We start from the raw sequence: 288358 nt of genomic DNA on the forward strand, positions 1-288358 counted from the left end.
GCACTGGGTAGCGAGTTAAAGTCAGACAGTGGACAGCTAATCCCTTCAGAAAGCATTTAAACTGATGCAGATCGGATGTTCTAATAAAATCTGCTTTTCTGTGCTTCTCTACTCTCACCACTGCAGACAAAAAATACACTTTTTATCAGCTGTTCCGGCCCTTTCTGTCACATTAAGTGATCTTTTTTTTCTCAGTACTTTAAGGGACTAACTGTCTAAGTTTAGGCTCACAAACCTTATATTTATTATCTAGGACTCTTGTAGAGTAGCTTTGCATGATTTGCAGATCAAAACAAGAACTGTCCGAGACCGTGAACCTCCAAGGCTGAAAATTCACTGTGCACAGGAGTGTGTTTATGAATTCCTGGATCTTGTTGTGTGGATTTGCATTAATGTGTGGCATTACTGAAGAACATCAAGATAATGACTTAAATGTTCGTTTTTGTGCTGGCAAAAAATGTCCAAATACTGTAGCTCCAGGATGCCGATGCAAAACTAAAACACTTCCAAGTTCCAAGGCCCCCTTTTCTAAAACTTTCCATGCACATTCTGATATATCTTTTTTGGTAGGCCAGGGAATAAAATGGGACATACGTAACTTATTTTAGAGCCTGTTCTCCAAAACTGCTCTCTTGCTGCAACCCAAAGGCAGCCACGAGAGTAGCAACAGTGACTAAAAAGCTGCAAAGCTGCAGGATGACAGCCTAAAAGATACAAACATCACTATAAAGCTGACTCAAGCTGCAGACTCAACTGATAAATGTCTGGAGGTTCAACAATATTATATCTTCATTAGAGTGTGACTGCCACATATCGATCACAACAAGGAATGCCACAACCATCACGTCCTGATCGACCATCTCTTATCCAGACTAAACGTAGCATTTCCCCATTTAGCAAATATGAACATATCATTCATTGTGTAATTGCCATCTCCCATTTCATAGCAGTTTAAAGTATCCATTACAACATTCATGCAGAATACATTATGTCCAGCTGTGTTGGCCTAAGACTGAATTTGCTTTAATCCCATATTGATTTTAACTGTAAATCCACATAAATCCTAATAAATGAAAAAGCTAAAGAAGCTTTTAATGCATCTGAAAGACTAGAAAAAAGCACTTGGGTCTAAAAGGTGACAAACAATCCAGGCCATCATTATATAAAGTTAAGGACTTTATATAATACTGATAACGATTATTAAAAACAGGTTAAGTAGCGTTCATCACCTGATGTGTATTTTGCTTTGTAATCTGACACGTGCATCATTGACCCTGGGTTTTATGTCTGTACTTAATATTTGGTTCTGACATGTGTTTCATTGTTCTTAGTTATTCTTTATTCCTGTTGATTCCCGTGTTTATGGCGTTAAACAGTAAATGGACTCATTCTCCAATGGATGCATCAGAGAGTAACTTGGGGCATGCAGGCTGGAGCAGAGCCAGAGTTCAAACTACCAACCTTCTGATTAATAGCTGACCTGTGCCACCTCATGAGCTACAGCCACCCCTCGTTCCCTTTAAATTTTGTATTCTTTGTATGTAGTACAAAAAAAGCTTTAGGGGGACACCTCAGGCCCTCCAAGGTTTGGAGGCCTATCTCCACCCACCACCACTTCCCCTGCCGGTGGCGGACTCCCTCAGGTGTCGGTGTGTTGGTGGTTCTTTGTGTCTGGGGGTGGGCGTCCGGGTGCACACCGGCTCACTCCTTGGCGGCCGCTTGTCGGGGCCTGGGGCCTGGGGCTCGCTCGGGCCCCTTTGGAGGTGGGGTGCCCCCGGCCTCTCGGCCTAGGGCTCGGTCACTCAGGCGCAGCTGGGGGCCGGCGGAGCTCACGGGCGCGTCACTGCAACTCCCCCTGACTTCTGCTCCGCGGCTGCTGGGCGAGCCCTCATCTGGGACTCTCCTCAGCTCTTACTGGGACAGTGGCGCGGCTGCCCCTCTGTTGGTCTTCCATGGTCTCTTGTGTTCTGGGGGCCTCTGGATGTCTGGAGTTTTGATCTCCTCCATACCCGCTTCACACCCTGGAGGACGGGGCTGTGGCCCCCCCACACTCCCTAGCAGATCATTACATGGAGAAACCTTTGGAATGCAAGCATGCTGATCCACACAGGTATGCACACATGGGTATTCACAGACGCGGACTAAAGCTTTCTTGGCTGCTGCCTCAAAGCACACTGTGCGCTGTCTATCTTGCGTGCTGCACAATATCGTTTATTATTTAGTAAATATTGATATCTATGACTAGCTAGTTTATTGTGATGGTGCTTTGTTTTCTCTATTATTATGTTGCTCTTTGTTGTTTGCTGTCTCCTCTGTTTGTTTTTGTTTGTTTGTTTGTTTGTTTGTTTTTCTCCATACAGGTGACCCAGGAGTTTTTTTTTTTTTTTCTCTCTTCCCCCCCCTTCTCACCGTCTCTTCTCCCCTTTGGTTTTCTTTCTTTCTCTCCCCCTCTCTCTCTCATTCATTCCCCCTGTCCTATTTATTAAAAAAAAAAAAAAAAAAAAAAAAAATGACAAAGGATGAACTGAAGCTCTGCCATCACGTAATGTCGCATACTGCTGTTTCTGATGTCATTTAAAAAAAAAAAAAAAAAAAAAAAAAAAAAAAAGCTTTAGTTATGATTGTATTCTAAGTTTAGTTTTAGTTATTGCTGCTTTATGAAATCTAGTTACTTGACTTGAGTTGCAGTTTATACTGAATTCCTCGTGTTTCAGTTCATTCTACTATGTTTACTATGTTTTGTCAAGTCTACTTGGTTGTTTTTTCCTGTTCAGTTACTTCCTATTTTATTTTGGTGAGTCCTCAATCTCTTGTGCTTTGCTATAAGTTTTAGTGTTTTTTGTCAGTGGCATTGGTTAGTTTCCACTGTTCCTTGTTACCCCTATGTTTCCATTTTCCCTGATTACGTCCTGTGTATATAAAGCTGGTAAACTTGTGTTGACTGTTAACTTTAGCTCATGTCTGTTTTGAGTTCTGCTGGTTGTTTCTTGGGTTCTGCTTTCTGCTGAATTTAATATAAACATGCTGATGACAATAGCGGCTCCTAACGCTTGCATTACCACTGGGCTACTTTGGATTTCACCTTCCACATCTTGTCTAGTTAGTCCTTCAGTCCCTGGTACTTCTCAGTCTACTTTCCTTGTGATGCTAATGTCAGCTGGGATTCCTCATCTATCTTCTCCTCCATGTCAATCACCTCTCCCATAAGACCTTTGCCCTGTTGTTGGATGTCAGAAGTTTTGCTGATGGGTTAAATCTTGGTCAGTAAAGGTCCACAGGCTTAAACTGCCTTTTTACAGCAAGGATATCCCATAATATAATCCAGAAGAACTTAATCATATCGATGTATGTTGCTGATGGTTATTTATTTATTTTAACTTTGCCTTGAGAACAAACTATTGCTGGATTAAAAATGTTACTCTATCACCAAGTCAACTATTCTGGAAACACGTGCATAGAGAAAGTTGCATCTGTAGCTTGTAATCGACTGCGAATCAACTTTCAGTAAATAAGTGAGAGAACAGTTTTCACTACGCTGACTGGAGTTCAAAGTCGTGAAAACAGTTGTCTGTCCTATCTGCTGCCCATTATAATGGATTAATCTTGGATTAATCTAGCACTGTTGTCGCACAGCAAGAAGGTCCCGAGTTCAATTCCACCATCAGGCCGGGGTCTTTCTGTGTGGAGTTTGCATGTTCTCCCCGTGTTTGCGTGGGTTCTCCCCCAGTACTCCAGCTTCCTCCCACCATCCAAAGACATGCAGTTAGTGGGGATAGGTTAATTGATTAATCCAAATTGCCCATAGGTGTGAATGCGGGAGTGAATGTGAGCGCGAATGGTTGTCTGTCTCTGTGTGTTGGCCCTGCGACAGACTGGCGACCTGTCCAGGGTGTACCCCGCCTCTCACCCTATGACAGCTGGGATAGGCTCGAGAGCCCCCCGCGACCCTGAAAAGGATAAGCGGAAGCGGATGGATGGCCTTATTTTTGCAGTTTTACCACTAAATTGTTAAAATCTGAATAAAAATGATTTCTTAAACATTGCACCTCCCTACAGACAGCTTGCTGACGTCGTGGTTTTATTGAGCACTTTCATGGTGAGAGTGAAGGCCAAGGAAAGGGTAATCTCTCCCTCCCTCTAGTCCTGCTTCAGCATTGACACAGCAGCCTTGAATTGAGCAGAGTAGGTGAAGAGAAAGACAGTAAAAGCTCTTACTGTCACTGTTATCACAAAGTTTAAACCCATCACCCTCCCTGTTAGTGATGCAGACTTCACAGACGTGTAGATGTGTGCAAACAGGACTTCAGAGACATGTAGAACTGAAGGTTTCCTTTGAAACAGTGTTCATCCTCTCATGTACACTTTCACTGTCTGCCGACTCTCATACAAGCTCACTGTGTGTCAGGATCAGGTGTCTCTCCTCCTCGGACAAAACCTGCGCGCACTCATGTTACTGTATGGCTTCTTGGACACAATGCACAGCAGAGGCTGTTACCCACAATCCTTTGTCTGCAGAGATCAGCAAAGCCAGCCTGAATTTAGAGTTGCACAATTAGCTGCCCCAAGAGTCAGCACTAAGTAGGCCACAGCATGTCTGCTTATTGTGAGCGTCCAGTCTTTGTCATTACCAGACACACTGAGCAGTGGCGCCTTCTAGTGTCACTATTTAGAAATGCATTTTATTTTTATTTCTCCAGGTTTCTGTTTAGCAGGGCTGCTTCTTTACTGCATGATTATTTTGGTTATTTAACAGCATTGCTCACTGACTGTAGATAATAAATGCCTTTACTGAACTTTTTACAGTCTTAAACTGTGGATTTCATTTAATTTTTATCATAATATAAATAAATTAATGCAAAAGAAAAAAAGAGAAAAGAAACAGAACCATATTGGGGATATCATCTCTCTTTGACATCCTGAAGATTTAAGAATAGAAAAGACTTCTATGAGTTCAGAACAGTTTTTGGCTTACAGAGATTGCTTACACTTTCATGGGCCTCATTATTTTTCCTTGGTTAGTGTTAAAATCTTGACCAAAAGTACACCTTCACGGTTTTTCTTTACCCAAAAATGATCAGCACTCGCCTGCACACGCTCAAATCAAATTGGTTGAAGATTAATATTTCTGCAGTGGATCTAAAATTTTCTAGGAGACAATTAACCACATCATTTAGAGATGTAATTAATCGTCCTTGTGCATACGCTGACCTCACCACACTAAAACACACCACTGCTCATTAAAATGAGGTCTAACTGTGTCGGTATCGCTTTGATTTATTTCCTCTTGCTGTTTTTAATATTATTGTCTATTTTAAACTCTTTTTATTGGCCTTGCAATTTTCTTTTTTAATTTAATGTCTAAGAAATCAGTTTTTAATTGCTTGCAGTGCAGCACTCTTGCTAATGTCTATTGTGATTTAGGTCAAGACGACCTGCTGAAGTTCAAACTGAGCATCAGAAACTGACAGAAAGTAGTTTGAAGTGACCTTGAACATGGTACCGTTGTTGGGATCTGCTGGGATTTTCTCACATAATCATCTGTCTACGCACGGTGCGTAAAAGTCACCAACATAACCAAAGCTTTGCTGACTTGGTAACAAAGGCACCAGCACAGAACGTGAGAACCAGGAGCTTCATGGGATAGGTTTCCATAGCCAACCAGCTCCTGTAGGTGTAATGTATAGTTGGCCCGGTAAACATGAAGGGGTGTATAATGTTTAATTTGTGGAAGATGGAGACAATAGTCAACATTATCTGCTAATTCATTGGTTTGAACAGTAGATGGCGGTGCTGCATAAAACAACAACCTGAGATTCACCCTGGCAGCTCATGTGCTCAGTAGCTTCTAAATCCTTTATAACACTTGAATAAGCTGAAGAGCAAGAGGGCCAGTACAGACCAGTGGGTTTAGCTGGTATATGATAAGCACCAGTTACCTTAAAAGCTGTAGCCCATCAGATTTTATGACTGCTACATCAAAGCAAATGTGACTGAAACTATTTACAGTACATGCTGGTGCTGGTGGTGGCCAACACACTGTGTTGCTGCTGCTGTGGGATAAACTGAACCAGTGGTTCAACTCACCGTACTACAAGGCACTGAAGTGAAATTAAATCTCTGAAGTATAAACTGGTATTTCAAGGTATTAGTGCATCATTCATTTGGTTTACTGTGAGTTTATTTTATTGGGACAGTGTACAAGTACACCAAATCCTTCTGTGATGAAAACCAGATGTTGCTTTGCACCCGATTATAATCATACATATGTTTCCACCTGGAGTCCCTAAGTGGCATAACATGTTAGATAATGCAGAAAAGCAGTCATGCCAGGAAACTACAAAAGGAAAGCAGAGTGAGACACAACATCCCTTGAAGTGACGAAGAGAGCAGCCATCGATGTCATCGGTGGAAAACCCATATTAGGTTTGACAGGTCAATCATTCAGATGTATATTAAAAGGAGGCAGGTAAAGGAAGGAAAAGCAGTCGTTTATAGACAAGGGGAAGCGGAGAAGACTTTCACAGAGAGCATAAAGAGGGAACATGCAGAAAATGGCTTTTTTTAGCAGGTGTTTACTTTGTGTGAAAGTAAACACAGCAGTGTGTTAGAAAAAATGATGTCCTATTAGGTAAGATTAGCTCAGGAATCTTGTGACACCATCATCTTTCCTCCTATGTGCTTGAAGCAACTTCAAGAAGCTGTGGCTCTTGAGAAGAGCTATAATGTTGGGGAGTGACAAACTAAAGTAATAGACCAGTAACAGAATTGCAGAATCCCCCCCCCCCCAAAAAAAAACAAGAAACAAAACAGGACGTTGTGTAAAATGTAAATAAAAATAGAAATCATTGATTTGCAAATCTCGTGAACCGGGTTTATTCACAGTATACACATCAAATGCTGTTTAAACTGACATTAATAAGAAATATAAGCTCATTTTAAACAACACATCTCAAAAACTCTGAGACAAAGGGGGGGAAAGCTAGAAAAGTAAGTGGTATTTAAAAGAAACAGCTGAAGGAACATTTTGAAACCAGTTAGGTTAACTGACAACAGGTCAGGTCAGGTTTTCAGAAGAGGTTCCTCAGTCTTCAAAAAAATGTATCTACGAATTGTGCAACAGTTTCAGAAAAGTGCACCTCAGCATAAAAATGTCTAGACTTTGAATATCTCATCATCTACAGTAGATAATATCACAGTATTCTGAGATTCTGGAGCAATTTCTGTACACAAGGGACAAGAGTGAAAATCAGTGATGGATATCCGTGCATGCCATCCTTGAAAACAGGCAGGATCCTGTCGTGGAAATCACTGCATGGCTTCAGGAACACGTCCAGAAATCCTTGTCTTTGAACACAGTTCACTGTGCCATCCACAATCCAGGTTAAAGGTCTGTGACGCCTTAAGTGAATGTGCATGTACTGCAGGAACAAGTGCAATCTATTCAAAAACTATTTTTGGGATTTTTCACTCAACTGGACAGATAAAAATCAGCTTTAGTCACGAAAAATCCCCCCAAGCCTGCTACGTTTATTGTCAGTGCGATGAGTCAGCTCACTGTATGTTATCAGTCAAGTTTCCATTTTTAGAAAGTCCATGAAAGCTTGAAAGCCCTAAACAAATACTAAAAACACCTAAAGTTTTGTTTTTCCAGGGGGGGAATTCATTTACTTCTACAGATCTGATCAGTAAAAGCAGAGATTGTAGCTGATCGTGTACACAGCACCGTAGCGTGCAAACAAATGATGGCACCCTGTTCATTCATCTGAAAAGACCTTATTGCAATTGCTCTGTTTTTCAAATTTCTGACATCTGAGCTGAATCCAAAGCAACCACGCTGTGACTTTTTGGGAGGAGTCTCTCCTGACAATCTGTTTTGACATTGTTTTGACAAACCAGCTCTTGGCTGAGTGGCAGCTCTGAGCTATCAAGTTCCCTCTTTTTGCCTTTAATTGTACGGTATCACTAAAGGAGTCTGCTCCAAAGGGATTTTTATTGTCTCTTATAAAAATTGGTGTAGTGGCATTTTAGTGTCAGCACTCAGGTGAAATAGGAGACTGTGAAGCAGAGGCGGAGGCAGACATTTGATACACCCGGGGCTTAGCCCTAAAGGGTAGTATGCATGTGGGATTGGGGGGGGGTTAGAAATGACTGAAAGATTAATAGGCTCTGTTTTGAGTTTTGTTCAAAAAAGAATGACTTCATATAGGGAAAAAATATATCACATGTGAAGGACACCTTAAACTAGGTTTTTAATTAAGTAGCAAGGCAGAACAAAGTCGGGGCTGTATCAAGACACGAGGACTAAACCACAATTCAGCCAGACCCAGAACTGATCTGGAATTAAAACAGGACTACAACAGTTCAAAATTAGGACTACTGAGGACTTAAGACAGAACAAGAATCAGAACTAGATGATAGTAGCACTAAAAATCATCATAGACCTGCACTACACTTATTTTTTAATTCTACCAAAGTACACTATTTAGATTGAGAAAAGTTTATATAAGAAACACTAGGTACGAGATACATGAGGACCTATGATACGGTGATACTTTTGGTAAACAACCATTTGACTAACATGTGTGTCTCACCTGCTCTTGTTCCCTCTCTGTTCTGTCCTCATTCTCCATCTCCCTCTCTGCTCCTCTCTCTCCCTCTTTGTGCTGACAATCAAGCCAAACACCAACATCATCAAATCTACAGTTGAAACCAGATATTTATGTACTCTTCAGATCAAAACACAAACACTTTTTTAATTGTAACATCAAATCAGACTAAATGTTTATTCTTTTTAGATTGATAAATATAAAAACATATTTGTTAACTTTAAGAGTAAAGAGAGAAATTGTCTGTGTTTCTTAATTGCAAATGGCACCAAATTGTATTTAAACTTGAGCCACACTTATGGAGCTCCACATTTCTTTTCCTGGTGTTTTGGTTGACATCTCTTGATGTTCCCATGTCACAGAAACAGGCTCTGTGTTTTGCCTTATATGCATCCACAGCTGTGCCACCACTTTACTCACATGGACTCTACTAACCTATCAGAAGCTTCTTCAGCTCAGAATGGAATCGTCTGGAGTTTTCTTATTAATTAACAATAAACTTAGTGTATATGTGCTCCTAAATTTGATGAAAGTGATAAAAAATAGACAGCTCTGTCTCTCTTTATTCTGACATTTGACTAATTCAAAAGATATTTCAATATTTACTTATCCAAAACAAAACAAGTTTACTCTAAATTGATGTTGTACAGTAAAAAAATGTTCTTGTGTTTTCCATAAAGTGTATGTAAATATCTGGTTTAAACTGTGAATATACTGCTGTGTATTGAAATTCCTCTTGTTTTGCATAGAAATATATTGAACAACATACAAAGCATAATATATAAAATAACACCTACCATCTAACATCTTCTTTGAAAGAAGCCCCTTATGTCCATTCTTGTATATTGTAACGCACTCAATTATTCTTTTACTGTTATGCTGTTTTGTGGATCACAAGGTTTAAAACTACTTATAAACACACACACACACACACAGTAACTCCACCAGAGTGCCAATTTCAGGTCCCTTCTGCCGGTCCAGGCCCGGGTAGAGGAGCAGGGTTGGAATTGTGACATTAAAAAACAATAATTGCTAAAATAAATTTAATTTGTAGTTCTAAATAAATTCTAACTGCATTTAGAACGTTTTTTTACTCACTCTGTGTCTCTTCCATGATGTTATTTCTCTCTCCAGCAATGTAGGTTACAATTACATTAGCATGACCAATTATTGCAATTAGGCGATGACGTCATTTGGCGACTTCTACCGACTTTTAGGACAGCCAATAGCGATTTGCCTTACTGAGGAGTTGGCAACACGGATTCAGCTAGCAAACGTATAGAACTGCAGCCAATTCCAGGTCATCATCTTTTAAAGCATCAACACCTGCTGTGCTGTGATATACACTACAATGTTGCTCAGATACACACTTTTAAAATTTGCTGTCCTTGTGAAACTACTACAAAATGTAGACAAAAACATAATAAACAGTATTAGTTAAAGGACTGAAAGAAATACGATATAACTGAAGTCTACAGTGTATCTGTGTTAGTTTCCTCAGTTTAAAAGTCTGTTTAAATGAGCCTTTACCAGTCGGAGGGTTGGTGGTTCGGTTCCAGCCTGTGTGTATCCTTGGGTAAGATACTGAACCCCAAGTTGCTCTCCAATTCATCTATCAGAGTGTTAATATTAGATACAAAGCGCTTAGGTAGAAAAAACATAGAAAAGAGCTTGTATGAATGGGCAAATGAGGCATGTTATATAAAGTGCTTTGAGTGCTCGACTAGAAAAGTACCATATAAGAACCAGTCCATTTACAGCTCTGCATCTATCCTTAACTCATGCCAAGAGAAAAAACCCAAACCATATGAACAGATTTTTATGTTCCCATTCTTTGACTTTGATGACATTTCTTCTCATTATTATGGCCTACAAAGTCACCTTAAAAAGCTAATAAATACACTGTGGGTTAATTTCATGGCCTAAAAGAATATCATTGTTCACAATTCAGCTCAGCAGTCCTGTGGTCAATAAACATTGATCAGGTATACTTATACTTTTTCTATAGCTTTTTTATGTGTGACACATTGTCAGTGAGTTTGGACATCCAAATAAAATACTTTATCCTGAACTGTGGCAATTAATCTTTTTAGTCTTTGTTGTATATTTAATTTTATGTATTATTTAGTTTATCCAGTAAAATTAAAATCATGCTGTCACAAACAGACAAACAAGGAAAAACATAATTTGTGTAAATAATTTTTTTCCTTTGGTCTTTTGTTATGCTTGATCTCTTTTTGTTTTCAGCTCCCATGTTCTGTTTTGATCTATATCTTTAATTTTAGCTCTTTTTGCCAACAAAGACTTGTTTTTGTCTCGACTGTCTCTGCATTTTGCAATTAGGTCCACTCCACTACTATCACATCACATCTCTTAGTGTATTTGGTGACAGATTTTCTAGATCTTCCAAAATATCTGCATGTGGTTTATTCCCCACATTTCCCAGACATCAGGAAACATGGTGGCCCTCTGAATCTACCTTTCAGCTCTGTTCTATTTTTGTTCTTAATCTCATGAGTCATGAAGCACTGATCATCAGACATAATCCGGAAACAGTCACACGGTGCAAAATTCGTAAGGGATTTTGAAATGGTGGGATGCCCAAGGAGTCAGGACTGAAGCAGGTGTGAGACAGATGTATCTAAGATTGTGGGAATTTTTCATTCATTCCAGAAAAAGATTCGCCATTTGGGAAAGTACTACAAAATTAAAAGCTTATCAGACAAGTCATAAACATAAATCAATATATGTCTAGAAGTATTAGTAAAATAAGTTACAATGTAAGTGTAAAGAACTGGTAACAAAGATTTAAACTTTGTGTAAGTCATTTGGCACAAAGCAATACAGAGAACAGTGCAGCTAGCTTAAATAAAAACACAGGTAGCTAAAAGCTAGCCAAACATTTGTCATAAAACTCCATCAGTCAGTACTTCTGAAGATCTTAACATAAGCTTAAAGCGCGTGCACTACAGCAGTAGAAAACAACATCAAGTACCACTCCTGTCAGGAAACAAGAAGAAACTGAGGCTACAATTCACACAGGCTCATAAAATTGAACAACAGAAGACCATAAAAACCTTTTCTGATCTGACAAGTCTCGATTTTGATTTCTGCTGCGACATTTAGATGGTAGGGCCAGAATTTGGATATTTGGATAAGATATGTGCATTACGGCGGTGCAGAGAGCAAACCTTCAGCATTTTTATGCTATTGTGTGAACATGAACTCAAATCTCAGAGGAATGCTTTCCTACTGAATCTGTGCCAAAAAGAGTTATGTCTCTCCTGAAGGTAAAATGTGTCCAACCTGGTACTAGTACAAGGTTTAACTAACAAAGTGGCTGGTGTATATGGTCTGTTGCAACTTAAATGTATTGTCGTATATCGCTGTATTAAATCTTAGCTAAAACATTTTAGTGAGCAGGCTAATATTAGCAAAGGTAGCTAGCAAACATTTTCTATATTCACCACCCTAGTTATTAGAGAAGTCGTGTACAGGTATATAAAATAAAATGTTTAAGTATGAATAAATAATATTATTAGTTTAATAAGTTAAAGATTGAAAAAAAAAACCTGAAAACAGAAGTTAAAATTGTTTATTTTTATTTTAATAACCCATTTTCTGTTGTCAAACTTTTATCTTCATTTCAAAGATGCAAGAATTACTTTGAGAAGATTTCTGTGGAAACTTAACAGGCTAATGCTATTGATTATTTTTATGATTGTTTTCGATGTAGAAAAGTAAAAGTGGATCATCTGGGTAAAGCATGGTGAACCATGTTGTTAAAGAAAGCTTGTAGTTTCTTTCCTTCTCTCTCCGTTGTGCTTCAGTACAACCAGGGATTATTTTGTGATTAACTTGATTCATCTCGTGTTTTTCATCCAGTTATGCTTCCATCCACGAATTTCCCAGAAAAAGTATGAGGTAAAGACCGGCAGTGTTTTTTTTTAGTTTCATGAGTCATAAAAGTCACATCATGAGATATTATTAACTGTGACACAAAGAAAAAATTAAAAGGAGATTATGAAAAGACGGGATGCCCGACTTATTTGCACGGCTGGGAAATGAGACAGGTATTAGACAGTGTGTCATATCAGGTGGGTGTGAGACTGGAAGATTTCCCCAGAACACATTTGAGATATACTGTATGGGAAATAATTGTTCACCAGACAGAATATTTAACAACATTTACGTCATTCTTTGTGGCCACCACAACTCAGCACTTTCAGTCTTATTTCAGTCAGATGTAAAAGTGCAAAAGAAATAAAAAAAAATCATCAGGTTGGCTGTAAAAATAGGACTTTAATGGAAACCCAAACAGAGTGGATTCCCGTCTTTTATAAATTTTATATAAAAAACATTAGTTTGAACTAAAATATATATGTTATTTGCTTTGTGTGTGTTCATGCTGGTATACAGATGTTGCCACTGTGAGACGGGGCCAATTTTCACCCTGTTTTAAATAGAAAAATTTCCAAGTGTCAAATAGCAAGAGGTGTCTTTGTTACTGTCTCCTCTGTTCCCGAGGATACTGATTTTTTTCTTCATCCTATCTCAGGTTTCTCATGTCAGTAGAGCCCTGTCGGCCTCCTGGCTAAACTCCCCTCCATTTAAACGTTTCTAGTCGACTGTCTCCATCACCCCGGCCTCTTCGCTCAGCTCCTGATCCTCTAATTTAATGTCGAGCTACTGTCATTTTGGACGCTGACGCTAGCCTGAATGCATGAGCAGAGGGCCCCACGACACGGAGTAGGATTCCAGCTTTCAGGGCCGAGGGGAGGATTTCCTTTTCAACATGTCTGGCTGGTAAATATGTCACCGGGCTGGAAACCGATCCTGTGAAAAACAGGTGGGATGTTTTCAAACCCGCTACAGAAGTGCATGTGATCTGTCTTTCTTCCCTCACACACACACACACACACACACACACACACACACACACACACACACACACACACACACACACACACACACACACACACACACACACATATTGAATGTAAAGAGAGTTAGTTCCCTGCCAGCAAAGGTATTATCTGTCAAGAGTAAGCAGCGCTGGAGCAGTTTATCTGAGATCGGCTGCTAAATCTTCTCTCATAAGATTTCTCAAAGATTTACTGTGTGTGGTGTGTCCGTACCTCAAAAGGAGTTACATTTCACTGAACACCCCTGAGGTGGAAACGAAAATGAAACGACAGTGACCTTTCCAATGACAAATCCATCGTGACACAAAGGTGTGTTGTGTGAAGCCAGTATTGACTTACAGCCAGCCCGCTGTCATCACACGCCTCAAAGAAGAAAAAAACCTGTGATTAATTCTTATAATGACGTAGCAGAAATGCTCCGGTATACTCCGAGTTTTTTATAACTCTGACAATAATTTATTGTTTGATTCCAACGGCTGCGACCAGGGACCAATACTTGATCAGTTTGTTGTTATTAAAAGCTTCAACAAATTACAAATCCTCCAAATTCACTGCAACTTTGGATCCATGTACTGAGGTTACCAGATACAGTTTAGCTTTTCAGCGTGCATTACAGAGGTTTAGGTAATATAAGAGAGGTAATATAAACAGAAACATATGTAACTGATAACAGACACATGCATTTCCTTAATCTGATGCCACTATGTTGAGAGTTTTAGGTGTTTTTTGAGGTATGGCTCTGTCCACATGTGCACAGGTGTTTTGGAAAGCACAGGTTTTTCTGTGTTCTGTGCTGTGAGGATTAGTTTGAAAAGATTTACAAAGGCTTAGAAAATCAAAATGTTTATCAGGGAAGGAAAAGGAGATCAGATGATTATGATAAAGCATGGTGATCTGTGACTTTGATAAAAACCTGTAGTTTCTTTCTCTGTCTTTGCTTAATTATTGTGACATTTTTCACACATTAAGTTTAAAAAAATGGAAATGAAAAAATGCCGCTGTTACCGGTGTCACAGTTGCATCGCTTCTTTGCCCTTTCATCTATTCCAACCACTAACTTAATTATTTTCTTTATCATTTAGCAGTAAACACATTTTGTTTGTTTTTACATTTAAAAGAAAAGTATTATACGAAATAATGTAGGTACAACCAAGTAACAGCCTAAAAACACAACAACAAAAACCAAGTCCCAAAATCTGCAGTTCCTCTAGTGGCCACTTGAGGTCAAGACTGCTATGTTGAAATTTCCAGCTTTAGAGCATTCAAAAGCATGAGCACAACCTGCTACAAAAACAGTCCTCACCCCCCATTAGATAACTTTCCCCTCTATACTAACTCAACGGAAGTTTGAGGTGAGTGAAATCCTAGTATTTAATCAGTGTGCTCCTTGGTATTGTGTCTGTGCAGTTTATGGCTGTATCTTGCTAACTAAACTTTCCAGTGAAGACTAGGGATGTCAAACTGATTCTACACTGTAGGCCACATACAGCCCACTTTGATCTTAAGCAGTGAAAATCTGTTTTCTGTCAGTGTAAAGAAATCGAATTACACTTTTACTCCCTGTTACATCTTAATATTTTATTCACTTCAGTTTTATTTATATAGCATCAACTCACAACAAGTCACCTCAAGGAGCTTTATATTAAAATATATAATATAGCATAATATAAGAAAGATGTTCAATTTTAATAAGTGTTGCTGTAGTAAATGAAAGAAGCCGCTCATTGGGCTTAAGGAAATAAATGTGTTAAATTACAGCGAAACGTTCTGGTAGCTCATCGCCCAGACTGTCCTATTATAAAGCAAAGTTTTTATTAATTCACAGACAATATCCTCTTTTTGACCCACTGTAAAAAAAAAAAAAACACAAATAAAACAGCGGGGGGAAAAGCAACTTTTCTATCAGTTCATTGTTTATCTATTACTTTACCAGTAGGAAAAGTTGTAAAACTTTTACAGTTAAAACTCCAAAATGTATTGGATTCACTGCTGTGCTGATTATGGCCCCAGGCCTTATGCTCGACTCCTATGACTGATAACATCACATCACACTATTTTATGATCAGTTTTGCCCCCCCCCCCCCCCCCCCCCCCCCCCAAAAAAAAAAAAAAACAGCTTCCAGCCAGGGGTGCCTCTGGAATTTTTTCATAGTGGAAGTAGCTTAAGATTCACTTTCCCAGAATGGAGTAACTTACCGGTAATGTCAGCAAATTTGGAGGGCAGTGCCCCCTTGCCCCCCCCCCCCCCCCCCCCCCCCCCCTTGGTGGCGCCCCTGCCTTCAGCTTTCATTGTGAGTTGTAGTTCAAAATCAGTGTTTGATGCCTTGGTGTCCACACCCATATTTTAAACTGTCCCTGAGTACAACATATGTGCAGCCAATAAATATCATCATCAAGGAAATCATTTACTAGTTAAGACACTTAACTTTTAACCAAAAAGAAAAGCACACAGGGGTTTCTGCTCAAAAAAGTATTAGGGATCAACAAAGTCATTAGGCTTCATCCTCTGGGGATCATTAATGCTTGCGGCCAGCCATCAAACTGATGCCGAGATGTTTTGTCTTGGCCCAAAGTGGTAGACTGACAGACATCGGAGACATCGCTGAGGCTCTCTAAACAGCCCAAAGACAACACTGGAAGTGCCTGAGATGTCACAGAACAGGTCGTGAGAGATGTGAATCCATCCTGGCATCACACAAGAATGTCTGCACATAATTAGGTCTCTTGGTAACATGTCTCTGACAGCAAGTGGTAATTAAATCAATGATACACTCATGCTACACTATAAAAAGTCCCTGACAGCCCTTGGGTTTGTTTGTTTTTTTCCACACTCAACATTTGGTTTATCCCACATAGAAGGATGTAAGATATCCACAACACATTCAGCCTCGTTGTCTAATAGATCTTTGGTGGCATATTTTAATCATGCACAAAATAATAGAAACATGTCAGTAAAGTCAGTTCTACTAAGGACACACTGGGAAGCTGGAAGCACATCAAGGCCCAGACATAGACCTGCGTTCACTTGCTTGTATTGTGAGTCAGTTGTGTTTGTTTCTTTCTTCATTTTTAATGGTTATTTCTCTGCTGCCCTTTTGGCCCAGTCAGTCTTGGAAAAACAAAAGATTTTTAATCTGACGTGTCGATAAGAATTACATGATTGCATCTATAAAACAATAATAGAAAACAGACAGTAAAATTAAGCTTTCTGTGTCATTTCAGTGATCTGTATTAAATAAATAAGGTAAGCCTTGGCTTGGATTTCATCTTCAAAATAAGTACTTGATTCTGCAGGTAGTACTGATTTGTATATTGGTCATTTTATAACTGGCTTAATGCAAAACACCATACTGTAAAAACCTCCACTAAATTCAGTCGTAAATCTTCCAGAAGTACAAAGATATTTTACTCCAATTTATGCATCTTCCTGTGTGTATATATTGGGTGTGTCAGTATTGGCCACACCCCTCAGCACGTCATGATCTGAGTGACACTCTCAGAGCCAACACGTTAATTCCTCTCAGAAAAAAACTAACTAACAAAAACTACTTTTATTGCTCAGGTCTTGACGTGAAAACAATCGCTGTTGGTTCACAGCAGTCTCCCACCTCCACCCACCAGCATCACTGCTATAAAGCGCCCATCCTACGGTGTACGTGAACGCGCAAGCGCGAGTCCACGCGCGGTAACAGCACCGCGGCTCGTAGAGGAAAAAAAGGGAGAGAGAGCGAGAAGAGAGCACAGAGGAGCTGCTGTGGGAGGAGGGCAGACGTGACGGGAGCACCCAAAACAGAAGCTGCCGGGAGTACGACACGGACAGAGGGACCGGATCTTATCTGCGGCACATTTTGGAGATTTGAGCAGCCGGATACGCGCTCTGTTAACGACGGCGGCTTTTTCCCTGCGGTAAAAAAAAAAAATCAGCACGGGTGTTTTTGGTGAGGAGGTCTGCTCTTCCTCTTCAAAAAGGACAGTCTGTGGCGGAGGGCTGTGCTCAGACTGAAGGCACGGTGGAGGAGGTAAGCCTTCCTTTTCATCTTTCTTTCAGCTCTGTGTTGTTCAGCTCCCGCTGTCAGTAAGAGCAGACACCGGGGTGAGGAATGCCAAACCTCCGTCCTGCGGAGCTGCTGTTTGCCCCGATCAGTCAGCTCATCGGCTGCAGCCTCCTGTCCACCCCCCACCCCGCCACCCCAGTTCAGATGTTTCACCAGGACACCTTAACCCACACCGTCATTCAAAAATACCCTCCACCTTATGATGCCTACACACACCCTACACCTTTCTCACGTCACTCTCTTCCACCGTTGCCACCGCCTCGGATGAATGTCACCCTGTTTTCTTACATAATGCAGTAAATGTGCGGGTACGGTTACAGATGTTGGCTGGTGGATGCGAGACTCCACATCTGGCGGGGTGCAGCAGATAAACGTGACGCACTGGTGTAAACGGACAAGGCGCTGACCCGGGCGGGCTCTGTGTCGCAGAGGACGGGCTGCTGGAGCTGCAGCTGCGGGGCTTTGTTTTTGTGTCATCTACCTCCCTGCTAACGCGCTCTGTGAGCTCCATGACGCTCGGTGGTGAAATTTTTTTTCGTCAAGCGCGAGCCTCTCAGCTTGCTGACATCACGCTGCTGCTGCTGATGGGGCATGGCTGCTTTTTTTTTCTTTTACAGCAGGGCAGGATGATGTTCAGCTGCTGTGGACGAGGCTCAGTATAGATCCTGTATTATGTCCTGTTGATCAGCGTGCACTTAGAGCAGTGTTCTGCTTTACCTTCAGTCTAAACATACTTTGATTCCGGCCTGATCGTAGATTCCGAATGGTTTGATTTCGAAACGTAGGTAATTCAACTTTTTAATGCAATTTAGTGACTAAAGAATGCACTAATTTGACACACATCCATCAGATCAACAAGTCTGACACAACTCTTGTCGACAAAAGTAGAGCTGTCAACACCAAAGAGGGATTTTAAGCTGTAAGCCTGTTACAGATTGGAATGAGAGAGCAGGTAGAGGAAATATTGGTGTGATGTAATACCAAAAAGTACAAGCCATTTTGTGATGTTAAGTCGGGCTGAGGATGAAAATAAAATAATGCTTGAGTGAGAGTCTGAGTCAAAATGAGGTGATTTCAAACCAGCTGACAGGTTAAAACATGCCTGCTTGGCCTCAGTCAGACCACCGGTGCCATCAAGGTCTCCATCCACTAGCTCCAAAAGCCCCAGTACTACTTCTACCCTCCTCCTCCGCTCCCTGTGGCAATCTGCATGAAATGCCACAGTGATGGCACTTTCACGAAAACAGATAACAGCACTTTTGGGTGGACGTCTTTGACAGGCAAGGAGAGACAAACACTTCTCACCACCTCCGGGTGCTCTTGAGCTCAACTGTCTGGTTTCACTCTCCCCGTTGCCGGTTCGGGATAAGGAACATGCTGCTTTTTTGCAGTGTCAACTTTGCTGACGTTAACATTTCATGCAAGTCATTATGTAAGTGGCGAGGCCCTTGAGAGCAGAACTGAAAACATTGCTTTGACAGCTCCAGCTGGCTGGCGAATGGGCTCGTGAGTGCGCCGAAGGAGCTCCAAAGCGGCCCAGAGATGTTTCGTTTTTAAATCTGTGGCAGATGAAGACATTTGTGAAAGCGGAAGAGCAGCCATTGAGGCTATTTTTCCTCACAAGTTAATATAAACACTACAACACATTCAGAGCACTCAAGGCACTAAAAGAGCAATACCAGTCATTTCAATAATTAACAGTGGAAGTCTTTAATCTATTTTCTACAGCTGTTTTGAGGCTCTGGACCAATGTGTCTAGATTTGGGTTTTTCTTGACTTTTTAATGCAAAATGGATAAATCATAGTCTTGTGGTTCATTGCTCTCACATCTGCAGTTTGTTTGGTTGATGTGAAACAGGAAAGCAAATGGAAAGGTGTGAAGGAAGGGTTAGAAAAGAGAGGCTTATACGGTAGTATGAATAGGGAATATTTACCAAGCCAAGTGTCTGAATTTTTAAAGAAGAAACGGGTCAAATCTGTGCAGCTGCAGCGTAAAATTGGTTATTGTTATTGTCATAAATAAGCACGTTAAAAGACTGTTGATCAGACAGTTTGACTGATAGCTTAAGCACAACGAGTTAATTCAGTTCAAATGGATTTAAGTCCGTGAACAACTACATTTATGAAGAGAAATAGCTTCTGTGTGAACAATCTGGACCCTCTTTGTCCTTGCATGAGGTGCTGACTCATTCTTGAACCTGCTGCAGCAATACTCAAGGCTTCATGTAAAACAATATCAGGATGAGGTTAAGGCCACATATAGCATGTCAGCAGCTATGTGCATCTCTAAGCTGGTGTATTTATAGAGCCATTCACAATGGTGTGAATGGTGTGTGTGCATGCGTGTGTGTGAGGCATCTATCTTTGGATTCACGCTGACAAAAAGATTTTGAAAAGATACTGCAGTTAACTAGTCAGATTTCAGTTGTCACTAGTTTTATTTTATTTACCATGGCCATGGCTCGTTTATGCACCTTTTTTTTTTTTGTTATGCTTTGCCCTCACATTTTCTAACCCTGATCAGTCAAATGTAAATGAAAATATGAAGGCCTTAAATTGATAACTATTCCATATTTATTTATGTGTTCGTTGTATTTAGACCCCTCTATTGTCTGCTTCAACTATAGTATGAGATTTCTCACAGTTTTATTTTAGGTGTCACCCACATGGACTGTGGTGGTTGTGGTGTGAGAGGAAACAAACCTTCACAGACATTGTTCAAAAAACAGTCACTGCGATGCATTGTGGAGCACCGAGGCATGTCTGTGCACAGTTTGACGTTTTGCATTTACTATTAGATTCTGATGAACATAAAAAGTAATGTGTTTTTTTTCATCTGTTAGATATAAATTCATAATATAAAAGATATAGCGCTATCCCAGAAAGAACCAAAGCTGTCTGTTCAAAGCAAGAAATACATGTTGTGGTTTTGTCCGAGGCCTCAACTGTTGTCCAGAAAATGTTAAAAAAGTTAGCCTGATTAGATCGAAAGTGTGTCAGTCTTCATAGACTCCCATGTTGAACTCTGAGGCATTTGCGTGCACCTGTAAACTCAAGTTATGAAAAATCATATCTATATTTTATCATCGGAGAACAAAAAAATTAAAACACATAGAGAAAATAGACAACTTGACCACCAACTGAATAAAATCTTATCCTCTTCCTCCTCACCTCAAGCCTCATCTCCTGACCTGAAGTCGGGACTCCAACACATGCAAACATGCAGAAACATGCTTGTTTATTCCCCATCATTTTTGCAGTTGCGTATTGTCAGCAGATTGCACATCTGTATCTGAACCTGAAGCATTATCTCATTTGGGGTTCTCAGTTATGCGCAGCCATCTACAACAAACCTAAGGCAGCAAGGGAAATCCTTGCCAACACTGCACAAATGTAGTAGAGACCAACATATTTGTTGGTCTTCTTAAAAGGAGTTTATAAAGCTTCATTTCTTATCTATTTTCTAGAATAAAAGCTTTAGTTGTTGTGTTAACCCCCTCTTAAACTCCTACACTCGATCCATGTTTAGAAGAGACCTCCTCTTGGTGGTGCATCCACTGTTGCCACAATGTGTTGGTGGAACACCACTAGAATAGACCCGGTGCTTTTACGAAATCTGTTTCACTGCCTGATGAAGGAGTGTATGCTGGAAGACGCTGACGTTTTCATTTTAGATTCGACATACTCATGCCACGAGATTAAAGACATTTTAAAATGTTATATAAAGAAGACTGTCTTGGCTTTCTTTAATGCCTTCGCTAATCTGTCTTATTCCCAAAATGATTTGAAGGAAGATACAATGTAGCACTGGCAGAGTATTGATTGTGTAAATCCTGTTATCAGTGGTGGTTTAGCTTGTAGTCTCGTGCATCTGATGTTGCTGTGTCCTTCAATTTGCTCCTAACAAACTCATTTTTACATACACCAGCACACGGGTGCATTAAAATAAACAGTCGCACATTTTCTCCAGCCGGCTGGATCACTCAGTCAAACACGATTGCTGTCACACTTCTGCTGTTAGTTGAGGCCGCCTTGTGACCTGCTGACCTCTGTCACACATGTGCACCGTGAAGACAGAAGCTGGCTTGTTAAGAGCGTGGATGCTGTCAGATACAGAGTCTTTAAGTGCTTCATTTCATTGATTGAAGTCCTTCTCACAAACTCCTGAATCCAACAAATAATCCCCACACAGACACGTTTATCCCTTTATTACATCCGTCATCTGCAGGTGGGGTTAATTCACGAGCGCATTTTACTTGTTAGGTGTTATTTAGAGAAAAACATTCAAAGGAGCTGCGTCCAAACCAAAGAGACAGCCGGTGAGAATTCCTACCTCTCTTTTGTGCAGCTGTCTGATGAGATTAAAATACCTTTCACTTTTGTTTTCTCCAGAAGCTTCTTGAAAGGATTTACTGCAGTATAAAAAGTGTCAGTGGTGCAGATTGTTAGCATGATAGCAGAAGTCCTTTTGATTCCAACATGGCTTGTTTCTTGGTGGGGGCTCCGCTGTTTGTTATTCCTACAGCTGCTCAAAGCCCGGCTCTCCGTGGATTTCTGCATCCATTATCGCTTCTCACATCTCCTTTGTATTATTCATTAACCTCATGCTATGGCTGTCACTGCTTTAGGCACCATTTAACGAGTATTCGCCTTGTGGAAATAAACACGTCTTGGTTTTATTGGTGGGCTTATTTTGACATAGAGAATAGGCACACTTGATTGTGGTTCTTACAGTAGGTAGCAGCCGGTGAGGGCATGGATCAGTCCCCTGGCACTGCCCGGGGGCAAAGAGCAGCCAGCGGCACCTCTCCCCTCCATCCTGCCTAGCTGGTTACAGATGGAGAGGCAGCAAGAGAGACTTTGACAGGGAACGAGGATCATTAAGCGAGCGAGTTTAGGCGTTGATACATGTTGAAGGATTCCTTTTAAATCAGCCAGCAGTGAGACTCCCTCTGCAGATTAAGACCCTGTCTCTTACCCTTATATGTCTCTACTAGTTTCTGAAGGCAGTATATTTATGGTATATAACGAGGAATTTTCGGTGGAACTCTGACTTTAAAAGCTGTGTGTGGTCAGCGTGTTGTCAACTACTGCATGAGAGGGTAGACCTGGGGACAGCTAAGGCTGATTAATAGGATGCTAAATAAGGCTTGTGTAGAAACAGGTTTAAAACAAAACCTGCGTATCAGAGAAACCAAGCAGCTCAGTGTTTTTATCTACTGTCACCCATCGATCACCAACAGTGGACTGCCCATAATAATTTACAATTTTAAGCTTTACCCAACAGTCACAGTGAGTGAAATTGGCTAAACAGACCAAAACCATTTTTATACCAGGCTGTAAAAGTGTTTATTTCACCTCTAAAGTTTGGCATTTTAGCCTGGGAGTCAATGGGATTTATTCAGTTTTGGAAACAGCTTCAAGTAGCCATTGGAGGAACTTCAGGTTTTTGGCAGTTCTGCAAAAACTAACCACAGAGAATGTGACTTGGCCCAAGAACCTGGAAACAGTGTCACTTACCACAAGAACTCAAGTTGATCCTCGCCAGCTACACGTTACGTTTAGCTAAACTGCTTTGTCCCTGGCTCCAGTAAAGACCTGTCCTAATAATGCAGCTGGCAGCCTCCAATGAATTATATCATGAGTTTTAGTTTACTCCCTGTGGACTGAACCACTACAAAGAACAATTTGGGACAGGAGATAAGATACTGCTGTCTGAGTTTGTGCTAAAGTCCTATATTAAAGACTGCTGCATATTCAAGTATATATGCATACATGTATCATTTTCTCTCTCTTAATTCTCCTAAAATCATTTACCAAGTGCAACAGTTTCAGCTGGCTGTTATTTCTGTGAATAGAACGATCAAAACACTGAATTTGTATGCCAGAAAACCAAAACGCTAACGAGCATTAAAATGTAAAAGTAAAGGACGTCTTTTACGTCACATACAGTTAAGAAAATAATTGTGGTATCTTTAAAGTAGCATTTTCTACTGTACTTTATGGCTTTTGCTTAGCAGGGCGAAATACGCAAGTAGTCAAATGAGTCTGGTTCACAGATTATCTTAACCACTTTATTTGGAAATTATGCCTGTAGTGAGTACACTCAAATGCTGTAATTATCTCTAAAACTGTTTGCATACTTTGTAAAGGCGCGTTGAGCCATTTAAAGATGAAATGGAAACATGTTCTCTGAAAAGATCCATCACAATTGACAGTTTGGGTACATAAAACCTATAAACAAATCCTATAGGACTGTGTTAATATTGGTGCCATTTACCCTCTTTCATGATTATCAACTGGGAGCGAGCAGAGTTATCACAACTGATATAAAACCCAAATTGTATGAAAGTGGAATTTCCCTGTGAACATTTCCAGTTTGTCTCCCTTTCCTTGTCCACTTCTGTGTGGCTTAGTGCTCACATGATCCACATGACCCCAGACCATACATTTAAGTGAACAGTGGTCTGTCAGTCATTAGTTCCATTCATTTCTTAAGATTGCAAGTTCACTGTGTTAGAGCTCAAATGGCTTTTGAGTAGATTAGTAGGGCGACTAAAGGCCATTTCCTTGGAGTCATCCATAAAATATCACATTGATCTTTTTTTTTTTTGGTTGTTTTATTGAGTTTATGTGTTAAGCAGCTGAGGGGAGCCAGAATCCAAACCTCAGCTCTTGGAAACAATGGACGCACCTTAGAGGAAGTTATCCAGAAATGCTGAAAAATCTCAAATTCCTTCAGTTATTATTATTATTATTATTATTATTATTATTATTATGCTCATATGAAGTTATAAGCAGCAACTGAAAATGGTTGAACATGCACTTAAAGCCCTTGAGTGAGTTCAGGTGGCCAGTATTAGGCCCTGCCGTGTGTTTTAGCTCTGCTCATGATGCTGATGCTTGCACTGTTTGTCTCACTGTGTTAACACCAGATTGATGGAGTCGCTGCCCAGATTGACAGATCTAGCTCAGCCAGCCACTCTCCCCTAAAGTCTGCCAGACTCTGCCTGTGAAAATGCCTGTGAGGTTAAATCAGTAGTAATTAAAACTCTTGCCCCCCTCTGCAATTAGCACCGTGTCATTTTGGGGTTCCGAGGCAGTCGATAATGTCACATCTCACTTGTGTGTCAGTGGTTCGCTTTTTAAATGTTTTTGACATGGTGCCTACAGACTGAAGGGGGGCTGCGTTATTCCACGCTTGTGTCACTTCCCTAAATGCTGAACTACCATCTATAATAAGTGCTTGTTTCATATTCGTTCTGTCAGTTAGTTTGCAGGCTGCAGAGTCTGGCTTCAGTCACTGCGGCCTCGGCTGCGGGTCGGGAGTCGTAGCCAAATGACGCCCTGCTGAAGGGAGCTGGCAGCCGATATACATGCGAGAGGAATTTGAATACATGCACAGTACGACAAGCAGGCAGGACAACCATGTGACCTGCTGTCTGCCACTGCTTTGTTGCAGTATGCTGTTGGCAGTGTGTGAGAGAGAGAAAGAGACAGTAGTGGCCAGAGCCAGAACAAAGCAGTCTGTGACCAGAGTTGGGTGTGGCGCTTTCAGTTTGATGAAGTCGGGATCCTTGCTGCTGGATTGCCGCTCTCTCAACACTCAACGCTTCTTCTGGTCACCAAACATTGCATAAATTTCCTACCGATTCCAAAAAACTGCAGCTACATGTAGACTGAATGACTGTGAAAAAACTAAGATAAGAAATCACACTTATTTATCTCAAGACATCTCAGGCTGTCCCTCATCTGTTTTATACATGAGCTATTCATTAAATGAGGAAAAAATAAAGAACGCTTAATGCTGTCATATTTTTCAGGGAGTGGAGCAACGGGTGTATTTCTCTTGGAATTATGGTTTTTGCTTCTTAAAATCTTGATTATGCCCCAGGTAAACATTTTAAGAAGATGGTTTACAGAGCATGCTTGTCACAGCACTATAATGTCAAAATCAAAACCTGCACCCAGGGAAATACTCAGTACTCAATGCTATTTTCAATACCACAGAGTTAAAAAAGCCAAAATTAAGAGAAATCATTTTTAAAAAAGAAAATTACAGCAGTACTGGTTTATGTAAATTTAGCCACAGCCTTGTGACTAGGGCAGCACGATTTTGCATAAAATGAGAATCACGATTTTTTGGCTTAGAATTGAGATCACGATTCTCTCCCGATTTTCTTTTCCAGTATAAATATTTATTGCACTTATTAACTGCACATCAACTTCGTAACAGTTTAGACTGAACATAAAAACAATAAATAAACATAAAAACAACAAATGTCTCACACTTTGTTGTTGCCGCAAAATGTTGTACTGCTTGAAATTCCGTCTCCACCGTTGCTCGACACTGCGTGTATAGAGCAGGTAGCGCAACAATAGAAAAATAGTTGCGGGACGGCACTGTGTAGCGTTTGTCTAGGGTGTTGATCATTTTCCTAAATCCCTCGTTTTGCACAGTGTTGATGGGAGCCATATCTTTGGTCAGGTGATAAGTGATAGCCTCCGTAATTTCTTTGTGCCTGCGGGAGTTCGACGTGTATAGGGAAGCGCTGTATAAGGTTCCCGTTATTGATGTTTGGTTGGTTGACCGGGACGGATTTTCTTCCTCCTGTCACTTTCTCGTCATCCCTGACGTGCTCTCCGTTGTTTTTTCCCTGCTAATTTTAGCATCACACTGCACAGCTTCTGTATCACGTGGTATAAGGCTCCGCCCTTGTCATTTGTTGAGCAGGAAGAGTGAGCGCTTGTTTTCATGCAGATTACGTCCCGGATCAAAATGCGGTACAATCGTCATCGTCTTTTTTTTTTTTTTTTTTTTTTTTAAAATCGTTGTCATTTGGAAATGAGATCGCACATAAGTATGAATCGAGATCGCGATTTTCTAACGATAAATCGTGCAGCCCTACTTGTGACTGTATTTTTGTTGCTGATCAAATACCTGTTAAGGCAGGCTGGCACTGTGTCTGTGTAGTTGTTGGTAGACCTTCCTTAGCTTCAGTCTGGGAGATTTAGAGAAACATAGTACTCTTTAGACACAAATAATTGTGTTATTGTTTTAATTAATATTTTCTATTAACATAACAATTGTTGTCTAAACCCACAAATAATGTTATTATTCTATAATTAGCCATAGCTGCTGGCTGCTACCTTAATGACAAGTTAACATTAATATATTAATATACATACACATAATATATATTCATATTTATGATGCCTGCTTAATACTTCTATGTTGTTAAAACAATGGAAAGATTTAGTGACATCTTGAAATTCTTCATAAAGACCAGGGTATCAGTGTCAAGTTAACTGTTGACTACTGTTGATGTGTTCAGCTGCTAGTGAAGGGAGGGGCCATGTGACTTTCAGATGACTGCTCAGATGGAGGCGGTTATCACAGAGTTGTTTGTATCGATACCTGCAAATTAGTATCTAATCTGATAGTAAATTTCAAGATCAGTTAGTATCTGAGTGTCATTTTTTCTGAGAACACTAAGAAAAACCCCTACAATAAAAACAAGTAGATTTGTGTTTTGAGCAGTTCAAAAGGTACTGTAAGTACTGGTCCTGATCACATTCCTACTAGAGAAAAATGTTCTTTTAAAAATGCAAGTTATTGTGCAATGCTTTCACAGAATTGGCCCATTTAAAATTAAATCAGGCTCTGTGAGGCCCATGAACTGAAATGAGTTTAACACCCCTGACATGATTTTTAGTCTTAGTCAGAAATTCAGGTTTTCTGTGTTTCTGAAAGGAAAAACAGTCAAAGGTGTCTTGCTGAGATCAGTGTAAAAAAATGTAAACTATTCCTGTCCTAACAGTCTTTCTTTTTGCCCTCATTTTCTTCTTGGTCACATTTTCTTCCATGCCTCTTTTCTTGCGTCTCACTTTCCTTTGTGTGGCTATAAAAGCGTAGTCATTCTGCCAAGGTTGTCTGAAAGTTGCTCTGTCCTGCAGCCTGTCCTACTTTGGTGCACGACTCTAAACTGGGACGGCACAATACGAATATAGCAGGTAGGATCCGGTGGTTCGGTGGCCTTAGTCACGGGATCTATAGATGCAGTTTGTACGGCGTCTCTGTCTCAGTGTTCAGTCATCGTCCTGTACTGGAGTTTGCTGTAAATAGCCCAAAGTTACCAAATCATGTGTTGCATGTGCAGGAAGTGACATTGTCTCACAGGTCCCATGTACATGTGATTTAGCTTTTTTATTTTACACACAAACAGCATTAGAAGAATTTGGTCAAAGCTTTTCTAGAAATGTACCCACCATGTCTGCGGAGGTGCATGTCCGGTCATGGTGTAAAGTTTTAAAAGTGTTGGTGGTTATGACGCACCTGCGGTGGAGATTTACCACAGAAGCATAAATCCTACTTGATGTCCAAAAACTAGTCAGTGCATCTTCTTCTGCTACATAATCTACCACAACAACACCTATTCTGTTAGTCCTCTCTCAGGTTTACAGTTATGATAACTATTTAGTACTTCAATGTTGTTGAAACTAGAGCTTTACTGACCTCTGGAAATCCTTTGTAAAAGGACTTTGGGAGAATTTGGGGGCTTTGGTCAAACAGAATGGGTTATTTTGAAGACTTTGAACAATTTTGAAGAGAATGTTGTCCATTTTTGTGACATTTACGAGACTAAAATGATCATCTTAATGGTAACTGAACAGATAATTGTTAACACTTAAAAGGTTAACGGTTAAATGTGTATGCTGAGCAGGTAATATTTATGATAGAGATTTAATACTTCAATGTTGCTGACATGAGAGCTTTACTGACCTCTTGAAATTCTTAAACATGTAAAAATCAGTGTCATGTTAGTTGCGCTACTATTGATGTGTGTTCAGCTGCTATTGAGGGGAGGGGCTATCTGAAGTTCCGTTTAAGCTGGAGGAGGTGAACACAGAAGTGTTGGTATCAATGCTGTTGCAAAAAAGTATCTAATTTGATAGTAATTTGTACTAACAGTATCCAAGTATCATTTTTTCTGATAGATGTACTTGTCAATGTTGTTGAAACTAGAGCTGAACGGTTATTTTGAAGACTTTGATGAAGATTTTGATGAGAATTTTGTACCTTTTTGTAACATTTGGAAAAAATCAACTGATTCTTTGATGACCACCTATAACTGATAAAGGCATACCAATGAAGCAGCTTAGTCCTCTCTATTAGGCTCTTCATTAGCTCGTGTCTGTCTTGTTTGGGCTTCTAAACACTGGCCGCAACAACAAAAGCCTGCAGCCGCTGTGTTTTCATGGCCGCCCGTGTTTCCCCTTTCCTTTGTCTTATTTTCATCTTTTTTTATTTATATGTTAATAAAGCAATTAGTTAGTGTTTGGATGTGCAGGCGGTCAAAGCTCGGTCCTTCTTCTTCTTCTACTTTCTCCTCCTCCTCTCTCTGCTGCACGTTGTTCATTCATTCAGGCTTGTGGTCCTTGTGACAGCGTAACCTCTTCAACCTTCCCCGTCAGGCAGCAGTTGCTAGGAGCCAGACTCGCTCGCTCGTTTTCAAATAAGCAGCTAGTTGGTAACAATAACCCGACACTGCTGATGAGCTTCACAGAGGTGCATCAGGTAAGATGGATTTTCACCTAAATGTCTGTTATTGTGATGAAAATTTTTTTCACTGTCTTCAGGTGCTGCTTTTAGATCCGCCTCCACATTGTCCTAAAGAAATCTCCAGTTGTGTCTGGGTTGTTTTTTTTTCTCTTTCTCCATTAGTAAATGATGGCATCAGCAGATAGAAAGATATAAGACAGCAGCTTTAAATGTGGGTTATTTTTGTCTCTTTTTTTCTGGACAATTAAAAATTGAAAATGGTTTTTATTCGCTCCACAGTGAATCCTTTTTGTTTTGAAAAACTGCCAAAATATTCACAGGTTTCAGCTTCTAAAATGTCAGTGCTTGCTAGTTGTCTTTGTCTTTAAGATACTGATTATGTCGAGTTGATAGATGAATCCTTAACAAATATAATGGTGTGCTGCTCTCCTAATGAGCAGTGGACACTTTCATGTATTGTAACATTGTAAAGCATGATGAACACTGTAAATGATGGAAACCAGTGTAACGTAGCAAGGATGAGTGATAAACAGCTTGCAGAGACGATGAAGAAGGAGCGACAGTTAATATTTTTTGTGAAACGTACAGTATGAATTCATCAGGGAGTCTGCCGTGTCTGCAGCTGTGGCGCTAATGAAAAGCTCTCAGTTTCCTCTCAGGCAGCAGATGCTCTTTGGTGCGAAGAGGAGAGCCGAGCAGCAGCAGAGCTACAATCTCATCTGGAACAATGATGAAAGCCGTTGGTATAAAACCATCCATGGAGGGAGTGCTCTCATTGGGCGGCAAAAAACGAAGGGAGACTAGTGATTGGCTCGAGGGTTCGGAGTAGCTGCGTTGTGGTTGGCTGTTGTCACGGCGCTTAAAAGTCCACCAGAGAAAGAGAGTGTGTACAAATCAAGCTCAGGACAGATGCATGACTGTGTGTGTGTGTCTAGTTTAGATCAAGGTGGAAACAGTGGGGTTTAATTTAGTTTGAGGAGGGTGTGAAAGCTGGCCCGCTGTGGCTACATGGGGGTGAATAAAGGGTCTTTGAGTCATAACACGCTCAGCAAACACACACACACCCACACACACACTCACACTAATAACATATGTCCACAATCACGTGTCAGATGTCATCTTCCTGCATAGCTGCATTTTGAAAAATGACCATGTGAATCTGCATCTGCTGCAACACCATGTATCTTAACTATACAATATATTTTTAATCTGTTGGATTGCATTTATCATTGATTATGTAGATGTAAAAAACAAACAAACAAATACAAAAGATGTTTAGTCAGTTTTACACAAACTTGATGAGATCTACTGGCTAACACCGGTTAGCACATAATCACATGACAAAAGTCATGTGATTTGCATGTGCCACGCACTCAAGCTTAAACAAACGTTTGACCTTGTTGCGTAAAATTGTGCTTAAGCATGTCTGTGTCAGTTGTGTATTTACTAAAGCAAAAAGTGTGCAAATAGGCGACGCACTTGGCACACTTTAAAGGGATGGGTTGTGTTCAGCTGGGTTTAGTTCAACAGAAAGTAAATAGTTCCTACTTGAAACTGCTCAGAGGTTTGTGGATTTTATTTTGAGAACCTGTTTCATAGTTTCTAGAAAAAGATGGTTGCTGAGTTTGTGTTTTTTTTTTTTTTCCTTCATTTTTCCAAAAGAGGAGTGCAGTTTAGTTTCATTATATTAAAGAGACGACAGATTTCTGTACACTGATGTCTCCAGAGCTGAACAGCTGATTACAGAAAGTGGCTGGATGGCTAAAAACAGACCAGAGGAAGTTACCATGTAATATTTTATCTGTAAATTAAATGTTTTAGATTAGTTTTTACGATAAATCTTTAATATTTGTTTACTTATATCAAGTCATATTGTTATTGCACATTGCAGGCCTACTTGAGATACGCTTTTTATCAAAATAAGCATATATATAAAATACCCCATGACGTATTGTTTCAGCGCTATAAAAGCAGGATTATAAAATGAACATTTTTGTTTGTGTGTCTGAACTGAATAAAAATGAGCACAGATACAGGTTAGATGTGGTTCATGCTCGTACAATCATCCTCATTAGTACATGCTATATTGGCAACCTCCATTCAGGCTTTTTGAGTTTGTTTGTCTCCCCCACCACAAACCCCGGAAATTTCAAAAGCCAAACATCAAGTGCCAGGTTACTCTGTGCTGTCTGTTAGGTTTTTTTTGTTTTTTTTATTCAAATAAAAAAAAAGCTCTTCAGCATCATCGCTAAAGCCACTTGCTACTTCCTGTTTGTAGATTAGGTCTTCCACCTTTGTTACTCTCAGAAAAACACAGGATATCCAAGCAAACCCCAGCCCTAGTGAGCCTTGCTGATTGCATTATTTTTCTGTTTATTTGATTTATTTGTTTGTTTTTGGTGAATAGTCTTTGCAGAGTCTGCTTTCCACATCTCTGACATAATTTGTATAAATAAAAGACACGAAAATCTGATGGATCCTTGCTTTAAATTCATCTGTAGGCTGGGCTCTGAAGGATTAGAGACCTTGGATGTGTTCATTACTGAAGGAAATTTTAATCTCCGACCTCTTCAGTCCTTCTCCAGCTGACTGACAGTTGATTAGGTGACCGAGGCAGAGGAGGGAGGCAGAGCAGCTGCTGCCACAGAGAAAACAATCAGCGAGTCACACACTGGCCTCTAAGTGGATTTGGTGGCTGGATGGAGAAACGGAGGAAAAAGGGAGGGGGAGGGGAGACGGCGTCTGCGCTATATGTCTAGATTGCCTTGTGGACTCTCTCTGTGTGTGTGTGTGTGTGTGTGATTAGATGTGCCTTTTGTTTTCATGATGTGTGAGTGTTAATCCTGTGCAGTGATTTTGTGTTGCCAGCAATGTGTTGAACATGCGTGTTTGTTCAAGATGAAATTTTCATGTGGGGAAACTGGGTCATTCCACCAACAAATCAATTGGATGCAATGAAATTATTGAGGTTTAACAGGAAGGTTACATTTAATAGCAAATGCATGTGTATTTAATGCAGACAAGCATTGAAATCTGGTGTTAATATAACTGATAGAAAATCATAGTAATTTAAGAAAATGTGGTTTATTATCATTGTTTTTAGAAAGCTTTTGAAGTGTAAACCATCTTTGATCAGTAAAGCTTCTACAGACAGTTGCAGAGATGTGTTGTATTTGTGTGTCTGGGCTATTACTTATGAAACTGACCTTGTGGGTAAAGCTAAAAGCCATATGTGTGCATGTTTAAGGGTTCAGGCTGTATTTGTATCTGCATCTGATATAACACTGTCTGTTATCTAAGAGATAACTGAGAGCGAGGGCAATTCTGTCAAATCACTGGGCAGTTTATGTTCCTACCCTTATTTATGGCCACCATGCCTGATTAGAGACAGAAGGAACATGATTGTTTATATATGTAGGAGAAATCAGCTTCTACAGGGAGTGCAGAATTATTAGGCAAGTTGTATTTTTGAGGAATAATTTTATTATTGAACAACAATCATGTTCTCAATGAACCCAAAAAACTCATTAATATCAAAGCTGAATGTTTTTGGAAGTAGTTTTTAGTTAGTTTTTAGTTTTAGCTATTTTAGGGGGATATCTGTGTGTGCAGGTGACTATTACTGTGCATAATTATTAGGCAACTTAACAAAAAACAAATATATACCCATTTCAATTACTTATTTTTACCAGTGACACCAGTATAACATCTCCACATTCACAAATATACATTTCTGACATTCAAAAACAAAACAAAAACAAACCAGCGACCAATATAGCCACCTTTCTTTGCAAGGACACTCAAAAGCCTGCCATCCATGGATTCTGTCAGTGTTTTGATCTGTTCACCATCAACATTGCGTGCAGCAGCAACCACAGCCTCCCAGACACTGTTCAGAGAGGTGTACTGTTTTCCCTCCTTGTAAATCTCACATTTGATGATGGACCGCAGGTTCTCAATGGGGTTCAGATCAGGTGAACAAGGAGGCCATGTCATTAGTTTTTCTTCTTTTATACCCTTTCTTGCCAGCCACGCTGTGGAGTACTTGGACGCGTGTGATGGAGCATTGTCCTGCATGAAAATCATGTTTTTCTTGAAGGATGCAGACTTCTTCCTGTACCACTGCTTGAAGAAGGTGTCTTCCAGAAACTGGCAGTAGGACTGGGAGTTGAGCTTGACTCCATCCTCAACCCGAAAAGGCCCCACAAGCTCATCTTTGATGATACCAGCCCAAACCAGTACTCCACCTCCACCTTGCTGGCGTCTGAGTCGGACCGGAGCTCTCTGCCCTTTACCAATCCAGCCACGGGCCCATCCATCTGGCCCATCAAGACTCACTCTCATTTCATCAGTCCATAAAACCTTAGAAAAATCAGTCTTGAGATATTTCTTGGCCAGTCTTGACGTTTCAGCTTGTGTGTCTTGTTCAGTGGTGGTCGTCTTTCAGCCTTTCTTACCTTGGCCATGTCTCTGAGTATTGCACACCTTGTGCTTTTGGGCACTCCAGTGATGTTGCAGCTCTGAAATATGGCCAAACTGGTGGCAAGTGGCATCTTGGCAGCTGCACGCTTGACTTTTCTCAGTTCATGGGCAGTTATTTTGCGCCTTGGTTTTTCCACACGCTTCTTGCGACCCTGTTGACTATTTTGAATGAAACGCTTGATTGTTTGATGATCACGCTTCAGAAGCTTTGCAATTTTGAGACTGCTGCATCCCTCTGCAAGATATCTCACTATTTTTGACTTTTCTGAGCCTGTCAAGTCCTTCTTTTGACCCATTTTGCCAAAGGAAAGGACGTTGCCTAATAATTATGCACACCTGATATAGGGTGTTGATGTCATTAGACCACACCCCTTCTCATTACAGAGTTGCACATCACCTAATATGCTTAATTGGTAGTAGGCTTTCGAGCCTATACAGCTTGGAGTAAGACAACATGCATGAAGAGGATGATGTGGACAAAATACTCATTTGCCTAATAATTCTGCACTCCCTGTATTGAAGATTGTCTGAGTTCAGCTTTAGACAGGTGAGAGGTTCAGTCATTCCCAAGGGACTAAACTTGGGAATGACTGAAGTAGGGAAGTAGAGCTAATTTGAGACAATCTAATCTGAAGTGGTTCAAGCATCTGTGATGTTCCTGGTCCCCTCCTAGGTCAGGTGTCTCTTTGGTAGTATAGGAATGACTCTGTATTCCTAAAGCTGGAGGTGGTTGCTGGGGGTGAAATGCTCCACATTTCCTTATTCCAGCTTCTCAAAGTTTGTTTTTTGTCATGAATGATGGGGATATCCCACACTGAAAAAAGCCTAGCCTAGATGTATCATTCCTTTCTTCATGAGGTTTGTCTGGAACTCAGAGTCCCACTGGAACTTAGCCCTGTTGTTTTCGACCCCCTTTGGTGGTCTCCCATAAGGAGTTGGGGACTTCTAGTCCATATGCACCACATATGTTCCTGTCTGGTTTCCCAACCACTTAGTTATGCTTCTCAGTGTATGTGTCTCACCTTGCATCTTACATTGTGCTGCTATGTTGTGGATGGTCTCTGGAGCACCATTGCACAGTCTGTAACTTGGGTCCTGTTGGTTTTGATAGAGTTCTGCCTCTTTGGATCTGCTGCTTAGGGTCTAATCTTGTGCAGCGACATCAGATTCTCTGTGCTGTCCTTTAAGCTGTCCTTTATTAGGATTTCTTCATCTCGGGTCCTTCCTCTGTCGATTGTATATCCCACACAGGTGGTTGGTCATCCATGAGAGTTCCTCCTCCTGTTCCTCATCACTGTCTATCTCCAGTTGCTTCATCCTGATGTTATTTGTGAATGCTCCAAGTCCCTGTATTTCTTGCTCTCCCTCTTTCAGTTGCTCATAGAGCCTCAGAGTGCTGGACTTCACGTGGAGACCTCTGTGCATTGTCAGTTTTCATATGTTGTCATCAGTGGTATCCATCTACTCCTGTGACCAGCTTATTATTCCAGTTGGGTATCTGGGTTCCTTTTGGCCTGTGGGATACCCAGGTACTTGTAGCTGCACTGTATCTCTGCTATTATATATTTCCAGTTGCTCCAACGCTGGTGGATGCTGGTGAGATGGATCAGTGAGTCGATGTCTGGCTGATGGTCACTCCACTTCTGAATCTATATCCATATCTACTGTTAGTGCTGGGCTGGTTTAGGTGATTGAGGCAGTGCTCAGGTTGGCCTGCCTGGCCTTAGAGTCCTAGTACTGTTCTGATAACCACCTTTGACCCTATGGGGATATTTGTAATGTGTTTCTGAGCTGTGTTCATGTATAGACTTATGCCTATTCAGGTTGGCTGAAATGCCTGAGAGGAGCTTCCACGTTGTGGAGAGGCAGGTAATTGGCCAGTAGTTCAATGGCATCTTACCCATGTAGAGATCCTTTATGATCAGGATTGTTCTGCCCTGTGTTATTTCTGCCTGGATGAGTACCTGCTGTTAGGAGCCCCTTGTTTTGAGTCCTGTTTGGCTTTGTCAGCTATTAGGCTTAGATTATATCAGGTCCTGGTGCTGCACATCCTTCTTATAATAACTTCCATCTATGGGCTAACCCCAGCATAGTGGAGCCTACCCAATACCCGCCTGTAGGATATGTTGTAGTGGCAGCCATAATAGATCTTTATGATGCACTTATACAGCATAATCAGTTCAGGGTATGGTAAGAAATTGTTGTTATTTGTACCCTGATAGGAACACAGCTGCTTTAGGTGCAGGAGGATACTGAGGGTAAACTAAAATCTCAACATGGCTGTGTCTGTTGATGATTTGCATTTGTTTTCTGCAGCACATCTTGACGTAGTCTGTGGCTTTATTTACCTCGAGTGTGTCTGTGTCTGCTGAATGTGGTGAGAGTTTGTGGTTACACTTTAAGGGAAGTGTAGAGAGCTTTGTCTGTGTCTGTTTTTGTCTCGCTGCTCTTGGCTGGTACAGAAAATGAATATACTCAGGTCACACTTGCAGACTGCTAAAGGCAGATGTTACTAGTTATTCCTCTTTTTTTTTCTTGCTTTACGCTGTCTCTCAATTTGGGGGGAGAGGAAAAATAAGAGTCACGATGCAGTGAAACGTAAACTTAAAAAAGAAAATGTTATTATACCTTTAAATTGCACACTTCATCCCCCCTCCTGAGTGAGGAAACAGACTATCTGTTTCACCATCGCATCCATACGTGATTTATTGATGAGGATGTAATAGGCTTCTTTGTTCCCAGAGAGGATTCACACACGTCTTTTGTATTATTTATATTAAAGCGTGAAAATTCACAGAATGTGGCCACATGTTTAGATTTTTCAATGATGTGTTTCAGTCATGCCAATGATATTTTTGTAAGTGTTAAATTGTCTGTGGTCCCACCCTGTTTTCTAAAACGTGCCCTGAGGCCTTGTGGGAGATTATTTTGGCCTGATGGCTGCATTCTTGGGACTAAATTGAGTGTACATAATCCCACGTCACTGATATCGCCACAAATGCACACATGCACACACTCTTAACAGCACTCATGTCTGCCCTCAGGGGCTCTGCGTAGGAAGCAGACTGGTGGCTGATACTGCAGACGGACCCTCGGCCGTCCCTGCAAACCTCTGCTCTTTAAAATGTCATAATGAATGTGATCTGTCTAAATGCTAATAATCTAAAATAGCTGGCGGCCATGAAGCCTTATTACAGTATTAAAAAATGTGTTTGAACATCTCTGACATCATCCTGCAGGATTTGGCAGACGCTGTAGAGTAATTTGATGCTGTTTTTCGTTTTTTTTTCTGTTCTCTCCTCTTTGGCCTTAACTGCCTCTTTTCTTTTTTTCCCCTTTGTAGCTGACATAAAACACATATGTGGGCTAGAGGCAATGTGAGCATTTTCAAAACATCCTCTGAGGAGTTTTGGAGGACAGTCCGGAGTTGCAGGAGCGAACAGAAAGCTGCGAGTTTGTCACATAGTTTCTGCTTCTGGGCTCTAATCCTCTGAGGATCAAGTTCCTCCGTTTGATGGTCATATCTAATCTGTACAGGATTGGTCTCGGGAGGGCACACAGGGTGACTGAGACACAGCTGCTGCTATGGTAACCTCGTGGCCCAAGGATAGTCACTGGGCATTTGGTTTCAGGAAAAACTGAAGGAGATGTAATTGAAGCATTTCTGTATCTCAGTCAATGAGGACATGATTTTTGGGTTTGGTTGTTGTGATGTGGCAAGACAGTGACATAAGAATGAGTCCTAGAAGCTGGAAATAAGTTATCATTACTGTACTTCTGGTTCTCTCAACTCTTTAGTCATTTTTTCAGTGGGTTTGTGGTTGGATGTATAAAAGAAGGCAGACAGTTCACCCAACATTTGTTTTACGACATGAAATATGTCAATAAAATCTCACTTGTGCCCAAACGAGAAGATAGGCACATGCATTGTCATCATGGCGAGCATATAGGCTTAGTGGTGTTGACCCTGCAGTCATGTGACCTTGCTGTTGTTAGTTTATATCCGAACATTAGAGTTTAACCTCCGGTGATATCATTGAAAAATCATGAAAGTGGTGTTCATCAAGATTATCTTATTGAACAAAATCTGTGTTTTCTATAATAATAACAATCCATAGGTTTTAGATTTTGTTGGAAAAATCTGGTTGTCTTGAAACCAAAGAAGCATAAAAATGAGCCTCAAAGCCCTTTTGACATCAGAGGATCTGTTTATAGTTTTGGATATTGCATTTAAAAGATATTAATCGCATTTGTAGTCTTATTGAGAATTTTGTGTGCACCTGTTCTTCAGTATCAATCTGTCTTTGAAGGACAGTTTAAGACTGTACTTCTCTGCTTGAGGATCTTTAGGATTTGATAACTACAGCATGTGCTGATCTCGTTGAGCTAAGACCTTGATTTATGACCCTATTTAGAGTTATCTTCGCCAAAGACCCTTTTGTGGTCCCACGTTAGCCTCCAGGGTCAAAACATACCGCTGACTCTCTTTTGACACGTCATCCATTTTTCAATGATAGGACGCAGCGGAGCGTTGAGTGCCAGAGGTCTTCGCTTAATAATACAATCGCTCGGTCCACAAAGAGGAGCTCCACATTCAGTTGGTGCTGTCACACCATTACTGTTATACAGTTAATTCTAACACTATTGGCTTCAGTGTGAGTGAAAAGGAGAAGGAAGACAGGTGAGAATATCAGAAATATTTCATTATTTTCTAAAACCCCAAGAACTCTCCCTCTTCAGCATGTTGTTGCATGTCTTAAAAAGTCAAATGTCACTCATCCTGTCAATCCTTAATGTAGTAATTGTCGCTATAAAGGATAAACTGTACAGCCATACCTTTGTAAAAATTGTAATTCATTCTCCCTATTGTGCCAAAAGAGTGAAAAAAAATCAAATCAAATCATCATCAGAATTGTTTTAAACTGTGTTGAAGGCCTGTACAGTACTGATGGGGCAGAACTAAGCAATGGCCACTGTCACGGGTCGCAACAATAGGACCCAAAAGCTTTGAGACAGGCAGGATAACTAAAAGCAAGCCCTTTATTATGGCTGGTACAAAATCCACAGAATACAAAAGTCCACAGGAAAAGGAAAGCAGGTTCCAAACAAAGTAGACAGGAACACACTGGGAGGAAAAACGGACAAAAGGCGGGGTTTAAAATCTCACACGTGAGGTAATCAAGGTAAGTGGACACAGGAGGGTCATGGGACACAGCTGAAACGAATTAAAACAAGAAGCAAGAAAGTACTACAAAACTGAATACTAACCTAAGAGGAAGATTTGAAAAGACACAAAAGGATGTCGTGGAAGTTTTGAATAAACTAAAACATCAAGACTCAAATGTAACTGTAAACACCAACCACTGCATGGAATATCCGTCCATGCATTTCCGACAGACCTCCCTCACCCTGGCCACCTTTTCCAGCTCCTTTCCAAGCCAGCTGAGTGATATAATCTCTCCAGTGAGTAGAGATTATATATGTGAATCTTAAATGACGAAGCTCCTCACTAGAGCTGGGCGATAGAACGATAACGATATGTATCGCGATATAACTTTTACTCGATAGAGAAATTAAGCTATCGCGATAGACTTCGCCGCTCTTGTCCTCAAAAAAAAAAAAAAAAAAAAAAAGGTCAGCCAATCCAAATTAAGTAGCGCAGAGCCGAACCAATCACAGCCGCAGCGTCACGTCGCGTGACTTGTTACGTACAGCACAAGTGCCAAGCCACACGTGTGTTTGTTTGGGAAGCAGCCAGCGGGTAATGGAGCCAGCGCGTAATGGAGGAAATGAGTGTGCCGACTAGAAAAATCAACCGAGCGTGACCGAAGAGAAAACAGATGATGGTTGCAATGCCGGAGAGATTGTCGAACGGAAGAGCCATAGAAGTTCCGTAGTGTGAAGGTATTTCGGCTATTTCAAGTCTGACATAAAACAGAGTAGCGTGCACTGTAAATTGTGCCGAAAGCAAGTCTGGAAATACAATAAACTGGTGCATGCGTCACACTGTGCGCCACGTTATTGTTTCGGTGAAATGAATTTCTACAATACTGTTACTGTTAATTCTACTCTGCAGTGTTTAAATGCTTACATATACACACAGTTACTGTCCCTCCACACATACGACTCGGTTCTGCTTCTATGCCCCAGCTTTGTTTACTTTTTCCCACCGAGGCTTCTAGACTTCTGATTGGCCAACATTTCTGCACGGTTAGGAATCTAGCGCCACCTGCTGCTTTGGCATGTTCATAGCAGCGTTTTCCTTCATTTCTGCCTTTATGTGTGGACGGGATTATTTTTTAAAACGAAAACGGAAAATCTCCGTTTTCAAAAATACCCGTGTACGTGTGGACGTAGCCTCAGTCTCTGACTGGAAGCGCTAATTCGTCATTCGGCTTTTGTCAGACTAAAGTAACTGTTAAAACTGTTTGAAAAGCTCAGCTATACAACAAGGAGAGATTGAGAATTTCCTTTTAGTTCTCAGTTTATTTGATATTGACAAAAGTTAGTCAGTTTTGTCTGTTCTTCTGTAAAACAAACTAAGATTTATTTTTAGAATTAATATTTTGTTTCTAAGTGGAATTGACAATTTAGTCTGTTTCGTTTGTTCTATTTTGAAACTTAAACGCTTTAGCGGCTGCCTTTTGTGTAGTTTGCAATTATTTGCCTTTATCTATCTGAAAAAGTCTCATGTTCCTTAAGTACATCTACCCTGTTGAACTTATTATGGGAAATAAATATTTAGATAAAAACAAGCTGCTGATTATTTCACATTTTACTTGTGAGCAACGGCACATTTAAATCTTACAAAAATAGTTATTTGGCTTATATCGTGATAGATATCGTTATCGCCTGAAATGAAAAAAACATATCGTGATATGAAAAAATCTCATATCGCCCAGCTCTACTCCTCACTATCTCTAAGGGAGAGCCCAGACACCCAAAAAGCTGAACAAACTAAGCAGTACTATTTTGTTGTTTGTCACATGTATCTTTTTTTTAATAGAAGTGACCCCAAGTGCTTTAGAGACAGGTCACATTTACCTGCCAGATCCAGAAAAACCCAGCTGAATGGTTCAAAGGGGTGTTTTTGTTTTGTTGTGTTCGTTAATTATTGTGGAAAGTAAAAATGACAGTGATTTAGTTGTCATGAAAATTAGTTCAGAATTGGCAAATTAATAATGAGTCATCTCATAAATCATGACACACTGCTCTCCAATACATAAGGTTAAAAAGAATCGGTATTGGTATGGGCAATACTGGCCCTGTATTTACTTGGTATCGCCAAAACTTGTGGTATCACATGCTGAGATCAGGGCTCCGCTGTAAGATTCCTCTCACTGTTGTGACAGATGAGAATCTAAAAATCGTTTTACTGACTTTTAGAGATTTGGAACCTTTTTATTTTTCGTTTTGTTTTTCACGTTCACATTATTTGTCTTTCCCCCATCATCTCTGCAGAGTAGCTTGAGTCAACTGAGTTCTTTTAGATTCAGAGCCCTGTGTTGTAATGAAGGGTTAAACCAGCCGTGGAGCCTATGTTAGAGCCCCATTATTATCTGTCATTACCCCACAGAAATCTGTCTCTTCTACTTGCTTTTGTCCACTCTCATGTCTGTGTGACCTGCTCCAAGCACCGCGGCATCAGAGATAGCGGTGCTGGTTTTCAAGGAGGCTTGATAAATTAGGCCATCCTGTAGCTCGAGACTTGAGCTTCCAGGGATTTACTATCCAGTGCTCATGCAGGCGAGAAACAGTGAAGTTTAAGAGGAGGATGTGCTAATCTTCTGTACATTTGAACAGATTGTCACAGGAAAATGATTCATGTGGAGGGAGGAGGCAGAAAACTCTGTGGCTGAAAAATCCCTGAAGCGGAAGTGAAAGTGACCACAATGCAGTGTTTTCCCCTCAGCCTCTTATCGTGTCATGTTTCACCCGAACGAAAAGGGGACCTTGAACCATCTTCCGCTTTCTCTAATTGGATAGTCATTTCCTTTTGGATTTCAGGGTGAGAGGGAGGGGCGCGCTGACGTGGTTGAATGAAAACTGAGAGCCGAAGAGAAACCTCTACTACCGAGAACGAGCAAAAAACAGAGGCCCAGCTGATGTGAGCGACCGAACGCGTACAGCAGCAAAGACCTCACACTGTTATTGTGTTGAGCCCTGGTTGAATTTGCTGAAACGCAAGGTCTGGGACACACAATAGAGGTGGGACTGGAGCAAACAATGCAGGCTTTTCCTCAGAAAACAAATCAAAACGTCAAACAGACAGTTCTCGGAAACTGCAGCACCACTTAGCTGCGCACAGCGCTCGGTTTCCCCTTAATGAAACACCGTATTTTCTTGCAGCTCTGCTTAAAAAGCGGCCATTCAAAACACATTGTCACCTTTGTTTTCAGAGCTCCTGCAGGATGTCAGAGGTCGCTGCTGTGTTTGAGGGCCACCTCATCATTCGGGTGAAGCGTTTACAAGGTCATAAACAGAGTTTGTTCAAATTCAGACATCTGGTCGAGGCGCATTCTTCTTATTTTTGTCCTGTAAACTGGGATTTTTGGACGACCTCCTCTTCCCTTCCCTTTACAAACATGAACTCTGCCTCAGGTTGGATTAAGGCCCAGACAGCAATAATGCTAAACATGGGGCTTAGAAATCTCCCATCTCCCTGAGAATGTGTTGCACTTTGTCCACTTTTATCCACTGTTCTTAACCTGTGGATCTTTAAAATATATCCAACTTCTTTCATAAAATGTTCTTTACATTTTATCTGAAGTCCGAGGTTTTAAGTGGATTGACCTTGTACAGCTGATGCATCAGCCATCGCTCTTCCGCTGTCCCGTCCTTGCTGACTGTAGAGAACATGACCGTTCCTCTTCCCGTCAGAGGAATGACACTCTTCGAAACCCGATTGCCATAGTCAGTCTCCTGACTCATAGTGGCAGACGCCAAGTCCCCTGAAGCCTCCTGTCTTCTTCATCTGTTGCGTCCTATCAAGGTCATCTTTGTGCCTCTACGTGCTTCAGTATGTGTACTCCGTGTCCTTCTTCTTCTTTTTTTTTTTAAAGAAACAAAAGAGGAGTTGATAATCGTTTATAGGGCTGGGCCATATCATACCGTTCACGGTAATACTGGTATAATGTTGGGCAATGATAAAAAAATCAAATATTGCGATAGAATGTGGGTAAAACACGCATGAGCAGTGCCTTTGTTTTCATACGCACATGGCGGAAAAAGCATGGCGATGACGGAGAATGAGAAGGGTGAAAGTGGATTGTTGAATGAAACGGATGAACCAGAATTGGTTTGTAAAAATGCTGCAACTTCAGTGGTGTGGAACTGGTTTAGCTTTCGTCCGTCAGATACACAACAAAGCACTATTTATGGTAGAGCATGCTAGTGGGCCGTCGTTATTACCGTGTTGTTTGGAAAATACGGCACACTTAAAATCAATCCTTTGATTTTTCTGAAAATTGACAGTGTCCCTTATAATCCCGTGTGCCTTATGTATGAATTCTGGTTGTGTTTACTGACTTCGAAACGATTTTGTGTGGTACACGGCGCTCGAAAATCTGTCAAATGTTTCAGTACGACTTTGCTAAGCTACGAAGCCGCACCGCTTGATGGATTGTCGGAGCATTACTGCTATCGTAGGCAGGAGCCTCGCAGAGTGATACGTACTGTGCTTCAACATAATATTACCGTATTGTGTGCGTATAACCTCTTTTTAAGTTTTGTGGATATTATACATGGTTATGCTGAGGATATGTCGGCCAGTTTCCACTGGAAATGCCTTTTGGTTAAACTGTCAGCAAGGAATTTACATTTGCACTGTTACATTTTTATATAACTTTAATGCACTTAAAAAAACAGCTGCTTGTTTAAGTGAAAATACATTGATGGGTTTTTTTTTTTTTGCACTAATAAAGTTGTGGAGTTGTAAAGTATTTTGTCTAGTGTCAATTATATCGTCAGTTACATCGTTATCGCAAATTTTCAAATGTATATCGTGATAAATATTTTTGGTCATATTGCCCTGCTCTAATCCTTAATCAGTCCAGTTCTGAGTGGTGTCTGAGTACTTGTAGGGAAATTGCTTGGTGGGGCTGTTTTGTTGCAATGCTTCCAGATGGGCAGATAGGTTGACTCACTGCAGCTTTATGCAACTCTATGAAATTGTAATTGTTCATATCAACATTTTTAACTATCATCACTTTTAGTTTGAATAGTAAAAAATAGAAATGCTCTGTTCTGGAGTATTCCAGTTTTGTAAGTGCCAAGCTGTGAAACTTGTATTTAATGTATCTAAGTGTTTCTACGTTTTTAATCATTTTCAATCATCAATCATTTAATCTTTCTTTTTAGTTTTTCCATCTATTTTCTTCTGCTTATGCAGTTTTGGGCTAACATAAAAAGATAAAAAGACAAAACCACTCAAGCTCACAGCCATGGAGAATTTAACCCAACCCTATTGACTGCATGTCTTTGGACTGGAATACCTGGAGAGAACCCACAAAGACATGGACAGAATGTAAAAACTCCACAAAGAAAGGCCCTGGCCTAGTGCTGGATTCAAACCCAGGACCTTCTTGCTGTGACCATGAGTTTTTGGTATCATAGACATAGAGCCAATTCTCCTCTGTACTTCAAGGAGCTCATTGAGGTGGTCCAGCCATTGGGAACATGGTTAGGATGTCTCCTGGGCACCACCCTGTGGAGATTATCCACATACTACAAACTGGGAGGAGACCCCAGGGGAGGCCCAGAACTCAGTGGAGAGAATATTTATCTAATCTTGCCTGGGAATGCCTCGGAATCCCCCAGGAGGAGCTGGAAACTGTTGCCATGGAGAAGGACGTATGGAATAGCCTGCTGCCACCGCAGCACGACTGTAAAGGGTGGCTGATAATGGATGGATGAATGCATGGGTTCTTAAAGGTATTTGTCTCTCACAGTAAATGTAATCTGGCAGCGAAACCGCCAATCAGGAAGCGAGGCCGTAACCGAACGCTTTGATCTATCAAAAGGAGACTTGGTGCATGGACTCGGGATTATTTCAAAGACGACTTAAAACATTGTGACATTTGTCCCACTGGTGGTGTTGTAATAATTAATAAGAAAAAGAAAGATTTTTCCCTAATTGTGCTTCCAGGCTTGCTTTTAAGACGACTACATTAACATTAACATGGTGACTGCACCCTGCCTGAACTGCTCCGGCCCTTTTCGTCACCGCTCGCAGCAACATTTCAGCGCTGGTTTATTTCCTTCTTGGATAATTAAAAGCTGAAGAATGCCAGCCTTATCCTTTTTTAAGGTTAAACCCCCGATCAAAGAGAACGCAGGCCTCAGAGAGACAGTTAGGGAAAACTAACATGTGTTCTAACAGGCGACATGTCATTTCAGATCGCAGAAGCTTGAGAGCCGCTGTCAGAGGCAACGTCCAAAATGTGGGCGCAAACATGCAATTCAACATCCCCTCTGCTGATTGTCAAATGGTTTGAAAGACATGCTACTGGTAATGTTTGTGGCACCCTTGTTTTGCTGAGCTTTGCCTTTTTTTTCCTCCCTGGCTGTGTGGTGATCGGTGTCGTGTTTCAGCCCACTTTTATTGGAGTGCTGCGGACCCCTTCATCTCACAGCTACCACATCCATGGCGACTGCATATACACATGCATGCACTCACACTTGAGAATGCACAAAAAATACACGCATTAGCTGCTGACCTATTTTTGTCTGTCTGCCTTGAAGGTGTGGCGGGCTGTTGCCCTGAAGGCAAAGTGACAGAGCTGCACAGGAAGCAGGTGATTGTTTAGGCTGAACAATCACTTTACCTGTCGGGCTGCGCTGTGAGTTCATTCATCTATGAGCTTCATTCATCTGTTCAGCAGATCGGAACACAAAAGCTTATGAGAGCTTTTGTATCCAAAAGTGTAGTTCCTTGTTCTCTGGCAAACAAACGCACACATCCTGCTGCCTGTGGCATCTTTGGTTCTTTCTGGTCCAGCGCTATAAGATCCATTATTAGGGCCAGGCTTGCTTTGCTTTGATCTCCCCAAAACGCACGGCCTCACCATTTATTACTGTGCAGAAATTATGCATGAGGAACGGTCTGTCCACGAGCATTACTCAGCCCGAGTCCCCCCCCCTTTCTTTTTTTCTTTTTTTTTTGTATGACTGGAAAGTAGCAGAAGGAGGACGGAAAAAAAGGCGGTTTTAAATTAAGAGTTAAAAGAGGCCAGCATCCTTTGAGGCCATTTAATTGACTGACATTTTACATCCCAGACCTTTTATGGACACTCCTAAACAGGCCAGCTCGAAGTGAGTAATGCAGGATGATGTTAGGCCTGCCGTACACTCTGAATATCTCTGGTCTTAATGCTTGCATTTAATTTAATGGAAACTTCTCATACTGATGTCCTAGCCTAACCCGTTTCGTTCGTTTGACATTTAGGGCTCTGCAGCACAGATAAAACAAAACAACCTGAGTTCATCTGAGCATTGACTTTTTTAAAAAGAAAAAATGCGGACAACTAATGCACAAAACAGAGGGAGAGGATGGAGGATGGTATTGATTGTTGTCCTGCGGACACAAATCCCAGTACAGAACAGCAAACAGAGGTGGAAACTGGAGGATCAATGAGGTATGATGGAGCCATTAGTGACACGGTGACCCTGTAAGGGGAGACGGCGTTCTTGTAGCATTGTTTGAAAAGTGGGAATATTGATGATTGGTAATTGCGCCGTGGGCTGCAGCTGATGGTACCTCTGTGGTCAGTCTGTTGACATCTCAGACGCCCGTTTCCTCGGTTGTGTTGAGCGAGCCCGTCTGCTGGTCCGGCTCACCTTATTAAGTTCTTCTCTTTCATTTTCCACAGCTCTGCGGCGTCCAGCAGTTACTCAGCATTAGCTCCTCTGAGTGGTGCTTGGCTGACCGCACCCTGAGAGCCAAAACTGTGGGCAGATTGTCTCGCGATCTGATGAACAAGTCCAGGGCACAAGCAGCTTTAATGCAAATAGACTTGGAAGGGGGTGTTTTCTCTGGCCTCACTCAGGCTGTGGGAGAGAAATACACACCAATCGTACCCCCGTCTTCTCCTCAAAAGTGCTTTTATTCAGCACAGCAAGCTGATATTACAGTTTTTCTCAAATGTTAAAACACAAAAGCCAATCCTGTAACCCAAATGACCAGTAGTCTAAACACATTTACTAAATGTAGCCACCATATTCCAGTACCATAAACACATGTCACATGAAGACACAATTCACAAAACACAACCCTCTGTACTCATAAATCTAAACACATTTTTCCTTGCTAAAACACATGTTGCAAAACAACTCTGCTCATATTCTCAAATGAAAGCCCATGTGATGCAAAATGCTTGCCACAGTCACCAATCTTTGAACACAGGGAACACACCTGGCGTCATTTACTACACACAATGACTCAAAATTGAAGACACTTGTTGCTAATGCTGTACCCACATGTAAAAGCAAGTTCAGAGTGCACAGTATGCTGAAGATTCCAAACAAACACAATGGATGAAGGCAGAGTCAGGGGAAGAGGAATCTGATGCAGAGGAGGGAGAAGAGCTGGCCCTGGAAGAAGAGGAGCAGGCCAATGAGGAAGAGGAGTTCAAATGAGAGGAGGAAGAGGAGCGACCAACGAGGAAGAGGAGAAGGCCAACATGGGAGAGGAGAAGGTCCAGGAGGGAGAGCAAGACAACCTCGCACCATCATTACGGACGAGATGCGAGCAACAGCTCAGCGACATGATGCCGCACAGTGATTGTGGTGTGTGTGGTGTGAATAACGTAAATAAAAAAACTTCACACCCTGTTCATGTTTTCAAGATTACTGTTGTGTGCAATAGATTCTGTTTTTGCATTGAGTTGTGTTACAGTAGTGTACGTACATGCAGGATTTTCTATAGATTTATACTACTCATATGAAACTCACAAATCTAAATGCCTAATCCTCTGCAGAGATCTACGACGATCCGTTACTGTATAGTTTCTAAAATATGCATTGGCAGTTATGGAACAAAGAACCTTCTCACAAATTGAGCATTGTGTTTTCAATTGTTTTGCTGTAGTGTGTAATGCTGTGTATAGTGTTTACAGTTTTGACAGCTTCGAGCTGCTCTCTTGGTGTGGGAGTTTGAGTTTTGCAGTGGGAAGGTGTGGTTGTGTTTATGTAGCTTTAGAGAAGGGTGTTGTGTTTGGACATTGGGGGACCTGGTGGTAACGTTTGTGAAATGTGTTTTAGCATTTGAGAAAAACTGTAAAGCTTGGACCTTGGACTAATTGGTTCAAATCTGTGTTATAACTTTTTTCCCACCCTGTTTATTTGACTTTTTATTTTTCTACATTTTTACAGATGTCTTACATTTGCTAATTTACTCACTTAATCACTTGAAATTTGGACTTAAATGAGCTAAAATGTTTTTGTACAGACATTTATTTTTATTTATTCATTTATTTTGGGTATTCCCTGATTTATTTTGTTTTTGTCTTTTGTATACTGTAAAATTCAATATACATGACTTTTTTGAATAGGTCTACACTCAGTTTGGAATAATGAGACTGGATTACTGGAGGAAGGAAAATGAGGGAAGCTGTAAAGGAACAAGAAAGACAGGGAAGAAGATGGAAATAGGCAAAAAGAGATGAGGAGGCCAAGGAAAAATGGCAGGAAGGATGAAAGGAGGTGGAAGCAGGAAAGGAAGAAAAGAAGGATGAAAACATGGAAAAAGCATGGAGTCAAAACATAAAGCAAGGAAGAAGGGAGTAGGCAAAGGGAAGTGAAAGAGGAAGGAAAGGAAGAGAAGGGGTGAAAGGAGGGGAGGAATAAGAGGGAAGGATGGAATGATGCGAAAAGAGGGAAGGGAGGGAGAAGATGGGAAGGGAAAAAAAGAGAAGATGTGGAGGGCAGGTGAAGAGTTAAGTTAAGGTAGGATGAAAAGAGAGAGAGATGGGAAGGAGAGAGAGGGGAGGAAGGAAGGAAGGAGTGAAAACAAAAAAATTTGTAAAAAGGATGGAGGCAAAAAGGAGGAGAAAGGAGTAGGCAGAGGGAAAAGGTAGGAAAAGGTGAGATTAGAGGGAATGAAGGAAAGAAGGGTGTGAATGTAGCAGCTATGAAATCACATGAGTTGTGTAACAGTTGTGCCCTCCGTTTTGACCGATGACTGTATCGTCATTGGTTTTGACAGGTTTTGTTTTTTTTAAGGTGCTAACCAGTAACGTCCTGTGAACACATTTATCCACCCGTGTTGATGTTTGAGGTCCCACATTAAATGACATAACGCACACAGACCCAAACCACTCCGACATCTGTCTGTCTCAGGCCAGTTCCTGTCAGTCATCTTTAGGGTAAACCTGAGGCAGTCGGCCTCCAGCACACTCCCCGATGGTGGAGGTCGACATTTTGTCTCTGCTCGCTGATCAATAGCGACTCGCTTGCTCATCACTTATGGAGTCATAGGCGTCTCCTGGGGGTTGGTTAGCTAGGAAGAAAGAGCGAAAGATGATACTGGCTCTTTGGCGAGCTTATCTAGCGGGTTGCAGAACACATTAAAATAAAAGATTTCCTCACATAGACTCACATTTATAATTTTGCTGGTTTACAGCTCACTCTGCTGCCTTTTGAAATAAAAAAAACAAAACAGTACTACTATTGCTGCTCTCACTGCTCTGTGTGCCAACATACACACCAGACATGCACAAAAACATCACATTGGGAAAATCATGACGCTCAGATGCTAATTGATTTCAATTACCATGTTACCATGGCAACAGAGAATCACAGTTAATGTTTGATTGCAGTAAGAAGCGGGGTCTTCAATCAATAGAGCTCCCCATTGCGGCTCCATTAAAGTGTGTGTGTGTGTGTGTGTGTGTGTGTGTGTGTGTGTGTGTGTGTGTGTGTGTGTGTGTGTGTGTGTCATGTTTTACTAATGTTGTGGGGACCTGCATTTGTGCTCACACTATGGGGACATGTGTTCCTTATGGGGACAGAACACAAAAAATGAAAATAACTGAAAGTGAAGACGTGTTACAAAGTGAGGGTGTGGTTTGGGAAAAGAGCAGCAGCAAGAGTGCTGTGATGGGCTTTTCACGACGTTTCAAAGAGGGTGATGTTTCTGTGCTAGTAGGTATTGCTTACATTGTAGACAATGAATGTAAGTTAATGGAAGGTCCACTGAAGGCATGGATACATAACTGTGTGTGTTGTGTGCCAGGAGAAGGGCGGATGGCCTGAGATGATGTCATCCCCCAGTGGGAAATCTAAGAGTGGAGAGAGAATGGTGCTCTTAAACATACATCACACAGTATTGAAGGATCTGGTGCTGTGTAGTGTGTGCTGTGTAAAAATATATATCTATTTGACAAATGTGCATTTTGTGAAGTCACAAAATGCACATTTGTCAAATAGAAAAGCTAATTCTGCATTTTGAAAACATGCCACTGCTGACTGTGGCACCTTTATGTACAATATCTGCAGTATTTCCAATAACTTTAGATCTATCTCGGACTTTGCTGTCATAGTATTTTGGCACCACTCCCTTTTGCCAGTTTGAAGGGTTTGCAGTCTTTCACCAGCATTTCACTGGGGTTCAGGTCCAGACTTCAACTCGGTCTGCACTGAAGTTTAATTGAATCCTTTTTGAGGTGTTCAGAAGTGGCCAGATCGCCCTGGATAAATAAAGGACCTATTTGTGCTTGGGATCATTCTCCTATTACATTGCACTTGAGCTTTAACCCATAGAGTGTTGACCAGATCTTCTGCTTAACATGAGAAAGTCCTGTTTCTAGCTCAGTGCAGTGTAGAAGTGGCGTCTTGCACCCCCCCCCCCAAACACACACACATACAGTCCACAAGCCTCAGAGTGCTTCGCTAACTGACTCGGCACTGTGTGCATCGGTTTCTGGCAGATGTTTGTGTCTGTGTGGGCTCAGTTCCTGTGAGCTCTGCTGGCCCACTGGAATTCAGGAATTCACACACACACACACACACACACACACACACACACACACACACACACACACACACACACACACACACACACACACACACACACACATAGGGCGATTATTATTAAGCTTTTTTGCTTTTTTTATTTCAACCTTTAACTTTCTACGGAAAGTTGCCTGAACACATTTTTTGTTCTGCAGTAACTCTCTGCGTCACATTTGTGCTTAAAGTAAACACTAAACGGGAGGAACACGACACTCAGTGTGAGATGCCTTGTTAAAAAGTACGACACAGATCTGTGTCTAAAGGTGAAAGTTTTTCTATTTGTTCAGTTCTGCAACAGTTTAAAGTTGGGCAAAAAAACCCTGGCGCCTTTCACAGAACGTTTGACGAGTCTTGCACAAATTTCAGCACATTGTAGACTTGATTAAGAAGTCAATTTCAACTGGATTTGGAACAATCTTTACTCAAATTTATCCGATCCTAACATGCATGTCTCCACACAGAAAGGCCCCGGACTGGATTATTACTAGGAGCCCACAGCGCTAACCACCAGTACAAAAGTGATTTCTTTTAAGTATAAGATTTTCATGCATGTGGTGTTTATCAGTTATTTTTTTCCACCTGCATATATACTGACACTCTTTAGCACCTCTGCAGATGCAGATTTGATGAGTTTCTGTCCAAATAAGCAGCTGTTGATACACACAGAGTGAAAAAGATGATTATCTTCCTCTATCTTCCTCAGATGTTGCAGGAATTCAAAATAGCAGCTTTGCGGTAGCAGATATAAAATCCTGACCTTTAAAATGTCAGGATTTCAGGAACTGAGAACAAGAACTGTTTGAATCTCTGGCTTCAAACAGCAGGGTTTGAAAATGATTCGTGAGCCCTAGATTATTATTTTTTTGAAAACTTGTGTAGGTTGAACTTTCGATATATTCTTTTATATTTTGTTGAGGACAATAATAAGGTGTGGTCCTCATCTGAGGTGATGCTTTGGGAGTGTGTGTGTGTGTGTGTGGGCTAAGCTTGCTATGATACTGTAGATCAAGAGTGAGCCTGCTGAGAGTAACACTGTGCCTGCAATCCTTAAATGATCTTCAGTGACGAGTGATCCTGGCTTGGAGAGTCTGTGTGTCTGTAAGGAGGCAGAAAAGACTTGATGTGCAGTCACAGTTCAAAGTATAATTAAACCCTGTAGTTCCCATTCTTCCACTTGAGTTTTATTAGCACAGCACTCAGTTTTGGGACGGGTAAGAGTGCACCTTTTGTGTTGAAAGATTGTACGTTAAGTGTGTTTATGTGCGTTAACAGTGCAGGGGGACTACTGAGGTCTGATGTTTATTGCTGGTGTATTGGTGAGAACCGACTGTGGGAGAGGAGTGGGTGTTACTGTTTAGACCTGCAAGACTAGTTGAGCTTCTCATCTCCATTTAATATCTTGGATGTGTGCCTGCCGTTCCTGGCAGGTTTCTCAAACTTTTCTGTGATCCTGAAGACTATCCGACTCCTGTAGTGCCTTCCTTGCAGCAGCACAGTAATTTATTTGCTACACTGCTGATGTAAAACAGTTCTTATTCCAGTTCCCACACATTTGGAATTTAGTTGCAGTGTTGGGAGGAGGCTGGGTGCACACAGGCGCATGGGAGTGCAGATGTGAACGAGCAAATGTAGCTGCAGGTTCATAAACTTATATAAAAATTGGTTTATATTTGGCTGTATACAAGATGGAAGCTGTATCTGCAGGTGTGAAAATATGAAGCTAGTGCAGATGTGTTTTAAAACTGCAATCTCTCTAGTGTCCAGCAGGGGGACGATCCTTTGGCTGCAAAAAGACATTAGATGTATGTAAATCTATGAGACAAGAACTCTACTTATTACTTGAATTATGAACTTGGCAAACATTTTACTCATGATGTCGTGGTCTCAGTCATTCATTTCAACTCTTCCTTTTTTTTTTTTTTTGCCTGTCCCGTTTGGCTCTTTTGCCATCAGAATTATTGTCTAAAGGCAAAGAAAGATGCCCAACGGATTTACTTTACCAAATTGACCATCCCAGCCTTGCCGTAATGGTCCATTTGATTCACCTTTTATTGTTTATTTTATTTTCACTTGCTGAATACGGGACAGACTTGACTGGGGGAAAGAAGGGGAGAAAGAAAGAGGGAAAGAGAAACAGCTGAGAAGAGGGACGGGGGAGAAGGGCAAAAAACAAAAACCAACAGAACGGGCAGAAAAAAAGAAAAGAAAAAAAATGCATATATCAATCACCTCGATCACCTGCTGAGAAAGAAAAAAGAAAACAAGCAGAAGAAAACAAGAGTAATAGAATAAACAACATCACAATGATATATGGGAATATGACAGTAAATACTAAATATTAAACATTATTGTGCAGCACATAAGATCAACAGAACACAGTGTGCTTTGAGGTAGGAGCCAAAAAGGGTGTAGTTTGTGGGTGTGATCACCCGTGTGTACACCTGTGAGCATGGACGCGCTTGTTTTTTTTTAAAAGGTTCCTTTATGTAATGATCTGCTAGAGGGTGTGGGGGGGCCACAGCCCCGTCCTCCAGGGCATGAAGCAGGTATGGAGGAGATCAAAACTCCAGACATCCAGAGGCCCCCAGAACACAAGAGACCAAGGAAGACCAACAGAGGGGCAGCCGCGCCACTGTCCCAGAAAGAGCTGAGGAGAGTCCCAGATGAGGGCTCACTCAGCAGCCGCAGAGCAGAAGCCAGGGGGAGTTGCAGTGACGCGCCCGTGAGCTCCGCCGGCAGCCAGCCGTGCCTGAGTGACCGAGCCCCAGGCCGAGAGGCCGGGGGCACCCCACCTCCGAAGTGGCCCGAGCGAGCCCCAGGCTCCAGGTCCTGATAAGCGGCCGCCAAGGAGTGAGCCGGTGTGTATTTAGTTGCAGGGTTGGGAGGAGGCTGGGTGCGCACAGGCGCATGGGAGTGCAGATGTGAACGAGCAAATGTAGCTGCAGGTTCATAAACTTATATAAAAATTGGTTTATATTTGGCTGTATACAAGATGGAAGCTGTATCTGCAGGTGTGAAAATATGAAGCTAGTGCAGATGTGTTTTAAAACTGCAATCTCTCTAGTGTCCAGCAGGGGGACGATCCTTTGGCTGCAAAAAGACATTAGATGTATGTAAATCTATGAGACAAGAACTCTACTTATTACTTGAATTATGAACTTGGCAAACATTTTACTCATGATGTCGTGGTCTCAGTCATTCATTTCAACTCTTCCTAAACACAATGTGATGTTTATTTTGTTAAGTAGCGTCCCATTTAGACAAGCTAACTGATTATAACACATGTAGCACAGTCATGAACTTTTCCAGACATCACCCGACATTTGTATGTAAGAACGCAAAGGAACATTGAACATTAGCTGGTCTTTGGCCTGATGTTTGACTGTGCTGATATGTGAATAGTAGAGCTGGGAAACACCACAATATTTCTCTCAGGTTTGGCTAATATTGCGATTTTGAACATTTTGTTTTCTTTTGTTACTCTGGCTGTTACGGTAACATCTATTGCACCCTTTTTTTTTTTTTCAACTGCAAATTATGTCCTCAAAGTTAAACTTTAACAGTATCTACTTTATCCAAAAGGAACATATTTTTGCTGAGCCCTGAGAGGAGTTTTTTGTCTCCAAACGTAGTGGATAATTCATAAATGTGCTGGCTCCAAGTGTGCTATTGTTGTGTGCTACACAGAAATTACTTGATGTGTAAAAAATGTAACAGTGTGAGTCAAGGGTGCATCTGCATTGTAAGAAGATCTTGGTGTGCAGCGTTCTCTTTTCAGTGAGATCCGTCTCTAATTTGTCACATCTGTTTCCAAAATTCAAGATGGCTACTTTTCTACAGTACACAGTCTGTTTTAGCAACCAGCCAACACATGTCATATTACAGTAAAGTAGCAATCTAAAGTGTCCACTTAGCATCTAATAAGTGTTATTCTACCCTCTATCAGGTCAAATAACATCATATAAACTGTGGTGCACCATAATTGCTCTCAAACAAGGATGCACAGCATGTGTTATGATGGGTAACAATTTGAAAAAGAGATGAAGCTTCCAGCAGTTTTGTCTGAAATGTTGTTTTTATTTTGCCATCAGACAGACAAACAAATATGTCGACTTATATTTTGCATTTATCAAATGGATTGCACGGGGTATAATTTAGCACACAACATTTGACTTAAGAAGATTTCTAATAATCTGCCTGAAGTCAATAAAGCCTGAGGCAAACGTTAATGTTGACCATATTTCAACTCAAAAACAAATAAATGGGTTTAATATGATTCTAATGCAACAGCTAATGGATATTTGCAGCCGCACTGCACACTTGTCAACATCATTGAAGAGATGGCGCTATGGTTTTATGGGAAGTCATGGTGGATAATAACTCGGCAAACAATGTTTGAGAGTACCCGAAGTCTTTTTTTTTTTAAGGGACGCAAACAACAAACCTAGAGTGTTATTCAAGCGCATGAAGTCAAGTTATTTATTTATTTAACAAATGCAATTCCATTAATATTTACAGCTAAATATCTTTAGAATTATATTTGCTTGTACACAACAACCCAGCACCATTAGCTTTCTCTTTCCTTTAGAGCTGAAACAAGTAGTCAGTTAGTTCATCTCTATAAACAGAAGCCTGCACAATCAATAAGATAGGGATTCATTTTTGCTTTGTGAAAGTGCAAATACTGAACAGTCACAAGAAGACCTGAAGAGGAATTGCAGCTATAGTCTGAGCTTTGAGACTATAGCTCAAATATATCTTTCAGCACTGTATGGAAACGGGGCGTGGAAATCATAGGGATTAAATGCAAGTAGAAAACTGGTTTAGATGTCCGGTGGCTTCACAGGAAGCCGGAAAATCCTGGCTGTTACCTCAGAGGCTGATTCTTCAGATAAGCCGATGGATTCCTATCCGATCACTTAGTTAATCTGTAGGTATTTTATCAACAGTTATTTTAATAGCTGATTTTTAAATTGATTCAAAAACTAATTTTGAATTTTGGATTGGTAGGCAGATTAATCAGTTTAGGAGCTTACAGGAAATCCTCCTTTTTTTCACTACTTTCTGTCAGTCTCCTTCTCTTTAATTATCTATTTAGGAGCCCTGTTTTAAAACATCTGCAGTTTTACTCCACATGCGTATCCGTGACCCTGGGCTGAACCTATCCGGCAAGTCAGATGACTTCCACGCTCTCATTAAAACATCTTCTACTCTTTCAGTCTCTCTACTTTTAAACTACAAGCTCATTTCTCCACCATGTCAGCTTACGTCCTTATCTCAACACGCTGTCAGCACTTCAGATTCAACCATGTCAAAACAAGACGTAACAGATGTTCAGCCCCGTCCTGTGCTTCGCCTTCCTTCCACCACTTTTGCTTTCTATCATCTCATCTCCTCCCTTCTCTTCCATACCCGACTTGTATCAATTTCCAGCTTCATCCATCATCCTCCTTAATTCTGTCAGCAATAGTTAGAGTAGATGTTGAACATACAGTTAAGGTCATGTCCAGCTATATTATTAAAGGCTTTTGTTTTCTAAAAGTCATCCAGTTCCTCCCCGAATGATCTCACCGCGTGCAGCTGTTCGAGGAAATGTCAGAAACGATTTTTCCATCTCCCCCCAAAAAATGTTGGCAGCGAGGTCGCAGCTCTACCATGTGTGATTTGTGACCATGACTAGTTACTTTGACCTTTGCACCATCCACCAGTCTCTACCTCCTTCTGGCCAGGAGCGTCCAGTGTAACCTGCATGAACTCTCTGCAAGGCTAAATGCTGAAATGCAGGCGAACAGGTTCATTTTCTGCTCTGGAGACTTGCAGTCCGCTGACTCGGGCAAAGGTTTAAAGGGAAGCCAGTGGTATTAGCTTTCGAGGCAGCAAAGCAACACATATATATATTTGTGGGGCGGGGACGTCATTACCCGAAGTAGGGATTTGGATTGCCCTTTAAACTCCTAATCCACAATATCCTTTTATTTTGGTGACATCTGCAGTGTTTTTCAAACGGTATTTCCCAGCAACCACACGTCGGGAGCTGAGTTGTAGTTTTGCTCTATTTAGGCGGCGACGTTTTCTTCTGCTGATTCCAGACAAACTGATTTTCCTTCAGGAAGCCACCTGCCAGACATCAAAGGAGATCTGCACACTTTGTTGCTCTGGGTTCACTGAAGATTTGATTTGATTTCAGTGTATTTAATTCCCTCTTCACTCTCTGCTATAGCGTTGTTTGATGTGTAAGAATGTATCGTGCAGTTTGCCAATATGGAGAAATGTGGAAAGATTCTTCAGTCTCCCCCAGGCTCCTGCGTCTCCTTGTCATCCATTCTCATTGGGAAATATGCATGCTTTTTGCCCTCAGTGGCTCATTTTTGGCCTGTGACAGGAAGACATGCCGACAGCAGTCATAAGTTGCTGCTTTCCAGTTTAATGACTCTCTGAGTTGGACTGGCAGCTGAGCTCAGCAAGCTGCAGAGAGCTGATGAAGACGAAGCAACTGGAGAACTGAATGAAGGCCACAGCAGCTGGGCTCAGCAGCAGCTTTACAGCGATGTGCAAGACTGTGCTTCATCTCATTGTGAATCAAACCTCTTCGTTATGCTGATAGAGTAGGCACACACTAGTCTGCTCAGTAGTTATCCAGTAAATTAAGATGTCAGACTTCTTTTTTTAATGCTGTGAGCGGTGGAGATTAGAGAGAAAAGTGTGAAAGACACATCTGAAGGTTCCTTGGAGTATATGGCTGCCTGCTTCACCAGGCGAGCTAAACTGGCACATCTGCATATGTTTTTAAATGGCACTTTATATGAAATTAAATCAGTCTGGACTTGGCATCAGTAAGGATGTGCAGCAGTGACGATTCTATAGTCTTTTGGGCCTCAGGCAAAAATTCACCATTGAGCCCTTATAAGATGCTTCTAAAAATTAAATGCTAATAACATTCAATTAAAAAGCTCTCATGTTATAGAAGTAGAATTCCTCAAAATCCATTCCCTATTCAGTGTTCACTACTTCCTTTTCCACGTGTCATTACGTCACATTTATGTGTGGCTGCATGTGTCCCGCAGTGTCTGTCCAGAGGGGGGAACTAAGGTGGGATGAACAAGATGTAGCTTCTATTGTGTCTCCACATAAATGGAGGCATGCATCCACTTACTCAAAGGAAAAATAAATGTTACCATTTATGAGGTTATCCTTTGCAGAAACCTTAATAACCAACTAGTTTGTGATGAATAAATAACACATCAGACTAAAACAATCAGCTGCCCCTCCAAGTGAGAGTCTCAATCCACGGCTGTAAACTCAAACTCCAGCTCTTGTTTTATTACAGCGCAGTGACACGTGTGCCAGTTCTCCACCTGCTCCAGGTTCATTTAGCTGACAGTGTATGTCCAACCACAGAGGAGGGAATCACTGGAGAGACATTGGAATTAAATTGACCTGAACGGTGAACTTGCTGGTAAGGAAACGTGTCATGTGAAGAGCCGGGGCTACCTTCTGAACTGAGACGGAGCCTTTAAAGTGACAGCAAAGGGGTTGGTGTCGCTCTCTTGGAGGACATAAAAATGCCAAAATGAGGTTCTAAATCTGGGTGGCCCATCCAAGTAAACTGTGTGTGTGTGGGCAGGAGGGGCTATAGTGAGGAACAGTGTAATTGCATCAACATCCATAAATCAAGCCTTGGATTGCATTTTTGCCATTATTACTCACATCGTTGTGACCACAGTGTCAGGGAACTTTAGTGTTTGTTTGTATATTTGTGTATATTTGTGTGCTGGTTTCCCAAAAGGAAACCAGCACAGCGTACACGCACCGTGATGAATACTGACTCTATTTGCATTTCTGCATAATAGACTTGAAACTTTGACCTTCTACCTATTTGAGCAGCTCATTAGTGTCCCAGCGAGTGATTGCGTCAGTTATCTTAAGTCCCAGGCTCTCTGTCATCTCTGCCTGTCTCTCAGCTCTGCCTCCTCTGCCTTTGCCCTGTCTTTCATCCCTCACAGCTCACTTCTTTGTGTCTTACAGACACTCGGCTGTCTGTTTCCTCCCTGTTTGTCTGTGGGCTGCTGCAGACTCCTGTAGGTGTTCAAGATTACTCCAGACAAGCAAGAGGGAGAGGAAGGCCTGTCTGGAGCGCTCAAAGGGCGAGTGGCTGGCTCATCCTCTCCTCTCCTGTCTTTATCTTTCTGTGTTTGTCGGCCACATACTGTACACATAGCTCAAAGGACAACTAAAGGAAGCTGTGTTGCTAACAGCCGCCCTGACAGACGTTTGACTTTGGCTGTCTGGTGCGTATTTGTTGTATCGTAGAAAAAATAGAGAAGGCATGAGAGAGATGTAGCAGATTAGAAAATTCAACCAAAAAAGAGAAAGTAAAGAATGAAGGAAACATTGAGGTGAACTGGCTCCAGAAAAGAAAAGAATAGTTAGTTAAATTAACCTTGAAGTATTTCAGTGGCTCCATCAAACGGATGCAGTCTGAACACTGTCGAGATTTCTGGCACAACTTCACCTACTTCTCAAGCGATAAAGTCCAAACTAACAACACATGTAGTGTACAGAACAACTTCAGAGTTTGACAGTAAAGCTGTTCCATATATTATAAGTAATGCTGGAGCTTTGATTGCCCAAGGAAAAAGCAGTTACACATTTAAGTAGAGAGGTAAATATAAACCGTTACCATCAGTTAAAAATCAGGTAAAAAAATGCTGTATATAAAGAGTTATATTAATCTAGTGCAGCACAGAAGTGCTATAGTCTGTTTCTGATCGTGTCCCAGACACAATATACAGTATTGTTGTTTGTGCAATTGAATTTAAAAGCGGTTTGTCTCCCAAAATCATTAATCGATGGAAGAGCACTTTAAATTTTCAAGTGTGACATTTGAAGTTTGTGTGTGTGAAAGATTGAGAGGGAGAATGGAGTCCTGTGTCCACTATCAACAGGGAAGTGGTGAATTGCACCATTGTGCTCTCATTACAGCCACTTTTGTGTGGAAGGTGGCAGCTGTTAATCTTGGCACACAGCTACAGTACTTGGATTATCACACACACACACACACACACACACACACACACACACACACACACACACACACACACACACACACACACACACACACACACACACAGAGTGTATGTGGCTCTGATAAGCTGTGGCCAGTAGCCTTTAAATTCATGCAGCAGCTACTGTTCCTCATTGTTTTGAATAACTATCAGCCCACTATCAGTTCTCGACTCTCCCTTAGCATCGGGCTCTTGCTCTTCTTTTGTGGCGGCTCTCATAGTGGTTCCCTTTACGATACGAAACAGAAAGCCCATTGAGTCGGACTACTGTGTCGCCCTGACTCTGATGACCCCGTTGTGACTCAATGTACTTGGAAGTGTTTGACGCTGTGAGGGCATGAACTGATGTCTGAAACCAAAAATGTCTTAACCGCCTCCATCTTTCTCTCTCTCCCTCCTCTAGTTGGGATGTCCTGAGTCAGTCCCTTGGTCCCTGAGAGCAGCTTGCTGATGGGACCTGCTGCGCCGCCATGAGCCTACAAGATGGCGGCTGCAGCTACACCGGCAGCGCCAATATGGCCACCATTAGTGGCAGCATGCGGCGGCGCCTGGAGGACCAGGAGTTCACCCTGCGCGTCTATCCGGGCTCCCTGGCTGAGGGCACCATCTACTGCCCCGTCACCGCCCGCAAGAACACCACTGCTGCTGAAGCCATCGAGTGCCTCATCGAACGGTTACACCTGGACCGTACCAAATGCTACGTGTTGGCCGAGGTGAAGGAGTTCGGTGGGGAAGAGTGGATCCTCAATCCCAGCGACTGCCCGGTTCAGCGGATGATGCTGTGGCCAAGAACCGCCCTGGAAAACCGTAGTGGCTTGTGCAGTGGCGAGGATTACCGCTTCCTCCTGCGGGAGAAAAACCTGGATGGATCTATTCATTACGGGGGCAGCCTGCAAATGTGGCTGCGGGTGACTGAGGAACGAAGGCGCATGGTCGAACGGGGTTTCCTCCCCCAGCCTGCAGGGAGCGACCCACCTTGTGACCTGTGTGCTCTCCCGGAGCTAACGGAGCGCGCCCTTTTGGAGAGCCTCCGTGCACGCTTCCGCCAGGAGAAGATCTACACTTATGTTGGGAGTATTCTTATCGTGATTAACCCCTTCCAGTTCCTGCCAATCTATAATCCCAAATATGTCAAAATGTACGACAACCACACGCTGGGGAAGCTGGAGCCCCACATTTATGCTGTGGCAGATGTGGCGTATCATGCCATGTTGCAGCGGCGGAAGAACCAGTGCATAGTGATTTCTGGTGAAAGTGGATCTGGGAAGACCCAAAGCACCAACTTCCTCATCCATCACCTGACAGCTCTCAGCCAGAAGGGCTTTGCCAGTGGGGTGGAGCAGATCATCCTGGGAGCGGGGCCTGTGTTAGAGGTAAGGAACTAAATTAGAAACTAAACTGCGGTTAGCATTTTGCCTTGTGACCAATGGAGGACACATGGGTGTATTTTTAAAATGAACAGTGGCGTTTTTGTGATACCTGACTGTCTGATTTCATTTAAAAGGCACAAAACTTAGTCTAGCAGTCATCTTCCACTGCACAAACTTTACTAAAAAAAGGTAAACAGCATAAAAGATGGATGTAGCTAGCATGATGTCATACATAACTTAGCTAAGTCCTGTTTTGAAGCTTTGAGTTAACCAGTGAAACCACACTAGCTGAGGACTTGTCAATCAAAAGTCATTAGCCAATGAGCATACTATGGATAATCCTCATTTCTCAAATTGGAACATGCAAAATTTGCAAAATTTTGAATATAGTATTTTGGGTCATACTGATTCTATTCAGTATGTCTCTAAAATAAGTGACTGATTCCACTCATCAGGTGGACTTTCAGCTGCCTCTGCAGCGAGTCCCTGCTTTTCCGACTTTACTGTTGGAATGCACTAACTGAGTGAAGTCACTCTAAGTTCCGATATTGGACTTCTGAAATAACTGGAATGCCCCATAAGTCTAAGATGAGTATCTGACGACATGTAAAGTCTGATTTGAAGAGGATTGCTACTCTTTTTGATGACATTTGGTACCACAGCCCTTTGCAGCTTGGCAAATGTTGTGCTCGCTAATAACGTCTGTCTCATTACATGGTTGACTCTGATTGGTTGGTTTGTAGAGTTGTCTGAATCGTGTCGCAGGGTGTGTTTTGTGACCAAGGCTGCAAATCACCCACTGATCCATAGATCTAGACATTCTCTCTGTCTAGATCCCATTTGGGTTTAAGCTTTACTGCATTTACTACGTTTTTTGTCACTATTGTCAACTTCGTGTAAAGCTGTGCAGTTCATTTGGGCATCGAGACTAGAAAGGTTTGATAGTTAGAGCAAGACTCAGACCCAAAATGCTTCAGAAAACATCATAAATGTTCAAGCTGACTTGTTTTCAAGATGAATATGGTTCATATGTTGTTCATTAAGACGCCCTGTGTGTAGAAAGGAAGTGACCAAAATAAAAAGGCCAACGAAATCTGTAGAGAAGTCAGTGGGAATTTTTTTTCCCCCTCTGGTGATGGAATGTCAGCTCATGAGACCAGGCATGAAATGGATTATAGAAATGTCCCTCTGAAGCTGGAATCCCTTAACAGGCAGGAAACCTATATTTAGCAACAGCTTTACCACATATGACTCCTTATACTTAATATTTATTGTGTGACCTAGATATGTTGTTTTTCTGCAGTGTCCAATCTCTGCATTGACAGGAGAACGGGGGGAAAAATAATGGAATGCTGCCTAATCTGCTGTGGATTATAAATCAATAATGGATTATGGATTATGGAATTTCATTGGGAATTCCATGTTTGGTCTGTTCAAGGGCAGCATGTTCTCTTCAGCCTAAACATGACTCTGTGTGGGATATGTGCCCACCCGTAGTTTGTTGTTTGCTGGCAGCCATTTTGTTCCTCAGCTCACAGCTTCCTGTCAGGATGTATGGGGATGTCATGTCAATATGCAGCTGTGCATGTTGACACCACATGCATCCCACGTGCAAGTCTGTACAGTAAAATAAATCTGCTGTACACTCAGTCAGAAATACGGTTTGTCAGCTGGAAATCATGAATCACCTTTAAAGACCCCCACGCTGCCTCTGGGGAAAGAAACCTGTTACTGCAGCTGGTTTGGGGAAAATAAAGGTTTCTGGTATGTGTGAGACGCTCATTCTTGTTCCAAATTTCAGAAAAAAATCTTTGGAGAAACACAGTTTTCATGTACCTTACATGGCTGAGAGGTTTTTGTGCACCAACAGAATGAAGGTTATGTTACACGTGTCAGAAATGCTTTTTTCTTTTTTAGCCACATAGCTGTGGTTCAACACACAACTGCTTTGATCTGCAGGCTGACTGAATACCTGTCAGAGCTCAGTTGCCGGGGGCGACATCACCACAAAAACTGACATGCTCTTTTTGTTTAATAATAACACAGATAGAGGAACATTACAGTACTCTCTGAGGAAGTAGATACTATTTGGCTGCATATGTGCTTTATTATGGAGGCTGTGACTGTGTCCCATGTAATTACTTCCCTATCAATCACCTGTCTGACTGTGGTGTGTCAAAAAAGGTGCGCACTAGGAATGTTTAAAGATTAAAGATTTTACACTAATACACTTTTTTGGCTTAAATACTTCTAAATACTGTCGGTGCTTCTGTCTGAACAGCAAGCATGAGTTTTACTGTTGCTACATTATGTTGCTCATAACTCATCTGAGTAAAAAATTAGGTTGAAACAGGTATGAATAGATGCTAAATATTCATTTTAAATTGTCCTCAGTCCAATCATTGCAACATTTTAAAGATCACATGATATAAAGTAAAATGCTAGCTACCAGAGCTGTCAGCATTTTAGTGTGAACCTACACCTTTACAGTAAAATACTGTAACAACTTTTAACATTCATCCAAGTCAGAGGGTCTGAAACCTATCCTAGTTGTGATAGGCTGAGGCGCCGGTTACACCCTGGACACGTCGCCAGTCTTAAACATATTTAAATAAAGGACGTTGGTAAAACGGTAAAAATATGGTAAAACCCCGGCATCTTTGATCACCAGTAATCAGTCATTTATTTCTGGTATCTTTTTCTTGTCGATGGATTTCAAACGGTAGAAAACAAAAACTCATCAACAGAGGGGCCAGCATCTAAAAACTGTTAAATACCAGCAGCTGTAGTTTGTTGTGTTACCAACAAGATGGCATAAAGATCGTTTTTCTGTCACTTTCAGAACACACAAATTCATGTGGCTATCTAATTTCTTTAATCTGACAGACTCTTGTAAACTGGCGAAATGTCAGATTAAACCAGCCGGATTATGATTAGTGAGCATTTTAGAGATGCTAGTAGGTGGATTTTGTCAGCTAATTTGATGAGCTGCCACTCGTCATCCTCAATATGAGCTCACAGCATTTACATTGGTAGAAGGCCAAAAGACACATAACAGTAACAGGAAAAATAAGAAGAAAAATGTTGAATTTCTCGAGGGGTCACTAGCTAAACAATGAAAGAGAAGCATGCAGTGTCATTACATGTAAAAAAAGAAACTATGCACTTCATGTAGTGTAAAAGATGAATCGGTAGCAGTTATGTGTCACATGGCATTAAACCAGCGTGCAAAGAATAGCTTTTAATGTGTTTAAAATGAGAAAGCAGGAAAACATCGAGTGTTTTCTCCTTTCAATGGGAAGATCGGCGCCTCCCCAATATAAGGAGAAGCAGATTTCTGGGGTAAAAAGTTTACCAGCAGGCAGGGCACAAGAGTGCTTTGGTTCCATTCTTTGGTTTCCACAAGTTGTAATGGCAATTACAGAACCATTTGCTTCGGTCAGATGCTGCTGCTGCTGCACTGAGGCTTTGTGGTGGTTTGAATGTGCCCCTGAGGCAGAGTCAGGCTGAAAATATGAGGTCAGAGAAGCTTATTAGATTGATTTCAAATGCATGCCGGTCCAGATGAACTATTAAAATTCTAGCCACTCTGTTTGGTTCTCAGTAGTTTTATCTCCCTTTTGTTGAACGTCTTCCCTCTTCATGCCTGTAAATTGGATACTGTCTAATACAGTGCATAACTTTTCTAATAAATTACTGCCAGAGCTCAGTCAAAGCTGCCTGTTGTATAGACTGAAAAAATGCTTTGGGACCAATCTGTGACTTTAGCCCAAATAAATCAAATTAATGTGTATTTACCACCCAGCTTCCACATCTACGCATCACATGTTCTGACAGATACATTTACTGACCAGTTAAGTGTTATCCCCACATGCTGGCTGCTGAAGTGCTGACCTCACAATCAGAGCTTGACTAATGGGGGATTTTTAAAGGCTGATGTAATGATGATAACAGGAAGGACAAAAAAGTGATAACCATTAAGGCAATTTTGTGATATCATTATGGAGGAAACAGAGCTGCATTCAAACAGTTTTCAGCTTTTACAGAATTTTTTTATTTTTTGTCTAATGTGTTCGTAATATCAGCTCACAATTTACAGATAGAGCTGGGCGATAGAACGATAACGATATGTATCGCGATATAACTTTTACTGATAGAGAAATTAAGCTATCGCGATAGACCTCGCCGCTCTTGTCCTCTTAAAAAAAAAAAAAAGGTCAGCCAATCCAAATTAGGTAGCGCAGAGCCGAACCAATCACAGCCGCAGCGTCACGTCGCGTGACTTGTTACGTACAGCACAAGTGCCAAGCCGCACGTGTGTTTGTTTTGGAAGCAGCCAGCGCGTAATGGAGGAAATGAGTGTGCCGACTAGAAAAATCAACCGAGCGTGACCGAAGAGAAAACAGATGATGGTTCCAATGCCGGAGAGATTGTCGAACAGAAGAGCCAAAGAAGTTCCGTAGTGTGAAGGTATTTCGGCTATTTCAAGTCTGACAAAAAACAGAGTAGCGTGCACTGTAAATTGTGCCGAAAGCAAGTCTGGAAATACAATAAACTGGTGCATGCGTCACCAGTTTATTGTGACTAGTGAAATGAATTTCTACAATACTGTTACTGTTAATTCTACTCTCTGCAGTGTTTAAATGCTTACATATACACACAGTTACTGTCCCTCCACACAGACGACTCGGTTCTGCTTCTATGCCCCAGCTTTGTTTACTTTTTCCCACCGAGGCTTCTAGACTTCTGATTGGCCAACATTTCTGCACGGTTAGGAATCTAGCGCCACCTGCTGCTTTGGCATGTTCATAGCAGCGTTTTCCTTCATTTCTGCCTTTATGTGTGGACGGGATTATTTTTTAAAACGAAAACGGAAAATCTCCGTTTTCAAAAATACCCGTGTACGTGTGGACGTAGCCTCAGTCTCTGACTGGAAGCGCTAATTCGTCATTCGGCTTTTGTCAGACTAAAGTAACTGTTAAAACTGTTTGAAAAGCTCAGCTATACAACAAGGAGAGATTGAGAATTTCCTTTTAGTTCTCAGTTTATTTGATATTGACAAAAGTTAGTCAGTTTTGTCTGTTCTTCTGTAAAACAAACTAAGATTTATTTTTAGAATTAATATTTTGTTTCTAAGTGGAATTGACAATTTAGTCTGTTTCGTTTGTTCTATTTTGAAACTTAAACGCTTTAGCGGCTGCCTTTTGTGTAGTTTGCAATATTTGCCTTTATTTATCTGAAAAAGTCTCATGTTCCTTAAGTACATCTACCCTGTTGAACTTATTATGGGAAATAAATATTTAAATAAAAACAAGCTGCTGATTATTTCACATTTTACTTGTGAGCAACGGCACATTTAAATCTTACAAATATAGTTATTTGGCTTATATCGTGATAGATATCGTTATCGCCTGAAATGAAAAAAACATATCGTGATATGAAAAAATCTCATATCGCCCAGCTCTATTTACAGATAAAACAAACTGATGTGTAAATCTGTTACTGTTTGTTAAATGTTTTCTTCCTGGATTAAAAGCAAAGCCCATGCAGATGTTTCTTAAAATTTATTCTTTCCAGCATTTGCCAGCAGGGGGCGACTGCTCTGGTTTCAAAAAGAAGTCCGATTGCGAAAAAAAATCTGTGTGAAAGCTGATTTCAGCTCCTTTGATCTGTGACTTCAGTAAACACTGTACTAATAAACTTATGGTTTCAGTTAATGGTTTAAAGTTTTATTTAATACAACATCTTACTCATGTTGCGGTCCCCTTTAGAGTGAAAAATTAAAATAAGGGGGCGCTAGTGAGCCGACATTGGAGTAAGACGTGTTGGACTGGGCTCCCACTTGGCTAGTTTATATTTTAACAATTCCAAGCACCTTTGAAAAGCTTATTTAAACCAACTGTCACTCCCCATTACACCTGTGACCGAAGAAGGAAAAAAATCAAAACAAAACAAAAAAGCATAAACAGTTAGGGAGTGAGATTTAATTACCAGTAATATAAATAATATCTTAACTAAGATTAACGAGTCAAAATCTGGCCTGCGTGTTATTATATAGTTCATCCATTTCTTCCAACGTGATACACACAGGTCCCTCTTTTATTTCACATCCACTGTCATTTTCTCCATCCTGTAAATATCCACTGTGACCTCCATCCACATGTTCATAGTTGGGCTCTCACATGAAAGCCATTTTTTTATGAGGGCTTTTTTGCCTGCCACCAATAAAATATTAAACAAATATTTATCGTTCTTTGTCCATCATTCTGGGATGAGTCCAAAAAATAAAGTTTTTCTTTCTAAAGGCAAATATCTTCCAAATATCCCTTGTATTGCTACATGTGTTCCCTTCCAATAAGCTTTAATAGCATCACAGTCCCAGAAAATATGATAACGATTTGCATTCGTGTTTCCACAATTTCTCCAGCAAACGGGAGGGTTACTGTCATAGTGAGATTTTTGGTAAGGTGCAATAAAATATCTTATCAGGCTTTTCCAATAACAATATGGATAATATGTCCATATTATCCATATTGTTGTCCACTCTTCCTCCGTTATATCTATTGCTCCCTCCATTTCCCATTTAGTTTTAATATATAGGGTCGAGTGTGATTTCATGTTTATTAACCCTTTATACAGGCCTGAGATGATGCCTCTATCTTTAGTTGCGCTGTATGCCCTTTTAAATAAGTGTAACAGCAGTTTGCTTAATTCAGACTTAGATTTTACCTTTTTGCTGACAAAATGCCGCATCTGTAGGTATCTTTAAAAATCCTGTGTTTCTAATGAATATTTTTCTTTAACCTTTTCAAAACGAAGAAGTCTACATTCCTCCATTAGCATGCGCAAAGTCACCAATCCTTTATGCTCTTTTATTATTATTTCCCAAACTAAAAGTCAGCTTGATCCATTTAAATAGTGTTTATTAAATCTTGCGGGCTACTGTCTGCTATAATAGCTTGTAAGGGAATGGAGGTCAGACCCTCCTCAATGCCTTTCCACTGAGCATCATATGAAGGATTACACCAGCATATCATAGGCCTTAATTGTGCTGCCCAATAATAATCCTTGAGAGAAGGAAGGCCCCATCCCCCTTTTCCTTTATCCAGTTGTAAGGTTTTAAATCTAATTCGGAGTCTTTTACCTTGCTATGTATCTTGACAACATTTTATCCCATTCATTAAATTGTTTCTGGCTTATTTCCATTGGCAATGTTTGAAATAAATATAATAATTTGGCAGTATATTCATTTTAATCGAATCTATTCTCAAATATAAACTTAGAAACTGCGAGATCCTTAGGTGTTATAACTCCCAAATATTTTTACTCTGTTTGCCATGCTAAATGATACTTATTTTTAATTTCTTCTGATGGATTATAATTGTATTTAAGCAGTTGTATTTTACTCATCATAACTCGATAATCGACCAAAGTATTCAAATGATTGCATTAATTTAGGTAGAGAGTTTGCTGGTTGACACCAAAATATTAAAATTAGTGCTGTCAGCGTTAATCTTGGTAAAATGATGTTAACGCCATAACCGCATTAACCGCTTGTATGTTTGATTTGTTGTTTGTAACGGTACTTTTATTAAATCTCTTTCAATAAAAGACCTTGATTAAAAAAAATCCAAATGAAGTAGGGTATGTCACACGGTGGGACTACCTTGGGTTGGTAATCTTTACTATCCAAAGAGCTGTTTTTGAGGAAATGTACAACTTTTTTCTTTTTTGGAGTTGAAGTACACAGTTAGAGGAACTTAAGCCTAGACATTTAAGTGTATACATCCATGCTTACCACCAACACTAAGGTTCAGCAAAATTAAGAGGTAGAGCAGACAGAAGCTGTGATACTTTTTCAGCTTTGTTTTTTTTCTCCTAAATTTGGTGTCTAGGTTAAATTTTTCATTTCAGTTTCCAAATTGTTGAATGTAGAATCAGTGGAAACATGCAAAAGAGCCATATGAAGCTAGAAGATCCTACCTCAACTGATTTTTGGACAGCACAAAAAACGTGACTTTGCTGACCAGAGGCTCACATCACTGTGGCTTCATCTGACTTTTATAAGCAGTCTATAAAAGTGTAATGGTATTTGAATATAAACAACACTATTACCTTGACTTTGTGTGTCAAGACTGAATGCAACGCTTTTTGTTGTATTCCTGTAACACTGTTTAATAAGTCATGCTGACTGTTGGACTATGATGTGATTCTCCCAGACGTTGGGGATTTTCAAATGTATTAAGATGAAAATAACAAAAAATGCATCAAATCAGTTTTTTGGTATTCTTCTGATAAATTCCTTGAAGGCCTTTGATGACATTCGATTCTTTTGTTTGTTTTACATCTAAATTGCCCTGGCAAGGCTAACAAAACACAGTTCTTTGGTACCGTATTTTCCGGACTACAAAGCGCACCCAAATATTAGCCGCACAAGCTAAAATCAGGGGAAAATCCTGTTTTGTACATACATTAGCCACACCTGACTAAAAGCCACAGGTGTTTCAATGTTGACTTATCATATGTAAGAGAATATGCACAAAGGGAATTGTCAGGAAAAAGATGGCTTCTTGGAGACATCCCTTTTTATTAATATTTTGAAAAACAAGTTATGGGTACATATTTGCATAACTTTTTAGGGTATATGTACAAGTAGCGGTAATTACAAGTACGAAACATGTACTGTGCTTCATAAATGAGTAACAAATGTAGTACATAACAGTAACCTACAGCACACCAGAAAAATAGATTCGGCCTACCTTTTAGGCTCAGGTGCAGTGACACGGCTTTAACAAGAAGAAAAGTCAGTCATTCACCATCTTTCTCTTCTTCCTGCCCACTAAAACCACCAAAGTCCTCTCCTCCAGTGTCGGATACCAACAGGCTCAGGATGGCTTTGTCATCCACTCTCCGCTTCTTTCCTTCGTTGTCACTTTCAAAACCAAACAAATCCTCGTTGTCAGTGTCAGAGTCGAACACCCTCTGAAGGGCCGTGGCGGTGTCCTCCTCTTCATCATGCAGCAGTTCGAAATCCGTTGGTGATCATGGATTTTTTAACACTTTTCCACGCTGTCAGAATCCACTGGTGGAGTTGGGCATAACTTGCTTTTCGCAAGTTTATCGCCGCTCGTCATCCACGCCTCCCACTGAACGCGTAGCGCTACTTTGAAGTTTGTTTTTCGCGCTACTTCGACCGGCACTACGTTGCCTGGCGGACGGACATGTGACCAACATGCCATTCTTGAACCCCAATACTGTGTGTCTGATCACATGCCCTTCCGCCAGGCAACGTAGTGCCGTACAACAGCGGAACAAACAAAACAAATCGTCTTACGATATGACAAAAATCACGGACAATCCATAGAAAAGCCGCACCTGACTAAAAGCCGCATTGTTCAAAGCTTGTGCAAAAAGTAGCGGCTTATAGCCCGACAATTACGGTATTTCTATCTGCCAGTTTGTATACTGTATTGTTGTCACCCACGCTAACTAGATGCATCTACTAAAAATCTCAGGCAAGCATGAATCTTTTTCCTCAGATCAAAGTCAGAGGTCAAGTGTTTTTTGAAGATCTGGTGAACGTGATACTTTAGTAAAGCCTGACACAATAGATGTATCTACTAAAAGTCTCAGATGAGTTTGAATTTTGGTAACATTGGCCCACAAATATGACCCACCAGGCAGGTGCTCTAGAAATTCTGCTTCTATGGTATTTGCGCTAACTAAGGATTCTGCTGCCAGGAGGCTGAGGGCTAGCACAGGTGGCTGCCAGTATCTTCTAAATTGCTTTCATAGTGTGGTGGTTTACACATTTGTCTAACAAGGAGAAGATCCCTGGTTTAATTCATGGAGGTGACACAAATCTGTCAGCAAGGGTTTAAAAATCCGCCAAATCAAACATGCAGAGCTACCTGCTGTGGCGACTGGAAGTTGGTTAGTTTACATCATAATGATTCATTAGATTTTTCTTATAGATTGCCTGAGACGGAGCAATAACGAAAGCAGATGTCCAGATTTTTACATTAATGTCAGGAAGAGGTCTGGAAGAAGAAAGAAAACACTGCAGGATGAGATATCTCTCGCTGGCAGAAGATGCTGCGGTTGGGCCTTGATTTGGCAACATTTGTATAAAAGCCCGTAGCCTTAGATAAATCATTCTTTTTTGGATTGGTGTAAGAGGCTTACTGCCAACTGGATGAATGGAGGGGGGGGGGGGGGGGCAACCTGCAGATGAGTGAAAAATTACTTTTTAAACCTTGTTCCTTATAAATATTTTAAATCAATTATATTAAATCTCAGGCCTTCCCGTGTACGTTTGATTGACAAAATTAAAAGGAGATTTAAATGGAAACACCAGGTGGGCCGTGAAGGATCCAGGCTGGGATTATTTCCTTCAGTTTTCAAGCTGTAACAGTGAAAGCTTCTTCCTGTGCTCAGGGAAATGAGACAAAGTGGGCTTTTAGTCAGCGTGAAGGTAAAACAATAAAATAGCCACACTTGGTGCAGCTTGAGCTTGTGGCTTGCTCTTGGTACATGGAGGCTACTGTGAAATTCCTAGGTTAACAACAGTGGAGACAAAAGCTATACGCGTGTTAGTCATTTGTTGAGTCAGTGTGGAGGACTGTACTTTTGCACACCTCGGCAGATGTGTTCATGCACACAAGACATTCCTGCAAAACAAGGGCACAGGAAAAATAGTAAGAGAAAAGCACCAAAATACTTGGCTCCAAACATACGAAAAGATTACAGCGGCCTGCTGGGGTAGCTTTGGAGTTTATTTGAACCTCCTAATGGGCTGTCGTGTAACTGGCCTTTTGCGTAGTCAAATATCACAGTATTTGCAGTCCTTACAGGCAGATAACGCCCAAATCTGTCCTCATTTCTTTTGGTTTGAAGTTCATATTCACTGCCGATGACACTGTCTGTCCAAAGACTTTCTATTGTTTCGAGTACTCTGTTTATACTATTGTGTTTACTCGTATTAAATCCGTGGATTAGTATGCCGTCTGCACTTCGTCTGAAAGTTGTCTGCGCCCCTGCACTGACATGCTCGGCTACTTCTGGCTGCGTGAACGCTTTTTTTCCTCATTAAGCTAAGTAACTGCTGTTGTCGGGACTCAGTGCGACGCTGTGATGATTCCTGTTAGAACCTAAGTGAAGATTTGTATTTTTTGGCTGGAGATCTTTGGAAGTTTGGGCTGATCTAATAGCCAACCCTGTTGCACATATTTGTGCATTTTTCTGCATCACAGTGACCTGATTGTTCACCTTTGCTCAAGGTAAAGCACGCTGCAGTGAGTGAAGAGGCTGTGCCTGACTTTACCCCCTTCTCAAGGACACTGTGTGTGTGTGCGTGTGCGTGTGTGTGTGTGGTTTTAAAGGCTTAAAGACTCACACAGCTTTATTTCTAGTGACTGATGACCACTCAGCTCTTCATCGGCTGCTGCATCAGCCGCTGCAGGGGTTCAGTCTTGTGACCTTTTTCTTTTTTTTTTTGGCTACAGTGCAGCCTCTGTAGCCTCTGTGTGATGCGTCACAGAAATACAGTAGTGCAGACACATGACTAACAATGACTGTCTTCCTTGCATCACGCCAGCGGTCAAATCCAAGTATTCATGATATGCTGTCATCGTCCACTGGAAACTTTTCTCGTCGCGTAAAAGCCTTTAATAATGCGCCGCAGATGTCCAATAACTGCCGTCGTGTGTAATTTGAGCGGCGTTCAGAGGCAGGCGACGGCAGAGATATGAGCGTACAGCAGGAGAGCGCTGACGGGAAGACAGCTGGCAGGCTGATGGGAAGGACTTGGCTTCCAGTGTCCGTCTGTGTCTAGCAGTCCAGTTGTAGTTGTGCAGTCAGGTAATATCAGATGAGATGTTCTTTTTTTTGGTCCCCTGCAGCCTATTAAGTTTCGGAGAGCTGATACACAGGAGGTGAAATTTGACTATTATTTGACTGTTTGATTGTGAGATCAGATCAAACCCAGAGGCTTGCTGAAAATAAAGAGGCCACTGACATTATGTTGGATTATCAGTCATTTAGAGGCAGGAAGGGAAACTGAGTGATGATGAAAAAAATCCTTCACTTTCACGTAAGCTGGACAGACTTTTGTGCAGAGCCATACATTTAAGCAAAAAGTAAATAAATAACTAAAAAGATTCAGTTTCCCAAAAGCTTTGTGTATGTGGAGCAGCCGTTCTGTGTGCCACATTTGGAAAACATGCACATTCGGTAAATAATATCGAGTCGTCATCTGACTGAAGGACGGGATTTCTGAAAGGCTGCCGGCTGTGTCCTCCACAACTAAGCGGTAGAGAAAGTGAGTCATTAAAATCTTAGTGTTTGAGTTACTGTCATGTGAAGAGCGGAGGCAATCCATGAAAGTGAAGCAGTCTCTCGCATGACGAGCAGACGTCTGCATCTTAAATCCGTCCTGAAGGCCAGGTGAGGCTTTGAGACTGACCCCAGCTGTGTGCTGCTCTGTCTGGGGAGGCAGGCAGACAGAGCTCCCCCGCCTCGGCCGCGGGGACCACATTACAGCTTGCCTTTGTTCTGGTGGTGTGGCCGGCAGACCTGCCTGCCTGCTGCAGGAGTAGCAGAACAAACTCCCCCTTCACCAGATGGTTCCCATCCAGATGCCCCCCCCCCCCCCGCTCTTAACCAGGCCCTCAGGGAAAGGCTCTGTCTCCTGTGGCTGATGGATGGCTCCAGGTAGTACCTCAGCACTCTGATACAAAACAAAACGTGGGTTCAAAGGAGCGTGCGTCATTAAGTATGAGTGTGAAATGGCTTGAGGACCTGTCCGGTGCTCCTATCCAGCACCACCAAAACTGGGATTGGAGACAGCTACCTGGGTTAAAACGGCACGTACTCCCCGGGCATATGGACACATTTACAGTACGGCAATGGTGCCACAGCTGCTGGGGGTGAACCCACTGAACCTCACAAACCAGGTGAGAACTGCAAGGCCTGTTATAAGGCTGGCAGCTTGATAGAGGATGCATGGATTATAGCACCATCGCTCAAGATGCGTGCGTATTGCAGGAGGTGCTGTTTTTATTCTGCTTGAATGAGGGCACCGCTGCTCTGTGTGTGTGTACTATTCTGCATGGCGTGTGCAGCGCTAACCTCTGTGCACCGGAGAGGTGCCTGTCAGAACATGTTCTATTCTCCCAGGAGCTGGGGAATAGGAGATGTTCACTCATGACTGACTGTGTCCTTGGTCTTTAAATCACAATGAGACATCGGAAAGCTCTGTACTGCCAGAGCTGCTCTAGTGCAGAGGACAGGCTGGTTTTACTGCACAGTGCTCTCCTCTGTGCTGCTGTCCCACCCTCACTCACTGGTCACATTACCTCTCCTTCATCTTTAGCGCATGCTAGAGTTTTAACTAAATGAGCTATTTCCTCTTGATTAAATGGTGAAGAAGTACAAAGCAAAGCTCCGTCCACTCTCACATGTCTGGAGTCTTCTCTGTGTGACATCTGGAGTGTTTCTTTTGCCAGTGGCTACTTCTGTGAAATTCTCTCATTACATGTGCTTTAACAACAACGGCTACCTTTTACATCTCAGGATCGCACTCTGGCTAGCCTTAGCAGGTGTGCGTTGGCTAATCGTGTAGCCCACCTTGGCTCCCAAGCGTTCCTGTTAGCGCTTCCATCCGCTTATAATCGGTATCCTCTGGGCAGCGAGCACTCTTCGATGTGCTCCCAAACATCTGCTCACTGGATTATCCTCATCTCCCTCTCATGCACTCTTTCTCTGGAGCATTCCTGCTTTCCTTTCTCAGGAAGCTCAGTACAGCATTTATCCCCTCAGACAGCTGTACACAGTGTACTCAAATGCTCTGTAGACATATAGTTGACCTGGACAAGGTTCAGCGTAATATCATCAGCCAAGTTTTTTTTCCTTTTCTCGCTGCTCCTTTCTGCATCCTGAGAATTTTTTTTCTTTGTCATCTTTTATTAGCTTAAAGGATCCTGTTTTTATTCTGCTCATTTTTATCTTTGAACCCTGCTAGAATAGCTTTGCATGATTCGCAGTTCAAAATAAGCCTTATTTACTTCATACTCGGCCTTAACAACAAGTTGTTTTAGCTCGTTTTCCTCTCCCTTAAAGCTAACTTGCTTCTGATTATCTGCCCCTCATTAACAGGTGATTTTAAACAGGTGAGCGGAGCTTCTGCAGTGACCATATAAGGATTCTTGTGCACATGCATGCGTCAAAGAATAATAAGTACCTATCATTTCATGCCGTGGAATCTGTATTTTTGTCTTTTGGACAGTAACACTGAATGGATGTGCCCATTTAAAAACAATAGCTGACACAAATATTTCACACAATGCTGTATGGCCAGGCGGTGATTTCCTCTTCTTCCTCCCTGCCAGCAGTGTCTTTTTTCTCTTGATGACTCTCCGCGACTCCGCCCAATAGATTTAGCGAGAGGCTCACGACAGGAAATTGATAGTTAAAACGGGCCTGATTCAATCTGATTCTGCTTATGTGGTGTCACAGCAATCAGGCCCAGATGAGATTACTGACATTAGTGCAGCTTTAGTTGGACACAAGGCCATCTGGGCTTTATGGAGGCTATTGAGCAAACTAGATCTGCATTTGTAATCTTGTCTGTTTGAAACCGTTAACTAGACTTTCATCAATCAGACAGAAACTGAGCCCCCCGAAAAAAAAGTTGTTTGTTTTAATTTGTCATACAGATATCTGTTTATCTCTTCAGTTTTTTCATCCGCGGATTCTCAGTGTCATTTCAAGACTGCTTCCACAATTGTTAAAATTAACATCTTCCCCATTCACCCTCTAACGTGCACGAGTCGGCTTGGTTTTCATTACCTTTTGTCCCAGCATCATGCGGTTGTGAAGCAGCCTTTGAAAAGTTATTTTAAGCCTGTAAAGACAACAAACTCTGCCTTTGTTTGCGAGTTTCTGGAGGAGGCTTGCCTCAGAATAATTGGTAGCCTTGGTGCATAACAGCAGCATATGGTGTTACACAGAGAACCAAACATAAGAAAGGAGAGATGTCAGAGAATAATGTGTGGGGTGGGTTCAGTTGGTGTGCATGGTATGTTTCTGCACAACAGTTGTTATTTTTATCTAAAGGTGGATATTCAACTAATAGCTGCAATAAACATTGAGGTAAAGTGCTTGTTTAAATGCAGAAGAGTGTACACATGATAGAGACTATACATGCCTCATCAGAGTTGAGACAGTGCTATTTTTTTCTTTAGGGTTCACACAAAAAACATGTCATTTTGTAATCTGAATCAGATTTTGGGTATTATCGGGTTTCTAGTGCAAAAAAAAAAGTGCACGTGCATGTGAAAGAAAACGGCTATGGCTACATCCATTTTAAGTGGAGTTTTCAACTGTAACGCCACCGCAGAAGATCAGCGCAGCCACACTGACCCCAACCTCGCAATCCAAGATGTCGCCTATCAAACCTACCTAATCCTACCTATCATACCTAATCAGGTCAGGCCAGATGATCACAAAGGAACAAAAACAGGAAGTTCAACTGCAACAGGACACATTAGAAAAGCTAACTATTAAAAAAAGAAGAAGAAGGAAGTAACCAAAGGGCAATTAACATGCACTGAAACATAACTAAAAGCCAATGGGAACCACAGGAAACATGACATGTACAAGTAGCTGGGATACCCTCAAGGAAATTAGCATCTAATTTTTTTTTGTTGCTATTCTCCTTTGGATGAAATTTTTTTTTAAAAAAGTCTGGCTTTACACTAAACTCCTGGAAAGCTTTTCTTCATAAAGATATTTTTTTAATTATTATTTTTATATATATACCCAAAAAGATACCGTAACTTAGGTATTGCCTAACTACATGCTGCAGATACTGGCTTCTTGTGGCTGCTCCATTTGTTTTTTGGGGGGTTTTGTGGTGAGACCCCATGCAGCTAAAATCTGGCTCATTTTTGCTCACGTCACTGCTGCAGTAATCACAACTTTAAATCTCCCCACAAACCCTCCTGCTTGCTTTTTCTTCTTTATAATTCTGTCATTCCTTATTGAGAAACATATCTGTGTCACAGACTGACTCGGTGAGTCTGAAAGCACTTTTTAGCAGGTGTTTGATTTCCTTTTTTCTTATAGCACGTATCACTGAATTTAAATAACTAAAGGAATGTGCGTGTTTATTTAAGGACTACTTCACTATTATTATTGAATTCTTTACCTTTCAAAGGACCTTAAACAAATAGATACTACATACAAAGAAGCAGAAACATCCTGTTGCACCCAGTTGTCCTAATGCTTTACATCAGCAACTTCAGTTTCTACTACCCAAAGTATCCCACAGAGTTTCTGCTAGCTAAAACTAACTGATAAACACATGTTCTCTAGCCTCACAGAGAATAACAGTTTGCCTCCATGATGTTTTAGCTACTTGATTTCTGTGTTTTTTAGGATTTTTGCTTTTACATTTTAGAAATGTGTTTCTATATCTTTCCCTGAGCTTCTTGTATATTTGTTTAGTCCTTTTTCTAAAACCAGGCTGAGAGTCCATTTACATGTCAGCAGCTCTGTAGTTTTGCTCTGTGCTAAATGCTAACATGACAGTGCTAAAGTGTTATTTTTATGTATTATTTTCAGCATATTTAACCACTTTTTAGAGTGCTAGCTTGCTAACATTTGATAAGTACTGCTGAATCTAATCATCATCATCTGCTGGTTCAGTCGTCATGAAACTTAATGAAATTAGCTAGGATACCAAGTTTTGTAACGTCCATACGGGGTTCACTACAAATAAAAAAAATATTTCTGTGTATTTGTTTGAAGAAACTGCATCATTAAATGCATCATTTGTACCGTAATGTTTGTACATTTATATGCACATTACATATAACAGTCACCTGATGGTTCCATCGTGGTAGAGTTTGCAAAACCTGCCCTTAGGATGTCTTTCTGCTAGCGTTTGTAATGTTGCATGTCAAAAAAGCCCGTTTTGAATGCAGATATACACAAATAATAAAAGCTTCATCTGAACAGTGTCAGAACTCATTTATAGAAAAAAGGTTCAGTCATTTAGGAGGTGTTTAAAGTAGAGCTGCTGTTCTTCCACATTGAAAGGAGGCAGATGATGTGATCCAGGCAGCAATCAGGATTCCTCTTGGCCTGGACTTTGGATATTATTGTTGTTGTTTTGGGCAATCCAGTTTCTGTATGACTGCAGTGAGAGCTTGGTTTGCATTGCCGGCAGTAAGTCAGCCCCATTCCTGTGGAAGTTGGACTCCACCAGGGCTGCTTTTTTCCCCACTAATTCTGTTTATTAGACTGAATTTCAGGCACAGCAAATTGCATAAACATAACCCTAACCCTTGTCTCAGCTTTTTGCGAATGATGTGGTCCTGCTGACTTCATCAGGCCGTGACGTCCAGCTCGCACTGGTGTGACCTGGTTAAGATGAGGATTAGCACCTCCAAGTCTGAGGCCATGGCTCTCAGCCAGAAAATGGTGGCGTGTTCGTATCTAGTCTGGGTGCAGGGAGGAGCTGCTGGAGTTTTAAGTATTGTGTTGAAAAGAGTTGACCGTGAAAGCGACACTGGCATCAGTCTGCTTTCATTTTAACTCTCAGTTTGATGGATTTTAGTTCAGCTGCTGTGCAAGCTGGGTAATAGTGGTGTTATCAGATCGGCATGAAGTCATCACTAATGGTCTGTGGAGAACACACACTGCCTTGTTTTTGTCTGTGTTTGTAAGTGTGGGTGATTGTGAAAGTTTCAGACAGTAGCAGTCCTAATCACTGTCTTTGTACGCTGTCACAAAACAGGGATTTACACAACAAGCACATGAACATGACGCTCACCTGTCAGGTTTCAACAGGTTTTGATGTTGAAATCCACTGAAACAAACCAGACACCCCAATACTTCAAGTGAAGTACAGTCATGCTTGGTCTAGCCATTCAAAGCCCAGTAGGCCGCTGTGGATAAATGAATGAATGAAGGGATGAATGGTACAGCTGTACCATTGAGAGTCCTTCTGCTGAGTGTGTGTGGACTGGGTGGGTGCGTGAAAAGACCGGGAGTGGCCGGTGGAGGTTTGAACTTGTTTTCAGACTGAGGCTGACAGGTGATGCTTTGGTTTGGTTTGTCGGTGCATGGTGCACATGCCTGCTTGCGTTTGTATTGTATTGTTTCAGTGCAGTATTTACTGCTTGGTATGAATGAGGCAGCACTGATGACATTTGGCAAACTACAGTATATTTGTGTCTACAAGCCTTCCCTTTACACTTGTGCTGCACAACATAACATAGAGTTTAATCTAATGATTTTCTTTAACTTTATAAAATCCAAAGAAGACGCAGCATTGTGAAAACAATCATAACATTCAGTTTCAGTTATAATAATGATATAAATCAAAGCTTATGATATTAAATCTAAACCTAATACGCCCTATTTCAAGCTTTTTCCAGTTGTAATTCTTTGATGTATTTGCTCAGTGGTGCCTGTCTGTTCTGCTCTGATCTATATCCTTTTCACGGCTGGTGCAATGACCTGATTTTCCCCACGGGCATCATTAAAGTTTCATTTATTTTTAATATTTAATTTAATCTAATAGACCATAGTTGACTGATGCTGCTGCCATAACCTGTGATGAAATAGCAAGGTGCCCAGTGCTAAATACACCTAAAAACTGCCGTTTTATTCAAGGAATCTGTCATGATCCTGGGTCCTTTTGACCCAGCGTTTTGTGTTTTCTCTTCGCGATTTTGGTTCTGTTCTTCCTCTGGTTAGTGTTTACTCTGTTCTGCCCGTGTGTTCCTGTATCTAGTCCGCGTTTCTTAGTTTGTGTCCTTTCATGTGTAAGTTCCTGTTTTATTGTGAAGGTCTGTGTCTTATGTGAGTGTTTTCAGTTTGCCTCCCTAGTCTCGTCATGTTAATTACTCCCAGCTGTGTCCCCACCTGTATGTAATCCCCCTGTGTTCTCTGAGTGTATTTAAGTTGTGTCTTCTGTCATAGTAGTTGCTGGTTCGTCTGTGTTGTTTCCCCTCGGTCTCCCTGTATGTATTTCCCCGGACCTCCCTGCACCGTCATTCTTGGTTTGTGTTGTTAGTTTACCCAGTTTAGGTTTCAGTTTCATGTTCCTAGCGCCTTTGTTGTTTGCATTTTTGTTGTTAATAAACACTCACCTGCACCAGAGCTGCCGCCTTTTGGTCCTATATATATTCCACACGGCTTGCCCCCGCAAACCGTGACAGAACGAACCAGCCACCATGGACCCAGCGGCAGTAAATCCGTCCGAGGAGCTCCAGGACGACATCACATACAATGTGGAGATCCTTCTCAGCCTATGGCTGGAACATCCCCCGGAAGAGCTTCGCCGCGCAGCAGAAGACCGGCTGCAACGGCTCTTTTCCGGCCTGCCATGGCTATTGGACTCGCTTCCTCCGACCATGCAGGCTTTTCTCCGGCTCACACCGCACCTTCTCTCAGCCACTCCTGCCTCGCTGCCCGACTCGCCGGATGTGATCTTGCCCGGCCCGTCGGAGCCGTCTGCGGGGAGGAGACGCCGATCGCGCCGATCGCGCCGCAAGCGCGCCACCCCACAGCTGGACGTTCGGACTTCTAATTCGCCGGCTGTGGTGAGTGAGGACTGTTTTCCATTTGCGGACTGTATGACTGTTCATTCAGGGGCGGTGTTCTGTGCGGCAGATGACTTTGTGAACAGCATATCACCTCCCCCGCAGCCACTCTCAGCCCAGTTAGCTCCCGCGCAGCCACTCTCAGCCCAGTTAGCTCCCGCGCAGCCACTCTCAGCCCAGTTAGCTCCCCCGCAGCCAGTGCCACCCTCAGCTCAGTCTCCAGTGCCACCCTCAGCTCAGTCTCCAGTGCCACCCTCAGCTCAGTCTCCAGTGCCGCCTGTAGCGCAGGCCCCAGTAGCTCCAGTGCCGCCTGTAGCGCAGGCCCCAGTAGCTCCAGTGCCGCCTGTAGCGCAGGCCCCAGTAGCTCCAGTGCCGCCTGTAGCGCAGGCCCCAGTAGCTCCAGTGCCCCCGCTACCCGTAACTCTGGCTCCAGTAATAGTGGTCTCACATACTCACTCCATGCAGGGAGAAAGTATAATTTTACCTCAAGGTGCTTTTTGTAGTTCAGCCGCCTTTGGCACAGTTTGCCGCTCCAGGGCTTCCCCAGAGGCTAGGTCCCAGTCCTCAGCTGATTCTGGACCCCTGGAGTTTAAGCAGCCACCCGAGGGACCGCTCCGGCCTTCGTCTCTTGTCTCCGTTGGAGGGTCCGACGGACCGCTCCGGCCTTTGTTTCCTGTTTCCGCTGGAGGGTCCGAGGAGCCCGTCCAGCAGCCTTCCTCCTCAGCTGGTGTTTCCGGAGAACCACACCAGCCTCATGCCTCGTCGGCTGGAGGGTCCGAGGGGCCCGTTCAGCCTCCTGTCTCCGCTGGAGGGTCCGAGGGGCCCGTTCAGCAACCTTCCTCGTCAGCTGGGGGTTCAGGAGAACCGCACCAGCACCATGCCACATCAGCTGGAGGGCCCGAGGAGCCCATCCAGCCACCATCTGCTACGCCAGCTCCAGCCTGTGCTTCGTCAGCTGCAGCTCCAGCCTGTGCTTCGTCAGCTGCAGCCTCAGAGCCTTCGTCTGCTGCAGCCTCAGAGCCTTCGTCTGCTGCAGCCTCAGAGCCTTCGTCTGCTGCAGCCTCAGAGCCTTCGTCTGCTGCAGCCTCAGAGCCTTCGTCTGCTGCAGCCTCAGAGCCTTCGTCTGCTGCAGCCTCATCGCCTTCGTCTGCTGCAGCCTCATCGCCTTCGTCTGCTGCAGCCTCATCGCCTTCGTCTGCTGCAGCCTCATCGCCTTCGTCTGCTGCAGCCTCATCGCCTTCGTCTGCAGCCTCATCGCCAGCTGCAGCCTCATCGCCAGCTGCAGCCTCATCGCCAGCTGCAGCCTCGTCTGGTCCGGCTTCATCCGAGTCTTCGTCTTCGTCCGAGTCTTCGTCTTCGTCCGAGTCTTCGTCTTCGTCCGAGTCTTCGTCTTCGTCCTCGTCTGGTCCGGCCTCTGCCTGTGCTTCTGTTACGCCTGGTCCTGCCTCTGCTTCAGCGTCGCCTGGTCCTGTGCCCTCCAAGCCTCGGCCGGTGCGCCTGACACTTGGGCGCCGCCGCTGCCTTCCGCGCGGCCGGCCCCCGGACCGCCATCGCCTGAGTGGCCGCCGCTGCCTTCCGCGCGGCCGGCCCCCGGACCGCCATCGCCTGAGTGGCCGCCGTTGCCGTCCACACGGCCGGCCTCCCGAACTGTATCCACGTCGTCGCCGTTGCCGTCCGCGCGGTCGGCCCCCCGAACTGTTTTGGACTCCTGTGCTGTCGGCCCCCTGGCCGGCCCCCCGAACTGTTTTGGACTCCTGTGCTGTCGGCCCCCTGAACTCTTCTGTTTTGGACTCTGTTTTTTTCCTGTGTTTTGGTGTGCTTCGTTTCTTTTGGTTTTGGGCTCGTTTTTTGTTTTTGTCTTTTGGCCTTCTGGTGCTCCGGTTTTGTTTTGCTTCGAGCCCTCCTTCCTGGGCCCCCTCCGCCCGCCCTGGTCGGGTTGTTTTCTGTTTTTTCTGGCTGTTTTGTTTCTTGTTGGGCTGTCTGGAGCCAGCCTTTGAGGGGGGGGGGTACTGTCATGATCCTGGGTCCTTTTGACCCAGCGTTTTGTGTTTTCTCTTCGCGATTTTGGTTCTGTTCTTCCTCTGGTTAGTGTTTACTCTGTTCTGCCCGTGTGTTCCTGTATCTAGTCCGCGTTTCTTAGTTTGTGTCCTTTCATGTGTAAGTTCCTGTTTTATTGTGAAGGTCTGTGTCTTATGTGAGTGTTTTCAGTTTGCCTCCCTAGTCTCGTCATGTTAATTACTCCCAGCTGTGTCCCCACCTGTATGTAATCCCCCTGTGTTCTCTGAGTGTATTTAAGTTGTGTCTTCTGTCATAGTAGTTGCTGGTTCGTCTGTGTTGTTTCCCCTCGGTCTCCCTGTATGTATTTCCCCGGACCTCCCTGCACCGTCATTCTTGGTTTGTGTTGTTAGTTTACCCAGTTTAGGTTTCAGTTTCATGTTCCTAGCGCCTTTGTTGTTTGCATTTTTGTTGTTAATAAACACTCACCTGCACCAGAGCTGCCGCCTTTTGGTCCTATATATATTCCACACGGCTTGCCCCCGCAAACCGTGACAGAATCAGAGCTGCTTTATTTTCTGACAATTTGCTCAGTCTGCAGTGTTCAGTTTGGTTTCTGCTAATTATATTTTATTCATAAATCTGTGTCAACTTTATTTTAAGATTCTCTTTATTCAAATAAAATAGAATAGAATAGGATAGCCTCTATTGTCTTTGTACATATACAATGAGCTTGAGATTCACCAGTAAATTATTTAGGGTTTTTTTTAACCACATCCTAAACAACCACATTTTATTTAGAAAGTATGAGATGTTCCCCTTCAAATGTCTCATACATGGATTTATTAACCAGTTATCTGTGATCTTCGTCCTTCAGATCTTATTATTATTGTTGTTCAGATGCAGCTTTTACATTTGGGTTGCTGTTTTTTTGTTTTGTTTTGTTTTTTTACAGCAATAATTTCCAAGCAGGGACCACAAGCAGAATTAGATTAGACATTTATTGAAAGAGAAAGGTATATGGAATAAGTGTAGATGTAGGACTGAGAGTGGGATTTAGGGTAAGCCTCAGTGAGGACTGCTGGCGAGCCAGGCAGATCCCCAGGTATTAATGAGAGGTCTGAGAACTGAGAATGGGGGAGGCAGGGTGGGGTATGAAAATGAAAACAAACATCCTGTAGTGCAGGAAGGCATATATACTGGAGGCATAGGATTTGAAGGGGAATGCATAAGGTGTGGCCCAACCCCTGAAATTCAGATAAATGATCTCCAGTTCCAACTATCACCTCTATAAACGCAGATGTTTTGGCAGTTTGCTGATCTGAAACCTTCACTCGTGTAATCTTCCCAGGAGTGGATGTCCCAGCAAATTCTCCCAGGTCAAACCATGCAATGTTGAAAAAGCTGAAAAAATTAGCTGTCATGTCTGGCTCCACAGGTCTCAGGTATATCAAATATTATCATCTTGGCATATCATTTTTCTGCTTCTGGCAAAAAAAACAAGTAAAGCGCATACCAACAGTCAAGCACGGTGGTGGAGGGATGATGATTTGGGTTTGTTTTGCACCAACAGGGCATAAATCAGCCATGTCAGCTTCTCTGTACACACCAAAGAGTCAGATGTGAGACTATTTGTCTAATAGCTGAAGTCTGCCAAAACAGAGTCGCACGACAGGACACTGAGACAGCAGCACATCTATAACAGGATATATAAGAAAGAAAAGAATCAAGATTCTGCAATGGCCCAATCAAAGTCCCAGTCGAGGAAATGCTGTGGTGGGACCTTAAGAGAGCTGGACATTTTGGACTTTTTGTTTGATGTTGCCTGTGTAAAAGTGCGTTCAAACAACGTACACGGCATTTTTATGTTGTCCGAACTGCACGAGTTGTGCAATCCTCAGTGTTTGACTTTTCCTATACGATGTTTCCATGTGGCAGAATGGACGGGGCAGAGTCACGTGACAACACAAACTGTAGTGTGTTTTAAGGGGGACAGTATGTATTGTGGAAAAACGTCTGCATGCTTGTGCTCTTACTCTCAGTATGATTAGCAGGAAACAGATTGGCTGAATGAATAGAAATAACTGCAGCATCTCCCTGGTTCATGTCATGTGACTCATATTATAGCTACTGAAATATGTAATATGTCTGCCTGTGAGTAACACGTTCCAGCAGTTACGATGACAGGTTAAAAATGCATGTAGCGTACAGTTATGGTGCCCTGGCTCTGGTGTATCACTGCATCCACTTGGTGTGACTTCTCCTTGATGCAACAGCCCTGCAGAGAGTGGATGAAAGCACTCTGCTGCAGCACCCTGCCTCTCTGCCTTCATCTTCTCTCTATCCCACCCACTCTACTACAGCACCACCGAAGGCACACAGTGGAACGACGGAGATAAAAAAGGAAAGGGGGAGGACAATAGAGAAAGAGGAGAGTCAAGGAAGGGAGGAGGAGGAGGAGGGAGATGAGAGGATCTCGCGCTTAAATAATGTAGAGCGAGAGGATCGTTTTCAAGTTAGCATGGCTCCCAAGTGCCCCAGTTTTGAGGTTTACTGAAATCGGGATGAGGCTGGTAATGCCGACAGATTTGACTCTTCCTAAAGACCGTCTCCATGGTCCTCAGAGGCAAAGGCGTGCAGTGGAAGAGATTCCTCCGGGTGGCAAAGTGGGTGGCAAAACTCTTATCCCCTCAGCAGCAGTTTGTTTGTTCACCTTGTAAACAAACGACGTGAAGAAATGTGTGACTGCCTTGTTCAAGCTCGCTTTCTCTCACAAATAATGTCCCCACACTAGTCAAACACTGTTGTGGCTCTTCTGTGCCACCCACCTCATCACATTCATGTTTACTTACTATGTTCAATGAAACAAAGCTGCGACACTGCTATCACTGCACCGTCATGACACGTTTGATAGCGAGCATGGCGAGAGGGGCTGAGCATCTGTGGGTTTACCCACTGTCTTTATGTATGCTTGTGTCACTGTATAGCTCACTGTACGCATGTATTTTGGTTTTGGGTTTACATGCGGTGAGCGTTCCAGGGCTCCTGTTCACACTGGCACTAAATTTTTGCGGGATCGGTGTAAAAATAGCTCAGGTTTCTTCTGCTGCCGAGTGAAACACCGTCTGAAGCACTTGGGCTCAGAGAGAGCTTAGCTAGAGAGGGGAGGAGAAAGACGAACAAGGCAATGAAGCTTTCAGATGGGGGAGATGGAAGTAGAAGAAAAGCCTGAAAGGAAGGGAGAAAAAGAAAGACGTAGGGCTAATATTAGACTGTCATGTTAAGCTAGAAGAGGTATCAGTTTCTTAATTTCAGGAAGACAAAGAGGAAATAGTGCAGCCTCGCAGGAAGGCAAGATTGTCTTAATTTAGGTGGCTTCATCTCCCTCCAAAAATTTCCTTCCCCCCGACAGGCACAGATAAGACAGGAAATGCTGCACTCCTTTATTGAATTAGTTTGCCAAATCCACAGTTCATGTAGGGCACTAATTTAGCTTCCCGACTCTTTCTTTACCCCCGGCGCTCCGGTAACACAATACTCTATCCATGAGTGCACAAAGACCGAGTTACTATCGCTCAGTTATGAACAGTGAGGTAACTCTCAGTTACAGCCGACGTTATTTATTTGTGTTTTTGGAGAGTGTGGAAAGTGGACCTGTTCGCCAGAATACTGTACTTATAAATCTTTTTGTGTTTATGTCATAAATAAGGAGCTGTGTTTTTGAAGAGTGAGTTCATGTCCAGAAAGGTTTCACTTGAATATTTCAAGCTGCGCAGCTTCAAGTCTGATGTTTGGAAAGAAAATGTTTTTCCAGAGCGGCCGTGTAAGAACAGATGCACAGATCTGTCTTTTTGTCTGCTGACACCTTTTCCACTGTCTCAGCTGATACTGATTACTACTTGAGCACCGCTGCGTTCTTTATTAGGAATTACAAACTGTATGAAAGCTACAGAAATACCAGAAAAGTTTACTCTTTACTTTCAAGCGCTGAAAGTGATTTAAAACGTATTTGCGCAAATCATCGTCCTAAGGAGGAGATAACAAAGCTGTTTATTCTTAGTTGGCTGTTTACCATGAAGCTCACAGCGTAGCAGAAATGTACAATCCTGCAAGCATGTTCATGCTTATGTTACCTGGTGAAAATCAAGGTTTAGCTGCTGGGTCGATGTCAGCAAACGCTCTGCGTGAATATCACTCTGGATCTGTAGGTGTATGAAAGAGGTTAGCACGTTGCTTCAGGTGCTTGTAGAGCTGTTAGGAAGTGTTCACAGCGGTGGATTGTTGTTGTTTCCAGATTAAGAATTGTCGTCTCTTTATAGTCAAGTTCCTGATTTTTCCCTGCAATAAATCTCAGTATAATGATCATAGCATATGTTTGTATGTTCCCTCATCTTTACAAGTATAGTAGTTTACAATATGTATTTTGTGTATAAATATATTTAAACTATTTTTAGTGGGGCAGCACGGTGGTTAGCACTGTTGCCACACAGCAAGAATTCCACCATCAGTCCGGAGTTTGCATCTTCTCTCCGTGTTTGCGTGGGTTCTCCTCCAGTACTCCGGCTTCCTCCCACAGTCGAAGGACATGCAGTTAGTGGGGATAGGTTAATTGATTAATCTAAATTGCCCATAGGTATGAATGTGGGAGTGAATGTGAGAGAGAATGGTTGTCTGTCTCTGTGTGTTAGCCCTGCGACAGACTGGCGACCTGTTCAGGGTGTACCCCGCCTCTTGCCCTATGACGGCTGGGATAGGCTCCAGCGCCCCCCGCGACCCTGAAAAGGATAAGTGGAAGCGGATGGATGGATATTTTTAGTGTAGTGGCACTTTTGGATCATTGGAAAGTTTTTTCATGCATAGCTGTAAATAAGCGTTCATCAGACAGTGATGCTAACAGTGCTTGTAACTGATAACTTTGAATATGTAACCATGAATATGTAGCTTGCAAAGAAAGAAGAATACATTTGGTTTTATTATTCATTTGTCTGATGTTTATGAACAGCCGTTTTTGCCATCTTACTATATATAGTATTATAATGAACATAAAATAATTAACATGATATGTTAACCTTAACATGCTTTCTTACATGAATGAAGCGAGCAAGAACCTCTGGCTTGGCAAAAACTGCCTGCAGGGCGGGTTTTTGCTAGTTAGAAATGATGTGTATATGGTCACTCCTCGAAAGCAGATCACTCTGCCAACTTTTTTCTTCCTCCTGCTTGAATTAAAGCTATGCACCTGTTGCGCAACTGTACTCACATTTTCATCTGGCAGGTTATAAAAGAAGTCGTGTAGCTCAAGTAACAGCATAACGGTTTGATTTATAACTTTAATGTGATTACTGAATTTACCACAGTGTTTTTAGACAAATGTCATGTGATCAGAGTAAGGCTGTGTGTCCTTTGTCCTTTCTGTCTTTATTGTCAAAGAATACAGGGCGAAAATAGTAGCGTCAGAGATTAAAAATACTTGTCCGTCCTTTTTTTAAAATATCATCATAATGTCTGATTTTGTCACATTTTTCCAAAAAGTTGCAGAGACGGAGGCTTCCACTTTCATAAGTGTGTGAATTACTATTAGACCATTAGAGGTTTAACCTTTTAAGTGTGATTTTAGCCACTGAGCCAAACGCATGCTGAAATGCTGCTTCATAACTTAATAATAGGCAATAAATTGGTTGTTTATTTTCTTCAAAAATTGTTTATAAAGTTATCTGTGCGGTCGGTAGTAACTGTTATAGTAACCCATTTTCTTAGCAATATTACTGTAAACTCTTCACAGAAGAAATATGTTGCTCTTTACACCATTCATGGGCTAGGTGGAAACTTTTGTCTCACAAATGCATAAACAGACTGCATTGCAACATCCAAATATAAATGCACTTCAGGCTACACACACTCCTCCCAGTCAAATCCCCAAATTAATCATCTGTCACTGCAGCGCGCACACACACACACACACACACACACACACACACACACACACACACACACACACACACACACAGTTGCACACTGCAGCATGCAGAGGTCCAGCTCTCGGGGGATTAACACTTCAACACGCTCAGTCGTGGGATTTTCCCACACCACCTCGCATGCTGAGTTACATTTTATGTCATTCACACCGCGCTGCGTTACAGGATCGCCGCCAGCTCCGAGCGCACTCCCACATATTCACAGGGTTTGCCTGAGAAGCTGTGGTGTGTTAGAGCGCTGGATCCAACTGAAGGGGGTTTGGGGTTGATTGGGCACCTTCACGTTTCTTGAAAGGTGTCTGTTTTTATCTGCAGAAAAACAATAGGTATGCAGTACACACAAGCAAACACTGCTCAAGTCGGTTCTTCAGAATAGGTTTAGTAATAAATATTTCAGGAGGCGTTAAATACAGACCTGCATGCCTCTCTCTCCCTGTCTCTGCACGTTCACATACAGCAGTATTTATGCATTTTTCCTACTTTGTGAGCAAGAAAAACTTAACGAAAAACTAAACTAAACTTCAAACTAAAAGTCGCGCCTTTTGAAACCTGCTGGTTTGCGCTGTGAGGTTGAGAACTTTTACTCTGAAGGTGAACAATCTACACAGTTTTTGTTATTTTAGTTCTATAATTAGACGACTACCCATCATAGCTTCCTGTTAAAAGGGAGTTTTTTCCTCCCACTGTTGCCAAGTGCTTGCTCATAGTGGGTTTCTGTTGGGATTTTCTCTCTATTATATAATTATTATTGCAGGGTTTTTACCGTACTGTATAAAGCACATTGACGCAAATGTGATTTGGCACTCTTTAAATAAAATAAATTAGAAATTGAATATATCCAATAAAACATGGTATTACTGTGATGAAAGGTTAAGGTACTAAATCATAAAAATGGCAATGCAGTTTGAGCTGTTTTTTCCCTGTCTTTATAATCACCCTTCTGCTACTTCTTCTACGTTTCCTGCTGCCTGTGTCTCTGTCCATTTTCTTTATTCCTGTCCTCCTCTTCCCCTTAGCCTCCCTCTTTTTCTGTCCCTCTCTCTGTCCTCCTCCTCGCCGACAGTGGTGGACGGCCTGTTGACAGTCCTCTGCAGTGGAAGGAGGCTTTTATTGAGTGTTCAGCCCTTCCTGGGGCCAATAGGATCCAGATGTGTTGCCGGCACACAACGACAGCAGCCATTTATGGAGAGAGAGAATGTGTGTGTATGCATGTGAGACAACCTGTGACAAAGATGTGATATTTCTTCTTCTCAGTGTGCTCTGGAGCTCTTTTTAACACGTGTTCACATGTGTTTGGCTGCGTGGGACGTGTATTTTTCTGCCCATGTGACAGCACCAGATGCGCTCAGGCACTATTTTCTGAAGGATGGACACACATGAGACACGCACCAAAACGTTTGTGAACACACAAAAAATGTACAACAATCATGAAACTGAACTTGTGGCTAATTGTTAGGCTTTGGTGCTGGTTTTGGCTGTTTTACAGCTGTACTGTTTATAAGGCTGGAGAAACGTGCAGTCAGCTGAGGCTAAACAAGCCACTTTGATGAGTGTTGAAACACTTAAACACTGTGTCCAGATGATGAATCCAAAGTTCTGATATTTCTTTTTAGTTTGACAGTTTTCTCAGCCTTGTCATGCTGCAATTACTGGTAGTCCAAGCTAACGGCAACCCCTTCACTCAGCCGTGTTGTGTTTTTAGGTTGTTTTTTTTTGTAAAACCTGAACACCAAATATACATGAGTTCAAAAATAAAGACATGATGAGCCCAAACGCTGTCATCACATACACTGATTTTGCTTTGTGTTGAATGTCATTCATGTTATTTCAGTACATGCTGAGTCACTGACCATTGCAGCAGAGCCCTGTGCTGTTATAATTAAAAGGAGTCACTTAGCTAGCATTAGCTTTCTCCCTACCATCAGCCTTATTGTGATGATAGGAAAAGGTGAGGCCAGTTGTGTCAAACATGTGCCCCAAGGGCCAGATAGGAATTTCAAAGGATCCAGTTGATGGCTTTGTTAAGTGTGGAAACTGCTGTGAAGTCAGTAATTACATCATAAAAAAAGATATTATATATATGTTGCCAATTCGTCTTTGTTATGTTAGTATTACCATGCAGGAATGGAAATACACATAGATAATTGCTCCATCTCGAAAGGAAAGTGATTAAGTATACAAACCACTTCATACAGACTAAAAGTTTGATGCTCTCAGTTTTCTCTTCTTCCAGTATCAGGTTAAATTATCGAATGTTGACGGGTGAATAGTGAAAGCTTATCTATGTGTGTAAATTTAATGTTTGATCTTTATTTTATTTATTATTATATTTAAAGGCTATCTATCACCAAGAAGTTCCAGTGTGCAGCTATCCCAGTAGAAGTAAACAGCAGCATCAAGAGCATAATGAACACGAATGTTAGTGTTAAAATAAACACTCATGAATTCACATGCCCATTTTCAGTCACATGACTGTCCTATCTTATTTGCTGCACCAGAGTTCCTGGTTACAACTTTATTTGTTGCGTTCTTTAGAGCTTTAACACTCATTCATGTGTGAATGATTGGAGTAGGCAGTGCTCAGCTGATCAATTTTCATCATTTCATCATCATTTTTATGTGAGTGCACACAGAGCCTGGAACAGGAAGCCTGGGTAACAAAGAAAGCTGATGGCCACCATCATGATACTTGTTATCTCTGACTGTCAAACCAGCTAATGTAAAGAAAGCCTGGATATGCTGATATACTCTAAGGTGTTACTCATGTTGTTGTGTGAAAAGAAAATTACAATATGGGTAGAAAGACCAAGTTCTTATAGGTTAAATCATTAAACACAAGTGTCTGTTTTAAGGTTAGGCTAAGTGTTGAGTTAGTAGTAGTATAAGCCTCCAGGAAGTGAATATGAGTCAGTGAACGGGCTTCATAAATACACAACTGTGTTTATACGTGTACGTGTGAATGAAATAATGGGCTCCTTTTAACATGATGATCTTGGCACAGGCACAGAGCTGCAGATGACTAATGCAAGCGTGGAGTGTGCCAGATATGAGCAGAAACACTCTGCTGCATCTTTTGGATTAATGTTGTTGCGCACTTGTGGTGTTTCTTGTGTTAAATAATGTTCTGTAGTGGAATCCACACAAGTGCAACTATATATATTGAGAATAAGCCTTTTATCTTTCACAGCTGTTAGACACGTTTGTGAATCAGCAGGCCAATGTCAACTTGTTTCCCTGGTTTTAATTCTTCTTGTGGTCAAATTGGGCAATAGATTCTGGGCATTTTATCAACTGGAGGACGTTGTTATTCAGTAAGGTTTTTCATGTCAAGCACCAGCCATTAAGCCATGACGTTAACGGCTCATGCTCACCACATGAAAGAAACCATTTCAGAGTGTGTCACCTAATATCAGAGCATTATTAGCCCTTAAATACAGCCCCGTGGAGGGTAGCGATGAAGCCGAAAGGTAAAACCAGAGCATGTGGTACAGTGGATCTGACCTGACTGTTTGCATAGTAATCGGTGTCCAAATTTAAGAATGCAGTTAGAAAAAAATGAGCCTTGGGGTGATGTTTGCTTAGGAATGTTCCTGACTGAGTGAATTAACCTGGAAAAACAAGTGTGGCAGCTTAGTGCTCACAGCATGTGACCTACATGAAACCAAACCGTAACCACACCTTACAGTAAAGTAAGGTGTGTGTTTTGGAGCCCAAACTTTGAACATTGTGGTTAAAACATGGCACGCACACGTGCTGTACTTCTCTTTTCCTAAGTCTTCTTCACACCTTTCCATAACCTAATCATGTTTTCCTTAAAGGTCAAGGAAAAGTGATTACTAGTGATTAGAAGAGGTAGGGGGTCATTTTTTGGCTTGTAGAGCTGATCCCCTGTTTGTATTCTGTGCAAGCAGATTTGTAACTCACTCAGAGAGAGGAAAAAAAACCCCAAGACATAACATAGTGAAAGCTGTTTTTTTTTAAAACTATATTTCAAAAATTCACTATATACTGTAGGAAACACTAATGCTAATTCCACACAGTTGTTTTAGCAGCATTATATAATCTTGATTATATAATGGCTAGCTTAAAATAGCAAGCTCAAATTTTATTTCTAAGCGTTGGAGTAGGACTGACAAGAATTATTACACACGGGACGACTCTGGATGAACATTGCATTCTTCCTCGCTGCCTTTTTCACCAATGTAACAGCGACTTACACGGGCCTTTCTGAGCTCGAAATGCGCCTTAGGGTGCTAACTAAGGGCAGCTGGCACAGTTGATGTTACCCTACATAACAGGAATTGCACAGACCTCTGTTGCAGCCATTTAATAAACAAACCAATGAGTTTTCTGTTTGAGTAAATGAAACCACACTTTTAAAAAAAGAAGAAGAAATAAACAGAACATATAAATTGTTACAAAAATAAAACTTTATCTCACTTCTGTCGATTTTTCTTTAGAGGAAGTCCCAATCTTTGTGGTGGGTGTCGAAACGTTTTGTATGCAGGAACATCCCTGCTGACAGCGTTAATGCTGTATTGCTTATGAAATAACAAGATGGGTGGAAATGCACAGAAAAGCTAGCTAATTTAATAAGATATATATATATACACATACTAATTGTATTAATGGTTTGTCCGAGCTAGCTATCGGTTAGTAACTGTTGTCCTAGCTAGCTGATATTAATATTAATATAATCAGCTAACATTATTTTGTGGTTCATTTTAGCAGTAAAAATTCTTATCTGGTGTTTATTAAGCTAGTGCACTCACTCTTATTATATTCTACAGACAAGAGGGTTGAGTGTGTGCATGTATGTCTATATATTTGCTAAGAGCCCATATTTTATTGCTTTTTCGCTTTACTTGTGTGTTAAAACACAAACATGTATCTGAAGTATTGTAAATCCGGTATATAGAATCATACTTTGTGACTGTCGTGTGTTTTCGTGAGAAAGATATGTTGAAAAAAGGTAATGTGCAAGCTCAAGAATTCAATCCATGTACGATAAATGCGAGGAGAGTTTGCAAACACGTGGGAACGTACATGTCACCACATGTTTTGAGATCAGCTATTCCACATAATGTATATAATTTTATTACACTCATATGTTTACAAATTAATTCCCAAAAGCTAAACATATGTTGATAATCATCAACATCTGTTACCCTAGGCAGTTTCTTTAGTAACTTTCATCCAGATTGATCAAGGCATCTCAGAGGAGTTCGGGTACATGCATGTGCTATGATCATTATAATAAGATTGGCTTCTCCTTTACCTAAACCACCCCATGTCCTTTCTCCTCATGCTTGCTGTTATGCGGTGGCCCCTTCTTTGCTGTGTGACCTTTGTGTGTAATCACACAAAGGCCTACCTTGTGTGATTACATAACCGCAGTCCTCCTTCTTCCATCCTCACCTCTTTTTCACTCCCAACCTTTCTTTTTCCCAGAAAAGGAGAGCTCATCCCATGTGTCCAGAGGAAAGGACAGAAAAAGAGTTGAGGAGTGCACAAGAATTGGGGGAGTGGATTCAGAGGACAGAGGAAAGTTAAAAAGAGAAGATGAGATGCAGATGAAGCAAAGATCTTATTGCTTAACTTTATTATGTAATTTAGAGTCTTTGATGTTTTAGAGATAAACGGTTTATTTACATTTGATCCAAGCAGTCTGGGTTAAATGTTGTCATCTGTTTCTTGAAGTGAATTTAGTGCGTCTCTGTGTGTGTGTGTTTATACTAGATGTGGTTAAAGACTTAAGGAGATTTTAAGCTCTGCCTGTGTTTATGTTTGCACATATTGAGCGTAACAACGACGCTGTAATTTTAAAAAATTTAACCATCGTGCTATTTTTTTCTTGTATGAGGACAAAACTGTCATACACCAAACATCACATCTATATATAACGCGACATACAAGCTTTTTTGCAATATACATGAAACTGTTTCCCGTATCTTATTTCCCCCTCCTGTTTACAAGCAGTGCATTGATCAGCAGGAACATCCAGAGATGAATAAAAACGCACATTTGCATACACATACACACACTTGCACAATGCTGTCATTTGACACTGCCGCAACCACCTGGTCGGCTGCATGTGCGTGCGTTACAACCTCGTCTGCACAGCTAGAATAAGGGCTGCATTGAAGCTATCCCCAACCACAGACACAAATCCTCACACACACACACACACACACTTGCACAGATATGCTGTTTTTCCCAGCCTGCCATGTAAAATCGAGCTGCACCTGCTTGCAGAGGAATGCAATGTGATGTCATCTCAGCTGTGAGTGAGGGGCACTTACCGCTGAGGGGGGGAAAAAAAGAAACTCCTCTGGGCTTATGAGTAGCCTTCTGGAGGAATCCACACAGCATGAAGTCATCCTGAAAAACTGTTTTCGGGGTATTTCTGCTGCTCCAGATGTTGTTAAACCACACGTCATACAGAAAATCAACAGTGTAAGGATGGAGGGGATGAGATGGACACAAAGTTAAATAGCGCTGGCATCATTTTATCTGTGCATCACTTTGTTTGTAGTGAATTTGCCCGATGACTTTGACTCATTGCGACTCATGCTTAATTCATCAGTGTTCATTGTTTCAATTTAGTACAACAGAGCTAACAACCCACCAAAACTAACGGACTACATCTCTTCGTCATGCTAATGTTATTAGCATTTTAACCTTTAGAGGGAACATATTTGGCACAAGAAAAAAAGCCTCCATGTTTTATTAAATCAATATGAAGAAATGTCTTATGTTCATCATTATGGTTGGCCTAGAAAGTAGATAAAGAACTTGTACAAATATAGGCTAGTAGCATGCTTAAAGAAGATCCAATTAAACAAAAAGTAATGATTGTTACTAATAACAAGGAAAACAGGGATTTCGTTCCATTGGTTCATTATTCATAATTGACTCATTCATGAAAACTTTTCTCTCTTAAAACTAAAAACTTGGGGAATTGAAACCATTTTCAGTCATTTGAAGCACTCACTGCTCCCTGAAACACAGAAAGCTATCTAATGGAAGCTAGCCCAGCAGTGGTTTTGGCACGTCTCCACTTGTTTTTCATAAACTAGGTCACCTAATGATTTTTGAAAGTGTACGAGGAAATACTGTGGCTCTGCTGGGAAACAAGGGAAAGAAAGTAACAGAGAGGGAGAAAGCATGTTATTAGAATTGGTATCCAAACCAATTTTAGCCATCGCTTTGAGGAAAGGCTTGACATGCTAATTACCATCCTAGCTCCCATCTCGCCCCCACTCCACTTCAACATATAAAATGCAAAATTTCATCCCAAAATAGGAGAACCACTGCTTGCTTCCTCAGTGCTTGTAGAGCACGGGCTTTCTGCAGGAGTGGAGAAAACAAGTGGCTCCTAACGTAATGTGACAGCATGGAAGGACCCGCCAGGGCTACCACAGCACATATGCATTCATTAACATATTGTTAGAATGACGCTTGGACTTAAACCTACACACACGCACACAGTGTTATAGCTGGATTAAGCCTTGGGCTCAGCACATTTGCTTCGGCATAAAATGTGACATATTGCCGGGAAGCAGTGTATCTTTCATTTGTATAAGTGGACGCTGTGGTGAGCTGCTTTTAACACATTTAAGTTGTTTATTTCTGTACTCCATATGGTCCCACAGGCTATGCACTGAAGGCTGGGGTTAATTCAGATTATGTTGAGTCACTTTGGATTTTCAATTCAAATTCAAATTTGAGGCCAGATTTACTAACATATTGCACCAGCACAAACCTTAAAAAAAGGTATTGTTGTTATTTACAGAGAGCACAGTGAAAAATTAGGTGTAAGATGTGGGAATACTTTTGCAACATATCCTGTTCCTGTGTATTTCTGGGAGTTCCTTCCTCAAGGTGCAAACTTTAGGGAGGCAAACAATAAAATCAAGCGTGCAAACTGATTTACGAATGTTTGTGACATGCAATTTACTGCTAAATGCACCAATAACGCCTGTTATGTTACTGCTTAGTTAATTTCATGTTTTAAATGTTAGTAAGTGCGCCGCCCTGCGGTCCCTTTAAGTCGATATTTTGTGACAGTAGAAGAAGAGTTAGACAGGAAGTTCATGTTTGCTTGCGATGCTGCTTCAAGATGGCTGCTCCACATTCGTGTCCTTCTTTGGGTGTTTGTTAAAGCATTGTCTGTAAGTACTCAATGGTAAAGCAACGAGGCATTCAAAGTGCTGTCTTTATGTGTGATGGACCACAGTTAGCAAGTTTTCTATGTGCTATTCATATGTAAATGAGATCGCCAGTTCATATGCTAATTAACGGTGCTAATCGTCATGTTAGCTCTTCGAATGCATTGTTAGATCATTGGCACATGTTGTTGTTAACAGTACAGATTATTAATGTACATTTCCACATATGTTTTATTGTTACAGTTTCACAAAATGAAAGAACCAGTAAACTTCTCAAGATCTCATCTATTGTCTGGAGTTCCTGGGTTCATGTTTAGCTGTGTGGATAGCTAGTCAGACTTCTAGCGAGGCCATTTACAGTGAAAAGACAGCACCACAGCAAACATCATAGCTACAGAAGCCACCGCGTGGAGCTACAACCATCCTATAAGCTAAGTAAAGTATACGGGCGGACACAATCAAAATACAACAAATCCAAAATGTCTGAAAGTAAATCCTCCAAAGCCGAGACAGAGTCAGTCCGTTCCCACAAACCACCATCAAGAGCAGGTTCGTCAGCTAGCATTGAACTGCTCAGAGCAAGAGCAAAGGCTGAAGCTGCCCAAACAAGAGCCTCATATACAAAGAAAGAAATAGAAATTAAAGTCGAGCAAGCACGCTTACAAGCTACTCTTGACGCGCTGAGAGCGGAACAAGAGAAGGAAGCTGCCATAGCAGAAGCTAATTCTTTAGAAGCTGGTCTACTTGAATTAGGCTTCGAAACACGCAGTGTAGCTTATGGGCCACCCCTATCTGAGAGCAAAGAAAAACGCACTGCGCAGTATGTTTTGGAACAAACAGCTATCAATGCAGCAGAATCAACAGCCCCAGTAAAAACTGAATACAAAGACCCTACACCCGCCTTTCAAGAAATTGCTATAAAAGAAGGAAACAAAGCAAACTGTGCTGCTACTCATAACGAACTGTACAAGCCCCCATCCACCAACTACAAAGAGTTTACACCTCTTGTTCAGACACCATATAAATCCAGTTATACTCAGGGCAATGAACATGCCCCGAGCCAACACACTTACGACCTCGCCAAATATCTAGCCCGCAGCCAGCTCATTACTACAGGCCTTACCAGCTTTGATGACCAACCCATGAGTTACTGGGCATGGAAATCATCTTTCAAAACCGCAATAGCAGGGTTAGACCTTTCACCAGGAGAAGAGCTGGATTTGCTGGTGCGCTACCTTGGTAAAGATTCAGCTAAACAAGCCAAACAAATGAGAGCTGTCAATATCAGATGCCCTGAAGTTGGTTTAGCTATGGCTTGGGACAGACTTGAAGAAATATATGGCTCCCCAGAAGCTGTAGAGCAAGCTCTCTTTCAAAAGGTCGACAGCTTCCCTAAAATCACACTTAAAGAGCCTTATAGACTCCGTGATCTTGCCGACCTAATGTTAGAGCTAGAGACAGCCAAGTTGGACGGTTACTTACCTGGCTTGACCTACTTAGACACATCAAGAGGGATCCAAGCGATAGTCGAAAAATTGCCGTACAATCTACAAGAAAGGTGGATGAATATTGGTTCAAGGTACAAGCACGATTATGGCGTCAGCTTTCCCCCCTTTACTGTGTTTGTCAACTTCATTCGCACTGAAGCCAGAACACGAACTGACCCTAGCTTCAGCGTCCACAGCCCTAACCAACCCATAACATCAGAACGAAGACACATGCACGAAAGGTTCTCCAAAGGACCCATATCTGTTCACAAAACTCAAGTACAGGACAAGGCAGATGCAGAAAAGTCTAAGTATGCTGTGAATCCAAATAAACAGTGCCCAATTCACAGCAAGCCTCATCCTCTGAAAAGGTGCAGAGGGTTCAGAGAGAAACCCTTGGAAGAGCGCAAACAGATCCTCAAAAAATTAAACGTCTGCTTTCGCTGCTGCTCATCTACTGACCATTTAGCCAAGAACTGTGAATCAGAAACCACGTGCACTGAGTGTGACAGCAAAAATCACATTTCTGCCCTCCACCCAGGTCCAGCACCATGGGAGTCTAAATCGCCCCCTTCCCCACAGCAAGGCGGGGAGAGAGACAAAGCAGACACCCAAGAAGTCACGTCTCGGTGTACTGAGGTGTGTGGGGAAGGAGTGAGCGCCAGAGAATGTTCAAAAATCACACTAGTGAATGTATACCCTGCTGGACACAGAGATCAAACAAAGAAAATGTATGCAATCTTGGACGATCAGAGCAATCGATCGCTGGCACGTTCCCAGTTCTTTGATGTTTTTCACGTCCAAGGAGAGAGTCGCCCGTACATGTTAAAGACGTGTGCCGGACTCACAGGAGTATCAGGGAGAAGTGCTTCTGGCTTTATAGTAGAGTCAGTGAATGGAAAGGCAAGTCTTCCTCTGCCAACACTCCTCGAATGTAACGAAATTCCAGATAACCGCTCTGAGATACCAACTCCAGAAGCTGCCCAACACCACGCCCATCTACGACAGATTGCCAACTTGATCCCGCCATTAGACCCAAATGCTGACATACTACTACTGCTGGGACGAGACATGCTTCGAGTTCACAAAGTCCGGGAGCAGATAAACGGCCCAGACGACGCCCCATTTGCTCAGAGACTCGACATGGGTTGGGTCGTGGTAGGTGACATCTGTCTCGATGGAGTGCACAGACCCCCACACGTGAATAAGACTTTCATACTGGAGAATGGCCGTGCAAGCCATTTTCAGCCATGCAACGGTCAAATAACTGTTAAAGAGACATTTACCAAAGCTCCTGAGCGCAGTCACAGCCTCCCAAGCCTTCCTGTGTCAGGATGTAATGTGGACAGCATTGGTCAGCAGGTCTTCACACGAACAGCGGATGATCACAAACTTGCACCATCAGTTGAGGATATGCAGTTTCTCCAAATAATGGACTCAGAGTTCTATCAGGGCAGCGACAATAGCTGGGTTGGTCCTCTGCCTTTTCGATCGCCTCGACAACGGCTCCCGAACAACAGACAACTAGCCTACGATCGCCTTATGTCACTCCGGCGCACTCTTGAAAAACGACCTGAAATGAAAACACACTTTCTGGAGTTTATGGAGAACATGCTTACCAGAGGACATGCTGAAGTGGCACCAGCTCTCAGTCAGAACCAGGAATGCTGGTACCTCCCTTTGTTTGGGGTTTACCATCCAAAGAAACCCGCCAAAATTAGGGTCGTGTTCGACTCAAGCGCCCCACATGAAGGAGTCTCTCTCAACGACGTGTTGCTAACAGGCCCCGACCTCAACAACAGTCTTGTTGGGGTGCTCATAAGATTCAGAAAGGAGCAGGTGGCCATAACGGCGGACATTGAACATATGTTCCACTGTTTTGTTGTCAAAGAGAGCCACAGAGACTTTCTCCGCTTCTTGTGGTACAAAGATAACGACATGTCATCTGAAGTTATAGAGTATCGCATGCGAGTGCACATTTTTGGGAACAGTCCCTCCCCCTCTGTCGCCATATATGGGTTGAAGAAAGCAGCAGCGACTGGTGAGCTAGATTTTGGGATTGAGGTGCGGACATTCATTGAGCGAGATTTCTATGTCGATGACGCTCTCAAGTCATTTCCTACTGAAGAAAAGGCCATACAAGTTCTCCAACAAGCTCAACGGGCTCTTGCTTCTTCAAACCTCAGACTACACAAAGTAATCTCCAACCGCCCTACAGTCCTAGAAGCTTTCCCACCAGAGGACAGGGCAAAAAACATTGGAAACTTAGACCTGTGTGCTCAAGACTCGCCAGTGCAACGCAGTTTGGGGCTGCTGTGGAATGTTGACACAGACACCTTCACATTCAAAGTTGACAATGAGCAAAAGGCCTTCACACGTAGAGGTGTCCTCTCTACTGTCAACAGTCTCTACGACCCTCTGGGGTTTCTCGCTCCAATCACAATTCAAGGCAGACTGATTCTTAGAGAACTTACCAGCTTGACGGACGACTGGGATGCAGCACTCCCAGACAACATGAAGGCAGAGTGGAGCAATTGGAAGGACTCACTTCAAGATTTAGAAGATCTCCAAATACCACGCCCCTACACTTCTCTCTCTACATCTGGCGCCCAAACCAAAACACTTTGTGTATTCGCTGATGCATCCGTGAAAGCCATTGCAGCTGTCGCTTACATCAAACTGTCTACTTCGAACAAAACAGAAATCGGCTTTGTGTTTGGAAAAACAAAGCTAGCTCCTCAAGCCGGCCTCACAATTCCAAGACTAGAGTTATGTGCTGCAGTGCTTGCAGTTGAAGTTGCGGAGCTGATAGTAGCAGAAATAGACATCATGTTTGACGACATTGAGTACTACACTGACAGTAAAGTCGTGCTAGGCTACATCCACAATCAGTCACGAAGGTTTTATGTGTACGTGCATAACAGGGTCCAACGCATCCTCCAATCAACATGCTCCAACCAGTGGAGGCACGTTCCATCCGAACTCAACCCAGCAGATCATGGGTCCCGCTCCGTTGCAGCAGCGCAACTGAGCAGCACAACATGGTTTAAAGGGCCAGCCTTTCTCCTCAAACCGTCCGCACAGTCGCAATCTCCAGTCACGTTTGACCTTGTGGATCCCACTCTTGATACAGAAATACGTCCGCTGGTGACAACAAATCTGACACAAATCGCAAGGTCAACAGTAAGTTCATCCCATCTTGAGAGGTTTTCCAACTACAGTCCTCTCCTCAGAGCAGTTGCCCGCTTGACCCACATTGCTCGTTCCTTTGGTCGATCCAACCAAGCATCCAGCTGTCGTGGTTGGCATCTCTGTCAACCCACAGTGGAAGAATTGGAAAATGCGAAGGTCTGTATCATAAAGAGCGTTCAGAGTGAGTGCTACGAAAAGGAAATAAAGTGTATTCAGGAAGGGATCCCTATTCCCCCCTCAAGCAGTCTTTGGAAACTGCATCCTATTCTAGATAGCAATGGACTCTTAAGAGTTGGAGGCCGAATCATACAATCTGAACTGGGTATCGACACCACTCACCCTCTCATCATCCCTGCCCGACACCACTTGGGAACGCTCTTAATACGGCACTATCACGAGACTGTGAAACACCAAGGAAGACATTTCACGGAAGGTGCCATTAGAGCTGCAGGATTCTGGATGGTAGGAGCCAAAAGGGCTATCAGCACAGTGCTTTTTAAGTGTGTCACATGCAAGAAATTGAGAGGAAAAGCGGAATGTCAGCAAATGGGAAACTTACCATCTGGACGAATGCAAGTTGCACCCCCCTTCACATATGTGGGTGTAGACGTGTTCGGGCCATGGGACATTGTAACCCGGCGCACGAGAGGAGGACAAGCTAGCTCTAAAAGGTGGGCCGTGATGTTCTCATGTCTGTCAACAAGAGCAGTCCATATCGAGTTGATCGAATCAATGAGCACAGACAGCTTTATAAATGCTTTAAGGCGACTTTTTGCAATCAGAGGCCCAGCAAGACAACTAAGATCGGATTGCGGTACGAACTTTATCGGCGCCTCTCGGGAACTGAAAATGGACGGATCGAACATGTCAGTCAAGGATGTCGAAGGCTACTTAAGCAAACAAAACTGTTCATGGATCTTCAACCCACCTCATGCATCCCATATGGGCGGTGCCTGGGAGCGGATGATTGGGATTGCGAGGCGTATCCTCGACTCTATGTTACAGGACTGCAAAAGAACACTACTAACACATGAACTGTTTTCAACATTCATGGCAGAAGTCTGTGCCATCATGAATGCTCGCCCCCTGATTCCTGTGTCCACCGATCCTGAGTCACCCCTCATCCTCACGCCGTCGATGCTGCTCACGATGAAACCAGACTCAGCAGCGCCACCCCCTGGTGACTTTGGAAAGGGGATATTTCTGAAAGAACAATGGAGAAGAGTACAAGGTCTCGCTGACATGTTCTGGTCCAAATGGAGACGGGAATACCTTCATACTCTTCAGTTGCGACACAAATGGCAGGACAAGAAACAAAGTCTCAAGGAAGGAGACATCGTTCTGCTCAAAGACATTCAGGTGAAGAGGGGCGATTGGCCCATGTGTATCATAACCAAGACTTTCCCAGGGAACGATGGACTTGTCCGGAAAGTCGAAGTAACTACTTCGCACTCAGGCGATAAGAAGACTTTCTGTCGTCCTGTAACAGAAGTGGTTTTGCTGCTGTCCCCCGAAAAGTTTAGTGACTGACAGTTTAATGTGGGATTGTTATAATCCCAGGCGGGGAGTGTTATGTTACTGCTTAGTTAATTTCATGTTTTAAATGTTAGTAAGTGCGCCGCCCTGCGGTCCCTTTAAGTCGATATTTTGTGACAGTAGAAGAAGAGTTAGACAGGAAGTTCATGTTTGCTTGCGATGCTGCTTCAAGATGGCTGCTCCACATTCGTGTCCTTCTTTGGGTGTTTGTTAAAGCATTGTCTGTAAGTACTCAATGGTAAAGCAACGAGGCATTCAAAGTGCTGTCTTTATGTGTGATGGACCACAGTTAGCAAGTTTTCTATGTGATATTCATATGTAAATGAGATCGCCAGTTCATATGCTAATTAACGGTGCTAATCGTCATGTTAGCTCTTCGAATGCATTGTTAGATCATTGGCACATGTTGTTGTTAACAGTACAGATTATTAATGTACATTTCCACATATGTTTTATTGTTACAGTTTCACAAAATGAAAGAACCAGTAAACTTCTCAAGATCTCATCTATTGTCTGGAGTTCCTGGGTTCATGTTTAGCTGTGTGGATAGCTAGTCAGACTTCTAGCGAGGCCATTTACAACGCCAAAGAAGCCTGTCTAATTTTTGGTGCTTGATATTGAAATGAACTGACTTATATATTCAATCAAATAAATGCTTCTTGTATTTTGACAGCATCCGAAGAAAACAATGTGATAAAGTATGACTTAAGATATTTTAGTCCTCGCTTGTTCAACTGGTTGCATTAAACTAATTCCCCTCCTTTCACAGCATCTTTCCTTATCAGTCTTTGTTATCTGCCCGGCAACAACAGAGAGATTTTTAACTAAAGTAGGTCATCAGTACATAATATAACCAGTCAATATTTCAAACACTTAGAGTAAATCTTATATTATCCCTCTAATAATTTAACAGCTTTATTCATTTTTTGTTTTCCCTTCATAGGTGACAGTGGAAGCCTCTTTTTTTCTCATACCTGTGAAACTGTTGTTTAAATCCAGTTCGGAGTAAAACTAGGTCACAGTTTGCATTTGTATAAACATGACAGGAAGTTTTTAAGTCGCTGTTGGTTTCTAAAAAAGAAAATGAAGATTTCTCCTGTTTAGGTCCATCCATCCACCCCAGCCTCCTCCTTGTCAGGGATTGCCACCTTTCTTTTGCTATTGACTTAAAATGATTTTTAATTATTTATTTACTTTAAAATGTTCACAAATAGTTGCTGGTGCCTTATTTTACCTCAAATGCACAAGACTTAAATGTGCTTCATTTGAAGCAGACTAGTATCAAAATATCTAGTTTCCTTGTTTATATTTATAGCACTCTAATGATTAATACTGTACTGCTAATCTTTCTTTCCCGATAGAAACCCTTCATTTCTTAATAGGGCTTTTATTTTATATCATATGACTACTGTTGTGTCCCCTCCCCCGTGTTTGTTCATGTTTACCAGACCCCCTTCCTGTCTGACTTCAAATTGACTACCGGTTGAGGAAATACGGTTTGTTTGGGGGCTTTGTCCGAAACAGTACAGTGAAGACAGGAAATTAGAAAATAAGATAGCGGGGCATGGCGTGGCAACAAAGACTGTCTCTGTTTTATTTACTATTTATTAATAAATAGTCCAAATAAAGTTAAGGTTCTTCTTGATTAGCTTAGTTTTTTCCTTTTTTTCTGTCTCTGTTTTGCATCTGTTTTCTCGCTTCGTCTCCTCGCGTTCATACATTGAGCACACACTGATGCAGACACGAACATATAGACGCACACGCGCACAGACTAATCATAGCGTGTGTTTTCCTGTGCTGTGGTCGCAGCAGGCGTTGACCATGAAGCAGAGTTCAACAGTAAATCATCCAGACTGTGCCGCCCTGCTTATTAATCTCTTTCAAACATAAACAGAAAGCACACGCACAAACTGCGTGGGGCTTAGCACATGCATGCAAACAGATGTGCGACGGGCAAGTGTCCTTTTCACATACATCGTACCAGTGCATTTATCACTTCTTTTTGTTAATGATTGTGAGTGACAGTTTCTGTTAGGGCTGCTCACTTCAATCATTTCAGGAAGTGGATTTTCCCCCTTCAGACTTTAAACTGGAAGTATTTCCCACAGCAGAACGATTGAGGATGAAAGCTCTGTCATTATCATTCTGAATTGCAGTTTCGATTTACATTTCGGGAAATCAAAGGAGATCTCACTGCCAGTCCACTCTCCGCCTTTGCCTCCTTTTAGTTTTTTTTGGTAGTTACCATTGTGTGTCAACCACTGCAAGACTGGCACACATTAAAGACCAACAGGGGTCTAAAAGATGGATGTGCAGGGGAAGCTGTTGCTTGGTATGAAAGTGAAAGGCCTGGAAAAAGAACGACATCAACCTTACTTAAACCTTGTTTTGTTGCTTCTTTCTTCGGGCTGCTTTGTCCCGGTTGGCTCGCTGAATGTGTGTCAAGTTCTGTTTTTAAATGAATCATCACAGAGATCAAAGCCTGATTCTGGAGCAGGGTTTTACTTTTTATTAACCGTGTTATTCCTGAGCTGTAGTATTCACCCAGAAGCCACAATCAATTATCCGACGCCCACACCGTTCTCCCCCGCTCCCCTTCTCCCCCACCCTTTTACTCTGCTGGCTTTTATGAAGTAATTTATCATCGCTCCAAAATACTGATTGCATCAGCCGGAAAATTTACCGTTGCTACCACTTTATCCTCTCTGAAAAATCTTCTTATTTTCTGCCATATCTTTATCTGTGGGCTTGTTTCCTTCTTTTTTCTCTTTTCACTTAGTTTTCCCCATTTTTTTCTCTTTTCATCATGTCCTCTCTCACAAATGATCATCCCTTCTTCATACTCTTTTGGTCTTTTTTGTTTTGTTTTGTTTTATGTCTGAGCTCTGTCTTCTTTCTTGTCCCTCCCTTTCGTTTGTATCTCTGTGGTGCATTCCCTTTCCTTGTTGCCTCTCCTGTTGCCTCTCCTCTCCTCTGCCTAACTAACCAACCCAGCGAGGCCCATCAGACTGCTAATGAGAACCTGAATGAGTCCTCCAGGGGTCTCTAATGATAGTTTCTCTCTATGTGTGTGTGTGTGTGTGTGTGTTAGCAGAAATGCCCACAGACTCCCACAAGCAGTGACTGTGTCTGTTTTCAGTGTTGCAGTGTTTGCCTTCAGAGGAATTTGGCAGTTTAGTGCGTGACTGACGTGTCTGACTGTGAGTTTTAACTGCGTGTTTGTGTATTTGTGTGTGTGCCCCTTTTGCAGGCCCCTTCCTGTGCCTCATGGCCTCTGTTACAGTGCTGTGATTGGTAGCTTTCCCTTCATATGTCAACATATTTCAACATATTTTTTTTACTTTTCTTCAGAGCTGGTAGATATAACATCTACTGAAATTTGAATGCTAACCCTAACCTGTTGATACTTGGTTTATCTTACAGGTGTAAACTGTTAATCATAGCTTGCCAGCACCTTGTACCTGTGCGTGCTGATATGTAATCCTTTCTGTTTTCTCTTCAGGCCTTTGGGAATGCTAAGACGGCCCATAACAACAACTCCAGCCGCTTTGGGAAGTTCATCCAGGTCAACTATCAGGAGAGTGGCACAGTCAGGGGGTGAGAGATGCATGCTGACATATAAAACACATCTATAGAAGCCATATCTAGAGCTGGACCGATGTTATTTGCCAGTGTATCGGCATTTATGAGACAGAGGGCGCTCTGCAACTTAGCTGTTGGCAACATGTGCTTGGAACACCACAAACAAAACAACGAGCTGATCCGAGCAGAGTCGGGCAGTGCATCAAGCGATCCACGACTTTTGACAATAAAACAAGATTACATGTCCTCGCTGTTTAAAGGAAGCAGCCGAAAGTAGCTTATTGTCATATTGTGTTAATAAAGAGTCATAAATTACTACATGCATGAAATGTTAGTTAAAAGCTTTTTGTTTAAAACAAAAAAAAAATATTGGGCCATTTATATGATTTTAGAATCATAGGCTGCTGGGGGATTCCCATGATGCATTGAGCATTTCTTCTTCAATCACCTTTCTCACTCACCATGTGTTAATAGACATCTCTGCATCAAATCATTACTTGTTATTAATCTCTGGCTCTCTTCCACAGCATGTTTTTTATCCTGTTTTCCTTCTCTCACCCAAACCGATCACGGCAGGTGGCCCCGCCCCTCCCTGAGCCTGAGGAGGAGGTTTCTTCCTGTTAAAAGGGAGTTTTTCCTTCCGACTGTCGCCCAAGTGCTTGCTCATAGGGAGTCAAATGATTTCTGGTTTTTTTCTCTGTATGTATTATTGTAGGGTCTACCTTACAATATAAAGCTCCTTGAGGCGAGTGTTGTAATTTGGCGCTGTATAAATAAAACTGAATTGAATTGAATAGAATCACCAAATATTGTTATCAGTCTTAAAAATCAATATATCGTTCCAGCTCTACTAGATACACATTTCATGTTGTTTTACTCGTTTTTTGTTTTTTTTTTTAATCAAAAATTTGTTTTGTTTTGTTTTCTTATTTTTGTCTGTCACTTTTGGTCAACAGCTTTTGTTTTTAAAGGTGTTATAAAAATGAATCTGACTTGAGAAATAATTTAATAACAGATATAATAGCAGAATAATGCCTACAATTTATGTATATTATTATTATTAACTTTATATATCTCTTAATATTGTGCTATGATTTATAAATATAAACATGTAAGTTACAAAAAACAACATTCAGCCATTATTGACGTGCGATTATGTAAATTCTCATTTGACAAACTATTAAAAACCACAATTCAGATAATTATACCTCTCACCTCTTCCTATTGTCTGCTAATCTGTTAAAACGCCCTGTTTAGGATGAGTATGGCAAAAAAAAGCACATTCAGTGTCCATGTGATATTGAAACATTGTTCATTTCTGATCATAATTACAGCAGCTTGTTCTTAAATTACTCTTGTGACTTAGTGCGGCTGCATTTATGTTTATTTCCAGCGCATACGTAGAGAAGTACCTGCTGGAGAAATCACGTCTGGTGTACCAGGAGCACAATGAGAGGTGAGTGCAGATCACATATTGTTTGTTTGTTTGTTTGTTTTTCTTCTTCTTTTTTTGCTGGATAAACCCATACAGACATCATTAGAAGATTTGTCATCTGCAGCACTTGGCTCACTTTCCACATTGTTTCATCAGTATGGATCGCTGTTTTATCACACCTAGAATGACTCAGCAGCAGCTCTCATGCTTTTGAATGTAAATAACATCTTGTTAATCAGAAAGAATCCAAGTCTTTGCTTTGTGTGGATTTAAAATCCATCAAAAATAATCTGTTTAACTTTGACTCCACCTTTAACGGAAATCCAATTTTTCCTGTGAACATTTTTAAAAGGTGAAAATAACGAACTTCAATAAGCGCAGCTAGAGGTGGTGCAGCCATAAATAATCTAAATATGATACATGAAACACTGAGACACTTCCACTTGCCGGAAAGCTAAGATCTTAAATGCGTATCTTTTCGCTCACATGCTCTTTGTCTAAGAAACTCAATGCTGAAATAGTCTTCATTTCCCCTGCAAGGATATATCAGGTGGCCATCTGACTGAAACCTCTGCCCTTTGTTTAACTCTCAGGTTTTCCTCTGAGTTTAGGCATTTATTGACACAGAATGGGACAAATACTGTGATACAGATTTCGAGATATTACATAAGGAGTCATATTTCCTGTCCAGTATAACAGTGTAAAACTGTCTATTTTTACTTTTTATACGTATAAACACACTCACATGTGTATGAAGAACTCATCTACCTGACGTTGGGCATATGCACGCACATGCACGTGTCTCCACCTGCACCCACATCCTATAAATAGCTTTACTTGTCTCAGGTAACACAGAGACACACCCTAACAGTTCATCATATCGCTCCCAGGTGACAGTAAAAAAAAAGCCACTGATCCCACCAGCATAATAGCTTCATGCGTGGGGAGGAGGGGAACTGTCCAACAGTCATCTAATCGCTCTAACCCTGACTGGTCTGGGCTTTTTGTTTCATCCTGATGACAGGCTCTGGCGGCCATATTGATAGGATAGAAACTAAAGTCAGGACCTCCCAGACGGTTCATCCTTGAACCACAGAGGTGGGGGAGAAGGATGATAAACTGCAAACTATCTTAAATCTTAAAGTCGGTTCAGTGGCAGGTTGCCTTTGTACGATCCCACCGGAGAGGAAAAAGCACTAGGGAGTGAACTAGCTGAACTTTCCAGGGATACTGTTGGGGCTTAATGACTCTGCAGAAACTACAAGGGAGGGGGCTTTACTGTATTCAAGAGCCGTCACGCAAATCCCAAGTGTGGATACTGTTTTTGCTTGTTGGTATTTTTTGTTATTGTTGTTATCTTATAAGTTGCCCCTGTTTTATGTTGTCTAACGCATTGAATGAGAGACCCCATTTTTCCCACATTATTTTCTTCTTCCTGCCGGTTAAATGCAGAACTGAATTTAAAATTCTTCTCCTCTCATACACAATCTTGAATAATCAGGCCTTTCTTCTGTGGAACCAGAAGATGATTTTGGAGACATGCACCCTGGAATCTTTCGTGTGGAATCACAAATGAACTTAAACTGAAGATTTAATACTTAATACAGTGTTCAGCTGATAGCCACCCATTTATGTTTCACTGCTTCATTCAGGCATTCAAGTCATTGATTGGTGTATTTGAATGAGAGCCTGATGGATTACATAAGTTTTCTGGGCAAAGCCATGGTACCTTACCTACATGAACTCTGCTTTTCTGGTCTTACAAAAATAAAAGCCCAAAAAAGACTGAAAGCAGTCGATCACGAGGTTTGCTACTTGATACTGTATTCTGGTCAGCGGTTAGTGTGAAGAAAAACTCTGTGGCAAAAAAAAGGTTGTAAAACAGTTCTTTGTGGAAGGTCAGAAAGAATAATTTGGGGTTGAGTGCATTTGTTTCTTTTGTGTTTACGGTTGCGTTCAGGGCAAATGACGAGTAACCTTTGCCCTGTAACAGCTGGATTCATTAAGCAACTTTATCTGGATTCATCTGGATAACTCATTACTGCCAAGTCCATGTATTATTTACCAAACCTGTATATATGCAGTTCATGAAGCTCAGAGTAAAATATCGCAATACTTTGGAATCGGATGTAGAGATTATGTAATAGCATCTTTTATTTGAGAGGTGCGATGATAGAAAACGTGAGCTTACAGGTTGGGAGTCTTTAATATCCTCCGTGGGTTTTATAAGTTTCCACCACTCCATCAAACAGTAAGTGTCCCTCTGCAGAGAAGGGAAACTCGTTTCCAGCTGTAATAGAATTACCTCTCAGCGCACTGGCCAAAGCCCCAGCCTTTGTCACGGTTAATCACAACTCGTTACCTTGAGCCCACACACCACACTGCCGCTTTGTTTGTCTTGAAATGTGAGACCGCCGGGTCAGAGGGGTGACTTATCTGTTACATGTTGCAGGTTTGTTTTAAGAAATGTTCCGCAGATAACGCGAAAGGAGTCTCCTCCTCAGGGGCCGTTTCGGCACAGCGGGGAGATATGAAAGCTGCTGTCCTTAGTTCACATCTGAGGAAATTTAAAAGAAATTAATACAAGAAAAATAAATCTTTTTCTTTTTTTTCCTTCTTCACCGTCTAACTCAGGAGTATCAAACATAAGGCCCAGGGCTCGGAATCGGCCTGGCAAGAACTCCAATCCGGCCCACTGGATGCGTTTGGAAAATATAAAGGGGGGCATAAATTTTAGACTGTAATCAAGTAATAGATAAACACTTAAAACAAAGAAAAATTCTTGCTTCTTTTCAGTATTTACTACAGACATTTCTATTTTTGTACAACGTGTCCACAGTTAAATAATAATTAACAAAATCGTGCTGTTTTAAAACTACAGGACAGTCAGGCTTTTTCTGTAATTTTACACATATATTTCTTACAGTTTAAGCACATTTATATCAGCAGCAATTCTTTATCATGTACAAAAACTGACATATACAGTTGAAAAATCACTTCTTTTTCTCATACTGAGGTATCCAAGGGATTAAACGTACAGTTAAACTTCTTTACACTGACAGAAATGGGATTTTCTCCAGTCTGGCCCACTTAAGATCAAAGTGAGTTGGATGTGACCTACGAAAAATATAAAGAAGTTTGACATCAGTGCTCTAATGTGTTTCTGTGTGTTTCTGTAGGAACTACCATGTGTTTTACTACCTGTTGGCTGGAGCCAGTGAAGAGGAGAGGAAGGCCTTCCACCTGCTCAAACCTGAGGAATATCACTACCTCAACCAGGTCCGCACACAAAAACACACACGCCCAAACATAGATACAAATAGCAAAGTGGGGTGCTGCTTTCTAGAAAAGCTTCACGTTATTCTATTATATTTTATTATCTGGCAAGTCATTCAAATCCAGTTTCTGTCTGTTAAAATATGAATCGATTAAAGCTCCAGCAGCACTTGAAATGTGAAGAAACAGCTTTATTAATTTGACTGATAAGCTTTGGATAAAGGCCTTAATTTGGTTCATCACCAAACAGGTTACAGTGAACATTTTAAACAGCTTACGTAAAACAACCAATCATATATGTCCAACTTAGACAGTCATCAGTGAGGCACGAATAAGGATGGAGTGAGCACGTGCTTGTGGTTTAATGCACATCATTGCCAATGGAAACCAACACTGGTTTTAGAATATCTCATTGCCTGCTATATTCAGTTTACATGTAGTAAATAGTATGTAGTGTGATCAGTAAAATGTGTGATCTTATATTAAAATAATAATATAACTGATGGCATTTTGGGAAAAAATTAAAAGACTTTTTTTTTTAAATTACACATAAACAGCCCATCAAAATGATACAACTATGAAATATAAATATCTAACATGAACATCAAGTAACCTTCCTCACTTAAGGCAGGATTATCCACAAATCCTAATTTACCGTAGCCTAATGCAGTACTATAGCACTATAGACAGAAATATGTCTGTAGACTTTGTCAGGATGTATTTATTATCAGATATAATCAGATATATCCGGACCTCTAATTTAAAACAACAAAAATTCAGATATAAACAATTTCCAGATGAGATAATGAGTTACAAATGAAGACACAATCATTATAGCAGGGATGGAAAGCTTGAGTCTACAAAGATTTTAAACTGATAGCATGTTAACCGATGCACATCAAAGCCTTTTTTTAAAAGATGTAGGGCAAAAAAATGCTAATTTTATGTAAATGATTCATAAAAAAAAGCAAATATTCATCCCAAATGAAAACCGGGTTAAGTTATTATTGATTAGTAAAGCTGAAAAATCTCTGCTGGATCTTATTTACTCACTTAACTCAACTGGGACACATACATATCTTTGACTGCCAGAAATTCAACTCTTTTTCTCACATGCATGTGCGGCCGAGTGTGCATACATGCCTGGTCACATGCCAAAAGCCCCCCCCCCCCCCCCCCCCCCCCCGTGTGTATCTTTTGCAGTACATCTGTGTGTTTTGGCAGCTGATGTGTGAGGATTCATATTCCCTCATGCCATGAAGGTAGCACACTGGAAAGATGAAAAAAAGATTCTCTCTCCTCATCTGCCCAAAAAATAAAATTTTTCTCCCCCGTTCTCTTTAATCTCCCCAACAACAACAGCAACAACAACCCCCTCTTGTTAGCTGCCAGCTTACTTTGCAGCTCTGTTTCCATGGCAACTGCAAAACTCACGACTCAGTCTGGCGCTGACGAGGACTCACGCAGAGGCTGCCGGCAGTCGTGTAGTGGTGCGCACTTACGCACACGCCGATGTCACAGAAGAGCAGAGCGATTGTGCGTACTTAGCTCTTTGTGTTACTCTGTGTTTCTCGGTGGATTTGACTGAAGTACATTTGCTCAAATACTTCAAAGCTGTGCCCCCTCTTTACTGTGCAGTGCACTTAACTTACTGTGATTTTGAGAGTGTAGATCTGCTGACTGAAGCCAGTGTGAAAGTGCCTTAAACATCAGTTCTTTCAGTGGCCAGAAAGGGATGTCTCCTCTGCTTGCAACAACACCACTGGTTTCCTTATAAGACGCCTACGAGGAAACCTTTAGTGTGCAGAATTGCTACTTCCAGGTCGTATTGAGCAGAACACAAAGTTAATTTTGTGGATTTAACTGGTAAATTTTATGGTCATTGAATCAGAACGGAAAGCGATCCAGGATATTGTCATCAGCTAACAATCTGCTGCTAGCCAGTCTTTTTTGGTGAGTCTTGTTCCTCAGCTCAAGGCTTCCTAACTAGACTTCATTTACCACTGAGTTACATCGTGGTGGCTACGTCTGTTCTGTATGTCTTAGCACGTGTCAGTCAAAGCAGCAACATTTCATAACTTTAAGACTTCACAAAATCTAAACTATTGAGTTCCAGTGGTCTATCCGATATCCCTGTGTTGGTATTGTTCCTATATCATCATAACAATGCTGGTCCAGGATCAGCATTGCAACTGACCAATCACTTTATCTGAACAATTAGTTGGCATTAGCCAAGAAGTTAGCTGATGCTAGCACGAGTAAATTTAGCTTATAGCAAACCTTACTCAGTAATATATTTGCTACACTGCTAATTATTAAAGAAAACACTTGTTTACTTTTTGTTTTAGAAGAGAGTTTTATATAAACAGGCATTTTTCCCCTTTTTCTGCCATGTTGTGATGTCAAGGCTAAGACATCACAGCGTAGTTTGTCCATCCACGATGATCACTGCAAATGACAATGTTATGATGGTATGGGATACCATCATAACATCATAACGGATACACTGTCCCAATGTTAGGAAGGGTGTTTTTGACACTTGCACACTGGATTAATTTCTGCTTATAGCTTTAGTTACTAATTCCTTTACTGATTGTGATTTACACATTAGAAGGTGTTGCAGTGTGATACAGATTTAAGCTTAAAGTTAATGTTTAGGATAACTTAGGATAAATAAATCACTAACTTAACCAGTCTGAATTTTAAAAAAAGCAAAATGATTAAAAACACAACTATAACATTAAGGAATCAACAGCATTTATCCAGTTGTGCTATGATAGTATTGTAGTAGTTTTAATTTAGATAGGAAACGCTTTCAAAATTGTAATTAATTAATATTTGCCACTACTTTTACTTACATAAAATATCTAACTACTTTTTGCACCACAGATGGTGTGTTTTTTTTTCCAATGCCAAACCCTGATGAGGTCATCGGGGTTTCATTTTCGTGACTCTGTGGATGTGTGTCTGTTTTCGTGAGATTCTTTTTCTCCCCTCACGTCTTAACAGTATGCGTCATTGCTTCCTCAGTCTTTTTAAAGATTGCATTTTCATACTGTACGTATGTGTAACTCAAGCCTTCTTAACCCGCTCTGCCTTACTTCCAGATGACAAAGAAATCGCACAAACTCTACTGGGACAATTACTATGAGAGTGAGCTGGTCAGTATCGTGTGGATGACAAGCTGTTTGTGTACGTCTGTGTCCATGGGTGTGTCGTGGTACACTGGGTTTTTGGTGCCAGTCTTAGTCTTGTTCTTTCTTGGCTTTCCACACCCGCCCGCTTTCAGTGAAAAAGATGGAGGCGACCTGGGCTGACCTCCGCCGGTTGTGCTCTAAAATGTTTAAAGGGATTCCTTAGTGTAATCTTTTGACTGTATTTGGCTGTTCCGTCTCAAGACGTTTGCTCTTTGTACTTTGTCCAGTAACTCAAGGTTTTTGCCTGTTTTTCAAAGTAAATGAATCTCTTTCTCTCGTTTAAAAAAAATAAAATGACGGGTGACGACATGCTTATTAACAGTATTCGGACAATAAGGCATCCCTTTAAACTTGTCCTTTGGCTTTTGCGTGCTTTGCTTTTGGGGAATAGGTGACAAATTCAACACTACCATCTTTAAAGGGAAGGTTCAGGATCTTAATGTGAGTATGACAGAAGTTTTGCAGTTTTGGTTTGTTATCACAGAGCCACAAAAACTGCTGATATTGATAGCATCGATTGCTTACCACAGTAAGGAGGGAAAGGAGTAAGAAGAACCTTCAAGCACTCAAAAGTGTCGCTGATCCAAATGATACTAGTAACCATGTTCAAAACGAGAAGCAGACTTGCAGCAGCGACACTTTCCATCAATGTTAAACAAGCATTTGTGGTGAGGGCCTTCAAGTATGTTGACTAGGATGTAAATTTAACATAATTTCATGCTTCGCGGTAACATTAAAGATAGGGCAAGCGCTAACCTGAACAATTGGTAAAATACTCCTAAGTCTATTAGTCAGCTTGAGCAGTGGTCAATTAGCTTCACATCCTGAAACTTCCCTCTAGCTGTGTGGTCCGTTTTATGTGTGTTTGTGTGTGTTTTTGCCGTTTCATTGGTCTCTGAGCCTGCCCGCTGTCTTGCCAGCCTCCACCTGAAGTGAGTAATGTTTGGTCAGTGGGATTTGTTGTGTTTGTTTGAAGGCCCCTGTATCTGCTAATGGGAGATTATGTTACTTAGACTTTGCTGGCGAGCAAACACTTGACATGAGAGTTGGTCAGTATAAATACGACCTGTGGACTTACTGTATTTCACTCTTGACTTTGGCTTTTTCAACTCTTTGTTTCTTAGCTCTGAAACATTTCTTTTTGTTATGAATGAAAACAAATATTTTGAGTATTCTCTAAAAAGCTCTCATTGGCGTTGTGAATCCCTATTAATTTTACAAGCTAATGGACTTTTCTCATACCACACCTGCAGAATATCCTTTACTTCATATCTTGCTTGGAGGCATTTAACAACATAAAGTACAGCGATAGCACACATTTATACTCAACTTGTTTTTGTCTTTAAACGGCTATAATCTGTTACTGCACGCCCATAACAAAGTCATGATAAAATAACGTGATATTTACAATCCCCATATATTATTACCTGCATGCCTGTATGTTGTCAGTACAAACAATGGCAGTAAGAAACATTGTTGTAAATATAGCTCTAGGTAATATTATTATTACTTTGAACTTCAGATCAAACTGTTGACCTTGAAGGTTAGTTCAGAGGTAAAACGTGACATATTTTAAGTCTTACTGTACTTTGTGCATGTTGGCAATACACACCACACTACGAATCGTACTTTAGTTTTTAGGCTTTTTTGTCAACCATGAGCTCAAACACCAGAAACATAAGCTCCTTGGCTGAGGTAGCATACTTAACAACTGCTTATAAGAAGAATCATTTAAGTCATGCTGAACATGTGGCTTTTGCTGCAGGAGTGGTTTGAGAAATTTCTGTTGAGGTTTTTAAGATACGATTTGTGTTCCTCTCTTCATTTGATTCATGCTGTATCTCTGCATCATTTGCACCATTTACAGTAAATGTTATGAAGCCACGTTAATTACTGTGCTACGCTTCTGAGGCCATTGGATTTTCAAGAAATTGGTGCAAACACGAGATCCTACAAGGATCCAAGAAGCCAGGCGTGAAACTATGACGTTGTTGCTGAACCGGACCAGTTAGCAATCTTCCATGAAATTGGTTTCACTTAAGTGTAGCTTTTTTAATCTTAGATTTAATAGACTATTTTTAATTAGATTTCTTTCTTTTATTATATTTTTTGCAAGGGAAGCAAAAAGGCATACTGTTAGGCCCTAACCTCTGTACACCATCACCAATTTTAGATCAAACCATCAACATGTGATTGAAGTTTGGACTTAACTCAAGGGTTTAACCAAAGGTTTGTAGTAACTGTTTAGGAATTACAGCCATTTTCATTCATAGTCCCCCATTTTCAGAGGCAGAAATTGCAAAGGGAAAATTGACTGAAAAGCGGTTTCATGGCCTGTTCCCTCTTTATTTCATGAAGCAGATAAACGATCTGTAGTTAATTCCAAGTGTTAATCTAGCGTTAGGTAGCTGTTCATTGGACCTTTAAATGCCAGTGATGGCATGAGGAAGGCCGTCATTAGCCAGGAAAAAAACAGAACCCCCCCCCCAGAAAAACATAACAAACTTTACGAAGGGTGACTGCACCGGCCAGCTCAGCAGTACCAAAAGTGCTGAAAGCCCACAAAGGACTAAAGTGCATGATCGCAGAATTCTTTGCATGGTAATGAAACCAAGAAAAGAATGTGGTGGTATACAGAGGTAATGTTACACAAATGTGCCAAAGTCCAAATACTTAGAGAAGCTGACTGTCTTTTTCATTATGATCCATTACTTGGAAGCTTTGCTTTAGTAAATGGCTCCTTTCTGTTATTACTTTCTCGTACAATCCTCCCATCTCACTGTTTGCTGACACACTGTCTCTCCCAGAGGTCATTGAATGACCTCATGAGAGACCCCACCACCCAAGGAGATGATGTCAGTGTCTACACACACACACACACACACACACACACACACACACACACACACACACAGAAAGAGTGGCAGCTTTTGACAGCTGCCTGATGACCTGACCAACCCTCTGGGCCTGTTTGGCCTCTGACCTCTACCACTGGTCAATGTGTGCTGCAGTAAATAGAGACGCACTTTGAGCAGTGACAAGTGTGTACAGATTCCAGATGCAGCGTCTGGGGCTTAAAATACCACTTAAACAATGAATGTGAATGAAAAATCTGAGTATTTAACTAAAGATCCTAAAGACCAAACATTTTCTGGATGTTTGCATTTGATGTGTGCAGTCTGGTGTTTGGTTCTGGGTCTCGGTGGCTGCTGGTTTGCATTTTGCGCTTGTTTGGGTATCTCTGGTTTTTGGCTGTGTGGAATGTCTAGAGATGGGTTGGCATGCTGATGTTTTTTGCACGGCTGGTCCATGGAATAAATCTTGACTAAAGTCATGGTAAATAACAGGAAAGCCTTGACTGGACGCACGTTCAGTTTTAACAGAATCCTCGAGCGATCTGTTAAAAAGCTTCATGTGCACAGTCAGCAGGGTTCCCGGCTTGATTTAATGCACCAGAACTGTTGCAACTGGCCTGAAATTACAATTTCAAGCTCTGAAGTGAAAATAGACTCTTTGTTTAAAATAAGTAAGAACAGATTGTTTCTTAATCATCACTTTACTGCACTCAACAATCCCTTGTTCTTTTCTCGACTTTTGTCTGAGCACCACGAGCTAAGGTTTTGGTTTTCAACCCAAGTATTCCATTGCAATTGCCAAAATTGATCTCTTTATTTTCTCAACTTCCTTCAACGTATCACATTGTGCTGTTTGGCGCCGATTTAAAACATACCCGGCAATTTGAAAACTGGCTTTTCCTGAGTCTCGATGTAGCTCGAGAAGCCTCAAAACCCCTTTGTTGCAATTGGAGAAGCTCACTGTAGAAATGCGCTGATTGTTGGCTCTGCAGTTCCTGACAAGTTCGAAGCCAAAGGAAAACAATGGAGAAGCAGATGAGCGTTGAATGGTAAAGGGTACAAGAGGCAGCTCCAGAGTGTGGATTATGGGTTCCTGTGTCTTCTCTCGCCGGCTGTGGTATGTGCTAATTATGTGCCTGACAGAGGCTCGCTGCTGGAGCAGAGACACGCCGACTAACTGGAGGGCTCGAAGAGACAAACACACACGCTATGATTGTATGCGTACACATCCTCGCGCTGCTCATTCCTTTGCTTTACTCATTAATTGTTAAAACACTTTCAAACACTGTGCGATGGCTCATGATTACACAGGAATGTACTTGTGTTCACTTCGCAGGGTTTCCCCCTTCAACAGCTGAAATAAACCCTGTAAACTGTATTTTCTTTTACATTCATTACACAAAGGAATGTGCAGTTTCTATAAATAATTGCTGTTAGTTGCTTAGCTGAGTCTGATGACCATGATTATAAAACAGTTTAAAGTTCAGTTTCTACATTGTGGTCCAACCCAGTGAATGTGCTTTTCTCATAATTAACTGCCATGTGTCACATAAACTCATGTTAGACTTGACTTATGAATCTAAAGACGCAAGATTCAACTTGAGGGAGGCTATAAAAGGCTGATGGGATATTGTCATCACCCTGCTGGGCGGGCAGGCAGGAGGCCGGGCGAGATAGACACCCAAGTTTGCGAATGTGAGAACTCCAGAATGAAGAGACATAGGACTACTACTGAAAATCTCGGACGAGTTCAAATCTGAGTAACCTCGGCCTCAAGTTCAGGGGTCAGAGGTTACGTTTTCTGAAAATCTTATGAATCTGATAACTTGAGAATGAAGTGACGCAGGAGTTTCAAATTTATACCATAGGTGCATTTACTAGGAGGCTGAGGGTTAAACTGGCTGCTGCCATTATTTTCTATTTCCTAGGGGTGGTCTTTTGCTGCTAAACCTCATCTGCTTCAATGCTTGACGTGATGCTCTGTCTGGCCTTTTTTCTCTTATGGCTAGCATCAACATTTTGGCACAAAAAAATGCTGCTCAGTGGATATTTTCTTTTCTGACCATTCTCTGTAACCCTAGAGATGATTCTGTGCTAAAATCCCAATAGAGCAGCAGTTTTTTTTTTTAATTTTGCAGCAACAGTCATGCTGCGTTCAAAGGCACTTGCATAAAAATTAAGTCTCTGTCGCATTTTGATTTATTGAATTGCTTCTTTGTTATTGTCTGTTTTTACAAGTAGTTGAACTGGTGTACCTAATGAAGTGTCCAATAAGTTTATAAATAGAGCACATTAGTAAGACACAAATATCTAATATTTTAATCTTTGACTTTTTGCACATACGTTAGAAAATTGCAATAATTCACAATTATTTTAATTGCATTTTTAGAAAAAGCACTTAAAATAAATCTCATCAGGAGAGCTGAGGTCTTGTTATTGGGGTTCAGTGTTATTTTGCAACTTTCTTTGATAATTTGAGGAAATCGGGCACATTTTATATTAGAAGTTCTGTGGGGAAACCCTGCTTAGTGTCACAAAAAGACAGCATGCTGTCTTTTAGCTTCTGGTACACACTTTAATAACAGATACAATATAAAGAATCTTGTTTTTGTTGAATTTATGTGCTTTGTAGTGATTATGTGTTCGTCTGTTTTTGTGTGTTTCCACCTGACACCAGCAGGACTGCTTCACAGTGGAAGGAGAAGATCTAAAACACGACTTTGAGCGGCTGCAGCTGGCTATGGAGATGGTTGGCTTCCTGCCCACAACACGCAAACAGTAAGATTAGCTGCATGGCTACAACCATTAGCTTGTAACCTGTTCTTGTGTAAAACTGAGTAAGATTAAAGAACTACAAGCCAACAGTCAGAGTCTGAACGCTTTTAGAAACTTATCTCAGTACTTTTTTATTTTATTTTATTTTTTTGAAGAAACCTATGCACTGGGACAAAAAACAGGGAATTGTCTAGCTATGATAATGTTACCACACTAAAGCAGACTAGCGCTCCCTCAGTACCCCTGCTCCTCTTGATGTTTTCACCACAAAGCATTTTTAGTCTCTCACAAGGTGCTTCAGCTTGTCTCAGCAGCTCAGAGCATGTTGTGCTTTCTTGTTTACTTTTTTACAGTCTTTCTAAGATTTAAATCACTAACTGAACTAACTGTTAGCTAAAAAAAATTATTGCAAAGTGTAATTTTTTAGCTTTAGCTAAAAAAAGAAGCGTGTATTCTTATCTTACTCTTGAAAAGAAAGCATATGAATTATATAATAAAATATATAAAAAATAAATACATTTTCCCAAATTTCCCAAAACTATTTCTATAGGGCTTCATATTAATACCTATGTTTTGTAAACCACAGTTCTTGGAAATTAATCGATAGGATTACCGTATTTCCCGGACTACAAAGCGCACCTGAATATTAGCCGCACAAGCTAAAATCAGGGGAAAATCCTGTTTTGTACATACATTAGCCGCACCTGACTAAAAGCCGCAGGTGTTTCAATGTTGACTTATCATATGTAAGAGAATATGCACAAAGGGAATTGTCAGGAAAGAGATGGCTGTTTGGAGACACACCCCTTTTATTAATATTTTGAAAAACAAGTTATGGGTACATATTTGCACATGTAGTACATAACAGTAACCTACAGCACACCAGAAAAATAGATTCGGACTACCTTTTAGGCTCAGGTGCAGTGACACGGCTTTAACAAGAAGAAAAGTCAGTCATTCATCATCTTTCTCTTCTTCCTGCGCACTAAAACCACCAAAGTCCTCTTCTCCAATGTCGGAAACGAACAGGCTCAGGATGGCTTCGTCATCCACTCTCCGCTTCTCTCCTTCGTTGTCACTTTCAAAACCAAAGAAATCCTCGTTGTCAGTGTCAGAGTCGAACACCCTCAGAAGGGCCGTGGCGGTGTCCTCCTCTTCATCATGCAGCAGTCCAGCCCTTCAAAATCCGTTGGTGATCGTGGATGTTTTCGCACTTTTCCACGCTGTCAGAATCCACCGGTGGAGTTGGGCATAACTTGCTTTTCGCAAGTTTATCGCCGCTCATCATCCACGCCTCCTGCTGAATGCGTAGCGCTACTTTGAAGTTTGTTTTTCGCGCTACTTCGTACGGCACTACGTTGCCTGGCGGACGGACATGTGACTAACATACCACTCTTGAACCCCGATCCTTCCGCCAGGCAACGTAGTGCCGTACAACAGCGGAACAAACAAAACAAATCGTCTTACGATATCACAAAAATCATGGAAAATCCATAGAAAAGCCGCACCTGACTAAAAGCCGCAGGGTTCAAAGCTTGTGCAAAAAGTAGCGGCTTATAGCCCGACAATTACGGTAATTACTTCAGTTTTTCAGTCCCTACAATATGTATTTAAGTATAAATACGTTTTCATGATGCCCTAATATCCACTGTAAAGCCTGCTCAGTAAGAAGGTGGAGTTTGTTGATGTGATAAAGAAAAGTACCTTTGTTCCTTTTCAGGATTTTCTCCCTGCTGTCAGCCATCCTCCACCTGGGAAACATCCGCTACAAGAAGAAGACCTACAGGGATGATTCCATCGATATCTGCAACCCAGAGGTCCTGCCCATCGTCTCAGAGCTGCTAGAGGTGAGCGGCATGGTGCAGATCGTGACATCTGTCCGCCAACACTGAATCAGCAGCATTAAAGTTGATTTGGCAGACATGAGTTTATGCTTTGAATCAATAAATGTCACAGAGCTGTGTATATCCAACATTGCTCTGTGAAAATCAAATGGAAAAATTGCACATTAAGATATCTGAGGAATTTATGGTGCTGACTTTAGGCTGAAATGCAAAACTCTTGATACTTTGAAGAGTAATAAAAAAATGAAGAATTGGAGCAGAACTTTACCACAGGACTTGTTTGTTCTCCCAAAATTCCTTCTTTGCCGTTTTTTTATTCTCACAGACTTCATGAACTTTAAAAATAAGTAACATCCGCTCGAGCAAATAGGCGTTTTTCTATGCTCTGTTTTTGTTGAAAGCTGTGAGAAAAATGTGATTCCTCCCACAATGTGGGTTTTACAAAAAGCCTTTTAGAGAGCTGAGGATATAGGTATACAAGCACAGCTTGTGGTGACAGCGGAAGTTAAGAGGTGCTTCAGGTCCCAAAGAGCCGTCCACCCATCCAGTACTTTCACAAAGTACTGTTTGTGTAGAGGTTATTTTCAGAGCTCTTATCCTGGTCTGTTGTTGCTCTCCCACCAGGAACAATGAGTCCCTGTTACTGTCCCAATTTTAACTGCAAAGTTTAATCATATTTAAGTTATTGTAGGAGCATTTTAAATACAGATAAAAGCTTTGTTAAGGGTCATTGTGATTCATTTGTTTGTTAACAACTGTTGTTCTTTAATTCCGCTCCCTTTTAAAAACCAAAAAACGGTTGTTTTTGGCTTGTTTTGTCATTTCTTCAGCATTACACTCGGGCCATTTGTTTTCATACTGGGAGCACATTGTCTCTGAAGATGAAGTTCAAGTAGAGTTCATCCAGCCTTTGATTTCAGCAATTATATTGTAGACTGTTGCAGTAAAACTCAGACTAAAAATAGACTCAAGAATAACATTAGTTCACGCCAGGCAGAAGTCAAGCTCTGCAGCAGTTGCTGCAGTCCAGCTGATCTCAGTCCCAGCCATATCAGCTGGTGGCTCAGCTGACATCCACCTCTGCATCCAGCTGGCAAATGTTATGTTAGGATCTACTGTCTAACCTGCTTATAGTTGCTGTGCATGTGCAAGCCACTTTGCAAGCCACTTTCACCCAAGCTCTTCCTTCTGTTGGTAGCTCCACCCATCCTGTGTTTTCAACATATGCATATGGAAGGGCGTTATAGAACAAAGGAAGTCACTCTTATTTTGACTGTAGTGGCTCTGAGTAAACTACACGTTTGGTGTTAAACAAAGCAGTTGAATGTTTGTTTGTTATTCCTCCTTTTTGTAATCTAATGACTGAGATATTTTATAACCATCTTTTTGTTTTGTTAACATTTAATAATGTAAAATTAACACATTTTAAAAGATGCTCTTGTGTACATACACAGACTGTATAAGAAAGATAGCACCCACTAATTTGCAGGTGTGCTTTTAAAATCCCAACTTAAAAAGCAGAGCATCATGATCATTACCATCTTGTTTCTTAGGAACCACATGTGACCATACAGTATGTTGTCAGCTAAGGCGAGCTAGCTTGGTTAGAAAGGTTCGTCCACAAACTACATCACCCAGACGTAGATACCTACTAAACAGTGCTAACCTTTAGCAACATTTGAGTGCGGGTGAAGCCTGTTACTCTGCTGCGGGCTCTTTCACTCACCTGTTCAGTACTGCATGACTTTAAGCGTCTGTGGAATTTCAACTGCTGGTGACTCTTTAACTCTCCTGGGGAAAATAGAGACCTGCAAAAACATTTACTGGCAGGGTTTATGTGCCACACAGTGTTTATAAGTTTATGAAGTTGAGCTGCATTTGGACTCATTCTTGACGTTGAAATCAGACCATAGACACACACAAACATGCACACACACATACATAGAAAGGACAGCTGAAATACCCACATGCTGCTTGGACGTGTCATTTCCCAGTCCCTGTTACAAACTGCAACAATTAGCCGGATGCGCTTGTTGAGTCGGTGACAAAACAATGTCCGAAGTGTGCCGGAGACTCCTGTCAACAGCACAGCGGGGATGTTATGACTGTGGAGTGTTCGCCTGTAACATCCAGGCTGGTCTCTTTGTTTCCCCCAGGGATCCAGAGTGGCAGTGCGGCGAGTTGAGCCACATGTAGGCCACATGCTCAGGGGTCAGTTTTTTAAGTTCAAGTTTATTTGGATGTCTGTTATTTGATGCAGAGCCTCTGGCTGTCTGTCTCTTGGGTCTTATAAGATATTCTTAAAAAGCCACGAAGAAAGAGAAGGAAAGAAAGAAAGCACAGTGCTGACCTGAAAGATGGGCTCATAATGAATCCCTGTTTTGAGTGGATCTTAAGCATTAACATTTGTGGTGAGATGCAGTCTTTTGGTTGGATGATGGGAAAATATTATCATTCATTATGTGACCATTGAATCAGGTAGGCAGAGAAGTTTAAAGACTGTGACAGATTAGGTGATCTAAGAGTTTACGTTTAAATACTACTTGTAGTGTTATTTAATGTACACAGTCTAGAAAAATAACAGGACCTGCTGGGAATCAAGATTGAGTTTAAATATTTACCCTTTGAAGCTTGGCAGTAGAACTACAAGCTCCTTGATCTGCCTATGATTTAGATATAGATATACTGAATTAGTATGACCTATGCAAATTGGTGATGTTGTTTCATCCTTGCAAGCTTAGCTTTACGCTAAGAATCTGAATGAGTGTCTAGACTACAGACAGGCACCATCAAAACTCGTTAGCACTTATGTTTTATTGATGGTGCATGGTTTTACTTTAAGGCACTGTGTGAGAGAGTCTGTTAAATGGTTAAAGAGGTTGTTCAGGTCAGCTGAAGGGAGTCTCATGTTGAGTCATGTGAGGCTAGGACTGCTTGAAGGCAAACTCTGGCTCTAAATGAGTCCTAATTTGCATGAATGTCCAGCGTTTGATGTGTAAAATGGTTTCGGGCAGGATGAGGTATGTTTACTGCTGCACTCACTGCTGCTGTGGCATATTAATGCAAAGCACCTTTCAAAGAGAACCTTGTGTAGATTGACGCACAAATGGGAATAAAGCCAAGTGCCACTTCCTGTTTCCTGTGGAGGTGAAACAGGAAGAGGAAGTAGAGCTTGTACAGGCTGATGTACAGTTGACAGACTGGATCCTCTGAGGTCTGGAGTTGAGTAATTTGACCTAACCAGAAACATTTCTGTGCAAACTGGAAACCAGCTTACAGAGAGAAGCTTTCTGTCTGAATAAATGCGCTGAAGCCTGAAACTGCTGATGGTAATTGAATGCTAAAAACAGTTTTTCTTTTGTCTATTTTTTTCTTTTTCTTCTTTATTTTAGACATTCGCTATTTATTTTGCTTTTTAATTGCTGCATTTAGTTTTGAATATGAAAACCAGCTGTCTAACGTTTGCGTTCTGCCCTTACAATAACCAGTTGCCACAGTTTATTCTTATATCTGATGTTAACTTACTAACAGCATCAGATATTAATCTACTCTGGACATTTACGATAAGAGGATAGATATCTTTTATTGACTCCAGTAGGGAAACTCATTCTCTGCATTTAACTCATCCTTCTGTAAGTACAAGGAGCAGTGGGATCAACTCCAGATGTAAGCTTGGTCGCAGTAACAGAAGACTCAACCTTGCATGTTTTTGCTGGCAGGCAAACCTGGGGCTCCTGGAGGAAACTGCAAACTGCAAACAGAGGGGCCCTGTAAGCATCCAGGACCCTTTTTCAAACCCAAAGCAGCTATCGTGTTGTTTTGGGTTTTGATATGTAATAAAAAGATCTCCATTAGGACACAGACGGGCTACCAGGTGTCACTTTTAGCCCAGTTCAAATGATCTTTGAACCATGATAGTGTGTCTGCATAGGAGAAAACGTATGTGAGATGCATGGCACTGCGTTACTGTGTGTTTCTCCAGGCATTTGATTACAGTGAAGCATTCTGGGGATCCAACAATGTGTGCAATCTTTCAATAAACAGCACGTAGCTTGATGGGGAGGACTCTCTGTGTAGGTTAAAGTGGACCTGGACAGATCAAAAAAGGCTGCAGATTATTAAATTGTGTCTTGTCAGCAGGATGCTAAAGTACCAATAATAGTCCAGTTACCACAGACTGATTGGTTCACACATTTTTGACACTGCCTACAACAGGTTGACGATGGTCTACACTGCTTTGCATATTATTAATGCAAAATCACACTGTCAATTTAGACATTAATGGTGATAAATAATGTTGACAGGGAAAGCCTAAAGTCCTTTCAAAACAGACCTGGGCATTATACGGCCTCCTGACCACCTCCTGCCCCGTGAGTGTCCCTGACCAGCCCGCCACACATCAACAGGAAGTCAGGACTCAAACCTAAATCTTGCAGTTGTCTTGTTTCGGTTGCCAATTACTCTTTCATACACCCCCCCCCCACCAGAAATTCTGTTTCAGGGTGAAATCACAATATAACTTTGTTGCTTTTATTTTGAAGGCTACTGAAAGTTTTCTTTACACTCATGCATCTGCAGTCTCACTGTGGAAGCAATGGAACTGACGCTCATGAGAAGTGTGTTTTCTAGCCCCAACAGGCTTTAGCTGACACGCACAAAAAGATAGATTGATGCCGCATGCAGAGTTTTTAACAAACACATAAACCGCTAAGTATTCGTTTACTGAAGTCAGAGGTAAAGCCATCTGCTTGGTTTGTGGAGAGCAGATTACCATGTTTAAGGATTACAATTTGAATTATCATTATGAGACTAAACATTCAGAGAAATACAAGAACTTGACCGATGCAGAGTGGAAACAGTGGAAACATATTTGAACCTTTACTAGCAAAGCTGCTATGGAGTATGGTGCTAGAGTATAGGACCTGAGAGCAGGAGTTTGAGGGTTTTGGGAGAAGAATGGCAGATTTGAGAGAGAATAGAAGGCACTAGAGGTGGGAATCACCATACATCCCACGATACGATATTATCACAATACTTAACGCACGATACGATATTATTGCAATTTTTAAAAATATTTTGCAATATTCAGATTCTGTACATAAAGGTAAACTTTATCAATATTCATTTTATCTAATATCAAATTCTCACACTCAGTCTTTCTCTCATTTCAGTCAGTTTTATTGTTGACAAACTGAACGGTTTGTATTACAGTCTAGTCCAACTTAACTGAATGCTAAATAAAAAAGTTTAAAACGTAATTAAAATAAAACGTGTCTTAAATTAAAATAAGTAAACTGTCATGTTTATTGCTGCCATAAAAAAGTTAAACATATTTGGACAGTGAAGGAATGTCAGGATTCTTGCTCAGAAAAAGGATCAACATGCTCTGAAGTCAGAGCACAAAAACTTTTTTTGTAACAAAATATCGATTTCTGCTGTCCCTGTATCGATACATTATTAGCAAAAAAAATATCACGATACTACACAGTATCGATTTTTTCCCCCACCCCTAGAAGTAGGGCTGGGCGATATATCGAGTTTTTTAAAAATATCGATATATTTTCATACGAGATATAAGATGTGACAATATCGTTTATATCGATATAGTCTATGTTACGTTATAATTATACTTGTGGAGCCGCAGGTTTGCCTCTCTTTCGTCCACTTTTGTCTCTACGCAACGTTACTCGGCCTCGCCTCTCCTTCACTGAACACAACTCCGCCTCCCCCATAGCTTCACCTGCAGGCAATGACAAGATGAAAGCGGAAAATCTCCGTTAGCGAGTTACCGTGTGTGGGGCTGGGCGGCGTCAACGTGTTAGCGAGCTAACCGCGCTAACGAGCTAACCGCGCTAACGACATGCAGCCCGGAGGTGCTGCACGGCCTAAAATCCTTTCATTTTTTCAAAAATCGACAGTGCACCTTATGTATGAATTCTGGTTGTGCTTACTGACTGCGAACCGATTTTATGTGGTACACAGCGCTCAGCAATCTGTCAAAAAATGTTTTAATATGACTTTGCTAAGCTACGGAGCTGCACCGCTTGATGGATTGTCGGAGGATTACGGCTACCGAGGAGGAGCCTCGCGGAGTGATACGTACTGTGTGTGTATAAGGACCACAAATGGCACCTGTTCAGAGACGTGGTGCAGCTGTGAAATCTGTCTCTGTGTTATTACGCTCAGCGTCTATTAGTTTACATTTTGACTGCACAATTGTGAGCTTTTTGTTATGCACAAAAACAACATTGTTTTCTTTTATTTATGGACCATGATTATTTAATAAATGCTGATAATTTATTTTTGAGTAATTTCTTCATGTACATCTACGCTGTATGTAAATAAAAGTGCCCGTGTGACAGCTGGGACACAGTGTGACTAAGAACTCTCTTTTTGTTCTTAACTTATGGCTTTAAAAAAAAAAATATCGAGATATATATCTTATATCGCCATCCAGCTAAAAAATATCGAGATATGAATTTTGGGTCATAGCGCCCAGCCCTACCTAGAAGGCACACTTACCTGTGGCTCTACTACAGTAACAGGTGGATATGCCCACCACCTCACAGCTGAAACTTGTGTGAACCTCTAATATGCAGATGCAATATCACTGGCTCATATTTTCCTATAGAGTTCTATTCAGGATTCTTTGTGTGCAATGTCTCTGGAAAACCGTCATGCTCAGATCAGGCGGCTCTGCTGTGTTTGCTTTTACTTTTTGTCCTCACTAGGATCTAAAGGTGCTCCAAAAAAATGGCTGACTTCAGTTCAGAATCACTGGCCCCAAACTGGTGCTTACAAACTTCTGATCATTAGAGTATTAAGATCTGTGATCATGACAGGGCATCGCGCCTGTCACCAAGCAACTAATACATGGAAATGTACCAGTTGAAGACCAATCACTGAGCTGCAGAATAGGCTTTGCTCTTTGTGGAGGGATTACCAGGCAGTGTGAAATGAGGTCTGATTATGCCCCCCGCTCCCCACCAACCCACTCACTGCAGAGTTGACTTGTCCTGCCCCCCCCCCAAATTTATGTCAAAGCATTTAGAGGCCACTGACAGAAATAGATCCATAATGGTATTAACTATAACATTGACACCCTTGCTCTTTAAACATGAAGACATCAGGCAGCCTTGCGATGGCTTGTTCTCACATGTATACACACACACGCGGAAACACACACACACACACACACACACACACACACACACACACACACACACACACACACACACACACACAGTCTCAGGAGCAGCTGTTCGGCCCACGCCCATAATCCCCGTAGATGGAGGAGATGTGTGCAGTGACATCTGCTTCTCCCAGTGTGGCCCTGTCATCGCTGGTTTGTCTGGGGCCATTTTTAGAGTGAACACAAACTCAAATGGAAAGTCATATAGTACTGTACTGAATATCATGTGTGCTGCTTTTGTGTCAGCTACGTTGGTTAAAGCGGCAGAGATGTCAGAGTTATGGTCAGCTAAATACATACAGACAATATGTGACAAACACTACAACTGAATCAAACAATCATCTGCGTATAGGTAATAGAACCAAATGGGATTGTCTGTTTTGGACTTGCTGACATTTCATCAAATGAGTGAAAGAGTACCGATTGGGTAAACTTATAAATTAGCTGCATAGTGATACAGCGGTTAGCTTTGTAACCTCACAGCAAGAAGGTCATCAGTTTGAACCTCCCAGCCAGCTGGAGCTGAGTGTGTATGTTCGCCCTGAGCCTGTGTGGGTTTCCTCTGGGTACTCCAGTTTCCTCCCACAGTCCAAAGACACCGCTGGTTCCAAACTGTCCGCGGTTGTATGAATGCTGTGTGAATATATGGTATAATGTGGCTTTAAATGGCTGTAATAGATACCACGAGGGACATATTGGTGAAACATGCATAATGACTAAGTTTAAAAGGCCTTTATTCTGTGTACCTAGTGCAACCTCACTGTGGGAACTGTAGGATACATAGTCAGTCACCATATCTCTGCTCCCATATCTTTGCAATCTGTCTCCTGTAAATCCCCCCAGCTTTGCTGAATGTCTTATTTCATTAGTCTCCTAATCAATGTTATCATCATCATTGCCTGTAAAATAAACAGTAAATCTCATTTCAGGTTACATTTTACTGATAGAGTAGAAGTGATCCTGTGTTATAGCTATTGTGGGTGATATCCCTTTGTCATCACTGATTATTTGTTAATAAGTCCAGTAGTGAGTGCCCTGATGTCTTCCTTGAAAATGACACTTTTATTCTTGCTTTTCTTTTGTGCACAGGTGAAGGAGGAGATGCTTCTTGAAGCACTGACAACCAGGAAGACGGTGACTGTTGGAGAAAGGCTCATAGTGCCCTACAAGCTTGCAGAGGTAACCGCACCAGAGTGAGACACGTGCCCCAAATGCAGTGGCTTTGTCTCACCGTCTAAAGCTGCTAAATCTTCTATGAACCTCTAGTCCTTCGGTGCCACGACACATTTAAGAAAATGCAGCAAAACAATATTCGTCTGTTCTGCTTCTTGATGGCGCTGCTCTGTGGTGTCAGCAGGAGCGTGGCTTCATCACATCCAGTGAGTCTCAGTAAAAGCACGTTGTTGCTGAACGTTTTGTTTTGAAGTGCGTCATCTGTACTGGAGATTCTTTGTTTGTGTTTGCTTGCTTTAGAGTTTGTCTGGGGAGTTTGTTGTGGCATTCTCTTTTGATAGGGGTCTTCCTCTGCAACTTCCTGTTTCCTGTTAAGCCAAGCAGTGGCGGTTTGAGTTAACCATGTTCTTTAGACTCACAGTCTGAAGAATTTACCTCTTTGTTGCCTCTTTTGACCTAGATAAACTCCACTGAAGGGCATCAGAGTGCTGCTGAATATTAATATTCAGTGAAGTTTGCTTATCTCTCCCTCCAAGCTCAGCAAAGCACTGCATAGTCCTGCTCTGTGCTTGTGGCTTCAGGGCCTTTTGTCTGAGGAAGGAAATGCTACACATTGATTGCCTGTAACCCCGTTAAGCTCCACCTCTCCATCTGATCCACAGCCTAGTTTCACCCAACAATGGTTGTTCCCACTCTCCCACACCCCCGTTGCTTCAGTCATGTGTTCTTGTCTTAGGAATGTGCAACCTCCACTGGAATATACAGCACAGAGGCCAGAAACACGATCCTGCCTCAGTCTGTTTGTCTGTCTCTTTCTCCTCCAGTCGCATATGTTTCAAAGCATAAATTCACTTATTTTTGGACTGGCTGTGTGAGACAGGCTCAGACGATGTGATCAGAACTCTATTCCTGGATTAGAGCTGCATTTCTGATTAAATGATGTTCGCTTCTGGCTTCTGGTGTTTTCCCCCTCTGTCCTTGTTGAGGTGGTCGTATCTCGAGAAGAGCAAGAGATAAAAGGATTCACGGGTACCTGCAGAAACCTTCAGGTACTATGTCATCTGTGGAGGAAGTGGTAAAAAAAATAATAAAAAAACGAAAACAACAGCAGATTAGCATTATAGGAAATCCTCAACTATCCACTCAAAGAAAGAAAAACGTGTCATATATAACATGTTACTTTTAATTTGTGCCAAGATTTATGCAATCCATGGAGACAGGGCAGACTCGGTTTATTGCTCTAATTCAGATTGCGTACAGAACATTGTTATCTATCAAGTAGCAGCACATAACAGATAATGATTACTACTTCGCACTATATATGTAGACCGCAAACATATTTTATTAAAAATATTTTTTTAAAACCATATTAAAATGTTTCATAATGATGAAATTAACATTTAACATTAGATTAATATTACATATATAAATAAGGCACAAGTTTGGACAAACTGGTGGACTTCATGCTAGCTTTAACTCTTTACCCCATAAAGACGACGTTTAACACCTCAGTTTATGTCAATAAAGACGTGGCTCGATGACCATTAGAATAGTTTCTTGGTTTTTCCAAGAAAAACTCTGCACAGGCAGAGACCACCCTCACTAACCTCTGTTCGTTAAACAGGTCTAATACGAAAGAAACCACTCAGTTCAGAAAAAGTGTTTCAAGGGTTACTCCTTGTAGCCTTTCAGGAGGTAAAGAGTTCAGTTTAGCTTTTAGCTAGCTTTACATGGATGTTGCTGCAAATGCACTGTGTCATTCAGCCTGGCCTCTGTAGGGGAATGACCATATTAGGGAGATCTACTCTTCTAGTATCGCACAGGGCCAAGAGCAGAAAAAAACTGTCTGAAAAAATGAGTTTAGAGTCTGAAGCCTGAGGTTTTGGCTCATAGAGTTTGTTTGTCCTCATTATTTGAACGTTTGGCCACATTCAAGATGGGCATCCTCAGCTGTAAGAGTATATGTGTCACAGAGAATAAGGAAAAGTATAATGGATCCACCATAAGCATTATAACAGCGATCCTTAATTCAGCCTTTAAACTAAATCAAATACCAGAGGCCATGCCATTTTCCGCATGTCATCCCCCCACACTCTTTCCCCAGTTTCGTGTCCACTCATTGCGGCATCAGTAAAAGCATAATGCCAGAAAATCACACTCCACGTAAAATTAGAAGTGAAAACCTGCCCCGATCTGACGGAGGGTCGTGGGAGCGAGTCGAGGCCACCTGTGGAATCCATAACACGCCTGTTTTTATACAAAGGAAATGTGGAAAAAAGAACCTGGCAAATGTTGCTGGTTCTTCTCAGAAATGATTTCTTCCTGCTTGGATAAGAAAGGTTGAGAAAATGTGCTAGGCAGCTGTCCCATCCACCCGCAGTGGAGGTGGGGAAATTTGGATGAGGTGTTCGACCTGCTGAACCTCAGCAAGCTGCGGATTGGAAGATGTTGGTTTTCTAACTTTATCGCAGACAGTCCCGAACCTGAGTGGACGATCTCTGGTTGAATCATGTAGCTCTTGGGGTTTATCATAGAGGAATAATGAGAGTAAAAGTAAAACCCAGCTCAAGCAGGAAGATTGTGCTTGGCAGCTATTGTTCTGTCATTCAAGCTTCCTCAAGAAGTTACTTACTACTACTACTATGACTTACTACTCCTACTAAAGCTGGCTGTGCCACAAATAGAGAAATAGTGCAATTACTGTTCGTCATGTCTAACTAAATGTTAAAGTTTCACATTCAAAAATATGTTTTGGACATTGTTTATAAACATGCATATTCAGAGTTTGACAGATTGTTTTCAGATTCTTTTGCTGAAAGTAGAACATTTCTTTCAGCAGAAATCTGTTTTGAGCTGCAGATTTTTTACTATCTTAGTTGTACGTAGTTTAAACATAGTTTAAAAGCCAGTCACACAAAAAGGTAACTCACACAAGTTTGGTGTGGAAATTTGAAGCCTGCATTGAGCAGTATCTCAGTAACATTTCAACCATCTTTATATATACATTAGCTGTCAGACGTAAGCTAATAGTGAAAGCAGGATATATTTTTTTTACGTTTTTTAAGTTGTGAAACGTAAAGAAAAAAGAAGGGTTGTTGGTCAAGAATGTGATGTCATAAAAAGGGGGTACGGTCATCTCAGGCACACAGGCCATCTGCTGCTCAAAAATACTGTTTTGTAACAAAAGAAATAAAGAAAAAAGATTTTGTTTGACATCAAGGCTCCAGCCCGGTCACGACCCTCAATTGGATGAGCAGGAAAAAATTAATGGACTTTATTAAATAGCTGTTATTATAGATATCCTTTGTTATCCAAGCTGGATGCACATAACTCTGACCCCAGTGTGATTTAGTCTGGGTTTAGAAGCGAGTGTGTACATGTGTGAGATCTTGATTGCATGCATGTGTGTGTGTGTCTGTAAGCATGCGTGGGTCCATGCTGGTCACGATAAGGCAAGCGGTTTCACAATTTTGATGTGGCTACAGATTATTTGACTCTACCACTTCCTTCTTCCTGTTTGAAAGACAGACATATTGAAAGAGGAGTGTATGTGCGGGGATCAGGCGTTGATGGTGGGGAATAATCAGACCCTCATTCAAATGGCTTCCATTCATCTATGAGGCGTCACTTTATGATAGTTTTAAGCTATATGATGATAAGTATAAAACCACTCCCCTATTGGTGATGGATTGTAAAATGCATCAAAAACACCCAGTAAACATACATATATGGGCACTGACACAGATAACAAGTACATAAATGCAAATGAAAAACATATGCATACTGGCATATTGTGGTGAAATACCTAGATAAAACATCCTGCAGCGAGGAAGCTAGCAGGCCACGTGCAGTGTGAGCTCATGCTGGTGTTTCACGCCTCCTGTGGTTTTTCAAGGAGGAGGAACGAGAGAAAGAGATGGAGACAGAGAAAACAACAAGTTCCCCTTCCAGGGCTTTATAATCAGAAACACCAGCTAAGACCCAGTTTAACAGTCCGTATTGCTGCACTTTCCAAAAGCCTCCGATAAAGTCCTGCTAATTATTTCATCTGTTGCTTAGGTGGGCATTGAGTGAAACATTTTCTACGCATTTGCTTCCAGCCATATTCCCTTCTAGTTCCTAACTTGTCCCATTTTTATGAATAATTAAGTGACATGGCAAAATACAGAGACGACACGTGCTCAGTGGGCATGTCAAATGTTCACTTCAGATCTGCCAATCCCAAGTTCCTGCTGCAGCAATTAAATTGTGATTCTTTTTGTATTATTCATATCAATCTTACATAAGTCTGTGGGCACAGAAACGTCACAGGCCTGCCTGCTAAAAATATATCACAAGCAATCAATAATGTAAAAGAGAGGAGGCAGCTTTTAAAAATGCACGTTTTTGCTTCATCATAGTGGTTTGCTGCAAGACTTTCAGTCCTTCGTGCATCTGCGTTGGTGTGCTCGGCCTCTGCAGTTATTAAAATAGTGGTTAGAATAGGCCCAAAAAACTTTTAGTAGAAACTATCATCTCTTATGGTTTCAGCTAGCCCACAGATATCAACAATAAGTGTATGATCTGAGAGGAGAACACTAACATAGCAGCAAAGCAAAAAGACATACTCGGAGACCAACACCCCTGCTGAGAAAAACATGCCCTCCTTTGGAAGAACACCTAGCTAACCCTCTAAATGTTTTTGACACCTCCCTCATGGTAATCAGTAGTAACCTTTACTCTCATAGGAAGTCATTTCAACTGCTCCCCTCAAAGCTGAGAAAGGCTTAACTTGTGAGCCTGCACCAGCAGTTATTTTACTTCTTGCTGCTCGAAGGCAATGAATGCCATTGATATTCTGAAGACAGTGGATCGCCGTGCTCCTAATTGCTAGGTAGCAAACTGCTATAGTTAGCTAACAATACTGGTAGCTTTCTGATTTATCTACATTCTGCATATAACTGTTATAGGACTAAAACTGCATGTGTAGGAATACTGAGTGTCCAGATCCTATCTGCCAGAATCTAGTTTTTATCTCAATAAATGCTTAGCTAGCCTGGTATTAGTGCATCCCATAAAAAAATGATAAATGTTCGATCATTCCAGTCTGCCTGCCAGGAATATTTGGGGTTACTATCTTGCCCAAGGATATTTGGGCTGCTCTCCGATGCATCCACTGGAGCATGACTGTGTATGAATGTTACATAGAAAGCACTTAAACATGTTGTATCCATCACTTTATAAAATGAGAGTAGAAAAGGACTGTATAAGAATAACTGGTTCTGCTGAAGGTTTCCTCCTGTTAAAAGGGAGTTTTTCCTTACCACTGTCACTAAGTGCCTGATCATAAGGGGTCTTCTGATTGTTGGGGTATTCTCTTAATTAACGTAGGGTCTTTACCTTACAATATAAAGTACCTTGAGGCAACTTTTTTTTAGGCATTATATATGTTGAATTGTGAAGTTGACTGACTTGAATTTGCCATAGGGCTTTTCGATAGTCACATGACATAAGGCTCTGTGAGGGATAAACCTACATCAAGATGAGAGAGTTATTTACAACAACACAACTGATTCTGTGATTCTTTTTGATTGTCCCATAGATGAAATCCTCTCTGATTGGATCACACTTAGCAGCCTTTTCGGATTGGGGTATTGCACAAATATTTTGGGGTTCCTGGCATAAAAATATTTGACCTAGCTGAAGCAGATTTCCTTTGTGTCATTACACTCCCTGTTCAATCATAACACTTATTAGTGACAGAGAACATGCTCTGGTGTCCAAGTCAGGTCTGCTTATGTTAGCTTAGCATGATTTTCATCGTCTCTAAAGAGAAAGAATAGTTGCTGTTTTGCTCATTGAGGCACAGTGGGTTGGGTTTTTTTAATGGATCACAAAGTGAACTATAAAAAATGTTGTGCAAATACTAATCTGTAGGTCTGGAGATACTTAAGGCTCTGGCTCATGACTGAAAACTCCAAAAGTATTACAGCACTGTGCACAGCGAGCCTACAAAACATAAGACCACTAACTCTGAGCAGACAGGGAACTTAAACAGGGGCTCTGTTTGCCCTTTAAATACAAAGTGGCTGTTGTTATACTGCCTAACAGTTTATTCATAACAGGAGCCTCGGGTACATTGCCTTTTCTAAGTTACAGTAGCACAGCCACTGATAGGCTGTTAACATTGATGGTAACTTACTCAATCTTACTCAAGCAAGTAGCTCGATTATTTTTCCTTAAGCAACTTCTGATTGTTGACTGCTGGCTCTTTTCAGTTGCCTGTTGCTGTAATTATACATCCTGATGTTTTGATGCCTAAAAATAAAATAACCATGTTATACATTAATGGAACAAAGGTTATTAATTTAGGTTTGAAATAAGAGGATTGATCCTCACGTGTCTGTAACATTAAATCACTCAATACTGTAAACTGCAAAGCTGCTACGCTGGTCATTTTAAACCACTTCAAGGTCACTTTAAATGATTCAACTGTAAATTGGAAACTTAGACTGTTATTGATCCTTTTTACCCTAATTTTAAAATGTATATTTATTCCTTTTATCTTTACCTCAGTCTTAAGTGTATATTTATTCTTATTCTTCTTATATTTATTGTTGTTTTTTGCACTGAATGGAACTGGAGCCTTGTCGCACGTCTCTCTATATACTGTACTGTATATAGCAGAGATGACAATAAAGTTAACTTTGACTTTGATTATGCTTAGGATCAATGCTAGCAACTAGAGAAAAACTAGCAATGCATTGCAAAAACACAATGCCAGTCACCTCTGCTCATCTAAATAATAATAATAAATCATGATCATATACACTTAGTGTCCATTATATTTGGTAGTACCACGTTGGATCTCTGGTTACTGCAGATTTGTCGACTGCACATCCATGATGCAAATCTCCTGCTCTGCCACATCCTAAAGATGCTCTGTTGGTGTTAGGGCCGAGAGGGCCAGGCTGTGTGTGTGCACTCAAATGCAGACACAGAGGGAGGCAAAACGGGCGTGAACACAGTGCTTTATTTACAGTGCCTAGTGAACTTACAAAGCAGGAAACTGTGGAAGCTATGAACTGTGGAAACTATGAACTGTGAATTGTGAGGCCAAACTATGAACATGAAACTCTGAGTGCTATGACTAGGTGCTAGATTTCACGGATGGATCCTGGGAATGGAAAAAGGGGCAGCGGCTTGGATGGAGGTACGCAGTCAGCGTTGTAGTTTAAAGTGTCATGCGAGGAGGGGGTGTCCAAGGGGTTCCGGGTGAGGAGTATCCAGAGAGGATCCAGAATATACTTGGAGTGAGGGACTTGGCAGGGAGGCAGGCAGGTGTAGTCCAATGATGGAAAGGAAGCAACCAGATGACAGAACCAGCATCCAGGCGGAGATGTGAGTAGTTTAGCTTGGGAAGTGCGACTGACAGGTGGGTCCTATGACAAAGAAAACACGGTGAGGAGAAAAGCAGTAGTTAAGGGGCTCTCACAAGGGCTTGGCGGCGTAGCACTAACGTGAGTTAGCAAAAGATCTGGCAGAGGTCTGTTGTGAATGCTGGTCTTATATGCTGGTGACTTGATTGGAACCAGGTGTGGAAGCTGATTGGAGTCTCTGCCTGAAGGTGGAGCCCAGCGGAGTGGAAAAACCCCGTACTCACCCGGACCATGACAGTTGGATTAAAATCTGGTGACTGCGGAAGTCGTTTTAAAACCGTGAACTCACTCTCATGTTCAGGAAACCAGTTTAAGATGATCTGAGCTTTGTGACGTGGTGTGTTATCCCACCAGAAGATTGGGTGCACTTTGTTCATACGGCAACAGACATGAGCATCAAATATACTCAGGTAGGCTGTGATGTTTAAAGGATGCTCAGTTGGCACTAAGGGTCAGGAAAAATTCCCCAGACAATTACACTACCAGCACCAGCCTGACCTGATGATACAAGGCAGGATGGATCCATGCTTTCATGCTGTTCACACCAAATTCTGACACTACGGTCTGACTGTTGCAGCAATGTTTGTTGTTGCACCAACAACCATGCCACATTAAAAGTACTTAAATGACTTCTCTGCCCCGTTCTAATGCTCAGTTTGAACTTCAGCAGGTTGTCTTGATCGTGTCCACTGGCTGAATTGATATCTGTATTAACTAGCAGCTGAACGAGTTTACACATAAAATGTCTTTGCGTGCATATTCAGTACTTTTGTGTGCATAGAGATTAAGCTAAGAAGACCATAACATCAGTCATTTAAAGTTGGAGCTTCTGGTATGTAGATTATTCTTGCAGTCAGGCTAACTTCTTTCCTGTGCTTTGAGTCTTTAGGCAGATCAAAGTTAATGTTTGAATAAATGTTGTTGTTTTCAGAAAAATCTGGATGAGGTTTTTGTTGCAGCCATCGCCAAATTATGAGCAGTTTTTGATTTAAAACACCATCCACTGATTCATTTTTCTCCATTGCTTTTCTGTCTGTTTAATCTCTTCCATCAAATGTTTCAGCTGCAGCAGGATTTTATTAGAACGTTTTCTCTGCCCACTTTACACATTTAACTTTACAATGATCCAGTAACAGAACAAGTGGGGAAAAAAAGCTAAAAAAGTTACTTGAGCAAGACTGTGAGTGAAAGCGGTAAACATCCACAGAGCTAGCTTCTGTTTCAGATTATAAAATCCATATGTTTTTGATCACGTTGTTTGTCTGTGTGTGTGTTTGTTTGTGTGTAGGCAGGCACAGTGAGGGACTCCATGGCCAAGTCACTGTACAGCGCGCTGTTTGACTGGATTGTGTTCAGGACCAACCATGCCCTGCTGAACAACAAGGACCTGGAGGACAGTTCAAAGGTAGGAATGAAAACACACTCCACGAACACAGAGTCAGACACCTTTAACAAGGTCTAAACTGGATATCTCTGATTAGATCGCCTTTCCTCCAGTTATTGTCGTCTTGATTTCACGTGTGTGTGTGTGTGTGTGTGTGTGTGTGTGTGTGTGTGTGTGTGTGTGTGTGTGTGTGTGTGTCCAAGTGTCCAAGTGTCCAAATAAAGTGATCTCCCTCAAAATTCATATTAGAAATATCCTTCAAATATTGTCATTAATAATATTAGTTAGGTTACACCACCGGCTCATACCCTTAAATGGAACAGAGCTGTTATGAACTGTAGTAATTAAACCTGATTTTAGTACTTTTGTTAGACAACTATTATTATCATTATTATTATTATTATTATTATTATTATTATTATTATTAAACGATTATACCGTTACACTGAGTAAATATTGGCCATGTTGTTCTTTCTTCTATTTCTGTTGCCTTTTGTTTTATTCCTAGAGGCAGAGGGTGTGATATGTGTGTATACGTGTGCGTGTGTGTTGGCAGCTGGCAAGCCAAACCCAGTGGGTGCATCGAAGGAATTGGAAAACAGATCGTTGTGTGTGTGTGTGTGTGTGTATGCTAGGAACATTTGGGCAGATGGCATCAAGTTCCCTTCAGCTCGGTTTACCCCCCATGGTCCTCTGATGTCCCAGCACTCTGCCTGTGTGTGCGTGGATGTGTGTACTTGTCTTATTCATATCGTGGGGACATAAATCTATTTACACAGTCACATTGTGGGAATTTGCCCCTTTCTGTGGGGAAAAACAGTCCACAGGATGTAAATCATTTGATTTTAGGCTGAGGACTTAGTTTAAGGTTCGAGTATTGATGAGCAGTGCTTTAGCCTGCAGGAAATGAATGTAAGTCAATGCAGCGTCCTCTGAAATGGTGAAAACAGGAGTGCGTGTGAGTGCCTCCCTTGGCACTGACATCATCTGTCTGTGTGTTTGTCAGGGGTCGATGAGGGTGCAATTTCCATCAAGGTCATTGTTCTTATGTTCAGATACCAGATTATATATATATATATATATGCCATGTGTTCTTGTATGTTTTTTATGCCAAACTATAAAAAATGAGCCTTCAGAGGGAAATAAAACACTGTTGAATAACATTCAATTAAATGAGAAGCAGCTTTTACAGTCCATTTCATAATTAAAGGCCTTCTCTGAGTGAATGCCTTCTTTAGATGGTGCATATTAATGATGCATGATGACATGAATCTTACTGACACCCAGGGGGCAAGTGAGAGGCTGGAGCAAGTGGGACGTAAAGGGAAACATCTCTAAATAAAGATGCTGTTGGTCAAAGCATCATGCATTTCTACTCATGTTTACAGTGTTTCAAAGGGAAGAGTCTTCCTTTAAAAAGAAATCACGCTGATTAAATCTGAGGTCTGCTGTCTGCCTGTTCCACCAGATCCTGTCTATAGGAGTGCTGGACATCTTTGGCTTTGAGGATTATGAGAACAACAGTTTTGAACAGTTCTGTATCAACTTCGCCAACGAACGACTTCAGCACTATTTCAACCAACACATCTTCAAACTGGAGCAGGTAGGGTAATGTTACTGTTTTTCCTTTCCTTTTCTTTCCTCCACACAATAATCATTGTGCAGCCGCTGATAACACGTCATTGCATTTTGTGTGTAGCTGGAACTACAGTGACGTTAAAAACGTGCAAACATTCAAACAGGATCTGCTTCTCGACGTCTGCATATGCACGCACTCAAAGCGGTGAGGTGGAGGGACATTAGTAATTTTTTCTGATGTGTGACGCATGGCTTCCTCTTTAGTTGAACCTCTGAACGCAGTATGTTAAAGAGGTGCTAGAAGAAAAGTGCTTTGATGTGCAAAATCAGTGCAGGTTCCTTTTAAGTCAGATGTGTCAGTACATGTGTCAAAGTCTACTTCATTTACAGTCAAACAGCAAGTAAGTAAAGCTTTATTTATATAGCACCTTTCAAGATATAAAATCACAAAATGCTTTACAAGATCCAACAATGCATAAAAAGCAAAACAGCACATTTAAAAAGATATGTTTGTAACTGGTTTTCATAAGAGACCACAGAGTCCACCAGTGTCCAATCCAAAGGAACAGATTTCCAGAGTCTGGGGGCCACTGAACAGAAGGCTCTGTCTCCTTTTGTTTTCAGCTTAGTGCAGGGGACCATCAGCAGGCCCTGGTCATAGGACCTCAGGGACCTGCCAGGGACATATGGATGCAGTTGCCCTCTGATATAACCTGGTACCTGTCTGTGAAAAGCTCTCCAAGTCAATAAAATAATCTTAAATTCCACTCTGAAATAAACCGGAGCCCAGTGTAGCTGCATGAGGATTGGAGTCCCATTTGAGTCACATTGTGTTGTTTTTTGTCAGAAGCCTGGCAGCAGCACTAAGAGGTATAAGTGTCTCCTTTATCCCAGATGTGCATTTTTCTGGCACAAAGATAATTATTTCAGTTTTGTCTTGGTTTAGTTGAAGAAAACTGTCTGCCATCCACTGTTTAACAGTGTCTCATAAACTAAACTAAAATAAAGTCTTTCATAAACTGTGGAGTTTAAGCATTTCATTTGGGTGAAATTAGGCGTACAAGTGAATATCATCTGCATAGTAGTGATAGGAGATCCTTACAGGTTAACAGTCTGTGTCCTGGGGGAGCGAATACAATAAAAACAGCAGAGCCCCCAAAACAGAACCAAGGGGTACACCAACATGAACTGGAGGGGGAGATCTGTACTTAAAACTAGCCACAAAAAAAGATCTGTCAGATAGGTATGAAGAGAACCACTGTAAGGCCGATCCTGATACATCAAGGGCAACTGCATCAAAAGCTGAGATCTGGACAGATGCTAGGAAGCATCAGCTGCTAAGTAGTCATCTACAGAACATTCTGGACATGACAACTAAGGCTGGTTGATAACTTGATAATTTTTATTGAAAACATGATCATGGGAAACTCTTTAGTTCTTCATCAGCCTTAATCACGCCGGTTGTATTCCTCTGGTGAGCGTGCGTAGTGCTCCTGTGACACTACTGTGAAAGCAGCTGTAATTATGCAGTTGGGCTAGGGTAGCACACACATCTATTAATGTGCAAGGTCAGAGGAAAAAGTGCTGAATACTCAGAACAGGCTGACAGGCTGGGTTAGAGTGCATGAGTCAAGCTGAGCAGCATGGATCTGACAGCTTAGTGCTGCTAACATAGCTTTGTGCAGGTCGTTGGATTGACTTGTTTACTATTCATGCCTCCTTCTCTTTCACCACTGCTGCATCTCAGAGCAAACTCATCTGCAGCATCAAAACTAGCCTCTATGAGTCAAAAAATCCCACATCAGTTACATTATATATTCATGCTGTTTTATTTGGATGCCAACTGCTAACCCACGTAATATTCTGCGTGCCGTGTTGTTTCTGTTGTTGTTTCCAAATCACATCGAGTGGACAACAGAACTGAGAAGGAAAAATAGAGAAAGATCATTTAGGGGAGATTATGAGTCTCAAATCAGACGGACTGTGTCAGAGTAGCTGTCAGCTCTCCTCTCCCTCTTGCTGAACACTGATAGGCCGTGGCAATTTAACATGCTAGCTGATGGCTGATGGTGAAGCTAAGAGAGGAAGGGAGTGTGAAAAAAAAAAAAAAAGAATAATGGCAGCAAACAAGTGCAGTAAACGTCTCTTCAGTCTTAATGAAGATAACAAACCGGCAGTCAGCCAGTGCTAATGGCGCTGTTATCTGTTTCTCACTGTTAGCCCTCAGGCTACACACACATGCAGGATAACATTTTAACCCAGCCAGTATTTTTCTACAATTCAGAGAGGAGACTGGCAGGACTGATCAGAACGGATTGCAACCTAACTTCAAAAATAAGTCCTTATCTGTCTTTCTGCATCCAACATCTGACAGAGTGATTTGTATCTAAAAACTCAAGATGTGATGTTTTTTGCACATTTGACTTCAAATTTATAGAGATCTGTGAAAACAGTATTTCCTCCCTTTCTTGATTTCTTTGTTTTTTGCATATTTCTCACACTTACATGTTTAAGATTGTCAAACACATTTTAATATTAAATAAAGATAACCCAAAAAAATACAAAATCCTTTTTTAAATGGTGTTTTCATTTAAAAAACTAGCCAAACCTACCTGCCCCCGGGTTAAAAAATAACTATTCCCTAAAACTAATAACTGGTTGTGCCACATTTGGTAGCAAGAACTGCAATCAAGCATTTGTAATAACTAGCAATGAGTCTTTCACATTGCTGTGGAGAAATTTTGGACAACTCTTATTTGCAGAATTGTTTTAATTCAACCATATTGGAGATTTTTAAGCATGTATATGTTTAAGGTCATGTCAAAGCATGTCAATTGGATTTAAGGCCATACTTCAGCTAGGCCACTCCAAAACTGTCATTTTGGGTATTTTTTAGCCTGTCAAATGTGGATTTGCTGGTGTTTTTTGGATTAGTGTCCTGCTTGATAACCCAAGTGAGCTTGAGCTTCAGGTCACAAACTGATGTTCGGACGTTGTCCTTCAGGATAATCTGGTAGAGAGCAGAATTCATGGTTCCATGTTGTCATTGATGTGTTCTTGGAGTAATTTTGGTAGCCTATCCATTCCTGGGGAAGTTCACGACTATTCCAAGTTTCCTCCATGTGGGCATGTAGTGTCTCTCACTGTGCTTAGGCGGACTTCACAAATCCTTAGAAATGGCTTTGTAACCGTTATCAGACTCGTAGTTGTCAATGACTTTGTTTCTCACCTGTTCTTGGCTCTTTTTATATCCTGGCATGATCTTTTGCTTTTTGACACCTTTTAGCCTACTTCACTTGATCTATTTAAGTAATTTGATTTGATTTGATTGATTGATTTGATTTAACTGCATTTTGTATTTTTTCAGGTTAGTTTTACCAAATATAAAAAGTTGTTTGGTGATCTGAAACCTTAAAGTGTGACAAATATGCAAAAAACTAAGAAATTGGGAGTAGAAAAAATGTGTTTTCATAGCATTGGTGGCCTTAACTGTTAGGGGTTCCGAAAGAGACTCAGGCGCAGGCCAGGGTTTTCCTTTAAGCGAAGGACAGTGCGTTTATTTACAGTGAACACATACACCAAGTGGCTATATACAACGTGCAGGGGAAACGGGTCCGGGTCGCCAGGGTCCGTGGGAAACAGGATTGGGAGAAGGGTGTTCCACACTTTCTGTACAAAAAGTTCCCCCTTCAATCACTCCTCTCCGCATCGGGTTCCAAAAACGATCTACACAAAAAACGTCGGGTTAGCAGGATAATAATAAGAAATTCTCAAGGTGAAGGTTAGCCGAAACACAAGTCTAACTGACACTGATAGCTCAACGATCCAGCGAAGACTAGTGCAGACTCGCCATCTAAGTAGTGCAGTAATCAGCTGGGATCAGCGGCCGGTGTGGTGATGAGCAGGTGTGTGGGCCAGCAGCGGGAGCCCGCAGTGAGCATCGCCGTGGCGAGAGAGAGAGAGAGAGTGAGAGAGAGAGGGCGAGAGAGCAAACAAACCACAAACATATTGCCCAATAGAGGATTGACCAGCGGGGCACAGGGACCATGACATTAACATATTTCCAGTTAAGACTCTTTGAAAGAAACTATGCATACTATGTTTTTCTGCAGTGCTGTAGTTGAGCTCTACCAACTGAAGCACCGTGTAAGAATAAAAGATTACCTTAATTACATAAGTCATCATCTTATTCGTTTTAAAAGTACAGTAAATTTATTTATTTTTAGTTTGGTCTGTCACTGATGAATATCTCTGGTTTGTAAGGTGCTTCCATTTAAAGGCGTGTTCCTCTGTTACATTGAGTTAGTAAGAGTCAAAGTGCTCCTGAGATGGCCAGTCTTGCATCAAATATTGTTTCAAAAGAGTTCATGTTTATTATCCTTAATCACCGGTGTCCTCTGAAACTTTGGCTATCATTGAGTTTATCTAACAGAACAACAGCTGAGGTGGTGTTGGGCCCCTCTGAGGGAAGCTGGTAGAGCTTCAAAATAAAGAGCTGCCAGATCTCAACTGATTTGCGTTTGTTTGAATAAAATTGCGAGCCTTACTCTGATGTGATACGGAGAGAAAGCTCTTCACACCTACCTGTGGCTTTGTTTTGAGCCTTTGACTGCTGACCTCAGATCAGCTGGCACTCACCTTTAGAAGGTAACTAAACACTAATCATGACCCTGTAGGTGTTGTGGGGTGTTTGATGTCAAGTTTTATTTGTGGGGTTCAGATTACCTGGTTAATCCCAGAGGAAAACTCTGCCTTTCTGAGAGTTTTCTAAGATTTCTGGCATTAATAGATTACTGTTGTGCAGTCTGAACTGCCGTTGCTTAATTTTGTTGGAGTTGTACTCTGAGTATTAACAGTAGTATCAAATGAAATGGAGATGCAATTGAAATAAAACAGATCATATTGTGTACTTCCAGCTAACTGCAGCTCTTTACTCTTTTCTTTTTCACTTTAATTTTTTTAGTATTTTTGAAGATGTGATCTATTTTTTTACTATTAAGGTTGAATTAATTTCTATTCAACCTTTAAGTTTCAAAGACTGGAGCCATTTGTGGATTCCGTGCTTGGGTTGTAGCCCATTAATTGAGCTGTAATAAAGATCTACTGTTTGTGCTCATTTTTAAGAAGGATCATGTGTCCAGAAAAGATGTAAGCTGTTTTCTGAATGCGAGCAAAATGCATGCTTTCTGTCAGCTCATACGCCTCATTTTTGAAAGGCGGTTTTAGCTCTCCATCAAGGGGATTTTCCTCCTCTCTTCCCTCTGGGCTACAATCCGCTCTAGCCAACCAGCTGGTCTTATCAGTGCTGCGTGTTTATCTTTGGAACAGGAGCCAAAGCTAATAGCGCCGCACCAACCTTAGCCCTCAGCTGGATCGAGGAGGGTGTGAGTGTCTAGTGTTTACACTCTACATGCCAGTTGGTGCTTGATTTCTTGTCTGTATGAGGACCGTGTATCAAAGTGAGAAAACATATATGATGGCCACCGCCTAAGGCAAACACAGTATCGTGTTTACCTTGGGAGATATCACACTGACTCCGAACTGAAATAAAAAACATGTGGAAAGGTTTATCGTCATCTGACAGAGAATTCTGCAGCTTACTTTTTCCTCAGACAAAGCAACGAGGTATTTCTCTGAATTAATAGGATCCTTAGGAACGTGCCAATTTTACCAAAACAATCTCTTTATTGTATTAATGGTCATACTCATGAATTCATTTTTATGGGGTGGCTGTGGCTCAGGAGATAGAGCAAAACGCTGGAGTCCAAATCTTTTGGACCACCTACAATGAAACCATAAAAACACACATAAAAACAATCGGGATGGATATTTATGCTGTTATGGACCGGGTAAGGAAAGGATGTCACAATGAAAAATATCAGCCTACAAAGGACTGAATCCAAACGTCGGGACATGCTCCTAACGAGACGGCCTTGGTGTCCATGGTGTCCTATCTCCTCCCAGATCTGAACCAGGGGAGTCACTGAGCTCCTGACAGTCTGAGGTGCAACCTGGCAGAAACATAATGTCCCACAGGTGTTCAATTGGATGTAGGTCAGGTGAGCATGAGGGCCAGTCGATGATATCAAATGGTTCATCCTCCAGGAAAAAGCACAGGGTGCTTGTAGTGGATCTCCCAGTTCTAGTATTCAATGGCAATTGGCTCCATGGTGCCAGTCAGCGAGCACAAAGACATTCATACCAGTGACCTGCTGTAGGTGATTTTGTAGGGCTTATCCTGGTCCTTCTTTCACAAAGGAGCAGATACCAGTCCTGATGGCTTAAAGACCTTCTACGGCCCTGTCCAGCTCTTCTAGAGTAACTACCTGACTGGAATCTCCTCCATGCCCTTGAGACTGTGCTGGGAAACACAGCAAACGTTTTGGCAATAAACATATATTGATGTGCCATCCTGGAGCAGTCGGACTACTTGTGCAACCTTTGTAGTGTCCATTTATGGCTTCATGCTGCCAGTAATGACACTAACTGGAGCCGAATGCAAAACTTTAACTGAGGACCCACCAACCTTACAACATTAATGGATAAGTCTTTGAATTTTCTTTGACATTTCATGGTCTCTGGTCTCTGCTAGTTTTCTCCTTTCTGGATGCCCCTTTTTCCCCAAAGCACACACTCCAGCCCGTCTTTTTTTTTTTTTTTTTTGCATCTCTGCCAGTTTTGACGTCTTTTTCTCCTCACCCTTTTAAAACCACGAGAACTTGCTCCATCTCCAATTATTGCACCACTGTTCCTCCTGTCCGCTCAATAAAAACACTCTGCTGTCATAATAAGAGAGACAGGGAGCTTAGTGAGTTAGAAATATAAAGACGGAGGGAGTGGAGAGACAGCAGGAGCAATCGAGAAACACACACACACACACCCTCCCTCACCTCTACACCGGGGCTTTCAGCCAAACACAATCTGGGTTGCTTGAATGCTGCACTGAGTTACGCAGGAGAGAACAGACACATGGTTGACTAATGGATGGAAGGATGACCACAAATCCTGACCAACCTCATCGACCGCAACAGAACTCCCGGCTCACTTTCGACTTAGCGGGAGGTTTGAGGGCTTTTATTGCTTGCAGATTGGATTTTAGGGGTCCAATATCAGTTACATCTCTCTCTGTTTACAGTGGTTTGGTTTTGCCAAATTTATTTCATCATGTTTTGTGGAGGATCTGAAGCCTCTATTGTACTGGGGAAATCTTATCAGCCTTATATTTCAGAGACAAAGACAGAAAGATGGCCCTCAACAGAGTCTGAGTTAAACTTGGTATGAGTTTAAATCAGAACTAAACACCCATCCACAGAAAAGGTAGTAGAAGTACTTTTTTCAGTGCCCCAAAACTGATTAAAATTAAGTTAATTTTGATAATGTTTTTTAATAGCTGCCCAAATAACAGGCGTCACAAAGATAGCTGAGAGTTTTTGTGGAGACACTCCGTGAACAAATCTGTACAGTCACAAAAAAAACAAGCAGGCAAGTGACCTTGATCGTCTTCCCCCCTGTCAAAGGGAAAGCCCGGACACCCTTTGCAGGAAGTTTGTTTCCCCCACTTCTGTCCTCGATGTCATTCTACCAAGATTTTGTGAGCACAGGTAAGGTTAGGAGTAGTAGATTAGGGAGTAAATGAACATTTTCACGCTCAGGCCTCTCGTCTCTCCTCCGTGTACCACACAATCTGCTCGTCTCGCTCTTTTTTTCTCCCCTCACTTGTGAACAAGAACTCTGAGAAACTTGAAGTCCTCCTGTTGGGGCGGTGACTCTTTCTTGACCCAGTGTGGGCTCTCCATCCTTTTCCCCACTGAGAACTGTGGCCTCAGACTTGCTAATTCTCATCCCAGCTGCTTCACACTCAGCTGCAAATCCTGAGACCAATGGTCCAGGCAAAGGAATCTTTCTTCTTTTAGCCATTTCTCTTCTTCCTCTGTTATATTTTCTCCAAGCAAACCCACCATCTGCTTCCTGTTTACACCAGCACCTGTGCCCACTGAATGGTCAGTGTAATATTTTTAAACAGACGTGTCAGTAAAGGTAGAAATCATTTTGGAAATGCTCCAATGAGCAGGGATCACTTCCACTTTAAAAACGACTTTAAAATAAAAACATATCAGACTGGATATAGCTTTAGTGCGTCTCCTCTGTTAGCATTTTTTCATCTGAGCTCTCCTTTCTGCCAGCTCAACTAGAACGAGACCTTGATTGGCATTTATTTGCTACTCTCAATTACTGTGTTAACAGGACTTCCATGAATAGGGTCTTGCATATAAAAATTAGAGGGTCGCTCTGCAGTGCATAAAGAAAATTCCTAAAGCAGCTGTTTCTAAGTTGTCGGATCTGGTTTGCTGTTTGGTTGAATCATGACTGAAAGACCTTCTGTACATTCTTCACATACTGAGTCACCACTTTGTAGTCCTCTGTCTGCTGGGTCGGGCTGTTTACGTTAATGTGCCTATGTAATAAAATGGCTGATTAGTGCTTGCGTGTGTGTGCTTATCTCATTATCAGAGTGTCTGTATCTAATTGCCCCTCTCTCTCTGACTGAGTGTGCATGTTCACAAACTCTCACAGACACAACAAATGTAGCCAGATGAACCGCGTCGGCCAGCAGTGCCGGCGCTCGTCCTTGATGAGATTTAAACAAAAAGAGATTTAAACTTCTTTACGCCTCTGTTTTTATTTTACTTGATCCGGTGCGACCTCGGAATAAAAGCAAAACACGCCACATGTTCTAAATGCCTCATCGGTGATTCAGCAGCCTAAAACAAGGACAGGGCAGACATGTTGCATATGTGAAACTATGTTGCAGCTCCGCTTTGAATTTTTGATCGCTATTCAGTTTAACAAATGGCCAGCATATGTTCCACTATATTTGCTCTCTAATAAAGCCATATAAAGGATGCAAACATGTAAATGTAAGACTGAACTACACTATGACACCTAAAAATGCCAAGCACACATAAACCCTGAACTTGTTCCCATACAGTCACATTTACAATTGGGTTTATTTTAGGATTAGTCATTAATCATTATGCACATTCCTGTGTTACTGCTTGTTTTTGAATTGACTTATTGCCAGGGTACAAACACACCCAACTTTTTGCTGGGAAACAGAAGATGGAGTGTGGTGAGGAATTTTCACTTGTTGAGTACTTTTTAGGTTCAAGTAAACCCTTTTTGAGGATTAGACATGGTAAGAAAGCTTTAGGAAGTCTTTGAATCCATCCATTTTCTTCCATGTATCCAATTCAGGGTTGAGTCCAGCTGCCACGGGGATATCTGACTGAGTACATCATGGGCAGGTCGCCTGTCTGTCGTGCGACAGAAACGTTTCTCCCACTAAAAACGTTATGTCCAATCAACTTACCTATGGTTGGGGCCCAGTCTAGAATCTGTTCAAAGCAAAAGCTTCCACCACAAATTTGGTAGGCAAAAATATGTGACTGCTCAGTGCTGTAAGAAAGCAGTTTTTGGCTGATGTGATTGACTCCAACTTCTGCTAGCGACAAGGTGTAATAATGTTCTCAAAAGGCAGTCTGGCTCAGCACCAGGACCCACACTGTGTCTGCGCAAAAGAGGTGTAAGGGTAGCGATATAAGTGCTCATTTTACATGAGCTCACACACGCCCACTAGAGGTCGCTAAACTCGTATTAAGAGCTCATGCAAACAACCAATCCAGTCATTTTCAGTGATCAGGAGATTTCTGAGGACTTGTTTGCAGTGTAGCCCGTGTCGTCGAACATGAAGGCTCTAATCGTAGCACAATTATCAATTCATTGTTCTTACTGTCTTTGGATATTGGCTGCTTGTTTAATGCTGTCCAGCTGATTAATCTGATACCCCCACCCTCTTTTCTTGTGGTTTTTTTTCAGCCAGGTTTCTGCTTTGGTGGTGCTTGCCATTAAACCTTTTGCTGAGTGTGCATCCTCTTTTCCAGCAGCCTAACTGAAAGACACTCTCTAACCTGCAAGGTTTTGGAGCAGGACCTGTTTACATGACTTTCTCAAATGTACCTCAACAGTAGTTTTCTTAGTAGAGCAGAACGTTAACCTCATCCCGCCCCAATCAACTTTTCATGCTTTCCGCCTCCAGCTGGCAGAGGCTCGCTGATTTCTTACTTAGGGGTGTCAAGGGTACCAGGGTCATATCTTTCAGAGGCAGACAGATCTTGCCAAATGGCTTTTTCTGACAGTCTGCAAGCAGCCAGGTGTTTTCCTAATGGTGGCTCAGGTTTTTCAGCGGAATGAAATCATCACTGAAGACTTCCTGATTGAGTTCTATGGAAAGCCAGCACAAGCATAAGCATACTCTTTGGCCTGTACGAACCATGCTTATCAAAGTCAAAATCTCATGCAAAACAGAACATGTTTGGTTGCAGCGCTGGTAAACAGCTCTGCTGCGTGTGTAAGATGCTTAACCTCTCGTGCTGTAGTGCAGCTAGAGACTGATTGATAGATATGCCTGTGGGAAAATATGAAAGCAATTCAGAAGAACAGCATATGCAAGAAATCCTGTCAGACTTTAGCTACATAGCGATCAAAGACATTAACACACGGGTTTTTTGTCTCGCTTCATTTGTGTTTCGCAAAGTTACTGACCATCCTTCTCCTGTCTGTTTGTTCTTGCTTGCAGGAAGAGTACAGGGCAGAGGGCATCACCTGGCACAACATCGACTACATCGACAACAGTGGCTGCATCAACCTAATCAGCAAGAAACCCACAGCTCTGTTCCACCTGCTGGACGAGGAGTGCAAGTACGGCACCTGTTGATTAGCATGGATCGTGTTTGTTTACTAGATAATCATTAAAACTGTCAGTCGAACCATTTTCTGCAAGATATTGCACAACTGCTGGTTTCCTCCATGTGTTATAAGGGAAACGGTGTATTTTATCAACTATAAAATGGAATCAGAGGCCTGAAAACTGAGCATGGGTTCTCAGGGAGGCTTCAGGTGACCCTTCCTCAGTCCATGTCCACACTAATACGTTTTCGTTTGAAAACACGTCTTTTTCTCTCCATTTTGGCCTCTGGTCCACACTGAGACGGCGTTTTCGGTAAAGGAAAACACAGCGTTTTGAAAAAGCTCTCCAAAGCGGATACATTTGAAAAGGCCGTTTTTCGCGTTGCAGTGTGGACAGCGAACTCGGAGACGTTTTGAAACGGATGACACATTTTAGTCATGTGATGCAGTCATGTGACCAATTAAACTAAGATAGCGGAGGGCATTATACAGCAGTTGTTTTGTTTGCACTTAATTTTGACAGCCCTATTAAAGATTAATATCAGTCTGTACATGCTCCAGATAGCTTTTCTTCAAATTATTTTATTCTCACTCGCTTTTACAACTTTGTACCTTTGTGTTACTCGCAGCAACAACTCCACCTCATTGTTAGTCCATTTAAAAAAACTTTTCCTCAACATTTTGCCGCAACGTTTCAAAGACCCGGAAAGTAAATAAACGGCAGACAGAAACGAGGCAGGTCGAATCTTCTTGCGTTTCACGCATGCGCAGTACTGGAACATAAGCGTTTTCGTCTGTTTCAATGTGGACGCACAACTCTGTGAAAACGACTGAAAACGCTAGTGTGGACACAGAGCGTTTTCAGACAAAAACACAGTTTTCAAATTTATCCGGGCTAGTGTAGACGTAGCCTTAGTTATACTGCAATAGACCCTTGGCTGCTGGGGGCTTCCCATGAGTGTTTCTATTTTACTCACCTGCTTTTGCTCTCTTTGTGTTTATACACAACTCTGCTTTTAATCATTGGTTATCATTAATCTGTGTGTCTTTTGTCCTGTCTCCCTCCCCTCACACTTAACCAGTTGCGTTAGATAGTTTCTTCCTGTTTCTTTTCCTGTTAAAAGGGAGTTTTTCCTTCCCACTGTTGCCAAGTTCTTATTCAAATGGGTTGTCTGATTATTGGGATTTTCACTAAACATGAGGAGAGGATATAAATGTAGCTGATTATTGGTGAAACCAGTTGAAGAGCAGAGTATAGATAGGTCTTTTATTGCTTGCAGTTTGGTTCTTGCTTTTAAACTTTGTCCCCTTGCAGTGTGCTTCATCAATGATGGTCACGCTACACGGAAACTACTTTCGTGCATCTGTTAAACTGAAGAGACCGATTGCTCCCTCTGCAGGCTTTTCATTCATTAGCCTGATCGATACCAACACTGGGACTCGTACCAGGGTTTAACCAAAGATATACTGATTCCTCCCCCACTTTTACTGTAACAGGTTGTGCTTTTTCTCTGCCTTTCCTATGGTGAAACATTGTACTGCGGGTCAGCTCTCTGTCTCGGCATCTTTCTTCTTCATAAATCAAATCAAATGCTCCCCCAGCCCCCTCGCATAGAAAAACACACCAGGCGGTGCATCTTTGGAACCATATTTATCTATGTTAGCTGTCATCTTACCTGCCACTTAGCGTAGCTGCTTCATCTGGATGTAATAACATTGGGAGTGGACCGAATGCCGTGTATGTATTTGTTCGTACAGCGTGTGTGCGTGTTGGGGTGTGGGGAAGCAATTTTGAAGAAATAGGGTCAAAGGGGGATCTCTGAAGAAAAAAATGAGGCAGACAGGATCTCTCCCAGGGTTTGTGCTGCCGCAGGAAGGAGCTTCATGCTAAATGACTATAGCAAAAGAAGGAAAGTCTCTTGGAGCTCTCATCACTCACAGCTAGTGCAGCCTTCAGGGCCTCTGGAGAGATGGATTATGTTACTGCAGAATCAGACGAGTGTGGGGGCTCATTTTGACTTTAACAGCATCAAACTTCAGGACCTCCACCTGGGTAGGCAGGGCGGTCTGGAGGTGCAGGGAGGAGAGGTGATATGAAACATCTCCAGGAATGTTGATCCAGCCAGCAGAGGTTAGTAGTTAATGGCTTAAATGTCCATAAAGCAGAGGTGAAAATACCAAAGAAGAATGTGCAAGTGGAGGCCTCGTAAGCACCTTTGTGGTTAAATTTAAATCATGGGATTAAATATGTGACAGGGAGTTTTAATCTCTTGGGGTTAGAGGAATGGGATGAGCGCTTGAGAAGTGCAGGAAAGCAGATGTGTGGGAAAAATGTGGCAGGTGGTGGTAATGTTTGTAACTTATTTTTTATTTTCCTGAAATAATCAGAAGATAAAGTCTCTAAAGACCAAAGTGTGTCCACTTTGGTCTTTAGAGACTTTGAATGCGAGCCTGATGAAATCAATGTCTTTGCAGTTTCCCTCAAGCTTCCAATCAGACCTTGCTGGACAAGTTCAAGCGTCAGCATGAAGGAAACAGCTACATCGAGTTCCCCACTGTCATGGAGCCTGCCTTCATCATCAGACACTACGCTGGGAAAGTCAAGTACGGAGTCAAGGTAAGACGAGTCTCTGCTGTCATGCAAAAGATCTGATCTGCTTTTTACAGTAGCACGTCACCACCGATGATCATCCTAGCCTCAGCGTTGTAGTTTCACCGTGTCCCCGACCCTGCACGTGTTGGTAATTGCTTATAATCTCAGGGCAGCCAACTGTAACAGTAATCCAGGAGTTATGTACCGTTTGCTCTGTTGCTGCCCTGGATTTACAGAACGGCCCCACCTGCTAATAGCTGCGAATGAACCCAAAATTAGGCATTAAACCGAGCACGCTGGCACAAACAGTTACGTGAAAAAAAGAGATTTTTTTCCACTGATATCTGTTAATTTTGCTGCGGACTTCATTTTAAATAAAGTGTTAGGAGACATGTCTCCAGTGATAACATCAATTTACTGATGAAGCCAGGAACTACAGTTCGGAATCTGACATCCACTTTTCTACCTTTCGTTTGCATCAAATTGAGATTTTGATAGTCTGAGCTGTCTCACTTCACTCGAGTCTTTATGGATCCTGAAACCCTGCCGCAGATCTGCTTGTTCTGTCGACCTATTTTTGCAGTTAGATCTAATTCTCTGCTCGTTTCCCAGCTGCGTTTTGATAAGAAGCACATGTGCTGGACTGGATCGAGCGTATTGTTGTTTCACTGTATAATATAAATCCATAACAGCTGGTTATCTCAGCTGTGGAAAAATATCTTATATTTGCTCAGAGCCAGTGAGTCGTTTGGTGCAAACCGTGCAGCGAGAGCCGCAGACGTGAAATGTGCCTGACGTTGGCTCGGCAGCGAGCGCACAGCTGATTTGTTTCATATGGACAGAGAAGGGTTTATAGTTCAAGCTTTGTTATGATAGCACCACTTCAAGTTGGAATATTTCATTCCTTACAGACAGATGGGGCAGAGGGCGTGGGGCATGTGTTTCTCCACTCGTATGGATGTGTGAGAAGATTTTTCCTCACCTCGTGCTTAATGTGAAGCGAAAGGTGCATGACAACAAGCGTGAATTAAGTACATATTTACAGGCTGTAAAACTGCTTCATTTTAATTATGGCTTTAAAGATTAAAGCAATATTTTGACATTTTGTATACTAATATGTATTTGCATTCTTGCCAAGTCTTAGATGAAAATCGATGGCGCTATCATGCAAGCTATTTAACTCTATCCACACAACTGAGTAAAGAAAAGAGGTGAAACATTTGCCCATAAATAGTTGCAAACTCTGCTGCCAAGTGCCTTTCCACAGCTTTACAAACAAGAAATAAAATCGCAGCCACAGCAATAACTAAGGTCCTTGTTTGTTGTAATACTTCAGCTTTGTGCTTTCATGCTTTAGTCCTACAAAGGTTGCCTAACGTTCTTCTTTAAATGAAAGAAATAGGCTGTTACTCAGTTTTGAAAACACGTCTTTCCTTCATCCAGGACTTCAGGGAGAAGAACACTGACCACATGCGTCCCGACATTGTGGCCTTGCTCAAGAGCAGCAAGAACGCCTTCATCTGCGGCCTGATGGGAATCGACCCCGTGGCGACCTTTCGCTGGGCCGTGCTCCGCGCTTACTTCAGAGCTCATGTGGCGTTCAGGGAGGCTGGACGCAGACACACCCACAAAAAAACAGGTGAAGAACACCCTGCAGGTTCAGTATATGCAGTAAACCGTTAAAGTTAAAGGCCAGGAAAAAAAATGTTCTGCCATAATAGACTGTATATAAAAGATGGCTGTTGCAGCCACAACTTCTTTAAAAAAAAATAAAAAACTTTTTTATGCTAAATGTGACCACACATGGGTGAGAGAGTAGACTGTTAAAGCTGTTAGCTAACACTGGAAAGCTTGGTTTAGCAAGCTGCATCTGAAAACTTATGGGTGCAGTGTACAGACATGGAAACCTTCCAAAAACACTATTTCATAATCCAAAACTGTTGGCTGGGCTGTGTGTACAAATAACAGCACAGCAAGCCATGTTAGATGTCAGGTAATTATGGTATGAAGACTTGAAGTAAAAGCACTCTCTCCCCCTATAGTTGTTACGAAAGACTAACTTACCTGCAGGTGCTACAGATACTTTTATGGTGTTTTCTGCATTCATTTTCAGAAGAAATTATATTTACAGAAACTTTCGGAGTTTGTCTCAGATTACTATTTGATAACATTTCTTTGTCCAAAATGAGGATAACAGTGACTAGCTATACATTCAAATATATTAAGTATACAGGTGTGTAGTATTGTTTTCCATAAGCTAAACTGCGCATCGCAAATATTAACCAAGCTGACAGTAGGAGCTACAGAAAAATGATTGATTGTTAAGATGTGGGCCTTTTTAAATATTTGTACATGGTTAGTTGGTGTATTTACCTTATCATAATAAACTTTCTGTCTTCAGTCGGGACTCAAGTAGCCAGGCTATGTAAAAAGTGCAGGGGGGTGTGCTCATGGTTGAAAAGGAGCTCGGCTACAAACTTCCACAATTGAAAATTTTGCTTTGCCTTTTGTTCTCTTTAGGAAGTTTAGCAAGGTTTTCAATCTTTTATAGATTCTGTGAGGACAGATTCGGTACCACTACAGTGGGCACCAGAGGAACTACGTCAAACCTTCAGTATTAAAAATCAATAGTCGGCATTCATAAGCATTTGACTCATGGTTTTGAATGACAGTAGGTTGTTGTGATGGAGTTGGTTCATTATTCCCAGCTTATCTACTCTCTGTGTAGATCTAACCTCCAAACTCCAAAGAGCTTAGTGACTTAATCCACTCACAGTATAACCATTATTATGTTTAATATTCCTGATAGATGCTTGACTGGACTTTACTGTCATATTTTCTCTCCCTCTCTCTGGTTTAGGGAATGATGCAGCAGTTCCCTGTGCTGTTGTTAAAACCGTTGACAGCTTCAGTTTTCTTCACCACCCTGTTCACCAGCGGAGCCTCGAGATCCTTCAAAGATGCAAAGATGAGAAATACAGTAAGTAACCGGAGTTTCCTGCACACATTCATACTAATAGACGGTGGGAAGAAAGTTGGAGAGACTTGTGTGCAGCCTCAGTTCAGTCCCACACACTGTGATTTCACCATGGATACGGTTTTGTGCTGCAAAAGGATTGTCATGGATTTTTGCAGTATTTTGTTCATACATGTTTCATGTTTTATGGATTATTAACCAAAAATTGAGACTGATCAAACTGAAATAACAGTTTGTATTAGTTATTTGTGTTTTTCTCTATTCCTCACCTTACTTATGATTTTTTGTTTTGCAAAGGTGGAATATGTGAAACAGTTTAGCCTAGAAGTGGCAGTGTTACTTTTGTTTCTTAGTGTGGCTTTCTTTTGTTTCACTTGCCAATAATTGTTACATCATCAGTCAACAACCAACCTCCATGACTGACTTGAAAGGCAAACTAGGCTTGCTGCGGGTGTAAGCGATGCTAGGCTAAAAGTGCAGCCTACACACAGTTTTGTAGCACTCTAGTCTAACTGACCACTCAAGGCACTTAAAACTACAAATCAACTATAATGAACCATATGTTCATACGGCAGGTCAGTCTATACACAGGGGTGCACATAAGTGGTCCGCAGGTGCGCATTCGCTGTCAAAATAAAAGACGTGCACCAGATATGAAGTTGCAACGCGTGTTTGCGTACATAAGATTTTCAGGAGGACAGACATTTGTTTAGAACTCTTAAAGATGTCGAAGAAGCTCCTTTAAGCAATTACTTTGGTCTTCCTCCACCTCCAAAGAAATGTCAGAAGGAGTCCGAACCACAAAAGAAGCGTGTATTCTCGGAAAAGTAGTTGCAGGAGGTGAGCTGGCTTCAAACAAATGATGAACACATAGAGATGTGGTGCGGAATATGCCGTGAAAATCCGACTCTAGCGGACAAAAACAGTGCTTTTTATATGGACGCAAACGCGCGTTGCAACTTTTTATCTGGTGCACGTCTTTTATTTTGACAGCGAATGCGCACCTGTGGACCACTTATGTGCACCCCTGTCTATACACCTAAAGCACTTTATATTTCTCATACCTACAACTGATTTAGAATCGCCAACTAGCCTACCATGCTAATCTTTGGACGCTAGTTTTTTAAATAGCAGAAAGTATTTAGGCAAGTCGACTAGTCTAAGAGAAAGAAAATCTCCCAAAAACAATACATAAACAAATTATGTGTTGAATGTCACTAAAAAGTGTAGCACTTACAAACACATTAGTTTGAGAGTCTGGCTAGTCTTAGCAGTTTAGCAGGAGTTTTGTACATGCTATCACCTACACGCTGGGATTTACACCAGTACACTGTGTCATGCAAAAGTATAAAAGCTGGCAACAACATCAGCTGCCTGCATAGGCAACCTGGTAGGCTTTGCATGGATTCAACGCAATCCAAGGCAGGTCACACATTACTGCTGGTTCCCAGGATCTGCAGTCATCATGTTTTTGTTTCATTTATTGACTGCCTGCTTTGTATATAGACTGTATAAAAGTGAAAAACAATCTCTGGGGAGCGCTGCTTCTTCTTTTCGTGTTAGTTCGACAGACTGGACACTAGGATGAGTCAGTAGCTCCTCTTGAGCTATAAATTGGTATTACGGAAAGGTACAGCTGGTCCTAGCTGAATACTATCCCAACTTCAGTAGATATACAACACAGATGTCTTTGACACAAAGCTATATTTCTTGCATATATAATCTTGCATATTGCACCCTTCACGTTCGTATGATGAGTGTTATCCTTATAAATAATAAGGATGTGGGATTTCGCTTGTCCTCATATGTGGATTTGTTTTGTCAGATTTTAAAGATAGGTTTGCAGGGTCAATATTTCAATAAATTTGAAGCCAGAATAATAGGGACCCTCTGTAAAACTGAAAGGTCAGCACTTATTTGAGCGTGCAATATTTTTTGGTATTGATCATTTAAATTCAATTTGCTAAGAATATGAGAGGCATTCTTTTGAAAATTGATGTAATTTTTGAGGTTTAATGTGTTTTATCTTCACTTATGTATTAAATGGTACTATATTGAATTGTTATGATTCGTATCTAAGTAGAGTTTGGAAGGTGATCCTTGTGAAAGAGGTTTTTAAATGGATTGATTCCTTGTGAGTTAAGAAGGCACATAGCTCGGCCTAATGAAAGGAATGAATCCTGTGCTGTATAGATCATAATGGGTGGCTTGTGGTTTTGAGGCCCGGTAAACTGGTTCTGTTGCAGCCATTAATAAGAAATCAGGTATGTGGGTCACTCTGAGCTCTGGGCAGATTGACTCAGCCTAGGAGCAAAGCTCATAACCAAAAATTTTCCCACGCATGAGTGATCGGACAAATGAATCAGGTCTCTGTAGACCAGAAGGGTTTAATGACACCCACGGTTTTTCTGGCCGTCCTTTATCACTCCTTTCAGCACTGATAATCACATTTGTGTGCCTGAGTGTGTTTTTGCATACTTCAAGTGTGTTTATTCATGTCATGTATCCTAATGTTGTAAAGCAGCACTTTGCAGAAGTGGGATTTAGCAGCTTTCCAGCAATGCAACTCATTTCAAAGGAAATTCCCAAGAGAATTTCTCAAGTCTTTATTTTTTCCTGTAAAAGAGAAAGTCTGATGATTTTGCACCTCGACATCTGTGTACTAGTCATGGTTACTACAAGTAAGCCTGTGAAAACAGTCATATACTGTAATGTTTATATTTTGCTTTGAAAGAGCCTTGTTAAGATAATATCTGTAATGCCCAAATTACAGGTAATCTGGGCAATTTTCTTTTGCACCTGCTGTTTAGGGCAGCCAATCAGAAGAAGGCTAAAATAGCTTGTTTCAGATAGCAAAGCCACTCTAATAGAGTCCAAGTGGGACAGAGATACTGCCCTGAAGATAGTTGTTTGTCATGTATAAAGAAGAAGTGTGTTAGAGCAGTGAAAACGAAGAACGGTAGAGAGTTGGAGTTAGGGGATTAGTGGAGACCCTTAAGCGCTGGATCTTAATGCTGTGGCTTCAAACACGGGGTGAGTGAGATGTAGGTGTTGATAAACCCTGTGACCTTTGACTCCTTTTTGTATTTCCTTTCCTTTTCCTCCCTTCACCACTTCCTATCCAGGTATAACCAGGAAGAATCCCCGCACCCCCTTGTCAGATCTTCAAGGCACCAACGCCCTCAATGAGAAGGCCAGCTGGTAAGTTCGAGTGTGTATTATTAGTATTAAATAAAATGCCTCTGTGCTGATCTTCACTCTTCCTCCCTCCCTGTAGGGATGGCTACAGCGTTGGATGTAATGGTCGCACCTCCAGGTCGGGTCGCCTCTCTTCAATGGGAAGCCCCGCGCTGGAAGAAGATGGGATCTTCCTCAATTCGAACAACAGCAAGCTCCTAGAGAGAGCTCAGGGAATTCTAATGTGAGTGACATATCACAAAGTCACAGTAGTCTTTTTGTTTGCTTGTTTGTTTTTGATAATTCTCAATCCAGTATATCACGCTGAGCACTCGAAGCGCTTTTACCCTGCAAGCATGCATTCACCCATGCACACGCAATCATACAGTGCTTTGTTCTGTGCACTTCAAGCTCTTTTATCTATCACCCACACACTCACACAATACATCAGGAGCAATTTAAAACCATTGACCTTCCAATTAGTAGACAATCCACTCTACTTCCTGAGCTTCGCCCGCCCCTGTTGGTCTAATATTAGTAGTGATACGCTTTAAATGGAGCCTATTCTGCTCATTTCCTGCTAACTAATTTTATTCTTGGACTCTACTAAAGTAGCTTTGCGTCAGTCACAGTTTTAAAAACTCCTTGGATATCTTACACTCTAACTTGGTGCTGTTCATACGCTGTCTGAATCTTCTGATTGGCTTCCCCAGTTGTAAACTGGAGGTTTAAACGGCAGATGTGTCAGGCTTCTGGTGCTGACAGCCAGATCTTCGTGCCCATTTGAGGGCTATCTGCAGTCATTAACATCATACAGAGCCAAGGAAGGAAATAGCTGTCTAAAAGCAGCCGTTTTGAGCAGACTGTGAGTCACAGGGATTATCCACACACACAGACTTCATGAATCAAAACTTTGGCATGTTTAATATAATGTCACTGTAACAGTATAGAGTATAGCCGGCAAAAAATACAGACAAGTATAATAGGCTGTCTTTAAAGCAATGGTTTTTAAGGCGCTTTCCCCCAGCATACTGTAAGGCCTGTAAGGCTGGATTGTAAGAAGGGATAAGAGAGCGTATCAGCACTAATACAGAGGAAATAAAAGATGTTAATAGCTGTTGAGTCTGCTGATAATATCTGCTAATTATAATTTCTCATGTTCAGGAGAAACAAAAACTGCAAAACTAAACCAACTCTTCCCAAGGTAAGACGCTGACCTGACACTACGCAAAACTTAGTAGGTGTTCATTCACTTCAGTGATACACAGGTTTGTAAATGATCCGGGTTTTTGTGCGCAGCACTTGCTGGACATTAAGTCTCTGCGCTACCTGAGCAGCGTGACGCTCCACGACCGCATCACCAAGTCTCTGCTTCATCTGCACAAGAAGAAGAAGCCTCCCAGCATCAGCGCTCAGTTCCAGGTCAGTGCCGCTTTCTCCCTCTGCTGGAGCACTCAAAGAATTACAACAACACTGGTGACACAGCAGACGGCAGCACGAGCACGTGCAGCAGCATCAGTAACAACAAAGAGCAAAAGTGTGATCATTTCAGTTTGTGTGTGCAGGCGTCGCTCAATAAGCTGATGGAGACTCTGGATCAGTCGGAGCCGTACTTTGTCAAGTGCATTCGCTCCAACGCTGAGAAGGTGATCGCTCCTGCAGAATAGCCTCCACTCCTCTTAGTGACCGACTGCTGGATTGTGTTTAAGCGCTCCTGTTGTTTTTCTGTCCCACTTAGCTGCCGCTGCGCTTCAACGACAGTCTGGTGCTCAGACAGCTGAGGTACACAGGTATGCTGGAAACCGTCCGGATCAGACAATCAGGTTACAGCAGCAAGTACACCTTTCAGGTAATCCCCTCCTAACGCAACTGCGCTGCAGATCCACAGCCAAAGCCATGTTATCACTATGTTGCTTAAAAGATGTTTTACTTTATTGAGAAAATAACATTTGTCATGATGTTTAGATTTCCTTGCTGTATTTAATCTTAACCAGAACTCTGTCTTCATGTAACAAAACACGTTTTTAATGTTGTATTTTCATCACAAAATGAATCACCAGAAAATGAACATACAAAAATCCTTTTTTCAGGACTTTGTGCATCACTTCCATGTGCTGCTGCCTCGGGGCACTAGCCCCACAAAGTCGGGCGTCAGGGAGTTCTTCAGACGGATCCACCTGCCCCCTGCTGGGTACCAAGTGGGCAGCACCATGGTACGAATTCTGGAAATTATAAATGGACTGTCCTTCTCTCTATATGTTTTTTTAAAATGTCCCATGCAGTGGACTTCAGCAACTTCACTTTACCTAATGTTTCTGTATGATGCAGGTGTTCCTGCGCGAGGCCGAGCGCCAGCGTCTTCAGACCCTCCTGCACCAGGAGGTCCTGCGGAGAATCGTCATGCTGCAGCGCCGCTTCAGGGCAGTTCTGGAGAGGAAGCACTTTGTCAACATGAGACGAGCTGCGTGCACCATTCAGGTGAGACGCTGTGATGGGATGGGCCTAAGAAGTGGTCCAATTCTATAGCTTTGTTCCTCTGTTCTCCTTAATGCTTGAAGGGTATCACTAATCCAGTCTGGGACTGTTTAAGCATTAGATGATTAATAGCTGTGTATTAACTCTTTAAGTGTCATGGTTCTTAAAACATAGTCTCTCCTTTTGAGATGATAAGCACTTGTGTCCTCACAGGAGAGCTCTGACCTTCAATGATGCTGCGTTGGGATATAAAGTATGATATTTGTCTTCTTGGTCTTTAACTAGCAAAGTCTCTAACACAAAATCCATGTTAATGCGATTGCATCCATATACCAGATAATGCTCCAGTGGATGTCCTGAGTCAGGCACCGCCTTTGCCTGAGTGTATTCAGCTTTCATTTGTCTTGTTATAAATCCAGAGCAGTGTGTTTTCATCTAAAAGGCCAAAGTCAGTTGCTATTTAGCTTACTTTGGTGAGCACGATCGATCTAGTGGAAGCAAAAGCCATGAAAGCTTTTGATAGGTTTTTGGTGATTTGGTGCTATACGAATAAAATTGTATGAAATTAAGTATAAAGCTACTGTATTAAATCATGACTGAATATGTTACATTTTTAATGAGTTATAAGAAAGAAATAACACGTGTGCTACAGAGTAAATACTGTGGAAAAAACGATGCAGCACTAAGTGGTAGAGAGAGGATGAAAGACAACAAATTTGCTCTTTCTGTTTTTTCTGGAAGAGTTCTTGGAGAGAAGCTGTCCAAATCCTCATGAGACTGAAAGAAAACACACCAGGTCATTCCAGAGCAGGATCCATTCAGGCACAGATAACTTTTACGAGAGAATATCAGAGCATCGAAAGATAAACTGTCACATGTGGGATTTTTATTCTGTGCTTGTTGGTTGCATTTCTGCGTGGGCCTTCCAAGATTACAGTTCAAGTTTTGGAGTTGGGCTTAATCAAAATAACGTGAGGAGTTTTCTGAATCAAACATTCCTGCGGTGTCAGTCATACTGCATCATATTGATTTGACATAGTGAATGAATAACAGGCGTCAAATTTCATACATCTCTTACATAAACTGCGTCAGTTTAGCCTCACAGATATGCACATATTTTAGGTGGTCCCAAAGGGGGATGACCATCTTTTTCTTTTAAAAAAATATTCAAAGCTTAGCTCAACATATTCAAGGATCCCCAGCCTGACTTTTTTCCCTCACATCTATTTTGTCTCACCGTGCTTTTCTTTCTCTTTCAGCGATGGTGGCGTTTCTGCCTCTTCAGGCAGTCCACCATTGACCTGAGCGTTGAGGAGGGAGCGGCGTTGTGTCTGCAGGCGGCTTGGAGGGGTTACAGAGAGAGGAGAAAGTTCCTGCACTGGCGGGATTCAGCGATCGTCATACAGAGGAGCTGGAAAAACTGCTGCCATCGGAGGGCTCTGGCAGCTACTGCAATTCAGACAGCCTGGAAGGGATCCAGGGAGAGGAGGCGTTACCACAGAACGCACGCAGCGATGATACAGTTACAGGCGAGGAGCAGAGGATACCTCGCTCGACTCAGGTGAGTGAAGGAGTTGAGCTTGTAGGTAGTTTGAATCAACTGATTAGTGTCTTTTAAATACAGCGTGTTTATTTGTATAGTTGGACTGATGCACTGGCACATTAACATTGTTGCATTTAAACAAAATGCAGCCAATGAGATTTACACAGGAATTCTAACCAGGGCTACTTTGGAGACCGTATTGCTGGTTTAAAAAAAAACAAAACAGTGTTGAACTCGAACACACTTCAAACAATCCAAAGGGACACCTGCACTATCTGTCTGTATGCACAGTCTAGGATTCACAGTTGTATCTGCTGCCACCAAGTGGTGTTTTATGTGAAAATGTGTAGAAACCCAAGTTTTTGGCACAGGAAGTAAAATCATGGTGGTGCCTATGTGGATAATAGGCTTCTGTTTCCTCACTATTACTGTTTCCAGGTTTAGAGACTTCAAGGAGCAGCACGAGAGACTTGGTGAACAAACAAGTCTGTCAGCAGCGATGGAGGCAGGAAGAAGAGAGCCCGCCTCATCCGGACTGGAGAGTTATGGCCAGGACATCTCTGCACAGCTCCCCGAAGACTCTAAGTCTGTTTCACTTTATGGAGCAGAGATGGAAAAAGAAGATGACTTTGAGCGAAGCAGGAGCACAGACGAGAGCAGCCATAAGAACCGGTCGAAACGAGAGAGCAGACGAATGAGAGAGCTGGAGCAGGCACAGTTCAGCCTGGAGCTTCTTAAAGTCCGAAGTACCAGCTTGGGGGGTTCGCTGCCAGAAGACCCGGTCCCAAACAGCAGCAGCAGCTCTCAACAGGATGAGCATCACAGACATTCACCCCAAGGGTCCCCGGCTAGTCAAGGAAGTTTTGAAGTTCTCAGTGTGGAAGACATGGAAACTGAAGGCTCCGGAGGATATAGTTCTCAGCTCAGTGTACTTCAGGAACAGCCCAAGACGCTGGATATTCAACTTCAGCAGGGGCTGAGAGATTCCAACTATAATGAAAAGCCTGTGACTGAGTTGCCAAACAAAGTGGAGGCCCCGAGGGCAACTTTTTATATTGCTTCTGACCAAAGTCCAGCTCATGAACCAAAATCTGAAAGCCCCAGCAGTTCTTACAGAGAAAGAAGGGAGTCCACGTCTCGAAGGCCTGTAGTGGTGTTGATCAGTATGCAGAAAGAGAGTCCTTTGGAAGAGGGAGAGCTGCTGGCAGCCCAAACTCTAGAAAGAGCTTCTCAAACAGGAGCACCCAATGTCCAAATGACCCCTATTGCAGGCCTTGAGATAGCATCAGACAGGGAGCAGCCTCTCGGCATTTCCACCCAAGCCAAGAGAGACATATTTGTGGTCGGTAAGTCTTCAAAGGCTCCCTTCACTCGTGGAGAGAGTCAGGAAGGTCCAGGGATTTGTTCCGCAGAGATGGACATCAAAATTGCCCTGAAGCCCACATGCAGCGTTCCTGCCGTACTCCCCACTCTGCAGGAGAGGAAGACGATTAGGTCAGCAAAGGAGGCCCCCAGCCCGGTCCTGGACACCAAACCTCCAAAGGCCCAGAAGAAGAGCAACGCCCAGACTGTGATTGTGAACATGGTGGAGAAACCCTCTAGTACTGTGTTCTCCCCACCCAGGCGCAAGCTGCCGTTCTCCAAGTAAGTAAACTGTGCTTTTGTGTTTGTTTAGCAGGGCCGAGGCGTATATTTGCCTCTCCAGAGTGCACTGAAGCTATTTAAATGGAACGCCATGAACACACCTGCAGTGCCTCTTCTGTTTCGATTGAATGGAAGAAAACTCCTCAAAGCAAACTGTTTACCTCGTGGTCTATTCCATGGAGGGGGTGGAGGGGTCTTTATCTGCTGGAAGGGAGAATCTTTTTGAGTTAGCCAGGACAAGCAGGAGGCGTGTAGAGTGAATAGTCCCAGTGGATAGTTGCACAGTTGTGTTAAGCTAGGTCTTCATATGGTGTCAATAGAACAACCTGGGCCAGATAGGTGCACAGTTTCATCCCTTGGAGCTGGTGAACATAACCCTTAAATATTGTGATGGCCAAAAGAAGATGCTTAAGAAGAATTGCTTAAAGAAGATGCCAAAAATCAACTTACTTAATCCGAGTCATTTTATTTTGAAAGTGCAATATGAACAGCTGCAAGCCTGCAGTGCTGTTTAAAGGCTAATGATTCATTTCCCCAAATCTGTATCACCAGTTTTCCTTCATTACAAAAAAAAGTCGACTTCATTAGCGCTTTTTAAAGAGACCAGTTAACTCAAAGTAGGACCTTTTAAACTGTGGTGATTTGATGCAGGTCCGATAAGGATTTGGTGAACCAGGAACGATCTCTCGCCATGTTCAGAGATGATTCCAAGTCTGCTGGATCCAGAAGCAGAGAGGTAGGAGCCTGCAGCTTCTACACATCACTTTAATTTCATTTGCACATCGTAATTATTGTTATCTTTACTCATTCAGTTCAGACTCAAGATTGAGATTTTTATTTACTTTGAGTCAAGTTTAAGACACAAAACAAGTAAATACAAGCACGCCAACAAACACACACATACACACACAGCTGATATATTCTTATGGTTGCCTGGAAGCAGGTGGGCCGCCCCGGCCCCAAAAAGAAAGCCCGAATGTCCCGGACGCGCTCCGACTTCCTGACTCGCTGTAACTCAGAGGGGGCGACCCAGTCGGATGACGATGATGAATACTACATCCCCGCCCACTCCTGCACGCTGCCCCCCTCTCTGTCTCCCCCACACTCCCACCCCGACGCTGACTGTCACAGTGACTCCGAGATGGTAAAATACCGGGTCTGCGGCGGTCACCTGACCTCCGTGCGAGTAACCTGTCCACTTCGGTCCCCCTCTCTACCTTCTTCTCATGTGCATCTGGCCACACGACAGGGGGACGAGCCTTTTAACACTGCTAACCCCACTTTCAGTTTTTCAACGCTGTCAGACCAAAAACATGTTTCTCTGCTAAATATGGCAGCGCTGTTTGTGTTTTTCCTCAGTGCTGATAAAGGTCACTTGGTGCTGTGAATGGCCTTGCACACTGCTTTGGTGGCTGCTAGTTTGAAACTAAGTCCAAGCTTCTCGACCACACTACCGTTTTCACTTTGCTCTATCAGCTAGTTTAATTCAGATAATATGTGCTTTGCAAAAATGTCATCATCCTTAAATTATTCAGACAGGTTCTAAATGCAACAGGGTCACTTCGCTTGCATTGTTTCATTAGATACAAAATTTACAGATTTACAGAGTGAAGTGCAAAGTCATCAAGTTTTGAAAGCTCATAATTATTCGTAACCTGAACCTATTATGCTTTCCTATATTTCCTGTGATATATACTCATTGGTCATTAGTTACCTTGCCTTCTAAACTGATGAATTCATCGTGGCACAGATTCAGTACGGTGCTAGAAACACTTCCTGGAGATTTTGATCCATCTTGACATGATAGTGTCACGCATAAATGTGCTGCATATTCATGATGCTAATATGCCGTCGCACCACATTCCAGATGTGCTCTGTTGGATTGAGATCTGGCGACTGTGGAAGTCGTTTGAGTGCAGTGAGCTCACTTTGATGTTAAAGAGAGAATTTCTGCTTTGTGACGTGATGGAAGCACACTGTGGTTTTAACAAGCAGCTATTTGAGTCGGTGTGTAGCTCCAGCCCTGAATATGTAATGAAACAATGAAGGAAGCTCATATTAAACATGTCCACAGATCAAGTAATCCCTGCAAGCCTAAAGCGTGAGCTTCAGACTGCTCTAAACCCTCCATCTCAGACGTATTACAGAGGATAATATCATCTCTAATATGGTCATCTCAGCACAGAAGCCACACCCACCTGCCATTTAAACCTTTTGTCTGTGAGCGTAAGCCAATCAAAAGAAAGATGCGTAGGTCAAACACTGAACTAATGACCTACAGCAAGGGCAAGACTACAGAATGGAGCTTGGCTAGAGAAAACGGTATGTGTAACAGTGTGGAGCTAAAACTGAGCACAATAGGTTCACAATAATAGAAGATGTAAAAAACAGCTCAGTGGTATCTGTGAATGAAAATTCAACATGATAGGTGAAGCCTCAGCTTATCTACCTGTGGTTGTCCCCCTCACCATGTTAAATTACAAATCCTCTTAGACCAAACTGCTCACAGTTTTGCATCTGTCATGAAGGAAAAATAAAATGCTAAAACTCAGAATGAGTTTATTTAGATATTCTTCTTTTACAGCACTGAACGCAGACTGTCCCAGCGCAAACTTGTTTGACTCGTGTGATGTGGTCAAAGACGTTGTTCTCTCATATTCTGACCTCCCAAACTTGACCCGTCCTTGAAACAAAACATCTCGTATTGCACTGCACAGCACTGCTCCTGCATGCTGGAGCCAATTAAAGCTGGACCAGAGTAACTTCTCACTAACAATGAGATTTTCCTACACAGTCTAACACATATGACTTCTGTTTGCCTATCACACACTCTCATTATCAGGCCTGTGCATGTTTATGGTGCCGATTTTTTCAGTTTCTTCACATGAAGTTAATGTGATCATTTATTTATTCGAAGTAGTAATTTAGTAGTTGTAGTTTTGCAAATAAACTCTGCTAAAACCATAAAACTCTGCAGAATTCTTAATCAAAACATGTCACAGTCGTGTCAGCTGACAGATTATAAATATGTTTTGTGGTCTTTCTCACTCACTGTATCTTTCTCTCCAGTCGTCTCACAAAGACCAGAAGAAAATCCATAAGACCATGTCATCAGGGGACTTGGGCAAGATGGAGATCCTCAGGAAAACCTCCAGTCAAGATGGAAGGTAGATCTTCCTCAACTTTCTCTTGTCACATCTTACTTTTTATGCTAGATGTTGAAGTTTTTTGTTTTGTTTTGTTTTTTCAGCAGGATGAGAGGGAAGATGCGATTCTGGAGTAAAACGAAACACAGTGAGAAAAAACTGTCAAGGGAGAAGCAGGCCATCATGAGTGAAGTTGGAGAAACACATGGTAAAAATAAAAGCTATTCAGCATGCCACATACAGCCTCTGAGCAGATTTATAAGCACGCAAACGCTAGATGTGCTCACAATTATCTCTGAACTGTAAATAAAAATGAAATACGTCACCTGATTAGCTCTGGACAGCCTCAGCATTGCTGCTGTTTCTAGATCGCTTTCTGGATCTTCCTCTTGCTTTGTGATTTCTTCATGGATGTGGATATGCAGAGAACAGCAGGTTTAATATGAAGGATCATTGCTGGTGATGAGAGAGCTGTGTCTCAGCAGTTCAAGAGTTTCAAAGCTTAAAGGCAGAGCAACCAGGAGCACACTCGTTTTTAGTCAGTTGCAATCACATTAACAAAAGTCACCTCGAGGTGCTTTCTGTTGTAAGATAAAGACCCAACAATAATACAGAGAAAACCCCAACAATCGGATGGCGCTGTGAGCAAGCACTTGGCGACAGTGGGAAGGAAAAACTTCCTTTTAACAGGAAGAAACCTCTATCTGAACCAGGCTCGGGGAGGGACGGCCATCTGCCATCTGATGAGAGAAGACTGCAGAGAGAGATGGGCCTCTGACACAGATCACCAGGCACAAGTGAACAGGACCGATCCATAAATAGCAGCTGTGTTAAATGTTGAAAAAGACTTCCAAGAGGAGCTCTACTTCCAGAATATCCTGGTCACACCCATGTGCGGTACACACAAGTGAATAAAAACAGGATCAGAGCTGCAAGCATGAATTTGTTCTGGCAGTAAATTTGAGACATGGTGTAATAAATTTGTGAAGAGTAGAAGTGCACAGTATAGCATAAGGAATAGTCGTTTTTAATGGAAAACAAAACAAAAAAATTGTGTATTTTATTCCTAGATGAATTAAGCCTAAACCTTTGGTGTCTTTGTGTAGCAGAAGGCCCGTCTCCTCCTCACAGTCCAGATTTGGAGGCGGCTTCATCTCGGGGGGTCAGAGACAGTAAGGAGAACAAGGAGCCGTCTCCCAAAATGAAGAGACGTCGCAGCGTGAAGATCAGCAGCATCGCTCTGGAACCTGCCCAGTGGCAGAATGACGCGCTGCACATCCTCACCTCGGCCCACGACTATCGCAGCATGAACGACTTCCTCATGAAGAAGGTGAGAGGGCAAAGGCCGCACACGCCTCACTGACTCACACAAAGAGCAGTGTTTGTGTGTTTTCGCTGTTCATAGAGTTGTAAGGGTTACCTCGTAGTACGTAACGTTTAAATTCTCATGCAGCGTGTCGTATGTGGTTGTCTGTGTAAATTAAACATCAAACAGAATTAAAGGAACAGTTCACCCCAAACTCCGATTCACATATTGATCCATATAGATTATTTTGGTGTGCTTCGCTCCCTCAGATTGCCGATCTTGATTCTGAAGATGGTAAAAAGGACACCATGGTGGATGTTGTTTTTAAGAAAGCGCTGAAGGAATTCAGGATCAACATCTTCAACTCGTACTCCACTGCCCTCGCTGTGAGTCTGACACCCTCTTTTACTCTGTCATTGCTGTCACACGACCAGGAAGATTTTAAAAACCGAGATGCTGCCACTTAAACTAGATTTACATTTTCTGCGTCCTTTCCTTTCTTTTTTCCTCGCCACCAGATGGATGATGGTAAAAGCATCCGTTACAAGGATCTGTACGCATTGTTTGAGCACATCCTGGAGAAGACGATGCGTATGGAGCAGAGAGACTGGAGCGAGTCACCCGTGAAGGTGTGGGTCAACACGTTCAAGGTGTTCCTGGATGAATTCATGACGGAGTATAAGCCCATGGAGGGAACCATCGGCAGGGTAAGACCAGTAACATCTGGATGAATTCATTAAATGATAACAGAGAAATTCTTTCATAGGATATAACATCATAAAATTGCTAATCTTAAGGCATTACTGGTAAGAAATACAGAGAAAACAAATTTTGTCATGTTTGCTTTTTTCAGGCTCCAAAACGAGAACGCAAGAAGTCAAGGAAGAAGGAAACTGATATTGTGAGTTTGTTAGTTTCAAAGAAAAAATTACTTTCATACCATCAATCATAAAAAGCAGATATTGCAACCAGTTCTGCAAAGATTTAAAACAGGGCTTCACAAACCTGAGTGGTAGATACTAGGGGTGCAACGATACACAAAATTCACGGTTCGGTTCGATACTTTGGTGTCACGGTTCAATATTTTTTCGATACAAAAAAAATGTTCATGCCTTTTTAATTTGTCATTTATTAAACTTATAAATATATATTTTAACTCAAAAGTACAGTTTTTAAATTTAATGTTGCTGAAACAAAAGTAATTAAAAAAATAAATCTGATTGAGGAATCACTCATCTTTGGAAAAGAGAGTTTATTACAGAGAAATGGCTCTTCCCAAAATAAAAGCAATACTATACACTTCTTCTGGGCTATATTCTCAGCAGCATATTGTAGCGGGTCAGGGCTGTTCGGGGTTCTGTTTGTACAGTTATGTTTTGTTTATGTTGCCATAGTGACGGGTGACGCCCTCTCGCTGCGACAGTGTGTCCTTCCGGGGTCAGAGGGTGCCCTGTGTGTTGTTGTTGCTGTGTGGTTGCCGCGCTGAGTAGTTAGCTAGCGGCAGTGTTCTTCTGCAGATGTCAATAAACGGCTGTGCTCCCTGGCTAGCTCACGGGAAGCAAGACCAACCGACACCTCCGTCTCCTCCTTGTCTGAGCTCGCCACATTGGTGTCGGAAGTGGGATGATGGTGGCACCCCATGTTCTGACCCGAGTGACTTTTCCCCCGCCGGTCATGACCGGCCGGTGCGCCAAAAGAAGGCACCTGGACATTTGCAGGACTTTGTGTGGGGTAATGGGGTCGTCGGGGACGACTGACCCCTTAGGTGTGGGCTATGTAGCGGGTCAGGGCTGTTCGGGGTTCTGTTTGTACAGTTATGTTTTGTATATGTTGCCATAGTGACGGGTGACGCCCTCTCGATGCGACGGTGTGTCCTTCCGGGGTCAGAGGGGCGCTCTGTGTGTTGTTGTTGCTATGCGGTTGCCGCGCTGAGCAGTTAGCTAGCGGCAGTGTTCTTCTGCAGATGTCAATAAACGGCTGTGCTCCCTGGCTAGCTCACGGGAAGCAAGACCAAACGACACCTCCGTCTCCTCCTTGTCTGAGCTCGCCACAATATTAAACATATCAGGTCCCCATAAGGAGAATCATGTGCTAACGGCTGTCTAAATGACTCGGGTAAAGTTTGTAGCATGCATGCTTGTTGTTTTTGTCTGCTTCCACTTGTCTTTGCACTAGGATGATGTCGGCGTAAATGTGCAGTCATATTCGTTGTGTTCCCACTAGTCCTGTCAGCGTTAATCTCGTTGAAATGACGTTAACGCCACAACACGCCAAATCTCCGTTAACGAGCTACCCCTGCATGGGGCTAGACGGCCAACACGTTAACGAGCTAACTGCGCTAACACACTAGTTCCCACCCATGTAATTGAGCATTGCGTGGCACATCCAACATACTGTTTTACTTTAGTCCATGACGCGCTTACCTTCAGGGTCATACTTCACATGAAAACCAAAATAATTCCAAACGCCAGATCTGAATGAGGGTGGGGGAGGTTCAATTTGCCATGTTGCAAGGATAGCTTAACTTCTGTCTCGCTAGCTTGCCCTGCGCTCTTCCTTCTGGCAATGCTGTCTGTGTTGAACGCTCAGTGGATCTTCGCTCGACAGTGCAGCCTAGGCGGAGTAGTCGAACGCAGATTCACTGAGCGCTCAACACAGACAGCATCGTCAGAAGGAAAGTTGATAAAATAAATTACAAATTTTGTATTGTTCAATACATATGCGTACCGAACCGAAAGCACTGTATCGAACGGTTCAATATCGATACAAGTATCGTTGCACCCCTAGTAGATACAGACATCTTTTATATGCAGTCTCTGCTTCATATGTCAACTGAGCTGACTGGCAGGTCTGCTGCCCCCTGCAGGTGGAGGAACACAACGGCCACATTTTCAAGTCCACTCAGTACAGCATCCCCACCTACTGCGAGTACTGCTCCTCCCTCATCTGGATGATGGATCGAGCCTGTGTCTGCAAACGTAAGCACTACACACAGAACACATCTGTCCAAAACACACATTTAGGAACTGAAGTCAAAGCTCCAGTTTACCCTGCCCAGGACAGGTCACCAGGATACCACCCTGGAGACAGGCCTGGGGTAGGGACTCGAGAGCGAGCCTCTGTGGCTCAGCTATGCTTAGTTAAAAAAAGCTCCTTGGGTCCGCCCTCATGTGGAGGGCACAGGAGGTGCTGTAGGATTTTTTTGTTCCAGCTTTCAAAACTACTTTGTGGTTGTCATTGGGGAAAAAAGGTTAACTAACCAGACACCCTTCAGCATGGTGGGGGTACAGTGTTTTAGCTTCCAAAAATAAAAATGAAGACCAAATAACGAAGGAAGTGTTGCCATGTGTCAGTGCCAAATTATCCTTATTAGAGCCTTATGTTTATTAGAGCAATGTCACAAAGTGTGGCTCACAAGACTGTTGAATTCTCAGTTTGTTAGTTGGCCTCGAGGAGATAAAACATCACATCTAAATTATCTACAGTCCATCCACCCATATACACATCCATCCACCTTTTTTGTGATGCTTATCTGGGTAAAGGTTGCAGGGGCATCAGTCTAAGAAGAGGTACCCAGGCCTCCTTCCACCCATCCACCTTCTCCAGCTCTTCTCAGGGAATGCTAAGACGTACTTGAGCTGGCCGAGAGACATAACCTCTCCAGCATGTCCTGTGTCTACCCTGATTGTTCTCCCAGTGCGCAGGAGTCATCCTTATCAGATACCCAAACACCTCAATGTGAAGGAGCAGCAGCTCCAGTAGAGAGCGGGGTCCACCCTAGACAGGTCGCCAGTTTATTGCAGGGCTAAAGCAGAGGCAGACAGCCATTCACACATATGGCATATTTATCATCACCAGCTAACCTGACACGTATATCTTTGGACTGTTGATGGAAATCCAGGGAGAGCTCATGCAGACTCATGGAGAAAGCAGGACATAGTGGATAGTGAGTGGGTAGATTTGAACACAGGACCTGCTTGCTTGGAGGCAACAGTGCTAACCACTGCACAATGTTTCTGGTCTTAAAGTGAAATATAAACAGGTGCAGCAGGCATTTTTATCTTTAAAACTGCAGGGATAAGAGCTACGTGCATAACGTCTGTTATCTTAATGCAAAATCATAGTGAGGTGACACTTTTCAGCACTGTTGCTTTAGTTTTTCTGTCAGTAACTGTCAGCTGTCCGCTGGTCAGTTTAAAATCAAGCATTAAGCTGTCTGCCCAGGATCTTTCTCTCTCTCTCTCTCTCTCTCTCTCACACACACACACACACACACACACACACACACACACACACACACACACACACACACACACACATATATAAAAATACACACCAGCCGCAGATCCTAATGTTCTCCTAACTCACTTACCACACCACTCACACTCAAAACTGTGTAGTTTTTCTTTCCACTCACATGGCAGTCCTTACACACACACACATACGCAAAAAACTAACACACTTTCCCTGCGTGCCTGAGTGTCTGCAGAATTCGATTAAACCTCCCTCTCCTTTCATGAGTCCGTCTTCGATCTAGTTACAGAGCTCCATCTGCACTCTCTGAGAGCAGACATCCCATCCCGGCTCTCTGCCGCCTCCACGCTTGCCCTAGCCTTTGAGGTGGTAAATGTCTACAGCACCGACTGCCGCTGTCGTGACTGTGAGGAGTTTGTAGAAATGCCTCCCGTCTGATTGTCGTTTGTTTTGTCTACAGTGTGTCGCTACGCCTGCCACAGGAAGTGCTGTTCCAAAATGACCACGAAGTGCAGCAAGAAGGTAGGTGGAGTTCCTTTTTTTATGTGACACTTGTTTTAAGATGACACGGGTTCTCTCCGCCGTTCAAAATATGTAGCCAACAATCGAAATCACAGCGCAGTATAATCATTAGCTAAAATAATCACCTTTTGCCCTTTTGGTTTATTTTGTGGTTTGATGTCGTCTGAATGTGTTACAGTATGACTAAAGGAGTTTGTATCAAGTTTTTCTCCATTAATCCTACTGAAAGAATTTTAGCCCTGAAAGAAAGGAAGTCATAATAAATAAAAAGTCCCGTGCGTCATCAGTACACACAGATGTTTACCAGCTTTAGGTAGATATTACTGTATAATGCAGATGGGAGTTTACGTTTACGTCATCCTTCATCATCGAGCTGTAACGGTCACTGGTCTGTGCAGCCTGCCAGTGGTTCAGTTTAATGTGCAGCATTATTTACGTTTGCAAACAAGTACGACCCGGAGCTGTCGTCACGGCAGTTCAGCGTGGAGTTGTCGCGTCTGACCAGCGAGGAGCGCACCGTACCCCAGCTGGTGGAGAAGCTCATCAACTACATCGAGATGCACGGCCTCTACACAGAGGGCATCTACAGGAAGTCGGGCTCCACCAATAAGATCAAAGAACTCCGACAGGGGCTGGACACGGGTGAGGCTGACTCACAGATCAATGAGACACACATTCCAAATACATATTACAGGATTCCTGCCGGGGCGTTTAAAAGTGTGAAACAAGTCTGAAAGTCAAATTGAGAAAATAAAGATCCTAAAAAGTACGTGTCGCCATCCTAATGAGCTGGTTTTATGGGTGAAAATGTGTACTGTCATAAAAATGTGGTTTAGTTGGTGACTAATTATCACTAATTACAAAGTACAGCTGAGACAGATGGCACTGTTATGGAAAAAAATGAATTTTTAATGAGGACTAAAAGCTAAAATAAACTTGAATCCTGCCAGTTTTCGTGGCCGTTTATTAAATGATTTTTAAACTACATGTATGAACTACTGCATCATTTGGACCAAAGATCAAAGAGAAACCATGTTAACTTGTCTGAAATCATGCTCTTTCAGATGTCAGCAGCGTGAATCTGGATGACTACAATATCCACGTTATTGCCAGTGTGCTCAAACAGTGGCTCCGTGACCTGCCAAGCCCTCTCATGACCTTTGAACTCTACGAGGAGTTCCTGAGAGCCATGGGTAAACTCGTGCTTATGCTCTTTACCGTCTGTTTGCTGGTTTTCAGCCCAGGACCGAGTTAGCTTGAAAAAATGCGTTTGCCTGAACTCTGTGGTGTTTTTCTGCCTTTTCAGGTCAGCCAGACAAGCGGGAGGTGATCAACGGAGTGTATTCTGTGATCGACCAGCTCAGCAGGACACACCTCAGCACACTGGAGCGCCTCATCTTCCATCTGGTCAGGTGAGTGATGACTTGAATCAATATGACCAGGCAAACAGCTTGTGCCTGGAAAAAAGGGTTTTATAATAAGATCTGAATCATGTTTTTGAGCATCAGGTCGAAGCTGCAGAGGTTTCAGGGCCTATTATATATATTATTATTTTCACTAGTCGTCAGACACACTGGATTAGAGCTGTGTTCAGTGGGAATTGCACATCAGGATTAAAAGTATTATGCTGTTACAGGATTGCCCTGCAGGAGGAGACAAACAGGATGTCAGCCAACGCCCTCGCCATCGTGTTTGCTCCCTGCATCCTTCGCTGCCCCGACAGCATTGACCCACTGCAGAGCGTCCAAGACATCAGCAAGACCACAGCGTATGTTCACAAACTGACCCTGCAATTTTACAGTCATTATTCATTAAATGCCAGAAACCTGGTATACTGCTGTAATTACAGCTTAATAACATCTAAATGTAACTGCATCTTTGGGCTGATGTCAACAAAAAAAACTTCAGCCTCTTACATTTTGAAAAGGGGGTTTTCAAGAAAAACAAACATCTCCTTATCCAAGTGTGTCCAAGCCTATCATAGGGTACCAGAGCATCTCTGCTCTGTTTGCTTCCAATTTAAATGGCTCTCTGGTCCGCAGGTGTGTGGAGCTGATCATCAACGAGCAGATGAGCAAGTACAAGGCTCGTCTGAAGGACATCAGCAGTCTGGAGTTTGCAGAGAACAAAGCCAAGAGCAGGCTGACCCACATCAGGAGGTCCATGGTAAGATCAAAGTGCAGTAGGTGTTAGCATAGAGGCTGAGGTTGTCATTGAGCGAAAGTTTTTTATTTTTTATTTACTCCTTCCTCTCACTCCTCATCAAAATGGATCCGTTTTCAGCTCCACGAGCAGCTGGCATGGTTGTCGCCATGGCAGGAGTTCATTCCTGTGTGTTTCTTTACATGTGTCATCAACACTTTTTGCTGTGTTTTTCTTACACATGCAAAAAGGTGACCCAAAAAAAGCATTTGAAGGGGATGGACACTTGTTTGAATCATTCATTTGTGAATTATTCTGCTGTAATAATACCTCACAGGAGTTTAATTCTTTACGTCAAAGGTCTCTTTGGGACACATAAGATCATTTATACCAGGGAAACAATAACCTCAGAAGAAAAGTGTAAAGTTCTCAAAAGCACCCTAGTGGACTGACGTACTTTCCAACTGCGTAGTTTTAGTAAATGGTGATGATGCAGCCACTATTCATGCAAGTAATCGGCAAGAAACTGAGATAAGAGGTTCATTTAGGCAAAAAAAGCTACAAAAGATTCAAAATTGGAGAAATTGAAAATTTCAGCAGGAAGCAGCTCATGCCTAAATACAGTATGTAACATTATACAGTATACCTTCTATTACATGATTTCACCCAGGAATGCAATTATTGTACTCCCTAAGGAGCATCCTGCTGTGTAATCTGTCTTTCTGGAAAGCATTATTCGGGAAGATGAGCTAACTTGTGCTTCACAGGACAACCAAATTCCTCCAGCATCCACATGGATCCACACTTTCCAAATAAGAGTGTTTTTTAATGATTTGCAGGTTCAGAGCTATCTCGCCTGGATTTGTTCTTATAGGTAGAGCATGTGTAAAGTGCCACACGTCCATGGTTGTTGTTTTCTGGGCCAGATCTGGTCAGCCAGTCACAGTAGACCCTAGTTCCCAACTTCCCACAGCAGACCCTTGTTGGGCTCTTACATAGTTTTTGCTGTCATAAAACTGCAATGCACCAAGGACAAAAAACAAAAGCAAAGACACATTAACTGGTGAGAGAAACAGAAATGTCTGAGTTTTATCTTTGTTGAAAAGTGAAAGGTGAAAAGTCGTCTTTTGAGGCTGTTACAAAGACTTGCATTCAGCCTAGTATGAATCATGAATTCACGTTTGCCCACTTAGGAATTTCCTGTTAATTAACTTTTTAATCGAACCTCAGCATTGTTCAGTTGCCTATCAATTCCTCCCTCGGCGTCTTTTTACACTGGGTATTTTCTGGTTGGGAAGATTTCTTCAGATCTTTCTCTTTCTAACCAACTGTAGCTCATTTTAATCTGGAAACCTCTTTTGACCTGTAAAATAACCAGATCCATACTAAAATGATAACCTTCACCGCTCCTTAATCCTAACCTGTCCTTCCTCCTTTCCTCCCCCACACCCTCCTTCCAGAAACCCGTACTAATTGCCGTTAGGTTTATGAGCATTACCCGCACTACCACCCCGGTATGTATGCCCCTCCCACAACATGTACCCGCCCACCACCAGTCCTGTCCTGTCCATCAGTCTCTTAATTCCGTCCACTCATGCCGTCTGTAACACCACTCATCTCATATACCTGTAAGCTACTTCTATGTCAGGTGTCTGACTCTTTGTTTGTGTTGCTGTTTTGTTATCAGTGGGTTGGCTAACATGCAGCGCAGCAAATCATACAACACCAGAAGTCTTTCAGCTGGCATTGTTATATCGTTTATTATAGCAACGTGGCCTCTGGCAGCCAGGTCGGGTGTTTGTATTAAATAATTAACATTGCTGGTAATCATTTTCTCACAGTTTCAGTTGTAATTTGAAATAATGTATGTAATGTATGTCTTCTGTTTAGCAACTGATTATTGATTATATTGATGATAATCAGAAGTATAGGAAGGTGGAGAGGGTCTGTAAGCACAACTGTACTCAAATAAAAACATTAGCTCGTTTATTTATTGTATTAATATTAAGTATTATTACGTTTAATATTAGCTATAAGTTATTGCTTCAATTCTTTTTAAATATACTGGTTTGTCGTCATCATTAGCAGTATATCAAAAGAGGCCGACTTCAACATCATAAAACTGTATAAAAGAGATGGATGTAGCCATTGATGAACTATTTTAAATCAGGATTTTTTTTTATTGGCCAGCAGGGGGCAGCTCGTCTGGTTGCCATAAGAAATCAGACTGTAGAAGTCAATGGGGAAAAACGACCTTTTTGCTACAGTCATTTATGACCTCAGTAAACATTTTCTTCATACCCTTCATAAAGCCTGGTGTTCATCTTAGACTACAAGAGACGGCAAAGCAGCTTGTGCTTTAGCTAATGGCTGCTTTATGTTCACAGCAGTCCACAGCTACATGAGGATACGGTGTCCGTAGTTTCTCTGTCTCTGGTTTCAAAAAGCCTCGACAACAGAAGACGAAATGTTCAAATTGACGCTTTAAATCAATGGCTGCTACAGTCTAAAGTTGACTTTACAGTCAAGCAAAAGTTGAACAACTGACCTTTAAGTCAAATAAGCCACAGCATTTTAAACACAAAACAGTGTTTATGTGCAGTGTAGCCTCTCCAAGCATTGTTGTTTGTATAAACTGTATTTATACACTACATTGTTTCTCAGATAATGTACTGTAGCTTTGTTGTTTGTGTAGATTTAATTATTAATATAAACATAAATAGTGATGTTCTGTGAAGTCTGGAGGGAGGCAAAGTAAGCCATTATCTTGACTAGTACATAGTAAGCATATATATATATATATATATATATTAGCTACATCCAGATGTTCCATAGGAGACATCTTCTCACATTAAAAGACTTTGTGCCGTGTTCACACTTGACGTTTAACATTTCCAAAAACAAACTGCACTATAAATAAACCCTGAAAATAGAAAGCATATGCTTTCGGCTACGAAAGCATTGAGGCTAACTTAATAACATCAACTATTTCAGGTTAGCAGAGCTGCATCATAAGCAGTAGTGTGCATTTCTACAGCTTCACGGCTGCCGTCACTGTTCTTTAATCACTGCTGAATGTTTATGCTTCTCTCAAAAAAGGCAGCTCACTAACTGTAGCCCCACTGATCGCTCTTTGCTTTCTGTTTCTGTTTTACAATGTACAGCCTAACACAGCTAAAGTTAAGGTAATGCCAACCTGTGTGTGTGTATGAAGTGATTGTGTGTAACTGTTCGTAGTGATTATCACCTGACCTCATAGTCTTTCTTTTTAGCAGTGATGTGGTGAACTGTGCTCAGTCTATCTAGTCAGTATGTGGTCAGAGCATCCACCTACACCTGTAGCAGCTTAGCTTTGTGTGCTTCATCACTGTCTCTCCCTGAACATTCTGGTCACTTTGGACTTCCGCTAACACACTGTCTCTATAAGTGTGTGTGTGTGTGTGTGTGTGTACTTGCAGAGCAAAAGCCGTGTTTGGCAAAGCACCACCCACACGACCTCACCTCCTCTCAGCCCCAGAGCGCCCTCTGGGGTTGATGGAGAAACTGCCGTAGGAGGAGGAGGAGTGGAGGACGCAGCAGAGGCCGTGCTCAGTGACCAGCAGGAGCTGGCGATGCAGCAGGAGGAGCGAATCCTCGCAGAGCAGATTGAGAGTCTGCAGAAAGAAAAGTATGCCGTTTCTGTGGTCATACTGTTACATTTAAGTTGTGCATTCCTGTTACACATGTTACATATTTAAAGTCAGACAACAGTGCAGGCTTTAAAACCACCTAAAAACTAATGTAACTAATGTCACCTGGAAACTCAGAGCAAACATAAAATTTATTTTTGTTCTGTCTTGTAGCTGCCGTGTGCTTCTATGTGGATGGCTTTGGGTCAGTTGCATACAGTAATAAATATCCCAAAACTTAAAATATGACCTTTAATGTGTCTGTCAACAGGGAGGAGCTGACCTATGAAATGTTGATCCTGGAGCCGCGAGCATCCGATGATGAAACTCCTGAATCTGAAGCCTCCATCGGTACAGCAGACAGCTCAGAGAATATCACCATGGATACGGAGGGAGCCACCTCTGACCCCTCTGGTGCGTGTCAGTGTTTGTGTTCATGTTTCAGTCCCTGCTTACTGTGACTAACTGCAGGTAACGATGTAATCCAAAGATCCTATATAAATGCTGCCAACTCACACTCTCACTCAACCTTCATCATCCTTATATTCGTTTAAGGTAATGGCTTAATGGCTCCAGGTAAAGTCAGCTAATCATATTCTATTTATGTCTAATAAAGGATAACCATGTGAAATTGTCTACATGAAAGTAAATTTTCCTAATTTTGTAATTCAATTAGTTGCTTTTTGTGTAATAAATAATAATAATAACTCTCTCTTATCACTGCCATCTTTGTGTGTTCTTCTTCACAGATCGCGGCACAATCCGATCCAGAAAGTCAGAGGCGAAGAGCAGGCGAGCTCTGCGACGCCAGCCCGACTCCCAGGATTCAGCAGACTCCACTTCCACCGTCTCCTCCTATCACCCTTCCTCCTCTCTCTCCTCCAACGCGTCTGGTTCTCCTTCCCCTCACTACAGGTTCCGTTCCTCCTCCTCCGGGCCCTTACTCACCTCCTGCAGCCTGGGGACCCCTTTGGCTGAGGCAGAGGGGGGCCAAAGTACCGGGAAAACGCGGCACAGGCTCAGGCTGAGCCGCAGCTCGCCACGGGAGCCCTCGGGAAGCCATCGGAGGGAGTCGGACTTCGGCTCAGGGCCGCAGCAGCTGGTTCTGTACGGCAACAACGAGTTCATGGTTTGACCCCGAAACGACCATTCGCGGGAGGCTGAGTGAGAACGGGAGGAAGACGAGTTTAGGGCAGAATGAGGCTGGTCATGGGGCAAGGTTTACGCCAAGAGTCGCCTGTTGCCCCTCCTTGGTGCCCAGCCTTACCTCCTCCCTTGGTCCAGTCAAAGCAGGAAGGCGATTCTGACAGAGAGGGACAAAAACAGCAGCTGGTCACTGAAGGATGACTGACGACTAATGTGAAATCTGGAGAGAAGCAAAAAGACAAGTTTAACTGTGTTCGCTGATCCTCTGATCTGAATCGTTTGACCCCTGCTGGAGCCCCAGGGGTCAGTCAGAGGAGAGGGAGGGGTGGGGGAAGAGGAACGGAAGGACGGGTGGCGAGACACAGGACACCACACCCACACCTGCAAAGCCAAACCTTTCAGAGCCTCGTCTTTATTTTTTAGCATGCGGGCAGATGGTGAAAGCCCCCCAAAAGAAATGTAGCCATACTGACCGAACTGGCGGACAACCAACTTGTCTGTAACCAGCACCAAGCTAAGTCTGCTTTTCTCGTTTACACAGGACACACCAGCCAAGAGGCTGCATGCTTCTCCATCACAATTTTTCTTCAGTTTGAAGGAACTGTCTCTTACAGCTGTATGTTAATTATTATTATTATTGTTATTATTATATTAAAGAGGAGGAAAAAAGGTGTACATAAAGAGACAGTCCAGTGCTGCTGCTGGGTTGCTCATCGGTGATCAGTCTCTACGGCCTGTTTTGCAAATATAAGTATCTGAAATTCAGGTTCCACTTTTGTTTCTGTGTCGGTTCTCCTCTGTTTACTGCTGGCTTCTCTCTTTTTTAATATTACACAATGAACAGAGAGCACTTTGGTTGCACTCTTGAGTCGTAAAAGAATTTGGAAAAAAAAATGAAAGAAAAAAAAGCCACCAACCTGCGGTTGTAGCGCAGAGCGTCGGGTGTCACGCGAACTTGACCTGCAGTATGAGATGTCAGTCAGCCATACGTGTTTTGTTCTGTCTTTCTTTGCCCGCAGCCTTTTATTACCCCCCACCCCCACATTTCAGAAACATCAGTGTTACTGCGTCAGAACTTGAATTTTTTCTCTTTTAATATATATTATTGCTGTATTATAGTGTACATGTTGGTATTGCTGTCAATAGTTTTTGTTCAGATGAAAGCCATCGTTTTGTTTTTTCTTTCCAATCTTTATTATTTGTTGGAGTGAGTGAACGAGTGAATGATCCCTTCCATTTTTATCAGCTCCCACTTTGTGCATGTTTAGCCTCTCCTCCGTAAATATGCTTAATGGAAGGACTGAAAAGAAGAAGCAGCTCTACATCCGTCGTGTGACACTAAAACTAACTGATGTGAGCTTACAAGGGTTAGTCTGAGCTTTACTGCACCTGTGGGGAAACACTTGCACTCATCATGCACTCAAACCGTCCGCGATGTCCTCTGAGCCATGCCTGTTCTTCTTCTTCACCAGTACAGTAGCTCCTCTTCTCTCCCGGCTCTGGCTGTGATAAGTAGCATTTAATCTGCCTGTTAACCTGTCAACAAAAAAAAAACTAGTAGCAACTAACTCAAACCGTCCGTGTGTTTCTGCATATTCTTCCTCTCTTTCCTGTCTCTGTCCATAAAGTATCCAAACAGTATCCGTGTGATGTTGAGATTCTTCTCAGTAGCTAAACAGCGATCATGTCTCCGTGATAAAGCTGCGATCTCTCTTTGCTTGCCGCGTCTCTGGAGGAACTTTAAAAGCTGGAAGTCTCAGTGATGATTTAGTGTGTGTTTTTTGGTTTTTTTTAGTATCACTTTGAACCATTTAGACATTAAAAAAAACCTGTTTTCGGAGTTGAGCTGAAAGGGCATGGCTGATTCTGGTCAAATGTCTTTTAGCTGATATTTGATGGGATGATGTTTGTTGTGTATGTCTAAGCTGTCCATGTGGAGAAAAAAGAAGAAAAAAAAGGAAAAAGTGAATGTACCTATCACTGGAAGGCATGCTCTGCTTTCTTTGGTTGTTTTTTGGTTTTGTTCCTCTTTTATACACAGTGTATGTGCTATTTATGATCATGCTTTTGGGATGTACATTGATTTAAAAAGAATCTGTTATAAAAAGGTGTTATAAAAGGATATATTATCCTGTGTACGGTTCATTATCTACTATTACTCATGGCGACATTTTAGCAGGCCATACTCAGTCACTCATTTTTTGTGCTATAAAGCAAAAAGCAAAAAAACAAAACAAAAAAAGAGCCTTGTGTCTGTCTGCGCCACTCTGGACACAGTTATCACAGTATGTATGTATAAGGTGCGATTTGTGTTACATTTCCTCTTTTTTTTAATGATATAAACATGTCTATGGTTGTAAGAAGAAAAAAAAGACTGAGGGAAAATCCATCTGCTTATTAAAAAAGCAAAATTGCAGCCAAGCACGAGTGAGTTGAGTCATCTTTTGAACCTGACTTCACGAACCAAAAGAAGCTCACACAATCATTCACTCGGTCAACACCAACAAAGATCCAACCTGAAATAAAATCACAAGAGATGTCTTCGCTTGTGCAGAGCCCACCTGCAGTACCACCACCCACCACTAGTGGGAACTGTCCCACAGTTTGAGAACCTAAGAGGAACGTATAAATCTTTAAAATAAACATTTGTTGTTAAGGAAGCATATTAATTCATTGAGCTAGAGGGCTTTCATCTACTCCAGATATTTATGAATTGTCATTTATGTTCTGTGACGCGCAAGGGCGTAGATTTGGTTTTGGCATTGGTGGGGACGGATGATTCAACCACTGAACTCTGCCCTGTTTCTTTTTCTTTTTCTTTTTGTTTTGCTTCTTAATAAAAAGAGGAGAAATATACTTGCCTACATATACTATTCTACGTGCTTTTAAACCATTTAAAATCACAATTCATAGTTTTATATGTGAATTATATAATGTTAAATTACTATTAAACAAATGACTAAGTATTTTAGGCTTTAGTGTACTTCAGCCATAATCCATATAAATCAGGTATCATACAAAAATAAAAATAGCTTCAAATACAGTCATGACAATAAAAGAATATGACTTTAAGGACTTAACATCATTACTTCAGTTACAGTACACCAACATCTGTTATACTTTGGCACTAAGGGAACACTGAATGACCTGCTGGTTTTTGTCCATAAAACTACTCATCTAAGATTACCACAAAGTAAAAGATCTCTCAGCAAAATTATGCAACAGTTTAGGCACAATTGCCCCGATCAAATCAGTGAGCTGAGATTTTCTGTTCTAAACATGAACTACTGTTACAGCGACAGACATGGACTACTGGTGTCCCACACAACAACTCGATGTCCACTATGTGAAGGAGCCAAACACATGCCTGCTCCTCTCGTTAACTGAGATAAACTGCTGGCATATTTGTTTTACATCTATACTGTCCAGTCTCTCCTGGTGGACATACAGCAGCATTGTTTAATCTCATTTGAGTCATTGTTGACCTTAGCCATCTTTTTAGTCTTCTGAGAGCACTGAAGCTTCTTTCAGCCTCAGTACCTGCGTTTTATCCTCAGATTACAATTATTATTCTATGCTTGATGTGCCTCACCTTTGGCCCTGGCTCTTCCCCTCTGACTGCACTAGGACATATTGCTACCTGATAAAATAACACATTGATTCGTGCCATATAAAAAGTGAGACATGTCAATTCAGATTCTTTGTCAAATATACACTAGTGAATCAATTTACATCAGCAGCCTAACAATTATTGTCATGATAATAAATACTAGTTAATCTATAGCACCAAATCATCAGTCAGTCACCTGTGACCTCGCCTCTTCACCTCTGTCTGAGCTACAACATGGCAGAGCTGCCTCTGTCACCTGATGAATAACAGTGAGACATTCCACATACATGCAGTCACATATGTGCCTCATGATCCAATTTCACCTGTGATCTTGCATCACCATTGCTCTCTGAGCTTTGTGTTGGTTCTTCTGTCACCTGACAAATAGGACATACATGACAATAAAATGTGGAGCTGCTTCAGTGTTTCTGTCAATTTGTGCAGATCTTGACTCATCAGTAATGTTTGCAGGGTGAGTGCATTTTTAAAACAATTTGTGCAAACTGCAATACAAGGTGGATATTTGCAAAATCATGACTACCTCATGACATTTTGTCTCAAAAATTAACCCTATGAATATGTCAGTACCATTAGGATGAAATTATTGTGTCACCAACATTTTAACGTTAGACATATAATTTTAACAGCCTCTGTAAACTAATATCCTGGCTGCTCGAGGCTGCCGTTTTCTCTGACAGTTTCAGTCAAAATTAGAAATGCTGCTCTGAGACTGAGAGAACTAATACTGCTGCCTGTTGTGCAGTTAGTTTCCAAAACACATTATTCGTGGTTACATACAATTTTAGACTGATGTGGGCCAAAGCCTAGCATAACCTGTAATGTTATTATGACGGACACATTTTATGAGTTAATTTGGCTTTAAGTGACTTACAGGTTTCTTTGAAAAATACTTATATCCGGGTTCTTCCTTTTTGCTGCCATCCTCCTCGCAGCGCAGGTTTGCCGCTGCTAAAACTAAACAGAGCTCCATGAAATGCACAGCCAATCACATTGGCCATATTTGTCACATGAGGTAGGACTCCAGTAGAGGACGTAATTTAACTCTTTCTGCACCGCTGGGTGAATGAGACGTTGACAGATCGTTTTTGTTTTCTTTCTATCGGGTTTGATTTTCTTTACTCGAATAGATCAAATTATTGGTGGGGACAATTCAATAATCTGGTTCAGCGATTGGTGGGGACATGTCCCTTCCGTCCATGCCAAATCTACGCCCTTGGTGACGCGTCATTGGGCTGTAGTGTAGTGCAGTGTTTTCCCAACCACACATAGGTGTGCCGTGGAGGATTATCTAGCATGAGTAGTGGTCAGAAGAAAGCGAGAAGGGCATACTCGGGACAAACCGAGCCAATTCAAAACAAAAACTATCAATATGCTTTTGTGGCATTTTTGTTTGGTGTGATTTTTCTGATGTGAAATATGTGCTGTGGCTCCAAAAGGTTGGGAAACACTGCTCTAGTGCCACCATCAGTGCAGAGAAAGACATGGAGGGTGCGAGAGGATAAACCAGATGAATAAAAGAAAAATTAGAATTTATTAACACAGAGTATTTCTTTTCTACAACAGTTATCCAATAAGATTTGCTCCAGAGGAAACAGGGGAAACTGCAATCAGAAACAGTTACATAAGCTTTTTGTGTTGGCACCACACCTTCTCACCTCTGTGATCGTCTTCATGCTGATGTGTTTTGAGTGATGTGTGGTATGTTTTTTTTAAGCTCAGGTTCAGATAGAAAAGGTCTGAATACAATATATTGATTTTTACGTTATAGCCTAATAGTGAAGGGATTTTTTTCTCCAAATTTTATCTAAAATAACATAATGCGTTAAAGCCACGTACCACTGAATTACTCATATAATTATCCGAGTACATAAAAAAGAAACAAAAACCAGCCTTATTTTAAGTGAATGCATGATACTTTCACAACCACAGTGTGAAAAACTAAGTGCACCCTTTGCACTTCCATAGGAATAAAGAGAGTAAGTAGCAGAAAATGTCACCTCCTCTATAAAAGCAGAAGTTTTGTCTGTTTGCAGGTCTGGAGCACTCAGGTGTTTGTTAACACAATGTGAAGAAGGAAAGGCATCGACAATGGTCTTAGAGAAGCAATGAGCTGCTGCACATCAACCTGCAAAGGTTATACATCTATGGTCCAGTGAGAAAGATTATTCACAGCTGAAAAATAGTCAACAGAATGTCCCAGTAATTTCAACCCAAGGTCTGATTTCTAAAAAAACAAAACAAACAAAAGACATGGCAGTACAGCCTGAGGAGGTTTTGGTCAGTCACTTCAAGGTCCCCAGCCCAAATCACCATCCCCCCGCCACGGTGCCTGACAGTTGATAAGAAGTGTTTGTTATGCTGCATTTAATTTTCTCTAAATGTAGATCTGTGCATTTTGGCCAAACGTCTCCGCTTCGCTCTCGTCTATCCAAAGGACATTGGTTCAACAACTCTTGTGGTTTGCTCAGATGCAACTTGGCAAACCGAAGAATACCAAAGTTCTCTAACGTGTGAGTCAAGTGTGTCCAACGGTTAATGCTTGGAGAAAACTGGGTTGTGCAACAGGACAATGGCCCCAAGTGCAGCAGCAAATCTACAATGTCTGAAAATGAATGGATCAAGGTGCTGCAATGATCCAGTCAAAGTCCAGATCTCAGCTTGACTGGAATGCTGTGTATGAATGAAACACCATAAAGCTCAGTGAACCGAAACAGACTAACCGCTGTGAGAGCGGACCACAATTTCCTCACTACTATGTGATAAAGTCACACAGTAAATAATTACATCAAGTTACTGTTTCTGAAGGTGTCTACAAACTTTCACAGAACAGCAGAGGGGCTGTGAAAACGTTTATACTGGACTATAGGAAAATGATCAATCATGAGCATCCCTGGTTGGTAGAAGGTGGCAGCAAACGAGCGCAAGATAAAATAAAATAAAATACTTCGCAGAATATTTATAATACTGTAGAATACGTTTTTTGTTGATGTTGTTTTGCTTTTTTTGGGGGGGGGGGGTGTTGTTTTTTACCGTCTTTAACAGCTTTTTAAAAACTTTTTATTTCAAATTACTTCAAAATCATTACGGTCACACTCTACTTTTTAAAGTTTCGCTTAATAGTGTAACTTTTTAAAAATATGAATTTCTTTATATTTGTATTTTGTGTCATACAGTCACTGTATTATTATTTATTCATTTATATAACATAGGCTATTCAAATCTACGGTTTGCCGTAGAACAAAAACCGTGTGTCATCTAGCGGCTCAAAAATGAAAGTGAACGAACAGCAGAGAAGTTTCCACGTTTACCGAGAAACGTGCGTGTGAGTGTGTTTCTACCGCTGGCACATTCACGGACGTTCAGAGCGGGCCGAACGAGCAGGAAGGAGACTGGTTAGAAGGAAGAAAAAAAGAGTTTCTCTTCCACTAAAATGAAAGCAGGGCGCAGTTTTAAGTTGTGAAATGTCGTGGCGGGGGTTCACCTGCTGGGCCCTCCCTGAGGAGTCCGCATAAGTACATTTATTCTCTCCAGCTGACTTCACATCTGTCACAAGGCTCAGCAGACTTAGCAACCTGCAGGCTGCACGGTGAGTTCAATACACGCTCTCAGTGACTGACTACAGCTGTGACTGAGGAGGCAAAATTAACTTTAAAAAGGTTCCGTTTAAACACTGACTGTTGTTGTTTGTTGTTGTTTTGTTTTAATTTTTCATCTGCAGATGGCTCAAGACAGAACTGTTGTTTTCTTTGACCTGGAAACCACTGGATTAGGTACTAATCTAATAATATAACGTTTCTTGTTGTATTTTGTTTTATTTTATGTTATTTTAGATAGAGCTTTTTTGGAGTAACTTAAACCTCAGCATCACTGGATGTCAATGAAATGAAAGCAGTAGTTACATGCAGTTGCAACTCTGTGCCTTGCCTAATACTGCATTCACCAATTTACCAAAACAGAATTACAACACGCTTTAAGCACCAAAACATCACTTTATTTACTTGATAGACGGCCGCTGCTGCACTTAGTTTTTTTTGTTTTAAAAAATAAATAAATATATATTTTATGGGACAAACTTCCTAGATCAGTGATCCCCTACATTACCTTGTGTTGTTCACACATAAAAAAATGTACTGATATTATCCATCATGTCTTTCCAATCCAATCTGAAGGCTTTACCTGCCAACACACGCGCGTGTGCACATCATGTAAAGCCCTTACTCTACGCGATAAGGAGGGTGGTAGTTTTTTACTGCTGTCTAATCTAATCTTACACTTGTCAGCCTTCCGTTTCCTCAAGCTCTCTTTGAGGGATTATAAAAAGTGTCAGGCAGCTTTAAACAAAAAACAAACAAACAAAAAGCACAGAAACCACGGCTGTGCCCACGTGCTAGTATCATACATGTTCTGCATTATATGAACAGTACATTTAACATTAAATACACACTCGTGTTTCAGGACTGCATGGCTGCAGTTAATTTGAGAAAGAGTTCAGCAGATTACTCAGTGGAAACCACAGCACTGTTCAGTTAGGAAGTCAGTCAAAATTATATTTCCTGTCATCGTTGGGACATAAGACACGCCATAGATGAAACCAGATGCTGATTTCGTTTCTGTGATTTGAGCTAGCGTGGGTGTGAGAATGGCCTCATAGGCCAGGCATGTTGGTGTCACACGTCTTGGCAGGAGTCCATTAAAGAGAGGCGTGTTACTGACGTCAGTATAAGCGGGATCAGCAAACAGCCCTACCTGCAGGACAAAAAGAACAGCACGCAGAGAGCTGAAGATTAACAACAGCAGCTGATGATATTTTCATTTTCACTGTAATCTACAAATAGGGAGTGATTATCTGTTATCACTTCCTGATAACAAACATTATGTGTTTTTGTCTATTTATTTATGTTTAATACATCTACCGGCCATTTTTTAATGTTGCGTAATTCTCCAGTGGACTTGCATCCAGAAAATACAATAAGCTGTTTTCCATCATCTTCTGATTCACACTCAGTCATTTCAATCTGGAAGCAGCCCTGAAATGTGAAGGAAAAACTGTTCAGTTCACAAAATAGAAAGAAGGGTTATCCCTATCAGGCGTAACATCCTGAAAGGTGCAGAAACTATCATCCAGCACAACAAAGAGAATGTTCGAGCCCCAACTCCTGCACAAATGTATGTCTAGGCACCTCTCCCATTTGTTTGAAAACTAACCACACAAAAACTTGCATGCTCTGTAGCATCCTCAAGACTGTCTGTTTTCTAGTGCTGTGCGATACTGTAAATTTTGGTATCGATCCAATACCAAGTGGATTAAGAGCAGTATTGCCGATACCGATACCTTTAACTTATAAGGGGAGCTTATGTAGGTCAGAGCTGTGTGTCATGATTTATTAGCTGAATTATCATAAATTTGCTTATTCCTGAGTACATTTTAATGAACACCAACACAACAGTGTTGGGATTTTAACTACATACGATTGTGTTAGTATCGATCCAATACCAGTGTTGGTATCGATATTGCGATAGATCTGCCCACCAGTACTGTTTTCAGCATTTCTGTCAAGGTATCCATGTGAGTGACAGATGTTAAGAGTGGTGTAAGATTTCTCATCTAAGTCTTGACAAGGATAGAAATATTAACATTATAACCTGACAAACTATTGCTTTTAAATGGGAAGCTATCATCCTGTTCATGTTGCACTGCTTTCTGCAAAAAGACTGTTCTATTATAACTTGTGGTTATCTGTTTTTCCTTTTGTCCCGTCTTCTATTTTCAGACACCACGGTGTGTGACATCATTCAGCTCGGCGCCATCTGTGAAGACAGGATCTTTAATGTCTACATCCTCCCCCGCCAGCCTCTCACAGAGAGCGCAAAACGTGTCACGGGCTTCACCGTCAGCAACAACCGCCTCTTTCTCCACGGGGTTCCCGTGGACACCATCCCTCTTGCGGAGGCTCTCACTAATTTCATCGCCTTCCTGCGCTCCTTCCACCGTCCAGTGCTGCTGGTGGCCCACAATGCAAAGCGCTTTGATGCACCTGTGCTCACCAGGTGGCTGCAGAATTGCTCCCTCCTGCAGCAGTTCCAACAGGTGGTGTCTGGGTTCCTGGACACCTTCTTGCTTAGCAAGGACCTGTTTCGTCTGAGCAGTTACTCCCAGGAGTCCATGGTCCGGCTCTTCCTGGGAAAAAGCTACGACGCTCATAATGCTGTGGAGGATGCCAAAATGCTGCAGGAGCTGTACAAGGCCTGGAGACCTACCACATTTAGCGTCTCCAATTGTACCTTCGGGACAAAGCAAAAATATTAAATAATTTTAATAAATAAAATAAATAATGTTAAAGCTGACCTTTTATTTGCTGTTATGTTCAGGTCAGTGGACAAACAGGAACAAATAAAATGGAGTATGTGTGGTCATAAGTTATCAAGATTTAACTTATTTACTGTTAAATGTAATGTAATGTGTCACATGCAGTGCAATCTTCCTTTTCTGTTTCCCTTTGATCTCATTGAGGCCTTTTTGTAGCCTCTGTGGACCAAAATGCAATGGGTCTGCAAAATATTTTGTTTTTTAAAAAAAAAGAGCATTACCCACATCTTTCTCAGCCTTAATAAAAGATCTGCTACTACAAAGTGTCTCTCTGTGGTTTCTAAGGTTCAACTGATTCTGTTTTATCCCAGGTTTCTATAAGAGCAGGAAATGACACCTTTAAACGTTTTTTTTTTTTTAGGTTAATAGCGATAATATATCCATAAGCACCCCAAGGTGAAGAAATACAGACAGGCTTTGAATGCTGCCTTGTTTTCATTGTCGCTAATAAAGTCTCGTACAAACATCAGCTAACGACAGGAGCGAGAACAGCCTGGAAAGCCTTAAGAGAGATAAAATAAATATAACTTTGATATGAACTAAAGTCTTTTTGTTGTTATTTCGTTATTGTATTTTGTGGCGTGGTGGCGGGGAAAGAACTCAACTAAGTATATCTGGTATACTTATCCGGCAGTATTTCCTAAATGTATATTAAATTGCAAACCATTGGAAAGAGATCAACAAATGTCGTGTAGCTGTGATCATTTTTGGCTGGATACACTAGGTGGAAGCAGCGATTTCTAATCCAAGGTACCTCAACCAAAGAAGAAGCACAGAGGCGAGCGATCCTTTCTAACTAACGGTGAGCAAAGTCCTGAAAAATCAAGCCGCGTTTTATTTATTTTTTTAGAAATCAGAGAAGGTATATTTCAAGATATTCTAAAACACACCCGGATTTTTTAAATGAAATAGGCTATTATCACAATATTTTTTTGGCTATCATGTCTGATCTCTCTTGTTCTCTTCTTCATCTCTAGGTTGGTGCTCCCTGCTCCGACTTTCTCCTCCTCTTTCTCACACGCTGCTGAATTTATCCTTGTGTGTCAGAGGTGCAAAGCCATAAGAATGAACAATAAATAGAACTGAAACTTTTTGGGTTGTTATTTAATTATTGAATTCTGTGAAGTGGAGGCGTAAAAAGAGCTCAGGTTATTTAATTAAGTGGTACTAGCAAACATAGGGAACATACATACATCTGCAGCCATGCAGCTGCACTGCTTTTTTAAGGTTGAGTGAGGATGGGAAGAACAGACAAAGAAACCACATGCTCAAAAATAAACAATAAATTGACCTCCCCAAAGGGATTAATAAAGTTCTATTCTATGCTCTACGTTAAGAGACCTGTTTTAATTCGGATAAGTCCCTCTGAGAGTAAAGGCAATCTCCAGCAGGCCTGAGCTAAGGAAACAAAGTACACTAATGTAGTTATAACGTAATGAGTCGTTATAGATATATACGTAATTATACACTGTATTGAGCAGGCTACTGCCCACACTAAACTGTGACTATCACCAGGCAATCTGGGGGTGTTTCCTAAATCACTAGCAGGCGCCAAACTTCTGACAGAGTGAACAGGATGTATGCAGGTAAACTCCAGATTGACACGAGCTGATTGGTGGAGTCATGGGGAAAATATTGGCTCGTGATCTACGTTACAGAAAGACAGAGAGAGGTACAACACCAGATGGAAGGTATTTTATTTACACACTAAAATAATCTGATATCCCATTTTCAGCAAATGAAATGAAACAACACAAAATGTATTTTTATTTCATTTTATTTATTTATTTTTTTTTTATTTTGGTGTGGCACTGTTTCTTAACTTAAAATGTCCTGTTGTAATTGGACATTTTAAGTTAAGAAACGGTGCCAAGCCAACCCCCCCCCCCCCCCCCCCCCCCCCACTTCCCTCAAGGTGTATTATTGCAAGGTCAAGACCATGCAATAATACATAGAAACTCCAACCCCCAAGAGCATGCACTTTGGCGACAGTGGGAAGGAAAAACCCCCTTTTACAAGGGGGAAACCTCCAGCAGAACCAGGCTCAGGAATGGGGTGGCCATCTGCCTTGGCCAGTTGGGGATGAGGGAAGGAAGGCAGGAGAAAAAGAGTGGTTATTTTAACCACTCTTTTTTTTTTTTGCCAATTAAAATTGGTCCATCTCATCTAAACTTGGTTTTAAAACTAAGTTTAGATGAGATGGACCAATTTAAATAAATATTTTAAGACAAGCACGTGTGCTTGTCTTAAAATAGCACACCTTTTTCTCATTTGCACTCATTTAGTGTGCACATGAGAAAATCCTAGAGATGATACTTTGTCTCTTCAGCTTGGCATGTTTTTTGAAAGTGTTGACAATTATTTCGTCAACCGTTGGGTTGCTTAACTTCATGAACTGTCCTGGAGAATGCCACTTTTCATGGAGATCATTGTATACTGTCAAGCTGAGTTCTTCAATGTTCTCTAGGGAGATTTTATATTTTTTGGACAAAATTTTGTTCCAGATCTTTTGGCTAAGCCTCTGTACAATGAAGTCAGTTGTTCCTGAATGCCATGTCGTCGTCTCATTTAGTTCGGCCATGCTGTGTATTACCAGATCTCTAGTGAATTTTTCCACAAGCTCCCAGTACTCGTCCCAGTTTTTAGATACACTGAGTACTCTTTTTGGTAATCCCAGCAGGTGTTTGGTGAAGATTGGAACAGTAATGTTATCAAGCTGCTCCCTCAGACTAAAAATCAAATATTTTTCCTTGCATTTGTGTGTTTTGCAAAGATCCTTTAAAATGGCCTCGTGGATATTTTTTAGGCTTTTTGGAGATAGATCCAAATGTTTGTCATTAATTTCTGGCCACATTTTCTCAAGCAGGCGATCACCAATGCAGTCAGGAGTGAGGCGCTCTGTGAAGAGCTTGTGTTTAGAGGCGACGTTGTCTATGGCCTTTGAAACCACCATCTGAATAACTTTGTTGACACACAACTTTTCCTCGCTCAGAGAATCAGATAGTGGACTGATCTGACAAGAAGTTAAAGACTCACTGTCACTGAGGAATCCCTGAAATCTGGGGGTTGCCTCATCTTTCAGTCCTCGACTTTCTGTTTCATCTCTGTAGCTTGAGTTGTCTACAGATATGCAGCCTACAACTGGTTGAGCCTCCAATCCCTGGTCTTCTACAGAGCTTTCACTTAGAGAATCAGACAGCAGACTGATACTAGAAAAAGTTAAAGACTCAGTGTCAGACTCAGGTACTTCTAGCTTCACATTGTTTTCCAGGAGACAAGATTCTGTTTTGTCAAAGTCTTTTGTATCAGCTGTGAAGTTTTTCTTCATACAGCTCTTTTTTGGCTTTGCTGTGTCTATTGTTTCGAGTTGTGTGTTTGAATTACCCACAGATATGCAGTCTAGGGCTGCTTCAGCCTCCAGTCCTGGAGTTTCTAAGTTTTCATTATCACCGTGGTCATCCACAGAGCTTTCATTCAGGATGCTGTCCTTTGCTCCTGTATCCTCTGTTTTCTCGGGGCAGTCTGTGCCCATGGACTGAAGACAGACCTCAGAGGTTTGCATGGAGGTTGGATCTCCATTCTCTGTGGGTTCCCTAGTTGATCTCACTAACATTTTACAAAACTTCAGCATGTCTGTTAACAAAGTGGAAAGCAGATGAAAGTCACAGTACTCTGGTTTGAACGGTACCAGAGATTGCCACTGTGGTACAATTGTACCAAAAAAGTGGTTGATGAGTAACTCCCAAGTTTCCACTGAGGTGTAAGTGAGTGGAGTATTCATGTTAAAGTCTGTACTATTTAAACTCTGAATTGGAGAAGTGGGATTCATTTGATGTGTAGTTGGAGTTGTGCTAGACATGTGTGCTGTTTGTAAACTAAATGCGCTTAAATTACACTCGCTGCTCTGATGCATAAATGCTTTGTGAACTGAGCTTTACTGGCATTGCTCTTGGCTATTTATAGCCTCGCATGTCAGAAGCCACGCCCACCCCGAAGAACGCATTGATAGGTCACAGCAGGTAGCCAGTGTGACGTCACACGCAGTTCTTGGCCCGAAGAAAACTGTTTAAAGTTAAATAATAATAATAATAATAATAATAATAAATTCTGTTTAAAGTAAGTAACAGCTCTCATGTGGCTCATTTATCAATAACAAAGAACCTTAAACGTTTTTTTTTTTTTTAGGTTAATAGCGATAATATATCCATAAGCACCCCAAGGTGAAGAAATACAGACAGGCTTTGAATGCTGCCTTGTTTTCATTGTCGCTAATAAAGTCTCGTACAAACATCAGCTAACGACAGGAGCGAGAACAGCCTGGAAAGCCTTAAGAGAGATAAAATAAATATAACTTTGATATGAACTAAAGTCTTTTTGTTGTTATTTCGTTATTGTATTTTGTGGCGTGGTGGCGGGGAAAGAACTCAACTAAGTATATCTGGTATACTTATCCGGCAGTATTTCCTAAATGTATATTAAATTGCAAACCATTGGAAAGAGATCAACAAATGTCGTGTAGCTGTGATCATTTTTGGCTGGATACACTAGGTGGAAGCAGCGATTTCTAATCCAAGGTACCTCAACCAAAGAAGAAGCACAGAGGCGAGCGATCCTTTCTAACTAACGGTGAGCAAAGTCCTGAAAAATCAAGCCGCGTTTTATTTATTTTTTTAGAAATCAGAGAAGGTATATTTCAAGATATTCTAAAACACACCCGGATTTTTTAAATGAAATAGGCTATTATCACAATATTTTTTTGGCTATCATGTCTGATCTCTCTTGTTCTCTTCTTCATCTCTAGGTTGGTGCTCCCTGCTCCGACTTTCTCCTCCTCTTTCTCACACGCTGCTGAATTTATCCTTGTGTGTCAGAGGTGCAAAGCCATAAGAATGAACAATAAATAGAACTGAAACTTTTTGGGTTGTTATTTAATTATTGAATTCTGTGAAGTGGAGGCGTAAAAAGAGCTCAGGTTATTTAATTAAGTGGTACTAGCAAACATAGGGAACATACATACATCTGCAGCCATGCAGCTGCACTGCTTTTTTAAGGTTGAGTGAGGATGGGAAGAACAGACAAAGAAACCACATGCTCAAAAATAAACAATAAATTGACCTCCCCAAAGGGATTAATAAAGTTCTATTCTATGCTCTACGTTAAGAGACCTGTTTTAATTCGGATAAGTCCCTCTGAGAGTAAAGGCAATCTCCAGCAGGCCTGAGCTAAGGAAACAAAGTACACTAATGTAGTTATAACGTAATGAGTCGTTATAGATATATACGTAATTATACACTGTATTGAGCAGGCTACTGCCCACACTAAACTGTGACTATCACCAGGCAATCTGGGGGTGTTTCCTAAATCACTAGCAGGCGCCAAACTTCTGACAGAGTGAACAGGATGTATGCAGGTAAACTCCAGATTGACACGAGCTGATTGGTGGAGTCATGGGGAAAATATTGGCTCGTGATCTACGTTACAGAAAGACAGAGAGAGGTACAACACCAGATGGAAGGTATTTTATTTACACACTAAACTAATCTGATATCCCATTTTCAGCAAATGAAATGAAACAACACAAAATGTATTTTAATTTCATTTTATTTTTTATTTTTTTTTATTTATTTTGGTGTGGCACTGTTTCTTAACTTAAAATGTCCTGTTGTAATTGGACATTTTAAGTTAAGAAACGGTGCCAAACCAACCCCCCCCCCCCCCCCTCCACTTCCCTCAAGGTGTATTATTGCAAGGTCAAGACCATGCAATAATACATAGAAACTCCAACCCCCAAGAGCATGCACTTTGGCGACAGTGGGAAGGAAAAACCCCCTTTTACAAGGGGGAAACCTCCAGCAGAACCAGGCTCAGGAATGGGGTGGCCATCTGCCTTGGCCAGTTGGGGATGAGGGAAGGAAGGCAGGAGAAAAAGAGTGGTTATTTTAACCACTCTTTTTTTTTTTTGCCAATTAAAATTGGTCCATCTCATCTAAACTTGGTTTTAAAACTAAGTTTAGATGAGATGGACCAATTTAAATAAATATTTTAAGACAAGCACGTGTGCTTGTCTTAAAATAGCACACCTTTTTCTCATTTGCACTCATTTAGTGTGCACATGAGAAAATCCTAGAGATGATACTTTGTCTCTTCAGCTTGGCATGTTTTTTGAAAGTGTTGACAATTATTTCGTCAACCGTTGGGTTGCTTAACTTCATGAACTGTCCTGGAGAATGCCACTTTTCATGGAGATCATTGTATACTGTCAAGCTGAGTTCTTCAATGTTCTCTAGGGAGATTTTATATTTTTTGGACAAAATTTTGTTCCAGATCTTTTGGCTAAGCCTCTGTACAATGAAGTCAGTTGTTCCTGAATGCCATGTCGTCGTCTCATTTAGTTCGGCCATGCTGTGTATTACCAGATCTCTAGTGAATTTTTCCACAAGCTCCCAGTACTCGTCCCAGTTTTTAGATACACTGAGTACTCTTTTTGGTAATCCCAGCAGGTGTTTGGTGAAGATTGGAACAGTAATGTTATCAAGCTGCTCCCTCAGACTAAAAATCAAATATTTTTCCTTGCATTTGTGTGTTTTGCAAAGATCCTTTAAAATGGCCTCGTGGATATTTTTTAGGCTTTTTGGAGATAGATCCAAATGTTTGTCATTAATTTCTGGCCACATTTTCTCAAGCAGGCGATCACCAATGCAGTCAGGAGTGAGGCGCTCTGTGAAGAGCTTGTGTTTAGAGGCGACGTTGTCTATGGCCTTTGAAACCACCATCTGAATAACTTTGTTGACACACAACTTTTCCTCGCTCAGAGAATCAGATAGTGGACTGATCTGACAAGAAGTTAAAGACTCACTGTCACTGAGGAATCCCTGAAATCTGGGGGTTGCCTCATCTTTCAGTCCTCGACTTTCTGTTTCATCTCTGTAGCTTGAGTTGTCTACAGATATGCAGCCTACAACTGGTTGAGCCTCCAATCCCTGGTCTTCTACAGAGCTTTCACTTAGAGAATCAGACAGCAGACTGATACTAGAAAAAGTTAAAGACTCAGTGTCAGACTCAGGTACTTCTAGCTTCACATTGTTTTCCAGGAGACAAGATTCTGTTTTGTCAAAGTCTTTTGTATCAGCTGTGAAGTTTTTCTTCATACAGCTCTTTTTTGGCTTTGCTGTGTCTATTGTTTCGAGTTGTGTGTTTGAATTACCCACAGATATGCAGTCTAGGGCTGCTTCAGCCTCCAGTCCTGGAGTTTCTAAGTTTTCATTATCACCGTGGTCATCCACAGAGCTTTCATTCAGGATGCTGTCCTTTGCTCCTGTATCCTCTGTTTTCTCGGGGCAGTCTGTGCCCATGGACTGAAGACAGACCTCAGAGGTTTGCATGGAGGTTGGATCTCCATTCTCTGTGGGTTCCCTAGTTGATCTCACTAACATTTTACAAAACTTCAGCATGTCTGTTAACAAAGTGGAAAGCAGATGAAAGTCACAGTACTCTGGTTTGAACGGTACCAGAGATTGCCACTGTGGTACAATTGTACCAAAAAAGTGGTTGATGAGTAACTCCCAAGTTTCCACTGAGGTGTAAGTGAGTGGAGTATTCATGTTAAAGTCTGTACTATTTAAACTCTGAATTGGAGAAGTGGGATTCATTTGATGTGTAGTTGGAGTTGTGCTAGACATGTGTGCTGTTTGTAAACTAAATGCGCTTAAATTACACTCGCTGCTCTGATGCATAAATGCTTTGTGAACTGAGCTTTACTGGCATTGCTCTTGGCTATTTATAGCCTCGCATGTCAGAAGCCACGCCCACCCCGAAGAACGCATTGATAGGTCACAGCAGGTAGCCAGTGTGACGTCACACGCAGTTCTTGGCCCGAAGAAAACTGTTTAAAGTTAAATAATAATAATAATAAATTCTGTTTAAAGTAAGTAACAGCTCTCATGTGGCTCATTTATCAATAACAAAGAACCTTAAACGTTTTTTTTTTTTTTTAGGTTAATAGCGATAATATATCCATAAGCACCCCAAGGTGAAGAAATACAGACAGGCTTTGAATGCTGCCTTGTTTTCATTGTCGCTAATAAAGTCTCGTACAAACATCAGCTAACGACAGGAGCGAGAACAGCCTGGAAAGCCTTAAGAGAGATAAAATAAATATAACTTTGATATGAACTAAAGTCTTTTTGTTGTTATTTCGTTATTGTATTTTGTGGCGTGGTGGCGGGGAAAGAACTCAACTAAGTATATCTGGTATACTTATCCGGCAGTATTTCCTAAATGTATATTAAATTGCAAACCATTGGAAAGAGATCAACAAATGTCGTGTAGCTGTGATCATTTTTGGCTGGATACACTAGGTGGAAGCAGCGATTTCTAATCCAAGGTACCTCAACCAAAGAAGAAGCACAGAGGCGAGCGATCCTTTCTAACTAACGGTGAGCAAAGTCCTGAAAAATCAAGCCGCGTTTTATTTATTTTTTTAGAAATCAGAGAAGGTATATTTCAAGATATTCTAAAACACACCCGGATTTTTTAAATGAAATAGGCTATTATCACAATATTTTTTTGGCTATCATGTCTGATCTCTCTTGTTCTCTTCTTCATCTCTAGGTTGGTGCTCCCTGCTCCGACTTTCTCCTCCTCTTTCTCACACGCTGCTGAATTTATCCTTGTGTGTCAGAGGTGCAAAGCCATAAGAATGAACAATAAATAGAACTGAAACTTTTTGGGTTGTTATTTAATTATTGAATTCTGTGAAGTGGAGGCGTAAAAAGAGCTCAGGTTATTTAATTAAGTGGTACTAGCAAACATAGGGAACATACATACATCTGCAGCCATGCAGCTGCACTGCTTTTTTAAGGTTGAGTGAGGATGGGAAGAACAGACAAAGAAACCACATGCTCAAAAATAAACAATAAATTGACCTCCCCAAAGGGATTAATAAAGTTCTATTCTATGCTCTACGTTAAGAGACCTGTTTTAATTCGGATAAGTCCCTCTGAGAGTAAAGGCAATCTCCAGCAGGCCTGAGCTAAGGAAACAAAGTACACTAATGTAGTTATAACGTAATGAGTCGTTATAGATATATACGTAATTATACACTGTATTGAGCAGGCTACTGCCCACACTAAACTGTGACTATCACCAGGCAATCTGGGGGTGTTTCCTAAATCACTAGCAGGCGCCAAACTTCTGACAGAGTGAACAGGATGTATGCAGGTAAACTCCAGATTGACACGAGCTGATTGGTGGAGTCATGGGGAAAATATTGGCTCGTGATCTACGTTACAGAAAGACAGAGAGAGGTACAACACCAGATGGAAGGTATTTTATTTACACACTAAAATAATCTGATATCCCATTTTCAGCAAATGAAATGAAACAACACAAAATGTATTTTAATTTCATTTTATTTTTTATTTTTTTTTATTTATTTTGGTGTGGCACTGTTTCTTAACTTAAAATGTCCTGTTGTAATTGGACATTTTAAGTTAAGAAACGGTGCCAAACCAACCCCCCCCCCCCTCCACTTCCCTCAAGGTGTATTATTGCAAGGTCAAGACCATGCAATAATACATAGAAACTCCAACCCCCAAGAGCATGCACTTTGGCGACAGTGGGAAGGAAAAACCCCCTTTTACAAGGGGGAAACCTCCAGCAGAACCAGGCTCAGGAATGGGGTGGCCATCTGCCTTGGCCAGTTGGGGATGAGGGAAGGAAGGCAGGAGAAAAAGAGTGGTTATTTTAACCACTCTTTTTTTTTTTTGCCAATTAAAATTGGTCCATCTCATCTAAACTTGGTTTTAAAACTAAGTTTAGATGAGATGGACCAATTTAAATAAATATTTTAAGACAAGCACGTGTGCTTGTCTTAAAATAGCACACCTTTTTCTCATTTGCACTCATTTAGTGTGCACATGAGAAAATCCTAGAGATGATACTTTGTCTCTTCAGCTTGGCATGTTTTTTGAAAGTGTTGACAATTATTTCGTCAACCGTTGGGTTGCTTAACTTCATGAACTGTCCTGGAGAATGCCACTTTTCATGGAGATCATTGTATACTGTCAAGCTGAGTTCTTCAATGTTCTCTAGGGAGATTTTATATTTTTTGGACAAAATTTTGTTCCAGATCTTTTGGCTAAGCCTCTGTACAATGAAGTCAGTTGTTCCTGAATGCCATGTCGTCGTCTCATTTAGTTCGGCCATGCTGTGTATTACCAGATCTCTAGTGAATTTTTCCACAAGCTCCCAGTACTCGTCCCAGTTTTTAGATACACTGAGTACTCTTTTTGGTAATCCCAGCAGGTGTTTGGTGAAGATTGGAACAGTAATGTTATCAAGCTGCTCCCTCAGACTAAAAATCAAATATTTTTCCTTGCATTTGTGTGTTTTGCAAAGATCCTTTAAAATGGCCTCGTGGATATTTTTTAGGCTTTTTGGAGATAGATCCAAATGTTTGTCATTAATTTCTGGCCACATTTTCTCAAGCAGGCGATCACCAATGCAGTCAGGAGTGAGGCGCTCTGTGAAGAGCTTGTGTTTAGAGGCGACGTTGTCTATGGCCTTTGAAACCACCATCTGAATAACTTTGTTGACACACAACTTTTCCTCGCTCAGAGAATCAGATAGTGGACTGATCTGACAAGAAGTTAAAGACTCACTGTCACTGAGGAATCCCTGAAATCTGGGGGTTGCCTCATCTTTCAGTCCTCGACTTTCTGTTTCATCTCTGTAGCTTGAGTTGTCTACAGATATGCAGCCTACAACTGGTTGAGCCTCCAATCCCTGGTCTTCTACAGAGCTTTCACTTAGAGAATCAGACAGCAGACTGATACTAGAAAAAGTTAAAGACTCAGTGTCAGACTCAGGTACTTCTAGCTTCACATTGTTTTCCAGGAGACAAGATTCTGTTTTGTCAAAGTCTTTTGTATCAGCTGTGAAGTTTTTCTTCATACAGCTCTTTTTTGGCTTTGCTGTGTCTATTGTTTCGAGTTGTGTGTTTGAATTACCCACAGATATGCAGTCTAGGGCTGCTTCAGCCTCCAGTCCTGGAGTTTCTAAGTTTTCATTATCACCGTGGTCATCCACAGAGCTTTCATTCAGGATGCTGTCCTTTGCTCCTGTATCCTCTGTTTTCTCGGGGCAGTCTGTGCCCATGGACTGAAGACAGACCTCAGAGGTTTGCATGGAGGTTGGATCTCCATTCTCTGTGGGTTCCCTAGTTGATCTCACTAACATTTTACAAAACTTCAGCATGTCTGTTAACAAAGTGGAAAGCAGATGAAAGTCACAGTACTCTGGTTTGAACGGTACCAGAGATTGCCACTGTGGTACAATTGTACCAAAAAAGTGGTTGATGAGTAACTCCCAAGTTTCCACTGAGGTGTAAGTGAGTGGAGTATTCATGTTAAAGTCTGTACTATTTAAACTCTGAATTGGAGAAGTGGGATTCATTTGATGTGTAGTTGGAGTTGTGCTAGACATGTGTGCTGTTTGTAAACTAAATGCGCTTAAATTACACTCGCTGCTCTGATGCATAAATGCTTTGTGAACTGAGCTTTACTGGCATTGCTCTTGGCTATTTATAGCCTCGCATGTCAGAAGCCACGCCCACCCCGAAGAACGCATTGATAGGTCACAGCAGGTAGCCAGTGTGACGTCACACGCAGTTCTTGGCCCGAAGAAAACTGTTTAAAGTTAAATAATAATAATAATAATAATAATAATAAATTCTGTTTAAAGTAAGTAACAGCTCTCATGTGGCTCATTTATCAATAACAAAGAACCTTAAACGTTTTTTTTTTTTTAGGTTAATAGCGATAATATATCCATAAGCACCCCAAGGTGAAGAAATACAGACAGGCTTTGAATGCTGCCTTGTTTTCATTGTCGCTAATAAAGTCTCGTACAAACATCAGCTAACGACAGGAGCGAGAACAGCCTGGAAAGCCTTAAGAGAGATAAAATAAATATAACTTTGATATGAACTAAAGTCTTTTTGTTGTTATTTCGTTATTGTATTTTGTGGCGTGGTGGCGGGGAAAGAACTCAACTAAGTATATCTGGTATACTTATCCGGCAGTATTTCCTAAATGTATATTAAATTGCAAACCATTGGAAAGAGATCAACAAATGTCGTGTAGCTGTGATCATTTTTGGCTGGATACACTAGGTGGAAGCAGCGATTTCTAATCCAAGGTACCTCAACCAAAGAAGAAGCACAGAGGCGAGCGATCCTTTCTAACTAACGGTGAGCAAAGTCCTGAAAAATCAAGCCGCGTTTTATTTATTTTTTTAGAAATCAGAGAAGGTATATTTCAAGATATTCTAAAACACACCCGGATTTTTTAAATGAAATAGGCTATTATCACAATATTTTTTTGGCTATTGAAGGAAACGGTTTCCAGGGCCTACTCCGTGGATCGGCTTCCTCCGAGGCGTGGACGTCTATCAGCAGAGAATGTACCTTCACCTATCAGCAGAGATTGTCCCTTAGTCTGTAACACAGTCAAATATATTCTCAAGTAATATTCAAGCATGCCATTCAGCGTGTTAGTACGAGCAGCTCGGGAGCAGCTTGGGAGAACAAGAAAACAGAGATTGCTTCAGGTTGTCTTCCCAAATTGACTCAACTTTATTCACAAGTACAACAGTTTATATAGAGGGTAAAATTCATGAGACAGCAGATTATCAGTTTAAACCAGTACAGACCAAGATAAGGCAGCGTCTTCCTGCCCTTGGGTGAAGAAGCATCCTTTGTGTAGTTTATTAGTTCAGCTACAATTGTGATTATCTCAGCGACATATTTTCAAGGCACAAAACGAAGAGTTCTTACATTAGTGAAATCTGAAACAAACCATTTGGCCTTCAACAGGCGTCTAAAAGATTAAGAAACTAATGTAGCTGAGGGAGTGATCTCTGTGGTATTTCAACCTTGTACCAGCCTGTGGTTCTCACACATCAATTCTTGGGTCAAAGAGAAAAATAACTAAAACAAAAGGGGCCTTATTGAATGACAGAGTTTTCCTGCATAATGTCACTATAAAACAATATCCAGTAAATGCTCCCATGGTACTAAAATACCTAACAGCTATCATGTCTGATCTCTCTTGTTCTCTTCTTCATCTCTAGGTTGGTGCTCCCTGCTCCGACTTTCTCCTCCTCTTTCTCACACGCTGCTGAATTTATCCTTGTGTGTCAGAGGTGCAAAGCCATAAGAATGAACAATAAATAGAACTGAAACTTTTTGGGTTGTTATTTAATTATTGAATTCTGTGAAGTGGAGGCGTAAAAAGAGCTCAGGTTATTTAATTAAGTGGTACTAGCAAACATAGGGAACATACATACATCTGCAGCCATGCAGCTGCACTGCTTTTTTAAGGTTGAGTGAGGATGGGAAGAACAGACAAAGAAACCACATGCTCAAAAATAAACAATAAATTGACCTCCCCAAAGGGATTAATAAAGTTCTATTCTATGCTCTACGTTAAGAGACCTGTTTTAATTCGGATAAGTCCCTCTGAGAGTAAAGGCAATCTCCAGCAGGCCTGAGCTAAGGAAACAAAGTACACTAATGTAGTTATAACGTAATGAGTCGTTATAGATATATACGTAATTATACACTGTATTGAGCAGGCTACTGCCCACACTAAACTGTGACTATCACCAGGCAATCTGGGGGTGTTTCCTAAATCACTAGCAGGCGCCAAACTTCTGACAGAGTGAACAGGATGTATGCAGGTAAACTCCAGATTGACACGAGCTGATTGGTGGAGTCATGGGGAAAATATTGGCTCGTGATCTACGTTACAGAAAGACAGAGAGAGGTACAACACCAGATGGAAGGTATTTTATTTACACACTAAACTAATCTGATATCCCATTTTCAGCAAATGAAATGAAACAACACAAAATGTATTTTAATTTCATTTTATTTTTTATTTTTTTTTATTTATTTTGGTGTGGCACTGTTTCTTAACTTAAAATGTCCTGTTGTAATTGGACATTTTAAGTTAAGAAACGGTGCCAAACCAACCCCCCCCCCCCCCCCCCCCCCCTCCACTTCCCTCAAGGTGTATTATTGCAAGGTCAAGACCATGCAATAATACATAGAAACTCCAACCCCCAAGAGCATGCACTTTGGCGACAGTGGGAAGGAAAAACCCCCTTTTACAAGGGGGAAACCTCCAGCAGAACCAGGCTCAGGAATGGGGTGGCCATCTGCCTTGGCCAGTTGGGGATGAGGGAAGGAAGGCAGGAGAAAAAGAGTGGTTATTTTAACCACTCTTTTTTTTTTTTGCCAATTAAAATTGGTCCATCTCATCTAAACTTGGTTTTAAAACTAAGTTTAGATGAGATGGACCAATTTAAATAAATATTTTAAGACAAGCACGTGTGCTTGTCTTAAAATAGCACACCTTTTTCTCATTTGCACTCATTTAGTGTGCACATGAGAAAATCCTAGAGATGATACTTTGTCTCTTCAGCTTGGCATGTTTTTTGAAAGTGTTGACAATTATTTCGTCAACCGTTGGGTTGCTTAACTTCATGAACTGTCCTGGAGAATGCCACTTTTCATGGAGATCATTGTATACTGTCAAGCTGAGTTCTTCAATGTTCTCTAGGGAGATTTTATATTTTTTGGACAAAATTTTGTTCCAGATCTTTTGGCTAAGCCTCTGTACAATGAAGTCAGTTGTTCCTGAATGCCATGTCGTCGTCTCATTTAGTTCGGCCATGCTGTGTATTACCAGATCTCTAGTGAATTTTTCCACAAGCTCCCAGTACTCGTCCCAGTTTTTAGATACACTGAGTACTCTTTTTGGTAATCCCAGCAGGTGTTTGGTGAAGATTGGAACAGTAATGTTATCAAGCTGCTCCCTCAGACTAAAAATCAAATATTTTTCCTTGCATTTGTGTGTTTTGCAAAGATCCTTTAAAATGGCCTCGTGGATATTTTTTAGGCTTTTTGGAGATAGATCCAAATGTTTGTCATTAATTTCTGGCCACATTTTCTCAAGCAGGCGATCACCAATGCAGTCAGGAGTGAGGCGCTCTGTGAAGAGCTTGTGTTTAGAGGCGACGTTGTCTATGGCCTTTGAAACCACCATCTGAATAACTTTGTTGACACACAACTTTTCCTCGCTCAGAGAATCAGATAGTGGACTGATCTGACAAGAAGTTAAAGACTCACTGTCACTGAGGAATCCCTGAAATCTGGGGGTTGCCTCATCTTTCAGTCCTCGACTTTCTGTTTCATCTCTGTAGCTTGAGTTGTCTACAGATATGCAGCCTACAACTGGTTGAGCCTCCAATCCCTGGTCTTCTACAGAGCTTTCACTTAGAGAATCAGACAGCAGACTGATACTAGAAAAAGTTAAAGACTCAGTGTCAGACTCAGGTACTTCTAGCTTCACATTGTTTTCCAGGAGACAAGATTCTGTTTTGTCAAAGTCTTTTGTATCAGCTGTGAAGTTTTTCTTCATACAGCTCTTTTTTGGCTTTGCTGTGTCTATTGTTTCGAGTTGTGTGTTTGAATTACCCACAGATATGCAGTCTAGGGCTGCTTCAGCCTCCAGTCCTGGAGTTTCTAAGTTTTCATTATCACCGTGGTCATCCACAGAGCTTTCATTCAGGATGCTGTCCTTTGCTCCTGTATCCTCTGTTTTCTCGGGGCAGTCTGTGCCCATGGACTGAAGACAGACCTCAGAGGTTTGCATGGAGGTTGGATCTCCATTCTCTGTGGGTTCCCTAGTTGATCTCACTAACATTTTACAAAACTTCAGCATGTCTGTTAACAAAGTGGAAAGCAGATGAAAGTCACAGTACTCTGGTTTGAACGGTACCAGAGATTGCCACTGTGGTACAATTGTACCAAAAAAGTGGTTGATGAGTAACTCCCAAGTTTCCACTGAGGTGTAAGTGAGTGGAGTATTCATGTTAAAGTCTGTACTATTTAAACTCTGAATTGGAGAAGTGGGATTCATTTGATGTGTAGTTGGAGTTGTGCTAGACATGTGTGCTGTTTGTAAACTAAATGTGCTTAAATTACACTCGCTGCTCTGATGCATAAATGCTTTGTGAACTGAGCTTTACTGGCATTGCTCTTGGCTATTTATAGCCTCGCATGTCAGAAGCCACGCCCACCCCGAAGAACGCATTGATAGGTCACAGCAGGTAGCCAGTGTGACGTCACACGCAGTTCTTGGCCCGAAGAAAACTGTTTAAAGTTAAATAATAATAATAATAATAATAATAATAATAATAATAAATTCTGTTTAAAGTAAGTAACAGCTCTCATGTGGCTCATTTATCAATAACAAAGAACCTTAAACGTTTTTTTTTTTTTAGGTTAATAGCGATAATATATCCATAAGCACCCCAAGGTGAAGAAATACAGACAGGCTTTGAATGCTGCCTTGTTTTCATTGTCGCTAATAAAGTCTCGTACAAACATCAGCTAACGACAGGAGCGAGAACAGCCTGGAAAGCCTTAAGAGAGATAAAATAAATATAACTTTGATATGAACTAAAGTCTTTTTGTTGTTATTTCGTTATTGTATTTTGTGGCGTGGTGGCGGGGAAAGAACTCAACTAAGTATATCTGGTATACTTATCCGGCAGTATTTCCTAAATGTATATTAAATTGCAAACCATTGGAAAGAGATCAACAAATGTCGTGTAGCTGTGATCATTTTTGGCTGGATACACTAGGTGGAAGCAGCGATTTCTAATCCAAGGTACCTCAACCAAAGAAGAAGCACAGAGGCGAGCGATCCTTTCTAACTAACGGTGAGCAAAGTCCTGAAAAATCAAGCCGCGTTTTATTTATTTTTTTAGAAATCAGAGAAGGTATATTTCAAGATATTCTAAAACACACCCGGATTTTTTAAATGAAATAGGCTATTATCACAATATTTTTTTGGCTATCATGTCTGATCTCTCTTGTTCTCTTCTTCATCTCTAGGTTGGTGCTCCCTGCTCTGACTTTCTCCTCCTCTTTCTCACACGCTGCTGAATTTATCCTTGTGTGTCAGAGGTGCAAAGCCATAAGAATGAACAATAAATAGAACTGAAACTTTTTGGGTTGTTATTTAATTATTGAATTCTGTGAAGTGGAGGCGTAAAAAGAGCTCAGGTTATTTAATTAAGTGGTACTAGCAAACATAGGGAACATACATACATCTGCAGCCATGCAGCTGCACTGCTTTTTTAAGGTTGAGTGAGGATGGGAAGAACAGACAAAGAAACCACATGCTCAAAAATAAACAATAAATTGACCTCCCCAAAGGGATTAATAAAGTTCTATTCTATGCTCTACGTTAAGAGACCTGTTTTAATTCGGATAAGTCCCTCTGAGAGTAAAGGCAATCTCCAGCAGGCCTGAGCTAAGGAAACAAAGTACACTAATGTAGTTATAACGTAATGAGTCGTTATAGATATATACGTAATTATACACTGTATTGAGCAGGCTACTGCCCACACTAAACTGTGACTATCACCAGGCAATCTGGGGGTGTTTCCTAAATCACTAGCAGGCGCCAAACTTCTGACAGAGTGAACAGGATGTATGCAGGTAAACTCCAGATTGACACGAGCTGATTGGTGGAGTCATGGGGAAAATATTGGCTCGTGATCTACGTTACAGAAAGACAGAGAGAGGTACAACACCAGATGGAAGGTATTTTATTTACACACTAAAATAATCTGATATCCCATTTTCAGCAAATGAAATGAAACAACACAAAATGTATTTTTATTTCATTTTATTTATTTATTTTTTTTTATTTTGGTGTGGCACTGTTTCTTAACTTAAAATGTCCTGTTGTAATTGGACATTTTAAGTTAAGAAACGGTGCCAAGCCAACCCACCCCCCCCCCCACCCCCCCCCCCCCCCCCCCTTCCCTCAAGGTGTATTATTGCAAGGTCAAGACCATGCAATAATACATAGAAACTCCAACCCCCAAGAGCATGCACTTTGGCGACAGTGGGAAGGAAAAACCCCCTTTTACAAGGGGGAAACCTCCAGCAGAACCAGGCTCAGGAATGGGGTGGCCATCTGCCTTGGCCAGTTGGGGATGAGGGAAGGAAGGCAGGAGAAAAAGAGTGGTTATTTTAACCACTCTTTTTTTTTTTTGCCAATTAAAATTGGTCCATCTCATCTAAACTTGGTTTTAAAACTAAGTTTAGATGAGATGGACCAATTTAAATAAATATTTTAAGACAAGCACGTGTGCTTGTCTTAAAATAGCACACCTTTTTCTCATTTGCACTCATTTAGTGTGCACATGAGAAAATCCTAGAGATGATACTTTGTCTCTTCAGCTTGGCATGTTTTTTGAAAGTGTTGACAATTATTTCGTCAACCGTTGGGTTGCTTAACTTCATGAACTGTCCTGGAGAATGCCACTTTTCATGGAGATCATTGTATACTGTCAAGCTGAGTTCTTCAATGTTCTCTAGGGAGATTTTATATTTTTTGGACAAAATTTTGTTCCAGATCTTTTGGCTAAGCCTCTGTACAATGAAGTCAGTTGTTCCTGAATGCCATGTCGTCGTCTCATTTAGTTCGGCCATACTGTGTATTACCAGATCTCTAGTGAATTTTTCCACAAGCTCCCAGTACTCGTCCCAGTTTTTAGATACACTGAGTACTCTTTTTGGTAATCCCAGCAGGTGTTTGGTGAAGATTGGAACAGTAATGTTATCAAGCTGCTCCCTCAGACTAAAAATCAAATATTTTTCCTTGCATTTGTGTGTTTTGCAAAGATCCTTTAAAATGGCCTCGTGGATATTTTTTAGGCTTTTTGGAGATAGATCCAAATGTTTGTCATTAATTTCTGGCCACATTTTCTCAAGCAGGCGATCACCAATGCAGTCAGGAGTGAGGCGCTCTGTGAAGAGCTTGTGTTTAGAGGCGACGTTGTCTATGGCCTTTGAAACCACCATCTGAATAACTTTGTTGACACACAACTTTTCCTCGCTCAGAGAATCAGATAGTGGACTGATCTGACAAGAAGTTAAAGACTCACTGTCACTGAGGAATCCCTGAAATCTGGGGGTTGCCTCATCTTTCAGTCCTCGACTTTCTGTTTCATCTCTGTAGCTTGAGTTGTCTACAGATATGCAGCCTACAACTGGTTGAGCCTCCAATCCCTGGTCTTCTACAGAGCTTTCACTTAGAGAATCAGACAGCAGACTGATACTAGAAAAAGTTAAAGACTCAGTGTCAGACTCAGGTACTTCTAGCTTCACATTGTTTTCCAGGAGACAAGATTCTGTTTTGTCAAAGTCTTTTGTATCAGCTGTGAAGTTTTTCTTCATACAGCTCTTTTTTGGCTTTGCTGTGTCTATTGTTTCGAGTTGTGTGTTTGAATTACCCACAGATATGCAGTCTAGGGCTGCTTCAGCCTCCAGTCCTGGAGTTTCTAAGTTTTCATTATCACCGTGGTCATCCACAGAGCTTTCATTCAGGATGCTGTCCTTTGCTCCTGTATCCTCTGTTTTCTCGGGGCAGTCTGTGCCCATGGACTGAAGACAGACCTCAGAGGTTTGCATGGAGGTTGGATCTCCATTCTCTGTGGGTTCCCTAGTTGATCTCACTAACATTTTACAAAACTTCAGCATGTCTGTTAACAAAGTGGAAAGCAGATGAAAGTCACAGTACTCTGGTTTGAACGGTACCAGAGATTGCCACTGTGGTACAATTGTACCAAAAAAGTGGTTGATGAGTAACTCCCAAGTTTCCACTGAGGTGTAAGTGAGTGGAGTATTCATGTTAAAGTCTGTACTATTTAAACTCTGAATTGGAGAAGTGGGATTCATTTGATGTGTAGTTGGAGTTGTGCTAGACATGTGTGCTGTTTGTAAACTAAATGCGCTTAAATTACACTCGCTGCTCTGATGCATAAATGCTTTGTGAACTGAGCTTTACTGGCATTGCTCTTGGCTATTTATAGCCTCGCATGTCAGAAGCCACGCCCACCCCGAAGAACGCATTGATAGGTCACAGCAGGTAGCCAGTGTGACGTCACACGCAGTTCTTGGCCCGAAGAAAACTGTTTAAAGTTAAATAATAATAATAATAATAATAATAATAAATTCTGTTTAAAGTAAGTAACAGCTCTCATGTGGCTCATTTATCAATAACAAAGAACCTTAAACGTTTTTTTTTTTTTTAGGTTAATAGCGATAATATATCCATAAGCACCCCAAGGTGAAGAAATACAGACAGGCTTTGAATGCTGCCTTGTTTTCATTGTCGCTAATAAAGTCTCGTACAAACATCAGCTAACGACAGGAGCGAGAACAGCCTGGAAAGCCTTAAGAGAGATAAAATAAATATAACTTTGATATGAACTAAAGTCTTTTTGTTGTTATTTCGTTATTGTATTTTGTGGCGTGGTGGCGGGGAAAGAACTCAACTAAGTATATCTGGTATACTTATCCGGCAGTATTTCCTAAATGTATATTAAATTGCAAACCATTGGAAAGAGATCAACAAATGTCGTGTAGCTGTGATCATTTTTGGCTGGATACACTAGGTGGAAGCAGCGATTTCTAATCCAAGGTACCTCAACCAAAGAAGAAGCACAGAGGCGAGCGATCCTTTCTAACTAACGGTGAGCAAAGTCCTGAAAAATCAAGCCGCGTTTTATTTATTTTTTTAGAAATCAGAGAAGGTATATTTCAAGATATTCTAAAACACACCCGGATTTTTTAAATGAAATAGGCTATTATCACAATATTTTTTTGGCTATCATGTCTGATCTCTCTTGTTCTCTTCTTCATCTCTAGGTTGGTGCTCCCTGCTCCGACTTTCTCCTCCTCTTTCTCACACGCTGCTGAATTTATCCTTGTGTGTCAGAGGTGCAAAGCCATAAGAATGAACAATAAATAGAACTGAAACTTTTTGGGTTGTTATTTAATTATTGAATTCTGTGAAGTGGAGGCGTAAAAAGAGCTCAGGTTATTTAATTAAGTGGTACTAGCAAACATAGGGAACATACATACATCTGCAGCCATGCAGCTGCACTGCTTTTTTAAGGTTGAGTGAGGATGGGAAGAACAGACAAAGAAACCACATGCTCAAAAATAAACAATAAATTGACCTCCCCAAAGGGATTAATAAAGTTCTATTCTATGCTCTACGTTAAGAGACCTGTTTTAATTCGGATAAGTCCCTCTGAGAGTAAAGGCAATCTCCAGCAGGCCTGAGCTAAGGAAACAAAGTACACTAATGTAGTTATAACGTAATGAGTCGTTATAGATATATACGTAATTATACACTGTATTGAGCAGGCTACTGCCCACACTAAACTGTGACTATCACCAGGCAATCTGGGGGTGTTTCCTAAATCACTAGCAGGCGCCAAACTTCTGACAGAGTGAACAGGATGTATGCAGGTAAACTCCAGATTGACACGAGCTGATTGGTGGAGTCATGGGGAAAATATTGGCTCGTGATCTACGTTACAGAAAGACAGAGAGAGGTACAACACCAGATGGAAGGTATTTTATTTACACACTAAACTAATCTGATATCCCATTTTCAGCAAATGAAATGAAACAACACAAAATGTATTTTAATTTCATTTTATTTTTTATTTTTTTTTATTTATTTTGGTGTGGCACTGTTTCTTAACTTAAAATGTCCTGTTGTAATTGGACATTTTAAGTTAAGAAACGGTGCCAAACCAACCCCCCTCCACTTCCCTCAAGGTGTATTATTGCAAGGTCAAGACCATGCAATAATACATAGAAACTCCAACCCCCAAGAGCATGCACTTTGGCGACAGTGGGAAGGAAAAACCCCCTTTTACAAGGGGGAAACCTCCAGCAGAACCAGGCTCAGGAATGGGGTGGCCATCTGCCTTGGCCAGTTGGGGATGAGGGAAGGAAGGCAGGAGAAAAAGAGTGGTTATTTTAACCACTCTTTTTTTTTTTTGCCAATTAAAATTGGTCCATCTCATCTAAACTTGGTTTTAAAACTAAGTTTAGATGAGATGGACCAATTTAAATAAATATTTTAAGACAAGCACGTGTGCTTGTCTTAAAATAGCACACCTTTTTCTCATTTGCACTCATTTAGTGTGCACATGAGAAAATCCTAGAGATGATACTTTGTCTCTTCAGCTTGGCATGTTTTTTGAAAGTGTTGACAATTATTTCGTCAACCGTTGGGTTGCTTAACTTCATGAACTGTCCTGGAGAATGCCACTTTTCATGGAGATCATTGTATACTGTCAAGCTGAGTTCTTCAATGTTCTCTAGGGAGATTTTATATTTTTTGGACAAAATTTTGTTCCAGATCTTTTGGCTAAGCCTCTGTACAATGAAGTCAGTTGTTCCTGAATGCCATGTCGTCGTCTCATTTAGTTCGGCCATGCTGTGTATTACCAGATCTCTAGTGAATTTTTCCACAAGCTCCCAGTACTCGTCCCAGTTTTTAGATACACTGAGTACTCTTTTTGGTAATCCCAGCAGGTGTTTGGTGAAGATTGGAACAGTAATGTTATCAAGCTGCTCCCTCAGACTAAAAATCAAATATTTTTCCTTGCATTTGTGTGTTTTGCAAAGATCCTTTAAAATGGCCTCGTGGATATTTTTTAGGCTTTTTGGAGATAGATCCAAATGTTTGTCATTAATTTCTGGCCACATTTTCTCAAGCAGGCGATCACCAATGCAGTCAGGAGTGAGGCGCTCTGTGAAGAGCTTGTGTTTAGAGGCGACGTTGTCTATGGCCTTTGAAACCACCATCTGAATAACTTTGTTGACACACAACTTTTCCTCGCTCAGAGAATCAGATAGTGGACTGATCTGACAAGAAGTTAAAGACTCACTGTCACTGAGGAATCCCTGAAATCTGGGGGTTGCCTCATCTTTCAGTCCTCGACTTTCTGTTTCATCTCTGTAGCTTGAGTTGTCTACAGATATGCAGCCTACAACTGGTTGAGCCTCCAATCCCTGGTCTTCTACAGAGCTTTCACTTAGAGAATCAGACAGCAGACTGATACTAGAAAAAGTTAAAGACTCAGTGTCAGACTCAGGTACTTCTAGCTTCACATTGTTTTCCAGGAGACAAGATTCTGTTTTGTCAAAGTCTTTTGTATCAGCTGTGAAGTTTTTCTTCATACAGCTCTTTTTTGGCTTTGCTGTGTCTATTGTTTCGAGTTGTGTGTTTGAATTACCCACAGATATGCAGTCTAGGGCTGCTTCAGCCTCCAGTCCTGGAGTTTCTAAGTTTTCATTATCACTGTGGTCATCCACAGAGCTTTCATTCAGGATGCTGTCCTTTGCTCCTGTATCCTCTGTTTTCTCGGGGCAGTCTGTGCCCATGGACTGAAGACAGACCTCAGAGGTTTGCATGGAGGTTGGATCTCCATTCTCTGTGGGTTCCCTAGTTGATCTCACTAACATTTTACAAAACTTCAGCATGTCTGTTAACAAAGTGGAAAGCAGATGAAAGTCACAGTACTCTGGTTTGAACGGTACCAGAGATTGCCACTGTGGTACAATTGTACCAAAAAAGTGGTTGATGAGTAACTCCCAAGTTTCCACTGAGGTGTAAGTGAGTGGAGTATTCATGTTAAAGTCTGTACTATTTAAACTCTGAATTGGAGAAGTGGGATTCATTTGATGTGTAGTTGGAGTTGTGCTAGACATGTGTGCTGTTTGTAAACTAAATGCGCTTAAATTACACTCGCTGCTCTGATGCATAAATGCTTTGTGAACTGAGCTTTACTGGCATTGCTCTTGGCTATTTATAGCCTCGCATGTCAGAAGCCACGCCCACCCCGAAGAACGCATTGATAGGTCACAGCAGGTAGCCAGTGTGACGTCACACGCAGTTCTTGGCCCGAAGAAAACTGTTTAAAGTTAAATAATAATAATAATAATAATAATAATAATAAATTCTGTTTAAAGTAAGTAACAGCTCTCATGTGGCTCATTTATCAATAACAAAGAACCTTAAACGTTTTTTTTTTTTTTAGGTTAATAGCGATAATATATCCATAAGCACCCCAAGGTGAAGAAATACAGACAGGCTTTGAATGCTGCCTTGTTTTCATTGTCGCTAATAAAGTCTCGTACAAACATCAGCTAACGACAGGAGCGAGAACAGCCTGGAAAGCCTTAAGAGAGATAAAATAAATATAACTTTGATATGAACTAAAGTCTTTTTGTTGTTATTTCGTTATTGTATTTTGTGGCGTGGTGGCGGGGAAAGAACTCAACTAAGTATATCTGGTATACTTATCCGGCAGTATTTCCTAAATGTATATTAAATTGCAAACCATTGGAAAGAGATCAACAAATGTCGTGTAGCTGTGATCATTTTTGGCTGGATACACTAGGTGGAAGCAGCGATTTCTAATCCAAGGTACCTCAACCAAAGAAGAAGCACAGAGGCGAGCGATCCTTTCTAACTAACGGTGAGCAAAGTCCTGAAAAATCAAGCCGCGTTTTATTTATTTTTTTAGAAATCAGAGAAGGTATATTTCAAGATATTCTAAAACACACCCGGATTTTTTAAATGAAATAGGCTATTATCACAATATTTTTTTGGCTATCATGTCTGATCTCTCTTGTTCTCTTCTTCATCTCTAGGTTGGTGCTCCCTGCTCCGACTTTCTCCTCCTCTTTCTCACACGCTGCTGAATTTATCCTTGTGTGTCAGAGGTGCAAAGCCATAAGAATGAACAATAAATAGAACTGAAACTTTTTGGGTTGTTATTTAATTATTGAATTCTGTGAAGTGGAGGCGTAAAAAGAGCTCAGGTTATTTAATTAAGTGGTACTAGCAAACATAGGGAACATACATACATCTGCAGCCATGCAGCTGCACTGCTTTTTTAAGGTTGAGTGAGGATGGGAAGAACAGACAAAGAAACCACATGCTCAAAAATAAACAATAAATTGACCTCCCCAAAGGGATTAATAAAGTTCTATTCTATGCTCTACGTTAAGAGACCTGTTTTAATTCGGATAAGTCCCTCTGAGAGTAAAGGCAATCTCCAGCAGGCCTGAGCTAAGGAAACAAAGTACACTAATGTAGTTATAACGTAATGAGTCGTTATAGATATATACGTAATTATACACTGTATTGAGCAGGCTACTGCCCACACTAAACTGTGACTATCACCAGGCAATCTGGGGGTGTTTCCTAAATCACTAGCAGGCGCCAAACTTCTGACAGAGTGAACAGGATGTATGCAGGTAAACTCCAGATTGACACGAGCTGATTGGTGGAGTCATGGGGAAAATATTGGCTCGTGATCTACGTTACAGAAAGACAGAGAGAGGTACAACACCAGATGGAAGGTATTTTATTTACACACTAAACTAATCTGATATCCCATTTTCAGCAAATGAAATGAAACAACACAAAATGTATTTTAATTTCATTTTATTTTTTATTTTTTTTTTATTTATTTTGGTGTGGCACTGTTTCTTAACTTAAAATGTCCTGTTGTAATTGGACATTTTAAGTTAAGAAACGGTGCCAAACCAACCCCCCCCCCCCCCCCCCTCCAGGGAAGGAAGGCAGGAGAAAAAGAGTGGTTATTTTAACCACTCTTTTTTTTTTTTGCCAATTAAAATTGGTCCATCTCATCTAAACTTGGTTTTAAAACTAAGTTTAGATGAGATGGACCAATTTAAATAAATATTTTAAGACAAGCACGTGTGCTTGTCTTAAAATAGCACACCTTTTTCTCATTTGCACTCATTTAGTGTGCACATGAGAAAATCCTAGAGATGATACTTTGTCTCTTCAGCTTGGCATGTTTTTTGAAAGTGTTGACAATTATTTCGTCAACCGTTGGGTTGCTTAACTTCATGAACTGTCCTGGAGAATGCCACTTTTCATGGAGATCATTGTATACTGTCAAGCTGAGTTCTTCAATGTTCTCTAGGGAGATTTTATATTTTTTGGACAAAATTTTGTTCCAGATCTTTTGGCTAAGCCTCTGTACAATGAAGTCAGTTGTTCCTGAATGCCATGTCGTCGTCTCATTTAGTTCGGCCATGCTGTGTATTACCAGATCTCTAGTGAATTTTTCCACAAGCTCCCAGTACTCGTCCCAGTTTTTAGATACACTGAGTACTCTTTTTGGTAATCCCAGCAGGTGTTTGGTGAAGATTGGAACAGTAATGTTATCAAGCTGCTCCCTCAGACTAAAAATCAAATATTTTTCCTTGCATTTGTGTGTTTTGCAAAGATCCTTTAAAATGGCCTCGTGGATATTTTTTAGGCTTTTTGGAGATAGATCCAAATGTTTGTCATTAATTTCTGGCCACATTTTCTCAAGCAGGCGATCACCAATGCAGTCAGGAGTGAGGCGCTCTGTGAAGAGCTTGTGTTTAGAGGCGACGTTGTCTATGGCCTTTGAAACCACCATCTGAATAACTTTGTTGACACACAACTTTTCCTCGCTCAGAGAATCAGATAGTGGACTGATCTGACAAGAAGTTAAAGACTCACTGTCACTGAGGAATCCCTGAAATCTGGGGGTTGCCTCATCTTTCAGTCCTCGACTTTCTGTTTCATCTCTGTAGCTTGAGTTGTCTACAGATATGCAGCCTACAACTGGTTGAGCCTCCAATCCCTGGTCTTCTACAGAGCTTTCACTTAGAGAATCAGACAGCAGACTGATACTAGAAAAAGTTAAAGACTCAGTGTCAGACTCAGGTACTTCTAGCTTCACATTGTTTTCCAGGAGACAAGATTCTGTTTTGTCAAAGTCTTTTGTATCAGCTGTGAAGTTTTTCTTCATACAGCTCTTTTTTGGCTTTGCTGTGTCTATTGTTTCGAGTTGTGTGTTTGAATTACCCACAGATATGCAGTCTAGGGCTGCTTCAGCCTCCAGTCCTGGAGTTTCTAAGTTTTCATTATCACCGTGGTCATCCACAGAGCTTTCATTCAGGATGCTGTCCTTTGCTCCTGTATCCTCTGTTTTCTCGGGGCAGTCTGTGCCCATGGACTGAAGACAGACCTCAGAGGTTTGCATGGAGGTTGGATCTCCATTCTCTGTGGGTTCCCTAGTTGATCTCACTAACATTTTACAAAACTTCAGCATGTCTGTTAACAAAGTGGAAAGCAGATGAAAGTCACAGTACTCTGGTTTGAACGGTACCAGAGATTGCCACTGTGGTACAATTGTACCAAAAAAGTGGTTGATGAGTAACTCCCAAGTTTCCACTGAGGTGTAAGTGAGTGGAGTATTCATGTTAAAGTCTGTACTATTTAAACTCTGAATTGGAGAAGTGGGATTCATTTGATGTGTAGTTGGAGTTGTGCTAGACATGTGTGCTGTTTGTAAACTAAATGCGCTTAAATTACACTCGCTGCTCTGATGCATAAATGCTTTGTGAACTGAGCTTTACTGGCATTGCTCTTGGCTATTTATAGCCTCGCATGTCAGAAGCCACGCCCACCCCGAAGAACGCATTGATAGGTCACAGCAGGTAGCCAGTGTGACGTCACACGCAGTTCTTGGCCCGAAGAAAACTGTTTAAAGTTAAATAATAATAATAATAATAATAATAATAATAAATTCTGTTTAAAGTAAGTAACAGCTCTCATGTGGCTCATTTATCAATAACAAAGAACCTTAAACGTTTTTTTTTTTTAGGTTAATAGCGATAATATATCCATAAGCACCCCAAGGTGAAGAAATACAGACAGGCTTTGAATGCTGCCTTGTTTTCATTGTCGCTAATAAAGTCTCGTACAAACATCAGCTAACGACAGGAGCGAGAACAGCCTGGAAAGCCTTAAGAGAGATAAAATAAATATAACTTTGATATGAACTAAAGTCTTTTTGTTGTTATTTCGTTATTGTATTTTGTGGCGTGGTGGCGGGGAAAGAACTCAACTAAGTATATCTGGTATACTTATCCGGCAGTATTTCCTAAATGTATATTAAATTGCAAACCATTGGAAAGAGATCAACAAATGTCGTGTAGCTGTGATCATTTTTGGCTGGATACACTAGGTGGAAGCAGCGATTTCTAATCCAAGGTACCTCAACCAAAGAAGAAGCACAGAGGCGAGCGATCCTTTCTAACTAACGGTGAGCAAAGTCCTGAAAAATCAAGCCGCGTTTTATTTATTTTTTTAGAAATCAGAGAAGGTATATTTCAAGATATTCTAAAACACACCCGGATTTTTTAAATGAAATAGGCTATTATCACAATATTTTTTTGGCTATCATGTCTGATCTCTCTTGTTCTCTTCTTCATCTCTAGGTTGGTGCTCCCTGCTCCGACTTTCTCCTCCTCTTTCTCACACGCTGCTGAATTTATCCTTGTGTGTCAGAGGTGCAAAGCCATAAGAATGAACAATAAATAGAACTGAAACTTTTTGGGTTGTTATTTAATTATTGAATTCTGTGAAGTGGAGGCGTAAAAAGAGCTCAGGTTATTTAATTAAGTGGTACTAGCAAACATAGGGAACATACATACATCTGCAGCCATGCAGCTGCACTGCTTTTTTAAGGTTGAGTGAGGATGGGAAGAACAGACAAAGAAACCACATGCTCAAAAATAAACAATAAATTGACCTCCCCAAAGGGATTAATAAAGTTCTATTCTATGCTCTACGTTAAGAGACCTGTTTTAATTCGGATAAGTCCCTCTGAGAGTAAAGGCAATCTCCAGCAGGCCTGAGCTAAGGAAACAAAGTACACTAATGTAGTTATAACGTAATGAGTCGTTATAGATATATACGTAATTATACACTGTATTGAGCAGGCTACTGCCCACACTAAACTGTGACTATCACCAGGCAATCTGGGGGTGTTTCCTAAATCACTAGCAGGCGCCAAACTTCTGACAGAGTGAACAGGATGTATGCAGGTAAACTCCAGATTGACACGAGCTGATTGGTGGAGTCATGGGGAAAATATTGGCTCGTGATCTACGTTACAGAAAGACAGAGAGAGGTACAACACCAGATGGAAGGTATTTTATTTACACACTAAACTAATCTGATATCCCATTTTCAGCAAATGAAATGAAACAACACAAAATGTATTTTAATTTCATTTTATTTTTTATTTTTTTTTATTTATTTTGGTGTGGCACTGTTTCTTAACTTAAAATGTCCTGTTGTAATTGGACATTTTAAGTTAAGAAACGGTGCCAAACCAACCCCCCCCCCCCCCCCCCCCCCCTCCACTTCCCTCAAGGTGTATTATTGCAAGGTCAAGACCATGCAATAATACATAGAAACTCCAACCCCCAAGAGCATGCACTTTGGCGACAGTGGGAAGGAAAAACCCCCTTTTACAAGGGGGAAACCTCCAGCAGAACCAGGCTCAGGAATGGGGTGGCCATCTGCCTTGGCCAGTTGGGGATGAGGGAAGGAAGGCAGGAGAAAAAGAGTGGTTATTTTAACCACTCTTTTTTTTTTTTGCCAATTAAAATTGGTCCATCTCATCTAAACTTGGTTTTAAAACTAAGTTTAGATGAGATGGACCAATTTAAATAAATATTTTAAGACAAGCACGTGTGCTTGTCTTAAAATAGCACACCTTTTTCTCATTTGCACTCATTTAGTGTGCACATGAGAAAATCCTAGAGATGATACTTTGTCTCTTCAGCTTGGCATGTTTTTTGAAAGTGTTGACAATTATTTCGTCAACCGTTGGGTTGCTTAACTTCATGAACTGTCCTGGAGAATGCCACTTTTCATGGAGATCATTGTATACTGTCAAGCTGAGTTCTTCAATGTTCTCTAGGGAGATTTTATATTTTTTGGACAAAATTTTGTTCCAGATCTTTTGGCTAAGCCTCTGTACAATGAAGTCAGTTGTTCCTGAATGCCATGTCGTCGTCTCATTTAGTTCGGCCATGCTGTGTATTACCAGATCTCTAGTGAATTTTTCCACAAGCTCCCAGTACTCGTCCCAGTTTTTAGATACACTGAGTACTCTTTTTGGTAATCCCAGCAGGTGTTTGGTGAAGATTGGAACAGTAATGTTATCAAGCTGCTCCCTCAGACTAAAAATCAAATATTTTTCCTTGCATTTGTGTGTTTTGCAAAGATCCTTTAAAATGGCCTCGTGGATATTTTTTAGGCTTTTTGGAGATAGATCCAAATGTTTGTCATTAATTTCTGGCCACATTTTCTCAAGCAGGCGATCACCAATGCAGTCAGGAGTGAGGCGCTCTGTGAAGAGCTTGTGTTTAGAGGCGACGTTGTCTATGGCCTTTGAAACCACCATCTGAATAACTTTGTTGACACACAACTTTTCCTCGCTCAGAGAATCAGATAGTGGACTGATCTGACAAGAAGTTAAAGACTCACTGTCACTGAGGAATCCCTGAAATCTGGGGGTTGCCTCATCTTTCAGTCCTCGACTTTCTGTTTCATCTCTGTAGCTTGAGTTGTCTACAGATATGCAGCCTACAACTGGTTGAGCCTCCAATCCCTGGTCTTCTACAGAGCTTTCACTTAGAGAATCAGACAGCAGACTGATACTAGAAAAAGTTAAAGACTCAGTGTCAGACTCAGGTACTTCTAGCTTCACATTGTTTTCCAGGAGACAAGATTCTGTTTTGTCAAAGTCTTTTGTATCAGCTGTGAAGTTTTTCTTCATACAGCTCTTTTTTGGCTTTGCTGTGTCTATTGTTTCGAGTTGTGTGTTTGAATTACCCACAGATATGCAGTCTAGGGCTGCTTCAGCCTCCAGTCCTGGAGTTTCTAAGTTTTCATTATCACCGTGGTCATCCACAGAGCTTTCATTCAGGATGCTGTCCTTTGCTCCTGTATCCTCTGTTTTCTCGGGGCAGTCTGTGCCCATGGACTGAAGACAGACCTCAGAGGTTTGCATGGAGGTTGGATCTCCATTCTCTGTGGGTTCCCTAGTTGATCTCACTAACATTTTACAAAACTTCAGCATGTCTGTTAACAAAGTGGAAAGCAGATGAAAGTCACAGTACTCTGGTTTGAACGGTACCAGAGATTGCCACTGTGGTACAATTGTACCAAAAAAGTGGTTGATGAGTAACTCCCAAGTTTCCACTGAGGTGTAAGTGAGTGGAGTATTCATGTTAAAGTCTGTACTATTTAAACTCTGAATTGGAGAAGTGGGATTCATTTGATGTGTAGTTGGAGTTGTGCTAGACATGTGTGCTGTTTGTAAACTAAATGCGCTTAAATTACACTCGCTGCTCTGATGCATAAATGCTTTGTGAACTGAGCTTTACTGGCATTGCTCTTGGCTATTTATAGCCTCGCATGTCAGAAGCCACGCCCACCCCGAAGAACGCATTGATAGGTCACAGCAGGTAGCCAGTGTGACGTCACACGCAGTTCTTGGCCCGAAGAAAACTGTTTAAAGTTAAATAATAATAATAATAATAATAATAATAAATTCTGTTTAAAGTAAGTAACAGCTCTCATGTGGCTCATTTATCAATAACAAAGAACCTTAAACGTTTTTTTTTTTTTTAGGTTAATAGCGATAATATATCCATAAGCACCCCAAGGTGAAGAAATACAGACAGGCTTTGAATGCTGCCTTGTTTTCATTGTCGCTAATAAAGTCTCGTACAAACATCAGCTAACGACAGGAGCGAGAACAGCCTGGAAAGCCTTAAGAGAGATAAAATAAATATAACTTTGATATGAACTAAAGTCTTTTTGTTGTTATTTCGTTATTGTATTTTGTGGCGTGGTGGCGGGGAAAGAACTCAACTAAGTATATCTGGTATACTTATCCGGCAGTATTTCCTAAATGTATATTAAATTGCAAACCATTGGAAAGAGATCAACAAATGTCGTGTAGCTGTGATCATTTTTGGCTGGATACACTAGGTGGAAGCAGCGATTTCTAATCCAAGGTACCTCAACCAAAGAAGAAGCACAGAGGCGAGCGATCCTTTCTAACTAACGGTGAGCAAAGTCCTGAAAAATCAAGCCGCGTTTTATTTATTTTTTTAGAAATCAGAGAAGGTATATTTCAAGATATTCTAAAACACACCCGGATTTTTTAAATGAAATAGGCTATTATCACAATATTTTTTTGGCTATTGAAGGAAACGGTTTCCAGGGCCTACTCCGTGGATCGGCTTCCTCCGAGGCGTGGACGTCTATCAGCAGAGAATGTACCTTCACCTATCAGCAGAGATTGTCCCTTAGTCTGTAACACAGTCAAATATATTCTCAAGTAATATTCAAGCATGCCATTCAGCGTGTTAGTACGAGCAGCTCGGGAGCAGCTTGGGAGAACAAGAAAACAGAGATTGCTTCAGGTTGTCTTCCCAAATTGACTCAACTTTATTCACAAGTACAACAGTTTATATAGAGGGTAAAATTCATGAGACAGCAGATTATCAGTTTAAACCAGTACAGACCAAGATAAGGCAGCGTCTTCCTGCCCTTGGGTGAAGAAGCATCCTTTGTGTAGTTTATTAGTTCAGCTACAATTGTGATTATCTCAGCGACATATTTTCAAGGCACAAAACGAAGAGTTCTTACATTAGTGAAATCTGAAACAAACCATTTGGCCTTCAACAGGCGTCTAAAAGATTAAGAAACTAATGTAGCTGAGGGAGTGATCTCTGTGGTATTTCAACCTTGTACCAGCCTGTGGTTCTCACACATCAATTCTTGGGTCAAAGAGAAAAATAACTAAAACAAAAGGGGCCTTATTGAATGACAGAGTTTTCCTGCATAATGTCACTATAAAACAATATCCAGTAAATGCTCCCATGGTACTAAAATACCTAACAGCTATCATGTCTGATCTCTCTTGTTCTCTTCTTCATCTCTAGGTTGGTGCTCCCTGCTCCGACTTTCTCCTCCTCTTTCTCACACGCTGCTGAATTTATCCTTGTGTGTCAGAGGTGCAAAGCCATAAGAATGAACAATAAATAGAACTGAAACTTTTTGGGTTGTTATTTAATTATTGAATTCTGTGAAGTGGAGGCGTAAAAAGAGCTCAGGTTATTTAATTAAGTGGTACTAGCAAACATAGGGAACATACATACATCTGCAGCCATGCAGCTGCACTGCTTTTTTAAGGTTGAGTGAGGATGGGAAGAACAGACAAAGAAACCACATGCTCAAAAATAAACAATAAATTGACCTCCCCAAAGGGATTAATAAAGTTCTATTCTATGCTCTACGTTAAGAGACCTGTTTTAATTCGGATAAGTCCCTCTGAGAGTAAAGGCAATCTCCAGCAGGCCTGAGCTAAGGAAACAAAGTACACTAATGTAGTTATAACGTAATGAGTCGTTATAGATATATACGTAATTATACACTGTATTGAGCAGGCTACTGCCCACACTAAACTGTGACTATCACCAGGCAATCTGGGGGTGTTTCCTAAATCACTAGCAGGCGCCAAACTTCTGACAGAGTGAACAGGATGTATGCAGGTAAACTCCAGATTGACACGAGCTGATTGGTGGAGTCATGGGGAAAATATTGGCTCGTGATCTACGTTACAGAAAGACAGAGAGAGGTACAACACCAGATGGAAGGTATTTTATTTACACACTAAACTAATCTGATATCCCATTTTCAGCAAATGAAATGAAACAACACAAAATGTATTTTAATTTCATTTTATTTTTTATTTTTTTTTATTTATTTTGGTGTGGCACTGTTTCTTAACTTAAAATGTCCTGTTGTAATTGGACATTTTAAGTTAAGAAACGGTGCCAAACCAACCCCCCCCCCCCCCCCCCCCCCCCCTCCACTTCCCTCAAGGTGTATTATTGCAAGGTCAAGACCATGCAATAATACATAGAAACTCCAACCCCCAAGAGCATGCACTTTGGCGACAGTGGGAAGGAAAAACCCCCTTTTACAAGGGGGAAACCTCCAGCAGAACCAGGCTCAGGAATGGGGTGGCCATCTGCCTTGGCCAGTTGGGGATGAGGGAAGGAAGGCAGGAGAAAAAGAGTGGTTATTTTAACCACTCTTTTTTTTTTTTGCCAATTAAAATTGGTCCATCTCATCTAAACTTGGTTTTAAAACTAAGTTTAGATGAGATGGACCAATTTAAATAAATATTTTAAGACAAGCACGTGTGCTTGTCTTAAAATAGCACACCTTTTTCTCATTTGCACTCATTTAGTGTGCACATGAGAAAATCCTAGAGATGATACTTTGTCTCTTCAGCTTGGCATGTTTTTTGAAAGTGTTGACAATTATTTCGTCAACCGTTGGGTTGCTTAACTTCATGAACTGTCCTGGAGAATGCCACTTTTCATGGAGATCATTGTATACTGTCAAGCTGAGTTCTTCAATGTTCTCTAGGGAGATTTTATATTTTTTGGACAAAATTTTGTTCCAGATCTTTTGGCTAAGCCTCTGTACAATGAAGTCAGTTGTTCCTGAATGCCATGTCGTCGTCTCATTTAGTTCGGCCATGCTGTGTATTACCAGATCTCTAGTGAATTTTTCCACAAGCTCCCAGTACTCGTCCCAGTTTTTAGATACACTGAGTACTCTTTTTGGTAATCCCAGCAGGTGTTTGGTGAAGATTGGAACAGTAATGTTATCAAGCTGCTCCCTCAGACTAAAAATCAAATATTTTTCCTTGCATTTGTGTGTTTTGCAAAGATCCTTTAAAATGGCCTCGTGGATATTTTTTAGGCTTTTTGGAGATAGATCCAAATGTTTGTCATTAATTTCTGGCCACATTTTCTCAAGCAGGCGATCACCAATGCAGTCAGGAGTGAGGCGCTCTGTGAAGAGCTTGTGTTTAGAGGCGACGTTGTCTATGGCCTTTGAAACCACCATCTGAATAACTTTGTTGACACACAACTTTTCCTCGCTCAGAGAATCAGATAGTGGACTGATCTGACAAGAAGTTAAAGACTCACTGTCACTGAGGAATCCCTGAAATCTGGGGGTTGCCTCATCTTTCAGTCCTCGACTTTCTGTTTCATCTCTGTAGCTTGAGTTGTCTACAGATATGCAGCCTACAACTGGTTGAGCCTCCAATCCCTGGTCTTCTACAGAGCTTTCACTTAGAGAATCAGACAGCAGACTGATACTAGAAAAAGTTAAAGACTCAGTGTCAGACTCAGGTACTTCTAGCTTCACATTGTTTTCCAGGAGACAAGATTCTGTTTTGTCAAAGTCTTTTGTATCAGCTGTGAAGTTTTTCTTCATACAGCTCTTTTTTGGCTTTGCTGTGTCTATTGTTTCGAGTTGTGTGTTTGAATTACCCACAGATATGCAGTCTAGGGCTGCTTCAGCCTCCAGTCCTGGAGTTTCTAAGTTTTCATTATCACCGTGGTCATCCACAGAGCTTTCATTCAGGATGCTGTCCTTTGCTCCTGTATCCTCTGTTTTCTCGGGGCAGTCTGTGCCCATGGACTGAAGACAGACCTCAGAGGTTTGCATGGAGGTTGGATCTCCATTCTCTGTGGGTTCCCTAGTTGATCTCACTAACATTTTACAAAACTTCAGCATGTCTGTTAACAAAGTGGAAAGCAGATGAAAGTCACAGTACTCTGGTTTGAACGGTACCAGAGATTGCCACTGTGGTACAATTGTACCAAAAAAGTGGTTGATGAGTAACTCCCAAGTTTCCACTGAGGTGTAAGTGAGTGGAGTATTCATGTTAAAATCTGTACTATTTAAACTCTGAATTGGAGAAGTGGGATTCATTTGATGTGTAGTTGGAGTTGTGCTAGACATGTGTGCTGTTTGTAAACTAAATGCGCTTAAATTACACTCGCTGCTCTGATGCATAAATGCTTTGTGAACTGAGCTTTACTGGCATTGCTCTTGGCTATTTATAGCCTCGCATGTCAGAAGCCACGCCCACCCCGAAGAACGCATTGATAGGTCACAGCAGGTAGCCAGTGTGACGTCACACGCAGTTCTTGGCCCGAAGAAAACTGTTTAAAGTTAAATAATAATAATAATAATAATAATAATAATAAATTCTGTTTAAAGTAAGTAACAGCTCTCATGTGGCTCATTTATCAATAACAAAGAACCTTAAACGTTTTTTTTTTTTAGGTTAATAGCGATAATATATCCATAAGCACCCCAAGGTGAAGAAATACAGACAGGCTTTGAATGCTGCCTTGTTTTCATTGTCGCTAATAAAGTCTCGTACAAACATCAGCTAACGACAGGAGCGAGAACAGCCTGGAAAGCCTTAAGAGAGATAAAATAAATATAACTTTGATATGAACTAAAGTCTTTTTGTTGTTATTTCGTTATTGTATTTTGTGGCGTGGTGGCGGGGAAAGAACTCAACTAAGTATATCTGGTATACTTATCCGGCAGTATTTCCTAAATGTATATTAAATTGCAAACCATTGGAAAGAGATCAACAAATGTCGTGTAGCTGTGATCATTTTTGGCTGGATACACTAGGTGGAAGCAGCGATTTCTAATCCAAGGTACCTCAACCAAAGAAGAAGCACAGAGGCGAGCGATCCTTTCTAACTAACGGTGAGCAAAGTCCTGAAAAATCAAGCCGCGTTTTATTTATTTTTTTAGAAATCAGAGAAGGTATATTTCAAGATATTCTAAAACACACCCGGATTTTTTAAATGAAATAGGCTATTATCACAATATTTTTTTGGCTATCATGTCTGATCTCTCTTGTTCTCTTCTTCATCTCTAGGTTGGTGCTCCCTGCTCCGACTTTCTCCTCCTCTTTCTCACACGCTGCTGAATTTATCCTTGTGTGTCAGAGGTGCAAAGCCATAAGAATGAACAATAAATAGAACTGAAACTTTTTGGGTTGTTATTTAATTATTGAATTCTGTGAAGTGGAGGCGTAAAAAGAGCTCAGGTTATTTAATTAAGTGGTACTAGCAAACATAGGGAACATACATACATCTGCAGCCATGCAGCTGCACTGCTTTTTTAAGGTTGAGTGAGGATGGGAAGAACAGACAAAGAAACCACATGCTCAAAAATAAACAATAAATTGACCTCCCCAAAGGGATTAATAAAGTTCTATTCTATGCTCTACGTTAAGAGACCTGTTTTAATTCGGATAAGTCCCTCTGAGAGTAAAGGCAATCTCCAGCAGGCCTGAGCTAAGGAAACAAAGTACACTAATGTAGTTATAACGTAATGAGTCGTTATAGATATATACGTAATTATACACTGTATTGAGCAGGCTACTGCCCACACTAAACTGTGACTATCACCAGGCAATCTGGGGGTGTTTCCTAAATCACTAGCAGGCGCCAAACTTCTGACAGAGTGAACAGGATGTATGCAGGTAAACTCCAGATTGACACGAGCTGATTGGTGGAGTCATGGGGAAAATATTGGCTCGTGATCTACGTTACAGAAAGACAGAGAGAGGTACAACACCAGATGGAAGGTATTTTATTTACACACTAAACTAATCTGATATCCCATTTTCAGCAAATGAAATGAAACAACACAAAATGTATTTTAATTTCATTTTATTTTTTATTTTTTTTTATTTATTTTGGTGTGGCACTGTTTCTTAACTTAAAATGTCCTGTTGTAATTGGACATTTTAAGTTAAGAAACGGTGCCAAACCAACCCCCCCCCCCCCCCCCCCCCCCCCCCCCCCCTCCACTTCCCTCAAGGTGTATTATTGCAAGGTCAAGACCATGCAATAATACATAGAAACTCCAACCCCCAAGAGCATGCACTTTGGCGACAGTGGGAAGGAAAAACCCCCTTTTACAAGGGGGAAACCTCCAGCAGAACCAGGCTCAGGAATGGGGTGGCCATCTGCCTTGGCCAGTTGGGGATGAGGGAAGGAAGGCAGGAGAAAAAGAGTGGTTATTTTAACCACTCTTTTTTTTTTTTGCCAATTAAAATTGGTCCATCTCATCTAAACTTGGTTTTAAAACTAAGTTTAGATGAGATGGACCAATTTAAATAAATATTTTAAGACAAGCACGTGTGCTTGTCTTAAAATAGCACACCTTTTTCTCATTTGCACTCATTTAGTGTGCACATGAGAAAATCCTAGAGATGATACTTTGTCTCTTCAGCTTGGCATGTTTTTTGAAAGTGTTGACAATTATTTCGTCAACCGTTGGGTTGCTTAACTTCATGAACTGTCCTGGAGAATGCCACTTTTCATGGAGATCATTGTATACTGTCAAGCTGAGTTCTTCAATGTTCTCTAGGGAGATTTTATATTTTTTGGACAAAATTTTGTTCCAGATCTTTTGGCTAAGCCTCTGTACAATGAAGTCAGTTGTTCCTGAATGCCATGTCGTCGTCTCATTTAGTTCGGCCATGCTGTGTATTACCAGATCTCTAGTGAATTTTTCCACAAGCTCCCAGTACTCGTCCCAGTTTTTAGATACACTGAGTACTCTTTTTGGTAATCCCAGCAGGTGTTTGGTGAAGATTGGAACAGTAATGTTATCAAGCTGCTCCCTCAGACTAAAAATCAAATATTTTTCCTTGCATTTGTGTGTTTTGCAAAGATCCTTTAAAATGGCCTCGTGGATATTTTTTAGGCTTTTTGGAGATAGATCCAAATGTTTGTCATTAATTTCTGGCCACATTTTCTCAAGCAGGCGATCACCAATGCAGTCAGGAGTGAGGCGCTCTGTGAAGAGCTTGTGTTTAGAGGCGACGTTGTCTATGGCCTTTGAAACCACCATCTGAATAACTTTGTTGACACACAACTTTTCCTCGCTCAGAGAATCAGATAGTGGACTGATCTGACAAGAAGTTAAAGACTCACTGTCACTGAGGAATCCCTGAAATCTGGGGGTTGCCTCATCTTTCAGTCCTCGACTTTCTGTTTCATCTCTGTAGCTTGAGTTGTCTACAGATATGCAGCCTACAACTGGTTGAGCCTCCAATCCCTGGTCTTCTACAGAGCTTTCACTTAGAGAATCAGACAGCAGACTGATACTAGAAAAAGTTAAAGACTCAGTGTCAGACTCAGGTACTTCTAGCTTCACATTGTTTTCCAGGAGACAAGATTCTGTTTTGTCAAAGTCTTTTGTATCAGCTGTGAAGTTTTTCTTCATACAGCTCTTTTTTGGCTTTGCTGTGTCTATTGTTTCGAGTTGTGTGTTTGAATTACCCACAGATATGCAGTCTAGGGCTGCTTCAGCCTCCAGTCCTGGAGTTTCTAAGTTTTCATTATCACCGTGGTCATCCACAGAGCTTTCATTCAGGATGCTGTCCTTTGCTCCTGTATCCTCTGTTTTCTCGGGGCAGTCTGTGCCCATGGACTGAAGACAGACCTCAGAGGTTTGCATGGAGGTTGGATCTCCATTCTCTGTGGGTTCCCTAGTTGATCTCACTAACATTTTACAAAACTTCAGCATGTCTGTTAACAAAGTGGAAAGCAGATGAAAGTCACAGTACTCTGGTTTGAACGGTACCAGAGATTGCCACTGTGGTACAATTGTACCAAAAAAGTGGTTGATGAGTAACTCCCAAGTTTCCACTGAGGTGTAAGTGAGTGGAGTATTCATGTTAAAGTCTGTACTATTTAAACTCTGAATTGGAGAAGTGGGATTCATTTGATGTGTAGTTGGAGTTGTGCTAGACATGTGTGCTGTTTGTAAACTAAATGCGCTTAAATTACACTCGCTGCTCTGATGCATAAATGCTTTGTGAACTGAGCTTTACTGGCATTGCTCTTGGCTATTTATAGCCTCGCATGTCAGAAGCCACGCCCACCCCGAAGAACGCATTGATAGGTCACAGCAGGTAGCCAGTGTGACGTCACACGCAGTTCTTGGCCCGAAGAAAACTGTTTAAAGTTAAATAATAATAATAATAATAATAATAATAATAAATTCTGTTTAAAGTAAGTAACAGCTCTCATGTGGCTCATTTATCAATAACAAAGAACCTTAAACGTTTTTTTTTTTTTTAGGTTAATAGCGATAATATATCCATAAGCACCCCAAGGTGAAGAAATACAGACAGGCTTTGAATGCTGCCTTGTTTTCATTGTCGCTAATAAAGTCTCGTACAAACATCAGCTAACGACAGGAGCGAGAACAGCCTGGAAAGCCTTAAGAGAGATAAAATAAATATAACTTTGATATGAACTAAAGTCTTTTTGTTGTTATTTCGTTATTGTATTTTGTGGCGTGGTGGCGGGGAAAGAACTCAACTAAGTATATCTGGTATACTTATCCGGCAGTATTTCCTAAATGTATATTAAATTGCAAACCATTGGAAAGAGATCAACAAATGTCGTGTAGCTGTGATCATTTTTGGCTGGATACACTAGGTGGAAGCAGCGATTTCTAATCCAAGGTACCTCAACCAAAGAAGAAGCACAGAGGCGAGCGATCCTTTCTAACTAACGGTGAGCAAAGTCCTGAAAAATCAAGCCGCGTTTTATTTATTTTTTTAGAAATCAGAGAAGGTATATTTCAAGATATTCTAAAACACACCCGGATTTTTTAAATGAAATAGGCTATTATCACAATATTTTTTTTGGCTATTGAAGGAAACGGTTTCCAGGGCCTACTCCGTGGATCGGCTTCCTCCGAGGCGTGGACGTCTATCAGCAGAGAATGTACCTTCACCTATCAGCAGAGATTGTCCCTTAGTCTGTAACACAGTCAAATATATTCTCAAGTAATATTCAAGCATGCCATTCAGCGTGTTAGTACGAGCAGCTCGGGAGCAGCTTGGGAGAACAAGAAAACAGAGACTGCTTCAGGTTGTCTTCCCAAATTGACTCAACTTTATTCACAAGTACAACAGTTTATATAGAGGGTAAAATTCATGAGACAGCAGATTATCAGTTTAAACCAGTACAGACCAAGATAAGGCAGCGTCTTCCTGCCCTTGGGTGAAGAAGCATCCTTTGTGTAGTTTATTAGTTCAGCTACAATTGTGATTATCTCAGCGACATATTTTCAAGGCACAAAACGAAGAGTTCTTACATTAGTGAAATCTGAAACAAACCATTTGGCCTTCAACAGGCGTCTAAAAGATTAAGAAACTAATGTAGCTGAGGGAGTGATCTCTGTGGTATTTCAACCTTGTACCAGCCTGTGGTTCTCACACATCAATTCTTGGGTCAAAGAGAAAAATAACTAAAACAAAAGGGGCCTTATTGAATGACAGAGTTTTCCTGCATAATGTCACTATAAAACAATATCCAGTAAATGCTCCCATGGTACTAAAATACCTAACAGCTATCATGTCTGATCTCTCTTGTTCTCTTCTTCATCTCTAGGTTGGTGCTCCCTGCTCCGACTTTCTCCTCCTCTTTCTCACACGCTGCTGAATTTATCCTTGTGTGTCAGAGGTGCAAAGCCATAAGAATGAACAATAAATAGAACTGAAACTTTTTGGGTTGTTATTTAATTATTGAATTCTGTGAAGTGGAGGCGTAAAAAGAGCTCAGGTTATTTAATTAAGTGGTACTAGCAAACATAGGGAACATACATACATCTGCAGCCATGCAGCTGCACTGCTTTTTTAAGGTTGAGTGAGGATGGGAAGAACAGACAAAGAAACCACATGCTCAAAAATAAACAATAAATTGACCTCCCCAAAGGGATTAATAAAGTTCTATTCTATGCTCTACGTTAAGAGACCTGTTTTAATTCGGATAAGTCCCTCTGAGAGTAAAGGCAATCTCCAGCAGGCCTGAGCTAAGGAAACAAAGTACACTAATGTAGTTATAACGTAATGAGTCGTTATAGATATATACGTAATTATACACTGTATTGAGCAGGCTACTGCCCACACTAAACTGTGACTATCACCAGGCAATCTGGGGGTGTTTCCTAAATCACTAGCAGGCGCCAAACTTCTGACAGAGTGAACAGGATGTATGCAGGTAAACTCCAGATTGACACGAGCTGATTGGTGGAGTCATGGGGAAAATATTGGCTCGTGATCTACGTTACAGAAAGACAGAGAGAGGTACAACACCAGATGGAAGGTATTTTATTTACACACTAAACTAATCTGATATCCCATTTTCAGCAAATGAAATGAAACAACACAAAATGTATTTTAATTTCATTTTATTTTTTATTTTTTTTTATTTATTTTGGTGTGGCACTGTTTCTTAACTTAAAATGTCCTGTTGTAATTGGACATTTTAAGTTAAGAAACGGTGCCAAACCAACCCCCCCCCCCCCCCCCCCCCCCCCCCTCCACTTCCCTCAAGGTGTATTATTGCAAGGTCAAGACCATGCAATAATACATAGAAACTCCAACCCCCAAGAGCATGCACTTTGGCGACAGTGGGAAGGAAAAACCCCCTTTTACAAGGGGGAAACCTCCAGCAGAACCAGGCTCAGGAATGGGGTGGCCATCTGCCTTGGCCAGTTGGGGATGAGGGAAGGAAGGCAGGAGAAAAAGAGTGGTTATTTTAACCACTCTTTTTTTTTTTTGCCAATTAAAATTGGTCCATCTCATCTAAACTTGGTTTTAAAACTAAGTTTAGATGAGATGGACCAATTTAAATAAATATTTTAAGACAAGCACGTGTGCTTGTCTTAAAATAGCACACCTTTTTCTCATTTGCACTCATTTAGTGTGCACATGAGAAAATCCTAGAGATGATACTTTGTCTCTTCAGCTTGGCATGTTTTTTGAAAGTGTTGACAATTATTTCGTCAACCGTTGGGTTGCTTAACTTCATGAACTGTCCTGGAGAATGCCACTTTTCATGGAGATCATTGTATACTGTCAAGCTGAGTTCTTCAATGTTCTCTAGGGAGATTTTATATTTTTTGGACAAAATTTTGTTCCAGATCTTTTGGCTAAGCCTCTGTACAATGAAGTCAGTTGTTCCTGAATGCCATGTCGTCGTCTCATTTAGTTCGGCCATGCTGTGTATTACCAGATCTCTAGTGAATTTTTCCACAAGCTCCCAGTACTCGTCCCAGTTTTTAGATACACTGAGTACTCTTTTTGGTAATCCCAGCAGGTGTTTGGTGAAGATTGGAACAGTAATGTTATCAAGCTGCTCCCTCAGACTAAAAATCAAATATTTTTCCTTGCATTTGTGTGTTTTGCAAAGATCCTTTAAAATGGCCTCGTGGATATTTTTTAGGCTTTTTGGAGATAGATCCAAATGTTTGTCATTAATTTCTGGCCACATTTTCTCAAGCAGGCGATCACCAATGCAGTCAGGAGTGAGGCGCTCTGTGAAGAGCTTGTGTTTAGAGGCGACGTTGTCTATGGCCTTTGAAACCACCATCTGAATAACTTTGTTGACACACAACTTTTCCTCGCTCAGAGAATCAGATAGTGGACTGATCTGACAAGAAGTTAAAGACTCACTGTCACTGAGGAATCCCTGAAATCTGGGGGTTGCCTCATCTTTCAGTCCTCGACTTTCTGTTTCATCTCTGTAGCTTGAGTTGTCTACAGATATGCAGCCTACAACTGGTTGAGCCTCCAATCCCTGGTCTTCTACAGAGCTTTCACTTAGAGAATCAGACAGCAGACTGATACTAGAAAAAGTTAAAGACTCAGTGTCAGACTCAGGTACTTCTAGCTTCACATTGTTTTCCAGGAGACAAGATTCTGTTTTGTCAAAGTCTTTTGTATCAGCTGTGAAGTTTTTCTTCATACAGCTCTTTTTTGGCTTTGCTGTGTCTATTGTTTCGAGTTGTGTGTTTGAATTACCCACAGATATGCAGTCTAGGGCTGCTTCAGCCTCCAGTCCTGGAGTTTCTAAGTTTTCATTATCACCGTGGTCATCCACAGAGCTTTCATTCAGGATGCTGTCCTTTGCTCCTGTATCCTCTGTTTTCTCGGGGCAGTCTGTGCCCATGGACTGAAGACAGACCTCAGAGGTTTGCATGGAGGTTGGATCTCCATTCTCTGTGGGTTCCCTAGTTGATCTCACTAACATTTTACAAAACTTCAGCATGTCTGTTAACAAAGTGGAAAGCAGATGAAAGTCACAGTACTCTGGTTTGAACGGTACCAGAGATTGCCACTGTGGTACAATTGTACCAAAAAAGTGGTTGATGAGTAACTCCCAAGTTTCCACTGAGGTGTAAGTGAGTGGAGTATTCATGTTAAAGTCTGTACTATTTAAACTCTGAATTGGAGAAGTGGGATTCATTTGATGTGTAGTTGGAGTTGTGCTAGACATGTGTGCTGTTTGTAAACTAAATGCGCTTAAATTACACTCGCTGCTCTGATGCATAAATGCTTTGTGAACTGAGCTTTACTGGCATTGCTCTTGGCTATTTATAGCCTCGCATGTCAGAAGCCACGCCCACCCCGAAGAACGCATTGATAGGTCACAGCAGGTAGCCAGTGTGACGTCACACGCAGTTCTTGGCCCGAAGAAAACTGTTTAAAGTTAAATAATAATAATAATAATAATAATAATAAATTCTGTTTAAAGTAAGTAACAGCTCTCATGTGGCTCATTTATCAATAACAAAGAACCTTAAACGTTTTTTTTTTTTTAGGTTAATAGCGATAATATATCCATAAGCACCCCAAGGTGAAGAAATACAGACAGGCTTTGAATGCTGCCTTGTTTTCATTGTCGCTAATAAAGTCTCGTACAAACATCAGCTAACGACAGGAGCGAGAACAGCCTGGAAAGCCTTAAGAGAGATAAAATAAATATAACTTTGATATGAACTAAAGTCTTTTTGTTGTTATTTCGTTATTGTATTTTGTGGCGTGGTGGCGGGGAAAGAACTCAACTAAGTATATCTGGTATACTTATCCGGCAGTATTTCCTAAATGTATATTAAATTGCAAACCATTGGAAAGAGATCAACAAATGTCGTGTAGCTGTGATCATTTTTGGCTGGATACACTAGGTGGAAGCAGCGATTTCTAATCCAAGGTACCTCAACCAAAGAAGAAGCACAGAGGCGAGCGATCCTTTCTAACTAACGGTGAGCAAAGTCCTGAAAAATCAAGCCGCGTTTTATTTATTTTTTTAGAAATCAGAGAAGGTATATTTCAAGATATTCTAAAACACACCCGGATTTTTTAAATGAAATAGGCTATTATCACAATATTTTTTTGGCTATCATGTCTGATCTCTCTTGTTCTCTTCTTCATCTCTAGGTTGGTGCTCCCTGCTCCGACTTTCTCCTCCTCTTTCTCACACGCTGCTGAATTTATCCTTGTGTGTCAGAGGTGCAAAGCCATAAGAATGAACAATAAATAGAACTGAAACTTTTTGGGTTGTTATTTAATTATTGAATTCTGTGAAGTGGAGGCGTAAAAAGAGCTCAGGTTATTTAATTAAGTGGTACTAGCAAACATAGGGAACATACATACATCTGCAGCCATGCAGCTGCACTGCTTTTTTAAGGTTGAGTGAGGATGGGAAGAACAGACAAAGAAACCACATGCTCAAAAATAAACAATAAATTGACCTCCCCAAAGGGATTAATAAAGTTCTATTCTATGCTCTACGTTAAGAGACCTGTTTTAATTCGGATAAGTCCCTCTGAGAGTAAAGGCAATCTCCAGCAGGCCTGAGCTAAGGAAACAAAGTACACTAATGTAGTTATAACGTAATGAGTCGTTATAGATATATACGTAATTATACACTGTATTGAGCAGGCTACTGCCCACACTAAACTGTGACTATCACCAGGCAATCTGGGGGTGTTTCCTAAATCACTAGCAGGCGCCAAACTTCTGACAGAGTGAACAGGATGTATGCAGGTAAACTCCAGATTGACACGAGCTGATTGGTGGAGTCATGGGGAAAATATTGGCTCGTGATCTACGTTACAGAAAGACAGAGAGAGGTACAACACCAGATGGAAGGTATTTTATTTACACACTAAACTAATCTGATATCCCATTTTCAGCAAATGAAATGAAACAACACAAAATGTATTTTAATTTCATTTTATTTTTTATTTTTTTTTTATTTATTTTGGTGTGGCACTGTTTCTTAACTTAAAATGTCCTGTTGTAATTGGACATTTTAAGTTAAGAAACGGTGCCAAACCAACCCCCCCCCCCCCCCCCCCCCTCCACTTCCCTCAAGGTGTATTATTGCAAGGTCAAGACCATGCAATAATACATAGAAACTCCAACCCCCAAGAGCATGCACTTTGGCGACAGTGGGAAGGAAAAACCCCCTTTTACAAGGGGGAAACCTCCAGCAGAACCAGGCTCAGGAATGGGGTGGCCATCTGCCTTGGCCAGTTGGGGATGAGGGAAGGAAGGCAGGAGAAAAAGAGTGGTTATTTTAACCACTCTTTTTTTTTTTTGCCAATTAAAATTGGTCCATCTCATCTAAACTTGGTTTTAAAACTAAGTTTAGATGAGATGGACCAATTTAAATAAATATTTTAAGACAAGCACGTGTGCTTGTCTTAAAATAGCACACCTTTTTCTCATTTGCACTCATTTAGTGTGCACATGAGAAAATCCTAGAGATGATACTTTGTCTCTTCAGCTTGGCATGTTTTTTGAAAGTGTTGACAATTATTTCGTCAACCGTTGGGTTGCTTAACTTCATGAACTGTCCTGGAGAATGCCACTTTTCATGGAGATCATTGTATACTGTCAAGCTGAGTTCTTCAATGTTCTCTAGGGAGATTTTATATTTTTTGGACAAAATTTTGTTCCAGATCTTTTGGCTAAGCCTCTGTACAATGAAGTCAGTTGTTCCTGAATGCCATGTCGTCGTCTCATTTAGTTCGGCCATGCTGTGTATTACCAGATCTCTAGTGAATTTTTCCACAAGCTCCCAGTACTCGTCCCAGTTTTTAGATACACTGAGTACTCTTTTTGGTAATCCCAGCAGGTGTTTGGTGAAGATTGGAACAGTAATGTTATCAAGCTGCTCCCTCAGACTAAAAATCAAATATTTTTCCTTGCATTTGTGTGTTTTGCAAAGATCCTTTAAAATGGCCTCGTGGATATTTTTTAGGCTTTTTGGAGATAGATCCAAATGTTTGTCATTAATTTCTGGCCACATTTTCTCAAGCAGGCGATCACCAATGCAGTCAGGAGTGAGGCGCTCTGTGAAGAGCTTGTGTTTAGAGGCGACGTTGTCTATGGCCTTTGAAACCACCATCTGAATAACTTTGTTGACACACAACTTTTCCTCGCTCAGAGAATCAGATAGTGGACTGATCTGACAAGAAGTTAAAGACTCACTGTCACTGAGGAATCCCTGAAATCTGGGGGTTGCCTCATCTTTCAGTCCTCGACTTTCTGTTTCATCTCTGTAGCTTGAGTTGTCTACAGATATGCAGCCTACAACTGGTTGAGCCTCCAATCCCTGGTCTTCTACAGAGCTTTCACTTAGAGAATCAGACAGCAGACTGATACTAGAAAAAGTTAAAGACTCAGTGTCAGACTCAGGTACTTCTAGCTTCACATTGTTTTCCAGGAGACAAGATTCTGTTTTGTCAAAGTCTTTTGTATCAGCTGTGAAGTTTTTCTTCATACAGCTCTTTTTTGGCTTTGCTGTGTCTATTGTTTCGAGTTGTGTGTTTGAATTACCCACAGATATGCAGTCTAGGGCTGCTTCAGCCTCCAGTCCTGGAGTTTCTAAGTTTTCATTATCACCGTGGTCATCCACAGAGCTTTCATTCAGGATGCTGTCCTTTGCTCCTGTATCCTCTGTTTTCTCGGGGCAGTCTGTGCCCATGGACTGAAGACAGACCTCAGAGGTTTGCATGGAGGTTGGATCTCCATTCTCTGTGGGTTCCCTAGTTGATCTCACTAACATTTTACAAAACTTCAGCATGTCTGTTAACAAAGTGGAAAGCAGATGAAAGTCACAGTACTCTGGTTTGAACGGTACCAGAGATTGCCACTGTGGTACAATTGTACCAAAAAAGTGGTTGATGAGTAACTCCCAAGTTTCCACTGAGGTGTAAGTGAGTGGAGTATTCATGTTAAAGTCTGTACTATTTAAACTCTGAATTGGAGAAGTGGGATTCATTTGATGTGTAGTTGGAGTTGTGCTAGACATGTGTGCTGTTTGTAAACTAAATGCGCTTAAATTACACTCGCTGCTCTGATGCATAAATGCTTTGTGAACTGAGCTTTACTGGCATTGCTCTTGGCTATTTATAGCCTCGCATATCAGAAGCCACGCCCACCCCGAAGAACGCATTGATAGGTCACAGCAGGTAGCCAGTGTGACGTCACACGCAGTTCTTGGCCCGAAGAAAACTGTTTAAAGTTAAATAATAATAATAATAATAATAATAATAAATTCTGTTTAAAGTAAGTAACAGCTCTCATGTGGCTCATTTATCAATAACAAAGAACCTTAAACGGCACCGTATCCTGTCTCAGCTGACTCTTCATTTCTTGAAAACTGTAGAAGCTAGACTGCTAACAAAGAGACAGACAGACAAGCATATGGAACCAATTACACACGTCTTCTTCTCTAGAGGGCATAGTTGTGAACCTTGGGCTTGCTGGTTAACACCAATGATTATATCAAAGATTTATTTTATTTTATTTTTTCTAGTCAGTGGTGGAGCCCAACATAGCTTGTAATTTGTATAGATGACTTGCTATCTTTTTGTCTCTTATAGATGGGAGCATTCTACTATTCAAAATTTTTGCATGACTCACGCAGAAAAAAATCAGTATGTCAAACAAATATATCCTCCTTAGAACCAGCCTATTCATTTATGTCCTCTGTAATGGACATTTGTTTTTGGTCTATATCATTTGACTTATTTAAGCTACCCTACCAAGTCCTGATGTACAAAATAAGGACATCCTGGGGTTTCCATTGACATCTCATGTGTATGTGTGGCCTCTTTTAGCTCCAAAGAGGAAGAAATAACAAAAAAAAGTTAAATGGGAAGGTTCTTTATTTCTCGGTTTTCAGTTGCATGTTATACCTAAGCGTGCGAGTTTTTTTAGTTGTGTTTTTCATGTATCTTCATTGTATGGTCCAATATGGTCCTTTTCGTCGAGGCTTTTGTTTTGAAACTTTCAAGCTTCCGGTCGGTCACTGCGCAGGTGCTTTAAAACATGGCGGGGAAAGCTTGACAGACTCGGTGTACAGTAAAACTGTGCCGACCAAATGTAATGTTTTATCGCTAAACACTTTAGGCCAATGATGATAGTCGCTTTTGGACTTTTTTAGCTAACCTCTCCGTTGCTCTCACTAACGGAAGTTATTTATTCGTGATGCAAAAAACTGAGGAAGCTGAAGGCGCTCAACAGTCGCTGGTTTTCTTTGACCTGGAGACGACTGGACTGGGTACGGTCATACTCTAACTTTGTTTTACGTGAGTTATTATGACCGATAAAACTGTATCATGGTGATAATGTTGTAAACTGCGGTTAAAAGTTGGAAAGACACACACGGTTGACCCACTAAGCGCACCGTGCACACAGGTATGGAAGATAAATGGAGCCAAAATATTCAATAGCTCATTTGTTTGTTTTTTTTGGTCATTTTTCTTTTCTTTAAAAGAAAAAAAACAACTATTAAATAGCAGAAAATGTGCAGAACAGCATCTCTGAATGCACAACATGTTGAACCTTGAAGGCTACAGCAGCAAAAGACCACTCCTGTGAGCTAAGAACAGAAAGTTGAAGCTATAATATAGATTTGGACTGATATTTGATTATTTAAAAATCATATTCCAGTATAATGGCTGAGTTATTTATTCTTTCAAAGACAAAACACAAACAGATGTCCCTCAGGTTTATTATTTGTAGTTATTTTTTTTACCCATTTATGCTAAGCCCATGTCTGCTGCAGGAAGCTGCACAGTGGAAAACAAACTGTGCAACATCAACAATTATTAACTTATTTGAGGGTGTTTTTTCTGTTTCTTCTTTATTTATTTTACTTTCATTTATTGGCTCTTAAAATTGCTCTTGTTTCTGCTAAAAAACAAACAAACAAAATCTTCAGGTAGTCATTTAAATTTGAAGCACATGAAAGTGTTCATGTTTTATTCCTCTAGATCCAAATTGTGAGATCGTCCAGCTGGCTGCGGTGAGTGGAGGCCACTCGCTGAACCTCTACGTCGTCCCTCGCTGTCGAATGCAGCAAGGAGCTTCCAAGGTGACTGGCTTCAAGGTTCACAGGCAGAGGCTGTACCTGCACCGGCAGCCTGTTCTCACCAACTCCCTCAGAGAGGTGCTCGTCTCCTTTATAGCTTTCCTTCAGATGCTCGGCCGCCCTCTCGTCGTCGGCCACAACATTCGCCGCTTTGATTGTGTGCTTCTGGCTCGCGCGCTAGATGAATTTGGTCTCAGAGCAGAGTTTGAGTCTTTGGTCTCAGGTTACGTTGACACTCTGCCGCTGTCACGTGAGGTGCTGAAGGACTATGGGCTGGAGAGTTTTCGACAGGAGAACTTGGTCAGGAAGCTGCTGGGCGTGCGCTACAAGGCCCATGATGCTCTGGAGGACGTGCGGGCTTTACAGGCACTGTATGATGTTCTTCGGCCCAAGCCGGAAGTGATCTGCAGGCACAGATTTACTCTGGACACCATGGACGACAAAACACCTGTCACAGTTGCCAAAGTGCACTGCAGACTACCAGGACAGCGCCCCCTGTGGGAGCACTTCAAACAGACCGTGACGGTTACGGAGGATCATAACAGAACCTGATACAATTTTAATTCATTATCTGAGACTTAAGAAATTAATATTAAAAGAAAATAAGTAAACATAACAAAAACCTGTACACTGGATATAAGGAAATAAAGCTTTATTGCACTTTTCTACAACACAACATAAGTGGTCGAGCCTTAGGCAGTGTGGGGTAAATTTTAAAATGCCTTACTCATCGTTGACCTAGCAGCTTTACTTTCATTATTATATTCAGATATTTGCTACCAGCTTTATGACAAAAGAAACTTCATATACTTAATGTTTCAATGTGTTCTATAGAAAGCTATATTCGACATTAATAAATGTGTTGCATTTCTACTCTGTTCCAGATTGTATACTCTCACATGCTCTTTTCTGCTCACTAGCATGTAAAACATTCCAATCAGAGATGCCTACACCGCCCTCCCCTCTCGCTCCTCAGGGCTGACACTGAGGTGTTCATAAGCGTGTCCTGGGTCTGACCTGCTGCCCATTCAAATATCCTCAAGAGCATAACAGACACACCCTTCTCTTAAGGCTTTGATCTTTCCAGGGAGGCTGTGGAGAACATCATCAGGTCACCCCAGTCTGCTACACATTTGCCACTCTATGACATTGTGTTATAACAAACATTCCTATGATATAATAGAAATACTTGCTACAATACAGTACTGTCACACGGGGGGGGGGGCTGTAAAAGTCTGTGTGTGTTGTTCATGTTCATGCTCCAGAGGCAGGAAATAAAAAAGTTCAGACCGTACAGTTAACAGAACCTGGCTTTATTAAACCGTTTTTACATACATGTTCTCTGCAGTACCATGCTACAGCATCACCACATTCAAAAATACTCAACCATGCCCTAACTACAGACATATTCTAGTAAATGTTCCCATAAAAGGTTAAAGAAAACAATGCAAACTGTATTTGAAAGTCATTAGTTTACAGTAAGGAAAAAAAGAGCCACAAACTTCAGGTGTCCAGTATTCAAATGAAAATGTGACTTACAGCAAGATCGGCAACAAAAAGGTGCGTGATCATTAAATCAGAAGTTACATTAAATACAGTACTCCACAAAACAAAGATAACATGAAAACATGGCAAACAAGAGATGATTCGTTAACAGTGTTTTGAGCTACAGAAGGATGATTTGAGGTAATCAAGAAAAGTGATCTAAAAATAACTTCACATCCTTCTTAATACTCTTCTTTTTTTTAAAAAAACAACAGTAAACAAGTAAAGGTTTACCGCATCTGCACTGGGGACAATCAACCTACATCACAAGTGTGATAATAAAGCATTAACACGGCTTCACTCACTCTGAAAAACGTGTTCAGTGGTAGGTTGGCAGGCTGATAGAGGACCTATCATTGAATATTTGAGTTGAGAGCCTATAAAAACTACTACGAGAAGAAAGTGCACATCATTATTGAGTGAATTCAGATCGACCCTGGTACTAGAACCGGAAAGTTACACAGAAGTTTGCACCATTACCGAAATAATCTACTATTACTACTGCACCAACATGTTGTAAAGTGGTCACCAAAAGAGATTATATTTTAGGAAAAGAAACCTGTTTAGCTATTATAATAAACATGTAAAACCATTTACTTCATATGTATCGCCACGTGCTGATTAATCGTTACAAACAACAGTCAAAAAATCTCTCCAATACAATAAGGTATAAAATTCAATGCAGCATTTTGTTGTACAACTGTACAAAAAGACAAAAAAATCTTTTAAAGGTACTTTTTGTAATTAAACTGCAGCAAATGTTAACTAAAACCTTTATCACCAGGGGGCAGTATTTCACCAGTAAATGCCTTTGTACAAACTGTTCTAATGGCTTGCCTGGTTAAACAAAGGTTACGCTGATACACCATCTTGTGGTACAAATTGGTATTACACAAAATTGCCGTCCAGCCCTGGTTAAGGTTCTCTTTATATTTCTTCAACAAAAAAATCTATCAGTGTTTTGGATGTAAAGTCATGCCGATCAATTGTTTACATTCTGCTGAAAGCTTCATTTAAATTTAAAAGGTGTTAAAAACACTTTCAAAACAGAGGAAATTACAATAAGTACCTTAAAGCAGGTTTAGATAATTGTTAGTTGACAAACAAGATGTTTGACTCGGTATGCATTTATGATTCTCGAGGTGTAACAATTCTCCCAAACTACAAGGTTCATACCTTTTTTTTTTTTTTTTGCATTCACACCAAAGACAAAGTGAAGTATTGCCGTGAGTTATTTGCGTGAATTCATGCACATTGAAAACTGCTGAATGAGGTATTTACAGCTGCTTTCTTTTTTCCCCAAGATGCTGCCACAGCGGATGGATCTGAGTTTTTGATTTGGCACAGTTTTTATGCCAGATACCCTTCCTAATGTAACACTTCAAGTTACTACGCTACTAACAGCTAACAGGACAATGAGGAGTACAACCAATAGCTAGAAACATGTCAGAGTGATTTCAAAATTTGAAAATGGTGTAAAAATCCATTAGGTTGCATGAGTTCCCTCACTTTTTTCCGCAAAGTGAAGTTTACCCGTTCAGCTCTATATACCCTCAGACAGTCTCAATGCCCGTCCTGTCCGACAGCTTCAGCTGTTGTCCCAAAAACATTTGATTCCCCAAGAAGAAAGTGTCCAGTGTATTAAAAGTGGTTCTCTTTGCTGACGATACAAACATTTTTTGCTCCGGTGATGAACTGCAGAATTTATTGGAGGATATGACTAATGAAATAAGTAAAGTGAAGTTCTGGCTTGATAAAAATAAATTATCATTAAATTTGAATAAATCTAAACTTATGTTATTTGGAAATAGTAGTTTAAATACAAATGCAAAGATTCAAATAAATGGTGTTGATATTGAAATAGTCAGTGAAAATAAATTTCTGGGGGTAATAATAGATGAAAAACTTAACTGGAGAGCTCACGTAAGATATATTCATTCCAAAGTATCACGAAGCATTGCAGTACTAAACAAGGCAAAACAGGTATTCGACAGAACATCACTTCATATTCTATACTGTTCACTGGTTTCACCATACTTAAGCTATTGTGCAGAGGTCTGGGGCAATAACTATAAAACCACATTACATTCACTTTTTACTCTTAAAAAAAAAAAGCAATTCGAATCATCCACAATGCAGGTTATAGGGAACATACAAACTCACTATTTTTGCAGTCTGAAATATTGAAAATTGACGATATAGTGAAATTCCAAACAGCACAAATTCTATTCAAAGAAAAAAATAAAGAACTGCCAGGTAATATTCAGAGTATGTTTTTTTTGAAAGAAGGAAGTTATAATTTAAGGGGTTTTTGTAACTTCAAAACAATGAAGGTACGTACTACAAGAAAAGGCTTTTGTGTTTCTGTTCATGGAGTGAAACTATGGAACAGGCTGAATATGGAATTAAAGCAATGTCCAAACATAAAACTGTTCAAAAAGAGTTATGAAAATATGATCTTCTCGATCTATAAAGAAAAGGAAAATATTGAAATTAAGTGAATGTCTCTATTTAAAAACAAACAAACAAACAAAAAACTCATGATGTGATATTATAGTATAAAGTATATCAGAAATCTGTTCGCTATTTTTATTACAAATTATATCAGTAAGGAAGCTGACTAAATATTAACTGATAATTTATGGCAAAGGGGTGGGATTAAATAAGTGTGTACTTCTTCCCACTCCCTTTCAACATGTAAATTAATCAGAACGGTTTTTTTTGTATGTAATTTGTATAGTATTTTTTTCTCTCTTATTTTCTTTTCTAAATGTACTTGTATATTGTTCACATGTTGAAATAAATTACCAATCAAATCAGTGCAAAAGTTCTTTGATACATCCAGATTAGCACAATGCAAAACGTACTCCCACCTGTTATGGGTGACTGAACAAACTCTTCAAATCAACAGTTAACTTGCATCCAATTAAAGCACTAATTAAAGTCTGCACTTCTAGTACTTCTGGACTTTATGTATAGTCGACAAATAGCAGGCGTCCCTGCTTGTTACTTGAACAATCTTTATTACATCTTTCATAAAGTTAGCATGCTTTAACTGCTCTACGTGAATCCCAGAGTACCTACATGACACAGTATGGTGGACGTTTGTATCATGGTTTCGGTCTCAGAATTGTTACACCCCTACATGGTTGCCACATCGTCATGCTTTATGGGACAGAGATGGAAATGGCTCTTCATGCCCGCTTCTTATTTATTTTTATTCATTCATTTTTAATACTCATGAGTTTTCACCACTTTGACGGGATGTTTCCAGACTGTAAAACATGCGCTGGTAACAGAAGCAGTAACACTCAGCAGGCTTAGCTTCACTGTGATTGGTTTGTAGCACTGATATAGTAATCACAGAAGGTGCTCTGGAGAGTGCTACTGCTCTAAAACATGCACAGGCATCTCAGTATCACACTTTGTACTTTTTAATGTTTTTCTTTTACTTTCTTTTTTTTTTTTTTGCCTAAAATTAAGTTTGAAAGGTGGATATTCTCCAGTTTGAGCTAAAGTTAAAATGACAACACTGATCCTGGAACGCAGTAGCTGGCATATAAAACAGATGTGCTTTGTTGTCCTTAACAGGTTGGTTGTCTGGCTGTTCAAAGCACTGAGTGGTGGTGAAGTGTACAACAGTAAACATCAGCCCCACAATGCTGTTTAGTTCATTACAGCTAGTGTGTGTCACCTTCATAATTCAGGGTATAAAATAACATGCAGGAAAAAAATTGAGAAATTAACTGTACTTGATGTTTTTTTCCAGTTATCACCAATATTTTTACAATCCACCTTCAGCTAATTGAAAACTTTTAATCATGTTGGATGTTCTTCACTTGTCCTGGGACGGCAGATGTTCAGATTTCTATTTTTGAGCAAACTAAGGACCTTAAACACTAAAACAGCAACTAAACAGACATATTTTACTTTTTATTCTGCCCTCTATCCAGCACCTATAAAGAATTTTGGATGTGCAGATCTTCTGTGTTTTATGAGTACTTGCACACACGAAAAGGGTAAGAACCAATAAATCCATCAGCATTGGATTAAAACTGGAGTTTAAAGCTAGAGAAGAGTGCTGGAGGTGGCAGAGAGGGCACATGTTACATTTTAGGGGTTAAAGGGGAGCAGCAGGTACCGATGAGGCTCCTTTAGCTTCTATACTATCTTGTAAAAAGTGCACGAGTCATCGAGCTCAGGTAAAACACAAGGACAAACCTCGACACTTCAAATCACAAATACAAACAAACAGGTAGTATGAGCTTTAACGACCACAGACCCACAACTACAGAAGGCAGCAGGCTCGAAAAAGGGTCATCCCCGACTGCGAGGTGATGTGTAGAGAGACGCTCTCGTTGGCCGAGACGAACAGGACGCTGCCCCGCGTCAGTGTGAGGTCGGAGAGAGCAGCAGGCGAGGTTCCCGTGGCTTCACCTTCAATGACCAGGAGGATGCTGGCGCTGTCGACTGGAGAAATATTGTACTGCTTCACTGAGGCTGGGATCTGCAGGATGGAAGGGTGACAATGAGTCGGTATTTAAAACAAACATTAAAAAACGAAAGAAAACATTCGAGACTTTCTGTTTAAAGGTGGTGCTTGCAATAGTCCAATGACAGTTTGGATGTCAATCAAAGATGTGTATTTTTAACAGTATTAAAATCACAGGTGTTGTAATAACATCAATAATGGTTTATCATTAACTAAAGGTAGGTATGAAAAACCATTTTGCTGAACTGGAATCAAATAAAATCTAGACACATGAAAAAGTAAAATGACACTGTACACGACATATACACTCACCAGACAGTTAACTACACATGTTAAACTGCTTCTTATCTAATCAGTCACATGTCGGCACCTCATTGTACTTAGGGATGTAGATATGGTTAAGAAGACTGATCATCAACGGGGGGAAGAAAGGTGATTTAAGCGATTCCTTACTTTTACTTTACTGTCTGTAATTGGGACCTAACTTCCTGAAATCAGTGAAGTTTAGCATGAGTATTCATTGATCTTTGCTAAACCTTTCATGCATGAATTATGACAACCTCAATCAGGATTTTTTTCCTTCATCTTTAGGCATGAAAAGATGAATAAAAATACTTAAGAAAAAATCCTGATTGAGGTTGTCATAATTCATGCATGACAGGGTTAAATAACAATAATTACAATGAAACACATCATACATCTATAGTCGAGGCATGAACCCCACTAGACCTCTGAAAATGTGCTGCTGTATCTGTACCAAGATGTTAGCAATATATCCTTTAAGTCCTGTAAGTTGCAAAGGGGGCCTTCATGGATTCTTTTGTCAAGCACATCCCACAGAATGACTGGATTTAGATCTGGGGGCTTTGGAGGCCAAGTCAACACCTCAAACTCATTGCTGTGGTCCAACCATTTTTTGCTTTGTGGCAGGGAGCATCATGCTGCTGAAAGAGGCCACAGTCAGCAGAGAATGCTGTTTCTATCAAATGCTGTACACATCAAAGTAACATCCACATGGATGGCAGGACCCAAGGTTTCCCAGCAGAACATTCCCCAAAGCGTCACACTACACCAGCTTGCCTTCTTCCCATTATGCATCCTGTTGCCAGGTGTTCCCCAGGTAAGCAACTCACACACACCTGACCATCCACGTGATGTAAAAGAAAATAAAACATGATTCATCAGACCAGACCACTGCTTCCATTGCTCCTTGGTCCACTTCTGATGCAGATCAGCATGGACACCCTGACCGGTCTGCTGTTATGCAGCCACATACACAACAAACTGTGATGCTCTGTGTATTCTGATGTCTTTCTATGAGAACCAGCATCAACCTTTTCAGCAGTTTGAGCTACAGTTACTCATCTGTTGGATCAGACCACACGGGCCAGCCTTCACTCCTCACATGCATCAATGAGCCTTAGTTGTCCATGACCCCGTCGCTTATTCAGCACTGTTCTTTCTTTGGGCCACTTCTGATAGATACTGACCACTGCAGATGGGGAACAGCCCACAGGAGCTGCAGAGATCCTCTGACCCAGTCATCTAGCCATCACTCCTTTTCAAACTCACTTACAGCCTTGAGGACAAAATGTTCACTATCTCCCTAATATATCAAACCCACTAACAGAAGCCTTGATAAAGAGACAATCCACGTTATTCACTTTAACTAGCAGCGGTCACAGTGTTATGTCTAATTTGTATATAATGTCAATATATCACGTAAAGTTAGTTGTTTTTTTTCTCAAATGACAAGGTTTTATTTTAAAGATGAGATCAACTATACAATTTTCTAACCTGTATCCTCATGACAGTGAAGTCTGGCACGGGCGGGTTGTATATGGACACGCAGGGGTCAGAGGGGTCCTGAAGACACGGGAAGATTTTCGAGGAGGCGGGGGCGGGGCTGTAGTTCAGCATCTCACAGAGCGTGTTAACATCGATGTATTTGGGTGTCAGTCCGGCCCTCACAGTGTTGTCTGAGCAGGCCATGCACTCAATACAGTCTAGATGGGTGCATAAATAGAAAATCAAATATTAAAATCAATTCCCAGAAAATCCTGCAATGTTAAACAGATTCAGATGCTTTCATGTGGGCGAACAACAGAACAGGGCAATTTTCCAGAGATAAAGATGAGCTGAACACATCATCAACACATCTCATAGCCGGATTGCATTTTATTCTGCTGAGACAGCTGCTAAAAAAGACACTGCGGTAAATCAGTGCTTCACAGACTGCTGAGTTCACAGAGAAGCTCTTGTGTATGCTTCATGTTTCAAAGAAGATGACACCAAAGCTCGACATTTCTGGTAAAAAAAAAAAAAAAAAGGCTGGCTCTCAGCATTTTGCAGTTTGCTCCCAGTGGATGAGACAGTTTTACTAGCTTCCACGTCATCTGCTGAAAATAACTAAATCGATGTATTTAACATCAACTCATCTAAGGAATCAAATAATACACACAGAATTTACTGGAGTTGGCTACTTGGTTATGTTAGTGACACCCAAAACATTATTTATTCTGCCTACTATTTTCTCCTCCTCCCAAGAGACAGACACCATTTACTGTTTACTGTCAGACAAACACCACTTTTTGTGAAAGTTCATTAGCTGCTGGCAGACCACGTCCTGTCTTGTGTTTCCCTACCTGCAGACTGATTAGTTCACTCCTGTGGCAGTCTTTGATATAATTTAGTTGGACAGATTCCAGTTTAAACATCTCTGACTGTACAACAACATGTATTCTGCTCTGTCACAAGCTTTTTAGTATACTTCAGGGTTCTTCAGTGTAAAATAATAAAAATGCACAATCCTCCTTTAAAAACTCCCTGTGTATTAATCTGTAGCTGAACGTAGTTCAATATTTGAGTAGCATTTTCTCAAAACTACAGAGGCCTGCAGTTTTGAGACTTTATGATCTATACTTTAAGATTTGTGGTAGAGATGCAGTGGACGTGACGTTGAGAGTAACAGAAGATGGATAAAAACATTGTTCATTTTTATGATTGGGATTAAAGACCTAGCGCTTCTATGACATAATAGCTCATCCAGTTTATTCACCTTCACAATTTACAGGTTATTGACTGTAAAATGACAAATGTGATCCATTAGGTGATGAGTGTGTTGTAAGCTTGACTAAAATTCTGACCAATACTGTAGAGAAGTGAGTCTTGTGGACAGACAGAAGCCAGTCTTGGCATAGTCAAATTGGTCGTTCAGACAGAAAAGCCTAAGCTGCTAAATAATCCCATACTAGCTCTTAAAAGCCATATCTGCTGCTCTGTTATGCAGAAGAACTGCAGCGACGCTGGAAAGTCAACAGTTTCAGTCACGCTCACTCAACTGAATCTGGAGCTCTATTGTACTAGAATCTTATAAATGTAAATGCTATCTACTGACCTCCATAAAGGTAAGCGTGAGGCTCATTGGCTCCCAGGAACATGGCCTGGCCTGGATTCAGGACCACATGATTGAGGAAGTAGATTGAGAAGCAGCCAATGTCTCCAGGGTACTGAGAGTGGAGACGGAGCAACAGGTCACCACTGATGCCTGACGTGTCCTTTCCAGCTGCAGCTGCAAGGATCACAAACATCCCGAGGTAGGACTGTGTTAGCAAAACATAAGATCAAACTGAGCTCTTATTTTTCTCTGTGTTTTAAAGTCATTTTTGAATAATTGCAGAATGGTCGACTTTGCTGCCAGATGCTAACACTGCTAGGTGTGAACGCACAGCACCGTTCCCCTGATGTGAACTCAGGGCAACACAATCACAGCTGGACCCTACCCTTTCACTGTAGCTATTTATTCTAACACAAATACCCTCAAAACATTATTTATACTTCAGCAATTATGTTTTAGTAAATGCTTCAAGTTAGCGGATACCACACTTTTTCAGGTCTTACATACTTTTTCAATTCAATTCAGTTTATGTAGTGCTAAATCAAATGCCTCAAGTCAAATGCTTGCTCATAGGAGCAAGCACTTGGCAACAGTGGGAAAGAAAAACTCCCCTTTAACAGGAAGAAACCTCCAGCAGAATCAGGCTCAGGGAGGGACGGCCATCTGCCCCGACTGCCTGAGGGAGTCAAGATTAAAAATATCATCACTAGCTAATGAGAAACCTTCCTATCCAATGCCAGTATACAACAGAATCACACAAAGGTTTCTTAGCCTTTATAATTTTAGTAATTACTCCAATCTGACACACAGATTCGATCTTCAACATGTAGGTCCTGGTTAAAATGTGGGCAGAACTACAAAGTCTAAGGAGCTTGGAAAGGAAAGCGTCTGGACTTCTTTAAGTTCCTTGAAGACGTTTCACCTCTCATCCGAGAAGCTTCTTCAGTTCTAGGGTCAAATGGTGGAGAGTCCCAGATTTAAACCCAGTGGGAGTTTCCCCCCAAAGAGGGACAAAAGGACCCCCTGATGATCCTTTACCTAATCACATGAGCCAAGGTGTGAAAACGGGTGTGGGTCACCATCAACCAGGGTTTCGGGTGAGCTCATTGTGAAACCTAGCCCCACCCTATCATGTGATTTCCTGAGGTCAGATGGCCCAGGGTCCCTTTTTCCCTCCTTGGGGGGAAACTCCCACGGGGTTTAAATCCGGGACTCTCCACCATTTGACCCTAGAACTGAAGAAGCTTCTCGGATGAGAGGTGAAACGTCTTCAAGCAACCTAAAGAAGTCCAGACGCTTTTCTTTCCAAGCTCCTTAGACTACGATGACATGGATGACTGAGAACCTTCACAGACCCAGAACTACAAACATAACAGTAGATAGCTGTAAGCTGTGTATACAAGAACATACATTTAAAATTGCGCATTAAGAGATTAGTTTTAAAAATTATCCTTGGCTATAAAAACAAATACTGCAAATCAGACTTTGACTCTGCAATGTCAATGTTTTTTTTTTAAATTTAATATAGTATAGATCTTTTAAAGAATCTACAATTGTAAATTAATCTCTTTTTAATAAACTGTTTTCAAAATATTTTTTTTGCCTTCAGTGGCCTTGATTAAATTTTTGTGTAATTTACATTAAAACTGCCTCAGAAATGTGTAATAGTTAAACGACACATATCTACATACACATCATGAAACCTGTTGACGATCATTTAAAAAAATTAATTCTCACCGTCTTCCGTGACCCTTTTCACCAGCTCGTTGAGGTTCTCTACCACCACCTTCTTCTCCCAATCCATCATCCTGGTGAAGCACCTCTTCAGCGCCTGGCTCGTACGGTCTGCATCTCCCACGCCGCCCCGCAGCTCTTGTGCTGCCCCGTGACCCACCAGAGTGTGGAACTCTGGGACCTCTGACAAATAAACACACACAGATTAATTTTGTTTTATGACCATTTGAAGCAGAGTACATGTTTTTTGGTTTGACACAAAAAATCCAAAACTCACTTTCAAGAAATTCCAGGATCTCTTCCACTGGTCTGAAGCCACAGAGGCCTTCGAAGCGGGTGAGAGCAATGGCCATCTCCGGTTTGTGGTTGGTGTCTGGGTAGTGCTCCGGAAACTGAGTGTGTAGTCGAGTGGCTAATTCCTGACCAAAACATTATAGAAAAAAAAACATGCGTTTTCATACACATACAAAGGAAAAAAGTATGTCCTTGATCCTAAAAAACTTGAAAATATAATGAGTTTAGTATCACTACATGCTATACAAGTAGATTTGAGTAATGCTTTCTCCTGATAAATCATTTAATAAAGCAGCTGACATTTGCCTCCACCCATAAACTTCAGCCAGTTCACAATGATGAGCCAGCTTCAGCAGAACTTGAACTCTGAGCAGGTGTGGGAGTCCGTGTACTCACCTTGTTGGGGTGGGCTTGTATTGACAGAGCCGTGTTGACCGAGAGAACTTTGAAGAGGAAAGGCAGCTGACCCTGGAAGGTGTCTTTCACCTTTGAGCCCAGACATGCAGGGAAGTGGGCGATCCACTGGCCCAGGGTGGTCTGTGCGATCCTGTTGTCCTTAATCTGGGCGTCACCTTTTGGATGAGCACCCATCCACAGCTGGAGAAAACAGCACAGCTTTCAGCTGAATAACAGCTCATACTTTATTTACTTTATTTAGAAATATTCCTGTTGGTGTTGCAGCAAGAGGTTCCAAAAGTGGGCACACTTTACATTTCCTAAGTACTAAATCTTAATAATAAAAACCACAGTTTTGTAGCTCTCCTTATTTTCTTTTTATCTGCCTTGAAACTTTCTAAAAAACCTATGAGAGGCCCCAGATGTCTTGCTGACTGAGAGAAAAGCCTGCGATTATACATGGACCCAATTAACCCAATACTCCAAACCATGGTCATTTATAGCGAGTGAAAAGGAAGGAATCCAAACTATGAGAGTGTAATCTACGGGATCAGAGCGCTATTCCAGTTTGTAAATAAAGGACAAGCTCTATCAAAGTCACGTGTCAGTGAGCAAACAGATGATCCAAAAACTAGACACCTACACTGTACTTCCTGACTTCATATCAAATTTGACAGCACACTAAGGTTGAATAGTGTTTTTATATTCAATCAGGCTACTTCCAGAGTTTCCATTTGGAATCAATGACGTTTTTATGGAGTCTTTTATTCACAGCATGGTTGTTTAATAGATTGTCTGCTGGGGGAATTTGTTTTCTATTGCTTGTTAAGCTGTGCCTAAAACCACTGAATGAAGCACAAACTGTGTGTTGTATGGAATATATCACAGAATGGGTGTGTAATGATTCAGAGATTTAGAAAATCAAATATAGTTGGATTTGATTATAATTTGATTCTAAATCTTTTTTACACTGGTTCTAGAACACAAAACACACTGAGAATACCTGTTCAACCAGTACAATTAATTTCACTTTGATCCATGACTAACTGAATTGGTTTCCACATCTTGTTTATCAAGCTGTGTAGCTTTAAAGTTTAAATGGACTCTAATGTGTAAATAACTGGAATTAAATGATTATTTTTACTGCTAAATAACCAGATTAATAACTTTCTACAACATATCTTGCAATCTTGCATACTTATATAGTATATTTATATGTTCTTGGTTCTCAGTGAGAACCATTTGATAACATCTCTGCAGTAGGTGGCTCAGATAGGGATCATTTTCTGTGGAAAAAAAAAAAAAAGAAAAGTCATACAACCCGTGAAATGCCCCCTTTAGATTGGTCAGGTGGTGCCAAGACCACCCCTTTTATGCGAACGGGCAGGGGAATGCCTGGGATAATTTAGCCAGTTAACTAGTTTTGCGTGAATGTTTATTCATATTAGAGGCCCAGGTCTGAAACGTAAAGCCTTAGGTACCTTAAATCTGCGTTATTTTTACTAGCCACCAGGGGGCAATGGCTGTGACTATAACAGGAAGTCTGTGGGGAAAAAAGCAACAGCTGTGGGAAGAATTATGGTGACAAGTCCCTTAAAAAGAACAAAACAAAATAAAACACCAAAAGTCAGTTAAACAAAAAGACATGTCACATAATGTGTTGATCAAAGTCATCCTTCTGAAAATGTGTACAACCAAGGGATGTGGTCCACAGTACGTGAAAATATCAGCACTATCGTAACCTGAACTAATGACCTTTATGACAAACACTGCAAAGCTGTTGTGGCTAAATAAAGACAGACTTATTAAAGGCATGCACAGCACCGAGCCTGTGCCAAGACAGCCTAGGACACGACTGCATTTAAAACCAAAATGATTACGTTATTTTTGCTTGGCTGAGGAGTTGTGTATCATTAACGGTAACATAAGACTACAGCGCTAAATTCAAATGTTAAAGATCCCTCATTGCTGACAGTAAGTGTAAATAAGCTCAAACGACTCAAGCGTAGCTATCTCAAGAAATGGTAGTCCTACAATTCTATTCAAACCTATTCCAGAAAACCAGAGTGAAAACCAAGTTTCCAGCTCTGTTCCAGCATAGTGGTCTCAGGTTTTCAGAAAACCTGAAAACATTAAGTTTCTTTAACTTTTAAGAATGAATCACATGCATGCTTGTACATTTTCAATACTGAGTGTTAAATGTTCACTACCCTCCCTCCAACAGGTACCCCAAATATCTCTGGGCCTTACCTCTGCATAAGGTTTATCAGCCTCTACGACAGCAAGTGCATCTCCGCCAATCACCAGCTTGGCCACCTCGCTGTCCAGTCCAACCTTGCCCCATGCATAATTTTGCACAGCACAGGTCAGGGGAAACACTGAGGAGGAAACATTTAATGTGCAATAAGTGTATAAATATTACAAAAAACCAAAAAAACAAAAACATACAGTGAGTTACAAAACTCTAGTATGAGCCTCTTTAATGTTCTACTGACAGGTGCATATGCACACAGCAGCCAGTTTATCAGCAGCAGAACTGAGACAATAACACATTAGGCTTCCATCTTCACACACAGTGAGACCCATGTCGAGCTTTTAATGGTGATAGCTGTACTGCTTTAAGATCATTCAAACAACAAGCTATCTTTAAATATCATCAGAAGCTCATGGTAATAATTGTTTTTTGTGCCCACGATCCAGTAATCCTTTATAATGCAATACCAATCATCAGAAAAAACCTGCGTTAAAGTCATCTATAAAAATATTAAAATGCATTAGATTTATGTAGGTACAGGAAAATCGCCTCTACCTTACACCTCATAGTTTTACTTATTAGGCTCTTTGTTGTGTTATATTCGGCTTTTTATATGATGTTAATTTATTTAATAACACTTTTTATTGAGTTGATTGATTTAAATAATATATCTTTACCTCATTACCTCTCTTTCTGTCTTATCACAGTTTGAACTAAACAAGTTTCACTGGATTTCTAATAACTACCTGCTTCGCTAAACCAGTAAGACAAGCGGAACGGATTGCTGGGGGTACATTTTTAATCAGAACACCGGGCAGCTGACGGTGCAGCCTTCACAGGACAGAAACACACAGTAAGCAGCTTTACGTTTGGCAGGCTCTGTTTGCCGGTTTCAGACAAATGTAGCTGAAAGTAAAGGTTTTATATGCGGTAGGGAAAAAATACTAAACTCCATCTTTGTGGCTGAGGTGCTAACAGCACAGTGAAAAGGACAGTGAGCCACACGTAAAGCAATCAAAACGCCGGCTGAAACAATGAGGTGGTTTTTCGGGTAACGCCGAGCCTCCCGTCATATTACCGAGCAGCACCGGACATCACGCAGCGTAAACAAACATCTGCTGTTAGCTAGCTGAGTATGTATCTGTAAAAGAGATCATTTCAGACAGTTTAAAAGGAGTAAATCTCTCACCTCTCACTTCCTCCATGTCTGCGACGTCGACTGACGGCTGCTGGTGACGTCACGACGGACGTGGCAGATGTTTTTTTTTTAATTTGAATAATTCAACTGAATAATTTCAGCTTTTTACCCACAGAGATAATTGCTTGGAAAAGAACAAAGCAAAAAATTAAAACTAAACGCCACAGATTGTTTGTTTGTTTTAATATTTATTCGACCATAACTGGTCACAGGGCATTCTGGACATGCCCTACGAGGACATCCGACAGTTAGGACCAACCCAAAATGGAAAGAAAATAAAACAACAAGAACAATATACATATAAACATATATATCTATAGATATATCTATAGCTATATAGAGAGAGTGTGTGAGTGTGTGTGTTCTTTTTATAATAAGTAAATTAAAGTTGAACTAAAAGAGTATGGAGTTTTTTATGCATTAAAACTTTTCATACATATGAGATTTTTACAGAAGTCTTCTCTTATATATATTTTTTCTATAAATACATTACACATTTTTCAGAAAATTTAATGAGCCAGCTATGAAACGAACTACGAGTGGAAATGTGGTTGGTCCAAATGACATACCTGTGGAGGTATGGAGATGTTGTCTTACTGACCAGATTGGTTGACACAATCTTGGAGAATGAGAGGATGCCTGAAGTAAGGAGGTGAAGTGCACTGATATGAATTTTCAAGAACAAGGGTGATGTGCAAACTGTAACTACAGAAGGATGCGAAAAAGAGGAAGACCTCAGAGAAGATTCATGGATTTAGCAAAGGAAGAAATGCAGAGGCATCCACAGGATTCACAAATAGTTTATTAATACTTTATTATTATTATTGTTGTTGTTGTTGTCATTATTAGTTTAGTAATCAGTTTGTTGGGTAAATAAGATTGTGGGGGTTTTTAATAACAAAAACTCAAATAACATCTACAATATAAGCCATGGACTCATATCAACATCGTTATGCTCAATGCAATGCTCAGGATTTTCTCCAAGTCTGTTGTGGCCAGAGCTATCCTCTACACTGTTGCATGCTGGGGCAGCAGGTTGAGGGGCTGCTGATGCCAACAGACTCAATACACCGATCTGCAAGGCCAGCAATGTTGTGGGGATGGAGGTGGACTCTCTTAAGGTGGTGACGGAGAGGCGAATGTTGTCCAAGATAAAGACAATGTTGGATAATTCCTCCCACCCACTCCATGACATGCTGGCTAGCCACAGGAGCACGTTCAGTGAGAGACTGAGATTACCAAAAAGCACCACTGAACGACACAGGAAATCATTCCTGTCTGTGGCCATCTCCCTGTACAACTCATCCACCTAACACACTGTATACTGCAATAGCTACATCCTTTTTGCACATGCTCTTCTTTCTTATTCAGATATTTAGTCGTAAGTGACTTATATGTATGTATATATTGTGCTATTTCTTACTTCTTGTTTTGTCTATTTTTGTTACTGTTTGTACTGGAGCACTGTAACCAACATAATTTCCCCTAGGGATCAATGAAGTATTCTGATTCTGGTTAACAATTGCACAATATAGTGAAGTAAGATAGAAACAAGGTTAACATGTAGGTAAAGAAAATAAATAATAATAATAAAAATGATAAGACATAACAACTGGAATTTGCTTTTAATCTCAAACGGCGCCGAGAGGGGTTGCAGGTGGCGCGCTTTGATTACCTGCGCATCATTTGACGCACACGTCATCGTCCAACTGGCTCAGTGCGCATGCGCTTTAAACTTTATTCGAGGAAGTGGTAGGACAGGCACCAGAAGCGATAGGGAAGAGTTTGTTGTTAACTCCACCTTCAGAGAAGACAAAAAGAACACCTCGCAACATTTTCAAAATGTCGGAATTTGATACCAACCCGTTCGCAGATACTGCCAGCGAAAACCCTTTCAATGTAAGTACGAGGACTGAGATTATAAGGCGCAGTCGGTGACATATCAAACGGCGGCAGTTAAACGGTAGCCAGCACGCCAGGAAACTTGTTGGGTGGATGTCGGGGCGGGAACCTACGTCTTTGAGGATTGCAACCATTTGGCAGGAAGTGTGACTGACAGTTTTTTAACCAATCACGTGGCTTGTAAAACGGCTGCATATCCTGTGAGTTTAGTTGCAGGAAGTTAAACTTGAAATGTGTGTCAGATATATTTTTTAAGCCACAGTACCTATTTTCTGCTTCCTTCGGAAGATAATGTACATTATTGTGTGTATTTCTAATGTCTTAGACGTGATTTGTGATAGTTCTGGTGGTTTGTAATGTGACGTTTATCGAAACTGTTGGTTTTCTCTCTACAAAGAGCTTCTAGCACACAGGATGTCTGATAGTAGGCCAGTTGTTTGTGGAAATAGGAACGTCCTCCCTTCACTTTAAAATATTAAAAAGGGCGAGCGACAAACTAAGGTCTTTCTTTATATGCACTGAAATAATATTTAGTTATATGAACAGATTTATAGTAGGAAAGCCTACTGGGAATGTTCTTATCCTCATGTTCCCATACATTTTTCTCTGGATAAATGTTCAGAAATAGTGAGAGTAAGAGTGTTTAGTTGCTATATCTTTATAGCTTTTCTTTTGTTCCCTTGCACTAAAATGGGTTAATAACTGAAACAAGCCCAGAATTTCACATTTGGTCATTAATGTTTCTATTGGCAAAGACGTGTTGAAGCTTTGAGGGGTATACTGTAAACACAGCCAGGTTTTCTTAGTGTTAGCAGGCTTGACAAAACCTAAAACCCTAGTCTGAGGTAATGGGGATCACAGTGGTGGTTACTGCTCCGGACAAGGCTATGTGTTCAGTCTAAGTTACCAAGGTAATTTGGCCAGTTATGAAGAGAGCCACTTTTGAGACACAAGAAACTGTCACGTTAGGTTTGACAAGCTCACTGACCCATTAATTGTACTTTGTAGTACACTCAGGAGCTAGAATTATTTGCCATTCATAAAGGAAGTGGTTTGACCCCTGGCTGCTTCAGTCTGCATGGAAAAGTGTCCTTGGGCAATTTTACCTCCATTATTGCCTAGTCCTCATCTGAAATTGAAAATGAAAGAAAGTAACAGAAGTCATAGAAAAAGACAAGTAGAATAAAGTACAATGTGAATATGTGTGTGAAAAGGAAGATGTGGCTTTTAGTCTTTAAGTGCTTTGAGTACTCAGTAAGAGTAGACAACCCCTTTAAATGCACCAGTCTGTGATTTAATATTATGCCAGCCAAGAAAAAGGATGAAAATGAAATAAATGGCTGACACAGAGGCAGCAGCAGTTAGGGAGACTCTGACATTGATTAATCCCTAATGTAAGTTACTCTTTAAAAACCTAGTTTTTGTCACTGTGTCTCATACTCCTTTAACACAGTATTTAACACACAGAAGTTTCAAACCCAACAATGGAAGAGCACCAATTTAAAAATGTTAACCATCATCTTTTGCTTGTTATTTTTTATCCATATATATGTGTATATATAAGAATGCATGATTTATTGTACATGTGTATGTACATGCAGGGAAACAGTCCTTTTTATATCAGGTTTTCTCTTTCTCTTTCACGGAAACCTTTGAAGTCTGTCAGGAATTATCTCACACTCCACAAGTTTTCTTTTTTTTCTCTGGGACATGAGCTAGATATGTTAGCCTAGTTTCTGCAGTAGTAAAGAACCTGTTTATGTTTTCCATCTTTCCTTCTTATTATGCAATATGAAATTCATAAAGTAAAAAAAACAAAATTAAACCTGTCATAACTCTCCTTATTTAACAGTTTTTGAAATGAAGTGTAACATTTTAGTAACAGTGGCCATTCTTGAAAATGTAGAATTAGATAAAATGCAACATAAAAGGTGAATAGAAACTTAGCAGATTAATCACAATGGCTTGATCATGATGTCAGATTTGAATAACCGCATAGATAAGTGGGTGTTTGCATCTGTTAACACACACGTGCTGTTGTTAGGGTTTTTCAGTTCTACCAAATGTTAAGAAATCCATCTTATTGCAGAGAGAGCAACAGTTTATAGGAGCATTCAGAGTCCAAGGTTCAACCAGGCCTCACATTTAGTGTGACATATTTAACAGTAAATTGCTCTTATCACACTCCAAATCAAAACCAATGACCTGTGGGTACTATTCTGTGTAAGATTTAAGTGGCATTATGCTTTTACAGTATTGCAGAATGGAACTTTTGTTATCTCAAGTGTTCAATAGGTGTGACGTCAGTGGAGACTTCTGTTTGTTTGGTGGGTGGACTGGATAAATACCCTAGTAGCAGCTGGAGTATAATATGTACTCTGAAAAGCAGTTCTATTCATAAAAGCTCGCTGTCTGTGGTCACATTAAATATTTAACATGTTACCAACCTTTGAAAGAATATTAAAAATGTTAAAATGTGCATGTTTGTGGACTGCAGACTGCACTATGCTGCTTTTTCCCCCTGTAGGCCTTTCTGAGCATGTGCTTCTATCATTTGTAGCACTGTGGTATCTAAATTATTATTTTTGGGCCTTTGCTGGACAGATGCAGTGAAGATGTTTACGGGTGGGAATGTTTACAGGTGTGTCACTTTCCTATGGTTAGGAAAGCAGGTAGAGAAAGGGGAATACATGCAGCAAAAGGCCGCGGGTTGGAGACGGACCCATGCCATACTGCTTTTGGTCACCTGTTCACCCAGTGAGCTAAACCTGCACCCCATGGCTGTGGTATCTAATGTAAAATGTAGTAGTATCCAGCTGCTGTTTTGAAATGGCCACACCTAGGGAATCAGCAGTTATGAGAGCATGTCCGGTTTCCTTGTACAGAGACGTTAAAGTCACTGTATTATTTTTGTATTAAAATATGCCATGTTTACATGTCATCTATATACTTTATGCAGTTTTCCATATATCGGCATATATGGAAAACTGCATCTTTGTATGTCTGTCTATTGTTTTGAAGATGCTGTCCTCTTGTTTGAGGCTTGTCCCAGCTCGGTTTTCATTTCAGAGACTGTGTAAGTTTGCTGTCATCAGTTACTTTATTCACTGCTGTCGGTTTGTCTCTCTAAAGGATGTATAATAAGCCACTCCTCGCTGTTTACTAAGCATATGTTTTTTTTACCTGTGCAATTAGGTAAAGACGTTTTGAACGAGAGCCTTTGAATATCTTTGCAGGCAACAAGGAGTTGTTTCGTAAAATGTATCATGGGTCATTTAAGTTGGGTTTAGAGGTTAATTCCATTCACCCTTTTCCCTTTATATTGCTAGCTGTTGATCATCTCACTCAGACGTCTCTATGTTGCCGTCTGGGAATGTTTACAGGTGTGTCACAAGCACATATTAACAAGCAGGCGAGCTCTTATCACACTGTTGGTGAGTGACGTGTCACGTAGTCATGTGAAGTACTCGTTCCGTCAACCTTTTAAAGGAAGGACTGATTTGTCCCAGATTATTGAAGTGATTCTGGAAGTTGTTACTGTGTCATAGTTTTTGTTTTTGATCACCCACCGAGTTCACACAAACTTGCAGATGCAGCATTTCTCAGGACTGCATTGTACACCATCATTTCCAAATAAAAGCTTAGTTGTTACAATATGTTCTAGTGTAAATATTAGATATTGGTGTGTATATATATGTGTTTAGATGTTTCTTTTTATGTGCCAGTCTGGGATTATCTCTGAGACCTTGTCAGAGTAATTTACAGCATAGTTTCAGGTTCTTCCAGAACATCACAGGTTGTTGAGTTACATTCAAACCTTTTATAAGGAATGTTTTAATGAGGACAAGGTATGAGTCTACATATGCACAAGTTACATTTTACAACATAGTAGCAACCACCACACCCTATCAGTAAATTGTTTATTTCATATATGTATATGACAGTGGTTATAGCTACTGTTGCATAACCCTCTGCTTTCTGAATTTTAAATATTGCTGTTGTGGCTGCTGCCATGTTGGTATGTTGCTGAAATCGAGACCTGAAGTAGACAAAGGTCATTGGGAGGGTTGCAAACACAATATGTAATAATCTGTGCCAAATCAAATATGCATATCCTTCCACTGTAACTCACATTTTGAGTAAACCTCAAGTGGCCATCAGAAGAACTGCAGTTTTTGGAACTTGTTCAGCTGCTTCAATTTTCAGTCCCAGAGGGCTTAACAAACTGAGCCTTAGGAAGCCATTATTTCCATTGTCAACTGTCAACTAATTCGCTGCTGCTAGACTTCACGAAGAAAAGAACTGACTAGGGCTCCAAATACAAGGAGTGTTTGACTCCACTGCCCAGCCCTCTGAAGAATCCAGATATCAAAGGGATATTCATAGAAATCAAGGCTCAGATACTTTCCCTACTGAAAGACGTGAAGAGCAGGCCAGAGGTTGCACCACCATCAGAAACAAGCTGGTTCAGCCTATGTCGTGTGGTGTGTCTGCTCAAGACATGGCCATGGAGCAGACAGTATGGAGTTTCTGTTCATCCTCTGTAAAGAAACCATGAACCTCTTCTGACTAGGACACAGGAAAAGAATACAAACCTGCTAACTCAGTTTTGTGATAGCCCCTTCACTGGTTATGTAGGTTATAGTTATTGAACCTTTTGGAGGAAAAAAAATCTCTCCAATCTACCTGAAGACATCTCTGATTCAGACTCTGACTACTGCTGCTGAACAACTAGGCCAAGTTTTCCAGACTGAGCCTACGGGCCCCACCCCCGACACATCTTGAGCTGTGTCCCATTTTAAGACCTGGATTTTTTTTTTTCAAAGCTGGTATTTGTAGCTGGGCTGAATTTGAGCCTTTATTCTGAGCGAACTGCTGAGTAGGGCTGGGCCATATTATACCGTTCACGGTAATACCGGTATAATGTTAGGCAACGATAGGAAAATGAAATATCGCGATAGAATGGGAGTAAAACGCGCATGCGCAGTGCCTTTGTTTTCATACGCACATGGCCGATTGTTGAGTGAAACAGATGAACCAGAATTGGTTTGTAAAAATGGTGCAACTTCCGTGATGTGGAACTGGTTTGGTGTTTGTCCGTCAGATACACAACAAAGCACATTTTTTTGCAGAACATGCAAGCGGCCGTTCTAAGATGCTCTTAAATCTGGGAGTAATCTGGGTCCTAAACTCCGTATGCTTCAGGTCAAACAACACTGCAGCATCACTTAGAGTTAAAAACTGTCTAAATTCTTTCATCTTTAATAAAACGATCAGCATTGCTGCTTTACCAGGTGTAACTATAAAGTTTAACTTCCAGGCATCCATGAAAACAAAAGTTATTACATTTAACGGAGTTAGAAGTTAGCAGGAAGCTAGCGGAAGTTAGCTCGCTAGTTTCGCTAGTTACCTAAGCATGATATTGCATGTTCTGACTGAGAGATTTCTGAAAAAATTCAAACGTACAGCTCTGCTATCACTTCCACCATAAATGAAGACAGGAAACTAAACAGCAGTGACGTTTGTAGGGTTACTGAAGTTTGGCTAGCTGGTATATAATGATGTGCTACGTGATCGCTAGCGACACAGCTATGTTAGCATAACATAAACAGTGAAGCTGGAGGACGAACACTAACACTTTTCCACTTATAAAAGTTAACGTGAAGGTTCTTCATGGTTAGAGACAAATGCAATCGCATGTCCGGATGCTGTAAACGGACCAAACTTCAGTCAGGAGAACAACTGAGATAATCCATCCACAATAGAAGGTTAGTCATTAATATACTGCAACAACATGGGAATAGAGCAGCTACCAGAGAATTCAACATTAATGAATCAATGGTACAGAAGTGGAGGAAGCAAGAAGAATGAGTTTAATAAAGTTTGATTTATCTGACTGCTTTGTTTCGCTTAATGTGCCTTATAATCCCGTGCACCTTATGGTCCGAAAAATGCGTACTGCACACTGCAGTTTAATGTTGCAAAGCACCTCTTTTTGACTTCAGTGGATATTATACATGGTTATGCTCAGGATATGTCAGCCCATTTCTACTGGAAATGCCTTTTGGTTAAACTTTCAGCAAGGAATTTGCATTTGCACTGTTACATTTTTATAAAGCTTTAATGTACATAAAAACCAGCTTCTTGTTTAAGTGAAAATAAATGGAAGGTTGTCTTTTTGCGCTAGTAATGTTGTGGAGTTGTATTTTGTCTCGCATCAATTATATCGTCGGTTATATCGTTATCGCAAATTTTCAAATATATATCGTGATAAATATTTTTGGCCATATCGCCCTGCTCTACTGCTGAGTGTAAAGGTGTGTCTAAAAACTTCAGGTACTGGATCAGAGAATCTCATCGTCGTCGGCGGCTATAGATTGGAGAGGAGAAAAAAATCAGAAATAATTGTGTCAGGTGTAACTGGGACAAGTGGTAGCAATTAAGTTAAACAGAAGCTGAAGCTGTGTCAGGAAGATGGAGAACAATAAAATATTTGTGTAAGTTTAATTGAGACTGTAATTTTTCTTTGCAGGGTCTCTTTGGTTGTCCTTACCGATATTGACTGACAACCACTTAAATACAAATACAAAAGGACAATTTGCAATTAAGCTGTTGGCACATCCTAGAAATCTTACCGTCTTCCTTTCAAATAGGACAGACCCTTGTTGAATTACATCACGACACATGCGTGTTACCGGTACATCACAGGAGGCTCCAGAGACCCTGTTGGGCTGAAGTGGCGTCATGTATGGCAGGAATTCACAGTTACTGTTGTAGTTTTGGTGTGAATAAAAATTTCCTGGTACCTTTTTACCCCCCTCATATTTGTTTTTGCATGCCAATATAAAGTGCATCATTAAAATTTTTGGTCATGTGTTGGGATGCCACAAGCTGCCAAAATAGTGTCATCATCCAGTGCAGATGTCAAAACATGCTTTCTAGTTTTTTATTTTAGATTTAGGTTGTGCTTTACAGTTTTAATTCCTTAATAAAAAGGTTTATTGGAGGAAGAAAACTGTATGTGAATATAATGTTTTTAAGCCTTTAAAAGGTCTCCAAAAGGTCTTAAAAGGCTTTGAGAGAAATCTATAATTGCGTGCATGTGTGTAAAATGTACTGAACTGCATTGATGGAATTTATCAGGTCCTGACTTTCTTTTCTCAGACGTGTCAAAATAAGCAGTGCCTTCTCATATTATAGAGTGGTTAAATCAATAGTGAGCTCACTAGAGTCATTTAATGATTACCAGTGCTTCTCCAGGGGTAATATTACCAGGAACCTCAGAGGTTATTGCTGGATGTTATTGTACTTTACTTTATGACTTTGGCAAAGCATGATACGAGATTTCATAATCTCGGCTTTTTTCTTTTTGAGGGTTGCTTTCAGTGTTTCAGGAAATGGTAAAGCTTATAACAAAGAGTTCTTCTGGAGAGAAAATGAACAGCACTAAATGAATTTCTTCTTTGTAGATTTTAAGTCTAAATAAACTTGATATTCTTTATTTATTTATATTTATAAATATATATTTATTTTATATTTATTTATATTCTTGCAAAACTGTTCAGTTAAGCCATGTCAGTTAAGCCATGTAAATGCACTTACCTCTAATAGCAGCTCACCAAACCTGGTACAAGAGGCCTCTTTTTCATTACTGCATAGCACCTACACTTATTTCTGCAGCTTTTAGCTCAAAGATAAGAAATACTTCCAAGCTGTCATCATAGACAGAAATTGGATCAAAATGTATTTGTAGATTTTCAGGTAACTCATTATTATAAGTTGATAAAGATGCGCACGTGTTTTTATTATTATTTTTATTGTTTTTCCAGGATCCCTCTGTCACTCAGGTGACAAAATCCAACATCGAACCAGTTGACCAGTACAACCCTTTCTCTGCTCAACCCAGTGTAAGACATCTGGAAGCTACATTTTCTACTCATTTTGTTGGTTTTGAAACCATTTGATGGTGTCTTATCTGCACATTTCCTCATTATTTCGTTTTCCTGTCAAAATATTGTATCTTTTGTTTTTTCTCACCATCTTTCAGTTCACCATTTCAATTTTTTGGTCTTGGCCTGCTTATGTCGCCATTCCCTTTATCTTCTTAGCCTTGTTTTCCTGGTATTCCTTCTCTTTTACTGGTTGCATTTGAATCTTTTATTTGCTTATTGTTGTTTTTTAGGATGGACTAGCAGCTCACACCACATCTCCTGCTGTGCTACAGCCATCTACAGAGCCCAGTCCACAGGTGAGAATTTATACCAAACCCACCACTTCTCTGATTAAAAAAAATATTTTTATGAAGGTGAATGAGCAGGTGTGGGTGAGATTTTATAACAATCTAGCATTATTATTGCACAATTATGTGACCTCACTCTGTTTTTTCAGTTGATGGATGGTGGGAATTATGAGATTGAGATACATCGAAGCCCTGATTGACAACAAAGAGCAGAATAAGACTCAGTTGCAGTTTACTGAAGCTGTAAGACGGCCCCAGTCTGTCAGGAGAGGTTGGCTAATGCTAACATTGTGCAAAGCAAGCTAAAAATACATCTGGTAGTAAAACATTTTTGAGAGCAACTCAAACCTACTGTAGAAGACCACTACATCTAAGCCAAGATGAGCAAGACCATTTATTGAAATTCAATAAATACATTTAAAAAATTTCAGTTCTTATCCTAGGTCTAGATATCACAGATGGGCTCTTAATCACATATTCCTACTGCAGCACATTTAGAAGAACTCATAATAACTACGATGACAATTGGATGTTATTTAGTGACAGTGTGAATGGAGGTGTGCATTTTGTCTTGCCCTCTGCTGTGCTCTGGGTACTAAAAGTTTGGAAACCACTAAGAAAGAGTATTTTCTTAAGTTCCAATTCTACTTATCCTGCCTGTTTAATTAACAGTTATTTTTTCACACAGATGCTGTAGCCGTTTCTTTTACTCAAAGCCATTTAGTTGCTACATCGAACTAAATGTCCAAACCTTATTTTGCCAAAAAGATCACAAAACTGAGCTTTTAATTAGGGGTGGGTTTTTATAATCGATTTATCGATTAAAATCGATTCTGGCTTGGATAACGTGAAATCGATTCATTAAAATTGTGAATCGTTTTTTTAATATAAATTTATTTTGCCCGAAATGCCAGAATCTCAGGTGAAAAATCACAAAATTTCAATAACCACCAAACAGCTAAGACAGTAAATGAGAGCAGGTACACGGATTCAGCACAAAGACGTTCTAAAATGTTTAGAAATTGCATTTTTTAGCAACACGTGGCTCATTTTAGAATTCTAAAATAACTGGATGTGTCTAAAGGGCAATCTGTCCCTTCAGACTCTCAGTATGGTCCTTACGTCAGGATGTGTGGTTGCTACACAAACATCTACTCACTTTACACATTATTATAATGAAGCTCTTTGTTCTGTCCTATAAATATTCATGAATAGCAAAACAGATCACCTGCATCCTACCTCTTCCTGGCAAGTCAGAGATCAGATATGATAACCATGAATATGTATTTCCTGTAATATGTCATTTAAAAGTCAAGTACACCCTTTTAGATGCCTGTGAAAACAGATGCAATTCAGAGTGTTTATTGAAGTGGCTCACAGCGACTGATTGCTGTCTTGGGTGTTAAAAACTGAAACTAGAAAGCTTATATGTGAAGTGAATCATTTCTGCACCGTTTCCTTGCTATTTGCATGAAATCGGAGTCTCCTGACAGTGGCTTAGGTAATTTTCTGTGCATCTAATGTGGTGGTTGAGTGAAGCGTTTCCTCCTTTTTCAGGTAACTGCTGCTGCAGCTCAGGCCAACCTGCTGAGGCAGCAGGAAGAGCTGGAGAGGAAAGCTGCCGAGCTGGACCGCAGAGAGCATGAGCTACAGAGCAGAGGCCTGACAGGTCATTAAAAACAAAACTCCTCTGCACAGCGCCCTGATAACAGACAATGATTTGCAACGTGGGCATTATGTACCAAAGACAAATATAAAACTACATCCTTGCACTCACTGGCTTTTTTTTTTTTTTTTTTTGGGCTCTGATATTCATATCAATAGGTCTGCAAAGAGCTATAACAATAATATGAAGATCATTATCTGTTAATTATCAACTCTGGTGAATGACTGAATGTTTGGTGAAATGTGTCTTCATGTGCTGCATCTGCTGATGTAAACTTGCGGTGATAAGTTTTTAGTTTAGTTTAAAAAGCAGATGCTTAGATAGGTTTATGTAAACAGTGCAGTTATGTTCCAGAGGCACAGCAGTGACATTATCCAGCCTGCTTAGGTAGGAATGCTGCTGTACATTGACTCCCACACACTTGCGTAAATGACTCAGATGAATGTGTCAGTATTTTAAAAATAACCACCGGTTGCTTTTTGTTAAACTCTATTCGTGCTCATGATATATCTGCTGTCTTGTATTTATAGTTTGCCATGCTGATGTTATCTCTTGACTCGACAGGTAAAGAGAACAACTGGCCTCCACTTCCAAAGTTCTTCCCCATCAAACCATGTTTTTACCAGGACTTCTCAGAGGAAATCCCCCCAGAGTGCCAGAGAGTCTGCAAGATGATGTACTACCTCTGGATGTGTAAGCACATTACATTTTTAGGGGGGCGGACATTGGAAGTCTGAGAAGTAAAAACCTTTCAGGAAGGTTTGAAGCTCTGAATCGGTGTAAAAATGTACCCTAAAATCACTTCTTAACAACACCGGTTGGTGTGATGGGAAAAACACTCCAGCCAGTACTGTTTAGTTTTTGTTCTTCTTTGCTGTATACATACATGATACTGAAATTCTGACTAGAATACAATCACTGACTCTCTCTACTGTCGTCCTCAGTCAACTGTGTGACTCTGTTCCTCAACCTGCTGGCATGTTTGGCTTTCTTCACCACGGCTTCAAGCAATGGTGTGGACTTTGGTCTCTCCATTCTCTGGCTCATCCTCTTTGCTCCCTGCTCCTTCCTCTGCTGGTACCGACCCGTCTACAAGGCCTTCAGGTGAGTCCCCCCATCATGAAAGGTACTGTATGCATCATTTGACCCCGTGTGTGGACAGTGATGTGTGTTTTTTAAGAACTCTGCTTAAAAGGCATTTTTTCATCTGGATTTTACAGACGTGTACATTAATGCATTAGCTTTTGAAATGTTTGTTCCCAAATGTATTGTGTATAAATTTAACAAAAAACCCTGTGAGTTTATTTTTAAGTTTCGATCAACTGCTGTGAACAAAAAGAAAAATGTCTGATAACTTTGATACTTTTTGTAACAACGATAATGCTTCTGCGCCAGATGTATTCGCTTTCCCTTGTAATTTTTGTGCTGTCACAGTGTGTATTTCACACATTACATTTATATTACAGCGTTGCCATGGTAAAGATTTGCACTTGCACATGTCACTTACATTCATATAACTGTACTCCTGATATAAATGTGTTTTCTAAGTCTGAAAGTTTAATGGATGGTTTTTTCCTCTTTTTTTCAGGACTGACAGCTCCTTCAGCTTCTTCTTGTTCTTCTTTGTGTTTTTTTGCCAAGTGGTAATCTTCATCATCCAGTCAATAGGCATACCTCACTGGGGCAACAGGTGAGTGTCATGTATGTCCTATTTTTCAATAAAAACTTTAGTTTTCCAGATGGCTTCTTCAAAAGTAAATATGTGGGCATTACGTTTATGGTTTTTAAGCATATACTTGAAATAATATGTTAAGGATATAATAGGATAGCTTTTTTTTAATTACCCTCTGCAAATTTCAAATTATTTTTTTTAAACTCTAATCTGTATTTAATTACATATCTCTATAAATAAAGCTTATATTAGTCCAGCATGTTATGGTAGATATATGCATTGCATGAAAGTAAATCAGAGTCCTATTTCAATTTCAGTTTGTGCATCTTCATCACAAACCACAGACATTTTGGATATAAAGTCGTAACAGTTATTTCATATTCTGTTGGCGGCTTTAGTGAAATTTAGAAGTTTAAAAAACTATTTTTAAACACCAGAAATTGCAATAAGTATATTTTAAGTTCAAGTTCGAACAAATGTTATAATTTAACATATAATTTTGACATAATAATTATGTTTATATTAATATTAATTCATAGTATGTATGAATCTCATAAGAGCTTATGAATAGATAATAAAATAACTGGTTTCGCGGGAGTATTCACGTTGTGATCGTGTCCCCCTGACTGACAAAGTGTTTTGTGTGCTTGTGATTTGTTGCGTTAAATAATCAGAACTATTACCAGTCATTTGGCCTGTCAGCTGCCGTCCTCTCTCTTTCCTTCATTTTCTGCAATCTTTCATCTCTCACGACAGAAACTTTCCATTCTTCAGCCTCTAGCCTGCTGCCTCTCTGTCTGCGGGTAACTCTGTAAGTTTCTGCTGCTTGCAGTCTGTTACCCCACCATTTCTTTGTTCTCTTTTCCCAATCTAAATGTGTTTCAGCTTAAACTGCATCAGAATACGGTGTCATAACCTCTGCTCTTTAACCAGTGATCCATTTTAAATACTAACCTGCTGTTTTTTACTTTGTGTTTGTTTGTTGTTGTTTTTTTTCCTATTTTTTTAACTTCTTAATATTACGATCAAATTAATTATAAATGTATTAAAGTCAAACAGAGTTTTAAAGGTAAAAAGAAGAATAAGAGCAACAGAAAATGAGGGCAGTGATGTTCATTTATTTCACGTTAATTATTTAACCAGTGGTTGGCATTTGTTTTTGTCCGGCTGCTTCCAAAACACATTCTTCTCTTCTCCTCAAATCGAATATAGCAGCGTACATGTGTTGTACGCTGTATGTTGTATGTTTCCTTCTGTTGAATACAATTTTAAGTTTCACTGATGCTGTTCATAAGATCACCTAAAACTCTGCTGTTTGTTGCAGTGGTTGGCTCTCTGCATTCACTATCATCAGTGAACACCGTGCAGTGGGAATCATCATGATCATAGTGGCCATCCTCTTCACTTTGTGCGCTGTGATGTCTGTCATTCTGCTCAAGATGGTAAGAGTTGCCTCACTTTTCTTTTCTTTTTTTCTTAATTTTCTTCAGAACACAGTTTTTATCTCTGGTTATTTTACTTGTTGACTCACTAATCAACAGTTGCTAGATGTCTGTGTAATGTTATGGTTGATTTTTGGTTAACACCAGTGCAAATCCTTCAAGTGCACCAATCACAATGAAATGGAATTCCAGCCATTCATTCATTCTTACATGTGTGTCCAGTTCAGGAGCCTATCCCAGCCCTATGCTTCTAATAGGGCAAGAAGCAAGGTAGATCCTGGACAGGTCACCATTGTGTCACAAGGCTAACACAGAGAGAAAGACCGTCATTCACACTCACATCTAAGGCATTTTTAGAAATACGACATGCTTATCTCTAGTCTGTGGGAAGAAACCAGTGTATCCAGAGAGAAACCCATCTGGCCAGCATGTTTGAACCAGGAACCCTCTTGTTGTGCTGCCTGCTAAATTCAATTTAGAAATAAAATAATAATTCCACTTCATTTTTGTAGCACCAGATCAAAATTGTCATTGCAAATTGCTTTATGTTAGAGAGAAGCCAAAATCAGTTGATCCCCTATGAGCCGTACTTGATGATTTTTAGTAGGAAGAGACCTCATGCAGTACCAGGCCGAAGCGGGATTTATTTTCCAGCAGAGGTACAGTGGGGCAAAAATGTATTTAGTCAGCCACCGATTGTGCAAGTTCCCCCACCTAAAATGATGACAGAGGTCAGTAATTTGCACCAGAGGTACACTTCAACTGTGAGAGACAGAATGTGAAAAAAAAAAATCCATGAATCCACATGGTAGGATTTGTAAAGAATTTATTCGTAAATCAGGGTGGAAAATAAGTATTTGGTCAATAACAAAAATACAACTCAGTACTTTGTAACATAACCTTTGTTGGCAATAACAGAGGTCAAACGTTTACTATAGGTCTTTACCAGGTTTGCACACACAGTAGCTGGTATTTTGGCCCATTCCTCCATGCAGATCTTCTCGAGAGCAGTGATGTTTTGGGGCTGTCGCCGAGCAACACGGACTTTCAACTCCCGCCACAGATTTTCTATGGGGTTGAGGTCTGGAGACTGGCTAGGCCACTCCAGGACTTTCAAATGCTTCTTACGGAGCCACTCCTTTGTTGCCCGGGCGGTGTGTTTTGGATCATTGTCATGTTGGAAGACCCAGCCTCGTTTCATCTTCAAAGTTCTCACTGATGGAAGGAGGTTTTGGCTCAAAATCTCACGATACATGGCCCCATTCATTCTGTCCTTAACACGGATCAGTCGTCCTGTCCCCTTGGCAGAAAAACAGCCCCATAGCATGATGTTTCCACCCCCATGCTTCACAGTAGGTATGGTGTTCTTGGGATGCAACTCAGTATTCTTCTTCCTCCAAACACGACGAGTTGAGTTTATACCAAAAAGTTCTACTTTGGTTTCATCTGACCACATGACATTCTCCCAACCCTCTGCTGTATCATCCATGTGCTCTCTGGCAAACTTCAGACGGGCCTGGACATGCACTGGCTTCAGCAGCGGAACACGTCTGGCACTGCGGGATTTGATTCCCTGCCGTTGTAGTGTGTTACTGATGGTGACCTTTGTTACTTTGGTCCCAGCTCTCTGCAGGTCATTCACCAGGTCCCCCCGTGTGGTTCTGGGATCTTTGCTCACCGTTCTCATGATCATTTTGACCCCACGGGATGAGATCTTGCGTGGAGCCCCAGATCGAGGGAGATTATCAGTGGTCTTGTATGTCTTCCATTTTCTGATGATTGCTCCCACAGTTGATTTTTTCACACCAAGCTGCTTGCCTATTGTAGATTCACTCTTCCCAGTCTGGTGCAGGTCTACAATACTTTTCCTGGTGTCCTTCGAAAGCTCTTTGGTCTTGGCCATGGCGGAGTTTGGAGTCTGACTGTTTGAGGCTGTGGACAGGTGTCTTTTATACAGATGATGAGTTCAAACAGGTGCCATTCATACAGGTAACGAGTGGGGGACAGAAAAGCTTCTTACAGAAGACGTTACAGGTCTGTGAGAGCCAGAGATTTTCCTTGTTTGAGGTGACCAAATACTTATTTTCCACCCTAATTTACGAATAAATTCTTTACAAATCCTACCATGTGAATTCATGGATTTTTTTTTTTTCACATTCTGTCTCTCACAGTTGAAGTGTACCTCTGGTGCAAATTACTGACCTCTGTCATCATTTTAAGTGGGGGAACTTGCACAATCGGTGGCTGACTAAATACTTTTTTGCCCCACTGTAGCTCGTTTGGTGTCTCCTCCCATACAGGGATGACCTACCTGTTTAAACAGCAATTTTCTCACAATTTCTTCCTCCTCAGGTCCACAGCATGTACCGACGTACTGGGGCCAGTTTCCAGAAGGCGCAGCAGGAGTTCTCTCAGGGCGTCTTCACCAGTAAAACCTTCCAAACTGCTGCTGCTGGAACAGCTTCCTCTGCTGCCCAGGGAGCCTTCCAGGCAAACAACTAATGGTAGATTTAGCTAAACTGAGCTTGTTTAGCAGGTCAATGTCTGTACATTATCAGGTCTGGATAATTAATTAAACTAAAGCTGAACAAATGAGCCTTTTGAAGCCATCGGCCAGATTTCTGGAAATAAGAATTTGACCTCATAATGTACAGACCCTGAGCCAGGTTAAGCTCCTTCACCCTTCACCATCAGCATTTCCCTGTATCTCCTTTTGCTTGTCACTTTCAGTGTGTGCTATGCAGAGTTATATCGTCTGAAGTGGGTGTTTTTAAAAAAAACAAACAAACAAAAAAGCAAGCAGTGGAGGGAAAGTGCAAACTGGAGTGTAAAGCATGAAGTTGACTCAGTGCTATTTCAGCATTTCTTGTACATAAAATATAAATATTTTACATTTCATGTGGGTGCAGTGAGCTTGCGGTCCTCCACACTGATGGAATATCCTGTAATATAAATAAGATGAAGTGTTTGTCATTGATTGACATGTATTTTGTCCTGGAAGCATATCTCTTTGCTTTTGTTTGCTGCACGTTTTCAGTCTAATGAGGAAGAAATGGATCTGACAGATCGTGCTAATTGTAATCTGTGTGGCCTTAAAGTTTTGGATATTCTTTGGATGTTATTGCACAAAATGACTTAAACCTGGAGTAAGATGATCTTGGTAGTTAGCTCATGATTTCTACATAACCAAGTGCATCCACAGAGGAAACCACATCGCTCCACATCATTTCATGCTTGTACTCAGATTTTTTTTTTTTTTAATCTAATTCGGCAGACTGAGGTTCTGATGTCCTTTTTTTTTTTGTTTGTTTGTTTTTCTCCAGCCGAATATTCTTGCTGAACTGGTAATATTTACAAATGTTATCAGGATCACATTCATTTTTTTCTTATTTTTTAGCAGCTTCAGCTATGTCTTCTCACTACCTTGTTTAAGAGATGTTTCTAAGGAAACCAAACGAGTACTGAATATAAAAATGGAACATTTTTCTGATTAAAATAAGTAGATCAATATTTCATATAGATTCTTTAATGGACTGAGTCCATCCAAGCTAGAGTATTTTTTTAAATTTACTAACATTTAATGCAGGAGAAATGTTAGAAAATTTGCAATGATTTTTTTAAACGGTGTGAATATTTAACAACAATCAGAAAGTAAGTCGGGTATTCTGATTTCTGAGAAATCAGATATGTATCTGATTAGATGTATGCCAAAGCAGTGTGAATATGATACATTTCATCCTCCTCAGAACACATCCAGTTTCAGTAAACAGCTGCGGTATTTTCATTTCTTCTTGGAAATAGTGGAACATCTTCCTTGTATTCCTGTAACTTGTCCACTGAGCTCTAAATTATTTGTGTGCTGGTGTATATTTTCTACCTGATTTCATGTATTAAAAAACATGTGTGTGTGCGTGTTTATTGATTGTACTGTTTCAAAGCATCAGCTTGGATGTAACATGTTCCTAAATGACAAGTGCAAATTTGAATGTTTTTTTATGACGTTCCTGCACCGCATAACAGTCTGATTGGAGGTTTGAGCTTATTTACACATGTATAGTAAATATGGTTTTAAATTCACACATTTCTGAATGCAGATCTGGATTTTGTATTTTAGCGTCTATTAAAATTTCTTTGCTTTAATTTAAAACTGTTTTCCTTACTTTCCTTTTTTTAGTTTTACAGAACATTAGCGATTGAGCAATATGGAGACACAGTTGAGAAGGTTTGGACGTGTACGGAGGGTGGATGGTGGATATGAACAAAAGAATTTCCTGCATCTGGACGCAATAAAGTACATGTTATCTAAAAAGTAATCGGTTCACATTAGCATTAGCCCAACATCTGACATGATCAAAGGAGACATAATACCAGTGACGTGAAGACAATGGTACTGCATCAATATGAGTTTGAATATTATTAAAGCTTAAGTATTTTAATCCATAAATGTCACATACCTTTAAATTGGGTAACAATTTGAACTAGTATGATAGAACAAAGATAATGTTTTGCTTAGTGTTGCAAATCAAAAATTTGGGGGAAGAAAGTTGATATATTGATGCTTAGTTGCTACAATATGTAACAGAAATTTATCTGTATTGTGGACACCAGTGCTACCCCTCAGCCTCCTAGTAGATGCACCTTTGATATGAAAACTCATTCTCAATCTCATTCAGAAGATTTTCTGAAAGCTTGACCTCTGACCTTGACTTTGAGGTTGAGGTCACAGATTCAGACTTATCGGAGATGTCCGTGGCTAAACCTATGGCATCAATTTGGAACTCCTACATTGTCTGATTCTCAAGTTATCGCATTCACAAACTTGGGTGTCCATGCCAATAACCCATTAGCCTTTTATGGCTGAGGGGCAATGAGTGAACTAGAGCTGCAGGGATATCACATCGGATGCTTTAATCAGAGTTCTGAGGTGTTACCGGCATCCATCCATTTCTCAAATTGTTTACTGAGTTGTCCAACAGCAGCTGAGATAAGGTGAGAGGCAGGGTACACCTTGGAGAGGTCACCAGTCAATCACAGGACCATCACATAGAGGCAAATGACCACTCATGTTCACATTCATGCCTCAGAGCATGGCTGGGTATTGTCACAGATTTCTACAACCAATTCAGTTCTCTTTCACAATTTTATTCGACTCAATTCAATTTTAACTCAGCCAGAAATATTATAATTATGATCATTTATCTCGGAAATGTGCTGTAGAAAGAACCCTTTAAAGCTTGTAAATTAAATATATTAATTTTAAAATTAAGAACAGATCCTAAAGCAGTTACAATAATGCACTTTTTATTTAGCTTTTTATTTACTTCTGAGATTTGTGGTATTTCCACAGTATTTCAGCTCCATTTTGCACATCTTCCATATGCCTTTGCTTTTGTCCAGCTTTTCACTGGAGACAGTGAAGGCTTGGTGGTGCCTTCAGTGGAGTAGCCATGATGGTTCATGTGCAGCCAGGTTACTTCACTCCTGGGTGGCTACCTCTTTCATACTCGGAAAAATACTTTTATATTTAAAAATTGATTTCAGGAATTAATGAATCGATATAAGATTATTTAAATTAAAATCTTAATTAGCAAGCACATTTAACTAAATGCAACATACTGTAGACAACAGTGGTCTTTAATAGATCCCCCTCCTCGGTGGATGGAGAGGGAGACCTACGTGACCAGGTTGGGTCTGCAGTGATCCAGACAGTCTGTGGAGAGTCTGCGCTAAGACCATGACCGCTCTCCTTTGACCATCTGCCTGCCTGTCTGTGTGCTTTCTCCAGCCTCCATCTGGAGCTCAAAATAGCTGAAACTACTTTCCATCAAATAAAGCCATCGACAACGGGACCAGACAGCATGGCTGCCCGAGCAGACAGGCACTGTTAATGTTATTAAAGGTGGAGACAGAGATTCTCTTTATCAACGTCTGCAGCGCAAGGTGAAAGCTGCAGAAGGAAACAGTAATCCACTAGGAACTGCTGTGCACATCCTGCAGCTATTCCAGTGTACTCTCAATGAAAAGAGTCAATTCAGCCAAGGTAGAAAAAATATTTGCACAACTATTAAAATATATGTACTTACAGTTAACTAAAAGCACTTTTAAGGCTTCTTAATTGATATTTTTCACAACTTGTTTCACAACATTTGAGTCACATATAAATTCTGCCAGTTTTAAAAAGTTCTCTGGGGTTGAGGTTGATGTGTGTAGAATAAAAAAGTAATCAGCTGTGTCACAGAGATGCAGAGTTTCAGCATCAGTTTGACAACAATGGCTTTTAAACACAGTTTGTCCAAAAGATGGCGAGGTAGAGCCCTGCTATACGTTAGCTGCTTTAATCTTAACTGTGCATCAAAATGTTCTTCTCTGCTACTTCTCTGAAGTACTGACCAGATCAGAATATCGGATCCCCAAGTGAATAGCAGCAAGTCAGTGTCAATAAAATAATCGTCAATTTATTTAAAGAAAGACGCATTTCTCCTCCTCCTCCATCGGAGGAGAAAAACAAATACACCAAGAAATGCTTTCCAGTTTATAAAAAGAGCCAGCACTGTACATTCAGGTGAGTCAGCCTTGACATAATACAACTGCACATGGATTACATCATCTGCTAAAGTGTGGTGAGACAAAAGACTGTAGTTTTACCACTAGAGGGAAGCATGGCTGTGGTTAGGTGCTGTGTGGTTAGAAGTGCTGACTCACTGTCAGAGAGACTTGCAGCAAAAGCCTGTGGTGAGGTATCCACACAGGGTGGGATGCTACACACAGTTTATTTCTGCCTTTTTTGACTGGAGCTCCTGTAAAGTTACTGGATATTACAGACAGCTAACTGTAATATCCAGTAACCTTACCAAACATGATGAAGCGCAAGTGCTGCTTTTATTTTTAACACTGGCATCGAAAGATGCTTATTGAGCAAAAGCAAAAAAGATGTAAATGCATAAACAGTCATATATGTTCAGTCCTTCACCACCAGCTCCTGCCAGGTATTAGGTTGTTTGTAGGTAGAGGGAGACAAAAGCCAGTAGTTGATGCAAACCTTCGTGTTATCCTCTCAGTGTGGTGCTGACAGTTTATGCTGAGATTCCCTCCACTACGCTCCAAAATGTGCCAAGCTCAAGGTCAACCAGGAAAAAGCTGAATGAGGATCATTTGTGTGAGCAGAAAGAAAGAAAGGAAGGAAGGAAGGAAGGAAGCCTATTTTAATGCTGTGTTCTTTTTGTGTTTTCATCAGTTTGTCCTCACTGTGTGCTAAAGACATTTAAAGTCTGAAGAAACTTGAATTTTCTGCAGATCATTTGAATAAGTCCTCTGCACTGCATCCATTCTACTAGACACCATCTGAATCCAGAGTTAAGACTGGGAGGCAGAATTAGTGCCTGACTGATGTTAAGAGCAGTCTGATCAAGCTTTACTTCTATAACTCTCACTTGCCTAGAGCCTAGAGTTTTGCTTTTAACCCCCCCCCCCCCTCCAAAAAAACAACCCCACGACAAAACAAAGAAAACAAACAAAAAAACAAAAAACAAACCTAATTGAACATTCATACAGTGTAAGAGGAGACATGTGGGCATAAACATGCTACACGTAAACCATCTGTGTAAGGTCCCCTTTGTGCCAGTTAAAAGCTCTGACCTGTTGGCACATGGATACATGACATTGGGGGTAACGTGTGCTTTCTGACACCAGGACTTTGTGACTTGTGTGCTGCCAGTCTGGACCTTCATACTTCTCATGGATGCTCAATCTGACTGAAGTACGGGGAGCTGGAAGGCTGGGTCAGCATTTGGAGGCTTGGTTGAGCCACAGTGTTCTGCTGAGTCAGGCTACCATTGGAGGATGGTGTCGGGTGGGGAGAGGGTTATCCGGAGAAAATCTACAACAATGTTGTGAACGACACACTCGATGCTTTTGATATTGTATTAAACGTGTAACCGTTGTAAGTGCTGCATCCATAGATGGTATAAAAAGTGAAGACGGTCACATGACATCCACTGGTTAGTGAAGTCGTGTTATGAAGTTCTGAGCTAAGTGTTTTCGGTGTTAGCATCTTGGCGTTTTGAAAGCATGGGGTAGCTGTAGCTCAGGAGGTAGAGCAGGTCACATTCTAATCAGAAGGTTGATCGTTCAATCCCTTTGAATGGGTGAATGAGGTAAGTTGTATAAAGCGCTTTGAGTGCTCAGGTAGAGTAGAAAAGTGCTATATACAGAATCAGTCCATGAAAAGTGAGTGGTGGATGTGACTTTGACACTGAGGGCAAATACTTGTGATTGGCTGTCATTAGCTCATCTTACTTTACAAATATTTACAGAAATCGTCAATGTTGTTCATCTAAGACTTCCAGTACAACTCTGGGTCTAGGCCATGCCACCTACACAAATACTCTGCAGTGGTTAGATGTATAGGTGCAGGGTAGGAGGAGTACAAAGAAACCAACACAGTGCACTATTTCATAAAGCTGAGATCCTTCAACTTCTCAATCAAAATGCGGGGAATTTTCTGTCAGTCTGTTGTGGCAGACAGGACACTTTGCTCTGGTCTGATGAGCATTGAAGCTGGTGACACCAAAAGACTGAAAAAACTGATTGGGAGGGCTGGTTCTGTGATTGGCTGTAAAATGGAAACATTTGGAGCTGTGAACAAACTGTTATCCATCAGGGATAATCCTGACCCCCCTCTTCACCACTTACTGGACAGGCAGTAGAGCACTTTCTCTAACAGACTGATGCCACAAAGACAGACATCTTTAATCTTTGATACTTGCTGTTACCTTCTACAATATGATTTACAGTCGGGGGAAGTAATTGTTTGATCCCCTGGTGACTGTAAAATTGCACACTTACAAATGTAGTGAAGTAGATTTTGGGGTAGGATTTTACATAATGTCCGCAAATGCAGCACTAACATCCACACCTTCCCAGCTGATAATTAGCAACCTTATAAGAAACAGCTGTGCTTCACAACCATGTGGAGGCACTTGGTAGTCTTTTCCCATCCAAGGTGGCTGAGAGCGTTAGGCAGCTAAGCACTGCAGATCTCAGGAAAGCTGCTCATTTCAGTATTGCCCTTTAGATAGTGGTCAGTGGGACTTTTGTGTTGTGTTTGTGTGTAGTAGAGTGGACCTTGACGACTGTTTCCCTCTTTTGTTACAGGATTGTGCCATACTGCTGCTGTATTGTTTAGTTTTATTCTGTTTTGTTGTCATCTTACAAACGTTTATGGAGTGGCCTCACCTGACTCCTAGTTTTATGGTCTTTTACTCCAAATTGTTTTATACATTTTAATCAATCTTTTATAAAGAACTGTAACTTAGGGTGTCTTTGTTTTATTCATCTTTTACTAATTTGTTCAACTAGTTATTGCTTTGTTTTGTTGCTTTAGTGGAGGTGCGGCCGCTTGTTGAGGGGCTAGGCACGTGAGGTGGAATCCCCTCCCCGATGCATGAGTGTACACACCGGGCATGAGTAGATTGAAATCTAAATGGTGCAATGTGAGTGACAGTGAGGTTTGCAGTGGAACTACACGGGTGAGTAATTGGTGGCACCCTTGGACGCTCCTCTCTGTAGGTTGCCTCCTCAACTGGTCTGTCTCCACCGTTTTGTTTAGTTATTTTGAGTTATTTTACTAGGGTAGCACTGTGGTAGCGAGCCTGTTTTAATCACTGTTTGTTAATAAAGTGTTTTAAATAAGAGTGTTGCAGTCTCAGCCCTGCTACCCTAAGAATTTCTCTGATCTTACAGTTCTATGCTTTTAGTTTTTCTTAATTTTGATTTGTAAAACTGATCTGCCTCACCTCTGCTGTTAATAACGAGCCTGTGGGCTTTGGTAGCTAGTGTAATATCTATATGGCTATAAAAATCTTTCCTGAGGTGTAACTCTCTTCCCGGGTTGCGTTGTCAACATTCCTTAGGCTACGTTCACACTGCAGGTGTTAATGCTCAATTCCGATTTTTTTTGATCAAATCAGATTTTCTTTTTTGTCTGCTTGTTCACACTACAAATAAATTGCGACAGCAAACGCGCTCTAGTGTGAACGCTCAAAGCGGCCCGCATGCGCAAAAGAACGTCACACACAACGTGCTCTGTTTAGACCCAGAGCAAACAATATTGTTTGACTGATGCCCTTAATATAAAGACTTCGGACTTTACGTTTCCCAATTTTTGCTTTAAGTTTTGTTATTTACATAATAATGTAGATGACCTAATAATGATCCTTATTGCTGTTTTAGAGGAGCGGTGCTTCAAAGGATAGTTGCAGATTTGTCAGAATCTGCAGATTATACAGTACAAATAAAATGTTCACGTTTGTTGTCTTCCCAACAGTTTCACTAACATCTACACTTATTGGCCAGGAAGCGTTTGCGATGTCTTCTCCGGCGCTGATAATTGGCGTCTGTCTTGTGTCAGTGACGTAAAAGACTGATTTAATGCGACATGACTGTTCAAACAGCAGTCGCTTTCTAAGACATCGGATATGTTTCGGATTCAGTAGCTACCACATACGAAAGTGACCCAGATGGGATTTGAAAATATCGGATTTGTGCCGTTCACACCGTCATACCATGATCGGATCCGGGTTGCATAGGGTCAAAACGTAAGCGAGTGCGACGTTTGTGACAACAGCTGTGTGCAGATCAACAATGGATAATATATCATTGTGGGAGAGAGTATGAGCGTGCAGCGTTTAAAGCGTGGAAGTACTGACCTTACTTTGAGTTTGATTCCATAAAAAGTGACAAAAACATTAGCGTCCATCGTGCGTGGGAAGAAAACTTCTTTTTACAGCGAAAAAAACCCCTAAACTTCCAAGCAAGCACCAAGTGCGCTATGACGTAATGGGAAACTCAAACTCGCGGATTCTTCAACTGACCGCAGTACACCTGCACCAGGGTAAACCTCCGCCTACCCAACTCCTGCTTTACAGGTGAAAATAGAGCAAAAGGACCGCTGAGTCTTTGACTTTATTTTCTGCTGTGTTTTACTTGCATCTATTTGAAAGACTGAGTGTAAACACAAAAAATTAGTTTATGTGCTGGAATGTGCAGAAAATAGGTTTAAATATTAAACAAATTTCTTCCAGTCAGAGAAAGTTGCATATAAAATTTAATTAAATTTTTGCTTGATGCATAAAGATTAAAACTAATAACACAAGTTTTAAAAAGGGACTTTTCCATTTGATTACATTGTATGATGGTAGAATTGGGCTGAAAGATCTATCGCTTTATCACCTATTCAGGTTGTAAATAGTTTTTAAAAAGTAATTAAGTAATTACTTTTGAAAATAAGTAATCAGAGTAGCAGGATTACTTTTTTGGGGAAGTAATCAGTAATTAGTTACTGATTACTTTTTCAAGTAACTTGACCAACACTGCATGTAACTGAGTGAAAATATGACTTGGTGGTGAAATCCTTTTTGGCAAGCACAGCAGTGAGATGTTTGGTCCACCAGGTTTGCACACATCTCATGAGGGATTTTGGCTCACTCCTATTTTTAGACATTTTAAATCCTTTAAGTTTCTTGGTAACTCGAAGCTTTGGTCATACTAAGTGTTTTGGAGGAAGGTTCAGAGGAGGTTGGAGATTGTTACCATCAGGGGCTCATCCGGTCAGGATGAGAATGAACAGTCAGCAATCACTTGCAGGGTTTTCATTTTATTGAATAATGAGCAATGGAAAGACACACATGGAATGCTATCTCTGAAAGGAAATAGTGAGATTTTAAGTAACTCAAAATAATACAGAAACTCACCTCAGCTGCTGCCCCATGTGGGAGTGAAGAAAGCATGAGCTGTAGGTGAGTGCAGTCCTTATATAACGAGTGGCAGGTGAGCGCAATTAAGGGAAAGCACCACACCCAATCAAAGGTGAGGAAAAGAAACAAGGTGCATCCAGTGAAGTGAATGTGCTGAAAGGTGAACCTTTACAACACTAAGCATTTGTCTTCTCCAATCATTGCGGGTCTAGTTTATGCAAAATAACTCAATTTATACTTCTTCTCCCCCCACAGCACTTTCTCCCAAGCCTTCACTGAATCATTTAGCACTTACTGGTAGATTTAAGATGGACCTGTACTGCTGCTTGCTTGAACAGTGGGACCTTGCAGGTGCTTCAAGATTTTAAACCAATTTAGTGTAGTATATCTGTGATTAATTGATTGTAAACCGTATATCACATGGGCACACACCCAATCTGTGGGAGCCAGACTTCTGGTTGGATTGTAGGGGAAGGAATACTTATTTCACTCAGTGACACACAAATCAGTTAATACCTTATATTTAATGTGAATTTTTTTATTGATACTTTGTCTCCCTCTATTAAAATGAATCTAACATTGTAGACTGTTCCTTTCTTTGAGGGTGAGAAAATTCAGAATAATCATAATCATCATAATCATCAAATTATTATTTCCTTCACCGTAACTCTGTAGCAGAGAATCATCTGCTCTTTTTCATCTGCCGTTAGTTCAAGTTCATAGTTCAAGTTTGTGTATTATTGTAGGGTCTACCTTACAATACAAAGCGCCTTGAGGCGACTGTTGTTGTGATTTGGTGCTGTATAAATAAAATTAAATTGAGACTTGCAGAATTGATAAACATTACACTGACAGCAGCTCAGATTTGTTTTCTCCCCCCCCCACCCACATATCGCACCTTGAATATAATTTTATATGATTTATAAGTAAAACATCACAAATGTAACAAAACTAAAATAACGGATTGGATCCGGCTTGCTAAATGTATAAAACAGCACTTTCACGAAAGCGCTCTTATTTTGAAAGTTTAGGCGGAAATTTCTTTTGGATTTCTGGCCCGTTTGCTATCACCTGTCTTCACCTCCCTCCCCTTCCTCACCTCTCAGCGTCCTCCATCCTCATCCTCCACTCCCGCCCCCACCCTACCAGGCTCTTCCCCTCGTTCACACCGGTAGTTGTCATGGCGATGGAGTCAGCCCCGGCGTCGGCTCCGGGGGTTGTTGCCATGGAGATCCCCGTGCGAGGTGCGCTCCCGGTGGTGGAGGAAGACGAGGACTTCAGCGCGCCGCTGCCGGGGTGCGAGGGGCGATTAGGGCACCGCAGAGGCGCGGGGAGACGCCGGCGAGGGGTGCCGTTCAACCGGGGCAGCTACTACATGCTGCTAGTGATTGGGGAGATCGGCACCGAGCACCAGCTGGACACCGCCAGAGCGCAGATAGAGCGGGGTGAGTGACGGACGTCCATCCGCTTTATTACCCGTGTGTCTTCCGTGATTCAGTGTGCAGCAAACATGGAACAGCAACAGGAGAGACGTGTTTTGACGCAATGATGGGATAGTATCCATAGGCAGAAGCCGTTACTGCAGCATTGCACCATGGGACACTACGCATTTTCCTTACCCACAGAGTGTTGCTGTAAAAACTGCAGACTCATAAGAGGCAGAATGGAATTTAATAGTGCAGCAGTTTGGCCAAAATCTCTCTTGGAGCTCCAAATACTGCACTAAACACCTACAAACACTCACCATTTACCAGATAAAGAGACATAAATCAGCATGTCAGCAGATCACAATCTGCACAGGAAGTCTTTAGTTAAAAAGAAAAGAAAATAGTTTGTGTTTTCAGGCATCCGAGTGTGTTTTTGTGCTTGGAGTGTCACTATAGTGTTTTTGTTTTTTTTGTTTTTTTCCTTCTTTGTTGCAGTGATGTCAAGTCAAATCAGTAAACACACAAACTTTGTAGGCTTTGCCCAGCAACAAGAACACAACTGTTTCCCAGACACAATGAGGGAAGAGTTTTCAGTTTCCTGCTGGACTGATTATTTTGCCATCATTACTCGGGTGAATATCTCAGCGCTACTCTGAGTTGAAACCCTCCTCCTCTTCCTTCTCCTGTGGAACTGCAGCAGCTTGCAGTCGTTCTTGTCACTGAGGGCTGTCTGAAGTTTAGAGAGTAAATGCTTTGTTGTGTGAAAGATGTTTCAGGAGCACGCTTGTCAGCTATTTTCTGCGCCACCGTTGCCAATCTAAGCTGTTCCCGTTGCAACGCCATATCAACCCCTGTGCGTCCCGTCTGACCTCCTCTTGTGATCACAAGCTCAGTGTCACACCCACTCAGCTCATTACTGCATCGATTTTCCCAGGTCGGTGTTTTAAGCGTGACTCAAAGTAAAAGACCTGCTGTCGACTCACATTACACCTCAGCTGCAGGGTCCCCGTGTAGGCCTGCAACAAGTCACCCTTACTGCAGTGTTGTAATTTCATCAAAGCAAAAGGCCAGAATCTTCATTTTGCTAAAGCTGATGGTTCATTTCATTGCTGGTTAAATGGCCACATTTTGGTTAATCCTTTGGTTGACATGACGTGCCCCAAGTCTTTTGAAACAACAGGCTAATGCTTATACAAAAGGTCAGAATATAATGAGAAATTGGCATTGCAGTGCTGATCTTTATGAAGGCAGTTAACTTGAAAACCTCATCAGACAGGTTCTGATAATGAATTTGATGTGAAAACACTGAAAAATTAAAAATAATGACAGGTTCTTTTATATTCTTATTTTATTAGGTTAGTTTTGCAAGTGCATAGTACACTTGGCACCTTTCTAAAGAAAAATAAAAGTTAGGAACTGAAAAATGATTACATCCTTAACAGTTTTTTTTAAACTAACAATAACTAAAAAAGAGCGAATGAAAATAATGAGATAAACAGATGATCATCTTAAAGGTACAGCCGGTTTATGTTTTTATGGTGATTTAATAGAAAAAGGACATACACTGACAAACATACATTGAGTAGTGTATGATTATGTCTTCCAACAAATTGATGTGTTTCAATGAACTTACATTGAACCCATTTAAAATACAGAGGAGTGGGTTTGCAGTTTGTAGAAATTCCCATGTGGAGGGAGAGTTCAATTCCTGTCTGCACCTTCAGAATTTAAGATATGAAGCATCATACCTGTTTTATCATCAAAGGAGTTCCCTTCATCAAAGAAGCAAAAATGCAAAGGGAGATAGATTTGCAGACAGGTGCCAAAACAAGAGCTGAGTAAACACCAACAACAGCAGGTTATAAACTAACAATATACCAACTAATGTTAGGTTTATTTGCCTCAAAAATCACATTTTCCCTCTGAGTTTGATTACATTCTCACAAACATATGAGTTACATTTTCTTCAAAGGTACTTTCACTTACACTGGCTAACAGCAGCTAACAGCAGCTAACAGCAGCTGCGCTTACTGACAGAAAAGTTCTCGATATCCTTAACAGCTCACCTCAGTATCGCTGTCATCAGTCAGAAGTGAGGTTCTTTGACTCCATACCTGGACTCTTTTCACAAAATTTTACAGCCTTTTCCAGAATGATGTGAACAGATGGGAATGCTTCTCATGCAGCATTGGCGGCTGAGGTAAACAGTCTTCCACCGATAGGGATCTCAGGGGATATGGATCTGGTCCAAACTATTGGAGAAAACACGCTGGCCAGCCATGATGGAAAAAAACTTGTTTTTATATATACAGTAACCACTGTAGTTAGGATTATTGGGAGGGGTAAGACAGCGAAATCAGTTGACTGAAATCTGAATGACTGAGATCTACATCTCCCTACTACTGACAAATGTCACATTTATGCCATTTTTTCCCCTGAGCACTTTGGTCATTTATGATTTATATTATCAGCAAACATGGTGCTCATGTAGCAAGTGACATTTGCGCTTTAAAACAAGGATGGGCAACATTTTTCCCGAGGATTATATTGATATAGATATAGATAAAGCATTTTTCTAAAACTCCATTAATGCAGCAGACACACTGGATTATTTTACTAATCAATTCAATTTTATTTATATAGCATCACATCAAAACAAGATCTTACAATAAAAAAGAGAAAACCCAGACAATCAGAAAACTACAAGAGTTGTCTGATTGTTGGGGTCACTTGGCAGGAGTGGCAAAGAAAAACTCCCTTTTAACAGGAAGAAACCTCCAACACAACCAGGCTCAGGGAGGGGCGGGGCCATCTGTCACCACCAGTTGGGGTTGAGGCTATTGACCAAATTCACCTTTTTACAGATTACAGGGTATCTGGCTCCTTCTGATGTTAAAAATGAAAAGATTGCTTA

General features: G+C 41.1%; 5 protein-coding genes across 16 annotated transcripts; 4 read left to right on the forward strand and 1 right to left on the reverse strand.

The window, feature by feature from the left end:
* Positions 1-17091: 17091 nt before the first annotated feature.
* LOC146665268 (unconventional myosin-IXAb-like) lies at positions 17092-184313 on the forward strand. Of its 11 annotated transcripts, XM_085412826.1 has the most exons (45): positions 17092-17550; positions 60110-61079; positions 106548-106642; positions 108021-108083; positions 111242-111341; positions 114446-114499; positions 120068-120168; positions 121886-122012; positions 130291-130380; positions 139081-139197; positions 140645-140779; positions 151391-151512; positions 153976-154117; positions 155537-155732; positions 156954-157073; positions 160196-160271; positions 160348-160491; positions 161412-161451; positions 161547-161669; positions 161813-161893; positions 161986-162096; positions 162338-162460; positions 162576-162725; positions 163982-164283; positions 164704-165909; positions 166561-166645; positions 166850-167053; positions 168979-169076; positions 169160-169263; positions 170162-170385; positions 170631-170747; positions 170880-171068; positions 171215-171262; positions 173228-173339; positions 175076-175137; positions 175587-175779; positions 176202-176330; positions 176444-176549; positions 176774-176905; positions 177180-177303; positions 178740-178793; positions 180444-180464; positions 180738-180946; positions 181219-181361; positions 181697-184313. In XM_085412826.1, exons 2-45 carry the CDS (start codon positions 60177-60179, stop codon positions 182080-182082), a joined length of 7461 nt encoding a protein of 2486 aa, XP_085268952.1. In that variant the 5' UTR covers positions 17092-17550; positions 60110-60176; the 3' UTR covers positions 182083-184313. The 11 variants fall into 11 exon arrangements, with proteins under 11 accessions (XP_085268952.1, XP_085268944.1, XP_085268941.1 ...); XM_085412818.1 differs by lacking the exons at positions 178740-178793; positions 180444-180464 and having other exon boundaries at positions 170165-170385; XM_085412815.1 differs by lacking the exons at positions 178740-178793; positions 180444-180464 and having other exon boundaries at positions 17093-17550.
* Positions 184314-189037: 4724 nt separating this feature from the next.
* LOC146665269 (uncharacterized) lies at positions 189038-192347 on the forward strand. The gene is made up of 3 exons (XM_085411117.1): positions 189038-189310; positions 189443-189494; positions 191496-192347. The coding sequence occupies exons 2-3, from the start codon at positions 189443-189445 to the stop codon at positions 192029-192031; spliced, it is 588 nt and encodes a 195-aa protein (XP_085267243.1). The 5' UTR covers positions 189038-189310; the 3' UTR covers positions 192032-192347.
* Positions 192348-240957: 48610 nt separating this feature from the next.
* LOC146665270 (maternal protein exuperantia-1-like) lies at positions 240958-243300 on the forward strand. Its single transcript, XM_085412841.1, has 2 exons — positions 240958-241220; positions 241936-243300. Exons 1-2 carry the CDS (start codon positions 241148-241150, stop codon positions 242583-242585), a joined length of 723 nt encoding a protein of 240 aa, XP_085268967.1. The 5' UTR covers positions 240958-241147; the 3' UTR covers positions 242586-243300.
* Positions 243301-244666: 1366 nt separating this feature from the next.
* Positions 244667-257474, reverse strand: mpi (mannose phosphate isomerase). Its single transcript, XM_085412840.1, has 8 exons — positions 257335-257474; positions 256142-256269; positions 253892-254092; positions 253479-253620; positions 253205-253384; positions 251468-251641; positions 249868-250076; positions 244667-248085 (listed from the first exon to the last, which is right to left on the reverse strand). The coding sequence occupies exons 1-8, from the start codon at positions 257348-257350 to the stop codon at positions 247867-247869; spliced, it is 1269 nt and encodes a 422-aa protein (XP_085268966.1). The 5' UTR covers positions 257351-257474; the 3' UTR covers positions 244667-247866.
* Positions 257475-259076: 1602 nt separating this feature from the next.
* Positions 259077-276405, forward strand: scamp2 (secretory carrier membrane protein 2). 2 transcript variants are annotated; one of them, XM_085412842.1, is made up of 9 exons: positions 259077-259242; positions 267075-267152; positions 267428-267493; positions 269042-269153; positions 269715-269843; positions 270095-270254; positions 270739-270840; positions 272147-272264; positions 274617-276405. In XM_085412842.1, exons 1-9 carry the CDS (start codon positions 259186-259188, stop codon positions 274764-274766), a joined length of 972 nt encoding a protein of 323 aa, XP_085268968.1. In that variant the 5' UTR covers positions 259077-259185; the 3' UTR covers positions 274767-276405. The 2 variants fall into 2 exon arrangements, with proteins under 2 accessions (XP_085268968.1, XP_085268969.1); XM_085412843.1 differs by lacking the exon at positions 274617-276405 and adding an exon at positions 273888-274610.
* The last annotated feature ends 11953 nt before the right edge of the window (positions 276406-288358 follow it).

This window comes from Rhamphochromis longiceps, linkage group LG7, assembly GCF_057381845.1.
Source record: "Rhamphochromis longiceps isolate RC_006_pf linkage group LG7, R_longiceps_female_GT1.1, whole genome shotgun sequence".
In the NCBI taxonomy this organism is placed as follows: domain Eukaryota; kingdom Metazoa; phylum Chordata; class Actinopteri; order Cichliformes; family Cichlidae; genus Rhamphochromis; species Rhamphochromis longiceps.

What these genes read in the sequence shown, in the direction of transcription:
- mpi (XM_085412840.1), bottom strand. An exon ending in TCACGCTTACCTTTATGGAG is followed by an intron (nt 250,077 to 251,467) that starts GTCAGTAGATAG and finishes GCACCCATCTAG; the next exon opens with ACTGTATTGAGTGCATGGCC. An exon ending in TCACTGTCATGAGGATACAG is followed by an intron (nt 248,086 to 249,867) that starts GTTAGAAAATTG and finishes TCCATCCTGCAG; the next exon opens with ATCCCAGCCTCAGTGAAGCA.
- LOC146665269 (XM_085411117.1), top strand. Translation starts at nt 189,443, where the DNA reads ATGGCTCAAGACAGAACTGTTGTTTTCTTTGACCTGGAAACCACTGGA. An exon ending in CCTGGAAACCACTGGATTAG is followed by an intron (nt 189,495 to 191,495) that starts GTACTAATCTAA and finishes TTCTATTTTCAG; the next exon opens with ACACCACGGTGTGTGACATC.
- LOC146665268 (XM_085412826.1), top strand. Translation starts at nt 60,177, where the DNA reads ATGAGCCTACAAGATGGCGGCTGCAGCTACACCGGCAGCGCCAATATG. An exon ending in ACCTGGAGGACAGTTCAAAG is followed by an intron (nt 139,198 to 140,644) that starts GTAGGAATGAAA and finishes CTGTTCCACCAG; the next exon opens with ATCCTGTCTATAGGAGTGCT. An exon ending in GCAGCAAGTACACCTTTCAG is followed by an intron (nt 162,097 to 162,337) that starts GTAATCCCCTCC and finishes TCCTTTTTTCAG; the next exon opens with GACTTTGTGCATCACTTCCA.
- scamp2 (XM_085412842.1), top strand. Translation starts at nt 259,186, where the DNA reads ATGTCGGAATTTGATACCAACCCGTTCGCAGATACTGCCAGCGAAAAC. An exon ending in GATGTACTACCTCTGGATGT is followed by an intron (nt 269,844 to 270,094) that starts GTAAGCACATTA and finishes TGTCGTCCTCAG; the next exon opens with TCAACTGTGTGACTCTGTTC. An exon ending in CCCGTCTACAAGGCCTTCAG is followed by an intron (nt 270,255 to 270,738) that starts GTGAGTCCCCCC and finishes TCTTTTTTTCAG; the next exon opens with GACTGACAGCTCCTTCAGCT.
- LOC146665270 (XM_085412841.1), top strand. Translation starts at nt 241,148, where the DNA reads ATGCAAAAAACTGAGGAAGCTGAAGGCGCTCAACAGTCGCTGGTTTTC. An exon ending in CCTGGAGACGACTGGACTGG is followed by an intron (nt 241,221 to 241,935) that starts GTACGGTCATAC and finishes TTATTCCTCTAG; the next exon opens with ATCCAAATTGTGAGATCGTC.